At 40.7% G+C, this 224,283-nt stretch overlaps 2 protein-coding genes across 5 annotated transcripts; one reads left to right on the forward strand and one right to left on the reverse strand.

The window, feature by feature from the left end:
• Positions 1 to 21,004: 21,004 nt before the first annotated feature.
• Positions 21,005 to 45,427, forward strand: DHRS9 (dehydrogenase/reductase 9). Of its 4 annotated transcripts, XM_081334565.1 has the most exons (7): positions 21,005 to 21,027; positions 29,416 to 29,576; positions 37,781 to 38,009; positions 39,602 to 39,947; positions 41,770 to 42,028; positions 43,069 to 43,232; positions 44,950 to 45,427. In XM_081334565.1, exons 3-7 carry the CDS (start codon positions 38,001 to 38,003, stop codon positions 45,174 to 45,176), a joined length of 1,005 nt encoding a protein of 334 aa, XP_081190691.1. In that variant the 5' UTR covers positions 21,005 to 21,027; positions 29,416 to 29,576; positions 37,781 to 38,000; the 3' UTR covers positions 45,177 to 45,427. The 4 variants fall into 4 exon arrangements, with proteins under 4 accessions (XP_081190691.1, XP_081190693.1, XP_081190692.1 ...); XM_081334567.1 differs by lacking the exon at positions 29,416 to 29,576 and having other exon boundaries at positions 21,009 to 21,027; XM_081334566.1 differs by lacking the exons at positions 21,005 to 21,027; positions 29,416 to 29,576 and adding an exon at positions 28,194 to 28,265.
• Positions 45,428 to 67,146: 21,719 nt separating this feature from the next.
• On the reverse strand, positions 67,147 to 209,253 carry LRP2 (LDL receptor related protein 2; the record flags this gene model as incomplete). Its single annotated transcript, XM_081324714.1, has 79 exons — positions 67,147 to 67,308; positions 69,632 to 69,703; positions 70,739 to 70,846; positions 70,990 to 71,103; positions 72,243 to 72,372; positions 73,557 to 73,677; positions 73,822 to 73,889; positions 76,826 to 76,916; positions 78,781 to 78,900; positions 81,150 to 81,322; positions 82,581 to 82,805; positions 83,022 to 83,150; positions 83,746 to 83,911; positions 85,267 to 85,410; positions 86,521 to 86,652; positions 87,083 to 87,214; positions 89,611 to 89,739; positions 89,918 to 90,040; positions 90,913 to 91,050; positions 92,276 to 92,392; positions 92,544 to 92,660; positions 92,956 to 93,075; positions 95,264 to 95,392; positions 97,063 to 97,308; positions 98,257 to 98,453; positions 99,145 to 99,322; positions 100,362 to 100,585; positions 101,434 to 101,604; positions 102,012 to 102,164; positions 103,935 to 104,451; positions 104,894 to 105,189; positions 106,173 to 106,374; positions 106,826 to 106,957; positions 107,849 to 107,968; positions 110,855 to 110,980; positions 112,834 to 113,076; positions 114,163 to 114,366; positions 115,483 to 115,772; positions 116,394 to 116,552; positions 118,610 to 118,775; positions 119,616 to 120,536; positions 121,123 to 121,308; positions 122,703 to 122,942; positions 124,390 to 124,603; positions 125,456 to 125,633; positions 127,483 to 127,592; positions 127,738 to 127,881; positions 128,282 to 128,448; positions 131,742 to 131,870; positions 133,378 to 133,555; positions 134,461 to 134,689; positions 136,108 to 136,292; positions 136,697 to 136,908; positions 137,772 to 138,020; positions 141,981 to 142,358; positions 143,937 to 144,053; positions 144,735 to 144,854; positions 145,508 to 145,747; positions 147,080 to 147,361; positions 149,204 to 149,341; positions 150,140 to 150,270; positions 150,891 to 151,016; positions 153,661 to 153,853; positions 154,002 to 154,205; positions 154,847 to 154,987; positions 156,301 to 156,503; positions 157,887 to 158,093; positions 159,831 to 160,054; positions 161,842 to 162,011; positions 165,197 to 165,325; positions 168,216 to 168,335; positions 169,014 to 169,157; positions 171,790 to 171,906; positions 172,118 to 172,231; positions 172,338 to 172,448; positions 177,987 to 178,103; positions 181,530 to 181,652; positions 182,819 to 182,926; positions 209,160 to 209,253. 79 exons carry the CDS (start codon positions 209,251 to 209,253, stop codon positions 67,147 to 67,149), a joined length of 13,977 nt encoding a protein of 4,658 aa, XP_081180840.1.
• Positions 209,254 to 224,283: the final 15,030 nt, after the last annotated feature.

A 224,283-nucleotide genomic window follows, 5' to 3' on the forward strand; every position in this document is an offset into this window, starting at 1 on the left:
GCATTTAATAAAAACAAAAATTAAACTATTTAGAAATGATATTTAACTGTACCAAGGAAGAAATTAGCAATTTATAGCCTACTCTGCCTCTATACATTTTCATGTATGTTTAAAGGGGATTCTGTCTGAATAATTGTCTCCTTTCGATGGTTATACATGCACATGCATCCTGTATTTCCAATATTCTAAGAAGTAAATGACTAACATCTGATAAAATGTACTGGAAGAAGCCCATCACTAACTCACTTTAAGGAGTCCTTGCTAATATACCACAATCTTTATTCATTAGCCCATCTTAAAATAGTGAGAAATAAATTGCTGCTTTAAAACAACTCCCACAAACCCTTGCTGTTTGTCACCATGACCAGGTTCATCGGATCTATAATTCAAAACATCTGGAAGAGAACAAGTTACCTATCCCTGCCTTAATGGAACTGAACCATTGTGGCAGTCCGATAGTTTGCCAACATATTGCTATAATATCCTACCTTTCCCTGCTTTGTATTTACTTTGTATTTTAGGACTGGCCTGTTTTATGCACAGTGGTAAGATTTACCCGGAAGGGACGCAGTGGCTCAGTGGGTTAGGACACTGAGCTTGTCGATCAGAAGGTCAGCAGTTTGGCGGGTCGAATCCCGAGTGCCACGTAACACAGTGAGCGCCTGTTACTCGTCCCAGCTTCTGCCAACCTAGCAGTTCGAAAGCACATAAAAATGCAAGTAGAAAAATAGGGACCACTACGGTGGGAAGGTAACAGCGTTCCGTGCGCCTTTGGCATCTAGTCATGCCGGCCACATGACCACAGAGACGTCCTTGGACAAGCGCTGGCTCTTCGGCTTTGAAACAGAGATGAGCACTGGCCTCTAGAGTCGGAAAAGACTAGCATGCATGTGCAGGGGAACCTTTATCTTTACCTTTAAGATTTACCCACAATACAAATGCCAGATGTTGCATTAAATCAACCCAACACTACACCAGGGCTTTGTTAAACAGGTGAACTGGACATTTTTTTGTCCATGGTGCTCCTATCAGCTCCATTCGGTAGGTCACCCTGTCCTGATGCTGACTTTTTGTTTGTTTGTCTGGAAAACTGCTGTGGCAAGAGAAAGCACTTCTGTCTCTGAGAGCAGATACTAATTAGACTAAGACTCAACTCAAATGTTGCAATGAGGGACGGTTTGCTTAAAGACTGGTTTCCAAGAAGTCCTCATCCATTCTGTTTTTGCTGGTTTCTCCTTTTTCTTTGAATAGACTAGAGCTGGAAGGGACATTGGAGGTCTTCTAGTCCAGCCCCCTGCTCAAGCAGGAGAACCTATACCATTTCAAACAGATGGCTGTCCAGTCTCTTCTTAAAAACCTCCATTGATGGAGCACCCACGATTTCTGGGGGGGGGGGCAAGCTGTTCCACTTTTTCAGCCAGTATTCCAGAGTCCCTCGACATGCTTGGTTTATTCAACTGCTGGTTTATTCAGCTAGAAAGAAAAGTGGAGGCTTGCTCTTTTCCCCATAAAGTTGGCTTTCTAGAGGCTTAGCTTTTCAAAACAAGTGAAGGAATGGCTTGGAGACTGTCCAGCGCAGAGCCCTCAAAGCAGGCTGATCCAATTAATTCCTCAATTTCTGGAGTATGATTTGGAAAAAAAAACAGAGCACACTGGAATGATTTATGATTTCCAGTGGGAGCTGCCTTAAGGAAAACTTGAGATTGCAATGTTTGGTGGGAGACACATTGTGCAAGGAGGAGTAAGACTCCCAGCATTCCAAGATGGTGTTCTTGTATTCTGGCTGCAAAAGAGCTGATTTCATGACATGGGGAACTTTTTCAAGGTGGAAAACAAGAATAATTTGCGTCCCAAAGGCTTTCTGCTTATCCTCCCACTCTTAAAACCATGATACAGTTTCAATTCAATTTTTTTCCTCCCTAACAGTCATCACCCTTCAAGAGACATTATCTACAGTTTCCATCTGGCAAGGAGAATATATCTTAGTATCCCAGTCATAGGACCTTAAGCCACTTCTCCTTTCTTTTAAAAAAAGTTTTTATAATTTTAAATAGGCTCTATGAATACAATCTAAAGGACGCGGTGGCTCAGTGGGTTAGGACGCTGAGCTTGTCGATCAGAAAGTCAGCAGTTTGGCAGGTCAAATCCCGAGTGCTGCGTAACAGAGTGAGCGCCTGTTACTCATCCCAGCTTCTGCCAACCTAGCAGTTTGAAAGCACGTAAAAATGCAAGTAGAAAAAATAGGGACCACTATGGTGGGAAGGTAACAGCGTTCTGTGCGCCTTTGGCACCTAGTCATGCTGGCCACATGACCACAGAGACGTCCTCGGACAAGTGCTGGCTCTTCGGCTTTGAAACAGAGATGAGCATCGGCCCCTGGAGTCGGAAACAACTAGCACGCGTGTGCTACATTTACAATATTTTTTTATACAATGAAAAAACAGAGTAATGAAACCAGAGTATGGAATTAACATAGAATGTCAATTCCATACTCTGATTACCAAAAGCTATATTATTGCAAAGTTATGTTATTTTTTAACCCCCTCCTCTCCATTTTTGCCATTGTTATTTGAGTTTCTTTTTAATAAGAATAGAATAGAATAGAATAGAATAGAATAGAATAGAATAGAATAGAATAGAATAGAATAGAATAGAATAGAATAGAATAGAATAGAATAGAATAGAATAGAATAGAATAGAATAGAATAGAATAGAATAGAATAGAATAGAATAGAATAGGAAGGGACCTTGGAGGTCTTCTATTTATTTATTTATTTATTTATTTATTTATTTATTAAATTTTTATACCGCCCTTCTCCCGAAGGACTCAGGGCGGTGAACAGGGCATATCTTAAAACTACAAAAGTACAAAAGTTAAAAAAGAATTAAATTATTGCCCACAATAAAAACAATAAAATATATATATAAATATTAAAACCCTAAGTGATTCCCCATCAGGCCAGGCCAGCTTGTTCAAATAAATGGGTCTTTAACCCGCGCCGGAGGAGCGGAGATCCGGTGCCATCCGGAGCTCAACCGGCAGCTGGTTCCACAAAGCCGGAGCGCCCACAGAGAAGGCCCTCCCCCTGGGGGCCACCAGCCGACATTCTCTGACTGGAGGCACCCTGAGGAGGCCCTCTCTGTGGGAACGCACGGGGCGGAGGGGAGTCGACGCCGGCAGCAGGTGGTCCCCGAGGTATTCCGGACCCATGCCATGTAAGGACTTAAAAACCATCACTAAGACCTTGAACCTCACCCGGAAGACAACTGGTAACCAATGCAGCTCGCGGAGCAAAGGTGTAACATGGGAGTACCGGGAAACTCCCAAGACAACTCTCGCGGCTGCATTCTGTACCAGTTGGAGCCTCCGAGTGGTCTTCAAGGGAAGCCCCATGTAGAGAGCATTGCAATAGTCAAGACGAGAGGTCACGAGCGGATGAGTGACCGTACACAGGGCATCCCGGTCTAGATAGGGCTGCAACTGCCGCACCAGGCGAACCTGTGCGAAAGCCCCCCTGGTCACGGCTACTACATGATCTTCTAAGGTAAGCCGTGCATCCAGGAGGACTCCCAAGTTGCGAGCCCTATCTACGGGGGGTAAAGACTCACCCCCCATAGCAAGTGATGGAACGTTTTGAATGTCCCGGGATGCCGGAATGTACAGCCACTCAGTCTTGTCAGGGTTGAGTTGAAGTCTGTTCCTCCCCATCCAGACCCGAACCGCCTCCAGGCAACGGGACATCCCAGCGAGGGCATCACTGGGGTGGTTTGGGGTCGAAATGAAAAGTTGGGTATCATCAGCATATTGATGATACCCAACTCCAAAACCACGAATGATCTCACCCAGCGGTTTCATGTAGATGTTGAACAGGAGAGGCGAGAGAACCGAACCCTGAGGAACTCCACAAACGAGAGACCTAGGGGCCGATCTCTGCCCCCCTGCCAACACCGACTGCGAACGTCCCAGGAGATAGGAGGAGAACCACCGAAGAACTGTGCCTCCCACTCCCAATCCCCTGAGACGCCGCAGCAGGATACCATGGTCGATGGTATCGAAAGCCGCCGAGAGGTCTAATAGGACCAGGACAGAGGAATATCCCCTATCCCGGGCCCTACAGAGATCATTCACCAGAGAGACCAATGCCGTCTCCGTGCTGTACCCGGGCCTGAAACCCGATTGGTACGGGTCCAGATAATCCGCTTCATCCAGGACCAGAGGGAGCTGATGCGCCACCACACTCTCAACAACCTTCGCAAGAAAGCGAAGGTTGGAGACTGGACGAAAGTTGTTCAAGACAGCTGGGTCCAAGGCAGGCTTCTTGAGGAGAGGTCTCACCACCGCCTCCTTCAAGACGGTGGGGAAATTACCCTCACTCAAAGAAGCAGATATCACCGCCTGGAACCAGCCTCGTGTCCTCTCCCTGGCTGCATAAACCAGCCAGGAAGGGCACGGATCCAATAAACATGTGGTGGAGCTCAACCTCCCCATAATCCTGTCCACTTCATCAGGGGTCACAGAATCAAACTCCTCCCAGATAACATTGACAAGACCGCCCGTGTCCTGATCGTCAGACTCTGCCCAGCTGGAGTCCAAACCGGTCCGAATCCGAGCGATTTTATCCGACAGATGTGGACCAAACTCCTCGGCACGACCCTGCAAGGGATCCTCCCTCACCTCCTGATTAAGGAGGGAGCGAGTCACCCTAAACAGGGCGGCCGGGCGATTATCTGTGGACGCGATGAGGGCAGAGAAGTAATTGCACCTCGCTGCCCTCATCGCTGCGAGATAAGACCTAACATAGGTTCTTAACCGCAACCGGTCGGATTCGGATCGGCTGGACCTCCAGCAGCTCTCTAGGCCCCGTTTCCGACGCTTCATCTCCCGGAGCTCCGCGGAGAACCATGGAGCTCGATGGGATCTGCACCGGGTCAGGGGCCGCAGGGGTACAACTCGGTCCAGTGCCTCAGTGGCTGCCCTTTCCCAGGCTTCCACTAAGGCATCCGCCGAGCTGTGAGCGACGGAGGCAGGTGGGGATCCCAGCGCTGCCTGGAACCCGAGAGGGTCCATTAAGCGTCTGGGGCAGTACCATCTAGTTGGTTCCGCATCCCCACGGTGGGGGGTGGCAAAACGGAAGACCAGCCGCAGGAGGTGATGATCGGTCCATGACAGGGGCATAATAAATGGAGAGCCCCCACCAAGATCATCCAACCACCGTCCAGATAAAAAAAACAAGTCAAGGGTGTGGCCTCCCTCATGAGTTGGTTCAGAAATTACCTGCGTCAGGTCCATGGCCGTCATGGAAGCCATGAACTCCCGGGCTAACTCAGATGACCCTCCCAGGGATGGCAGATTGAAGTCACCCAAAACTAGAAGTTTGGGGAACTCAATCACCAAACCGGAGAGGACATCGAGTAGCACGGGCAGGGCTGCCGCTGTGTGACTAGGTGAAACGTACACCAGCAGCAAGCCCAACTGCGCCCCCGAACCAAACCTCAAAAAGAGAGACTCACACCCGACTATCTGAGGAACGGTGGTCTCCCGCGGACATAAGGTCTCCCTAATAACAACCGCCACTCCCCTGCCCCTACCTTGAGCCCGAGGCCGGTGTAACGCTCGGAAACCTGGTGGGCAAAGGTCAACCAAAGGGACCCCACCCTCTGGACCCAACCAGGTCTCGGTGATACAAGCCAGGTCCGCATGCTCACCCTCCACCAGATCCCGCACAAGGGGAGCCTTATTAACCACGGACCTGGCATTCAGGTACACCAGCCGGAGCTCAGGAGGCTGCACATCCTCGCTCCCGGCACCTCGGGGAAGAACCAGAGGGTCGGAGCGCCTCACCGCTTGCAAACAGCGGAGACGGCCCTCCCGGTAACGATACGGCCCTCTGTCCATACGCCTGCTGCCATACCCCAGTGTCGTGGGAATCGGTAATCCCACGACCCGCTCCCGAGCCCCAGATGTAACCACAACCCGCTCCCCCCGAACGCCGTCAGACCCAGGCCTGGCCTGCAACACGGTTGAATGGCCACCCCCCACATCCAGACAACCACTACCCCCCACCCCCCTCCCCAACCCCCTAAAAAATGTGACTAAAAAATTAACCAGGGGCCTCTTATTAAATTTATATCGAGAGCCCCTGGTCTTACCTGGCCATCTCTCAGGGTCCCAATAATTGGGCCCTTCATCGAGACTGGGGATAGAAAAGAAGGCGGGACGCACCCAGGAGAGGGGGGCACCCCTGAGGGCGAGCAAGTCCGTATCAGAATATCGGTGCATATAGTCCGAGCAAGTCCAGAGAGGGCAGTCCAATGGTTAAAAAATCCAACAGGAGGTTCGAAGGTAAGGAGTAGAACATTTGGGCCATCCACCAACCTACTGCCACTCGGTTGGATGCTCCCAGGGGCAGACCACAACCCGTCCTCTCACAACGGGCCGCGAGTCTGCTCCCGGGGATGGTCCGAAATGCACACCCTGGGTGGGGCAGCACCCATAGAGCTCCCACCTCTATGGGGCTGCCGATGTAAAACAAGCCACTCTCCCACTGTGGCTTGTGCCCAGGTCCGTCCCAGTCCAAAGGGGAAAAAAGGAGGCAGATGGGGAATTAATAAATAAGTTAATAAATAAGTTGGCAGTCCGCTATGTCGCCGCCGTTGCCACAGCCATCGTCGCTGCCGGTAAAACAGGCCAGCGGGCCTCGAAGACGCCGCCATCGCCATCACCGTCGCCGCCATCACCTCAAGCAGCCGGAACCCAACGAGTCGCTGTCGCCATGGTCGTCCTCTCCACCGCCCAGAGCAGCCCGAGGACACCGTCGCCATAACCACCTCCGTCGCCGGCAGCGGCTCGAAACCAACACAAGGGGCAGCCTTGTCAATAAAGTAACAAGCGGCCGTCTTCTCCGCCGCCAAACGGCCCGAAGACGCCACAGCCGCCAAAGAAACAGCACAGGCAGGTCCAATAACAAAGTGTCTCCGCCGCCGCTGCCGCCGTTGCCGCCGCCGCTGCCGCTGCCGCCAGAATGGTCTGCAGGCATCTCGCACAGGCTCTCCTCCCCTCTCCCGGAAGCGCCGATCAGCTGGGGCTCCGAGGACGCAGAAAACTCCAAGGACGCCGAGAACACTGCCGAAAACGGCCGAAAACCGTCCAAGACAGCAGCGCCGACCCGATGGCCCATGGCGGCCCAAAACAGCTGGAAACACCCCCGCTGCCGACCGCAGCCTCTTAGGAGAGGCCCGGAGACACCAGGGCAGCAGGAACCGGCAGGCCGAAGAAGGACTTCAAAAGTCCTTTCTAGTCCAACTCTCTGCTCAAGCAGGAGGACCTATACCATTTCAGACAAGTGACTGTCTAGTCTTTTCTTAAAAACCTCCAGTGATGGAGTGCTCATGATTTCTAAAGGCTAGCTGTTCCACTGGTTAATTGTCTTCACTGTTAGGAAATTTCTCCTTAATTCCAGGTTGCTTCTCCCTTTCATCAGTTTCCAACCATTGTTTCTTGTCCTGCCGACTGGTGCTTTGGAGAATAGTTTGATGCCCTCCTCTTTGTAACAGCCCCTCAAATACTGGAATGCTGCTATCATGTCACCCGTTTCTTCTTTAGACTAGCCAAACCCAAGTCCTGCAGCCATTTTAGTCTCTAGGCCCTTGATCATTTTAGTTGCTCTTCTCTGAACTTTTTTTCAAAGTCTCAACATCTTTTTGTAGTATGGTGACCATGGTGTAGTATGGACTGAGGTTCTCTTAATTTTGTTTTATTGTGTTTTTAATTGGACTATTTATGGGATAATTTGATTTAATACCTTTTAATGTTTGTATTTTGTGTTTTTATCGTTGTTAGCCGCCCTGAGTCCTTTGGGAGATAGGGCGGCATACAAATCCCATAAGTAAGTAAGTAAGTAAGTAAGTAAGTAAGTAAGTAAGTAAGTAAGTAAATAAATAAATAAATAAATAAATAAATAAATAAATAAATAAATAAATAAATAAAATTGGTTGCAGTATTCCAGGAGTGGTCTCACTAGGGTTTTATAAAGCGGTATTAATACTTGGCGTGATCTTGATTCTATGCCTCTGTTTATGCAACCCAGGACTGTATTAGCTTTTTTGTCTGCTGATGCACACTGCTGGCTCATAATCAAGGGATCATCCACTAGGACTCCAGTCCTTTCAGAAATATATCAATTCCCCTTAAATGTTTAACACAAATGAGTCCAATTGCTGATAACACAACCTGAATCAGTTGGACAACAGAAGATAATGCAGTGCCCTCAATTTTTTCCGATGTGTTTCATGCTTTTTCTTCTCATTTTTTAAACAGGTTTAAATGAGTCTTGCAAGAAACAACTCAAGAACTCAAACTGGCTTCTAAGAACTGGGAAAGGAATAATATATGGAGGCATTAGAATTGAAGATGCCTCCCTACGGGCCATCCTTGAGTCCACACTTGTCTACCTGGAACCCATACTATTTCCATGATTTGCTGGAGCTTATCCATGTAGAAACTGTGCAGTAAACTAAAGCAATATCACAATGATTGGGCTGTACTTGCTCAGTCACAACGTACCTGCTGGCTGAAAGGAAGATCTTGCTTAAATCCAAGTTTTATTTCTAAAGCCCTATCTTGACCATCTCTGGCCAAAGGAAACCTAAGACAGAGAACAGTATTCAGACAGCAATGACTGGCATCTAGCAAATTGGGACATACATATGCTGCCTCCATTGCTCAGCCTCTTACCGGCTGCTGACCTGGCAAGGGAACCAAAAGAGGTGTGCGATGCTGCCTAATACACTATAGAAGGCACACAAACTGACCTATGGTAACAACGTACACTAGCAACAATGTCAACTTTAGAAACAAACTAGAAGCTGTTTAAAATAATGAACAGAAAGAGGGAGGGTTACAATAATGTCCACAGGAGAGACAAGGAAGTCAAATTGATGAAAATGGCATTATGGTATATTGATACACGCCCTGCCTGTTTTCTAGATGCATCATGAAGTTTCATGCACACCCAGAAGTTGGTGGGGTTTGCAACAGAAAGGGATAGCCCTGTTTCAGTCACTCTGTCACAAATAGCAGGATTCTGTGGACGCTCCTGGAGGGATCTAGTGCACGAATGAGAGAAGGCTGAATAATACAGTTGGGAAAGAACCCTTTGTTTAAAGCAAAATAAATGAATGGAAAAATATGTCAGGAAGGGAAGGCCATGGATGGGAGCCAAAACAAGCAAGTCAGTCCATCAGCATTGTCAATACATTAAAAAACAATAGATCAATCAAAGTTAATTGAGTCAACATAGCGTGACAGAGTGGCACAGCCAGTCAGGACAAGGGATTAGTAACACTGAAACAACATGTTGACTAATGTGAATGTATGTACTTCTATCCATGCCTGACACATTCCCACGTCTTATCCAAGACACTATGATCAGGGCAACAAATGGTGCTCTGACCTGTCAGATCCTAAAGCCAATTACCTTATTCTCACTCACCATCATGGCATTTAATGCAAGTGGTCTTCTTTTCATCCTCATATTTTGGACACATTATGCAAAGACCTGCCTCTCTTTGCCAATCCATAGTGTTGCAAAAAGTAGATAGAACGAAAGATGATGACCAACAGCAAGGTAGATGGACTTGAGTCCAGCAACAATGGGTGTAATGTTGGAAGATCTGAAGGGCCAGGTTGATAAATTATTGTCCTGGACAAGTTCTGTCTACATAATCTCTAAAAGTTGACACCAACCTCATAGCATGTAATAAATCCAACAGAGATATAAACCTCAGTATGTATAATGTATGAACTCAGAACAAGATAAGCAGTGGGAATGTTTTCATTCTGTGTGTGTGTGTGTGTGTGTGTGTACATTATTGCACACACAACTATATACACACACATACTTACATACATTGAATTTAAATATGACAAAAGAAACATTTAAATTGTGAAATAAATGTGCTTGACCCTTTGGTCTGAACTGTTATTCCTTGGGCTCTTGAAATTTATAATAACATAATAATGGAAATGCAGTATCCAAGACACTACATTGATTTCTTTAAAATATTTCACTGTGAAGATTATGACTTATTTTCCCTTTCAGGAATGAACATAAAAGGATGGGTTAGATGTGGGAAATAATTCAACCTGTCTTATTTATTTATGTATTTATTCCATTTATACTGTATGGCCGCCCATCTCACAAAAGCATTTCTGAGCAGTTAATCCAAGATAACAATTCCAAATACAGAATAAACAACAATATAAAAATATATAGTGGCAACAGAGGATAAGAACCAATCAACAACAACAAATGGTAGCACATTAGAAGTTTAATTAACCTCTCAACCTCTCCATTTAATTCAGACCCCCACTCTTAAGCACATACATATATTTAAAATGTCAAAAATCAGATTCTCAATTTCCTACATCATATATAATTCTGTTTTAATATTTTCTAAAATGGAGAGGTCAATGGCTTTCCAACACAAAACTAAATATTGTAATTCCATTCTTACACCTTACTGTATGTTTCTTTATGTGGTCTTATTGTATATTTTAGAAGATGTTTTCATTGATATTTCTACTGCCTGACATTAAAGGTACAGTTTAGAAAATCCATCCATCTATCCCTACATACATCTCTTACCTAATATTATTAATCCAAACAAAAAAAAAATCATACTTTTTTTAAAAAAAAGTCAAACTTTCTACTATTAATGGAGCAAACACCTTCATTCCTTCAAATTACAGTAAGAGTATGAGAATCTGGTCACAATAATTTTAAAATGATTTCCTTTAGCTTGTTCAAGGTGTGCTATTTTTAATATTATTTTTCCCTAAATCTAAAATAGTAAAAAAAATACTCACCAAATGAGGTTTTGAAAAACGAAAAGAAATACGTATCAAATATTCCAATGCCTTCACATCAGCCAATGATGCATCTGTACATTTTCAATGCCCACCAACGTTTGCATAGTAACTTAGTGATCAGAAACTAAGCCCACAATTATTTACCTATAGGTCAATAGCCGCAAAGTCCACCAAGTTCATTGACATCCCAAGTAGAATTTTAACTCGACTGCTGCATCGCACAGCTGAAGAGCCAATTTGGGATGGAGGTGGGGGGCTATATAAGCAGGTGTATTGAAATGTTTATGCTCAAGCTGGGGAAGAAAAAAAAAGAATTTTCTACTGTTCTACTCCAGCAACTATTACATTACACGGCCTGCCAGGCTACTGCTTGACCACTGTAGAACAAAATAAAAATGAAGTTAGGAGGCTGACATTGCTCTCAGTTTCCTCTTGTCCTCTGACTTATAACAGCTCATTTAGTGACCGTTCAAAGTTACAGCTGCACTGGAAAAAGGGACTTGTGACCATTTTTCACGCTTGCGAAAGTTGCAGCGTTGCCATGGTCACATGGTCAAAATTTAAATCCTTGGCCAACTGACTCATATTTACGACAGCGGCAGCGTCCCCGGGGTCGTGGGGTCACCTTTTGCGACCTTCTGACAAGCAAAGTCAACGGGGAAGCCAGATTCACTTTGCAACCGTGTTACTAACTTAACAACTGCAGCGATCCACTTGGCAAGAAAGGTCGTAAAACGGGGCAAAACTCACTTAACAAATGTCTCGCTTAGCATAACATAAATTTTGGGCTCACTTGCGGTTGTCAGTTGAGGACTACCTGTATTCCACTAGGTCATATAGAAAACTAAGGTTAAAAAAGCACAGTCCCTTTGGAGAAATTAGCATATCCATTCTCATGTTTTACATTTGGCATTTGGACAATTAACCTGCCTTTTTTTTTTACTGCAAAGCTCCATCTTCTTTTAAAATCTTTTGGGGATTTACCTCTCCTGCCCCTCCTTCAAAAAAAAGGGTTTCAGAAGTCATATTCTCCCCTAGGGGAGAGAATTTACTCCCTCTGGAATTCAATGTCTCCTCTGGGCTGTGTAGGCTTCCTTTAGTGTGCCATCCATGACAGCAAGCGCAGAAAGAATTCAGTCACATCCCTTGATTACTCTGGTTATTTTTATACTCTTTCAGCTGTCCTGCCACTTCACCGCCGGCTTTCGGAATCACACAGGAATAATTGAATGCAGAGATTAATCTTTCTCCTTTAACAACAGCAGTACTTAGACTTACATACCACTTACAGCCCTCTCCAAGCAGTTTGCAGAGTCAGCTTTTTGCCCTCCAACAATCTGGGTCCTCATTTTACTGACCTTGGAAGGATGGAAGGCTGAATCTACCTTGAGCCAGTGAGAATCGAACTCCCAGCAGGTGGCAGAGTCCACCTGCAACACTGCATTCTAACCACTGCGCCACCATGGCTTCTTAATGTTATTGATTTGGTTAGATTTAACTTACAGCCCACTGTTTGCTCTAAGCTGCACACTGAAAATAGCTAGCCAATCCAGGAAAATAGGATGAGAGCAAGAAATTAACACAATAATAATTATTTAAAAGATAACAGAAGCAGCGCAGATATAAAGACCATCTTAAAGCAACTCAAAACATTTTACTGCAGATGGGTGTGTTCACACTTTTTTTTAACCCCAGGGAATCAAACAAATTCCTGGAGAAATCACCTTTTCCCATATATTGATAAGCAGCCCTCCAAAAGCAAGGGCATCTCTGAAAGGAACCGCTCAGGATATCCTATTGTCCAGTTAGGATTAAAGCCATATTATAGGGTTCAAAACAACATCTTAATTATGCCGAGATAACAACGGGCAATGAATGCTTATTCAGAGCTACCAGTGTCCGGGGTGTAAGAATTAGAACGACCCCTAGATGGCAGCATAGAAATCCAAAAAGAATTAACTTTTTGCTGCCGTCTTATGACCATCTGGATTTCTGCAGCTCACATTTAGTCCCGCTAGCATCTTTTGAAAAGGGTAGAAATGACACATGCCACTTTATAGATTAATTTGGGATTTCTTAGAACTTATTTAGATAGGGGCAAAAGTTGCTTATCATCTGAACAAGCATCTGACCCCTCGACCCTGGCTATGTTTACACAATGCTCAGTTCCACTACTCTGAGTTGCGGTTTTATCTTCCAGGTAACCCGCACACTACAATATCCTGAAATAAGTGAAATTTTGGGCTCACTTCCTCGGACTTTTTTTCCCCAAACTCTGAGATGCTTTGTGCCAATAGCCATCTGATGGAGCTGAAAACAGTTCTTCAGAGGAGGAGGAGGAGGAGGGGAAAGGAGGAGGAAGGAAAGGGAAGGGAAGGGAGAGGGGAGGGGGAGACCGCTAGCTTGGACAAACCTAATCCCTTAAATCACCACAACCAAACCAACAAATCCTCTTTAGAGTTGCTCCTTCCAAAGTGCCCTGCAGTGACAGCCCATCTCAGGTAGGAAGTTTACAAAATACAGCCCCAAAGAACAATGGTTTGATCACCAACATCCACTGCAACATCACCCGCTTCCCCTCCACATTCACACATTTATCTCTACTTGGTAATAAATAATAGTAATAATAATAATAATAATAATAATAATAATAATAATAATAATAATAATAATAACAACAACAACAACAACAACAACAACAACATTTTAAAATGTTGTCCTGAAAGCAAGGTGAGTTAGCCAATCATCGGTAAATTATCTGTTTCTACTACTAAGCCTTTGAAATCTTGCGCTCCCCTTTTGTGTTTAGTTTTCTAGCTTTTCTAGCAGATGCTGTCGTTCCTTCTTTCTAAGACCATCCATTGATCTATTTGCCTTTGACTATATATCTAACCCCATTCCTATACTGTGATGTGTAGGGAAGTTGTATATGTATTGTATGCATACGTGAACAGGATAAGAGCAAGGTTTTTCAACCTTTTCACCCATTGTACCACTTTTAGGATATGGCAACATCCAAGTACCACCAGTCGCCTAGCAAGGTGTCAAAAACTTGATGACCCCCCCCCCCAAAAAAAGGAAAAAAGTGATGAAGTACAGGTAGTCCTTGACTTACAACAGTTCGCTTAGTGACTGTTCAAAGTTACAATGGCACTGAAAAAAAGTTCCCCCCAAGCCACAGCCGATCCTGGCGCTGATCCTGGCGCTTCCACTGAGCCCTGACAGCCCTGCAGCTCCAACCATTTCTCGCTCAGGCTTGTGCGGTGCTGCCACTGGTTCAGCTCATTCCCCTCCCCAGCTACCACTTTTCTAGGATGGTCGCGTACCACCTGCTAGGTGCCAATGTACCACGGGTGGTACCCGTACCACTGGTTGAAAAGCCCTAGGATAGAGGATCCCACATAGCCAATGTTCTAGTGGCTTTTTCAGAGCTTGGAATGAATCCTTAGAAATCATAGGGTGGTGATTATTCTCTAAGTGTTACTACAGTTGCAAAGCTTACATATACTTTCTGTGCTTAGACACATTCTATGTTAGTTTGATCTAGTGGTTAAGGCTAGAAAGCTGGAGACCATTAGCTCTAGTCCCACCTTAGCCACAAAAGTTGTCTGGGTGACCTTGGGCAAGTCAACTTCTCTTTCCCAACCCACCTCACAGAGTTGTTATTGTGGAGAAAATGGAAAGAAGAAGGACTATTAGACATGTTCTGTGCTTTGAGTTATTTGTAAAAATAATACAGGTGGGATACAAATCAATAAGTTTGTACATAGAGGGCTTTATATAAGATTTGGGACATTGCCTTTGAAAGGTCAAAGGCCATTCCACCAAAGCCTGTTTTACAGCTTGTGTGGATAAAAGGTGTGTATAGATACTGAAGTCATCAGATGGGATTCCTGTACCCAACCCAACTTGGCTTCTATTCATTAACTCTATGAACAATCAATGCATGACGAATATTCTGCTAAAGTAAAAATAGGTTCATTGGATCCAGTCACCAGACTCTCAGTGGTTTACTCAGCTGACACAGATAGACACAAAAGACAACAATTACACCATATGTTAGGTCACGTGGTATGAGTAATGCCACACACAAGTCAACTGTGTAACTTTTTTTATTTATTGTTCATCAATTTCTTCTAATAGGATATTGTTCTGTTCCAGCCTACGACTGGCCCTGTTGGAATGTCAGGGACAACCCCTTTTTTATATTCAATAGGCTGGAATTAAGCCAATCAAATTTATTTGCAAAAACTAAATCAGGGGTCGGCAACCGGAAAAAGGAAAAGAGCCACTCAGAACCGGTTCTGTCACACAAACAAAAAAGTGGGAGCCGCAAAAAGTGCGTGCGCGTGCGTCCACTCACGCGCATGCACAAAAAACATTTTGCGCATGCGCAAAATGGGAGGCACCTGTGCGGCGACGGGTCTCACCTTTGGAGAGGTGCGCGCCGTCCCGTCCGGAGACCTGCCGCGTTCGTCAAACGGGGCCAGGTCAGCACGTGCAGGGGGGAGGGGGCGACGGGGGCTTTTCTCCTAAGAACAGCGGCTTTTAAAAGTGGGAGGGCCCATCAAGCAGCGCTCTGAGGGAACAGGGGAGCGGGACGAGATCGGGCTTTTGCCCTTCGGCTGAAGGTGAGGCGCTCGCCTCTAGTTGCAGACCTGGCAAATGGGGGATAGCCAGAAGTTGCGCGGAGGGGGGGGAAACGGGCCCCGCTACGAGTCGCTTCAAGGGAGTCGCGGCACTTTGGGGAAAGGCAACTTTTTTCCCCTGGCTCCGCAAACGAAAAGCGCCGTGCGCCTGAGTCTCAGAGCATGCCTGAAGGGGAAGTGAGAATCCAGGCGACGGGGAGGCCGAGTGTGTGTGTGTGTGTGTGTGTTCATTTTCCCCATTTCTCACAACCAGGTCACAAGGGGTTTTGCCCTCGTTGCAAGTGGACGTGCAGGACAAGTCCTCCGTCCCAGCCACGCTCAAAAAAAAAAGTTCCTCCTTAGCCGAGCGCCTCGGGAAACAGCATCGGCGGCAAAGATGGGCGAAGACGAGAGATGTTTCCCCTCATGTAAAACGCCTAGTCTAGTGTTATACTGTGTTCCTTTCGGGCGGCGAGGTGTGGGGGGTGGAAGGAGGGGAAGGGGAATCCATTTTATTTTATTTTAAAGGAAATGTAAGCTGGTCATCAACATCAGGTTTGGAGAGCTGCCTCCGAATGGAAAGTTGCCGCGGCCCGTTACTAAACTCTACATATTGCAGAGCACACATATGTCCAACCCCATAGGGCATCTTCCCCTCACAAATCTTCCCTTCCCTTCCAAGCGGGAGCCCCGCAGCAAACGACCAGCATCGCCATCCCCAAACAACGCAGTTCCTTGGAGCGATGCGGACATGTGGGAAAGGAAGCCCGGCGGCCGGACCGCGCTCCCGCCCCGCCTCCCCAAGGGCTCGCGTGCGTTACCTAATGGCTCACGTGCAGCCTCTCGTGAGGTTTCTGCCCCTCGCGAGCCCGCTGGCTGGCTGGCGCTGGCTCCATCTCTCTCTCTCTCTTCCTTCCTCCCTCCCTCCCTCCCTCTGTCCCTCCCTCCCTCGGTCTCCCCATCCCCCGCCCGGTCACCCTTCCCTCCCTCCCCCCCTCTGCCTCCTCCGAGGCTGCCACCAGTCAGCATTTCTCCTGCCATTTCTGCGGCTTTTCTGTCGCCCCCGCCGCCGCTCCCCCTTCCCCGCGGGGCCAACCGCATCTGGCGCCTTCTTCCTCTGGAAGGGAAATCATGGCCCCTCCAGTTCCCGCTTCTCTGGGCAGAGCGCCGCCTTGAAGGTTTGGAGAGCTGCGCGCGCACCTCCACCCATTCGGAGAGGTGCGCGCGCACCAGGCAACTGGGAGCCGCAGGAGATGGCTCAAAGAGCCGCATGCGGCTCCGGAGCCACGGGTTGCCGACCCGTGAACTAAATGAAACAGTTCAAAACAGAGTTAAACAAATACAGACCGAGACTATATCAGAAGCTCTTCAAACGGTTGCCTTCAGCAACCAGCACCTCCCACACATTCCCCTTTTAAACAGCAGTCTCAAGGCGTGGCTTCTCTTTGCCTTCTCGCGAGGTGCCTCATTGCTTTTCTTTGTTCACTTCTGCTAGTCTGCCTCCTGCTTTGAGCGTCCCTGAACAGAGCCAGCTGTGGATCGTCTTCTTCCAATCTTTCAGGCTCACACAGCTGGGTCTGAGGAGGAACAAGACGGGAGGGGCCTGGCTGAGAGCTCTGCGGTGCATCAGAACTTTCCTCTGCAACCAAAGGCTCTCCAAACCCCTCCTCCTCCTCCTCCTCCTCCTCCTCTTCAGAATTGTCCGACTCAGCTGCCGAAACCACAGGCTGACGCTGGTTCACAACAGATATTTATGTCTTCTCCAACACTGTGCTCTTCAGAAGGAATGGATCTTAACATCAGTAACTATTTGCCCACATTGTTAGAAGAACATCAGGTAAAAAAAAAGGAGAATTGTCTTCTTGCTCATGGATATTCTGTTTTCAATTATATGAATCAGCCTTTGGATCATAAGTAAATACCATATGTTCATACTGCAATTAGGATATTCTCCAGCAAGCTATATTCTTCAGATTCCCAGCTTTCTTTTTCTTTTGAAGGTAATAAGTAGGCCTCTAATTCCATCTCTTGCTCCTCACATTAGTATTATTCCCAGCCAATAAAAGTAGTTTTAGCTATTAGAACCCAAAAGAGAAACAAGACGCTTTGAATAAAACTGAAACGGACTTTAAAGTGGACTTAAAAATTATAACCTGCAAAGAACAGATGGAAGCACTGGATTTATGCGGCCGCGCAAGTTGTGATGGGGGTTTCCCGACACTCCCATGTAACACCTCTACTCCGCGAGCTGCATTGGCTTTCGGTTGCCCTCCGGGTGAGATTCAAGGTGCTGGTGATGACCTATAAAGCCCTAAATGGCTTGGGTCCGGGATATCTGAGGGAACACCTGCTGCCAGCATCAAGTTCCCTTCGTCCAGTGCGCTCCCACAGGGAGGGCCTTCTCAGGGTGCCGCTGGTTAAAGATTACCGGCGGGTAACACCCAGGGGGAGGGCCTTCTCTGTGGGTGCGCCTGCCCTCTGGAACCAGCTGCCCGCGGAGCTTAGGACTGCCCCCGACCTTCGTTCATTTCGCCGGGACCTGAAGACCTGGCTCTTCGAGCTTTCCGGCCCAGGCTGAGAGTTTTTTAATTGGGGTTTTTAATATTTTTCAGGGATTAAATTTAATCTTTTTAATTGTTTTTAAATTTTGCATCAATGTTTTAAGTACCCCGTAAACCGCCCTGAGTCCTTCGGGAAAGGGCGGTATATAAATTTAATAAAATAAATAAAAATAAATAAATTTACAATGGATGATTACTTAAAAATAAAAAAAAATATGCAAATAATGTAACAAAAGAGGCGATGTGGATGACATGTTTCATTTGGAATACAGGTCGTTCTTGACTTCAATGGAGCCCAAAATTTCTTATCATAATCATAATAGTAAAGTTGGAAGGGACCTTGGAGGTCTTCTAGTCCAACCCCCTGCTCAGGCAGGAAACCCTATACCATTTCAGACAAATGGCTGTCCAGTCTCTTCTTAAAAACTTCCAGTGTTGGAGCATTCACAGGTTCTGGAGGCAGCGAGACATTTGTTAAGTGAGTTTTGCCCTATTTTACGACCTTTCTTGCCACAATTATTAAGTGAATCATTTCAGTTATTAAGTTAGCTGTCAGAAGGTCAGGTGATGACATGACCCCGGGACGCTGCAACCGTCATAAATATGAGCCAGTTGCCAAGCGTCTGAATTTTGATCACATGACCATGGGGGATGCTGCAACAATCGTAAGGGGGAAAACCAGTCATAAATCACCTTTTTTCAAGGCTGTTGAAACTTTGAACAGTCACTAAATGAAAAGCTGTAAGACGAGGACTACCTCTATAAGAGTTCTACTGAACTTACCTTATTGAAATGAACAAATGGAATTTGATAAAGATGACAAGAGTTTTGGGAGAAGAGATGAGGATAATAGAAGGAAGCAGATATTAGAAACTTTTGCTTATGGACCCTAAGGCTCTCGGTGATGAAAAATAAAAATCCAAAATTGATTTACTTGATTATGGTTAAATAACAGATTGTTATCTCCGGTGAAATTTATTGGTTGTCTTGACTGGTTAATTCTTTTTGGAATTAGGACTTTTGATTTATAAACAAGAGGTTATTACTTCTGGTAATGCTTAACAGTTTTTATTTTTTTTATAATTTTTAATTGTTACTTGAGATTAGATTTTGATTATTAAGAGAGGAATTAAGGGGATTCTTTTAAAAAAATGGAAATGGGGGCTAATGTTAATTGTGTCTGTTAACTTTTACTGGACTTTTGCTGGTTAGTAAGGAGAGCTGAGAATGTAGAAATGGGTCTGTATAAAATGGGACGAGCTATGGAATGAAGATGCATTTGGTTGTACGTATTTTAAGAGACAATGATGAATTGTTAATGTTGAATTTACTTGCTGGGGATGGAAAAGTTTCTTCTTTCTTTTTTTGCGAGAGGACTTTTTTCTGCAGGTTTAAAATATTTTTTACTCATCTTAAAATGATTCTTTATATTAGGTTCCTGTCTTAGTTTTTCTTAGTATTCTTGAATATCAGTAAAACTTGAATTGTTGAATTATTATTATATAATTCAATACAATTATTGAAAAATAATAATAATAGTCTTATCCTTTCTGGAACACTGACTTCTTGGTTTGTTCTATGCAGTGGAGATGACAGATTGCCGGTTCATTTATGCCCAACTACACTGTTCAAAGGGATGCGGTGGCTCAGTGGGTTAGGACGCTGAGCTTGTCGATCAGATGGTCGGCAGTTTGGCAGGTTGAATCCCGAGTGCCGCGTAACAGAGTGAGCGCCTGTTACTCGTCCCAGCTTCTGTCAACCTAGCAGTTCGAAAGCACATAAAAATGCAAGTAGAAAAATAGGGACCACTATGGTGGGAAGGTAGCAGCGTTCCATGCGCCTTTGGCGTCTAGTCATGCCGGCCACATGACCACGGCAGTGGCGTAGCGTGGGGGGTGCAGGGGGGGCCGGCCGCACCGGGCGCAACATCTGGGGGGGGCGCGCTCGCACTGAGCTGCTCAGGGAGCCCCAAGGGCTGCACAGAGTTGGCTTGGCTCCGCTCTCGAGCTGCTCTTTCTTGCAAAGCGAAATGAGTCCGGCAGGTGAGATGGGCAGCCACATAAACTGAATAAAATAAATAGAAGCGGCCAACTCTCCACCCAGGCTCAGGCCAACCGCAAGCGCCCCGCAGGCGCCCTGGCAGGTTTGGCCGAGCGAAGACGGACCCACTGGCCGGCCGGCCTAGCTTCGTGCGCATGCGTGGCTTTATTTAGCGGGGCTCACGTGCGAGCTTGAATGCAGCGGCTCTTGCAGGTCAGAGCCCTGCCCAGCCGCCCTCGAGAGGGACCCGGAAGCATCCCGCATGCGCGCGACTCTTCTTGGAAAGTCTACGCCGCTGCGGGGCGCGTCTTTTCGGCGGTGCCGTGACGTCACCGCCCGCCCGCCCCTCTATTTCCGCTTCCGGTTGCCTTGCCCCGGGTGCTGACAACCCACGCTACGCCACTGGACCACGGAGACGTCCTCGGACAAGCGCTGGCTCTTCGGCTTTGAAACGGAGATGAGCACCGGCCCCTAGAGTTGGAAACGACTAGCATGCATGTGCGGGGGAAACTTTACCTTTACCTTTACACTGTTCAAGCTTTTTTTTTTTTTACCACTTAAGAACCCTCACGGATTAATCCTTTTCCTGACAGAAGACGACACTGTACAATTTATTTTCACGAGAAAGGCTGCAAAGGAAATTGTGAAGGACAGCTAGGGCAGCAGCGAAACGTACTGCTAATAAGAAAGGCAGTTGTAACACGGTGGCTGTACCAAGATTTGCAAAGATGACTTCCTTTTTTTCCTTTCTTTGAGGTTTGGGCGAGGCGCCCCACGCCCACCCGCTTCTCCACGTGACCCCCTCGCTGTCAAGGAAGCTTTTTCCTCCATTCCCCGTAAATATCCGAGTCTTCCTCTAGATTAGTAAGAGCCTGCTCTAAAAAGAGCCAGAGGTCTTGAGATGAGTGGAGAGGAGCGAACGGAGCAGGTAAGCCCATTCCCTCCCTTCTCCGTATCTTAATTAGGGTCAGAGAGCCTTAGCAAGCCGCGAGGACAGGTCCTTTCCGTAACCCAAGTAACTTGGTTTGAGAAACAACCGAGGAACAACGCGACCCAGTCTGCCTCTCCGCGTGCGTGAAGAGATTGTTGCCATCCCGCCCGTTCCGCGGCTCTATCCCAAAGGGATGTTCATCCGGAGGGTGTTTGCAAGTATCGGAATCGGACATTGAAGAAATGGTGGCTGGAAAGTGGCTAGTTTGGAAAGCACAACTTTCTCGGTGCCAAATTATCACCGTGCGTCTTACAAGCCTGAGCTCTGAAAAGACTCAGGCGTCTTCAAACTTGGCCCTTTTATGACTTGTGGACTTCAACTCCCAGAATTCCTAAGACAGCGTGCCTGGCTGAGGAATTCTGGGAGTTGAAGTCCACAAGTCATCAAAGGGCCAAGTTTGAAGACACCCCCTGACCTAATTTATGGCATCCTCGGTACTCTCTGACCTTGGTTATTTACTTGCAGAGGTTTTTTTTTTTTAGTGCACTAGGTAACCTGTTCTGAAGACGTTACCTAGTCTGCTAGAAAATATCTACAAGCGATAGCCGAGCTCAGAGAGCACCAAGGACTCCATACTTCAAACCTTATGTACCTATAATCTCTTCTATTAGAATGTTGTTGTATTGTAGAGGACCACAAAATAATTTCTAAAATTAACTTCGTTTGTTTGTGCTTCCACCTTCTCTCCCACTTTTTGCCATCTTCATTTATTACACACTAGTACCGATGCCTGAACAATAATATTCTTTTAATCATTTGGGTACTGTGTGCATCTTTTCTGTACTTGTCTTCTCACAATACCCATATCTATACTTCACTCTGCACTTTTCTGGTCTTCGTGATATACTAAAGCCCTAAATTAACAAGCTCTTTAACTTCGTTATTGAATTAATCCTTTTTCTGAGATGACACAGTACTTTAGAAACTGACCAAATTAATTGGGTGCACACAGCATGTTAAGCCACCAAGGAAACAAACCAAAATGAATTCTAAATAAATTCAGTACAGTATATTATATGGGTAGGTTAGTTAAATTAGGACTTATGTTAATCTGATCCCTCCTTCCACTTCAGCTGGAAGATATCTGGCTTGTAATTCTTTAAGGCAGGGGTCTTCAAACCTGGCCCTTTTATGACTTGTGTACTTCAACTCCCAGAATTCCTCAGCCAGCATGCCTGGCTGAGGAATTCTGGGAGTTGAAGTCCACAGGTCATAAAAGGGCCAAGTTTGAAGACCCCTGCTTTAAGGTCACATCCAGCCTTCCCTTCGTTCCTAGCTCATAGCCAAGGCCAACTAATTGGGTTTTTCCAGCTTGATGTGAAGGTCGTATCCTGCACCTTCTCCCTCCACCAGCCTTGCTATATGCCCTATATACTGGTAGTCCTTGCTTCATGACTCTAATTGGAATTGGAATTTCTAAATGAAGCAGTTTCATTTGATTGCTATGCTCACCTGCATTTCAGCTGCCCACACCCACCTATCTCCCCTCCCCCATCTCTGCTCATTTGGCTGTCCTGCACTGCACTTTGCACCTCCATGTCTTGCATCCACCATCCTGGCCGTCCTTGGGAAGGCCTTGCACACCCAATTGCAAAGGGCAGGCTGGGCACCTCTCATCAGCAGCAGGAGAAGGAGGAAGAGAACAAGAGGCAGCTGGGGACAGCAAGGGCAGTGGAGTCCATGGTGGAGTAGTGCAAGGTGTAGGGCAGAGTGGCAGAGGCAGCAAAGTGCAAGGTGAAATGTAGGGTGGCAGGAGAGGTGGAGCGCAGGTAGCAAAGATGGCAATAGCAATAAGCACTTAGATTTATACACCACTTCACAGTGCTTTTGCAGCCCTCTCTAAGGGGTTTACAGGGTCAGCTTATTGCCCCCAACAATCTGGCTCCTCATTTTACCAACCTCGGAAGGATGGAAGGCTGAGTTAACCTTGAGCCGGTGAGAATCGAACTGCTGGCAGTCGGCATAATTAGCCTGCAATACTGCATTCTAACCACTGCGCAACCACGGCTCATTGTGATGCAGGACAAAATGCTGGGCGGCGAGAGGCGGAGGAACACAGGGAAGCCAAAAGGGCAAAGGTGGGGTGATTAGATTATGGTGGAAACCAAAGCACACCCAGTGGTTGTAAATGAGGGCAGGCGGCCAAGTGGCCAAATTTTGATCATGGACTGGAGGAGCGCTGTAAATGCTGTAACTTTGAGGATCAGGTAAAAGTACCATTCATGGACCTCTGCTGCTGAACAAATGGCCATCATTTAAGCAAAGAGTACCCATATGCCACTCTGGTGTACTAATGATTCATCAGGAGCTGGGACCGGCTGTTGTGATTCAGGGCCAGCCTGTGGGTCCGGCAGCCGGCTCGGATGTCTCGGATGACTCAGACGAGGGGGAGGAGGAGGGTGTTGAAGACGAACGTGCTGATGATGGCTTGGAGGCTTCGCAGAGCCCCCAGCCAGGGCCCTCTTCTCAGCTGCGCGAGCCCGACAGTGCGGATGATGATGACCCACAGCTGGCCCTGTTCAAGGACGCCCGACGCAGGAGGCAGTCAAGCAGGAACAAGCAGAGAAAGGCTGTGGGACTCCTCGGAAGGAGGCACAGGGAGGCCACGCCCTGAACTCTAATAAAGGGAGTGTTTGGGGAAGGGCTGGTTGCTGAAAGCAACCGCTCCGTTTGAGGATCACAGTTCCAGTGTTTTGTTTCTTGTTCTGTTGTTTGTGTAATAAATCTTGGCAGACGCCTTCCAGCTTCAGACGCTCTCCAGCCTCTGCCGTTTGTACAGGGGTTGCCTTTCTGCAAGGCCGGTAGCAGGCTGGTTCAGAACACCGGCTCAGTTTCTACGAGTTGCTTTCAGCTACTGTAGAAAGCTCTCTTCTCTGGTCACTGCCAACTTTCCTCCATGGATGCCATCGCTGGACTGATTATTCCCTGAAAGAGGAGCTGCAGCAGCAGGAAAGTACAGTAGGGGATCTTAAGGGCCACTAGACCAGGACTCCTCTAAAGTGCTTGCATTGTCTGCCACTGTCTCTGCTTAGAGCCTTGGTTACAGTGGTTAGAATGCAGTGTTGCCGGCTAACTGTGCCGACAACCTGGAGTTCAATCTTGACGGGGCTCAAGGTTGACTCAGCCTCCCATCCTTCTGCGGTCGGTAAAATGAGGAACCAGATCGTTGGGGTCAATACGCTGACTCTGTAAACTGCTTAGAGAGGGCTGTAAAGCACTGTGAAGCGGTATATAAGTCTAAGGGCTATTGCTATTGCTAATCTTGGGGTTGGTGTTTCTATCTGGGAAGGAAAATTGGCTGTTGCTCAGAATTCTTAGAAAAGCCCAGGTTTGCTGCTTTCTCCACTGATCTTGGCGGGTTAATTGCAGTGAGATTGCTGGAGCAAGATTTACATTTAAACATTCTTATTTATTTGAATGTACGGTATATAGTGCCCAACTCCAACAGAGGCCTGAAACCACTGTTCTCCCTATTTGCGGTAGTGGCCTCACCCACAGTCCACGTGAGGGAGAATGATTCAGGGTTTTCACGCAGGCAGGGAAATCATCAACCGCTCCCCCTTAAGTTCTCCAGCAGTAAATTGCTAAGACGGCATCACTGTCCAGCCTTGTTATTGAGGCAGTGGAGCAGAGCAAATTATGCTGCCATGATCTTGTGCCACTTCATGAGCTGTGGAAAGCACATTAAACAAGCTGTCTGTCTGGATACGTGTGTGTGCCTATAGTCACCTAGGATTTTCTGGCACCTAATGCTGTGCAATTCCCTGCACTCATGTCATCTCCTATGGATACTAGTGACAATGCTTAGCAGATTTTTTTTTCCCTTTGATGCCTTCAAGTCAATGTTGACTCTTAGTGACTGCCTGGACAAGTCCCTGTGGTTTTCAGAAGCAGTTTGCCCTTGCCTGCTTTCTAGGGCTGATTGAGAAAGTGACTGGCCTAAGGTCACCCAGCTGGCTTTGTGCCTCAAAAGTAAAAAAGGTAAAGGAGTCCCTGTGGATTTTACTGTGCCAGTCGTTGTCAACTATAGGGAGCTGTGCTCATCTCTGTTTCAAGGCCATCGAGCCAGCGCTGGCCAAAGACATTTCCGTGGTCATGAGGCCAGCGTGACATTGTGGAGCAATGTTACCTCCCCACCAAAGTGGTACCTATTTATCTACTCGTATTTGCATGCTGTCAAACTGCTAGGTTGGCAGGAGCTAAGGCGAGGACGGGAGCTCATCCCATCCCATGGTGCTCAGGTCTCTAATCTGGGCAGCTAGCTTTCCAGCTGCCAAGTCCAGTGTCTTAACCACTGAGCCGCAGCACTGCCCCTTTGTGCCCAGAGCAACAGTATAACTCCTGGTCTTCCAGTATGCTAGCCTGGTATCTTAATTAATACCCCAAAATGGTTCTCCATAACAGATATGGGAAAACAAAAACCACATTAGTGCAGTTACACAACTTTGGTGTACAGTACAAATTGTGATGGTGCAAAATGGTAAATATCTGTGTTGGGATATGATCAAGTACACCCCAGATTTCTCTGTTTGAATCTAGATGTTACATGCAGGTAGGTAGATCCCATCACTGGTATCATAATGTTGCAAAGCTCATTTCATCATCTATCTTTCCCTTGCCTTCTTCACCTGCAGACGCATATATCTTATCATGTTGGAAACCAGGATTTTTTTAAAAAAACCCCAAACATTTGCTTCCTTAGATGTCCTGGACATGGTTTTCTTTGTGTGTGTGTGTGTGTGTGTGTGTGTGTGTGTGTATCTAAGATGTTATGTCCATTAAAGGCAGGGCTTTTTTTGTCATAGAACGCTCAGAACGGAGTTCCGGCACCTTTTTTGGATGGAACCTTGTAGGGTAGGCAAGGCGGGCTGTATGACATGCGTGAGTTCCGGCACCTTTTTCTTTTACAAAAAAAAGCACTGATTAAAGGCATTTCTTTTAACAAAGAAATGGTATTCCAATAGAAATAGATTACATGTTTAGCTCACGTGCAAGAATAAACAAATATTATGTGTCAAAGTCACCCACCCAATGGTCTAAGTATTAATCCCGCTTCCCTATTTGCACTATTGCTGCTGAGTGAGAAGCAGAAATGTAACAAGCTGAAATTAAGCAGCTAACTTCTGCCAGAATGTTAATTTTGATTTGCACAACAGTTCCTCCGAGCAAAAGAGGGGGAAAATGTGGACACGCTGTTTCCAGATTCAAGGGAGGGAGAGGAGAGAGAGAGAGAGATTCTGATTCTGATTATTGCATTGCATTTGGACCCAAGTAAACCACACAACTTCGTGTTATATTTAGAATGAGAGATATTGGCACCAGAACTTCATTGGTAGCAACATGCAAGGGTTTAGGGCACTTGAGGCATATTTTTAGCAATCAGTCATGTGTCTGTTAGCCAACAGCTGCTCTTGGACAGCAACTTCCAGAAGGTTCCGACTTTGGCTGTGTCCCCACGTGAGTTGGTTACCTCATTCGGTCTTAAAATGGTAGCCCACCGAATTAGGTTGCAGTCTTGATTCCAGGTTCTCCGCCCTGTTACGAAGAACTCCTGTCTAAGGTTGTGTAGTGTCAGGTACCCATTTCTTGTTACTTAATCTGTTCCCCAAGTTCCGGTTAGCCCATAGCTAATTTATGAACTGTGTTGCTCTGAGAAGGCAAAAAACACAGTGCTTCTGAAGCCAGTAAATCAGCGTAGGCAAATTTTCCTTCCCAACATGTGAGCGAGCAGTGCATGCGGATCTAAAGCCCTTAGTATAGGGACGGAAAATCCTTCCTTTACTGTCACTGAGTTTCATATGGTTCACCTATGAGCTGTAAAGTAGTTGATTGGCTCTTCCTCGTTATGTGGGAGATCTTTTCATAATTGCTGGTACTACTTACGTGAGGAGGAAGCATCTAATTGCTTTATCCATTTGTTTCATATATTGCAGAATTATCTCTTTCTGGACAAATAAAAAAGGTCTTAGCTTTTACCTGTGGGGGAGGCCTTGAAAACCCGACCAGCTTATGAAGGGGGTTAACTGTAAAGCTTTTATTGTCAGTGTAGGTCGGGGTAGGCAACCTTGGCTCTTTTATGACTCGTGGACTTCAACTCCCAGAATTCCTGAGCGAGCCATGCTTGAGGGAAAAGGGAAAGGTTTCCATGCTGAGCTATGCTGGCTCAGGAGTTCTGGGAGTTGAAGTCCACGAGTCATAAAAGAGCCAAGGTTGCCTACCCCTGGTCTAGGTCAAAGCTTGTCTCACAGCAGGATTAGCCAATATTCAACTGGTTTTATTTTTTAAAATATTCCTAGGCCCTGTTTTATATCTCTTTAAAGCTTTTCAAATCATGCACTAAGTTTCCTCGGCAAGGTACTTTCTCATTAAACCCCCACCCCCATCCCAAATAATATACTATATTTGTATAATACCTGTGCTAGGTTTAATACATCTAACCTACTTCTTAAACAACTAAAGCAAACAGCTAAAAGTGTTGCCACCTCCTTCCCTCTTAAAATGCTGCTGCTTTGGCCCTTAGAAGCTAACATCTTTTTTTAATTATTTTTTCCCAAAAATCCCCATTGCCAATTGTTTATGGCAGCCTTGTTTGTACAGTGGGAAAGGGAATTTGAAGGCGTTTAGCTGAACCTGAGATACAGCACACACACTAAAGAAAAATATTTGTAAATATTTGTAAATTCCTGCAACATATGGCAAAAGAATTTAGAAAGAATGTAGAAATGGCTTCTCTGAAAGGAAAGTGAAATTCTGAGAAAAGGTCACAATTACGACACCTTCCTTGTTTACTAAATACACTGAAATACTTTCAGATGTATTATTTTATTGGGATTTCATCTTCACAAGGAAACTCCTTAGTTTAAACAATAGTGTCATGAGCAAAAGGCATTCTGATGTGGAATAAAGGTGCAATTACTATTTAAGGTTGCCGGGGAAAAACCCAAGAACTTTCTTGAAACGCTTTAGTCACGTAGATTATTGCTTCTGACACATGCTGCTAATATTTATTTTGTGACTCATAATAATCCATGAGTTATATAATAATTCTCGTGATACCATAATTCATGTTTTAATGTTTCCAACCTGGAGGAGTGAGGACACTCTTCTAAACAAGTTGTGACTTCAAGAGCTTTTCCATTTACGGCACATACCCACAGTATTTTTTTTTTAACAAGGTAAGACCAATTTTATTTCTGATATAAAAATTTACTTATTGCTATAGGATAACCAGTGCCTGTGCAAGCTAATTATTGGCCAACTTGTGGGTTAAATGGCCATATATGATTTGTTTGGGACCTTTAATTCCTTTATCGCAAACTAACTAAAAAAATGCTCCTTTTGAAAAGTTTACATTTATTAAAATATAACTTATAATGCATTTCACAGAATACAAAAATTAAGGAACGAGTGATGGATGTGGTAGAGTGGTGTCCCCATTCTGTAATCACTAGAAATACTGTTGTATTTTTTTTAGTATTTCTTCAAAAATAGAAAATCAATGGGAATAAGAGCCCTATTGCCGTTATTTAACATGCCAAATAAAAGGAAGACAAGTAGCTTCAAAATAGAAGTATCCTGAAATGATTGGAGAGTGTTGCTTAGCTGTTTTTGTTGCATCAGTCTTTCCATTAAGACTGTATCTCCTCCTTTAAAATACTAGTTTGGTGTAGTGGTTAAGAGGCATCAGGCAAGTAAACTGAAAGAGAAGGAATTCTAATTTCAATCTCAAGCACAAAGCCTGTTGGGTGACCATGGTCAGTCTCTTTCTCTCCCTCCCCCCCCCCACTCTTTACATAGATAAAGATCTGATCAATGCATCTGTGTTTAGATGTTGCTATATGATGTTAGCAAATTTCAGAATTGGACTGAAATTAGGCCATTCTCAGGAGAAAGCGTCTCATGCTTGTTATCTAAGGAGGGTGCCTCAGTATAACAATTGATGAGACCGGCCCTGGACAGCAGTCTTCTAAATTCTTAGGTCTGGTTTTAAGTCAGCTGTTAAAGAAGGTGAAATAATAACTACAACCCGATTGTAAAGCATTGGAGCTGATCCCTTGCCTTCCCCTGCCAAAATGTTTTAATTTGCCCTGTAAACCGCCCTGAGTCCCTCGGGAAAAGGGCGGTATATAAATAGAAACAAATAAATAAATAAAATATATTCCTTGGAATTCAGATCGACCTGCCAATCTCTGCTCTGTTCAAGAGCTTGAAAGACTCAAGGTTTGTGCAGATGGTGTGAGCAACCACATCAGTGTTTAGATGGTGCTCTCTTAAAGACACTACTTTAGACTTCACACACTGTGCTTCCCTTATATTTTAAAACAGAAGACACCTTTCCACCATGAACTCTGCCTCCTCCACACCTTTTTGATTGTGCTAGAAGAGAAGGAGGTGTGGAGTATAGCAGCAGAAGCACCAGCAGCAGCAAGACAAGCAAAGGAAAGGAAGGGATAAAGCACTTATCCATCTTAGGTCTCCTGCTTCAGGTATTGGCTGTTCGGCTTTAGCTGGTGACGCTCCAGATTGTAGTGCTGACTGTGAACCTGGTGTTATGTATTGGGCTTGTGGTATCATCACCACGTGTGTTGCTGGACAGCTAACGGCTCCCCAGCTACCTAGACAGGCCGTCTCCGGTCCTGCAATTGGTCAGCCCCAGGCGGCAACCGCGGGTTCAATCCTATTGGCTGCTTCCGTAGGGCTAGGCTATATATTGTGGCCGGGTGCGGCTCAAGCTCAAGTACAGTTCCAGCGAGAATAAAGAATGAGTTTCTCTGTACTCAGCCTTGTGTTTTCATTCCTGCTCATCAGAGCCCACAACTTAACACCTGGCATAGCAGAATTGTGTAGTTTGCTAAGTCAAATGGAGACGCACTCCCCTGGTGTCAGTCAAGCTAAGGTAAAGGTTTCCCCTATCCAGTCATGTCTGACACTAGGGAGCAGTGCTCAACTCCGTTTCTTAGCTGAGGGAGCCAGAATTGTCCAAAGACATTTTCCACAGTCATGGCTATACGCTGAGGCACACAGAACATTGTTACCTTCCCACTGAAGTGGGGCCTATTTATCTACCTGTGTTTGCATCCTTTTGAACTGCTAGGTGGGCAGGAATTGGGGCAAGGAACAGGAGCTCACTCTATCATGTGGTGCTCGGGTCTCGAACCCAGACTGTCAGTTTCCCAGCTGACAAGCTCAGGGTCTTTAACCACTGAGCCATTGTGCCCCCTTTTATGTCACGATGCGAAAAAAAGAAGGAAAAAAACAACAGTGAGCAAGTGAGATGTTGAGAATGGAACAAGATCGTCTTGTTATGTTTTTAAAATGTTTTATCCTTCTTGATATTGTGTTTTAATACAGTACAGCTGAATAAATGTATCTTCAGGCTTATGAGGGAATTGGGTGGTAGGGGAGGGGAAGCTGCTTGTGTCTTGAGATACGAGCACCTGACTTAAGATCTTATTGCCTTTGTTATATATAACATAATTGTAATCATTCGTTATGTAAAATGCCACTATAATCTCAATTTTACCCCCATGCTATTGGCTTTGTTTTGTGTGTAATTTAAGCAGCCTCGTTCTCTATTTTTTGTACTCTCACAGTTCAGATCCTTTCAAAAGTAACCGCCCGCAATGTTGGATAAAATGTATGGCATTCCTCCCCACCTAAACAACAATATGTATTTATATTTTGTCTGGATAAGTGGATAAGTTAATATTTGGGGGACATCAAAAAATACATAGATCGTAGTGAGAAAAATAGAGACAAGGGGGGGAAAAGGAATTGAATGGTAATAGTAATTTGCATCCCATGTTTCCACCCAACAAAAATATTCATAGCATCTAACAGCACTATAAGATACAGAAATGTTTAAAGAACCGGACTGAAAACATAAACAATGTATGTGAAGATTCTCAGTCACCCAGGTCATAATTTTCTCCAAAGTGCTTTTTTCAAAAGGCAACTGGACTGTTTTTTTCCTTAAGGTAGATGTTTCACTTCTCATCCAAGAAGCTTCATTGGTTCTGGCAGGATGGTGGGGGTGATGGAAGAATTACTTCTGACAGGATTGGGGGATGGGACTGGAAGTATCACATTTCATTTAAGTCATCTGGTTACCAGAAATACAATCCTTGCAAGCCCCCCTCTCCAATCCTGTCAGAACTAATCCTGCCAGAACCGATGAAGCTTCTTGGATGAAAAGCGAAACATCTTCCTCAAGGCAAAAACAGTTCAATTGCCTTTTGGAAAAACAACTTTGAGATAATTAAATAACACACACACACACACACACACACACACATACAAACACACACAAACACACACAGACACAGACACAGCATCACTAAAACAATTAAGAAGGCTAAGTCAGAAAGCCAAGTCTGAAACCCTTTCCTAAAGGAGATATTAGTAACCAGGCACAATTCCAGAGAGAATGTGCTACATTATTTGGGAGTGACTCTGGATTAAGTATGTTAGAAGAAAATAGATTTTGGAGTTTGGAGGAAGAACGTTGCTATGTATGGGATTGCCTGTATATGTGTTTCTAGGAATAAAATTGGTTGATTTCCTTGAGCTTTCTGATCTCTGTGGTGCTTTGTAAGAATGTATGTGGTCTGTGACATCACTAAGCCATGATTTGTGTCATCACTAAACTCTGCTTAGAGTCTCAGGCTCCTGAAATCCAGGAGAACCTCTACAGCACAGCAAATCAAGAATCATGGGGGTTAATCTAATCACCGGAGGATATTAATTAGTACTTCTTTTAAACTAGAAGAGTAGAAGGACTTGCTGTCATTTTATCCCCATGTTCAGAAAAACTCAGCTCTTCCTTGGACACTTAGCCTGCCTGCCTTCCTTAAATCTGGACTGAGACAAACTTGAGTATGGCAGGAAGCTCTTGATGGTAGGATAAAAACTTAATGACTAGAGCCTGGATGTAGTTAATACAATCAGCCTGGACAATTTAATCAGTGGCGTAGCGTGGGTTGTCAGCACCCGGGGCAAGGCAAGTAATTTGCGCCCCCTAACCCATGGATTTTAGCACTCGAGTCTCTTCCACTAGATTAGTTAAAGAAACCCTTACCCCCTAAGCACATGTATTGTTTGTTATGAAAATACTGATGTAATTAAAGTAAAATGCATCTAATGCGCCCCCCCCAGATGTTGCGCCCGGTGCGGCCGGCCCCCCCTGCACCCCCCACGCTACGCCACTGAATTTAATCATTTCGGCCAACATTAGCTTTGGGAATTTTGGCCCCTTTAAATATCAGGCCAAAATTCGCTCACGGTGTAACTTAAGTCCTCTGTTTCTTTTCAGTGTTTTTCTGTGAGTCCCCTTAGCCAGATTGGCAAAATTAGGAGAACTGCCCCACTGTCTAAAGAACGTAAATGTATTTCTTTATATAGGTGCACTTTGCCAAAGGTTGTACATTTGGGATTGTTCTCCTAAGATGGGAAAGCATGCTTGTGCAACTACAGCTCACTCTTGGTTTTCCATTGCCCTGGAGGACCAAAAAGTCAATTAATAGGAATCCCTGCAGTTGCAAGTAGCAACAGATGAAATAGCCATGAAGGTAAACTGATTTCCATTTTTTCCCCCCATGAGAATTCATGTCCTGCTAGCTCCTGATTTCTCTCTGGAAACTAAACCAACAAGGTCTGAATGTGGAGTCCTTGATGCTCTCTGAGCTTGCTTGTTTTCTTGCAGACGTTTTTATTACCCAAACTAGGTAAGCTCAACATTGATGATGTTACCTACTTTGGGCAATGAAACGTCTGCAAGAAAACAAGCAAGCTCAGAGAGCATCAAGGACCCCTCGTGTCAATCCTGAGCTGCAAATATTCTCCTTTATTAAGTCTGAATGTAATTGGGTTTCCTGAATTTATTTCCACCTTCTCCAGACGTATTGATACTCTTGTATAAAGACTTGTAACTTGTGAACCTGGCTACATTAATGCAGTGATACTGTACAGAGAATACAGAGAACCCGTAATAATCTGAAGGAATTACAGATCTCAGCAGTTCAGCCCTTTCCAAAAATCTGAATAAGCATGTAAAGTTGTCCCTTAAAACACAAAGCGAGGGCGTTTGATTTTCACCTGATGTTAGTGTCACAACATCTAGGACTTGTGAGCATGCTTAGAGAGAGCAAGGCCATCAGTGTAGCAAGCCAGTGGTAGTATACCATTTCTACAAAATGAAACACCTGAAGAAAGAAAGAAACAGTTCTGTTCAATTGTTCTTAAAAGTATTTTAAAATGTATTTGCAAATCCCTTTGCTGCCCACAATGCTGTCAAACTGAAGGCATTTCTTTAAGACACATGGGTGTACTTTCATAAATTAATAGAGGAATGCAAAACCTGAGCATTGTTAAATACAAAATTATTCTTTTTGATGAATTTTGGGAGTAGAAGGAGTTTAGTGAACTTCCTGTTGATAGGTAAATGAAACTCCCTGAGGCACACACATGGGAACAGGAACTCAGTAGAACAAGCTCCTGTAGTTGTTTTCAGAAAAAAGTTGCTGTTGTTGTTTGTTGTTGTTGTTGTTAATTGCGAAGTCGTGTCCGACCCATTTCGACCCTATGGACAACGTTCCTCCTATCCTCTACCATCTTCTGGAGTCCATTTAGGCTCATGCCTACTGCTTCAGTGACTCCGTCCAGCCACCTCATTCTCTGTCGTCCCCTTCTTCTCTTGCCCTCAATCTTTCCCAGCATTAGGCTCTTCTCTAGTGAGTCCTTCCTTCTCATTAGGTGGCCAAAGTATTTGAGTTTCAACTTCAGGATCTGGCCTTCTAAAGAGCAGTCAGGGTTGATCTCCTCTAGGACTGACCGGTTTGATCGCCTTGCAGTCCAAGGGACTCGCAGGAGTCTTCTCCAGCACCATAGTTCAAAGGCCTCAATTCTTTGGCGCTCAGCCTTTCTTATGGTCCAACTTTCACAGCCATACATTGCAACTGGGAAGACCATAGCCTTGACTATATGCACTTTTGTTGGCAGGGTGATGTCTCTGCTTTTTAGTGTGCTGTCTAGATTTGCCATGACTTTCCTCCCCAGGAGCAAGTGTCTTTTAATTTCATGGCTGCAGTCCCCATCTGCAGTGATCTTGAAGCCCAGGAAAATAAAATCTGTCACTACCTCCATTTTTTCCTCATCTATTTGCCAGGAATTGAGAGGGCCGGATGCCATGATCTTGGTTTTCTTAATGTTAAGTTTTAAGCCAACTTTTGCACTCTCCTTCTTCACCCGCAACAAGAGGCTCTTTAGTTCTTCACTTTCTGCCATTAGAGTGGTATCATCTGCATATCTTAGGTTATTGATATTTCTCCCGGCAATCTTAATTCCAACTTTTGATTCATATAGCCCTGCCTTTCTCATGATGTGCTCTGCATATAATTTAAATAGGCAGGGCGACAGTATACAGCCTTGATGGACTCCTTTCCCAATTTTGAACCACTCAGTGGTTCCATGTCCAGTTCTCACTGTTGCTTCTTGTCCGGCATATAGGTTTCTCAAGAGACAAATAAGATGGTCTGGTATGCCCATCTCTTTAAGAACTTGCCACAGTTTGTTATGATCCACACAATCAAAGGCTTTAGCGTAGTCAATGAAGCAGAAGTAGATGTTTTTCTGGAACTCCCTAGCTTTCTCCATGATCCAGCGTATGTTGGCAATTTGATCTCTAGTTCCTCTGCCTCTTCGAAATCCTGCCTGTACTTCTGGTAGTTCTCAATCCACATACTGCTGGAGTCTAGCTTGTAGGATTTTAAGCATAACTTTACTAGCATGTGAAATGAGAGCAATGGTGTGATAGTTTGAACATTCTTTGGCACTGCCTTTCTTTGGAATTGGAATGTAAACTGATCTTTTCCAATCCTGTGGCCACTGTTGAGTTTTCCAAATTTGCTGGCAAATTGAGTGTAACACTTTTACTGCATCGTCTTTTAAGATTTTGAATACCTCAGCTGGAATACTGTCACCTCCGCTAGCTTTGTTGTTGCTCAGCTTTCCTAAGGCCCACTTCACTTCACATTCTAGGATGTCTGGCTCGAGGTCAGTGACCACCTCATCATGGTTATCAGTGACGTTAAGCTCGTTCTTCTATAGTTCTTCTGTGTAATTTTGCCACCTCTTCTTAATCTCTTCTGCCTGTGTTAGGTCCCTGCCATTTTGGTCCTTTATCATGCCCATTTTTGCATGAACCATTCCCTTCATCTCTCCAATTTTCTTGAAGAGATCTCTAGTCTTCCCTATTCTATTGTTTTCTTCTATTTCTTTGCACTGTTCATTTAAAAAGGCATTCTTATCTCTTCTAGCTATTCTCTGGAATTCTGCATTCAATTGGGTGTATCTTTCTTTTTCTCCCTTGCCTTTCGCTTCCCTCCTTTCCTCAGCTATTTGCAAAGCTTCCCCAGACAGCCATTTTGCTTTCTTGCATTTTTTTTTCTTTTGGATGGCTTTAGTTGTTACCTCTTGTACAATGTTGTGAACCTCCATCCATCGTTCTTCAGGCACTCTGTCTATCAGATCTAATTCCTTAAATCTATTTGTCACCTCTACTGTATATTCAACAGGGATATGATTTAATTCATATCTGAGTGGCCTAGTGCTTTTCCCTACTTTCTTCAGTTTAAGCCTAAATTTTGCAGCAAAAGCTCATGATCTGAGCCACAGTCAGCTCCTGGTCTTGTTTTTACTGACTGTATAGAACTTCTCCATCTTTGGCTGCAGAGCACATAGTCAATCTGATTTCTGTGTTGACTGTCTGGTGATGTCCATGTGTAGAGCTGTCTCTTGGGTTGTTGAAAAAGAGTGTTTGCGATGACCATCGTATTCTCTTGACAAAATTCTGTCAGCCTGTGCCCTGCTTCATTTTGTACTCCAAGGCCAAACTTGCCTGTTATTCCAGTTATCTTTTGGCTTCCTACTTTAGCATTCCAATCCCCCATGATGATAAGGACATCATTTTTTGGTGTTTGTTCTATCAGGTGCTGTAGGGCTTCATAGAACCGGTCAATTTCATCCTCTTCAGCACTAGTGGTTGGGGTATAGACTTGGACTACTGTGATATTGAATGGTTTGCCTTGGATTCGAACTGAGATCATTCTGTCATTTTGAGGATTGTATCCCAGTATTCCTTTTCGAACTCTTTTATTGACTATGAAGGCTACTCCATTTCTTCTGAGGGATTCTTGCCCGCAGTAGTATACCTGATGGTCATCTGAATTAAATTCACCCATTCCTGTCCATTTTAGTTTGCTGATTCCTAAGATGTCGATGTTCAGTCTTGTCATCTCTTGTTTGACCACGTCCAGCTTTCCTTGATTCATGGATTTTACATTCCAGGTTCCTATGGAGAAAAAATCTTTACAGCATCGGACTTTCCTTTCACCACCAGATACATCCACAGCTGAGCGTCCTTTCGGCTTTGGCCCAGTCGCTTCATTCTTTCTGGCACTACTAGTACTAGCCCTCTGCTCTTCCCCAGTAGCATATTGGACGCCTTCCGACCTGAGGGTCTCATCTTCCAGCATCATATCATTTTGCCTTTTGGTACTGTCCATAGGGTTTTCATGGCAAAGATACTGGAGTGGGTTGCCATTTCCTTCTCCAGTGGATCACGTTTTGTCAGAACTCTCTGCTATGACCTTTCCGTCTTGGGTGGCCCTGCACGGCATAGCTCATAGCTTCATTGAATTACGCAAGCCCCTTCGCCATGACAAGGCAGTAATCCATGAAGGGGTGTTGTTGTTTATTTCTTTTATTTTAGAAATGTTATGGCACCAGGGTGTAGGAGTGCTATGGTGCGTTTTATTGTAATTTCTCCCACTCCTATATTTCTTCTCTTCCTCTCTAGGGGAAAAGAAAGGCAAAGTCTGTTGTACTGTACTTACAAAACTGCCCCTTCAAATGTGATGATGTAATGAAGCCAAGAAACTTGCCTTAATTATTTAAGTTCTAGAGTGCTAGCCTTTGTCAGAGCGCCATGGGGACCTAGTGGCAAAAATGCTCACCTCCCACTCGGTAGGTTGAGAGTTCAATCCTAGGTAGCAGCAGATATTTCTCTCCTAAGGGCAAAGAAAAAAATATCTACTGCAAACTCCGTGTGGTGTCAGGAAGGGTATCTAGTCACCCCAACTCTACCCCTAATTAAGGGATTACAGGGCTGTAAAAAGGGAGGTTTTTTTAGTGCTGGCCTTCATCAGCCTTAAACCCTTTATTCTAGATACCTTCAGTAACTTTCACCCTCCTAAGTTAACATGGGGAAACAACATATTTGCTATGGTGAATCTGTAACCAAGTATGCTCAAAGGAAACCAATCAAGGATGCACTTTAACTATTGTTTTGTGTTCAAAATGTTTCTCGGTTTTATTTTTAAATCGTTGTTTTATTGCAGAAATTTAATTTAAAAAAAATGTTCCCAATATTACAAGGCTGTGTAGAAATGTGGTACGTAAACCCTTTCTATATAATTTGTGATGCATTCATGTGGGGAAAAAATAGCTAGAATACTAATTTGTTTATTCAAGGTAGAAGGTAATATATCTTAATGCCAATTTCCTGGTTTTTAGAATAAAAAAAAATGACATACAAAGTTTTTTAAATAAAATTTGTCTTCAGTGTGTGACTTACAGCTTATATGTGACCTTGCCAAACAAATAATAATGTGTACTGTTACTAATGCACCCTTAGGTTAACCGGTTCAACAACATCCGTGTGAAGAGAATTACTGAAGAATTGAAGACAAACACATCCACCAGTTTTGTTCTGCAACACTGTGACTGCAATGTCCCGCTTTTAAGATGGGTTCTTCAAAGAATAGGAAGTAACCTGACAAGGGAAGCCCAGGCATCCTCTTGGTTTAGACAAAGCATACTAAATAGACACCCCGCTACCTAAATCACAGCTCAACATGGCTGAGGTAAGTGTTAAAAGATGAATATTTCTCTTTTCATCTTTTTTGTTCTTCTCTCCCATCTGGCCCTGAGAATTCTCTGAGGGGGATGATTTTGGGGTGCCATGAAAGGGGAGACAATGGCCATGGTTTAGTCTGTTTACAAAGGGAAAAAGGAAAGTCTTAGGCTGTCTTCTCAGGTGATGTTGGGTTGGCTTTAAGCACTAGTGATGAAAGATGTCTCATAGGTGTTTATCTACCTTTTTACCTATAGAGTAAAAATTCCTGGGCAGGGTGGATTATTGAAATACGTCATTATTTAGTTTTCTAGTAAGTCTATATTTACGATTGTTATGAAATCAGGGTCAAATAAGAAGAACAAAGTCCAGATTAACAGTTGCCTAGGAACTATGTAGAACTCCGGCCTTGGATATTGATAGGTGAATCATTGAACCAAAGTTCCTTTGCGAAATCCCCAGGAAACACTGCATAAGAAATTCTAGCTTGACTTCCTGTTTGGGATATCTTTCTCACAGAGTGCTGTGTGTGAATTAGATAATGACTGACAATGACTTTCTGCCTTCAAATATACTAGAGGTGGATTAGTCCCAGGACATGGATTAGAAGTACAGAATAGATCCAACGTATGTTTGCATATTATGCTAAGGTCTGCTTTGCTTAAATATGATGTACTGAATAAGCCAGACTTAGTTGAGATTTTATGCCACTCTAAATGTCATAAATGTCATTGTCTGTGTTCATGCCACAAGCCAACGGTCCATGTTACGGCATAGTGCAGACATGTCAAACACAAGGCCCGGGGGCCAGATCCGGCCCGCAAAGTGGTTTCATGAGGCCCGCGAAGCCACCCTGGAAACAGTGAGGGAACGGCCCCCACTGCCTTGGCCCTGGCCCAGAGACCCTCCTTCTGCCAGAGACCCTCAGATCTGTCCCATTCCTGCCCAGGCCCCCATAGGCACCCTTGATGCAAATGATGTAGAGCTGGCCACGCCCACCCAGTAGGCCATACGCACTCTAGCCACGCCCACCCAGTAGGCCACGCCCACCCTGGCCATCCCCACCCGGCCCCCTGAGGGCAACCTCAATGCTGATGTGGCCCTCAATGAAATTGAGTTTGACACCCCTGGCATAGTGTGATATGTGCAGCACTGTTTGGAAGATGATTGGACAAAAATCTGTATGCCTGAATTGAACCACAAAGTAGAAATATTAATATAGGGCAGATGAGCAGAATGGATCAGCACAATCTGGTTCAAAATCACATTCCTCCCCTTATCATGAATAACGTTCAGATTATTATGCTGATCTGTGTAACGTAACTCATCACTATAGCATCCAGCGTACTTTTTCAGATTGACTGACTTTTTCCCCCCCACTTGCTGTTTTTTATTTGCCTGGTAAAGAAATCCTTGTGTGACCTGTGGTCTCATTTTAAATAATCATAATAAAGGCATTAGCTAATTGTGGGTTTTACACAAGAAGTTACTGCCTCTCAGACATGGTCCTCTCTTCATATTTATTCCTTTGTGGAAGTGCAGGGTCAAGGGAAAGACATGAAGTTAATGCCTGGGGCAATTCTATTTTCATATTTATTTCAGGAGGAAAGTGATGAGTACAATTTTAGTATGTGGTACCATTTGGTACTGTGGTTAATCGTCATCTTTTTATGGCGGAAATGGAGAGATGGAGAGAATTTAGATGAAGTGGATCCCGAAGGGAAATACATATTTATCACTGGTTGTGACTCTGGATTTGGGAAGCTGGCAGCTATGACCTTTGATAGGCGAGGATTTCAAGTGATTGCTGGTTGCCTAACTGAGAAGGGAGCAAAGGAGCTGAAGGAGGAGTCGACGGCTAACCTCCAGACAGTGCAGCTGGATGTGACAAACTCAGATAATATCAAGCAAGTAGCAGAACAAGTTAAAAAGGAAGTAGGACAACGTGGTAAGCAATTCAATCCTTTTCCGGGATGTTTCTCTCTGCCTACTAAATACAGAGTGGAGAAGTGAGCCTCAGCACTTTTATGGGATGCATACCAATGGGGTTATAAACACGAGAGAAATTTTGCTTCACCCCAATTATGTCAAAGTCCATGCTGGTTGGGAATGATAGGAACGGGAGCACAGGAAAGAATAAGCTGATGGAATTTATTCTGCTGCTTTTGTTGGACTTCCCCCCCCCCAAGGCATTCCAAAAGGCTGGAGTAGGGCTGTTGTTGGCCAGTTTTATGACAATATGTGGCAACAGCAACTATCCTGCCCTAAACCATAGGGAATTTTAAAACTGTCCTCTTCTATAAACAAGATGCCTCTGGGATATGTTTCTGTATTTTGCTAAGCTTCAGCCCTGGCAGTCCAACTGAAACTCTATTAAGCAAAATCCCATTTAATTGAAGTGGTGATTCTGTAAAATGGGCATAAGAATAATGACTTACATATTGCCAACAAATCCACTGTATTTTGTATCTATCGCCTTATATTAAGAGAAATAATTGTTCCTCCCTCTCTTCAAGCTTCATGCTTTAAAGATTACAGAAAAGGATTAACATATCAATCATGTATATTTATTATTGTTTAATTATATTAGAGTTTTAACCCTTTCTTAGTCACCCAGAGTTGCTGTTGCAGTGAGGACAGCCATATAAATTGATTAAATAATTCAGTGGTAATGTGGTGTGAACATAACGGAACTTACTTGTGAGTATTTTATTTAGTCTATCCTGCTTTTCCACTTATGGAATATTTGGAACAATAAAGATGTAAAATAAAATTTAAAAGAATGAAAAAATTAAAAACCCAGTAAAATATCTTAACTGTTCTTATCTGCTGAAGGCTAATAGGAGTATATGACCAGTAAATGTTGCATCTTCAAAAAAAAACCTGTCCTATATATATATCATAATATCTGGGAAAGTTAAAAATCACATAGGTGATCTCTCTTATGTTTAGATTTTAAGCTGTTAGGGGATGTTTAAAGGTTAACACCAATTTCTTAAATCGGCATTTCTCAACCTCAGCAATTTTAAGATGGATGGACCTCAAATTCCAGAATTCCCCAGCCAGCCAGCCTGGCTGGGGAATTCTGGGATTGAAGTCCACCCATCTTAAAGTTGCTGAGGTAAAGAAACACTGCCTTAAATTGTGTCCAGGAAGCAGTTTGGGAATTGTGCTGGCAAGAAAGAATCAATATTTTTACTGCCAAGCAACTTGCATCCTTGGGCAGCTCCTCCTAACATTTAGCTAGCTTCTCTCCCTCTACCATGTCTTAGTTCTGGCTGTCTGAAAAATTTTTCTCTCCTTGGCCTAACAGCCTTTCAGTCTTGGGCATCTTCCCCTAATCTCTCGTTCAGGATAAACAGTAGTGACAGAGATTTTGCTTTGCCTCTGGAATCAATCCTGACATCTCCAGGAAGGGCTACAAAAAATTGTGGCAAGCCACTGCCAGTTAATGCAAGTGATACCTGGCTGCACGGACCCAAAGCATCACTTATTATGGCAGCTTTCTGCAGTACTCTTCATAGTAGAACTTGATTTTCAGTCTTCTAGTTCATTTATATCCTTTTAATCCTTTTCAGGATTAAACAGATTATGTGTTGTGAAAACTATATTCCTGGATTATGATTGTTGCAACATTGTGTGTGTGTGTGTGTGTATATGTATTTGTGTGCACACCCACCTTCTTAATGCTTTTCATAATGCCTGGAACATTATTTAATATATTCAGATATAATAATTTTTGTGGGCTTTGTTCCTTTGTTTCTTTGCAGGTCTCTGGGGCCTTATCAATAATGCTGGTGTCATGGGACCATCAGCACCCACCGATTGGCTGAGGATTGAGCACTTTAGAGCACCCATTGAAATCAACCTGCTTGGCCTCATAAACGTTACATTAAACATGCTCCCATTGGTGAAGAAAGCCAAAGGAAGAATAGTAAACGTAACCAGCGTCGGTGGCATTCTGTCAATATGTTCAGGTGGTTATTGTCCATCCAAATATGGAGCAGAAGCATTTACCAACAATTTAAGGTGAGACAAGTTCATCGTGCCTAAGATTCAATCCAGTCTGAGTTGCTGTAATGTCAGCGTCCTATAGAGTCATTCGGCTTTATGAATGACTCATCTATAAATGGTTCAGCATAAGTGGGTCAAGGCTTTAACATACATTAAAATCTTCACTTACTTGTAAAGTAATGGCAAAAGGAAGAATGAGGACAGGAAAAGTCTGGCTTGGGGAGAGGACTGTTTTTCCGAAATCTATTGGAAAAGAAAATGGAAAGAAAATGGCTGTCCCAAGGAAGAAGAGAAAGTTTTAAATATTAAGAAATATCCAGCCTGCCTTAGTGCAGTCCAGTACAATGTCTATGGAGATTGTCGGTCATCCCGGTCATAGTAATCCAAAAGGTGCTTTCTCAGGAGGCAACTAGACTTTCTTGTTTTTCTTTGAAGATGTTTCACTTCAGCAGAGCTGAAGAAGCTTCTTGGCTGAGAAGTGAAACGTCTTCAAAGAAAAACAAGAAAGTCCAGTTGCCTTGTGAAAAAGCACCTCTGGGACTCCAGTACAATGTGCAGACACAGATTCAGCAGTAGCCGTTAAAGGAGGACACTATGTATTAGTCCAGGGGTCACCAACCCCCGGCCCGTGGATTGGTACCGGTCCGTGCAAACCAGTGACTCCCCATCTGCAGGATGCTAGCAGCATGCAAACCTATACTCTCTCCGGTGCATGGAAAAACCTCTCTCCATGAAACCGGTCCCTGGTGCCCAAAAGGTCGGGGACCTCTGTATTAGACTATGCTGATCTAGATTGTGCAAATCTAGAGTCTTGTAGCACATTTTTTGACAAGCAAATATTAGTCAAAAGCATAGGTTTTCACAAACTGCTGCTGCCATCATCCAATCTCCCATCATCAAACCGTGAAAGGTCATGACTTTTAGTAGCTATTTAATCACATTTGTTAGTTGGACCAGGAGCTACCAAATATCAGCAATGCTTCCTCTCTCTCTGAAAAGTCCTTCTAGTGTAATAAGTTACTGAGTTGCTGTTGACCTCTTTTCTTGTTTTTCAGACAGGACATGAACCCCTTTGGAGTGAAAGTGTCCTGTATTCAACCTGGCTTGTTCAAAACAGAGCTCTCTGACAGAGTCCGGGTCATAAAAGAAAAAGTGGCCATTTGGAATAGCCTTCCTCCCCCCATCCAACGGCAGTATGGTGAACATTACCTCAAGGAAGGTAAGCTATAAAATGATTCCAAGGGCCTAAAGAAACTTTGGAGTTGTCAGGGGAATTTGCCCCATCTTGGTTCAGCAGGGGCCTTTGATGCGGTGAGCATTTAAATGCCCTCTTTCCCATTTCATCCATGAGGAAATCCTGTTCTCTATGGCCTCCCCATCTCTCCACCCTTGTTAACTCTCATAACACTATCATAACACTTCCCAAGTTCCAGAGCCCCACAGTCCACCTTCACGGAAGGAGCAGTAGTCTTGTGATTCTGTGTCAGCCTGTGCTCCCAGCAGCTGAGTCCGAGGGATCTGAGGAGGAGGAGGAGGAGGAGGGGTTTGGAGAGCCTTCAGTGTCGGAGGGAGGCTCTGATGCATTGCAAGACTTTCAGTGGCAGGAAGACCCTGGCCCATCCAGTTGTTTTTGTTATGAGGCTCAGCTGTGTGAGAAGGAGGGTTCAGAATCAGAGGAATCACAGCTGAATCTGTTTAGAGACGCTAGAAGCAGAAGGCGGTTGAGCAGAGCAGACCAGAGGAAGTCTAAGAAGCAACTCAGCGAAAGGAGGAGAAGGCATTGAAAAGTCACGCCTTGGGGCTGTTAATAAAAGGGGAAGGTGTGGGCGGTGCTGGTTGCTGAAGGCAACTGTTTGTAGAAATCCAAAGAAAATCCTGGTCTGTTTTTGCTAATCTTCCTGTTTGACTCGTGTTTGAGGTTTGAATCATTTATTTTTGTTAAGGAAAATATTCTGCTGCTTTTTTGTTTGAAGGACTTTATTATTTGGAACTGTAAATAAATTTGAGTTGGTTTTTTCCAGCCTATTGATTTAAAAAGAAAAAAGGGGTTGTCCTTGAAGTAAACTGGGACGGTCGTAGGCTGGAACAGAACAAGTAGAAGGATCATCACTAGCATCTAGGTTGAGGCTATTCATGACAAATTATTTTTATTTTAAAAAATGGTTTACACTCTTGAGTAGCCAGCTGGTCATGTAGATAGTTATTGCCACAGGTGCCTATTCTTTATTTGCTTTCTCAGCTTTTTTAGTGACTTCAGAACTGTGGACTTCAACTGTATGAATTCCAGGCTCTAAAATTATCTAGGTGCTCACTGCCTTTCCTTAGCTGCCACTTCTTATAATAATTCACAACATCTTCTACTATCCCCTATAACAGGGCTAGGCAACCTTGGCTCTTTTATGACTCGTGGACTTCAACTCCCAGAATGGCTGGCTCAGGAATTCTGGGAGTTGAAGTCCACGAGTCATAAAAGAGCCAAGGTTGCCTACCCCTGCCCTATAATCATCACCTTGCTATACTCCTATTCTTATTACTGTAGTATCAGCACGGCTATAGATGGAAGTTGCCAGAAAATTCTATAAATCATTAGTAAGGACCCCATCTAAATTTGGCATCAATAATTTTGTTCAGCTGCAAGGTATGTGTGTGTGTACAGTGTGTATGAAGTGTAAAATACTCTTTCTCCCTCTTGTCCAATCATATTATCAATATTCTTTGTAGTTTACGAGAACAAAACCATGCATTAATCTGTCAGATCTTGTTAGCTCTATTAATACTGTATGTATCTGTATGTACTTAATGTAACAATGCAATACAATTTATCTTTACTGCTTCATATTTTAGAATCATAATCATAATGACACCAAACTACTTAATCAAGAGCCTTGAATCCCATTACTGAAAATATTCTCTTCTCCCTTTTGTTCTTTCCCTAGATGCAATAAAGAAAGAAAAATTGGTCAAGCTGTGCCAGAATTCAGACCTGTCACTGGTTGTGAGGTGCATGGAACATGCCGTAATGAGCAAACATCCGAAGACTTATTACAGCGCAGGCACAGATGCTAAATTCTTTTGGATTCCTCTCTCAAAGATGCCCATCTTTATCCAGGACTATGTGCTCATGAAGAACAAAGTTAGGCTATTTAATCCAAACTCAGAATAAGATCTCCTCCTTTGTTTGCTTGGAGTTTCCAGGGGAAGAACTGACTGTACTGTGGCCATTGTTTGTTACCCAGTTCAAACGACCAGTTCACATACATGCTTCGAAAGTTGTGTTTGCTTAAATAATGAAGATAAATACTCCAACGTTCAGGCAAATAAGCATCCAGTAGTGCGGGTGATCCCATTTCTTGCTGGCATTAAGACAATAACATGATCTGTATTGTCTGATGGTTGTTAAGGCTGAACTAGCAGTTGCTGACAAAAATACGCCTTAGGCAATCGATCAGTCAAAACCTGGAAAACTCTATTACGGCAGGACAGTGAAATAATTGTGTATTTTAAGAGCTCATTAGAAAGAAACAAAACACAAAGGCAGTTAAAAGTACTATGTGCTTTGCAAAAAGTGATATTGCAAGAGCTCAACAGAAGCAAAACAAAATCTTTGCTCACCCTGTATGTGTGTGTGTGTGTGTGTGTGTGTGTGAGAGAGAGAGAGAGAGAGAGAGAGAGAGAGAGAGAGAGAGAGAGAGAGAGAGAGAGAGAGAGAGAGAGAGAGAGAGAGAGAGAGAGAGAGAGCCACGCAGTAGCAGTTTAAGCTCTTTGCAGAGGATTGAATTCTTGGATTATTGGAATTTTCCCAGAGGTCAAGAGACTAACCCAAGGAATAATTGAAAGCTATATAGGTAGTCCTCGACTTATAATCACAACTGAACCCAAAATTTCTGTTGTTAAGTGAGATATTTGTTAAGAGAGTTTTGACCCATTTTATGACATTTCCTGCCACAGTTGTTAAGTGAATCGCTGCAGTTGTTGAGGTGGTAAGCTGCCTGTTAAGTGAATTTGGTTTCCCCACTGACTTTACTTGTCAGAAGGTTGCAAAAGGTGATCACATGACCCTGGGACACAGCAGCTGTCATAAACCACCATCTGATTTTTTGCTCACATGATCATGGGGATGCAGCACATTATAACTGTGAAAAATGGTCACAAGTCACTTTTTTCAGTGCTGTTGTAACACTGAATAGTCACTAAATGAACTGTTGTAAGCCGAAGACTACCTTTAACGCCCATGAACATGTAGTGAAGAAGCTTTTCCTTCAAATTTCTGAAGACTTGAGAAATCTTGCTGCCTATGCTTCCTTTCTGTCTCAGTTCAGCCTCAGTGGTTAGGACCATAGCTGCACTGGTTAAGGTGAAGCATGTTCTGAGGTGTCAGGAAGCCATTCGGTGGAACGCTGGCTTGATTCAGCCTCATGCCCTTTTATAAAACAGAGACTGGATATATGGACGCCAGCCACTCCAGATTACTGGCCTACTCGTGGAACGGGGTTGGGAATGGAAGTTCAGCGAAATCTGGAGAGCCCACAATGGATGAGCTCAGAGCCCTGACTGAACACATGCTGAAAAATCTCAGGCTTAACCTTGCATCTTTCCAGTTAAGGTAGACGTGTCAAACTCGCGACGTCGCGTGACGGATCGGAGCTTTTCCCCCATTGCCGGCAATGGGGTGGGCGCGGTTTTGTCGTGACACGTCCGGCCCGTGGACCGGCAGTTTGACTGAGTTAAGGGATCAGAGACGCAATGTCACTTGGCGTGGGCAACATTGCATTTTGCAAACAATTTGGCGTGCTGCAAAGCCCTTCCTATGATACGGTAACTGCGTGCGTCTAAATAGCAAAAACAGTTTGAATTTGAATCTTCTTTGCACTCTTTGGTTTTGAGCTGCAAAAGCAAATAAGATTCTGGTCAGGCTTCTTTGACTAGAAACAGTCAAGCTAGTTCTATAGCTCGGTGATGATAGGGACCGCATTTCTCTATTACCCTAAACTGCAATGTGATTTGTTTTTAATTTAGCATATGGCATGATCTTAACTAGTGGCATATTCAAAAGATTGTGGTTAAAATAAGCCATGATTTAGCATTTCATATTTCTTGAATCCCTTCAAGCCCTTTTCAGGGAGTTTCGCAAAGACATCACAAGAACAGTGGCATAAGCTCGCTGCTCACCTCTGCATCACATCTGTGAATCAAAATGTCAGAAAAAACAGCCACTGGAATCAGTATTCTCCCTAAATAAGAGCTGGGTGAGACCTACTTCTGCAGGATTTTGAAAGCAAGGGAGGCACTGCCATTCTTGCCATTTGGTTCTCCCAGGGAGTTTTTTTTAAAGTTTATTTTACACAAGGATACTCTTGACTCCTGCCTCAACATGGTCAACAAAAGGTGGTCAGCTGATAGTGCTCAACGGATAGATGGACCAACATCCTTAATCTAACACAGCTATCCTATTTCTTATGTAGAAAGCGAATAGGTGGTATGATAGAACCATTTGCAGCTTGAATTATCCATTTATCTTTCCTGTCCACATAATAAGAACATCCATCAAAAGGGGAAAAAATATAACATTCCACAAGGACTTAGGACCTTTTATTGAATTTAAATGGTTGATCAAAGATACATGGGTTTAGTAGTGGTGAAATTCCATATAGGTCATTTTGCACTTTGCACCTAGTCACCTGTTAGCAATCCAGAGAGTATTTAAGAGCTGGGTTTTAATTTGCACAAGGCAGCTGAAGGAGAGAGATGACGTTCTGGAGAAGGATAGGATGCTGAAGAAAAGAAATCCTTTCTTAAACTCCACCTGAGTTCCAGGAAGTCTCTTTTTTTTCCTGGGAAGAAGTCCACATTGTCATTGCGCATGTAATTGCACCGGCATTTCCTTACAATATTGTACATGATTTTCACACATGATTCATTTATTGTGCACATTCTGTCATACGCATCTCAATAGTGTTTGTTATCTGTTGTATTTATTGTTAACATTTGATCAAAGAGCAATAACCTTTATTCTTGGTGATTATACATTTACTTCTCATGTATGCAGCCTTTTTCACCCTGAATCTAGAATCATTTCAAACTTGATATCCAGAATGAGTTTCAAATGTGACAAGCTGAGAGTGAGACCTTTAAGAGGCTGACTTGCTTATATCATGATTGAGAGTCAGTTTGTTGCAGTGGTTAAGGCGTTAGGCTAGAACAGGGGTAGGCAACTTTGGCTCTTTTATGACTCATGGACTTCAACTCCCAGAATTCCTGAGCCAGCATGGCTCTGTATGGAAACCTCTCCATTTCTCCTCAGCATGGCTGGCTCAGGAATTCTGGGAGTTGAAGTCCACGAGTCTTAAAAGAGCCAAGGTTGCCTACCCCTGGGCTAGAAACTAGGAGGCTGTGAGTTCTAGTCCTACCTTGGATGCCAGGCCTCCTTTCAGCCCTAGGAAGGAGCAGTACCAACTACTTTTGAAAAACCTTGCCAAGGAACCTGCAGGGACCTGTCCAGGTGGTGTCCAAGGATCAGACATGATTGAACCAAAGAAAACCAAATCTTGCTATTAATATTTCTAAATCTGTATGGCAAAGGCACTAGATTTGTGCTATATTTATTTTCAGTTATTGATAAAGATTTTTCTACTTAAGAGATTGTTTACTTTGTTTCCTTACTATTTCTGATATTTTGGAAGTAAATATGGAAGTAAATATTTGCAAGTTGGACAGAGGAGTCAAAATGTTTCAAATAAATGTGCCCTTTTTGCCAAGGATACTGTAGTGTACGCAGGTTTTGCATACATGTGTGGGTCAGTGAATTAAGGAGACGTGGAGCTGGACAGCTCCGCACAGGAACAGCAAGCAGGAACAGCGTTCGGCGGGAAACCAGAACAAAGAGACAGCATTCGGCGGGAGAGCCGGATTTAAAGGGATTGGCTGACCAGCCGGCAGGACGCTTGGATTTTAACCCATTGGCCAGGCAGTTACCTAGCCAGCTATAAATGAGGGCTGAAATCCTTTGTTCCCCAGTTCGGCCATGTTCCTCAATAAAGCAACTTAGCTCCTGAACCTGTGTCATCTCTGATTCCGGAACCCAACATAATAACTGGCGACGAAGGTGGGATTTTGTTCTGAAGGGTGGTAGGAATCCCTAATGACTGGAAAATCACCACCTGCATCGGAACAGAACGGAAGGAATGCACGAGATGTCCCAGGACAGTCAGGCTCAAATGGCTCAGGCGGGTCCAGCTCCCATGGTCCAGGTCAGTCAAGCCCCCACGGCGCCGGTCAGTGTAGCCCCCACTTTTAATAGCGCTCATCCCAAAGAGTGGGAGGCATTCATGGGGCAGCTAGAATTTTACTTCATCGCCAATAATATTACTGAGGACAGAATCAAAGCAGCCACCCTGCTCAGCACATGTGGGAAGGACATTTATCAATTACCCATGGGCCTGTGCGCGCCCACAGCCATCAGGGCGGCGAAGTATGATGACCTTATGGACAAATTAAATCAGCATTTTAACCCGCACATGTCGGAAGTGGCATGGACGTTCGAATTCAAAAAAAGGAACCAGCGGCCAGGGGAGTCAGGGTCTGCATTCATGGCTGCAGTCAGGCAGGCGGCTCGCCTATGCAACTTAAACAATTTAAAGAGGAGATTGCGGGACCGAATTGTTTGCGGGCTCAGAGACTGAAAATTGAGACAAAAGCTGCTGGCCAGACCGGGTCTAACCCTCAAGACGGTACAAGAAGAGATATTGGCCTGGGAGGTAGCTGAGAAGCCAGAGACGTCCGACGCCAGCCGCAGCAGCCAGGGGAGCACCATCCATCAGACGCACGGGGCAGAAGGAACCAGCGAGGATGAACTAGCGGCCGAAGTAGACACGGTTCATCTACGACCCCCCCATCCATCCAGACGGCGCGGAAGCACAAAAGGACAACGACCAGCATCAACAACACCAGCCACCAACAACCAAGACAAGAGATGCTCTGGGTGCAAAAGCTGCATGTCCCGACAGAAATGTGCCGGTTGCGGGGGGAACCATCACCGTTCTACCTGCAAATTCTGGGGGGGCAAATGCCGAGCGTGGACGCTGAAACTCACCTGCCGGCAGGTACTGGGAGTCCAAAGCGCAGAGTGCCTATCAGCTATACCAAGAGCAGATGGGCGGTTTGTAACGGGGGGTTCTCAATCCCTCACCCCCAAAATTAAGCTAGAGGTGCACCTCCAAGGGGTTCCATGTAAAATGGAGCTGGACTCAGGCTCTGCAGTCTCAGTCATTTCACATGAGACTTATAAGCTCATTTGCAGTCGGGGCAGCCAGTGGGTTCCCTTGAGGCCATCTAGCATCACCCTTACTGATTTCCAGAATACCCAGATACAAGTCCGGGGGGAGGCCACTTTCTCTGTGAGGTACAGGGGGTTCCAGGGGCTCTTGCACGTTCTAGTGGTCAAGGGACAGAGAATCAGCTTGTTAGGGTTAAGCTGGTTCAAAGCACTGGGAATCCGCATCATTGGAATTCACCAGACACAGACTCAGACGCTCAGCATCGAGTCCATGTGCAAGGCATTTGCAGACGTATTCGATGGAACGCTAGGAAAATACACAGGTCCACCAATTGCATTCAAATTGAACCCCAATGTTCAACCAATCAGAATTAAGCCCAGGAGAGTACTGTTCGCCCTTAAACATAAAATTGAGCGGGAACTCGACAAGCTAGTTGCGCAGGGGGTTCTGCACCTGGTAGAGGGGGCAGAGTGGGAGACCCCAATTGTCACCCCGCTCAAGGCAAACGGTGATGTCAGGATCTGCGCTGATTATAAATGCACAATCAATAAATTGTTGAACCCCCACGCATATCCAGTACCCACAGTTAGCAGCATCCTAGCATTACTCCAGGGAGGGGCCATTTTTGCCAAGCTGGATCTCGCTCAGGCTTATTTACAGCTCCCGGTCAACCCAGAGACTGCTGTGGCGCAAACAATAGTCACCCACAAGGGGGCGTTCCGGTAGACCGGTTGCAGTTCAGAGTCAGTGTGGCTCCAGGCATCTTCCAGGAGGTGATGGAACAAACACTTAAGGGCATACCGGGCGTCTGCCCGTATTTTGATGACGTCCTCATAGCAGGGGACTCAGAGGAGGTTTTGGCAGAACGACTGCAGGCTGTTCTGGGTAGATTTTGTGCTGCTGGCCTTAAGCTTAAGAAAGAGAAGTGCTGCATTGGAGTGCCTGAGGCAGAATTCTTGGGGTTCAGGATTGACGCTGAGGGGGTTCACCCTGCAGCATCTAAGGTGAAAGTGATCAAAGAGGCACCCACACCAAAAAACAAAGCAGAGCTGCAAGCTTTCCTGGGGTTACTTAATTTCTATCACACTTTCCTACCCCACAAGGCTTCAATTGCTGAACCCTTGCATAGGCTATTAGATAGGAAATCAACATGGAACTGGACCAAGGCACACGACACCAGTTTCCAATCTCTTAAAAAACCTGTTGGCAAGCAACGCCACCATCACCCACTTCATAGAAAATAAACCAATTTGCATTGCTTGCGATGCTTCTCCTTATGGAGTGAGGGCTGTGTTGAGCCACCTAGAGGAGGATGGCAGACAAATTCCCATCACATATTACTCCAGGACCTTGTCAGCAGCCGAGCGGAACTATGCACAGATAGACAAGGAAGCCCTGGCAATAGTTGCTGGAGTAAAAAAAATTCCATGATTATTTGTATGGGAGGAATTTCACCATTTTTACAGACCATAAACCCTTGCTAGGTCTGTTTACCACAGATAAGCAAACCCCACAGATCTTGTCACCCAGAATGCTTAGTTGGTCCATCTTCCTTGCAGCTTACTCTTGTAAACTAGTACACAAGCCAGGCAAGGAAATGGGCCATGCAGACGGGTTAAGCAGACTTCCTCTTAACAACATGGAACCAGATCCAGCACCAGCAGCCCAAATATTAGCTATTCAGGATCTGCCAGAATGTCCTCTCAGTGCCCGAGACATCGCAGCAGAAACAACAAGGGATAGGATTTTGAGTAGGGTACAGACGTGGGTTAACACAGGGTGGCAAGACAAATCACCAGGGCCCGAATTCACGGCATTTTTCACAAGAAGACACAAGTTATCCTCACACAAGGGTTGCCCATTGTGGGGATGCAGGGTCATCATACCACAAACACTGAGAGACAGAGTCATCCACTCACTACACGAGGGGCATCCAGGGGTCGTACGGATGAAGACATTGGCAAGGAGCCTTGACAAGGATATTGAAGAACAAGTAGCTGGCTGTTACATGTGCCAAAAAATCTCGGCCACCACAGCCACATGCCCCTGTCCACAAGTGGGAGGAGACACACACACCTTGGTCCCAGTTACACATTGACTATGCAGGCCTCCTGCACAACCAATCATTCTTAATAGTAGTAAACAGCCACTCCAAATGGTTGGAGGTGGTGCCAGTCAGTATCTTGATCACATCAGGGACTGTCCAGGCGCTCATGGGACTCTTTGCCACTCACGGCCTTCCTGATGTATTGGTCTCTGATAACGGTCCACAATTTACCTCCTCGGAATTCCAGGTGTTTTTGAAGACCAATGGGATTAGACACGTCACCTCGGCTCCCTTCCACCCCTCCAGTAATGGCTTGGCTGAACGGGCAGTGCGCACCACAAAGGATGCATTGAAGCGCATCATCCATGGAAATTGGAAACAATGTTTGGCTAAATTTCTGTAGCACCAACACACCACTCCCTGCACCACAACCGGGAAGAGCCAAGCTGAACTTCGTTGGGGAAGATGTCTCATAACCACTCTTGACAGATTACACCCAGACAGAGTGGCGGCAGATGTGGAACACCCAAAGGTTCCCAGAGAATTTACAATGGGGGACCTCATCTGGGCTAGGAACTATAGCTCCGGGGATACATGGGTGCAAGGGGAAGTAGTTGAGCGGACGTGACCAGTATCTTACATCGTTAGGGTGGAGGGGGGTTTACAGTGGAGGAGACATGTTGACCAACTCAGGCATCGAGCACCTGAGAGGGGCCCAGCCAATAATGGGCGAGGCCTCACTCCAACCTGAAGTGACTCAGAGTGACCAAAGAGACACAGTAAACAGGGAAATAGTTCCCAACTCAGAGGGGTTGGAACTGCTCTGACCTCATCAACAGCTGGATCAGAGTGAGGGAATGACAACACCTGGGGCCAGTCAAAGGAGGCCACTTAACCCAGGGGCGACCACACCTGAAAACCCATCGTCTTTTTTCACCAGCACCGGGGGAGCATAACCACAAAATCATAAACTCAAAGGTCAACATCAAGCCTGTTGGGGGGGGATTCCCCTAGGTGGTCTGGCCGAGCCGACAGGCCTCCAGCCTACCTCTTAGATTATGTACGTACTTGAGGGGGGGTAGGGGGTTGTGGGTAAATTGTGTTGATAGTGTGGGGTCGGGAAAAGAAGCAAATGGGAACAAGGGTGTTTCCCGCCATGGGGGGAGGGGTGTAGTGTATGCAGGTTTTGCATACACGTGTGGGTCAGTGAATTAAGGAGACGTGGAGCTGAACAGCTCCGCGCAGGAACAGCAAGCAGGAACAGTGTTTGGCGGGAAGCCAGAACAAAGAGACAGCATTAGGTGGGAGAGCCGGATTTAAAGGGATTGGCTGACCAGCCGGCAGGACACTTGGATTTTAACCCATTGGCCAGGCAGTTACCTGGCCAGGTATAAATGAGGACTGAAATCCTTTGTTCCTCAGTTCGGCCATGTTCCTCAATAAAGCAACTTAGCTCCTGAACCTGTGTCATCTCTGATTCCGGAACCCAACATAATAGATACCATCTTACATATATTTACATTTACACTTCAGTTTTTTATTTCTGCCAATCATGCACAGAACCAAAACATGATTTAAGAGAACAACTGTCATTGTGTGACATGAGGCCTTTCTGTACTCACATTGTATGTACATCTAAAGACTCATGAAAGAAATGCTTCTGTTTTAATTGTGAGATTACCTTCTACACATTTCTAAAATTATTTGGGTGCAATAACTATCTTTCAAGCAATACTTTTTAAAACTATGTTCCAAATACAAGTCTTGAAACATATGGCAGCCCCTACCCAAATCTAACTGATCTTCAACTAGTTATCAAGGGTTCAATTTGGTTAGTACTTTTATGGAAAACCAATCCTGGAAATCCTAATGCTGAAAAATAGTCTGGAAAAATGAAAAAAAAAACTGGAAAAAAGGCAATGGCTAATATTTTTTTTTTGTTTTCAAGAAAATGATTTGTATGGCCCTATGAAGATATGAGTTAAATTTGGCTTGAGGAAGTCCGTGTACTAGTGTGGTTGAATTGTTTGTAAGAATTGGTGGAGGAACTCCATCTATTGCTATAAGTTAAAGATCAGATAAGAAAGTTGATATTATAAATTGAATAGATATATAGACCAAAAAAACCTGACATACCTATTTGAATTTAATATTCATAGGGATGAATGTCTTAAAAGGCTCAAATAGTAAATTTTAGCACTTTCTGAAGATCAGTTCTTGCTCTCAGTTTCTCTAATTTGTTTTGCTGCAAGCTAAGGAAGTGGTTGTGGTTAAAACATGCATCATCATGCATGGACAAAACCTCACTTTGGCTTATCTGAAGCTTCTGTTACCTGATTTTGTTATTTGACACTCCTATCTTACTCTGTTCCTGCCTGCTCTCTGTCCAACCCAGCGTTCGTGAAAGAATGCCTGCCCTAAGCCATTTGATCTACTTTACTCACTTTGGGTTTTAAAATAATTTTTACTGATGGTTTTTAAATAGCTTACGTTGTGTTTGATTAAAGTGAAATATTAGTTGGAATGGAATGAACTGATAAATCTACGGTCAATCGATACAAATCCTAAATGCGGGTTACACCTTTTCCACAATCCAAAGCATTGAAAGAAGATGAAATCAACGTATCTCTTCATCTGTTTTACCCACCCAGTTAATCCCATTATTCACACACTCCCTTTCCCTGCACTGGGGCCAAAAATACAACTTCTGGATGAAGGGAATGAAAGGTTTATGGATATTGGTGAGGTTACTATACTAATTGATGACTATTCCGTGAGTATTTCTATAATTGATATGAAACTGTGACAATAGATTTAGTCATAGAGGAAGTTATTAAGAGAGTGATTTTCTGTTTGAAGTTGTATCAGGTACATAGTTTACAGATGGAATGAGTTATTTGTTCCCTGAAATAAGCAGTAGAGTGAAAATGGGGATACTATGAATGTAAAAAAATATCTGGGAAAATTCACTAATTCATTGGAAAGGAGAATGATACTTTGGAAGCTATTTATAATACAGTATAGGAAAAATGGCATTATCTTCATTTATTAACCCAAACATTTGATACAATTAAAAACAATTGCCTGCAATCAGGTAAATTACAGATCATTTCCCACAGTTAAATGTGTTTAGTAATCACACATGTGTATCAGACAAATACTGTATATTCTCTTTATCAATCACAGATTGTTCTCTAGCCGGTCATATCCTTTCTTTTGTAATCACATTCTAGATAATGTGAACAGACAAATTTTATAAATCATATTAAAATATATTTCTGAAAAGGATGGACATGCTGAGATCTTACAGATTAATTGAGACATATTGTACAAAGAGACTAATTACGTTTTTAACTCTGATAGTTGTATGTAATTCTTCAGGAGATGCAGTTAAGAAGTAAAAAGCACATGATATTAATGAACAGGTTAATAAACAAATCTGTATCAATCTTCCCTAAAAATCCAAATATCACCCCTAAACATTTTTCTCTCTGTGCCAGGAATATATTCTTCTCTTTAGAAATAATACATTTCCTTTTTGTAGTTATGATGATGGAAGACGTTTTTGCTGTGAATTAGCAAGATAACATTGGACTGGTTTTGTAATTTTGTTTCAGCCAGTTGAAGAAGTATGAAGTAACCATAGCTTTATTTTATAACCTTCATGCTATTGGTTAATTTTCCAGGCCTTGGAGAACTTAAATCTTGACCCCTTTCAGTTTAGTGAAAATAACTTTTCTTTATCTTTACAGTCTATAAGTGAGGAAACATACAAATACGGTATTCCATTAAAGTAGTATATTTACTGGGTGGCCTACGGATAAGGAAAAAGAGAGAGAGGGACAGAATGAGCATCTGTAATATTTTTAACATGAAATGATGAATCATTTCACATTGCTTTCATGGTGGTTGCTTTCAACATTGTGGTTGTTTGCTGCTTTTGTGAGGGGGGGGGGAGGAAGAGAATTCAGAAATTGATCCTGCAGCTGGAAGTTAATGCCTTTTTCATGATAAGTAACTCAGATGTCTCTTTTTTGTATTCCATTACCTTGTGTAAGAAGCAAAGTAGTATCTTGTACAACAGCTGGTGTATGATTACATTAGTTGTAATGTAATAAAGTCTGTTGTAAAGTCTTCAGTTTTAAGAGCTCCAGCCAATGAACCTGATCTAGTGATTATTAACCCTGGGCTCCTACCAGATGTAGGAACCTCCTCATAGATCTATACACAGGTGAAGCTCTCTTTAATCATAGCTAACTAAAAGATGGGAAACTGTAATCTTTAAGAGAAAGAGGAAAATGGGAGATGTGCTACAGCTCACCTGTATGCTATGGAAAACCTGCTAATGTCAGACTGACCAGCAAGACAAAGTTAACCATAGGTTGGATAGATCAGAATGCATTTCTACACCCCTAGTAATCTACAAAGTTTTCTTACTCTTTTTCTGCCAAAAACTATACTGTTAAAAATACAAAAAGGATTGACCAGGAATGATATTATTTATCTGGAAGTAGGGCTACCAGATATCTGAACAGGCAGAAGACACAGAAAATTGGAAATGAAGACAAATGGAGGGAAAGAAAGACAATACTAAATGTTTAACTGGCTTGGCATCCGCAACAAAAGTTACAGTGAAAAACTACATACAGGTGAAAGACTGATTTTTCAGTGGCAGGAATTTGCTAGCGCCTCTTGGGAGGCAAAAGGAGCCTTCAAAGTGTAACTAAGATCCCTAAGGTGCTTTTTCACAAGGCAACTGGACTTTCTTGTTTTTCTTCGAAGAGCTGAAGAAGCTTCTTGGATGAGAAGTGAAACATCGTCAAAGAAAAACAAGAAAGTCCAGTTGCCTTGTGGAAAAGCACCTTTGGGATAACTGGGACCTGGATGACTAAGAATCTCCGTAGACATTTAACTGATTAAGATCTTGTCAGTTTCAGACTAACTGGCAGGAGGGTAGTGATCAACTAATTACTAGATAATTGGGACCAGAAGTTTATTTATTTATTTATTTATTTATTTTAATTCCATTTATATCCCGCCCTTCTCCGAAGACTCAGGGAGGCTTACAAACTTAGCAGTAGCCTTCATTCTATGTATATGCCTGCTTATTAGGGCTTTCACACACACACCCCCAAGCGGCATTATTACAAAGTCAGCTTAATTGCCCCCAACAATCTGGGTCCTCATTTTACCTACCTCGGAAGGATGGAAGGCTGAGTCAACCTTGAGCCTGGTGGGATGCGAACCTGCACTAATTGCAGGCAGCTGGTGCATATACCTAGAACATATACCTAGAACAAAGTTTATCAGTGAATGGTTTGTCAGGGAATCATCTTTTAAGCACACCATTAATGCAGCACATTTCTATACTACAATAAAATAATATAAATAATAAACTGTAAAATAATTGAGAAGTGCCATTGCTAAAGGATGTAGTCATAAAGCATGACCGTGCTGCTTAGTGCCAGAAGTTCTCGCAGTCCCAGGGTACCTTTGTTAAGTGAGGACTTCACATGATCATGACGTCTGACTTTCTGCCAGCATCCAAAGCTTGCCTTTACTTGTGGGAAGCCGGCATAGAAAGTTGAAAAATCACAATCATGTGACCTTAGGACTCTGCGACAGTCAGAAACCTGGCCCAGTTGCCAAGAACCCAGGTTGGGATCATGTGACCATGAGGGCATCGTGATCACCTGAACTTTGAGGACCAGTTGTAACTGGGAGCAGTCAGTGGTGCCGCAAGTATGAGTAATTGCTGAATGAGTGGTTGTTAAATGAGGACTGTAACGTCAAAGAGCTGAGCTTGTTAATTTGACTTAGCATTTTTTAGGGAACTGCAGCACCTCAGAGAAAGGCAGCTCAAGAAGAGATACTCAAAAGGCCAGGCAATATTTGATTGTTAAAGTTGTACCTGCCAGGTAGAGGAGATGAGAATAAAAAGGAGGATATATTTTCCTGTTGCTAGATGTGTGCCAACCCTATGTGGAAACCTTATAATACGTTCGAGCTAGTTCTGGCATTCCAAAGAGGCTTTAAATTCTCATGTTTCTTCTCTGTCACTCTGTTTTGTTAATTTTATATTTCAGTCTGCAGTAAAAGTAAATGCTGTATATCTGAAGTCCATCTAAGCTAACGTTTATCTGTTTCTTAAAAGTGGCAAGTAATACATTTTTACTTTTGAATTTGGAGCCAATTAATACATAAATAACAATGAATAACAAAATAATAACAAAAATAATGGCAATTAAATCAGATACCCTTTGCCAGAAAGTTTAGCAATATCATCACACCAGGAAAAAAGGTAATTTATTAAGCCATTAAATGGTTTAATATTTGCAAGTGAGCTCAAAAAAGCATTTAAGTCAGCCACTGAATGAATGATGTATAGGTTAAGGGAAGAGACGTGGGACACTTCCACACTATGTGACAAGTAAGTTATGTTCCCTGCTATTTTGTGCCTTTCATTTCACCTTAATTATAATAAAAAACCCTCAGCGCAACTTAAATAGGAAAGTATTCTATAGTTCTAATGTTACAGAACTGGTGACAAAGGTGGACTTTTCAAGAACTGCATTGCTCTGACCTTTGCAACATCAGCTTTCACTTCTGCTTTGGCAATTTCTGCTCTTACGTAAACAACATCTGTTGGGGTGGTTTGGGTCCTTTTGCACACTGAACTCTGAGGAAACCTATTTGCTATCTCTGGGACAGCAAGCTAAACTGTTCTTTCAGAGAATGAGGCTTTTGCAAAACCCACATACAGAGTAACAGTAGACAATTTCATTCATTTAAAAATGTGGTTAAATTTGTTAAGATGTTATACAGCATAAGAGGCATGTAGTGCTGTTGGAGGTGTGGCAGAAGAATTTTCTGCTCATTATGCTAACTGTGGCCCTCAAACTCTCCTCAAGCTAAATCTGAAATGGATACCAAAATGAACATGAATAAATAATGAAAACAGTACGATGAAATTTTGGGGAAGTTGGATTTATTGTAACAATGTACAAATAAAAGGTTCTTCACACACACACCCTTCCCTGGACTGTGTGTTCACTTTGCCAAGGAAAGACCGTCTCACAATCTGAGGACCCTGATTTACACCTTGGTGTCTTCCAGAGAATTCTGAAATTATCCTTCCTTCCATTTTGTAATAAGATGTCATCATTGTGTCAATTGGCATCTGTTGACAGTGAACTTGAGCAATAGTACAAGATGTTTCCACACAAAAAAAAACTTGTGTCATAGTATGACATTTTAGCTAGTTTCGTTATGAAGCTGGCATGATTTGAGAGGTGACAGTTCTGATCTTACGGTGCCAAAGAGCAATTCCTCATTGGAAAGTAGATTCATCTGCTTTTGAAAAAAATGATCCATTTTCTGGAAAGGCAAGACCGTTCAGTTGTAGGCTACACTATGTCTGTATTGCAATTACTTTGCATATATTTAATTGTCATATTTAATTTTAATTTGCAAAATGAGATGAAGGTAATGTTTATTACCTTTAACTTTTAATTTTTAACCTACTGTAATTAGGTTTTTTAATTAGAGTTAAGGGTTTTAGATTTTAATTAAGGATAATTTATTTTATTTTAATTTGTTATTAACTTTTGTATTGTTATATTGTTTTAATCGCCTTGTGAACCGCCCTGGGTCCTACGGGAGAAGGGCGGTATATAAGTCTAAATAATAAATAAAATAAATAAATAAATAATTTGACTAGTGTTGGGCTACAGTGTTTCGTGATTGAGGTTTAGACAACCAGCCTCCTGATGTTTTGCTAGCAACCGTGGCTGGTATCTTCAAAGGTAAGGCCTGAGCAGATCACAGGCCACTGAGCAGGGACTGTCTGGGCTCCTGTCTTTATAGCCAGGCGTTCTTACTGCTGACTGGTCTTTAGCTGAGCTGGTTTCCAATAGGTCACTGAAATGAGATTTAGTCAAAAGGAAGAGTGTGTCTAGGACTGAAAACTATCTATAGTACTGTTGATGGGTGTGCATGTCCTTTCTGAGATATTTTTCTGTCCTTAAACCAGTTTTGTTCAATTTATGACCCACTGAGCTACCAGTAACGGCAGCTTATCTGACATCACGAAAGTTGCACCAAAGAATCTTAATTAGAACCACCTTATCTGGTTTGTCACAATTCAAATGACTATGCATGTATGTGTGTGTCCTTGAGTTCTTTGCAACTTCCTAGACAGGTTTTCTCCGCAAACATTTGGAACTGATTTCTCATTGCCTTCTTCCTAGGAAGGAGAGAGAGTGATCGATCCAAAGTCTAACTGGCTTTGTATCTAGGGTGAACTAGAGCTCACGTTCTCCTGGTTTTAAGCCTGGTGCCTGACTCCTCACACCAAACAGACTGTAAAATAAGGGTCCCCAACCCCCGGTCTGTGGACCAGCACCAGTCTGCCGCATGCCAGAAACCAGTCCATGCAAACAAGTGAAGGCCCCATCCGCGGGATGCAGGCAGCACATGAAACCACACCTCCTCCGGTCTGTGGAAAAAACTCTCCCCATTGAACTAGTCCCTGATGCCCCAAAGGTTGGTGACTTCTGCTCTAAAAGACTCCTAGCTAGAGGGCAGCAAAGAAGTCAGGTTTTCTATATGACCATGCTGCCCTCTAGTGGTCTTTGCAATGGAATGGCCCTAACTTAAGGTCATAGCTTATCTGCAGTGTTGTCCTAAGTGGAGTTTCCCTTTTCTTTTTACCATTTAAATATTTTTTGGTAAGTAAAATAAATAGAAACTATGATGAAGTAAACCAAGAATATAACATTTTTAATATAATAAAACAAGAATATGTAAGCCAGTAATTAAATGAGTGACATTTGAAGAAACTAAAGATATAACTATAAAGTAATATAGAATTAGTTCAGTCCTTTGACAAATGGACCATCTATTTATTGCTCCACAGTTTTAATACAGTATATATTTCAGTACGATGATATTTATAAACAGTAAATACTTAGATTCTGTTAGTTAGATGCCTTTGAGTAATATCAATATTAGTTACAGTTTTGGATATTAATGTTACAAACATGATTATTTAACGTTTTGTTTAAATTACATATAACACTGGAAATTAACGAGAAATAGAGGAATAGCACATATCAAGGTATTTGTTTTATAATTAGGGTTCCTGTCTTAAGCTAAATTATCTTAAAGTCTCCATTGTGTTTATTACCTGGTGTGTGTGTGTTTGTATGTGTGTGTTTGTATGGATATATGCACGAATATATGTGTTTTTAATATACATGTTGATAAGGGAAGACTAAATGAACAAAACAAAAGATGCTTAGCAAAACTGAAATACTAAAAATAAAATAAAAAAGACTCCAAAAAAAGGAAGAAAACTTTGAAAGGCTAGGTGGGCTCTCAGAGGCCTAGCAAGCCTTCTTTGGTGGCTGCTGGATTTGCTGAATGCTGTGAGGTGCCCAGTTCTGAAATGCTTCCCAGCTTTTTTGCTACAGTTTACAAGCCTATTGTCAGCACTCACCTTGTGATCAACCAGAAAAAGGCAGACCAAACTTAATCCAAGAAGTAATATGTAGTCTTTATGGCTAGAAGCCCTGCAGAGAACTTTTCTGCCCTTAAAGGTAAAGGTTCCCCCGCACATGTGTGCTAGTCGTTTCCGACTCCAGGGGCTGGTGCTCATCTCCGTTTCAAAGCCGAAGAGCCAGCGCTTGTCCGAGGACGTCTCCGTGGTCATGACTAGACGCCAGAGGCGCACGGAACACTGTTACCTTCCCACCGTAGTGGTCCCTATTTTTCTACTTGCATTTTTACGTGCTTTCGAACTGCTAGGTTGGCAGAAGCTGGGACGAGTAACAGGCGCTCAATTCTGTTACGCGGCACTCGGGATTCGATCCGCCAAACTGCTGAACTTCTGATCGACAAGCTCAGCGTCCTAACCCACTGAGCCACCGCGTCCAATCAGTATAATGCAAGCTCCCTCAGCTGAGCCATTCTGGGAAGTGGCTGGATTCAGTGGTTGCACTGGAAATTAGTGGTGTTCTTACTATTTTAATGTGGGACAATTTAAGGGCAATGACTGATAAATTCCCTCCCCCTGGCTGCTTTTCATCCCCCACCCCATCCCATTTGCTAGCAGGAAAATCCACCCACCAGCCCTTGTTGTTTGTCCTGGATTTGTGACAGGCTGAGCTTGAGGCATTTGGGGTGAGAGCTGGGCAAAAATTTTAACTTCCTTTCAAAGTGCCCAAAGCAGGGGTCCACAACCACCAGGCCATGGCCAACCACTGGGCCGTGGCCTATTCGGAACTGGGCCATGTGAGGGACAGGCTGGCGCTCGTGTGTACATGCGTAGCTTGACTTGCCGAAATGGCGGGATGGCGCATGTGCTCATGTGCATGCAGCTCACCAGTGAGTTGTGCGCGCATGCATGTGCACACCAGCCCACTGCTCGCACAAGTCAAGCTGCCCGTGCACACCAGCCTGCTGCTCGTTTGGCCAAGTTCCCCTCTTCCCCCCTCAGCCGGGCCTCTAAGCTACAAAGGATGGGTACCACTGGCCCAAAGGACAGATGACTGGCACAGTAGATAGACTGCTGTCCTGTCCCTTGGGCTGCTCATAAACATGGGTCTAGTGTCTTTCTGGAAAAAAACCACTGTATCTGTTAGTTTTTATTTTTGTGTGAAAGTGCTACTATGAGTCCAGGGTTATCCTCAGGGAATGGTCAAAAAAGTCAAGATGGAGGCTCTTATGGTACAATTGAAGCTCCGGCTGGGTTTCGTGTCTGACTCACTCTCTTTCGAGGTTCAGAAAAACAATTGAAGGTAGCCAGTTTCCCTTGGCACCCAAGAACACCAAATACATCTGAAATTAGAAACAAATCCTCTTTGGAAGACTCAGGTGGAAGAAAGCCAAGTCTGCGTTCTGAAATTCTGAAGTGGCTCTCGTTTAATTTGCTTCAGATGGAATTTGATAGGAGTTGGATAGGAAATGTGGCTTTGCCTTCCTCAGATCATTACATGCTGGTTCTTCAAGGGAAAAGAGAAAAGCTAAAAGAGGAAATTGCTGGTTGAGAACTAGGTTTGGCCACAGCCTGCTTCGATCCCTTAGCCCAGGGGTAGGCAACCTCGGCTCTTTTATGACTCATGGACTTCAACTCCCAGAATTCCTGAGCCGGCTGGCTCAGGAATTCTGGGAGTTGAAGTCCATGAGTCATAAAAGAGCCGAGGTTGCCTACCCCTGCCTTAGCCAGACAGGATTTTGCAATGGCTGGCCTGCCTTTCCTGTCCATGAAAAGCCATGCTATTAGCTGAAGGGGCCCTCAACAGCTTTTTGAGAGATGGAACTGGCCTTTGAGAGGGTCTCTTGAGACAGAAGGCCTTTGGCTTGGCAAGACACTGTCTGAACCAGTGTTTTTCAGCCCTGGCAACTTGAAGACGTGTGGACTTCAATTCCCAGAATTCCCCAGCCAGCATCTTCAAGTTGCCAGGGTTCAAAAACACTGGTCTGGATAAATTGATTTGTAAGTGTGGCTTCCAAAGGCTGTATCTTGTTGCCCAGAGCATCTCTTTATAAACAAGCACTGCACAGAGAATTGTGTTTAGATGTAACTTCCAAGGGAAAATGGACTTTAATAATAATAAAAAAAGTTTCAGGATGCAGTAAAATGTGAATGCAATGCCTTTTAACTTATTAGGGCAAGGGTCCCCAACCCCTGGCCCCAGCCCATTACCAGGCCATGGCCTATTTTGAACTGGGCCCCATGAGGTGCGGGCTGGCACACATGCACACACAGCTCAACATGCGCTTGTTGAGTGGCGCGCTCATATGCATGTGTGCCAGCCTACCGCTCATGTTAACTTGAGCTGTGCATGCGTGCCGGCCTGTTGCTTGTGCAGCCCAGTTCCTCTCTCCCGCCCACTGGGTTGTCAAGCTGCAAAGGTTGAGGACCACTATGTTAGGGAATTTTGATCACAGAAACATCTGCGTGGCATCCCCACCTTGGCAGAAAATGCAATCCTCTTAGCAACGTATCTAATCTGGAGGTCTGGAGCTGACAGTTTGCCTCCCAGTGTATCAATCAATGGAAGAGGTGTATATTGGTAAATTTTCTGTCCTGGTTTTTCTTTCAGGTACTCAAGATGTGATACATAATGCTTCTTCCTCCCCTCCCCCCCCCGCCCCATTTTTCCCTACAACCCTGTAGAGTAGGTTGTGCTGAGAGGGACCGGCCCAAGGCCCGCCCAGTCAACCTGGAATGTGGGCATGTGAAGGTGACAGCCCCTTGCTATAACCGTCACCCCACATCAGGTCTCAATTTTAGTCTAAATTGCTAACAAAAAGGAGAAGTAAGTTCCATCAAGACTGTACAATAGAAGACGGTTTTATTTATTTGTTTATTGGCCATCCAACTCCAGTGAATTCTGGACAACGTAGAAAGCTAAACTTAAATTGGACTTAAGAATGGGCTGCTTCTCCACAATAAATATAAGGGACTTGATTAGGAAAAAGGAAGGCAATGCGTGAAGAGATTTCAAGCAGTTATTTTGGGAGTAGTTTGTGACTTGAAGTAAAATGTTACCCATTTGCAAATGAGAAAAGAAAGCATTATCCTCACCATCCCACTGCAGGGACTATTCTGCAATGTTCCCACCAAATGTAATTGCCAATAGAACATAGCAACATTAGAAAGTCTGTTAAGTGCAAAAGAAACGTATCGGCCATCATTTGGTTTTATGATATACTTATGGTAGCTCTGCCTTTAAACTATATGATGTTTGATATGATGAAGCTGCTCTGTGATTTCCTGAATGGGAATTATTTTTGTGGGCATACTCCTTTTTCCCCCCATTTTGATTGGCACTGAAATGGAAGGTTGTGTAACATCAGCATGGAACAGTCAGGCAATGGAAAACAAATTCAGCAGCTTGCCACATAATACCTTTTATCTTCTTTTGAATTTCCCTTTGGGGTATAAATTTCAGCCTTAGTGCCAATTCAAAATTGAAACAAAATGTGTTCCTAAAGAAATCACTACCAGCCAGGAAACATTTGGCTGCATATTGTAAACTGAAAGATAAATCAAATTCAAGCTGTATCATTTATTAGATTTATTTCCGAAGCTCCAAAATCTAACCTCATTTAATGAGAACATCCAAAATATGATGCGATACATGGATGTGGTGGCAAAAAAAAACAAAGAGCAGAAAGACACAGAAGCCTAGTGAATGACAACTAGTTTTGATTTCTTTTCCCTTCCTTTAATTTCTTTTTGCAATTCATTTTAATCATTTCCCAGCTACTAAAAATTTATTTATTTAGCAGATAAAAATGTACTGAAATAAGTAAATTTAATTTGTTATCAGTTTAAAAGATGTTCTTTTGCTAACTGCCAACTCCAATTTGAATGGTTTTTATCTTTGTTTTTTTTTAAAAAAAGACTGTCTTTACTGGTTTGTATGTAGTTTTACCACAGTACTGTTATGCTGTTTATGTTTTACATTCTTCCACAGGCCATTTTACAGCTTCTGAGTCACAGCATTACATGCTTTCCCATAATCTGATAATGTGTATGAGTTTGTCAGACAGTAAGCCAGAAATTAAGATTTCTGGCTTACTATCCATTGTTTCTTTATCCTTTGTAAAGTTGTTACTTTTCATTATAGCCAAGTGAAAAGAGAAAAGCAACTTGAACCAGCATTATTGCATGATTTCAGAGGAGAGAGAAAAAAGTAGGTTTCAGGTCCTTTAAATTCAAGGCACTGTTCATATGCCAGGGCCTAGTTCCTACCAGCTCCCAGGATGTCCTGATTCTAATCAAATTAAGAAAAAAGACAAGAAATGATAAAATACTTTAGATTTATTCAGCAGCAGCATATTCCATATTTCTTTTTCTAATCACAGTACCGATCCAGGCAACAAAAACATAAAAACAGGGACAGCATTTCACTTTGAAAATTAATATATATTCAAAGAGCAGAAGTCTCATACATTATAAATTCATTAGCCTGGACTTGGACATTAATAGTTAGACCAGGGATATAAAACAAAACAGCAGGTTAAATATTCCTGGAATGGTGCACAGATTTTCCATAAAGGAATCAAAGGACGCCTCCTAAAAGAGTTCTTTAATCAAGCATTTTGGATAGCCAGTTTAATAAAATATGAAAGACTTACACAGACTTCACTCTAGAATGGAATTTTTTCACTGATAATCAGGAAGCTCTCCAATCAAAAGAGAAACTTTTAATACAAAATAAAATTTGTGGCACTCTGTTTTGTTTTGCTCCTTGGAACAATTAGCTATCATCTTCTATACGATATAAAACGAGGGCCATTTTTTTCATGGACTCTTGCATATAAAACAGAGGAGAGATGCACAGTAACACTAGTGCATATTTAGCAGAGTCTGTCTATAAATATAGTTCCAAAAGTCCTGGCAATTCAATAGCCGGTCACTATGCTCTCCTCTATATTATTTAATATAATGATATTATATAGAGGATTTATCCCTGGTGATAAGATTTTAGAATATCGACATCAACAACCTGATAATCTTTTAGAAATTTACAAATGTACAGCATATTTATAATATTACTTTCAGAGTGTCAGTGCAAAGATATACATATAGTACACTGTGATAATTACTCATAAAAATAGGCATTGGCGTGTGTAAAAAAAAGAAAAAGAAGAGAACAACGAGGCATGGTTTTGACACATGTTTCCACCTAAGGCTAAACATATTTCTTCACAGAAATATGAACCATTTTTCATCCTTCTGTTTACAAAAAAAATGTATGTGCAAATGGTTGTGTCTAGAGATTCCCTAATTGAATTGGTTATACAATAGAATCCTCTTTGACTAGATTGACAGTGTCTTTAAATGAATCTTCAGTCGCTGAATAGGCTAACGGCGGGTCTCTTTTCAAAATAATCTTCTGGGGCAGCGATGGAGAGGAGGAAGGGGCGTTTTCAGCCTCTGCTTGCTGTTCTTTCTCCATCTGAAATATTAAATAAATAAATGGTAGAGTAGAGCTATCGGTGCTTATTACTCTTTGTAATGTGGTCAGTCATGTTTGTGCAGATACTGTATTTGGATTACAGGTAGTAAAGAGATACCGACTCACACCCTGGTCGGTATCTCTTTACTCTCCTACCATCAGGTAGGAGATATAGCCAGCCGTACCAACAGGCTGAAGAACAGCTTTTATTCATGAGCTGTTAGGCTCTAGAACGGGAAATAATTTTATAAATTTTATGTATGATTGACTTACGAGGCCGGTGTGTTGTGCAATTAGCTCACATGGTGTAATAAGATGGAGGGTTTGTTGTCACTGTGAGTTGTGGCGGGGGGGGCACGAAGGGAGGCTCAGCCAATCTCAATGTATACATGGTTGTACTTTGACAATAAAGGTTCATTTATTTTATTTACTTACTTACAACCACAACTGAGCCCAAAATATATGTTGTTAAGTGAGAAATTAGTTAACTGAGTTTTGCCCCATTTTACGACTTTTCTAGTCACATCTGTTAAATGAATCATTAAATTGGTAATATGGTTGTTAAGTGAATCTGGCTTCCCCGTTGCCTTTGCTTGTCAAAAGGTTGCAAAAGATGACCCTGTGACCCCAGGACACTGCAACCGTCATAAATATGAACCAGTTGTTAAGCATCCAAATGTAAATCACATGACCCTGGGGATGCTGCCACGGTCATAAGTATGAAAAATGATCGTAAGTCACTTTTTTCAGTGCCGTTGTAACTTTGAAAAGTCACTAAATGAACTGTTGTAAGTTGAGGACTACCTGTATTTTAATTGCAGAGATATTTAACCATTACTATTACTTTAACATCTACAGTAATAATGTAAATGCAATGTAAACATTTTAGAGCATGAATGAAGAATGAGTGGGAAATTTTTGCAGAAGACACAAGATTGCGATAAAAATGTTGTAAACAAAGGGACTTCATGAAAAAAAAAATGAGGTCAGTGGGAAAGCTGAATATCAGAACTGATAGGAAGAATCTAGGCTGCCAAGGAGGTAGTAGGAACACTGAAATCTCTGTTCTTTGTAAGAAAAAGAATTTGCTGAATGTTATAAAACACCAATTATATAAAAAGCAGCTGGACGAGGCCCGAGAGATCTAATTTGACCAATACCAGCAAAGACTTTTGAGTCCTGAGGTGTACCACCAAGTTTGGCCTTTGAAAAAAACTCATCATGCCTTGAGAGAAGACCTCTGTTCTATGAATGGTTGCCTGTAAATATCAAAAGAGAGTAGCTATCTTAAATAATAATCTCCCCCTTTTGCCTTTGAGTCAAACCTGACTCCTGATGACTACAGGGAAAAGTTTGTGAAGCTTTCTAGACCAGGGGTCCCCAACCCCCGATCCGTGGACCAGTACCAAGCCACGGCGTGCCAGCAACTGGTCCGCACAAACAAGCCCAATCCGCGGGATGCACGCAGCACACAAAACCACGCCCCCTCCAGTCTGCGGGAAAACCTCTCTCCACAGAACCAGTCCCTTGTGCCCAAAAGGTAGGGGACCTCTGTTCTAGGCAATATTTTGGGAGGTGGTTTTCTATTGCCTTCTTCCTTGGCTGAGAAACAGTGACTGGTCCAAAGTCACCCAGTTGCCTAATTCAGGACTAGAACTCAGGTCTCCCTACTCCTATTCAAGTGCCTTAACAACAAGAACAAACTAGCTCTCCTTTTATACGTAAGAGAGAACGAAATCCTGGTGTTACTCATGCTTGGAATGTTCTATATTCTGCTCAGTAATGCAGAACTGATTACTCTGGCCAATTTGGGGCCTGGGGATGGTATAGGCAACTAAATAGAACTGTGCCATGACGGTACATAGCAATTCTGGGCATAACAGCAGCTTTTATTTCCAGAATTAAAGGTAATATGTCCCCCTGCTCTAATAGAGGGCAAAGCAAAAAAAAAAAGAGAGAGAGAGAGAGAGAGAGAGAGAGAGGGAGAGAGAGAGAGAGAGAGAGAGAATGTGCTCCTGGAATAGAAGGAAAATGACACCAATTCCAGGAGTTGCCTTAGGGAATTTTTCTCTCATTTTCTTAAAAAAACAACAACCAAAAAACACAAAAAACAAAACCCAGAGAAATTTGCAACACAGGAAGGAGAAAGAATAGGGGGGGGGGGAGAAAAAAAAGCATCTCCTTTTGTTTTTCCCCTTTTGTAGGGATTAATACATTGCTCGTTGACATTGCTCATTATCAAGGATAGAATATCGTGAAGTATCCACCATTTAAAAATTAATATTGTTTTGCTAAGTAGGAATTTGAAGCTATGTGACCTTACCTCTGAATAGATGGGATTTTCAAAGTTAGTGCTTTGTTTCATTCTTCTTTTAAAGAAGCTCCATTTTGATTCCTGAAATATATTTTTTTTAAAAAATCATGTGAAACTAGTAATTGATTTGGTACTGATGAATCAATAATTTGCAACTGTTTCTTTAAAACTTCCTTTTTTCGGAATGGAGAGAAGGAATTTATTTGTTCTTATGCTTGCCTGTATTAGATTTTGGAGCAAGGAAATGAAACAGTTCAACTTTCAATGAATAAATACACAATAACCAGAGGAGAAAAGTTTCCTAGTAGGTGAGGCTCAGGCAAATATGTCCTGTAGATAAAGCAAGGCCATGTCCCATCCCTATCTTAGTAAGTACAATAGAATTAAGCCACAGCTTTCCAATTGAGATGCAATGTTAAACTGCTAGAAGAGGCACTTGGCTTCTTTTCAAAGCAAAAATTAAACCCAAAAACTATCAGTTTGAGGTTGTTTGTTTTCAGTAAGATCAGACTCAATATTGTGAAACCCAGAAAGCAAAAAAGAATAAAGGGAGAAATAATCAGATTTTAAAAAAAAGATGAATGTATTTAAGATTTAGCACCTTTCTTTCTAAGTTAAAAAAAAATCTACATCGTGCTGAAATGATATGCAGCCCTTGGAAAACGTGCATATTCTTGACACGTAAGCACAGTAAGATAAAAAATTTCCCACCCAAGGAAAATTTATTTATTTTATTTATTTTAATTCCATTTATATCCCGCCCTTCTCCAAAGACTCAGGGCGGCTTACAAGCTTAGCAGTAGCCTTCATTCTATGTATATGCCTGCTTATTAGGGCTTTCACACACACACCCAAGCGGCATTATTACAAAGTCAGCTTATTGCCCCCAACAATCTGGGTCCTCATTTTACCTACCTCGGAAGGATGGAAGGCTGAGTCAACCTTGAGCCTGTTGGGATGCGAACCTGCACTAATTGCAGGCAGCTGGTGTTACTTAAGGAAGCATTAGCCCACTGCTCCACCAAGGCAGCACAATCCTTTCCATTCCCACAACCCATTCCCCATTCTTCCCAGCTGATTCTGCCACACCTTGTATCAATCATCACTTTCTGTTACCTGGCTAGTTTCTGTACTTGCAGAAGGCTGAGCGGCATCAGCAGATACAGGTGTGGCGTATACCGGATTCTCAAAGTTTTCGTTTCCTTCACCACTGGAAGCAGCTACCTATTGTCAAAGATAGTTTTGACAGGACTGAAGAACAGGCAAACTACAGAATGCTTAAAAGGAAAGGGGATTGGGGGAAATGACATGTAAATGGATCCTAGGGGAGGGGTGAGGGAATTTTTTTTTTTAAATCCTCTCCTTACTTTTGTTGGAGATGCTACGATCACATCATCATCAGCTCTGGTGTCTTTTGTTGCGTACATAGGATTCTCAAATGTAATTGGCTGCTTCCCAGTTTCCAAAGCAAAGTTTTCATTCTGAAAACAATCGCTATATAGATTAGTCAAAGGTTGAAATTACAATTTGTAATTCTTTAATGCAACGCATAATAAAATACACAGATGCTGTGGGCGTATTAATCTTACACGGATTAACCTTTCAGCTTTTTTTTTTAAAAAAAAGGTGATTCTTTTGGCAAATGTAGCAGGCACTTTGCCACTATTAAATAAAATTAGGCAAGATTATCAAATCAGATCACTGCTCCTGAGTAACTGCAAGCTGACTACTCCATAAATCATTTGTTAGGGAAAAAATAAATGCATTTCCTCCTCAGCCACAGAACCATACCCTGCCAAAGGAAGCAAGGTCTGTTAAAAAGAAATAATTGTCAATAAAAGAGCCAAACCAATTTCATTTCATTTCAATAGGTACCTCACCAGACTTCAGAATAATTGGCAAATGAACCAGCAGTGTAAAACTGTTTAGATCACAGGGAAGGAAAAGGGTCACATTAGGTGTACAGAGATGGGCAGGGGAGTTCAATGTTGTTTTATATTATGACCTTTTTTCCCTGCTCAATGAGGAAACAAATAGACAGTAAGTAGCATAGGATGCACATGCAGCTTCTGGTGGAGTTGGGAAACTAGATGCCCTAAATTGGCAAAGAAGAACAAAGATACCTTTTAAAAATGAGCTCCTTTAATTAGAAGTCATAGTAACCAAAACAATGTTATAACAATACTAATGAGGAAGATCGAAGAGGAATTAGTGTTGCCACTACCAAGACCAAGCCCTTGATTTGGAGGATTGAGTAAGACTGATGTTTCTTCTTTAAACGGCAAGGAAGGAAAAGCAGAAAACCGCAAGGCATGAAACCATATGTGTGTGATAAAAAACTGAGTTGGCCTGGGGTTCCCCTTGCACTGGAAAAACAGTACCACAAGCTAAGGATCTTCAGGTTTCTTTGGCAGATGCCAACAATTACACACTTAGAATTTGGAAACACATTATAAGCACTCTCACAAAATGCTGCCATGGCAGATGGCCAATTGGAAAACCATTTATTAGAAAGCAAGCTTCTATGGGGACTGGAGATAAGAGGCTCTCACGTCCTAAGAGGCAAAATTTATGAGAGCTTCATTTAAAGAAGATTTTTTAAAAAAAAAAATAGTCTTACCATTTGCATTGCTCTGTCAATCGAAGATTCGGCTCCAAAACCAGATACATTAATGTCCATTGAAACATCAGCCCCAGGTCGGAAAGTTACTCCATTGCCATTTTCCGTGGATTTTACAAGACTACTTAAACTTCAAAGGTAAATTTATTTTTAAGAGAGAGAAAACATTTTAATACAAGTTTTAATATACTGTTCATACATCATTCTTTGAAACAGATACAGAAGCAGTTGTTCATAAAACGCAAACATTAAACAGAGTGAGCGCCTGTTACTCATCCCAGCTTCTGCCAACCTAGCAGTTCGAAAGCACGTAAAAAATGCAAGTAGAAAAATAGGGACCACTACGGTGGGAAGGTAGCAGCGTTCCGTGCACCTTTGGCATCTAGTCAGGCCGGCCACATGACCACGGAGACGTCCTCGGACAAGCGCTGGCTCTTCAGCTTTGAAACGGAGATGAGCACCGCCCCCTAGAGTCGGAAACGACTAGCACGCATGTGCGGGGGAACCTTTACCTTTACCTTAAAGCAAAATCTTACTAAATATTTCTACTATTGTGCTTATCAACTAAACGTTGAACTGCTGATAAAAAAAATAATGCACATCCCTGGTGTATGAAGTGTCCTTGGTACCCCAGAGGATATGAACCTCGGTGCTTTCCATCAGAGGGGAAGTCTTACTCAAGCAAGTTTGAATAAAAATGACAAGAAAAATAAGAACGTGCTAGATTAAAGAAATAAATAGGATAGCCCAAAATGCTCTTAAGGAAGAAGAGTTCAGGGGCAGTTAGTTTTTCTGATGAAGACTTCAGTTAAGAGCAATTCAAGCCATCCTCTCTTAAGCAACAGTATGTGTTGTGGGTTTACGGTTCACAAAAGGCAAGATCAGAACTCTCAGAAGAGCACACACTCCTTTGCTACAAGAGTGGGTAACGAGTGAGTCTCTGGATGTTGCTGGATTGCTACCTTCATCCCCCCACCACCCCCACCACTGGTCACAAAGTTCGCAAACACAACTGCAGGATTCAATGTTATCTACCCTTACTTTAAAAGAACAGCTAGTTTCAATGCATATGTACCTAGCCCTGAATACTGTGCAGCTTTGTTCTGAATTAGCATGTACTGGATTCCACTGCAAAGCATTTGAAAGGGAAAAAGTGTGTGTGTGTGTGTGTGTGTTCGACAAAGTATGAATGTTTTTCTTGCTGACCACAGAAATCATCATGAACCACACTTAATCCTGCAGGAATCCCAATGGCTTTGGGAAATCCTTTTTCCTGAGATCATGTAAGTCTGGTAAATTCCAAGCAATACCTACCTCGGAAGTTTGGGAAGGGCAGGTAGCAAGGATCCTGTCCTTCTGTAATTAAAAAAGGCGCCCACGCCCAGTGCGCCGATGATGATGATCAGAATGACCGTTAATAAGGCAGCCACTGCTGCTATTGGAAAAGGGGGAAAAAAACATAAGTGAATAATAGGGAAGCTGCAGCTGAAACTCAGTTGCTTAAGCAACTGGAAACTTATTTAAAAGGTTTCAGGCCACTGAGTGATGGCTTAGCAGGAAAACACATTTCAAAGCTTACTTGTCCCAGGAGGAATTCCTTTGGACAGGCCCACTTCGCAGTAATTTCCAGTGTAGCCCGAGGAGCACCTGCAAAATGAAAGCAAGATGCTTGACTGGAAGTGACAGTAGAAAAGTTCGTTGTATTTATTAACAATCTTACGAAGATATTTTTTTTTGAAAAAGAAAGATGGTGGGGTTTTTTATTTAAAAAAAGCAATATCTTGGTAATTATATGTTTCATTGGAAGCACAGACATATAAACATGCCTATCGAGCCACAAAACAGCTTGCTATTTCCTTCGAAATGAGTATGCTGGAATGCTGAGTCACAACTGATGGCATTTGGGTTGGTTTGTTTTTTTTAAATAATAATAAAGGGGATTTGATTTCAGTAGAGCCCCAGTGCCCCCTACAGGTTCTGCTGAAGGTAAAAATACTTTGATTGTCTACTCTAGGTTTTCTTTGAATCTGAGTAATCTGCTTTTTTGCAGATTACTTTTTTTAAAAAAAAATCATTGGATTTCCAATTCCCATATTTGGGAACCGCTCTTGATTTGTGATAGGACCTGCCAATTCATCACTCCAGATTCTTTCAAGAATGATGTATTTAAAAATGTAATAGATGAATGAAAGTTCCATTTATGTGGGCCTTTACTTCCAGAACAATGCTATTTCACTGCCCTTAACTAAGATAGACTCATCTTGAAAAGCTAAGCAAGACTGGATCTGGTTAATACTTGGATGGGAGATCAACAGGAAATTTTCCAAGGCTGAGGGCTAGGCTTGACTCCTAGAAAATGAAAATGGCAAAACTATCTTTTCAGAAAACAAGACAGATGTATTTGTGAAAAAACCTGGAAGAGACTTTGCTTTGATTTGTATCATTTTACCAAGGTAGGGATGGGTGCATATTAGAATGCATCCAAGCTAAATCTATTTAGAACAATCTCTTTCCTTTGGCATGCTATTTTATTATGCAAGTATTTGGATACAGTAAGTGTTCTATTTGCCTCCCCCCCTCCTAATTTGAAGTAGCGCAGACCTATAAAAGAATATAACAGCATGAGGCTTCCCTTATGAAGGAGTGGTTTTAAAACAGCAAGGCATAAATAAATGCAGTGGCCAGGCCCTTCAGGCAATGTATGATTAGATTCACCCTAGATACGAGACTGGGGCCCAGCCCAGCCTCTCAGAAGGGCATCCTAAGAAGGACCTTTACGTTTACGTTTGATGAGGTCCCCTTCAGAATGCCACTGATCACACATCAGTTGCAGATGTGGCTGGCCCATAAAACTGCTATTTAAGTGCCGTCGTCGTTTTCGTGACGTTTCTTTCAGACAGTCAGTGCACAGAAGAACTGCCTGCCTGTATCGCATTTATACCGCTCGCGACAATAAGAACATCAAAACAACAAAATACAAAGAATCGAGTGCATACAAAAGTTCAAAAATAAGTACAACATAATCGCAAGCCATCCATCCAAACAAAACAAAGCGTAGACCATCTGCCAGCTCGGAACCATTTCCTCTTACTGTCTGGCGACGACTGCTTTTGTTTTCCGGAAAGCTACAACGCTGCATTTTCCGTCTTCTGCCTGAACCTTCCTATACATAGTTTGGAGTGACAGAGGCAATCGGCCACATGAAGTTTGGAAAAGGCCCCTTGAAGTTAGAAGGTACAATTAGCTACGACTGGGCAAAGAATATCACACACACCAGGCCTAGTGTGTGTGTAATTTACTGGGGACGTGCGAATAGCCCCAGTCCTCTGAATTGCGTATCCCAGCAGTTTCTGCCACCAAAGAAACAAGCAGGTGAGCAGTTTCAGAAGACCGTCTCTGAGGCCTCCTGGGCAGAAGGAACCTTCTCTTTCCACTCTTTGCCCCAACCCCAATTTTATTAGCTGCTCCTCAGGTCGGTGAACCTGCCTTTTTTCCCCAGTGTGACAGTTTCAGACAGCCCACCCTACCCGTTCTCTTGTTTGACATGAAACATGAAGGCACAATGAAGGACATCCTTTCCTTCCTCAAGGAGCTCAGGTTATGGAAGACTACCCACAGAGGTCTGCTTTTGGATGAGCAAGAAACACAACACTGTAGGAGCTGCTTAGGGATCAGAGTTACTAGTCCTCGGCCAGGAATAATTTACAAAAAATTCTGCAATCGCCCCATCTCTATGAAATATTGTAATGTTATCTAGTTAGTGGGGGGGGAGGAGGAGGAGGAGGAGAAACAGATTGTTTTTTTAACTGGGTCTTTCATGTTAAAATGCTACTAAAACTAGTCCTTGACTTACAACGGTTCATTTAGTAACCGTTTGAAGTTACAACGGCACTGAAAAAAGTAACTTACAACCATTTTTCACATTCATGGCTCTTGCAGCATCCGCATGGTCACGTGATCAAAATTGGGATGCTTAGCCATTGTTTTTTTTATTTATGACAGTTACAGTGCCCCTGGGGTCACGTGATCACCTTTTGCGACCTTCTGATGGGCAAAGTCCATGGGGAAGCCACACTCACTTAACAACTGCAGTGATTCACTTAACGAACGTGGCCAGAAAATGGAGCAAAATTCACTTAACAACTCTCTTGCTTAGCAACAAAAATTTTGGGCTCAGTTGTGGTCGTAAATTGGGGACTACCTGTAATTCTTGTTGCTACTTGCATTTTGTCTCTGAACGTCTCTCTAGAAAAAGACATTTATGTAAGAAACAAGTGCCTCCTCCTGGGCTAAAGCCTACTGTGAATTTTTTTTGCAGCATTTTTATATAGGAGCATCTATCAAAGCTTGCTCATCCTACATCAGAATGAAGACCACATCACAGCATTGTGCCCTAAGCTCCAGGGCTTTGGGTCATACACACAGTGCCACAATGCATGTCCGAAAGAAGCCATGCTTGCGTCACGACATTGCAACGCGACGCTTTCGTCATCCTGCTGGCCCTTCCCCACCACATAGACAATGCCATCCCCGCATGTTGTTTGGCTTGTTAAGCCTTTCTTGCTCCATCCAGAAAGACATACTTGCATTTAGGAAGCTCGCTTTCATCAAAATAGCATGTTCCTCCATAGAGACATCTGCAAGCCGGGGGCATTGTTGGTGGAGATTCAATAGCTAAGAAAAATGAAAAGACATGCATTATACAGATCCTGTAAATCATGACGGTTTATCCATTGCCAATAATTCCTGAAGAATCAGGAATTTTCTTTTGCCGAGTACAAGCTTCTATTTTCTGTCTGTGTCGATCACATGCCGTTTTCTCTTATGCAAGGTTCAGAGGGATAAACAATACCTTATGTAGACATACTGTATCTCTACCTTACCACGTGCATATTAGTAAAATATAATAACAAAACATCCATATCTGAGGCCAGCCGACAGAGAAACTAACCAACAAAATAGCCTTGAATCTACTGTTTTCTTCAGCTAGTGAGAAGAGCATCCCCATGGGATGTCTCCTCGTGCTGCCCCTGTTGGTAGAAAGCCTTGTGTTTAAGAAAGAGATTTATGCCAATTTCTCTCCCCTTGGCTGTCCCCAGCTTCACTTCCCTGAGATGCCCCTCATCTTTTTAGAGCACATTTACGGTGTGCTGGGGAGACAAGCTATACTTCTTCCGTTCTGACAACAAAAGACCGCCATGTTTAATTGCATTTTTTTAAAAAAACTATTTATTTAAAAGAAGACTTACTTCAGGAACATCTTCTGCCAGCATACAAATAAAAATAGATCTGTAAGTCATCGAAACTAAATAAACTATTTCATCACAACTGTCTATAAATGTTTTTGGTGGGGGTTATTTTTTGAAGAATTAAATCTTCTGATACTTGTACAAAAATGCAACAGTTAGTGCTATGTGTCAGTCAGAAAACACCCTGGAAACGCTTAAGAGAATTTGACAAGTGATTAATATAAGAAATGAAATGTCCACCGGTTTTCATTAGAAATGTCCTCTTAGCTCTAAGTACACAATTGTACACAGTGGAAACATATACATTGCATTATATACTTTATATTTATGAGAAGGTATATACTCTGATGTTGGGCTTGTTGGCTGGAAAGCCGGCAGCCCAGGTTTGAGATCCAAACGCCACATGATGGGGTGAGCTCCCGTCCTCACCCCAGCTCCTGCCAACCTAGTAGTTCGAAAGCATGTAAATGCAAGTAGATAAATAGGTACCACTTAGGTGGGAAGATAACAGCATACCGTGATGTCATGCTGGCCACATGACCATGGAAATGACAGTACTGCCTCAATAGCCTTGAAACAGAGACGAGCACTGCCCCCTAATCGGCAATGACTAGCGGAGTAAAATCCACAGGGACTCCTTTACCTTTTATATACTCTGAGGATATTCACACCAAGGAATAGAGGCAGAAGTAACTGGGAGAAATACATGTTGCTATTTTAGTTATAAACACTGCAAAGTAGTAGTGAATAGTCCTTTGTTCTCTATGAGGCCACATTTAATGTCTCTTGAGAAGGCAAGATCTCAATGAGCAGCTTCTAAGGAACGGTGAGTGGATTGAAATACAACTATGGGAGGACACTTCTATTATTATTTTTTTGATAAGGGTAAGAGGAGACCATTTCTTTTAAAAAATGGTGTCCCACATATTTTAGGGCTTATATTTTTTTTCAATTAGAATAGTGGGAAATTGCACTGCTACCTTATAATGTATATCTGGGCAATGTAAGGCATCATCATGTTTCTGAATGTTCCCTGTGGGGGAAAAAATCCTTATAAATAGAAAATTATTACAATGCAAAATATTTGAACTCATACGTTTCTGTTTGATCTCCCGGCTTTTGACTGCAGAGAGTTCCTTATTTGGAGGTATAGTCTTAAGACGCAACTTCCTTGTTCTTGAAACTAAAATACTATTTACGCATTACCTTGGTTCTGTACATGCGCCAGATTTCACTCAATTACACTCTGTCTCTTGTGAACAAAGAGGATGTCATGTAACTCTCCTTACCTGCGTCACATTCTACTGAGCTGCCTTCCACAAAACGAGCCCCTTGTGGACAAGCACAGGTATATCCCCCAGGTCTCAACAAGCAGAGGTGACTGCAGACATCTTTGCATGGATTGGACACTGCAGAGACAATAGAAGAGGCATCAGAATGCCTTCCGTTAAGACTCAATGTGCCAATCAGACTGGGAACGTGGGAGCAGCAAGATAAACTCAGAAGAGATAGACTGCTCCTTGGTCTCCTGAACTTGGCTCAAAGCTCAGAAATGTTCTTTGGCATTGTATTCCCTTTCTGCTTTTCTTTTTCTCCTTGGCTCCTCTCTCCTTCCTTTCCAGCTGTAGAGATTATTATCGTTTATATTACTCCTGCATTGGTATTTTCACTATTTTAACCCAAGGTGCACATGACTGAGGAAAAAAAAGTTGCTAAATATCACTGTTAAAGATACTGCCCCATAACCTGTCAGGTTATGGGAAATTACAAAACCCAAACCTTCCCATTGGCACAAGGCTTAAAAAAAGGTGAGAAGTGGAGGAAGCAGACATTTGTGCCAAATATTCCCAAGTTAGACAAGCGAGCGTCACCATGCCTAGCACTAAACTGGTGGCGTGAGACCAGGCACCAGAAGTTCCAGTCCCATGAGCAACATTGTCTCTTGCCCCATTTTCTATTTTATTTAACTCAAGATTAATTACCAGTTATTTTAACTATATTTTAACATATATATTCCAATTCCTACCTCCTAAGCAAGCTTGCCTCACCCTACAAAGCATCAAAAGGCAAAGTTGGTGGTGGTGGTGAAGGCAAGAAATGATCTCATTCCTGTCTTCTGCCGCAAGGAAAATATGACAAGCCAGGGGCGTAAGGCAGTCATAAAATAAATGCGAGATGCTTCCTCTCTGGCTCCTTGGATAATTTGAGATACCCAATGCTTTTTTTTTCTTTTCCTTTTAGCCTTTTTCCTAATGACTGCAGTAAGAGACACTGACATGGATAAAGTAAGAGGCTGTGGATGCCAAATGCTCCTCAGGAAGTAACCTCAGGCACTAATTGGGTAATTGTAAGTACAAATTGATGATTTGAGAGACTGCCTGTCTCTGGTTATTCTACCTATCCAACAGAAAAGCTGTATTCTAAGTACCATTTATTATAGAGTGCAATTTGGCAGAGTTCCAGGAAGAGAGCCTTTTCTGTTGGGGTGCCTGCCCATCATCCCCTCCCCCAATATTACACTGGCCCCAGCTCTGTGGGTCTTTTGTAGGCCTTAAAATACATGGTTCCATCATTAGCTCTGGGGATCAGGAGGTGAAACTTAGCCCATACAATGTCTGTGTTGATTTTTTTTAATCGATGAATTTGATTTTGCTTTGGCTGATGTTTATTCGTGTTTGGTCGTTTCTTGTTTCATGTTATTATTATTATTTACCATTGTTAGTCATGAACATGAGATGAGCAGCAGGATAAATTGAAGTAAAAGTAAGTTAAAATAATAAATAAAATATAAATGAACGGTAGGACACAATAAAAAATTGATATTATGCCACAATCTGCCCTTCAATTTCTATAGGTTTTCATTCCCAGCAAAAAATGCTTCCATTCTTCTATCATATTTTTAACATGCTTGAGAATTCATTCAATTTTTTTGGGTGGTGTTTTGAGCTTATGGTATAGCTGACGGTAATGAAATGTCCCGAAGTTGCCGATTTTGTTTCTGTTATATAAATTTTCATGAAACCTTCCTACCTGCCTATTCTTCCTGGGGTTAAAAAAAAAAGAACAGAAAGTCAGGTTTGATGGCCTTACCTGGATATAGTGGAAGTGTGAGCAGCCTAAGAAGTTCGTGAATGAAAAAGTTATTCACGTACACTTCAGTCTGTTGTCCACCCTGTTATCAGTAACTACAAAAATATCTAATTCCACTCATAAATCTTTCCCCAAATTCTCTTCTTGAATAGAACTTTTGAGAGCAGAGTAGAAAAGTGGGTAAAGATTTTGTTCTTCCTTTCCTTCCCTCCCTCCCTCTCTCCCTCCCCCCTCTCTCTCTCCCTCCCCCTCTCTCCCTCCCCCTCCCCCTCTCTCCCTCCCCCTCTCCCTCTCCCTCTCTCCCTCCCTCCCCCTCCCCCTCTCCCTCTCTCCCTCCCTCTCCCTCTCTCCCTCTCCCTCTCTCCCTCCCTCTCCCTCTCTCCCTCTCCCTCTCTCCCTCCCCCTCTCCCTCTCTCCCTCCCCCTCCCCCTCTCTCCCTCCCCCTCTCCCTCTCCCTCTCTCCCTCCCTCCCCCTCTCCCTCTCCCTCTCTCTCTCCCTCTCCCTCTCTCCCTCTCTCTCTCCCCCTCTCCCTCTCCCTCTCTCTCTCTCTCAAAAAGTGGTCATTACCTGACTGGTTGCATCTGTGTTGGTGATAGACCCGGACTTGAGTGAGCCATGGGTTTATAGTCAACAGTTTGACTTTTTCTCCATTTCCAAACTTGTCTTTTTTCCAGACTTCTCCTCTTTCTTTAGACGTCCAATACAGATGGCCTTCAAAGACATCAAGGCTATACGGACTGCTGACTTCAAGGTTAAGTAAAAGAGATAAATTAACAGCAAAGGCCAGCAAACACTGTTATTCTAATTATTATTGCAGAAACAATGGCATTATACTCTTAGCATTTTTCTGTGCATCCGCATTAGTGGATATTAACGGATTCTGGAAATTAAAATACTTGACTCTTCCGTGGAACTTTGCAAAGAACTAAAAGCTCGTTTGAATAGATGTCAGAGTTTTCTTCATAAACAATCTCTGCTTAAGATGGAGGTAAAGGAGATAATAGGCTACTCATTCTGACTTGGCTATTTGAAATTAATGAACGCATCTATGAATCCTCAGAACAGTATCAAAGCTTCTCCCATTAGTCACCATAAAACTTTCCTTTGAACAGGCTCCAGATTTTTGGAAAATAGTTTGAAAAATCAGTTCACTCTGTGATAACTTTGATACATTAGAATGGATCTGAATTCCATTTTTGGTGATTTCATGGATGTGTCCACGTAGCTTTCAAAATATCTGTGTGTCGATTCTTTTTTAAAATTTCCCAGCATAGTTTAAAATCCTGATTTCTTGGTCATTTCCCAACCAATCCTGTTAACCTTATGAGGTAGTCTGGACAAGAAACACACCCAGAAGTACTAGCTTTAACTTTATTTAATGTTATCTTAACAGCATCTTAAAGGGACGCGGTGGCTCAGTGGGTTAGGACGCTGAGCTTGTCGATCAGAAGGTCGGCAGTTTGGCGGGTCGAATCCCGAGTGCCCCGTAACAGAGTGAGCGCCTGTTACTCGTCCCAGCTTCTGCCAACCTAGCAGTTTGAAAGCACGTAAAAATGCAAGTAGAAAAATAGGGACCACTACGGTGGGAAGGTAACAGTGTTCCGTGCGCCTTTGGCGTCTAGTCATGCCGGCCACATGACCACGGAGACGTCCTCAGACAAGCGCTGGCTCTTCGGCTTTGAAACGGAGATGAGCACCGGCCCCTAGAGTCGGAAAGACTAGCACGCCTGTGCGGGGGAACCTTTACCTTTTAACAGCATCTTGGAAATCTTAGTATATCTCTCCCTGCTTATCTTTACAATCCAAAAAAACTAGGAAGGATTCCCTTCTGAGATGCTCACCATTTCCCTATTGCTAGGCTGCCTCTTTTTTTTTAAACCAATGCCTACTCTGCAGCTCTTCTTCCCTTCTCTCAAGGTCATTCTCACAGACCATCACATTACCCAAGTCTGAATTGCTCAGCTTTTCTGCAGTCAGTTAAATTCAGCTGGATGCTACATACCTCCATGTAAAATAATCTTCCTATCTGTTCCATCAAACTTCATAGACTCAATTAGATTTTCCTTCTCATCGCTCCAATAGATCCTGTCACCGTTCAAATAATCAATAGAAAGGCCAGTTGGCCAGCCAAGGTTTTCAGAAACCAGTGTGTTCCTCTGCTGTCCATCCATCCAGGCGCTTTCGATTTTGGGTTGCCTTCCCCAATCGGTCCAATACATTAACCTGAAAAAGCCAAACAAGCAACTATTAATTATTTGTTACACATTTTCAAAAACATCTGGACCAGAAGAAAGAGAAAGAAATCTTGACACACACACACCCAAAATTGTTATGAATTGTTATGCATTATTTCATATTGCTTATTGTTAAAATTATTGTTGTTATTATTTTGCGCTCAAGTCAGAAGTATCAAGAAGCTTCCGAGTTGAAAATACTCACCCAAGCTTAGGGTTGACCGCTATGGCTGCTGGCTGATCCAGCAGAGAATAGATTAACCATTTCCGATACCTCCCATCAAGTTTTGCCACCTCTATTCTATTTGTCCCAGAATCAGTCCAATAAAGGTGCCTAATTAAGAAAAAAAATGCATAACTCTTGAGTCATGTTTAACATTAGATGCCTAAATGTTTGTTTGTTAATCTTCCTTTTATTTATCTTTGTTTCATCTTCCTTATATTTAACTCAATTGGCCTGAATCAGGCAGTTTTCAAATCAGGATCTATGCAACAAGATTCCCCTGCTGTAAAACCCCAAAACTGCACTGCTAAAATTTCACGAGATTATGCCAGCACAATTTCTTGTGAATTTTTTTTCTTGAAAATAAATGAAAAAGTGTCCTTAACTTCTAGTAAGTTTAATAGGCCCATTAAATAAGAACATTTCAAATGGCCACTGAGCATGAAAAATGGCCAGATAGTAAGATCTTGTTATATCATAACATCGCTAGCTTGTCCATGACAACCTTCAGAGGCAATAATAGTAACAACTTTAACAGTGAAAATAACAAATACAGACCCACAAAAGTTTACCCACCTCATCCATGAAACAAGAAATTATGTCAATTTGCATTCAAGAAGCATTTTGCACAGGAAAAAAATATTTCAGTGATTTTGAAGTGTGTGTGTATGTTTCTGAAGCACTTTTATCCAGCTTTTGCACTTACTTGCCAACCCAATCCACCGCTAAACCAACAGGACTGACCAAGTATCTAAGGTTCAGGTCAACTTCTTTCACGGGGTTATTTCCACCGCTTTCAAATGTGGGGATATATGCACGTTTGATGGAACCAAATTGTGATCCACGTCCAAGAATGCTGTAGTATACAACACCTAGGAGAGTTCAGACCTCTCTTTATATTTTCACTGGAAAGAACATTGTTTAGTAGGACAATACTGGGTGTCCAACATTTCAAATATGGGATTCATAGAAGCATGCAGTAACTCAGTTCACACATTGCGCAAATGTATACATTGGTTTAATTCTGATACAGCATGACTTGTTCAATGGATTACACTTTAATAATTCTGGCTTAACATTATTTTGAATCAGATCACAAATTCTGTTAGGCTAAGCAGAACTGACCCAACCGAATGCCTTTTTGTTAAACCTCCAACTTGCTGACTATTTGCAAAATATTCTGAAGCTTAAATTGTAGCAATGGATATGTATATCATTCACCCATTTGCGTTGTATTTAGGAAGCACTGGGCAGGGCAGGTGACAGTTTAAAACCATATGAACCAAAGAACAGCACTGTTGAACCTGAGAAATTTAGTCTCCACATGCAGAAACTCTTGGAACTGCTTCAAAGAGGTGTGCTGCCTTGGAACAGCAAGAAGAATTTCAACAGACATCGTATAAAAATTAACAAACTGGAAAACCTCTCTTTATAAATGGCTAACTAGGATGGCAGGATCCCAATTTTTAATACAGCATTCTTAATTAGCATTTGGTCCTCTGGAAGTTAGCTTACTAGATGACCGTAAGTCCACTTCTTGGTATTTTTATCCTAATGCTGCTTTAGCAAAATCTTAACCAAATAGCCATGACTGCATCCAATGCTAAAATCGTGGCTCCCTAAATGACATTTGCAAAGGAAAGGAAGACCTCTCTTTGGTCCCTACTAAATGGTTTCCTTGGGTATTATGTATTGGTAAACCAGAAATGGTAGGAAGCTGACAACAAGATTCTTCTCTACTCCCTGCAGCAAGTTTACTACGTAGAGATGATAGTTTAGAGCAGTGTTTCTCAATCTTGGCAACTTGAAGATGGGTGGACTTCCAACTCCCAGAATTCCCCAGCCAACATTGCTGGCTGGGAATCCTGGGAGTTGAAGTACACCCATCTTCAAGCTGGAAAGGTGGAGAAACACTGTTTAGAGCAGGTTTGTGGTGGGGAGGGGGGAGAGGGGTGGCAACCCCCCCCCAAATATTTAAATCTAATTTGCAAAGTGATTCGTAACGCTACATTTCACAAAGTTCTTACAAGCTACAATCCTGTCTACTTTATAGATAAGGAACGTTATATCATTACATGCCCATAACGTACATAATGAATCCATGGAAAAGAAAATTCTGAAGAAGTTACTTCTCTGCTAGTAAAATCCTCCCTCCCCTGCCCCCCTCCCCCACGGCTACACCCTCGAAAAGAACCTTCTGTTCTAATAGTCAAAAATGAAAACATACTTAGGTCAATTCCTTCAGGATCCCAATGGTAGTCTAGTGCCTGAATGTGTTCCTCATTTTCAATATAGTCTGAATATTGCTCAGATGACATGTTGTATCTCCGAATGCGGACATTATCAGGCAGAAGTAAGATGGGCGGGTTACCTAAAAAAACCAAAACATTTTATTGTTGGAACTCAGCAATTCAAACCCAAATGGGATTTTTAAAGCATCTGCCTGTAATTTACTTTCTACAAAGTAGTTTGGTTTATTAAATGTACCACATTAGCTATAAAATTCAGAGGCTGTTTTTGACCATCCTTATTCTGTTAAAATGTTTTGCCACATTGTAGCCTCCTTGTTATCCATAGATAAGCTTGTCAGTACATTTTAATAATTAGATTTGTTGAATCAATGGCGTGCCAGATGTTGACTTGACACCTTGAATGTGTCCCAGCTAGCCGGACTGATAGGGAAGGTGGATGGTGAAAGTTGTAATTTAACGACCTCTGGAAGGCTTTAATTGAAATGCAGTGAAGTGTTTCACAGTTGTCTCTTTGAACAGGACGTTCCTATGCCTCCTAATAAACAACTTTAAAATTGGCCTCCATTTCAATATCCCATTATCACTTAGTCAGGAGAAGAAGTGCTTGAGAAACAGGGATACAACATGCACCAGTATTAATAATGGAGATCTGAAGCTTGGCCCTGGACTAAAATAATTTCCATCTCGGGAATTCCTATTTTAAATAGAGATGGCTGGGAAAAGATTTGCGTTAATTTATACTGCATAATGAACTAAACACAGAGACTTGTAGTACTTTCAAGACAATATATTTTATGAGGGCATCAACTTTCACAAGCAGCCGTCATTGGGTTTCTTATTACCGAGCTTTGACTACAGAGAGAAACATACCTCTCCCTCTCTCTGTAGTTAAAGTCCTGTTAGAAGTTCTTTGATATTGTCCCATCCTGATTGTTGATGAAGACCTTTGTTCTAATACTGTATCTTCTCACCAGAACATCTCTCCCTTTCAATGAAGGGATATATCAATGCCCTCAGCTTTAGCACCTCAATGGAAATAACACTTTGGATGGAGACCACTACCCTTGGGTTGAGTAGGACTGGAGAAGATCTCTCCACACAATTAGGCTACACCTGTGGTTATCCTCTCTCTGGTCAGCTCTGTGATCTGTATCCCTCCTGTAAGATATGCTGGCTGTAGCCCCACCTACAAAATAAATAATTTCCAGGGAAATTCTGGCTGCTTTTACCATTGGCTGCACATTGCCTTCCCAGCTGATCTCCAACAGATCGAAATCCCTCAGCACAAAAGCATTCATAGCTTCCTTTAGAATTCTTACAAAGCTGTGGACAAGTACCGAAGAATTCACATTCGTTGACATCTGAAATCAATGATAAATAAGAGTTTTCATTTATTTTTTTTGTTTAGAATAGAAAATAATGCCTTTGTTGAGATGCTATTTTCTACTCTGACAATTGCAATGTTTTGCTCACTTTTATTTCATTTTAACTCTAAGCCAGACAAATGATATTAGGTTTGCCTTGACAGCAGAATCTCTCCCCCATCTGCCCTTCAATAATCATATCAATTTGTGTGGTTTTGTTTTTTAAGAATAACAACAACACAGCAACAATTTCCAACAGTGATTTAAAACATTCTGTGACATAGGATTTGGCACTACAAAAAGAAAAACAGAAGTGAATAAAATAAGTTTGGAGGAAAAGCACAATATATTGTTATTTTGAGGGTTCAAGGTAACTGGTTGCTGAGCATTTCCAAGGTGGAAAATGAAGTATAGATGAAAATTTTACCATCACAGGTATTCCTGTCCAGGTCACTGGGGTGGTATCCAGGCCTGCAGGTACATATAAAGCCTCCTTCATTCAGGTTGGTGCAATTGTGTTCACAGATATTTTCAGCACATGTTCTGCCTGTTCCAGGATCTTCAAGAAAAAGACATAGTTTTGATCAGACAGGATCATAGAATTACAATTCATAGCATTTCCCCGCAATTTCCCTTTGCCTTTACCCTCTTCTATTCTTAAAGAAAATAGTCAAAATCACAAAGCAAGTTTGATTGAAAATACCATTGTTACTAAAGTAATAGTTTTGTGGATGATTGTTACACTTGGGGAGGGGGGTAGAAAACAATTATGGCAATTTTAAAAACCAGTCATAATTATGCTTTACAAAGAAGTCATCTGTTAATTAACAGCAAATCCTTTTCAAAACAGCGATGATCTGATCCATTTTAGAGTTAATTCATATATATATATAGTACCAAGCTGCTTCATACCGATGGTGCTGAAAGGAAGAGGGAGATTCAAATTGCATTTTAATGAACTTTGGTTAAACTGTCATCACCAAAACAACACACCAAAAACATCTGTTGATGAGGAGCAGACTGTAAAGTCCTACCACTTTGGCTTCTCTTTTTACCAGCAATATATTTTTTTCTCTTCGCCTTTCTTCCATTTTTATTCATCATGATTATAGACCAACAACACCAGCACTCACAGCAGTTTGCAAAAATATCAAATCCATAAAAATGCCACAAAGATATCCCATTATTATAAGGCCACTCCTGATAGCTCGGCTTTACTATTATGCCTCAAACATCTAAGGCTCTAAAGAAAAAAGTTTGTGTTCACTCTATTAATGTCAATGGGAGAAAAATCTTTGAAATCTTTGTTATACAGGACACTCTTTTACTGTTTCTGTTGGAGAGATATCTTTTTTCTTAATTTATACATACAAAACCATGACTATACATTTTACTAATCCCTATTAACTGCACTCAAAAGTGTTGATCAAAAGAAACAGCATATTTAAAATCACTGGCAGAGTAAAGATTCTTTTCTTTCCTAGTTTGCTTTCAATAAATGTGCTGACAGGATACACAGGTTGATGCGGAGGGAGCATAGTTCACTATAATTTGAGGCAGTCTTTCATAACTCACTTGACTATGAGCCAGCAATGTGCAGAAGCAGCCAAAAAAGCTAATACAATCCTGGGTTGTATAAACAGAGGCATAGAATCAAGATCATGCAAAGTATTAGTAAAGGTAAAGGTAAAGGTTCCCCGACACATGCGTGCTAGTCGTTTCCAACTCTAGGGGCCGGTGCTCATCTCCGTTTCAAAGCCGAAGAGCCAGCGCTTGTCCGAGGACGTCTCCGTGGTCATGTGGCCGGCATGACTAGACGCCAAAGGCGCACGGAACGCTGTTACCTTCCCACCGGAGTGGTCCCTATTTTTCTACTTGCATTTTTACGTGCTTTCGAACTGCTAGGTTGGCAGAAGCTGGGACGAGTAACAGGCGCTCACTCTGTTACGCGGCACTCGGGATTTGACCCGCCAAACTGCCGACCTTCTGATCGACAAGCTCAGCGTCCTAACCCACTGAGCCACCGCGTCCCTTAAAGTATTAGTACCGTTTTATAAAACCCTAGTGAGACCACACCTGGAATACTGCAACCAATTTGGGTCACCATACTACAAAAAAGATGTTGAGACCTTGGAAAAAGTTCTGAGAAGAGCAACTAAGATGATCCAAGGCCTGGAGACTAAAACGTATGAAGAACAGCTGCAGGATTCAGGTTTGGCTAGTCTAAAGAAAAGAAGAAATAGGGGAGACATGATAGCAGCATTCCAGTATTTGAGAGGCTGCCACAAAGAAGAGGGGGTCAAATTATTCTCCAAGGGCAGGACAAGAAACAATGGTTGGAAACTGACCAAAGACAGAAGGAACCTGGAATTAAGGAGAAACTTCCTAACAGTGAGGATAATTAAGCAGTGCAACAGCTTGCCTCCAGAAATCGTGGGCGCTCCATCAATGGAAGTTTTTAAGAAGAGACTGGACAGTCACTTGTCTGAGATGGTATTAGGTTCTCCTGCTTGAGTTCCTTCCAGCTCTATTCTATTCTAAACTCAGTTCCTTCTCAATGGGCCAATTTTCAGCATCCATAGATTCCCAAATGGCTTGGCCAAAGAATTATGGGATATGTAACTTAAGATATTTGGGGAGCGCCAGGTTACTTAATGCTGCTTTCAGTTGTGTCACAAAGATAAAAATCTGCATTCAGGTTTCAACTGCTGGAATGGTGCTACCAAAATAAATGAAATGGGGGCAGTTAAGAAATGGAGAGAGACATCGTATTTCAGTGTGACAAATCAGAGGAGAGGCATTTTCCTCTTTGGGGGATTGTTTTACTTCAGTGGATTTCCCCCCAATTTTCAATCGCCCTGAATCGTAAAGTTTCCACCTCACCCCATCCGAGAAATCCTGCGAGAAAACAAAATAAAAAATACATAGTTTCCATGCAACCACAACAATACTCACTGCAGCCGAGCTCGTCAAAGTGGTTTCCACAGTCGTCATAATTATCACAGACATAATGCAATGGGATACAATTTCCATTACCACACTTGAATTCTTCAGGGGTGCAAGGTTTAGGAGTAGGTTCTTTGCCTGAATAAAAAGGACACACGGACTCTGCATTACTGTGCAATAACTGGTAAAATTATTATTCCGCAGACTATATGGGCAAGAGAAGAGGGTGAATATAGGTACGAACACCTGAAACGAAGACAACAGACAGCAAATTAATCTATTAACTCCTGTGGTTCAGATAAGTGGATAAACCTACAGTGCTCTTCTTTCTCATCACTTCCATCTCCGCAGTCATCCTCCTGGTTACACAACTTCTGCCTGTAGATGCAGCGATTGTTCTCACAACGAAAGCGGTGGGGCTCCTCACAGACAACGTCCACTGAAATCAGAGAGATCACAAGAGTTCAAATATTGTTTCTGGGTCACTGATTAAAGTACTTCCTGAACGTTAAGACAGCAGCGCTAAATTAATAGCAGAACTCATCTATGTTTAAGGAGATGGGACTAGCGCAAGCATGTAGCTTAATTTAATCATAATCAGGGACAGCTATGCATTCGGGGACTCACTAATCCTATATCATCAGAGATATTCCATCCTATTATCTGAAGTTAACTTATGGCCAAGATTCCATCTTTCTTTCATTGGCTTTCCTCCGTGGCAAACTGAGTTCCGTTCCGTTCTGTTTTTGCAGAGCTAACCTGTTGTCAAACAGAGTCCTATGCACCCTTATTTATTTATAAATTTATTTTATCTGGAAAAAAGTTGCATTTATATTATTCCTATATTAATCTCTGAGTTTATCACAAATAGATCTGAGAAAGCATTTTGAGATTCTTTTCAGGTTGACCTGAAAAATATCCAACTGCCTGATTAATTTTCTAACTCCCTCCCCCCCCTCAGGCTTCTCTATACGTTTAGTAATCTCTCTATTTCATTTGTTGTATTATACATTATGCATTATATCAATTCCGTTATCCATAAAAATGCATGTGCCCAAATCAAAAAGGCTGTGCAACTAGGTCGAAGCATCTGTGCGTTTTCAAAAAGCACCCTCTCGATGTTATAGAAAAAGCTGATCTTGACCCAAGAGATGATCAGGATGTGGGAAGTCAATTATGTGGTTGCCAATCTATCATCCAAATACAAAATCAATCTATCAATTTTCCAATTTTCCGGCATTTCAAAGATAGAGGGTCCAAAGAAAGATGGACTTAAAATGGGCTTAAAAAATAAATAAATCTTTAGCTTACAGCAGAACTGAAGTTCTTCATCTGTCCCGTCTCCACAGTCGTCATCACCATCACATTTCCAATAGGGCTGAATACAGACGTGATTCTTGCACTCAAACATTGAACGGGGACAGTAAGAACCATTTGGATAGCGAGTGGCTGATAAAAAAGACATTCAGATTTAATACCGTGGTCGTTGTACTACCATGCAAGCATTTCTTAATCTTTTTCTTCATACATAATCTCATTTTATATGTTTTAATAAATTGATGTTTTCCCATTACTAAGGTATTCCTATTTACTGATTCATTGGGTCCTGACTTGTACAGGGGTTTAGTAATAGCAACACAGTACAACTTTAATAAGGGGTATCTTTTTTTAAAAAAAAAACAACCACCATTGCTTTAATCCTCTACTGCAGGAGTTCCCAGCCCCCGGTCCGTGGACCGGTCCCAGTCCGCAGCCTGTTGGGAATCACAGTTGTTGGGAAGTGGTGAGCAGGCATGCAAAGCTCCATTTGCACAAGCAATGTGCACACACAAAACCACCTCTTCCCTGCCCTCCACTGCCGGTCCGTGGAGCCGCTAAGACTACCACTGCTGTACTGAGATTGTGCAGAACGTGTAATATGGAGTCAAAACAGAAAAAGAATTTTGTTTTTTTTTAAAAAAAGTAATCAGGCAGAATAAAGTGTGTACAGGCAGTCCATGACCTACAGCCAGTTATTTAGCGACTGTTCAAAGTTACAACAGCACTGGAAAAACTGACTTAAAACTGGCACGTGTGCTTACAACCGTCGCAGCATCGCCTTGGTCATGTGATCAAGCTTTGGGCAATTGGCACGTACTTATGACCGGTACAGTGTCCCAGGGTCACGTGATCGCTATTTGCGACTTTCCCAGCTGGCTTCCAAGAAACTCAACGGGGGGGGGGGAGGGAACCAGATTTGCTTAACAACCGTGTTATTAACTTAGCAACTGCGGGTAATTTGCTTAACAACCATGTTACAAAGGGTCATAAAACTGTGTGTGATTCACTTAACCACTACCTTGCTTAACAACAGAAATTCTGGTGTCAACTACGATCATAATTTGAGGACTACCTGTGTCTAATTTCTCTCATTGCCGACAACCTTAGAGTTGAGGAATACAAGAGCAGATCTTAGGGACCTGGGAGACTGTGCAGGAGGCTGCAGTGGGGCAAAGGGGAGGATGATGCTGGAATTCTCTTATTATCGTTTCTGCTCACCCCAGTAGCCTTCAGTATTTCTTGAAATTCGTAGAAAAGAAACGTAGCCATTTATTTCCCCCACCTCAACCCAGGGAAAAGACATGATATTGTAAGGAACTGGCGTCAAATTTCTGCCACAAATCTGAGAACTCACGACAAGATGCTTCGTCAGAGAAATCCAGGCAATCCGCCCTGCCATCGCACTGGAACCGTTCTCCAATACAGTGGCCACTGTTGCACTGGAAAAAACCTGGCTGGCAGGTCCTTAGTTCTAAACAAGAAGAGTAAATAACTGCTGAAATCTTTTTCTTTAAAAGTCATGAGGTGGGTGGTTTGGTTGGGGAGGGAGGGAGGGAGGGAAGGGGAGAAAGAGAGAGAGAAAGAGAGTCAAGGGAAGGGCAAATTCAAACTGCAATGCATACCACAGTCCACTTCATCTGAGTTGTCTTCACAGTCATTGTCATGGTCACACAACCACCGAGAGGGAATGCAGCGCAGGTTTGCACACTGATACTCACTTTCTGTGCATTCACGAGGACCTTGCAAACAAAGAGAGAATCATCCGAACGGGGTGTGAACTTTTGCAAACTCGCTCCGAAACAGAACACCTAAATCTGTCGATAACGATTTTTTGCTTACTTGCTAAATCTTTTCATTAAAAATATTTGAAATTGCGCAGTTCGAAAGGGACAGATCCCCCCTGCAACCCGCCCCTCCCGATCAAGACATCAACTTACCAGTTCTAGATAAAATTCTAGCAAGTAAATGTGCAAAGTATTTCAATACAAAGCAACCAATACTGCAGGTTTTTTGGCAAGAAAAGAAAGCACGTACTGCAGTTTTGTTCATCGGAATCATCTCCACAGTCGTCATTTCCGTCACACTTCCATCGCAGTGGAATACACCGGTGATTATCACAGCGGAAATCTCCCAAAGGATCACAAGTCAGGGATTCTGTAGAGCACACACACACACACACACACATGCCCAAGATAGAGAGAAATCAGTTGACAGCAACAATTAACATGCCCTTCTCCAACACAGTTTGGAAAGAAGAGATGTGCAAATAAGGTTGGTACATGGATGGCAATAGCAGAAAATTAAATTGTAAAAGACTTTGTTGTAAAGTGACTCCTCAAAGGGTATACTTTGAAAAAGAAAAGAAATACAGGTAGTCCTCATTTAGCAACTGCCTTGTACATTGACCAATGGCAGTTATGATGGTGATGAAAATGTAACTTTTCAACCGATCCTCACATTTACAACCTTCACAGGTCTATAAAGCCAAGGAAATTTAACTCCTGGCAGGCAAGCTTGCCTCTATTTTGTACTCATGCCTTACATTTTTCCTGAAAAGACTACTGCAATTTGTTAAATCTCATCCTGTTCATTTCAGCCCAGTGCTCACACTTGTCTACAGCAGGGGTCCCCAACCTGTGGGCTGCGGCCCAGTACTGGTCCGTGGCCTGTTGGTCACTGGGCTGCCGCAATGGCTGGCAAGTGTGTGCATGCACCTCCCCATTCATGCTAGTGCCGCCACACAGGTGCTAGCAGCCCTGTTTGCATGTGTGCAGGGTGCTAGCGCCCCATTTTCACAGGCACACAGGCACCAGCACCACCATGGATGTACGTAGCCCGCTTGCGCATGCGCACAGCACTAGCACCACCACTGTGCACGTGCCCATTTTGCACATGCACACACGTACATTTCCCTTCTCCTCCCTTTCCCTCCAGACACCAACCCAGAAAAGTTGGGGAGCTCTGGTCTACAATATATCTTTTAAATTCTTATTTCATTTAAATGTTAGCCAGTTTCTCTCAGCTTTGTACTTAAGTGTGTTAAGTCCCCCCCACCCCACCCCCAATCTCCTGAACCAAATCACTGATAAAAGTGTTGAACAGTACCACTTTATAGCTCCTTCTAGCTGAAGTGGAGATATTGAGTAGTCTTTTGGTCAACTATGAGTCCATCTATAGCAGGAGTAGCATCTACAGCTCTATTTTGCAATTTTATTAAGTAGAGTATTATGAGATTTGCTTCCCTCCAGTCTTTCAGAACCTCACTTTCAGGATTTCTCTAAGAATACCAAGAATCATTTCTGCTTCAGTACCTTAGAATGTAATCCCTGTCATCTTGGATACATGTATACATTTAACTTAGTCAAGTTCTCTCTTATCCTCTCCTTGTCTGTCCTAAGTTGAAATTTTCCCATTCCCCAGTGGCATAATGATCACCAGCTAGGGCTCTGTGCAGTGGTGGGATTCAAATACGTGAGCAACCGGTTCTCTGCATGGATGCCGCTTCCGGAAGTCCGTTCTGGGCCTGGGCAACAAAAAATTAGCTACCAGTTCTGCCGAAGTGGTGCAAACTGGCTGAATCCCACCCCTGGCTCTATGTACTTTCTGAGAGAAGGCAGACACAAAACATAAATTAAGACGTTCCACCCTCTCACTGTTACTCACTAGCAACTTTACCACTTTCTCCTAGCCATGGAGCACTTTGGTTTTCTTTTAGTTAAAGGTAATCGTATATAATTATTTATATCTTGCCTTTATTGCTGTTATAAATAAACTCAAGGTGGCAAACATACTAATACTCCTTCCTCCTCTTATTTTTCCTGACAACAACAACCTTGTGAGGTGAGTTGGGCTGAAAGAACACGTGTAGCTGAAAGTCGTGTGAGACTAGAACTCACAGCGTCCTGGTTTCTACTCTGTTGCCTTAACCGCTACTGGCTATTTTTCCCAATTACAAAATTATGCCCAGATGAAAAGATACCCATAAATCTATGTTCTAATTCACAGCAAATAAGCACAAATTATACTGCCCCTTGAGCGGATACAGCAGCAATTGAATGTAGACAGTAATAACTAGGTGATCGTTTCAGATAATTTGGACCTTCACAAGAGCAAATATCAAGAGAAATCACAATTTCAATTGCAGTAAATAAATTACCTCCATGGTCTTTAATTTCAAGTGTTGTTAATAGCCTCCCAGGTCTTAGCAAATGAAAAGCAACCATTACTGTGACATTCTGCTACCAACATTCTCATAGAGGCGTTGCTGGCAAATAGCATGAGAGCAAATATGGGGCTTTCAGGTTTTTTTACAAGACATCAATTTTGCAGCTCCTAAACCTACCACAGCCTTGTTCATCACTGTTGTCTCGGCAGTCATTGTAACCATTGCAGACAGACCAGAGAGGGACACAGCGATAATTGGTCCTACAGCTGAATTCTGTGTGATTATCGCATCGATAGGCAGGACCCACTAAAAGAAAAAAGGAAAAAAAATGACATGACTTTTTGATCAAATTCTTTATTAGAGAAGATAATAAGCATCACTCCAAGGTTATTTTCAAAAATGCAATAGTGAATAAACCATAATCATTAATATATATTCATTTTTCAATTCAATTAAGTGTGCTCAACAAGTGATACAGTGACTGTATTTGTTTTTTTTTTAAAAAAAATGTGTACTATGTAGATGCAGATAAATAAATAAAATAGGCTTCCTTAAATAGCAACTTCCTAAACCCAGTAGTTGGGAATTGAGGCTCAACATATCTGGATTGTACCAGTAGGGGAAAATTAACTTTAAATATTCTATTCTTCCTTGATAAGTCCCTTATCAGAAGTGAGCCCTTTACTTATGATGGAATTGAAAGGTAGAGGTAAAGGTTCTCCCGCACATGCGTGCTAGTCGTTTCCAACTCTAGGGGCCGGTGCTTATCTCCGTTTCAAAGCCGAAGAGCTATCGCTTGTCCGAGGACGTCTCCGTGGTCATGTAGCCGGCATGACTAGACACCAAAGTCGCACGGAACGCTGTTACCTTCCCACCATAGTGGTCCCTATTTTTCTACTTGCATTTTTACATGCTTTCGAACTGCTAGGTTGGCAGAAGCTGGGACAAGTAACAGGCGCTCACTCTGTTATGCAACACTCGGGATTCGACCCACCAAACTGCCGACCTTCTGATCGACAAGCTCAGCATCCTAACCCAATAGCTAACTCCAGTTCTTCCTAACTGTTTTATAACCTTATAATTGCACTGGCCTAATTCTCTCCCATTAGTATAAGATTTTGTCAATAAGTATTCATTGTATACCAAAATTGTTGGGCCCAGATAATTTGGTTCAACAGAACCAAAATCTGGGCCCAACAACTTTCATATGTACTGTATTCAATTCTTTAAACAATTTGAGGTTTAGAGATATCCTCAATCTCAGACTAGATCTTTTCCTGATGTGACACAGGGATTCAATAGACTTCTTTGTTGATTTCATATAAAATTGCTTGGATAGATGTTACATTACATTTCCACATCACTTACAGATGGCATATGATATCTGATTAGATTAGCATTTAAATCGGAAGTTCTATGCATCAGTTCAGGAATAAACTCAATGAGTCTGATAGGGCTTAACCCAGTGCTGTATATAGATACCTGATGGCGCTCTAAAGGGTTCACTATTTCAAACCAAGGAGGAAGGCAGGGACTTGCCTCTTTCCCAAATTGGTTTCCAAAAGAAAGGGGTCCTTCATTTAGGGAAAATGGGGCAGGAAAAGCAGTGGAACAGTTCCAAACTGTTAGTAGGTTTTCCCTCAAAGTCTTTCGCATCCAAGGACAAAGTGACTACAGGCGAATAAAGGCCTGTTCTTCCATCCCTTTCAACATGGAAGTAACTACTAGTTTAGTCAAGATTAATATTCACATCCAAAGCATCAGGTGTTTCTTCAACTGGAAGCAATGTGACTGTCCTTACTTCGTGTGCTGCAATATGCATCATAGGAAAGATGCACCTCAGAGAGTGATTCCCCTGCACACTCTCATTCTCCTGCTTTTCACCTTGTTTGGCAGTTACGGCTAAGAGTAAAGCCAAACGGTGCCTCTTAATTGGTACAGCAACGCTAAAGTAGCTCAAGTTGCGTTTTGCTTACTGCATTCGTGGAATGGTTCATCGGAGTTATCGCCACAATCATCATCCACATCACATTTCCAGGTCTGGGGGATGCATCGGCCATTGTTACATTTAAACTGGCCTGGAGGACAAGTTCTGCTGGCACAATGAGTGCTCTCCTCATCTGAATTATCACCACAGTCATCTTCTCGATCACACTGCCAGGTTTCCGGGATGCACCGTTTGTTAGCACATTGCCACTGGTGAGATTCACATTGGTGGTTGGCTAAAAGAAACCAGAATTTTACATTGCTAAAAACATAATAATAATCATAATACAATTTCACTCAGAGAATGCCCCATATAGATAGATAGATAGATAGATAGATAGATAGATAGATAGATAGAGATAGATAGATAGATAGATAGATAGATAGATAGATAGATAGACAGACAGATAGACAGACAGATATAGTTATAGATATATAGATATAGATATAGATATAGATATAGATATAGATATAGATATAGATATAGATATAGATATAGATATAGATATAGATATAGATATAGATATAGATATAGATATAGATATAGATATAGAGTCCCCAAGGAGTAAATCTGATGGCTATACAGATAGTCCTCGGCTTACAACAGTTCGTTTAGTGACCGTTCAAAGTTACAACTTTGGAGGGCTGGACTAGAAGAGCTCCAAGGTCCCTTCCAGCCCTGTTCTATTCTATTATATTCCATTCTGAAAAAAGTGACTTATGACAATTTTTCCCATTTATGACTGTTGCAACATCCCCCTAGTTGTGTGATTTACATTCGGATGCTTGACAACTGGTTCATATTTATGACAGTTGCAGAGTCATATGATCAGTTTTTGGGATCTTCTGGCAAGCAAAGTCAATGGGGAAGCCAGATTCACTTAACAACCGTGTTACTAATTTAACAACTGCAGTGATTCACTCAACAAACGTGGCAAGAAAAGTCGTAAAATTGAGCAAAACTCACTTAACAAATTGCTCACTTAGCAATATAAATTTGGGGCTCAATTGTGGCCATAAGCCTACCTGTACTAAAACTCAAAGCAGCTCTGGTCTCGGGAAAGTCTTCGTGGCTATTTTGTTGAGATTTGTCTATTTCCTACTCCTAGAAACAGAACAGTCTAGACCTGTTTATGCTCATGGGTGATATTTATGAATAAATCTGAGATCTTGAGACCACATACCACAAAGCACATGATCTTCATCGGATCCATCAGGACACTCTGGGACAGTATTGCACAAGGAGTAGGAACTAGTACAGTTGCCATCATTGCACTGGAATTGCCCGACGCGGCAGTACCTAACTGGACACATGGGAGGCTCATCGGACCCATCCCGACAATCTCTTTGGCCGTCGCATTTCCACCAGACAGGAATGCATCTACAGGAAACGGAAAATGGGTTTCATTGTAGGAGTTCACCAGTACGAAGTACAAGTGCATAGCTGGTAGCAGATACCGCAAATGAAAAAAAGAGTCTTTCCCCTTTGCAACCCAAAGCATGGCACAGGCGTATAACTTTAGTCCAATCTGCTCGTTTTAACAGCACCGCAGCCTCCCTGGTAGCAAAGCGACAAGAGGCAATGCTACGGAAGAAGTGGAGATGAAGAATCCTACGCTACTGGGCCCTCCAAAGGCCAGCAACTCTTGAAGTTGCTGGCTGGAAGTTCTGGGAATTGTAGTCCAACCTTCTAGAACAGGGGGGTCAAATTGCTGGCCCGCAGGCCGGTTTCATCATACCGAAGCCACGCCCACCCCGTTTGCCGGCAATGCAAAAAGAATCGAGATACATTGCAACACATCACGTGACGTGGCAAGTTTGACGCCCGTGTTCTAGAAGCACCATCAGTGAGGGAAGGCTGGGATAGTGAGTAGAAGGTCAGACTACAACGGAGGATTTCAGATTCAGATCCTTATTCTACATAAAGCTCACTGAGTGTGGACAACTTTTTTTTTCTTACTGATCAAATGAGAGTCATGAGGTAACATACAGCATCCTAAGTGAAAGCACCCTTGAAGTATAAGGACATAAAACACAACAAACAAAGCAATTATGTCACTGCATATGCCTACCTTTCAGTGTCAGCACACAGGAATTGAGTGCTGGAGCACATTGGGAGGCAGTGAGCTGTGCTGCCCAAATGGACTACCATAAAGTTATCAGGACATTCACAGGAGTAACCGGAGCCACCATTTTTTATTAGGCACAGATGAGAACAGCCCCCGTTGTTGGTCCCACAAGGATTGCTTACTAGTAAAAAAATGAAGTGAGAAATATCTAATTATTCCCCATCAAGAAAATACCACAAATGAAGTTATTGGTAATAAAATGGTAAAGAATGCTCCAATCTTTGCTCTGATCCAGCAACCCAATGTCTGCATTTTAAGCTACAGATCTGAATCAGGATAAGTTGGACCCAAAGACAATATTTGAACTGTTCCCTCTATGCGAAAATGTTTAAATGGAATACAAGTAGTCCTCGAGTTACAATAGTTCATTTAGTGACCATTCAGAGTTACAATGGCACTGAAAAAAAGTGACATGACCATTTTTCACACTTACGATCTTTGTAGCATCCCTATGATCATGTGATCAAAATTCAGATGTTTGGCAACTGGCTCATACTTATGACCACTGCTGTCTCCCAGGGTCATGTGATCAACTTACGCAACCTACTGACATCCAAAATCAATGGGGAAGCCAGATTCATTTAACAACTGCGTTACTCACGTACAGCTGCAGTGATTCACTGAAGAACTGTGATAAGAAATGTCATAAAATGGATGAAAACTCACTTAACAAATAACAGAAATTTTCTCACTTAAAAACAGAAATTTTGGGTTCCGTTGTGGTTGTAAGTTGAGGACCACCTGTATTCAGCCCACTTAACATCCTGGAAAAGTCCCCTGACTTGTTAAATAGAAATTAGGGACAGTTTACACGGAGTATGTAATCAGGGGCTGATAGTAGATTGTGTTGAGTATTTTCCTTCCATCTTTTGCACAACCCATGAGAAATGGCAGATCAGCTTGAGATTTGGCATATGGGACAGATATGGGCTGAAAATCTGAGCAAGTCAAAACTACTTCCCAATGTTCAGCAGAAGGAACTGATCATCCAAAACATTACCAAGCATAAATTTAAACTGATGATAATAGCACACGATAAACTGATTCAAGCAGTAGGCAAAACAGAAGGACTCTTTTGTAAACTGCCCATGTCTTTCCACTCCCTAAGTGGAAAGCTAAATCAAGAATCCAAATCTACCCTTCTAGAATAAATCCCTTACCTATTGGTTGCCTGTATGGGTGATAGACATGAATATCAAAGGGTCTGTGAGTGGTGTTCGCTAGAACCGATCTGCCTGTTCCATTATATTTATTTCCCTTTTCAATGGTTCTTGTGTTCCAGTCAGTCCAATAGATAGTATCCTCAAAAATTGTAATTGCAAATGGATGGGGTAACACCCCATCGTACACGGTATGACGATGCTGACCATCAAGATCTGAGTACCTATAAGAAGAAAACATAACACATAACAGTGAAAGGAAAAAAAGGCAACAAAATCCATAATCAACATTCTGCTTGTTTCTGAAAGAATGGAAACTAAATAGTAGTTATAATTATGACCACAATCATACAAAATACTACTTTGGGATTCTTTAAGATTTCTATATTATCTTAAGGATTACTTATGAAATACTTACTTCATAAGTAAGCATGCTGGTATACAACTGCCAATCATTCTGACTTAGCTCATCCTGACAGTGAAATAAATTTCAAGGCAAACAAAATATATCACTAGGCCAAACTAGCTCTAGTAAGTGAGATTAACTGGATTAATTCCACCAATCAGAGCAGTCCCTACCCTAGCACTAAGATACCTACCTATTTGTTGAATTACCATTAAGAACATTAATATTTTTTTTAAAAAAATGTGGTTAGAATAGAAGGCAATTCAGCAAGAAAAAAGCAGAGCAATATATGCATTATTGTGCCTTACAAAACTCCACATTATGACGATCTGGAATTCTTTTATCATTATTGACTGCTAATTGTTGTATTGAAATCACACAGCAAATAGTTTTCTACTTGGTAATTATAGAGCAGAGGTGTCAAACTGCCGGCCCGCGGGCCAGATGCGTCATGCCAAAACCGCGCCCACCCCATTGCCGGCAATGGGAAAAAAGTCACGATACATCGCGACACGTCACGTGACACGGTGAGTTTGACACCCCGCTATAGAGCATGTGCATCTTAGCTGAATTAAAGCTGCCACTAGAAGCTAAAGCTAATTGGATAACCCTCAAAATCTGATAGGAAGAGTTACCCCGTTGCTTTATTCTTCTCTATGTACGTACTCAATGTAGTTCAGATGGGCGTCTGCCCAGTAGAGCTTGTCGTTGGTGTAATCTATGGTAAGTCCATTAGGCCACTCTAACTTGGCAGAGATAATCACCGTCTTATTCTTGCCGTCCATTCCCACGCGCCCGATATATGGCCTCTCTGCCCAGTCTGTCCAGAAGACTTGCCTGTTTTAATAAACACAGTAGAAACTAATCCACAATTTGCCGGAGGAGATAATGGCAATACAAAAATAAGATACATTTCCCTGGACAAAAGGAGGAAAAGCTGAAAAAGGAAAACACCCTGCTAAATAAGCAAACAAACAGCAAAAGAGGAAATTTATCACAGCAACCTCCAGACCGCAAGGTGAGATTTTTAATCTTTAAAATATATTGCTGCTGAGAAAGGCCCCAGTGGAAGAATTTTAATCTAGTATTTGCTGAGGACTGATATAAATTCTTCCGTATGAAAGGATTGGATTAAAGTTGATAGAGGCTCAGACAGATAGACACACGCGCGTGTGCACACACACAAAGACGCACACAAATGTTTTACAAATAGAGGCATTAAAGAAAATGCTGAACCCTCTTACCCATATTTAGGATGAACAACAATCGCTCTAGGGTACTGAAAACAGAAGGTGTTGTTAGGATCCATGCACCGATCAATTAGTTTTTTCCGGAATCGGCCATCCAGCTCGGCTACAGAGAGGCAATCTTTATTGGCATCTACCCAGTAGAGTTTTCTGAAATATTTGACAAAAGGCATATTACACCCACTACGTCTTCACAAACATCTTTTTTTTTCTTCTCTTAATTACCAACATAGGTCTGAAAGGCAGAAAAATAAAGCAAAAGAAAGCTAGCTCAGCGCTAGAACACTGCAACTTGGGGTAGTTTTCCGTCAGCGTTCCCTGGCAGACCAGAAAGGAAACGTGACAAGATAAATGGATTCTACTCTATTGCAAAGCTATTATTAACTGAATCTTGCAAGTCATAAAGTACAATTGTCCCACAGTCACTTTTACAGGCTGAGAACGTAGGGAAGGTTTTTTCTGAGTCTCTTGCTCTGCCAAAGATGTAGGCTGTGGGCTATGCTGTGTCTCAGCTGACCGGTCCCTAGGCAGCATCTCTTCATCCCATCTCCCAAGGTCTTTCTCACCTACCACTACATTATCCCAGGTTCCTAAGTTTCCCTCTGCAGAGCAGCATTTGTCACTATGTAGAATTACAGTAAGAATTATGTTTTGCTGGCTTGGTTTACCCACTGTTGATTGAGTAAAATAGCCAGGGCCTTCAATAACCAATATTACAATTTAGGGATATCATGGGACCTTGCGGCTTTGGATTGTCCAGCTCTGTTAGAATATAATTACTGAAAAATATATTAGTATGCACTGAATTACACTGATTCATGAAGTAGACTTTGAGCTATCCTTTTTAAGGCTGTGCACACCTCAAAAATTATTCTGAAGAATTGCTTTAGATTTCACTCAAGCACAAAAATATCACTCCTTGATATTTTTGGAATTTTTTAGGGTTCTGCAGCAGCCTGGAAAAAAGATGCAGCTGCTTTAAGCCCACTCCTTAAAACTAATGAGACTCTTTAACGCAGTGGCATCTTTGAAGCAGAAACCTGAAAATACCAGAGTCATGTGGCCTTGCAACAGCTGAAACATTTCCTTCCTCCAAATCAGTTTTTGAAGTGTGAGAAGCTGTTACCACTACAGTGTTATGATCTGTAGTTTTTAGTATACCAATACAAAATAACATAGATGGAAGCAACATTTACTATTTAGAGTGTTTGTTTGACAATGTTGGAGGCCCTAACGCTGCCATGCTAGCACCTTAGCGCTGGAATAATTTTCTACCCATTTTCTATCGCCTAAAAGATCTATTAAGATGATAATTATCCATTCAAGTCCATGCTCTCCATGGAAAAACAGCCCTGAAGTATGGTAACAATACTTGGTATAAGGATAATCAAGAATATGAGGCAATACACAAAAAATACAATTTTCACTATTATTTGTGATAATTGCTTTTAAAAAGATAATTGCTTTTTCAGCCATGGTGGCTTAGTGGTTAGAATGCAGTACTGCAGGCAGATTCTGCCTAGTGCCAGCAGTTCAATTCTTACTGGCTCAAGGTTGACTCAGCCTTCCATCCTTCCAAGGTTGGTAAATTGAGGACCCAGATTGTTGGGGGCAAGATGCTCTCTGTAAACCACTTAGAGAGGGATGTATATAAAGCGGTACATAAGTCTAAGTGCTATTGTTATTGCCAAAGGAAATGGCTGGGCGATTTGCTATCAATACAGCTTTCCCAACCTAGTGCCGCCCAGATCTGGGGGGGCAGCAGTTCCCCACATTACAGCCAATCATCGTGGCCAAGGACTGGAACTTGCATTGTCGACATATCTGAAAATTGCCAGGCAGAAGAAAACGTGATCAATCTATCACCTTGAGGACACAAACTGAGCAGTACCACTTTTTGAAAAACAGCAAGAGGCATACCTTCCAACCCAGTCAACAGCAATGCCTTCACCATTGGGCACACCATCACTAATGATTGTTTCTTTGTTTGTCCCATTGAAAAACATTCTTTCTATGACCTTCCTGCCTACGTCAATCCAGTACAGCCTTTTTTCCACCCGGTCAAAATCCAGAGCCACCACATTTCTGAGTCCTTGCAAAATGAGAGAGTAAAGCCGGCCATCTGTAGTGAGATTTCTCAGATAGTATCGATTGCTAAAGATAAGATAAGGTGAGATGTTACTGTTCTGCCGGCAACTTCTCTCATCAGGTTCACGAATGTAACCTGGGGCACACTTGCAGATGTAGCTGCCAACGGTGTTCTCACAGATCTGGCTACATACAGATGGTGTCTCATTGCATTCGTCAATGTCATCACAAGACCTTTTGTTGGACATGAGTCTGTAGCCAGGATGACATGAACAGTAGAAACTAGTCTGGATGTCTACGCAGATGTGGTCACAGTTGCTAACTGAAGGATCGGTGCATTCATTAATGCCTAGAATAAGACAAATGAAACAAAACGTTACTCCATTGTTATTAGGTAGCATTGGTTTCTGATGGTTACATTTACTACTACTTACATAAACCTAGTTTTCCCCCACATGTTGTTCTTGTGTTGGACTACAACTCCCAGGCTACCTTTCTCAACCAGCATGCTAACCTGAGAAATTGGAACTATAATTAAACACTTTTGAAGTGCACCAAATAGGGAAGAATGAGATAATTCACTGAAGCTATAATTCCAAAAGGCAATTGGTAATAGCTAATCAGCCTTTCTTCAACTAGTGATGATCTGTAACTGTCTCAACACCTGACAATTTGCCATGCTGTCAGAGGACAATCTGAGTGGTAATCCAACATCATCTGGGGACCCAAGAATGTGTATAAAGATTGTGCAAGGTTGCCTTTGTGCTGATTTATCTAAGTTCCATACATACCACATCCCTTCTCATCACTATTATCATGGCAGTCATCTATCCGGTTACAGACTTTGACCATTTCAATGCAGTTCCCGTTGTCACAGGTAAAATAGTGGGGAGCGCAAGTTGCTTCTGGTGTAACACAAAGATGTTCTAGCTCATCGGACTCATCACCACAGTCATTGTCCCCATCACAGAGATAAGCTTTGTTGATGCAGCGGCCATTTTGACAGGTAAACTGGTTCTGTTGGCATGGCTGATAGATGCAAGCCCTCTCATCACTGCCATCTCCACAATCGTTTCGGCGGTCACACCTGAAAAAAGCCCGCAACAAAAGTCAATCACTTGTGAGATGAGCAACATATAAATTTAATACATACATACATACATACATACATACATACATACATACATACATATATACATACATAAAATAGCAACACCTCTGCTAACATTCACATCCATGTATGTGTTCTCCATCAAAGGTATTGCATGCAAAACATAAAGTTTGGGAGAACAGACGCATGATCTGCAGATCATGGACAAACTATCTGTGACATTACATAAAAATGTTAAACATGGAAAATTTCAGACCGCAGATATCCTGAAAAGAGATAGATTGATTGAACTGGACAGACATTTAGTGACAAAAAGTGTATCCTTAGTACCCTGAGTCTTTCTTTCTAGTCCTCAGAAATCCTTCACATATTTCTCTACCACCACCACCCCAATCCTCATCAAATTAAAGATTATAATTGCTCAGGTTTGTATCTGGCACATCTATCCTTCTTTTCTTGCTTGTGACAATATGAATACTATTCCTCCTGGTCTTGATCCAACTTTTTATCATTATAAGCAATATGACATCATAAACTTCTGTGCTGGCCCAACCAGAAGTCCAGTAGAAAAAAGAAGGGGGAAAATGAATTAAGAAGATAAAGTTGAGTTCATTTTTGACCATTTTTGACCAGATACAATCTTAGTAACAAGGAATTTAATCCTTGTTATAACCCTCTCTTAGTCCACCTACTGCATTAATGCAAAGTGGAGTTGAAAGGCAGGCCTAAGTCCGTCATTGCTACATATTCTATTATTACAAGAATAAACAAAAAGCAAAATATGATCCTCCAAACATAGCTGAGTCTCAAATTCCCACTGGCCTTACATGGCCAATGGTTGGAGAATAATATGTGCTGCATTTCAGTGTTTGTAAAGAATTATAAGTTATCCACTCTTAAGATATTAGCTCTAGCATATGCCTGTGGTTCTTGAAAGAATTTGCAGAGGACATACAAACCTGTAAGTGTTACGGATGCACAGTCCATTACTACATGTGAACTCATTGTTCAAGCATGGCCTTCTAGTGCAGTTCTGATGCTCATCGTAAGCATCATTACAGTCAGCATCCCCATCACAGACCCAAGCCCTAGGTATACATCTTCTTGAGGGGGGCATGTTGTTCACACATGTGAATTCAGTGGCTAAACAGCTGCGATTTGCTAGAACAAAGCATGAGATTTCAGCAATTTGTTCAAAACACATTACTCATGCCATTTAAATCAGCCTACCATCTCTTCAACCAATGTCTTCTTGACCACTTGCAGTCTTTCAAACAAAAGGTGAATTATCAGAAAGCAATTTAGGTCTTCAGGGTTTTGTTTTTTTTAACGACCCTGCAATCCCTTGCTTCGGGATGGGGTCGGGGCGACTGATCGGAGCTGAGCATTTACCGGTCAGATGCCCTTCCTGACACCTATGCAGAGTTTGCAGCAGACAAGTACTCACTGCGCCCAGAGAGAGAAATATCTGCTGCTACCTAGGATTAAACTCCAGCCTTTTAATTGGAAGGCGAGAACTCCAGCTCTAAGCCACCATGCTGCTCATCTAGGCCTTGAGTAACTAAATAAAATAACAGCTTAGCCTTGAAGCTTTGTGTTGCACGAAACTTACCACAATTGTGTCTTTGGTCCTCATCACTCATGTCACCACAGTCATTATCACCATCACAGACCCATGTAGCTGGTATGCATCTGCCGCCATCACATCTAAATTGCCTACTTGAACAGCTCCGTTCAGAAGAAACTTAAAGGAAATATAAGATTTAACAGACTATGCATGTTTCACATCCTGTTGATGTTTCCTACATTTCCACAGACATATGCCAATTTGTGTTTTAATTCTCAATTTTGCTAATGGCAAGAGACTGTGAAAGTCACTGAGTAACAACCCACAGGATATGGAACATGTTTACCTCTAGTTGGTAAAACTTTTATAATAGTAATAGCAATAGCACTTAGACTTACGTACATATTGCTTCATAGTGCTTTACAACTCTAAGTGGTTTACAGAGTTGGCCTATTGCCCCCAACAATCTGGGTCCTCATTTTATCGCCCTCGGAAGGATGGAAGGCTGAGTCGACCTTGAGCCAGTGAGAATCAAACTACTGGCAATGGGAAGAGTCAGCCTGCAATACTGCATTCTAACCACTGCACAATCACAGCTCCTACAGAGGTTAAATGTATATCATTGGCTTCTAGAAATGCATGTTGTAATTTTTATTGAGGTTTTAATGGATACAGTACACTTTTCTCATACAAAGCATGCACTGTGCCATTCAGATGAAGAAGCATCTTGCAGAATGACTCAAGTGTTGTTCAGAACAGAAAAGTGAGTCATTAAGATTAAGTTCTTCAGAATGCCTTCCCCTCACTTTTTTTTTTACAATTATGTCAATACTAGCAGTGTGACTTTATTATAATTTCATGGCGCATGCTATATTTTCGTGGGTTTATCAATTCTTGGGGGTCTGACAGAAATACACCTTGTTCTTTAACATATCAGGTAGCCTAGGGCACATTTTCCAATAAGGCTGGTCACTAGTGGATTATAAGTCTTAATTTCCCTCATTTAATTTTGATAGTCTGAGGAAACCTTTCCGAATCCCTTCCAAGTATGCCTAACCTCACACTTACCACAAGAGGCAGGCTCATCCGAGCCATCAGCACAATCCACTGTTAGATCACAGTACCAGTGAGCAGGAATGCAACGTCCAGATGTGCAGCGAAACTCAGTACTGGTACAAGTCAATGAGGCTGAAAAGGCAGAGAAAATTCTTGTTTGATCTGTGGGTTTCCTTTGCAAATGCACCGGACTCTGTAATGATTATACTCAATCCTCAGTCTGGGTATTGTGCTCTTTGGTTGTTGAATTGCTTCAACTAGGTTAGCTTAGTAATTCTTGCCGCCATTTTCCCAAATGCCTCAGGATAATAAGACATAAAATGAAACTGGTGAAGGATATCAGTTGCTGGTCTAAAACTATTGGGACAAAATCATGGTGGAAGAGAGAACTGGACCCAATTCATACCTCAGATTGTAAGACGCTACTTCACACTACTTCTCCATGAAAGACACCTCCAAAAAGCTACCCATTGGCCCATCAGCTTCTATTTCCACTTTGCCAGATGTGGGAAACCTCAAGCCAAACGTGGAGCTCATTGGCCTCCTCATCGGCCATCTATTAGCATTTTAAATGAAGACTAGTGGGAAAATAGAAAAGACTATACAAGAACAGACTGTATAAGGAGATTCTGAACTTCTATCCTCTCTCTCTCTCTCCTCTCCCTTCTCTTCTCAGCCCACCGCCAGCATCGGGACGACCCAGTTGTCAATCAAGCAGCAGTTGCCAATCAAACAGCATCATTGGGCAGGAGGGGGAGGGGAAAGCTCTGCTACCTGGGAGTTCTGCAGCCACAAGTCTCATGAAGAATAAGATCAACAAGCACAGCCTAAGCACAAGGGTAAAGATAAAGCATCAAACTAAATGCTAAAACAATCCTGCTGAGAAAAATGTCTTTCCCTTCCCTCAGACCTGACTTAAAAAAAATAAAAAAATCTTCCAGTCATTTCCCTCAGATGGAGCCAGGTTTTGGAAGAAGCGTCAAGAAGCCCAGCCAAGAACACACAAGCAGAAAAAGCAAAGAAAATGTCAACGCTTTGGCAGAACAAGAATAGGAAACAAACTAAACAAGGTGAAAGGTGTATTGACCTCTGCTGAAAAGGAGGAATTCTACATTACAGTAGGAATATATAAGGAAGGCTAAATATTTAAAATACAAAATATATATGACAATAATATATTATATTATTATATATTATTTTATATTAACATAACAACATAACATGATAACATACTGTATATATATATATGACAAAAGAAATGTGTCAGCAATAAACCAATTATATTAGAGATGCAGAATAGAAAAATAGGAAGATGCGCTAAAACTGCACTTTATAGTGTAGATAAAGGGCACAAAGCAAATAGTTAAAATATAGTTTTAGTAGTAAGCTATTAATTTCTAAAATAGTTCAAAGTATTTGTAATGTACTATTCCATCTGTTGCAAGCTTTCCTTGCTTTGCAAAGTGAAACTCTTTTCCCAGCTGTTGAAGGGAGATACAAAAAAACCTGATCCAGCTGTTTCAGGTTTCCAGCGACTTCATTGAGTCAAGCTGATTATTTGTGATTCTAAAAAGAATATGTCATAATATGTAATAAAGATTCAGTGACACACTATAATATTAATATGAAAGTACAGATGGGAATGGAAGCAAAATGCTTCCTATCCTGACCCCTAATCCTGACTCCAAAATCAATAGATCAAAAATTAACCCTGCCTTTAAGGCAGCATTACAACAATCCTAGATGATGGTGTGCAGGGATCTAGCTTAAGTTGGAAATTTGAGTCAGAAACCCTCTGCACCTATATAGCTTGTCCAAATAACCTAAGATAATTATTTTGGTGGGGAGGGGAGCTTGATGCCCAACTTCTTTAAGTGGAAATACGAATGCAGAAGAGGCGCATTTCCACTCAAGGGTACTGGGAATCAAGCAGTGGTGGGATTCAGCCGGTTCGCACCGGTTCGGTAGAACTGGTAGCTAATTTTTTGTTGACTTTGGCGAACCGGCCGAAGCTTTAGGCCTTTTTTTGCAAGGCCCAGAATGGACCCTGGAAGTGCATGGACGCCACTTCCGGAAGTCCGTTCTGAGCCTCAGAGGCCTGGGGGAGGCTTCCCAGGCCCAGAATGGCCCACCAGAAGTGGGTGGACGCCATTTCTGGAAGTCCGTTCTGGTCTTTGGAGGCCCAGGCCCAGAATGGACTTCTGGAAGCGGCGTCCACACAGAGAACCAGTTGTTCAGGTATTTGAATCCCACCACTGGAATCAAGGCCTCAAAAGTCTGCAGCCGGAAGAGCACCAAGTAAATGAAATTAACATGGTAAATTTTTCCAATGAAATAAGTAACCATGGTGTTGTCAGTGTTCTGACAGGACCCATGTTCAAATTCTCCCTTTGTCAGAAAGCTCATTTGCTTACTATTTAGTCAGTGTCCTGCTGTTTAGATCTAATTTATTTCAGAGGGTTATTGTGATAAAATGTATGGAGAGTTACTGAAATGGTTGCTTTAGGGTAAGAGGTACGTTTCATTAATAAAAAGGGGAGCAGTGCACTTATATTGTAGAAGTTCTGGACTGGAGACTAAAAATTCCAAATTTCAGTTTAGCTCGTCACACTTTAGATGATCACTCTTGGAAGTCCTTTTAATATGTATTTAGCATTGTCACTGAATCCCTCTATGACCTGAGCTTCTGAAGAATAAAATATAAATCTAAAAAATGTAAACATGCCAGGAGTCATAGGAATCCACCTAAGAGGTAATCCTTTGTTTATTTTTTTTTAAAACCTCTTTGTCTCATTTTGAGAATATGTCTATCAACTTAAATTCCGGATTATCAGCAATTTCCTTAAGTCTTGCTCGCATACACGTGTCCCCACACCCAGCATACGTTTCAGTTGTGTCTTTTCAATTGCATTCCTTTAAAAAAAAACCAGAACATACAAGAAGGCTTGGCCCTTTACCCAAACTGTGACAGGAATCATGAAGTGAAGGAGGGTAAATTGTTGGGTGTCATTAGCTTACCGCAGTGAGTGGGGCTCTCATCACTCATGTCGCCACAGTCATTATCCCCGTCACAAAGATACGTTCGAGGAACGCATATGTTGGTACTCTGACATTTTGTATAACCAGACTGACAAGTGCGTTCGGCTTTAAGACAAAAAGAAAAGATTCTTTTTCTTCCCCATAAAGCATAAGGCAGGGTGTTTTTAAACAATTACAAACGGCAGTGTACAGTAATACATTTCGTGGTACTAGAATTATCTGATGTATTGTTAAATCCAATTTAGTTCATCATAATACTGCCTTTTCATAGATGGGGTAGAATACTAATCCTAAGGGTGAGAATGAATATGAGTGGTAACTCAAGTGCCTCTTCAGATCCATTGGATCCAATGATGCCCTTCCATTAGTGTAACAGAGTATACTAATCCATCAGATTCCCCTATCTCCTGTACCTTCTCCCCTCTAATTATCAAGAGGTTGAAAGATCCTCTGGGACTAATGTAAGAGACAGCAGAGGATGGCGGCTAAGTGGAGAACAGAAATTCTGAGCGCATGAGTGGAGCCACTTGGATCATATCTGTGCGTGAATACAAAAGCTAATCTACTTTCATTTCGTACTCAGATAGAATAATCATTCAGCTATTCAGTTTCAGTTTCAATTTCTTTCTGACCTCATTTAATATTTCAACAAATTTGCTTAACGCTAGTGGCACATGGAAAAGCCGTATCTCCCTCTGCTCCTTGATGGCGTCATATCCATCCAGTAGAATTGGGAAGTATTAAACGGGATGGGACTTATGCAAGTCTTTCTTCCAGGGTCCAATGAAGACACTGCCAAAGGTCTTGTTTGTCAGCAGCCCTAATGAATAGGGATGCTATTCACTATTGTCTCCAACAACTATACGAGAATAATCACCCCAACCCCCACAGTTAGTGCTCAATCATCAAATTTGCATATCAGACAATCAAAAAGCATGCTAATCCAGGCTGTTTGAACATTCCCACTTGGTTCCTCTAACTCAGGGGTGTCAAACTCAATTTCATTGAGGGCCGCATCAGCATTGTGGTTGCCCTCAGGGGGCCGGGTGGGCATGGCTAAAGTGCATATGGCCTACTAGGTGGGCATGGCCAGCTCTACATCGTTCCCATCAAGGGTGCCTGTGGGGGCCTGGGCAGGAGTGGGACAGATCTGAGGGTCTCTGGCAGAAGGAGGGTCTCTGAGCCAGGGCCAAGGCAGTGGGGGCCGTTCCCTCACTGTTTCCAAGATGGCTTCGCGGGCCGCATGAAACCACTTAGCGGGCCGGATCTGGCCCCTGGGCCTTGTGTTTGACATGTCTGCTCTAACTGCAAGCACAAATGAACAAATCAAGACACCCTATCCTTTTTTTCTGTTACATACAAACTAGATTCCCTGATTTGTTCCTCACCTAAAAAGCCACTCCTAAACCAGGTATGTTTTTGGTTTCAGATTATGGCTTGTTAGAAAAGCAATAAGCAAGTCATAGAACAATAGCTTTCTTGGCTTCCTCAGTTCCTTTCACTGGCAGGAAGGGTCAAGTGAGGGACAGATAGAACAAGGAATAATCACCAACCTGCTCGTGATTCTTCAGCATCCCTGCTTATCAAAATGTATTAACTAGTCCATTTGGAGATATTAGTAATTTCCTAACAAGAAATACTAAGTTTCTTGTTAACGTCAGTGGAATCACTTGGGGTAATTAGCAAATAATACCCTAAAGATCTACCCTGCCATTCAGTTCCTATTGTTTGGAACAACTATCCTTATCTGTACAAATTGGTGAGAAAATTTCTCATAGGCAATACACAGTCAAAGAACATCTAGTTAGTTCTCAGGATTCCTGTAAACATAATAAATCCAAATAAATCACATGGCTTCTGCGAAGCAGCACGTCCTTCTTCCTTTTCAGAAAGTTTTACTTTTAGGTTGTGTGAAGAATCAGAGCCTGAGGGACAATATGTAGTTTTAATCAACTTACGGCAATTTCTCTCATCTGAAGTGCCATTATCGTAACAGTTGTTTACACCATTGCAGACCGATGCAAGAGAGATACACCTTCCATTATTGCAAGTAAATTCTGTCTGGGGGTCACAAGTTCGGAACAAGCATCCCACCTCATCACTGTTGTCTCCACAGTCATTGTAGTGATCACAGCGATAAGAGTAGCGTACACATCGCCCATTGCCGCAGGTGAAAGCTGTTGGCTGACAGGTATGAAAAGCTGAAGGAAAGGAATGTGACAAAAGAAATGTCATTGACAGAAGGGTCTCAAAGAGCCTTGACAAATTCACCCCAGAAATGCAATACTGAATTGACTTTATCTGCCAAGGCAAATACAGCTGCAAGACGGACAGCGTGCAAATCAGACAAATAGAAGATAAAATTTTATTTTAGCATTCAAAGGACAGCTCTGTGGCTTTACAAATCCCTACAAGTGAAGTTTCCTCATTCATGAAAATTAATGAAGTGAATCGGAAGCAAGTCGAAACGGAAGGAGGCTAAACTGTCGCTACAGCCTTGCCCTATCAGAGTCAGTGGAAAACCTTCACGTTCTGCTCTGGTTATTTTCTTTTTCTTTTTATGGAGAATGTTTACATAATTAAAAGATCAGCAAGAAAATAGAAAGAGAAGATAGAAAAAGGGGAAAGAAAGAAAAACTACTAAAAGCAGAAAGAAAAAGAAAAAAGAGTCTGCTTTGGTATTTTCAATGTGTGTTCATAGAAAGGAACAAAGTTCTTTGTTTTTATGCCCATCTTTTGGCATAATTCTGCACACAGATATTTCCTCCCATGTTAACAGTCCTGTAAAGCTTTGGTAAACTATTCACTCCATACGTGTGTATAAAATAAGATAGAAAATCATATTTGCAGCATAATTACAACTGGGGAAAAAAAGAAACTATCAGAAATACTCGGTTCATTGTTCTTGCTCAATATTTTGTTCTTCAAACAAAGCCATTCTGTTTTTTTAAGAAACTCCAAATTTCATACCAATAATTTCTTACACTGAATACTAATTCTCAGAAATCCAAATGTATTTTTCTTCCCTTGCATTTTAGAAAATCAATGCTTTTAACATTTCTACCCTCTCCCCTGCATTAATCCAAGGAAGAATTTGAGCCATTCATTTTTTTATGAAAGCAATCAAATCATCAACTAATTCTGCTTTGTGTAGTCAAGAGACCATTGGACTCTGGACCAAACAGATAATAGTCATCTCCTTCATTTGGTTTTTGTCCCCCAAATGGCTTTGCTGAAAACATTTGCAACTGGACAACAGCTTTTGTTTTAAATGTGGAGGTACTTACCACACACACTTTCCAATTCATCACTGCCATCACTACAGTCATTATTAATGTCACACTTCCAGTGTTCAGAGATGCAATGGCCATTAAGACAAGTGAATTGGCTACTTCCGCACCTGGTACCATTGTCCACAACACAATGCTTGTTGTTATTGGCTAAATACCAGCGTCCTTGGGCAGGACATTGACACTCTGCACCACCTGGGCCTATATGTCATTGCATTAACCACAAAAGAAAACTGGGTTAATAATATAGTTAGATAACATCTCTCCTCAATATTAATCATAAATCAGCCAAGAAATTTATCCAGAATTACCAAAATGTCCTACAACACATCAACTAATCCTTTAAACAATATTCTCCACAGGAATCTGAATGAGCTCTATTTATAAAGGGGGTGATTGCAGAAAAAAGTTTTCAGAACTGCAATTATTACAAGAGAGATTAATTTGTAAACGGAATAAGACAAAACATCTGTCTATGACGGAAGATGGCTATTGCATTCTCCCGTATTTTGCATCAGCCAATATTGATTTCAACACACATAACAAAATAGGAGGAGGATGACACAGTAGAAAAGAATACAGTTTTAAAGATATTTCAAATAGTAATGAAAAGTTTTTGGCTGTTTATTTAAACATGTAAAACACCAGTAATTCCATTTCTTTCCTATAAATCAACAGATATCTAAAAGCCAACTCCAATGACAAACGGAGCAAATCACCCTTGGCTTGCATATTATATGAATGTTTTGCCCAGTTCATGCAAAATTGGTGAATACGGAACGATCTGACAATGTAATCTAGAAATAATTATATGGCAGAGGCCCAGGTTTGTAGTCCCCTAGATGAATCCTTGACACCTCCAGTTAAACAAATCCTTGATGTCTCCAGTTAAACCAGGCATGTCAAACCTGCGACGTCATGTCATGTTGCGCGACGTATCGCGTCTTTCCCCCCATTGCTGGCAATGGGGTGGGCGCGGTTTCAGTATGATGCATCCGGCCCATGGGCCGGCAGTTTGACATGCCTGAGTTAGACAAATCAAGTGACATGTTGCTGCCATTCATTGGACTGAAAGGCCAAAACGGCCAATCAACTTAGTTTCATATTTCAGTGTCAGAAATTGACAAAAGAAAGGCTGGGCTATCTGGACTAATATGTACTGTATATGCTACGCAGCCAAGGTACTGTATCTTGATTTCATAGTGTGCAAGCATTTAAAATAAATAATTCAGCTGTTCAGATGTTTTGCTCATGCCCATCTTTCTAACACAACTGAATGTCAATCAATTCATTATTCCCTATTGCACAATATTTTACCTGGCACACAGATGTGACTGCAACCGCCATTAAATTGGTTGCAAGGGTTGGCGCACTGCTGCTGTTTGCTTTTGGCCCAAACATGAATATCCATTGGTCTGTTTGGCAGGTTTGATACCATCACAATTTGATCTGACCCATCGTATTTGTTGGCTCGATAAACACTTCGGGTATTCCAGTCTGTCCAGTAAATGTGTTGATCAAATAAGGTCATTGCAAATGGATACAAGGCAGTGCTAACGACAACCTCACGGTTTGCACCCAATAGGGAGCTGCGTTCAATCTTCTGTCTAAAACAAGTAGGAAATATCAGCATTTGAAGAACAAAAAAAAAACAAAAAACCCACAAGCTTCCGTTTCTTGAGTTCCACAGAGAAAATGCTGTAGATCAATTCCTTATTTTTTCATTGATTTCAAGACTCTCTTGTACCCTGAACATTCACATTATTTGATATTATTTCTGAAATCCAGGTGAACAATTTTCAACAACAGATCCTTATATGAAATCCAAGTCCCTTTTCTGCAGCCACTAGACTCTCCTAGCTGTTCCATTGTGGCTGAAAATAAATTCCATGGTATCTCATCACGTTATGGTGGGAACTATATGAAAAATTTAAATCCTGAGATCTGCTGAATTTTGTAAAAAAAAAAAAAAAAGAAAAAAATTAAAGGAAGTTTTTATCTCCCTCAATAAAATCTAAGTGGGAGAAGCTCAGCCCTTTCAATGTAAATGACAACTTTGCGCCATTGCCCCATCAGTTATGAATCATGGCAACCAAAAGGCATCCCTTCATTTTTCAATCATCAATATTTATTTAGAATGGATTTTTCCACATTATGGGAGGGCTAAATGTGTGCATTAGATGAAAATGCTTAACAGTACGCAAATGAAACTGTAAACAAATACATACAAACTTGCATCAGCCCAATAAAGTTGCTGCTCCTCATAATCCAGTGTAAGACCATTGGGCCATACCAAGTTGGTGCTCACAATAGCACTCCTGAAGTTACCTCCAAGCGTTGCTCGTTCTATCTTAGCATTGGAGCTCCAATCGGTCCAGTACATGTACCTAGTGATGACACAATTACCCAAAGCTTCTTAAGTCAAAGAAATCTACTTACATCTACAAGTAAACATAGGAAGAACAAAGAGGCTTCACTGGTTTCTCCAGTGCCTTCACTGGATGAACTTGGGAGATACCCGACCTGATCCTAAACCATATTACAAACAGGAAGTAAATCTAGAGTAGGGGTTCACAACAGGCTACCCACTAACACCAACAGTCACAGACATTGACACCTTTGCCCTAAATTAAATTACAGTCAAGCTACAAAGAAACGACTGTTTTACAACGCTGAAAAAAAGTCACACTGTGCATTATGCAAAGCCTCTTAGAAATTGATTGTCTGAAATTAACACAGGGTCATGTCTGAAATTCCCTGCATTTTAGTTCTCCTAACTCAGATATGTCAAACTCGCGACGGCACATGACGTTGCGCGACGTATTGGAGCTTTTTCCCCATTGCCAGCAATGGGGTGGGTGCGGTTTCGTCGTGACACATCCAGTCTGCGGGCTGACAGTCTGACACCCCTGCCTTAACTGAATGGCAAACTAGAAGGTGCAGTGACCAGGAAAACCCAGTATTGTTTATTTGGAAAATAATGATGAATTGACATTTTGGCCCCGAGTCAAATCATTTATGTTGCCCAGCTACCGTTCTGTCTATCACAATCTCATTTTCCTGCTACGTCCTGCTCTGTTTCCCTCCCCCCCTCTGATTCTTCTTAAGATGTAGTCATTTGGAAAAGAGGCCTTCATGGAGACCTTCACCATTGCCATTGTGTAGAGGATCTAGAGGATGGCCTTACAAGGAGAGGAGAAAGAGCCACTACCAAGCCATTGGTCAGATAAGCAGGAATTGTGTCTGTTCCATGAAACTAATTTAAGAAAATGTTTCAGACAGACCCTTCCTTAATTCATACAAAGATAAAATGAGGGAGGAGGAAAGTACACTCAGACTTGCAAGATTCCATTACTATAGTTGTTCCAACAAAAGTAGTCCTGATCTACAGTACATGGCATTGGTTTCTTAAGTTTGGTCTACATTGTAGGACTGACAAACTGTGAAAACAAATAAAAAGTAAAGGTAAAGTTTCCCCCGCACGTGCGTGCAAGTCGTTTCTGACTCTAGGGGCCGGTGCTCATCTCCGTTTCAAAGCCGAAGAGCCAGCGCTTGTCCGAGGACGTCTCTGTGGTCATGTGGCCGGCATGACTAGACGCCAAAGGCGCACGGAACACTGTTACCTTCCCACCGTAGTGGTGCCTATTTTGCTACTTGCATTTTTATGTGCTTTCGAACTGCTAGGTTGGCAGAAGCTGGGACGACTAACAGGCACTCACTCTGTTACGCGGCACTCGGGATTTGACCCGCCAAACTGCCGACCTTCAGATCGACAAGCTCAGCATCCTAACCAACTGAGCCACCGCGTGAAAACAATACAGCGGTACAAATTATGTCTATGACCATCCTCCCTGGTCAGAGGAAAATCTTCATTAAAAGCAAGCATTGGGCAATGGGGAGGGTAAGCTTCATACTACTGCCCAGCTCCTATGCACAATGCAAGCTGTTTTGCTATGGCACAGCCTTTTTCTCTGAAGGACAGACGGACCTAGTTAGTTTCATGGGAGAAGGAAGGATTGTCCTCCAGCCACTCAAGGCTCTAAGAATGTTCTGCCTAAGAATGCATTCTCAAAAAAGAATCTGTACATGCACACAAGGTATAATAGGGCAGGGGTCCCCAACCCCTAGTCTGTGGACCAGTACCGGACCGTGGCATGCCAGCAACTGGTCCGCACAAACAAGCAAAGCCCCATCTGCAGGATGCAGGCAGCACACAAAACCACACACCCTCCGATCCATGGAAAAACCTCTCTCCACAGAACCGGTCCCTGATGCCCAAAAGGTTGGGGACCTCTGTAATAGGGCATTTCTCATTATTAATTGGAACATTTATTATTCATTCATTATTAATTGCACTATTATGGTTGGGAAGTTGAAGTTAGAGAGAAAAGCTGTAATGGAAACAGATGTTTCCATGTTTCATAATGCAGAATGGGCAACTTACCCTTGGCAAGGATCCAAGACAATGGCCCTTGGCCGTGGGACACGAGCCACTACTGAACGATTAGATCCATCCACAGCCATTGAACTGATAGTCTGATTGCGATAGTCACTGTAATAAACTCTGTTGTTGGTCCAGTCAAAGGCAATGCCATCTGGAGCTCCTAAATCTTTAAGACATATCAAACAGGAAAATATAGAACAAGAGAGATCTGAGCATGAAAATCATCCTAGCAATTGAAAACTTTTCAAAATACCTCTTCTTTTCTAGTTCCAACTATTATCGGGGGGGGGGGATCTGCACTGAATCAAACGGGAAGGTTTTTAATCCCATAGCAAAACAAAGAGAAGAACCTGCATCCCTGGCTTAAGATGAAGCAGACGTCTTAAGAGTATTTTGAAAGGTATATCGCCCTTGCAAACTTCATTTTTTTCAAAAAAGCATCACAAGTAAACTGAAGAACAGTGGCTACATATTACCAGTGCCAATATTCAAATAAGCAATGCAGTTCAAAGCATTATGTCTAGCAGAAGGCTCATTTGCCTGAAACTGCAATGACCTAATTCCATGCCAAGTTACTATTTAGGTTTGTGATGTTTTTACATAATTCTTAACTCATTTGGGAGTAATGTCCTGGCTGAGGAAAGGTTTAAAGTTTCAACAAAAGGCAATATAAATTGTTGGTTTGTCAGAAAATGAATCAGTAGGGCCCAGATGTGTGAAATAAATTTCCGTTTCAATGGCATTTACTCAGATGAACATGCTTAGGTTCACCACTCACTGAATATTATTACACGTAGTGAATTTTCCTTCCTTGTAATCATACTTTCAATAACTTCTGCAAAATACCTTCCAAGAAGCAAGTTACAATCCAATATACACTTTGGGTATTCTTCTGAGTAAACATTTAGTTCTATGTTCTTAGAAAATGCATATGCTATGTGAAGAAACTCACACAAAAGATTGGCCTGTAAGGTATCTTAGCTAAGTTCTGAATTCTTATATTTACCTGATGCTACTACTGTGGGATTACTACTTCCAGAAAAGATACTGATATAGCTGATTCTTCCTGGGCCTGATGGAGAACTTTGAGTAAAATATATTAAACCGTTTGCACTGTCATAGTCCAGAGCTATTGCAGTCCTTGATACGTTCATTGTATGGAATGGAGGGCTATGATTTTCAGGATCGAGGTGCACGCTTCTAAGGGCATTCTCCAAAGCAAAGATCAAGTAGTTATCTGTTGGAATAAAACACCTCTTCCCATCACTTCCCAGCAATCCAAATGCACACCCACACTTGGGTGTCTGCAGATCAGGAAGTGCAAAGCACAAATGTTCACAGCCTCCGTTATTCTCTAGGCATGGACTGTAGTTGACATCAGCAGGTGCCCGTGACTGGTAATGGCTATTGTAAATAGTCACATCTCTCAACCAGTCAATGTTGTCTCTGATCACAATTGGTTGCTCGGTATTTCCTGGCTCTTTACTGGCTTGAAAGATTTTTTTCAAGTTCCTATCCACCCAAATTATAGAGTTTTCAAAAATAGTGAGGCCATATGGTGTTGGGTAACGGCTGCCATAGCGGATAATTTCAGGCTGACCACCATCGTGAGAAATTCTCGCAATCATGTCTAAGGAGTCATCCACCCAATAAATATAACCGGTGCTATGATCGACTGCTAAACCGCGTGGCATGACAATTCCTTCAGACACTAACACAGTCCTGTTGCTGCAGTCAAGAAATGCACGTTCTATTTTGGGATCTTGCCCATAGTCTGCCCAAAAGAGGTATCGGTTCTTGGGATCGACTACTATATGTCTTGGCATATCCACTGTGGTTTTAAGCAGCACTCGTCGATAAGAGGTATTTAAACGCAGAACTTCAATAAATGTTTCAGTCAAGAACGCATTGGTAAAATAGAGGTTTCCTGCATACAGAAAAATAAAATGAAAAAACACCAAATTCTGTTATATATAATATATGCTTCAGAACCTAGTACAGTTTTATACAAAATAACACATATCATCTATAAGATAGAAACTTTAAGAAAAATCCTGCAATTTAGCTTCTATGCAGACATAAGTATATTTTAAATTGACTTAATATCAAATATAATATCTAAACATGTTTAAGCACTAACAATAAATTAACATGGTTTGAAGTGGCCTTGCTAAGCTTGATTTACATGGCTAAATTTTACGTATTTCCTCAACCATGATTGAATAAATTTCCACTGCCTTACCCTAGCTAGAAAAATAAGGATATTCTAGAAGATCAACAGAACTGATAGAAGCTATTCCGCATCGTCATGTTTTTACATATAATTTGGATAACTCATTGAAAATTAAGGCCAGGGTACTATCAATAACCTCAGTTTAATATTTGGGAGAAAAATCCTATTGATTTCAGTGAAATTTCACTCATAGGAAATACAGATGGTCTTAATATCTCACAAAGTTCAGTTTAAGGCAAATTCCACCAACCATTTTTTTTAATGCTGGAATAGTACTGACCTGCTACCCAATCAATGGCAATGCCACGAATACCATTGAATCCTATCCCGTTTGTGACAACATCCATAAAATTGGAGCCATCTGGCTTGATTTTACGAATTCCATTTTGGGATGGTATTCTGCTGAAGTCACACCAAAAAATGAAACCTGAAGGCATGTGAACATCTACATGCAATGCATTTCTCCCTGCAAGATTAAGATTAAGGAAGCATGTTGTTTATTTCAGCATTCTAATAGACTATGTGGTAGTAGGACTTCCATGAAACATTCCCTTTGCTCAGCATCCCTTAGAATCCTCCAAAACATTCCTAAAATTTAACATGAAATCATCAGTCCCTTGATTTGGGATGAGAACTGAAAATGTGATAATGTCCTATAAACTGATGGGAAAAAAATCACACACACACCCCAACATTAAAAATGGGCCAGTTGGGTCCATCCCCATTCACTGTTACAGTTCTACATTTCTCAACTGCCCATCTCCACAAATATTAACCAGCAGTTGCAAAAATATTGCTGAGTCAAGACTTTACAATATTGGGTAAAAGTAATCCCCTCACTATTAGCCTTATATTGGTGTCTAAAATAACCCAACAGAATATTTTTATGATTAGGAACCATTTTTCAACTTGGACTGGAACGTGAAATTCCTTTATTCTGCAATCCAACACTTTACTTCTAAGCAGACACTTAAAGGATTGGACTATTTAAAAAAAAATTCACTAGTTGCAACTGGATGATCCATTTGGAAAAAAAAAAAGCAGTTCCGCTATTTCACTGTTTCTCTTTCTTAAAGTGTCCAAATGTTCAAAAAAAAGACATTTAAAGAAATGTTATATTAATTTTGGGATTTGACCATTCAAATTTTTTTATGATTATATAAACACTGCGTAATATTGAATTTTAGGTCAAAATGTTAATATATCTTATATGTGTAACTGTATTGAAGAAAGCTGGAAGTTGCCCTTTTTCATTTCTTTTCTTCTTTCTTTATTCCTCTGTACCTTCCCCTTGCCTGTTTTTCCCCCTTAATTCCTTGTTTGTTTTTTTTATATTTTATCTTTTGTAGAAATTTATTTTATTTATTTTATTTTATTTGTATACCGCTCTTCTCCCAAAGGACTCAGGGCGGTGAACAGGGCAATAAATATCAAAAATACCAAAATACAAAAATTAAGAACAGATTAAACCATAGTGCCCAAATACAATAAATAAATTACATTAAAAACAATAATTAAAACCCAAACCCATCAGACCAGCCCGGCTTGTTCAAACAAATAGGTTAAAAGCCATTTAACACCAACCTCAACGCCTCCTGAAAAGCCGATGTTTGCCCTTTGGTCAATTGATCCTACTCTTTTGTAGATTCCTATCTAACATTCTTAGTTGAAAATGGTTTTGGCCTAGATTTACATAGTTCTGCTTTGTTGTCTTGAGCTACCAGAATTCCAAACACAGTGAAAAATACACACACACAAACACATTGTACAAGCTCTGTGCCCTAAACGAGCCACCTGTAAGTGGGAGGTTATGTCAGTAAGTTAAGAGGTTGCAGTTCTCTCCTCAAAGGTTTTACCCACCTCTTCCTGCCAAGGAGACCATGGCTTCAGAGTGATCAGATGTCTCTAAGCTAAATCCTTTAATTGCAGACAGCATGGAAACCACGACAAAGGAGCTGTAGGGAGAGCAGGTCCTATTATCAGAATTGAGCTGAAAGCCAGTAGCGCAGGCACAAGAGAAGAGGCCCCCGGGCACAGGCAGACAGAAATGCTGACAAGTCCCAACGTGGTTGCTGCAGCCATTGGAGGAACCCCCAGAATCTAAAGCAGGGAGAGACGAAAGTGCAGTCTTAGCAGAAGACTCCTGTGGGGGGGGGATGAAAAAGGCATAAAGAAGCAAATCCTCACCTGGTAAAATAAACGAAACACTGACACAAACTACTGGTAGTTAGAAAAATCGAGATGAAGATGCACATTACCAGCTGACACGTTTGAATCACGTCACTCACAATGCAGATAGTCCTCACTTAACATCCACTTGTTCAGCAATCATACAGCTACCACAAGTGCTAAATGAGGAAGACTGACAACGGATCCTTGCAGCTGGTGCAGCTGCAGCGTCCCCACAGTCATGTCACCGTGACTTGGTCACCAGCTTGCAATTGACAGGACTGTCATTTGCAACCTTCGCTGCCAGCTTCCTACAAGCAAAATCAATGGGGAAGCCAGCAGGAAGTCACAAAGGTTGATCCTGTGACTGCAAGATGCTGTGACTATGTAGGATTCACCCAACAACAGCAACTGGGACTGCCGGAATTACCATCATAGGTCAGCACTGTGAATGATGTCACACACCTTACAACCTCATGACTTAAGTTCCCATTCCCAGTTAGCATCGGTAAGTGAGGACTACCTATAAAAAGATCCAGGAGCAAGCACATCCACCTGAAATGTTCCCTCCCCATTTTTCATAGTCCACTCTGCCAGGGTCAGTGGGTTGACAGAATGTGGTTTAATGTGACCATGTCTTCAGTTAAACTTTTATTGTAAATATGTTACAAGTAGTCCTTGACTTACAAAACTTCATTTATTGGCCGTTTGAAGTTATAACAGCACTGGAAAAAAATGACTTATGATCATTTTTCACACTTATGACCATTGCAGCATCCCCATTGTCATGAGATTTACATTTGGATGCTTGACAACTGGTTCGTATCTATGATGGCTGCAGTTTCCTGGGTCATGTGATCACTTTTTGTGACCTTCTGACAAGCAAAGTCAATGGAGAAGCCAGATTCACTTAACAACCGTGTTACTAACTTGACAACTGCACTGGTTCACTTAACAAACGTGGCAAGAAAAGTGGTAAAATGGGGCAAAACTCACTTAACAAATTTCTCACTTGGCAACATAAATTTGGGGCTCAGTTGTGGTCATAAATTGAGGACTACCTGTATGATGTACGCTGCCTTTTATAAGTGTGCTCCCCCCCCTTAAATTGTAAAGTACCATGAGCTAAGCTGATTTGTGAGGATAAAGGTGTGTTTTTTTTAAGAAATAAAAAAGCAAACATGAAATTGTAGCTACTCTAGCCTGAATGCAGAGACGTTACTTTCATCCTTTCTTGATTCCTAAAATTTGAAGTGAAATTGTTCCCTCTTGATTTTTTTTAATACTCTTTTTTTAAAAAGTAAAATGTACGATCAAAACAATCAGCCCAAAATACTGAGCATGTGAAAGAGCTTTCAAAGGCTTATTATATACTTACTGTCTCGGTAATACACTCGGAGACATTTCAATCCTGAAATGTTGTCTCTCAACACCACTTTGTTTGTTCCAGTTGACTTGTCAACCCGTTCAATAACTTCATAATCCCGGTCAGTGTAGTAGAGAAAAGAACCATAGACAGCCAGTCCCCATGGGTGAGAGAGGTGAACAACCAAAGTCATCCGATTCGTACCATCCACATTCCCTCGTTCAATCTAGAAGATTTATCAAAATTGAATACTACAAATGAAAGCAAAACTGGCGCTTTATGAGTGTAAATCGTAAAGTCATATCTTAAAGACGGACCTGAGGTTTGACAATTATTTATCTTTTCCCTTGCCTGTCTTGAGAAACTAAGCATTTCCCCCCCACCCCAAACCACCCACACGTCATCTCATTCCTTGAAGAATTAGTAAGCATAAATGGAAGCAACATTTCAGATCAAGTTAGCACTAAGGTGATGCAATTCCTTTGAAAGCTCAGTCGGAAAGTATAGCTCCTTCTGAAGTAGATGCATGAGCCTGGAAAAATATATGACTGCTTTAACCATTTGGGGAGGGGGGAAAGGGTCCTGGATATAGGACCCTGCATATTCTGAAATACCATTTTCAAAGGATTTGTATCATCCTATCAGCCATGCTGAAGGAACGTCAGTTTTCTTTACGTCCTTGTTTATGCGTATCTGAATTTCTTCTCGGTGAAGCTATTTTCCCTACCTTTTTAATGTTATGGAAAGTGAAAATAGATGCTATTTATTTGTACAAAGAAACAGGAAATCTGAAGTAGATTTTGGATTTATGTGTTTTAAAATTTAATGACCAGAAATATTTAGTACCTGAAGAAACTCAAAAAAATGTTTAGGCAACCTGCTGAGAGTAACTTGCCTAAAGCCTTTTCAAATTCTGGCTACCCCACTGAGTACATTCTTGAATGTGTGTAAGCAGATCCATTCTTTTCCCTAACATCCATCTTCTGATCATTCCTGTTTTAAGGCATGTAGCCCCTCTATATTTAAGCTGCAGATTGCTGGCGTGCAAAGATATGTAGGGACACTTCTGAATACATACCACTCCGGTGCTTGTGACTGGCCAATAAAGCTTTTGTTCCTTGATATCAATGGTAATAAATTCAACGTGGTCTAGATTACCCGTGAAGAGAGTTCTGATATCAGAGCCATCCATGTTTGCACTGGCAACCTTTGCTGGGATCCCACTATCTGTTCCTTGGTCTGTCCAATACAATTTTCTGCAACACATGTTATTTAAGCAATCAAAAAACAGGTAAGGTATGGTGTATATATGTGTGTGTGTGTGTATATATGTGTGTGTGTGTGTGTATAAAATCCTTTTATTAATCAAAATCCATAGGCATTGGAAAATTAATTCAAAGACTGCTATTACATACTTAGCAGTAAAATTTACTGAGGTCACTAGGGCTTATTTCTGGATCAGTGTAAGTATAAATGGATGTATGGACAAGCCTACTCTGAGGAAGCGTGCATACGTTTGCACTCTAAGACATAGGATTCCCCTAGTCAAGTTTATATAAACTACAATTGCTGCTTAATTTTATCACCCAGAAATAGACATACAGCTAAAACAGAATTGTAGCTGCTGTGGATATTAACAATAAGCCATTGTTTAGGTATATTTGTGGAGAACCTTTGGATCACATTCTGGTTATAGGCCATGAAATCCTCATTCAATCTTCCAAGATTTAATAGTCTTCTTTCTCCTCAAAGTCCTTGGAAAAGAACAAGGGCAAAGAGGTTTCACAAAGGCTCTGCTCACTCTCCTTCTTTTTTAGTTTGGGTGAACAAAAAAGCTCTTCTGACTACTCATCACTGTGAAAGGCAAAGAGTGAACAAAGCCAGCTCAGTTGAAACCACCACAAATACCAGGAGATGTTTGACCAAAAGAATATGGAAGAAGCAACTTCCACTCACCACTGTTACGAGAGAAGCAAAGGCAACATACATTTGGTAGAACCAATCCAGAAGTTCGGTTAGCATATGATGCAAAAAAACCAAAAAAAAAACAACAACAACCCAACATTCATCAAATCAAAATATATCAGTCATTTATTACTAGTCTAATAGAAAACTACAGAAAGAAAACATTGCTAAATTCTGAGAACTTGATGGTCCTAATATAAGGCAAGATATTATAAATTTTAAACTAAAGATAAACATTAGGCCTTTTAAATAAATGTAAATATAAACATAGAAATAATCCACGTTTTGGAGGCAACTCAGAAGCCACGGTAATCCAGAACACTGTAAAACAAATAAAGCCACGGGAACAGCTTAAGCTTCAAAACCCCTCCTCCCTTTTATTGTTCCACGGAAAGGGAAAAAAAAGTTCTGCCACTTTGAAACTGGAGTAAAGAGACAGCTTGATCCTGGCTCCTTTTGAGGGAATCAGGGCCAATGTGCTGTAGTGACAGAAACTCTACCAACAGCAGGGTTGTGACACTTGTGAAGCTGTCTGTAAGTCTATCAGCCATCCAGCAGAGGAAATAATCCAGCACAATTAGCAGACTTTCTCACCAATAAAGGAGCATCTCTACTTATTGTTTATCCCCTCCCGCTGGAAGATTTATTATTTAGTAAACAATTCTTCCCAGAACCACATAATCTAATTGTCAATGCTGCTAACATCGGATGTTCTTGCTTTGACAACATGCAGCCTTTTTTCCTTCTATGCTTTACTCTTGGAATGTGATGGGAGTTAATTAGACATAGCAATTCTGGAGTTTTTGAAATAAGAGACAATAAGAAATGGCGGGTTGGAAACAGGAGGGAAAGCTTGCCTTTCAAACTAATTGGAGAATGTGATTTATGACTGTAAATTAGGGGAGTGAATTGTGCTTGATACTATGTGTTTAGGGGAGGGGAATTCAGATTTCGGCTTCAACCATGTATGTGCCCAAGCCAGGCTATTCTGTTAAAGGTTCTTTAAGGTGAACAACGCCTTGGAGTTCTTTGAAGAGTTTCATTTGTCGGAACCATTTACAGAAGGACCGTGGGGCCAAGAAGCTAAAAAATAATATCTCAGTACATTTTAAACAGCTCCAGAAACTGCATCAAACTCACCCTTGAGCAGGATCAACAGTTAAACCAAGTGGTTTTCCAGAGCCTTTAGGAGTACCATCATTGGTAATCAAAGTTTTTCGGTAGACGGTTTCTCTGTGGAGCATCAATACCTTGAGAAATCATGAGATCTGGTTACACGGAGCAGAACTGAAGGCAGGGAAAATTATGCTAGATTATTTTTGTGCTGGTTGGTGCCTGGAGGAATGTTGTGGGGTTAAATGTAAATGCACGCCTCTCTGGAAGTTGAAGGCTTACCTCAATGGATTGCGTTGAAGGGTTAGTATAATACAGGTTTCCAGATATCCAATCTAAAGCCAGGCCCATTGGAGTACCAATAACAGCAGCAGGGGCAAAGATTGTCCTGTTTGTGCCATCTGACTTCACCCTATGAATTTCACCCTTGGGATAAAAAAGTGAGAATATAACACAATGATTTAGAAGAGGTTAGGGTGAAAAATCATTGCCCTTCTTTTCCTAGCATGATAGTATCACTGACTATCATGAGTTCTAAAGAAGAATGCTTTTGTTACTTGAACTATACTTGTTGCTTTTGTTACTTGAACTATAATAATCAAAGGTATCTAATGAAACTCACAAAGAAGACACAATGCAATCTTAAGTAGGTTTAGTCTACACAGACATAACATCCATTCACTTATTCTCAAGGTAAGAATTCATAGGTACAGTGTGATTTTACTGTTTAATTCTTAATCGAAATACAGAGATGGGACAGCAAACAAAAATATCAGGGCAGAGTTTTTCCAGTGAATTGCTGTTCTAAACAATCAGATATACTTACTGGATTTTCAACCCAGTAGATCATCTGTTCTGAATCATCAAAGTCAACATCGTATCCATTCTGAACTCCTGCTATTGGGACCATGGCATCATTGGATTTCTCTTCAGGGTTGAGAGATAAACCATAAATTATGCTATCTCTTACGGCTATAAGGAATGGCTTTTCCACTGTAAAGCAACACCAGAAAAAGCCGAGTGTTATTCTTACATATTTCCTGCAGATAACAAAACAAAATCCTGTGGTTTCCTGAAGTCCAGATGTATTAGATCAGGGGTGCCAAACTGCCAGCCCACAGGCCAGATGCATCACAGCAAAACCGCGCCCACCCCGTTGCCGGCAACGGGGGAAAAAGTCGCAACGTCGCAACACGTCAAGTGACGTTGCGAGTTTGACACCCCTGTATTAGATCAAAAGAACAGCACGTTTTCATGATGTTTCCCCAAACACATTTAAATACATTGAAAGGTAACTTGTACCAGTAACTAGATATGGCTCTCTAAATAGAGATCTTTTGAGTTTGTCTAACCGAGGCAGAATCTGAAGTCTCCACAGGCAAAAATTGTGGTCTGTCTTTGAATTATGATTCCTTCCTCTCTTTCTCCCCATAACGTATCGATCTCTTTAAAATTAGTCTTCCTGAACATCAACATTCCAGGAGGCATGCAAAAGAGTCACAAACATCTTCTAACACTCTGCACATGGTTCAGCAGTATATTCTTGACACGCAAGCATCACAACTGCATATTTACATAGTATGCTGAAAGCTCAAAAAAACGCACTTTTCTTTCTTTCCATGGGGCCCTTAATTTCAATTACAAATCCAGGTTAACACAGAGGAAATAGGAAAGGGAAATAATGTAAGCAAACCTTAAGAGTCATAAACAATCCCAGGAGGTGAGTTCCCCCCCCCTTCCTTCCACATCATTAAGGGCAACTGCAGTATTTCATAAAGCATCAGCATCACAGTATATTATTTAGAATTTCTTCTCTATTTTTTGCCAAGCAATCCTTGAATGTTTGCTTGCAAATAAATCCCACTGGGTTGAAACCAACAAAGTAAGTCTTTCTGTCAGAGGAAGGGAACTATTAAGATCCTTCTTTCCAGTTAAGATGCTCGAGATGGTTCAGCCCCACTGAAATCCAACAAATTTGTGAGAGCATTACACAGAAACTTAGATGTGTTTGAGCACACGCTATGATATATATATATATATATATATATATATATATATATATATATATATATATATATATATATATATATATATATATAATATATAAATCCTATCCAGTAAAGGAGCAGTGTTCTTGCTTTAAATTATAATCTATGTAAAGTTCAGACGGAGCTGTCCATGGTTAGATAACTACACTGACTGAAAAGGAACTACTGCGTCTTTAGTTTCCACATCTGTTCTGTACCAGCCTGCTACCGGCCCTGCAGAAAAGGCAGGGACAACCCCTTTACAAACGGCAAGAGGCTGGAATTACGCCTGCCAAATTTATTCACATAAAACAGAGCAAGACAAGACACCAACCATAAAACACGAGCTAAGAAGCAGGAACAATCCAAGCGGTTGCCTTCAGCAAACCAGCCCTCCCACACATTCCCCTTAAATACAGTTCAGGGCGTGGCCTCTCTGTGCCTCCTTCCGAGGTGCCCCATTGCTTTCCTCTGTTTACTCCTGACTGACTGCCTCCTGCGTCGGGCGTCCTTGAACAGGGCCAGCTGTGGGTCATCTTCATCCACGCTGTCAGGCTCACACAGCTGGGTCTGCATCGTGACCAGATGAGAGGGGCCTTGCTGGGGGCTCTCATCAAGCTGTCCAATCCCCTCTGACCCAACTGCCGAACCCACAGGCTGACCCTGAATCACAACAACATCATTCCAAAAAGCCCAAGATCTACAGCATAAAATATCTGTCACACACCTACTGGTTTTGCTTGGCAGCTTAATTAGTTGTAGACTTTCCTATTTACTGACTAAAATACATCTTTCCTTAGCTCCAGAATTACTGCAACAACAACAAGCTTTGAAAACTGCTCTAAATGTAGAGTACATGTATTCCAATCCCATCACTGTTTAGTAGCAACTATGTAGTAAAATGTAAACAACATTCTTCCAGGTAGAAGTACTGGTTGTGGCTGTTTAAAGCATTTTTTTTCGAGAGTGCATATTGTGTATTAGTATCCTATGTTCTCTTCTTCCCCTTTGTTTTTCTTTCTGGTTCTTTCTTTTTAAAGGTTTGTCTCATGTCATTCCTTCCATAAAGCAGCAAAATTCTCTTCCCCTCCATGTCTATGGAGATTCTCAGTTATCCAGGTCACTGTTATCCCAAAGGTAACTACCAACTATCAACAGTTCCAAGAAGGCTCCACGCCCACTTGCATTACTCAGGTGACCGTGAAGAGACAGATAAGCCTCCAGGTAGCTTTAACGATTTGCTAAAAGAATGCAAATGAACAGCTGTCTGCAGGAGTATAAATCTTTCCATTCCTCCACCATCCAGTCAGAGCTGAAGAAGCTTCTTGGATGAGAAGCGAAAACAAGAAAGTCCAGGGCACCTTTGGAATCTTCCCCTTCATCATCATACAGCAGGGCTTTTCAACCAGTGGTACGGGTACCATCTGTGGTACATTGGCACCTGGCAGGTGGTACGCGACCATCCTAGAAAAGTGGTAGCGGGGGAGGGAAATGAGCTGAACTGGTGGTAGCACCGCACAAACCTGAGCGAGAGACGGCTGGAGCTGCAGGGCTGTCGGGGCTCACTGGAAGTGCCAGGATCAGCTCCAGCTGGAGCTCGGCGCTGATCCTGGCGCTTCTGCTGAGCCCAAAAGAAGTGCCCGTCAGCTGGAATGTTGCAGCATCTCCAGGGTCTTATGATTTACATTCAGATGCTTGGCAACTGATTCATATTTATGACGGTCACAGTGTCCCAGGGTCATGTGAAGTGACCAAAACCTGCTGCAACCAACCAGCGGATAAGGGGTAGTCCTCGAATGTTGCCATGTCCTAAAAGTGGTACAATGGGTGAAAAGGCTGAAAAGCCCTGTCATACAGGATGGAACACGGTGACTTGAGTGGGTGGAACCCTGGGCAGGAGGTTAGCAAGCCAGTGTTTGAGACCCAAGAGTGGCTTAGAGAGGGTTGAACTCTCGTCCTTCACTCCAGCTCCTGCCGGGGACATTGAAAGAAGCCCCCAACTGGGCATGTCCAGGGCAACGGTAATGTCACCAGCTAGTCCTTTCAACCCGGAAGCGCCTCAGTGCTTCTGACTCCAGTGCAAAAATAAATAAATAAAATAGAAGATCTATGATGATGATGATGATACCAGCCATCAAACTGCAAGTGGTTTTCCCTCCCCTACATCCTGCAGTTTGAGAAACCCACTCCAGCGCAATTTTTTAAACAATTATTATTTCTCTTCCTTTACTCCCAAGCAAAGCTCTCTCGTGGTCCCACCTCTCATGCAGTTCACATTGTCAGGGGAGAGAGTCCATCCAGAAGGGCAGGCGCAGGAATAAAATCGGGGACCCGATGAAGAAAGCAAGCAGAGGTGACTACATAAGGATCGGTCACAGAAATTGATACCTGGGAGAAAAAAAATGAAAGCGCTTGTGAACCCCAAATCGTTAAGTAAAAAAATGGAGAGCTTGACAAGGTCACTGAGGTGACATTTAGTTTTTGTACACTGTATTGAGAGCTGGATGTTTTGTACCGTGTCTAGAGAATCAGGGATGGCTCTCTTGAGATAAGAGTGGATTCTTTAGGAAAATGCTGCTCAGATGAGCAAGATTTAAGATTTCTTTCCCCTTTGGATCTAAACTATTTCTCTTAACTATTGAGGATGTCCTCTTGCACATAATAGATTTAGCACAGCAGTTCAGGAAAGGTTTTCCTTAGATATTTTTTTTTTCTTCTTCTCCTTCCATTCGATCATATCCAATTCCCAGACACTGACTGGACAAATCCCTGCGGTTTTTTTGGAAAGGTTTTTCAGCAGTTATCTAGCCTTGCCTCCTTCCTAGGGCTTAGAGAAAATGACTGACCCAAGGTTACCCAACTGGCTTTGTGCCTAAAATGGGACTAGAGTTCCCAGCCTCCCAATTTCCAGCCTGAGCCTTAACCACTTCTCCAAAGTGCCTTTTTTCTTACATAGATAGATGCAGTGCTTTTTTTGTAAAAGAAAAAGGTGCCGGAACTCACACATCATACAACCCGCCTTGCCTACCCTACAAGGTTCCATCCAAAAAAGGTGACGGAACTCCATTCTGAGCGTTCTATGACAAAAAAAGCCCTGGATAGATGTAAAAAAAATAATAAAGATTTTGATGTATCAACAGGGCAATTGAAAACAGCTGCTTCCCTTTTTCCCTTGTCCTTTTATCTGTTTAACTGATAATTCAACACTTCTTGCTGTTCCTTTGCTGTTTCCTGTATGTGTTCTTTTAGGAGGTTTTGGAGGGAGAATTATATCATTTAACAGGAGTCACGCCATTTTTCTACACTGTCAATTATTGAAATTCATAGGGGGGAAAAAACAAAACACCTCATTCTAATGATGCTACACCAAAACATCAGGAAAAGCAAACCATTGGAAAGGGATTGCCTTCACAGTGGATTGTGCAAATTAACTCCTTGTCTTTGAAGCATTAAGCAGCATGGTCCTTTGGAAGACTCAAGGAGTTTCTCAGAAGGTGTTCTCCAGCTATGTGTGCAGGTGCAGATGGCTCACTTTCACTACACAATAAAGTGTTGTCGACTGTGCATACACACACGCACGCACAAAATCTACAGAGAAACGTTCCTTTCCAGTGTTTTGCACCAATCTATTGCACAAATCCACAACCACAGATACAACACTTTTCACATACTGTGTAGGGTTTCATTATTGTCCCAGAAGGCAATTTTCATCAATCAGCAGCTTCAACTTATTGGCAGACATTACAGACTGGAAGAAATCCAAGTCTTATGAATATTTAAAAGGAAAAAAAAAACATGTTGTGAAGCAGTACATAGCTTGTTATTGCAGTATGCTTTTTTTAAAAAAATGCTTTTTAAGACTGAGCTGTTTATTGTTTTTGCTGACCAATCTTACCAGGCGGCTGTTTCATGCGATGAACTGCTGCAATCCCTAGAGGCTGATGAATATTGTAGATCATTACTGTTTGATTTCTCCCATGCCATTTGTTTGCTCGGATGACTCGATGGGTGTATCGATCAGTCCAATATATGAAATCCTCAAATACAGTGAGTGCATGAGGATGCCGCAATATCTATTTTTTTTAAAAGGGCAAAAGTTTCCATTAGCATTCAATGTCCTTGATATTGTTATCCTGAAGTAACACATTATATGGGACGGGGCCAGGTTATTTGAGGGACTGTCTCACCCCACTGGGATTGGCCCGTCCCATTCTTGCTGGCAGAGGAGGCATTCTGCTGGCCCCGTCAGCTTGATTATTCTGGCCGGAGGGCCTTCTCTATTGTTGCTCCTACCCTCTTGCCACCAATGTGAGGTTGGCCCTGTCTTATCCTTTCACAAGGGCCTAAAGACATGGCTCTGCCAGTCAGCTTGGGGTCCCAGTGGGGGGAACAGCACAATGGAAGTGGTTGATCAACTAATAACAGATCCCACCTCCCCCCATTCCACCCCCACCCTCTCCATGTTTCCTTAGGTTTTAATGTTGGATTTATGTTTTAACTGTATACATACAGACATATCTTTATGCCTGTAAGCCACCCAGAACTACCCTATAGTAAGATGGGCGGAAAATAAATTTTATAAATAAATATGAAAATAAAGGTTTCTAGACATCTTCCTAGCCTTGCTGAAATAAAGCTCAAGGAAAGTTTATGGCACAACAGATGGCTTGCAACACATACAACAGCTTTGCATCATTATATTTGGACAACAAGCTGTGATCTTTTTTATACATGGTCCTAAATCATATAATATAATTTAGGTGCTGATTATATACTAGCACTCAAAAGTCTGCAGTAATAAACTAGATAACTTGCTGGATTTATCCTGGAAGGACAAAGATTCCAGTTCTTTTCAATCATGAAAATTTTCTGCTTCAGCCAACAGAATATACAAAATCAGATGTTAGGTAATAAACATTTGAACAATCTGATCATCCGTTTCCCTATTATTATTATTTTTTCAATTTTTTTTTCATACCAAGTCACTTGCCACCACCTGCCGCCTGTTGTTTCCATTATAATCACAGAAATCAATGTAGTCAAGATAGGCATCCACAAAATACAACAGTTTGTTGGGATAGTCAATTGAGAGTCCATTGGGCCAATAGATCTTACTGCTAACAATGGCAGTTCGTAACGTGCCGTCCATGCTTGCTCTTTCAATTCGGGGATTCTGACCCCAGTCTGTCCAAAACATCACATGACCACTGCAGAAAACAACAGGTTAACAGTATATTATTATTATTAGTATGTTATTATTATTGTTATTATCATTGTTATTATTATTATTATTATTATTATTATTATTATTATTATTATTATTATTATTATTTATTAAACTTATATACCGCCCTTCTCCCGTAGGACCCAGGGCGGTTCACAAGGCAATTAAAACAACATTACAATACAAAAATTAATAACAATTAAAATAGATTACATTTTCCTTAATTAAAATCTAAAACCCCTATAACTCTGATTAAAAACCCAATTACAATAAGTTAAAAAATTAAAAAATCCTCAGTCCTGGTCGGAAAGCTCAAAGAGCCAGGTCTTCAGGTCCCGGCGGAACGAACGAAAATCAGGGGCAGTCCTAAGCTCTACGGGTAACTGGTTCCAGAGGGCAGGCGCACCCACAGAGAAGGCCCTCCGCCTGGGTGTTGCCCGCCGGCAATCCTTTGCCGGCGGCACCCTGAGAAGGCCCTCCCTGTGGGAGCGCACAGGACGAAGGGAACTTGATGCCGGCAGCAGGTGTTCCCTCAGATATCCCGGACCCAAGCCATTTAGGGCTTTATAGGTCATCACCAGCACCTGGTGATGAGCTTCACATGCTTAGCACTATAAATCTGGATGCTCCTGGTTCACATCTCACCTCTGCCAGTTCACAGCATTAGGCAAGCCATTATTTCTCGGTGTTTTTTTTTTAAATTTTCTTTTTTTATTTATAGCCTGCCTTTATTATTTTTACAAACAACTCAAAGCAATATGCAAATCTAATACCCCTTGCTCTACCTATTTTTCCCACCACAACAACCCCCTGAAGTGAATTGGGATCACAGAGTCTGGCCCAAGATCACCCAACTGGCTTTCATGACTAAGGTGGGACTAGAACTCAGCGTCTAACTTGGTGCCTTAACCACTGGACCAAACTTTATCTGCAATATGGGAATAATAATGCTGCTGCAACATATTGGACTACAGAACTTGACAATCAGTGAAACATTCTCTGCTTGCATAAGACACTGCTTTACAATGGAGTAGATTTAAGGTGGCCATGTGGTATAAATGGGCCTTCTAGTTGTCAAATTAGATATAATTTTGCAATTTGCTATCATTAATTGAGCTATGCACTAGGTTTCTGCTACAACTCAGAAGTCAGCTGGTGGCATACGAATGCACCCAGATTTTTCATGAAATTATGATATGCAATCAAGTGATTTGGTAACAATAATGTAATATTAATTCTAAAGTTTTTTTGTTTCATAATTATTTGCTATAATGCCGACTTCAAAGTATCTTTCTTATTGCACGTCACTACAAAATACATGACAACAATTAGAAGATAATGTATGCTTAAAGCCAATGTTTAAAAAACTTTATATTACAGTCAATGTTGTTTTTAACTTACTCAGTTCTGGGATCTAAGACTAGCCCTCTTGGGTTTGTCACATTTTCACTGATCAGAACAGTCCTATGGCTTCCATCAAGTCTGGAGACTTCAATTGTTTCCAGGGAATAGTCTGTCCAGTAAAGATTGCGGCCTATCCAATCCACTGCGATGCTTTCTGTAACTGTGACACCACTGTCAAATACCTGTACAAAGCCATGGAAAACCATTTTATTGGCATCCTTGTAATCTTTTATTATTGAAAAGGACTAAAGTTAGTTTACGTTTTATAAAAGAAGAGAACATGTATTATTTATCCACGGCAAGATTAACTAAAGTGAAATTCTCTAATCTCTCTAAAAAATATCAGTTCATTGGGGAGAAAATATTAATTCTTACTCTAAAATAAACATTTATGAACAAAATCAACCTATTTTCAGGAAACAGGGATCCCTTACTAATCCTATCTCCTCTGCAGTGTGTGTTCCACTGGCTCTAATCCTCCTACATGTATTTATTTACAAAGGAGTATGCATCAGCACCTGGATGCACATAGAGCTCCATAAAATTTGGACATACAATCACTGTCTTGAATCAGCAAGAGACTTACTACTTTTCTGTCTGTTCCATTCTGGTAAGCACTCCAAATCTTGTCCTGACTGATATCAGACCAAAAGATTCTATCAGTCACTGAATCAAAATCAAGAGCTACAATGTTCCTTCCATCTCGAATCAAGGAAAAAATGCGCTGAGCCTGGGAAGTTATGTTATTAACGACAATTTGGTTACGGCTTGCCACCATCAAGAGAAGGTACCCAGATTCTGCAAAAACAGGCAATTAAAAACAAACCTTTAACTATCAACATATAGAGGGCATTCCATTTCAAAAAGGCATACACATTTAATACACAGTATTCTGTATATGTGTATGCATTAGAAAAGGCATAATTTCATGATGGTATAGGGAGGGCTAAATACACAGTCTCTGTGCCGATAATCTCAGGTTTAATCCTGGCGCTTCCAAGATGAGCTGTGAAATCTAAAGAGCTGCCAATCACTGGATTGAGCTAGATGGATTAATAGGGCAACTCAGTCTAGTCAGTCTCGTGTTCTACAATAGACTATGTAAATGTTTTGCTCATGACAGAAATGGAGGTTATATTGTGCAGACATTCCTTTAGTTAAGCCAAGGGTCTTCAAACTTGGCCCTTTTATGACTTGTGGACTTCAACTTCCAGAATGCCTCAGCCAGCGTGCCTAGCTGAGGAATTCTGGGAGTTGAAGTCCACGAGTCATAAAAGGGCCAAGTTTGAAGACCCCTGAGTTAAAGAATTGTTCTATGCCACCTGAGCTAAAGGCCTCAGGTCCCATTGTACGTAGGATTCCCTGAAGCAAGAATACTTACTTACATATGACACTGATTGTGTTAATTTTAGCAACTGGACATCTCAACATCTCAAACGTATCTTTAAATAATTATCCATGCACTCAACACGTAATAACTTCTGATGTAATCAAATTTGTAAAGGTAACTGCAATTATAATCTGCCATGAATATGCTAATGCTAATAGCCTACATTCAAATGAGTGAACAATATTTAAGCCTCTCACCTGATAAGAATAGCCAGGATAAGATTATGCATTTGCCTCTGTTCCTATCACTTTATAATCAGGCTATCCCTCACCTGTTACTTTGCATGTCTTCCCGTTGGATTCTAAGTTGTAACCTTCATCACAGTAACACCTAAATGATCCCCTTTCATTGTGGCAGTGTTGGCTACAAAATCCGGGAGAGTCACATTCATTAATGTCTTCGCAGGTTTTCGAATCGTTGGCAAGCTGGTAGCCAAAAGGGCAAGAACACTGAGCACCAAAAGGGCCTTGAATGCATCCATGTGTGCAGCCTGCGTTATTATCCAAGCAGGTCTCCTGGTCTGTAAATCAATTGGAGAGAGTGCTATCAACATAGGTCCACCTACCTGTAATTCATGAGATGAGTCTTTCAAACCACCATCCTACGGCCCCCACCGCATGTTACTGACACTGACACTGCGTCCCATGTGGTCACAAAACAGGGGTGAGCCTTTCGTAGACAGAACATTCTATAAAGGTAATTGTGCAGCCTTTCTCTAGAGCTGGAGCTAGATGGGGAGCTCCCACTTTTTTTTTTTAATCCCATTTATATCCCGCCCTTCTCCGAAGACTCAGGGCGGCTTACAATCTAAGAAGCACAAATCAATGTGCTTAGCAATAGCCTTCATTCTATGTATATATGCCTGCTTATTAGGGCTTTTGGGGGGGCCCCAAGCGGCATTATTACAAAGTCAGCTTATTGCCCCCAACAATCTGGGTCCTCATTTTACCTACCTCGGAAGGATGGAAGGCTGAGTCGACCTTGAGCCTGGTGGGACTCGAACCTGCACTAATTGCAGGCAGCTGGTGTTACTTAAGGAGGCATTAGCCCACTGCTCCACCAAGGCTCTTTTTTTAAAAAAAATCCCGCCTTGTACATAGGAACCCCTCTTCCCTCTATAGCCAAGGCAAAACAGTGTCTTGCCGTGACCCATATTTTTATCCAGCCGGCCCAAGGAGCTGCTCTGCCACTTCCCTCCGCAGTGACCGTCTTTTTTATGTTTTGTTTGCTTCCTTTTTCTTTTCCTCACTGCAATAAAGTAACGTGGCCAAGGAAAAACAGTCAAGGTGACTGAGAGCTGTTGTTTCCCCCAGCGAATAGTCAAGAGGATGCTCAGCTCTATTTAATGCCCTCTGGCCTTAATAACAGCAAAACAAAACAAGTTTTTAAACCGTTCTAAACAGGGAAGGCAAGTTACTCTTCCCTCACATTCTAATACAAAAAAGGAGATGAGCTAATCACAAAATTAGCGGTTACAGTAATTCTTAGGCCTAATTAAAAAAAGGTAAAGGTTCCCCTGCACATGCATGCTAGTCGTTTCCGACTCTAGGGGCCGGTGCTCATCTCTGTTTCAAAGCCGAAGAGCCAGCACTTGTCCGAGGACGTCTCCGTGGTCATGTGGCCGGCATGACTAGACACCAAAGGCGCACGGAACGCTGTTACCTTCCCACCAGAGCGGTCCCTATTTTTCTACTTGCATTTTTACGTGCTTTCGAACTGCTAGGTTGGCAGAAGCTGGGACGACCACATATGCCAAAAGAAAACAGCATTTAAGACTGGGGTTTTTTAAAAGCAAAGTCAAGAAGTCATTCTACAACAGAAGTGAACGCAAAGAAACCTTGGATAATTTTAGCTGCCTTTTGCCTCTCCTTAGCTTATGTGACCATGGCCAGAATACCAATGGCAGGCTGCAGCATTCTCTATGTTTCGTGAAAGTGGGGTCCCCAGACTTGTTTAGCAGTGGGCATCTTTTGAATGTTTAAGACACGTTATGGACTAGTCACAAAATGAGCACTGAGCATCAGGCAAACTGGTACCTTGTGTCCCCTATTCCCTTTAGCAATACTTTTTCTATTATTGCCTTTGCTTCCAATTTTTTGGGCAGGGGTCATGTTGGAGAAGGAGGAGAGATCGAAAGACAGCCTTCCCAAAAAAGCATGGGCTACCTATAACTGTAATATTCTTAGAATCCCTTTGGGATATAATGAAGCCTCACAAGTGAAGATGTTACTTAAAGTTGGACCTTCAAAGGTGCTTTCAAAAAGGTGACTGGACGTTATTTTTCTTGAAACCTTTCACTTCTCCCCCAAGAAACTTCTTCAGTGCTAATTAATTGGTGAGGAATGGAAAGGATCTATACTCTTTGCAGTCAGCCAGTCATTAACATCTTAAAGAAAAATCAAGGAAGTGTAGTTGCCTTTTTTGAAAGCACCTTTGGGGACAACCATAACCTGGATGGCTGAGAACCTCCGTAGACATCGACCTTCCATAGCACTCTGTTTTCTCATTTACTTAGAAGAATTTAAATTTAATCAAGAAATATAAAGTGGCATATAGAGCTTGGCAAAAGCCATGGGATATATCACTGTACATCTGGGCACCCATGGACTAAGGCCATTAAGACAAGATGGAGTTCAGTCTTTGGGCTTGAAAATGGGAGGACGCTTCTCCAATGCAGATTGTAGCCTAGTTTCATAGCCACGTTTTGCGGGTTGGGGATAGAAAGCTGGTTTGAGACTTCTAAGTGACAGATTTGATTGAAGCTGTCCTTATCAGACATGCAATGTTAACCGACTACGCTTTCTTTCCGGAAAAGGCAACATTTTTACAGTTGGGGACCATATTGTTTACAGACCTTCCAAACCATAGCCTTATTCATTAATGCTGGGGTACCTCCTAAATGAAAAGATCATATGCTCTCCCCTCCCACTTCCTCCAAGTATTGGGGTGCTTGGCATATGAGAACAAGCTACATTTGGAATGAAACAACTGGTTTCCTATACGTGCATAGAAATAGATTAAAATTTGTAGAGGCATCTCTGGATCATAGGCATGTCTGGCTCCCAGACTGATACGATGTCAACATGTGGTTCAATAAATGGCCGTAGGCAATATCCTTCTTTAAGAGCAGCAAGACACACAAATTTACTGGTTCACAGAATGGCACTCAAAGGAAATAAGGAAAATTCCATCCTAATGTACTTTGGCATATATTGATTGCAAATGGGAAATGATTCAATTGCTGGAATTCTTATAAAGCCATCCCATTCTTCTTCATAAATAACTGGGCTTTAAGAAAGGAGATGCCAAAGAACGTGACGTACAAGGAGGATGAGCTGACTTTTACCTGAAAAGGTGATTGGCTGAGTTAATAAGGAATATTATGGCTGAACAAGAAGTGGGTCCTTTCCCGCTGCAATAACCACCTAATAAATAATAATCAGAGAATGGGGAACACAAGGAAACCATGTTACTATGCTCATGCCTTGCTTGAGGGTTTCTCAAGGGCATCTAATAGGTCAAGGAAGAAACAAAAAGCTCGCTTTGGTGAGCTGCTCCTCTGATCTAGTAGAGTTCTTACACTCAAATATCAATTCTGAAAAAAACAATCTCAGTCACAGCAAATGCTCCTGTTTTTGTAAACAACCTTTCATTTAACACATGCAATCCGAAACTATCTAATATGATTTAGTATCATACCTGGCTGAGGCTCATCTGAGATTGTGCATTGATTGGTTAGAAAAAGGAAGGAAAGAAAGAAAGAAAGAAGTTAGAATTAAGTTTAAATCAACATTGTCAGTAATCAGTACCAATGCTACTTCTGCCCCTTGCAAATTTTGAGATTAAAATCAGATAAAAGTTAGAAATATTAAGGGAAATATGAAAGATTGGTTTAAATTTAGTTTAAATTAAAAGCAACCACTGATTAAGTCCCAATCTTAAATTATAAACATAGCATTTTTAAAGAAGTGAATAGTAAAGCCTGAAGTGAAACATATTAAAAGTTTAAAATGACCCAAATAAAAACCACATTCATAAAAACTCAAACATGGATGTTTTCATTTGCAGCAAGTCAGCAACTTAACAGATCGCCCAAAACAGCCACTAATAATGCTATTTCCAGCAATCAGAAAACTATATGGAATATTTTTTTATTTCAATGTGATGTAGTCATGAAGACTGTTGAGCTGAAACCAGGGAAATCTGGATTCTAGTCCTCACTAAACTATACAATTCAGCAGGTCCTTTGGGCCAGCCCCTTTCTCTCAGCTTCCCCTGCCTCACGCATTTAGTGTGAGAATAAAAATGAGGAACGGCCTCAACATTTTCAGCATCATAATCCCAGTCCTCTTCTGAGAAGTCAGAACTGCATAGGATGCTTTTGCCATAAGCCTATGAGATGAAGCAATGATATTTAAGTGACTTTGTCAGATACGTTTTTGAAGGCTTCCTTTGAACTGTACATTAAAAATATACTTACTGCATAGGGGTGATTCATCAGCTCCATTAGGGCAATCGGCAAGATTGTCACATACTTTACTGAGATTTACACATATACTGTGACCTGGGCATTGCCACTGCCAGCTGGGGCACCGGAAAGGCTGGGTTGGACAGTCCCTCTCATCACTCCTATCCCGGCAATCGTTGTCACCATCACAGACCCAAGCTTGAAAGATGCAGTTTCCATTATCACAGCGGAAAAGAGAAGGAGGACAGGTCCTAGGTGGACATCTGTGATGTTCATCAGAGCCATCCACACAATCTGGGTGACCATCACATTCCCAATTAGCTGGGATGCAGTTGCCATCTGATTGACACTGGAATTCAGTCTGGTGGCACATTCCAGGAGGTCTGGTAGCTGGAAGTCACATTAAGGATTCAGAGATTTTTTTTTCTTTCTCCCCCTTGTCGTACAGTATTAGCTAACCACTCTTCATCCTCCGCAAACAAGTCAAAGGTAACCAGACAGTCAAGAATAATTATAATTCTTGACCTTTTAAGAATCACTGAAGCGATATTGCTGACAAAGTAATCTGCCTATTGATCTCGTCAAGGCAAAAAGCAAACAACACACCATGTGGTTTACCTGGAAGTAGTAATAGCAAGGCTCATTTGCACCTGTTGTGAAGAAAATATTATGTGTATGTGGGGGAGGGGTGTTTAATTTCAACAAGTAGCATTTAGGAAATCTTTGTATAACTAGAACTCTCCGAAGAACTTAAGTCTGTTTTAAAATATATAACTTATCCAATAATTTACTGAATGGTAGAGTCATTCCATGGTATAGTAGAAGGGCTGCATCCAAATGGATAAGAAAGGTTCTTTCAACCCTTTTGAACAGAAGTGGAGACCCTTCAAAGAGGTTTCAGAGAAAAAGACAAATTACAGTTTATTGTTTTTATGTCTCTCTCTCTCTCTCTCTCTCTCTCTCTCTCTCTCTCTCTCTCTCTCTCTGTGTGTGTGTGTGTGTGTGTGTGTGTGTGTGTGTGTGTGTGTGTGTGTGTTGCTTGTAGGTCTCTCTCTCTCTGTCTCTCTGTCTCTGTGTGTGTGTTGCTTATAGGTCTGTGTACGTGTGTGTGTGTGTGTGTTGCTTATAGGTCTGTGTGTGTGTGTGTGTGTGTGTTGCTTGTAGGTCTCTCTCTCTCTGTGTGTTGCTTGTAGGTCTCTCTCTCTCACACACACACTCTCTCTCTTGCTGTGTGTGTATGTGTGTGTGTGTATCTGCATGTGTATGTGTCTGCATTCTGAAATCAATATCCAAAGGACTTTAATTACTGGGCAGATAAACAAGCAGTATCCTTTGAATGGCACTTGATCATTAATTATTTCTTATATGAATTACTGATTTATTTATTTATTTAAAAAAAGAAAATGCATGTGCAGAAGGGCATTCTTCAGAGACAAGATATTTCTACTTGAGGACGTTTATATGGGTGCAATGTGCAGCAAGAGATATCATACTTTTGAGGAAAAAGTGATCTAATATTTTTACTACAGTTTTAAGAAAGAAATGCCTACATATATTAAAATGCGCATGGGCAGAATAGGATCATTTACTATATTGAAATAATGATTATGCTTTGTAATAGTTAACTATTTTTATTTACTCAACTATATTTCTCTACTATTGGCATTATTTTCAATGGAGTTAATCTTTATTTTTAGGCCTAGAATCTAATGTGCATGACATTTAAATTGATGGGGGAAATTCACATGAGCCATTATATCTGAATTATACTTGTTTCTAAAACTATAAATATATTTCCCAGAAGATGCATAACTACTAATCCCTTGTCATGCTGTCACTAAGAAGATTACATGATGGTGCATAAATATCAGGTATTGCCAACATTTCATCTTAGCTGGAGCAGGTGTTTCCAACCCTTTTTCTTGTTCACTTCATTAATAATACGGAAATGGATTTGTTTATACTTACGACAAGCAGCCTCATCAGAATGATCGTTGCAGTCAAAAACACCATCACACCGGTAATAGTTCCTAATACATTGGTTTCCACTTGCACACTTAAACTCAGTAGAACTACAGTTGTAGACTACAGTAAAATAGAAAAGGGCCATAAGAATTTTAAGCAAGTTGTTATTAGTCATACTATGGAATGAGAACACAATAGGAAATAGTACAAAGAAATCTCTCTTTCTTTCTTTCTTTGTTATCTGAAGGAAGAAGTTGCATAGTTGGATCACTGCATCTGAAGTTCAAGAGCATCTAAAGAACACTCACACATTGAGAAATTCTGTGGGTAATTTCATTACAGTGTCAAAGCAATCTAACCATACAGCGTACAAACTTTATCTTCAGAGCACCTAATGATCCCAGAATCTTTTAACCAGACTGGAGGGAAATGAGCTATATACCCTTTTCCATTTTCAGATATATTGGAAAAATTAGGAAAACTCTTGACCACCGCTTTTCAATCTTTATGACATCAAAAAAGGACACAATGAATTTTCTGACTTTGGAGAGTAAAGCAATGCAGCAAGAATAAAAACCATGGTTGCCGGCGTATCTTTTAAGACTGCAGACTTTAATATATCTAAACACTGCGGGGTCAAGGGAGGACAGCATGGAGAAATCCCAGTGTCTAAACAAGTATTTCTTCTTATTTAGCATTTAGTTTTATCGGCTAACTTCTTATAAGTTTATTGTTCACACCGATTAATGTTGAATCAGCATAACTTGAAAAAAATAGAGTATAACCGATCTGATACTTAACTGCAATCATGTTCATCTGCTCCATCCACACAGTCCTGATCTCCATCACAAACATAAGATGCATCAATGCACCTGTGATCAGGACACTGAAACTGACCGAATTCACATGCATCTGTGAAGGCTATAAACACATTTTTTTAAAAAAAAGGTCCAATTTAACACAATGTCTTTCATGCATGCACTCATAGACACCTACAAATATATATACACAATTATCACTTTTTCCCAAATGCTCTAGAGCAGACATGTCAAACACAAGGCCCGGGGCCGGATGCGGCCCGGGGCCGGATGCGGCCCGCGAAATGGTTTCATGTGGCCCACGAAGCCATCCTGGAAACAGTGAGGGAACGGCCCCCACTGCCTTGGCCCTGGCCCAAAGACTCTCCTTCTGCCAGAGACCCTCAGATCTGTCCCACTCCTGCCCAGGCCTCCATAGGCCCCCTTGATGCAAACGATGTAGAGCTGGCCATGCCCACCCAGTAGGCCATATGCACTCTAGCCACGCCTACCCAGTAGGCCATGCCCACCCTGGCCATACCCACCCGGCCCTCTGAGGGCAACCGCAATGCTGATGCAGCCCTCAATGAAATTGAGTTTGACACCCCTGCTCTAGAGAAAAATTAGGAAAACTGTGCCCTCCACTTGTTTTAAGACCTACAGCTCCTTAAAGCACTGGCCATAGGCCGTACAGTATAGCTAAGAATTCTAAGACTTACAATGCAAACACATCCACAAGGCTACAGCTTATGGAGTCCACCTCTTTCTTATACTTACTGCAGTTCTTTTCATCTGAACCATCGCCACAATCGTTATCAGTGTCACAAAGCCAGATTTTGGGAATGCATTTGCTGTTATCACAAGTGAACAAGGTTGTGGGACATGACGTTGGGCCCTGTGTAGGGCACTGAAGTTCATCACTACTGTCCAGGCAGTCATTATGCTTATCACATCGCCACCGAATAGGAATGCACTGGCCATTTCTACAGGTGAAGGCTGATGTAGCACAAGAGTTATCTGAATAAAAAAAAGAAAATATGGAGAGCTCTGACTTCCACACAAAACTACTAATGATTATTTCCACCATTATTAAAGAAGAAAACAATCCATTAAATCTCCTTGGATTATATGAAGACCATTTCATAAACCTACCACAAATTTCTATGTAAAGATTATAGATATCATCTATGTGCCATGGTGTTGCCCAAATTTACCAGGATTATCTATGTGTGCGTCATTTTGTAAACTACAACTTTTGTGATGAAACACATCCCTGGCATGCAAAGGGATTCAACATATGCATTAAACTGTGTAAAACTGTTGTTGTTGTTGTTAACTGGTAATGTTATGAGATAAAAAAATCTGGAATCCATACAATTTTGCTGAACATATAATAGCCAGAGGTCTATTCTGGAAGAAACTTGAATTTCAGAAATATTTCAAACAATTATGCCCTTTTAAAGCTTGTGGACTAATACTTAGAATTTATAGCACAAACTTGAGGAAATGCAGGATAGAAATGTTTAATGTAAGTAACATCAAGCTAAAATTTCATTCAATAAAATACAATAGTTTTAAAATGTGAAATCACTGAGTAATGTCTATAAGACACTAATCTCTGGTCATAAACTCAAGTCCCAAAATTTATCGTCATGTCCAAGCTCCTCTCATTATTCTTATCAGAACCTTTGCTCTGAAACTTTCTTAAAGCTGCGTTTTTGTAATTCTAAGAGCAAACATCATCAAAAGCTGAACTAAAAGGACTGCAAAATCCTGCTCAAGCCCATTAAACTGAAAAGTTTAATCTTAAAAACAATTTACAAATATTTTTGCATGTCTCTAGTTCTCTATAGTTTTAAGTTTTATGTAACCAAAACATTTACTTTCAAAGGAAGATTAAAACCAAGAACAAGGAACTGCAAATCAGTTCTAATATAATGCAACTATACGAATCCACATTAGAATGTTTCGTACAATATATTCCTCCAGGCTTGGGCTGACCAGATGTGTTGGATTGCAGCTTCCATAATTTCTTATTGTACGACCAAATGCCCTGTCAGCAGGAAATAATGTGAGCTGAACCCCAGCCCATCCAGAAGACAATAGAGACAATACTCTTAGAGACAAAGTGTTTAAATGGCATATATCACTACCCATGAATTAGATCTGTCACAATTTTTCACCTTTGCACCCTTATAATTCTCAACACCACTACGGTAGAAGGTGGGTGTTTGATAAACGATTGTTTTCATTTGTTCATATACTCAACAATATCAATGCTTTCAGACGTGGATCCTTATCACATTTTTTTTGAACAATATCAATTTTGAATCTATAAGCGACACTTACTTAAGGATCCACAGTTTTGTTCATCAGTATTGTCGTGGCAGTCATCCACACCATCACACCGATAGAACCTGGGTACACATCGTCCATTGCCGCAAGGAAAGGAGTAAGACCCACACTGTAAAGTGGGGGGTTCGTTGGATGGGTCTTCCACGCAGGTGATCTGATTGGAACTCAGCTTCATGCCATAAGGGCAGCCACAAACCCTCTGAAAATTGGGGACTGGGAAACAGAAGTGGCTGCAGTCCCCATTAGGATTTGTTGCTCTATTGCAGTAGTTGGAGCCTGCAAAAATACCATGAAAAATAAATATCCAAATATGAAAGATCAGAGAAACAATTTATTGGTTATGGACTGTTGGTAAATTATGAAATATTTTTTTCAGCTACACACACACGCACACCACACACACACACATACACATACATATATACACACATACATGCATATATTTCTTACTGGAGAATAAAGTAAGCGGTTTGTGGGGGAAAATGAAAGTATAACCCAATCAAAAGTAAAGGCCTTTGAGATTCACTGATTTCTTTTTTTAAAAAAAATATTTTATTCAAATACAAATAATACAAACATAACACATATAAATCTAAATAAAAAGTATGCAAAAAAAGTACAAATACTACAGTGCACCCACACCCCTGGAGACCATTTTTATTACCTATATTTCTTCTCATGTAACAACTAACAATATACAATATGATTCAGTTGTGCCCTTATCCCCTCCAAAACAGCATATATTCTTGAGCAGGTTTATTCCCTTTGCCTTCCACCAAGAATGTTTTTATAAAATCATCCCATATTTCATTATAATTATTTACTTTAATCATCCCTTTTTAAATTTAATTTCTATTGTTAATTTATCATTTATTGCCATATTCCATATTCCATTATACCACTCGTTTCTTTGAATAACCCAATTCCGTCTCCAAGGTTCACTGATTTCAAAGAGAGCTTGATATACATTCTTAAGGAGGCTATGCTGCTCATGCTTATGTATTATTATGTACATTAATTGGAGAGAAAGCTTCACCATACATAGTCAGACTTTCTAATGGGCCATTAGAGTGTTTTATTCTCTGCCATTGAAATTACTGGTCTCGTGTTAAAAAACTAAAGCAGAAACTCATTATTAGCCTTTTTGTCGAATCAATAATTTATTTATGCCTAAAGATATAAATGTAATGGCTAAAATAAAATCAAGCTTTTTCTGCTTTTCTGCTTCTAGGTTCTAGACCTAGAAGCAAGAAGAAGTAACTCTATTGGCCCTCAAAATTCATATCATTTCTCCAACAATTAAAAAAAAAAGATCTGGCCTTAACGTTTCATTTCTCTATATTATTAGCCTTTGTTTTGGTTCTATTTTTGAGTAGTAGCATCTGTACTAAATTGGATAGTCATCATTGAATATGATTTTTTTCCTTTATTAATAACTCTGCTGGTGAGCTCACTGCTTACAAATTAATATTAACAACTGCCTATGGCAATAAATACAAAGTCTTACACGCAAGGTTAAAATGTAGCAAGGTTGACTGTCTCAGAATTAAGAACACAGAATTCCTGACCTGTCTAAAAACCTTAGCTAAAACTTATATACTCCAGAACATAATTTTGCAAACAGTTGAACTTTAATATGCAATTGTGTTATCAAAAAGGATACAGGTAGTCCTCAACTTACAAGAGTTTTTTTAGTGACCATTCAAAATTACAACGGCACTGAAAAAAGTGACTTATGACCCTTTTTCATAGTTATAGCCTTTGCAACATCCTCATGACCATGTGGATCAAAATTCAGATGCTTGGCAACTGGTTCATACTTGTGACCATTGCTATGTTCCCAGCTCACACGATCCCCTTTTGTGACCTTCTGATAAGCAAAGTCAATAAGGAAGCCAGATTCACTTAGCAATCGAGTTACTAACATATCAGCTGCAGTGATTCACTTAACAACTGTGGCGAGAAAAGCTGTAAAATGGGACAAAGCTGACTTTACAAATGTCTCACTTAACAAAATAAATTTTGGACTCAATTGTGGTCCTAAGTCAAGGACTACCTGTGCTTTCATCCATACAGATGTATACATGTACACTTATTTTGTCTGATAAATAAGCCTACCTATTTGAGAGTGAGCATTGTAAGCTTTCACATGCATTATATTATTGATTCCTCTCCTGATAACCACCATTTCTCCTCCGTCAGACTTTCGGACTCGAACTATTCCACCAAGCCTCCAATCTGTAAAGTATGCATAACCTGCAACCCACAACAAAACAAAACTTATAACTATTCTGCTAGAAGGACAGATTTGTTTAAGGAAGAAAAACCAGGAATAGCCAAATTCTGCATGGCCAGGGTGATTTTCCTTTAGACTTTTTTTTTCAGCCAACATGGGCTGCAGCGGAAAAATAGGAATATTTTATCACCCTAGAAGTGGGATTTTTTTTTTACCCAGTGTTATCCTCCTTTGGCACCTGAGAAGAGGAAAGACTCTACTTGGCTTCCCATTAGTTTCACAAGGAAATGAAAACTTGAAAGTATTCTTTACATTATGCTAGAGATGTAAAAGAAATTTGGTGATAGAAATTTTTCAGTGAAAGGACAGGATGCATCAAAACGGAACAGTGGCTCAAAACAGACAAATAAATTTATGAACTTTCCTAATATCTGCCCCAAACTGCACGCTTTTAAGGAAATTGCATTTTAAAGAATATACATTTAAGAATCTGCCTGTCTACCTACTTACCTACCTACGGATTGCTGCATTAAATGTGCTTGTATCAGTGAGCAATCATGTATATTAACATGCACAAAAATACATACATTACAGAGGGTTATATGTAAAATAATTCTCTCTATATATACAGTATCTTTTAACTAGAAAAAACATGGATGTAACAAATATTTGCATGCATATCTTCCAAATCAAATCAAACCATTCCTTCGATGGATATTAATACGTCTACATTTTAAAGTACGGCAATTTATAGTCTCAGGAAAACTGTTGTGCAGTGAAAAAAATGAGTAGTTTTCCTATTTTCATGTAGTACTCACCTCCAAAGATAGTAAGACCAAATGGATGCGTCATCTGACTGATACGTTCAAGTGACCTTCTATTTAACCCATCAAAAGTACTGTGCTCAATTTTATCAAAGAAGGCATCCACCCAATAAAGCCTTAAGGCACTGGAAGAAAAGATAATATTTACTGAAATGTCATCTACGTCTCACCAAATTGGTTTAGGAGTGATGCACCAAAATCATTCCCAGCCAGTCTTTGTTAATCTTAAAGAAGATTTTTTAAAAAGTCAGCAACAAGGTGGCATTAAATGTTCTTCATAAACCACTGTTTTCTATTCTCCAAAAGCTTGCTCTCTGGTAGCCAAGTTAGCTGATTTGGAGAAGTCTGGGTTTTCGTTTTGTTTGTTTAAAGGATTTATTTTTTTTCTGAGAAGCACACCCACACACAGGGAGCAGATTAGCGTGATTCCTGTAAGGCCAAGAAAATTGGAATAGACAATGATGCCCCAAGGTTACATTTTTTTGGATCGACCCCATGCTTTTTACAATCAGCGAAAGCTTGATTTAAAATGTCCCTCCTTTTTTTAATCTGGGCTAAACTAAAGTATAACCTGATTCTGCAGTATTGGATGTTTGAGATTCTTCCCTGCTCATTTTAAGATTTTCAATTATACACAAAAATAATTGGCCGCCTTCAAATAGAACTATAGTTGCATTTGCTATTGTAGTGTCCAAGTATTGGACATTTCCTCAAAAAAAGGCTTATTTGATTTTTTTTCCCGAACCTCCAATCAATAGCTAATCCATTAGGCCATCCTAGTGTCGTGTTTACAATTGGTAAGGCATGGGATCCATCGCTCCAGGCTCTCATGATCTTAGCAGGGCGGAACCAATCTGTCCAAAATATGAATCTGTAAGTGAAAAGGAAATGCATTAGAGTTGCACATAATACTGGAAATATTGGTATCCTTTCTGAAAAAAAATATTTTCATTGTATTTGCCCAATTCCCTAAGACAAAAGCTATCCTCTAGCACAGGGGTGTCAAACTGTCGGCCCATGGGCTGGTTGCATCATATGGAGGCTGTGCCCACCTTTTTGTTCTGGCAGTACAAAAAAAGTCATGATACATTGTGACACATCATGTGACCTGGCAAGTTTGACACCCATGCTCTAGCACAGGGGTCAGCAACCTGAAACAGTGAAAGAGCCACTCGGAACCGGTTCTCTCACAAAAGGAGTGGAGGCAAGGCAAGATATGCACCTACCCTGCATATTTGAATTGATTGGTTGAACTTTTTTAGTCCCACTTTTTCTTTTTTTTGGACTGCACATGGCAGAGGACTGGGAGCCGCAGGAGATGGCTGAAAGAGCCGCATGCGGCTCCGGAGCCACAGGTTGCTCTAGCACTATTTGCATTTTAGTTTTGCTTGCACAGCTTCTTTACATTCAGACTTTTTCAACAGGACACAGTTTAGACACTTAACGTATGCTTTAAATTAGCTTGTATGCTTTATATTTAAATTCCCATGCAAGAAATTATTTTGTTCTTGTGTCTATGGTTAAAAAATTATTAAAACGTAACTGAAACAATCACAATCTTACTGAACACGCCAACTGTATTCATAACGAATACATTTTAAAAAATCATGAAACATCGCTTCAGAGTTACTTCTAATATTTTTGCTATTGATTAAGCAAATTTCACTGTTTATTGCTGCGAGTTTGAGTGTCTCTGCCCCATCCACTAATTAGCAAGAATAAACAGTTGGTCTTCACTTTGAGAGATTTACATTCCTTTATGAGAAAGAAGAGCAGAAAAAAGGCAGAAAGGAAATCCCTTTCAATTAAAAAAAAAGTCTGTCTTTTAACCCAGAATGAGAGAAAATTTCCCCGAGCCATGTAACTAATATTAGGAGACAATAAGTCTCTCATGAGGTCTGCCTGCCCAGCCAATGAGAATAAAACCTACTGAGATTTTGCTTTCTGAAATCACTCTCAAAACTGTGCCTCAGAGCTTGGGTAAGTGAAATGCACACTCATATTCTTCTGTAGGAGCTATTTATGCTGATAACAAGGCAGCGATAACAGCAACTCTTCTGAGGCAATAAGCTATTTTGCAACCCAGGAATAAAACCACAGAACAAACATGTCTTGGTTTTTACAGATAAAGCCCCCTTTGTGCTGATTTTGTACCACTTAGTGTTTTGCTCTGGATTATGGAATCGGTGCCAGAAGAACAGGTGATGAGGGATACCGAGGAGCGTAAACAGGAGGAGGTTTTTAAAAAGGGAGAAGAGAGGCTCTTGAATTTGAATGTTAAGGAAGATCCAGAAAACACAGAAGACATTTTCAAGAAAACACACGGCAACAAGCAGAAGCCAGCTGACAGGTTCTAAAATCCCATCTATAATGTCAACATCATCCACACCTGGGATACTGCAACCAATTTTGGTCACCATGCTACAAAAAAGATGTTGAGACTTTGGAAAAAGTTCAGAGAAGAGCAGCTAAGATGATCCAAGGCCTGGAGACTAAAACATATGAAGAACGGACTAGTCTAAAGAAAAGAAAGAATAGGAGTGACATGATAGCAGTATTCCAGGATTTGAGGGGCTGCCACAAAGAAGAGGGGGTCACGTTATTCCCCAAAGCACCAGAGGGCAGGACACGAAACAATGGTTGGAAACTGATCAAAGAGAGAAGCAACCTGGAATTAAGGAGAAAATTCCTGACAGTGAGGAAAATTAACCAGTGGAACAGCTTGCCTCCAGAAATTGTGGACACTCCATCACTGGAGATTTTTAAGAGGTGGCTAGACAGTCACTTGTCTGAGATGGTATAGGTTCTCCTGCTCAAGCAGGGGGCTGGACTAGAAGACCTCCAAGGTCCCTTCCAGCTCTATTCTATTCTATTCTATTCTATTCTATTCTATTCTATTCTATTCTATTCTATTCTATTCTATTCTATTCTATTCTATTCTATTCTATTTCTAATTCTAATTCTAATCCTAATCCTAATCCTAATTCTAATTCTAATTCTACCTGACAGATCCTGCTGGAAAATGAGTCATGAGAACCCTCAAGGGTGCTAATGCACCATCTATGCACCACCTAATGGTTTTGACAAAACCAATGACTGTGGTTCTCACAGCCTGCCATATGTTGCTTCCAAAGTGTATAAATGAAAGTAACAGAAAGGAGTATTATTAAACAAACGGGAAATAGTTACATTAACTACATTTTAATTCCATATTAAATCCAATATAGTTTTGGTCCAGACCAGCTCTGCTTTTGCTCTTTCTTGGCCCCATGACAAGCTGCACTTTTCTGTACTACAGAATGCAGGGGAGAAAATAATTTGTTCAAATATTCACTTTTTTTGGGGGGGACAGCCTGCATTTTAAAAAAACTAAGTAAAAACATTACTCAGAGAGTGAGGTTTTGAATGGGAAGTTTCAGATAGATGTTATACCGCCTTCATTCAGAAGAGATAATATAACAGGAAGACTGTATTGTGTTGTATTTTTGAACAGTATGTTCAGTTTTGAGACTTACCCAATAACTGGATGAAGTACGATTGATCGAGGATTATTCAAATTTTGAAGAATAGCTCGTCTTGATTTATCAGCCAGCCTCATAACACTAATACTCCGATACCGAGAGTCTGTCCAATAGATATTCTTTGAGATCCAGTCAAAAGCCAAATCTTCAACTCCGTCCACTCTGTTCGCTGCAAGGATTTCCCTACCTGATATTTAGGAAAGAGCAATGCATCAAAATTGGAAAGAGCTGCTTCCCCGCTTTCATTTTTAAAGTCAAATTTAATATGACAAATTATAAGCACTGTATCTCAATGAGCAAAGCTTCGGACCTCATGCAAGAGAAGTAAATATTACCTGTGCCATCAATTTTTTGTTTATAGATTATATCTTTAGTAGTATCTGAATAAAATATAGTGTCCTCTTGGGCACAGAAGTCAATTCCAACAAAATATGAAGAACTTCCTGATACAGGAATTATTACATCTTCCTGAGTGGAAAGATTGAATGGGATTCCACGCACGGCTAACTGGGAGGAGAAGAGCAGGAACTGCTGCACAGCTGTGAGAGAAAAAGAGTCTTTATTTTAAGATCACAGCAAACCTAAAACACATTTTTTTTAAAAAAAAACCTTAAAAACTTAATTACATGGAAATTATAAAAATACAAAAAGCAACTATTATTGAGAAAAAACAAAGCTGAAAGAAAAAATCAGTTAAAAATGAAAGAAGAGGACAATTGTAACTAAATACATAAAGGTTCATTGTATAACCTTTACTCTAACTTCCACAATGGTGGTAAAGGTGGTAAATAAATGTGATAAAAAAATAAAAGATACATTCAGTTATGACACCTTAGTTACTACACATTGACTCATCTACTCACTGAAGTGCCTCTGAAATCAATCAACTAACTTTATTAGATTAAATCCCAGGAAAAATATGTCTAAAGGTCACTCGGAGTTTATTATCTCCTTCTTAGCCTTTCTGAGATATTAAGATATGAATGAAGCAAGTATTAGAGGTATACATCCTTCAAATTCAAAAGCAAAATGGTATTTGAGAAAGCATGTGAGTCTTCATGTGGCACTAGTTTGAAGATTCTAAAGGTTTAGACATGTTCACCACCATCTGTCAATAAAATGCAGTTGATATGATTATCCATGGAGATTCTATGCAACATGTGTCCATGGCAGTACTAACCGATGCAGCGTCGACCATCAGCATGCAAGTCAAAGCCCAACATGCATTTGCAGCGATAGCCTAGACCATCATTGTCAGTTCTGTGACTGAGAACGCAAATCTGTTCACATCCACCATTATTAACACCACAAGGATTTCTTACTGGAAAACAATATATTTAACACATTTAACACATGGCATCAGATTTATGTGAAGTTTTTCATTTTACTGACATTCCTCTTGTATACACCCACTTCTTAATTAGCAGCTACTTCAGTCAGTGGCCATTTGCAAATACAATGGTGACAAATGGTCATTTAAAAAAAAATCATTTTCTGACCAATGTGTACATTTACATACAACCAAATTTTGCGTGCCTGACAACACATGCTAGAGTGGCAGTAAGATTGGCATACCAATGGAAATTTATCTGAATAAAATGGCAGCAACCAGTGATCTTCACAAGATATCTGTCTCTCAGTTATGTATGCATTTAGCAACTATTCCCCTTAATGATCTGATCACTGGAACTGAACTTGGTTGCTAAATGAGGAATGGGGGTGAACAGAAAGAGAAAGTTTTAAGCTATCTTTGAAGGTCTGCTAAAATGTATTTCATATCTGCAATTCCCATTAAAACCAGACATATCAGTCCAAGCATAGCTATATATACTCACTCCACTGTAAATACAGCCTATTTGCTTAAATAGATTTTCTCAAACTGGGATTTTGACCAAACGGTCCTGGAATTGCTCCACAATCAGCTGTTGCTTATTCACTGCTCTGATTACTTAGGAATCCAATTCTAAGCAATTCTGTCTCTCTTTTTCAACTTGATAGCCCTGATCCTTGTGCTTAGCATCAGAGTAGTTTTTGTAAATATCAGTCAATCCCTGAAATATATGTTGACATTTATGGAAGAAATTTGCAATTTTTCCCAATGAACTCTTTTCTATTTGGGATGTAGTTTCATCAGAATAATTGTGCTTCACAGGAGCACACTGTTTGCTGAAGCCTAACTGCAAATTAGCCAATTTTGTAATTGAAATTTCATTGTTTTCAATGAGAATAAATCAATAGAAGTTAATGAATTTACACTGGGCAGGGATGGGCTACCTGCAGCCTAGAGATATCTCTGACCTTGGGCTAATTTCAAAAAACCCTAGGCAGGGATCCACATAGCTGACTCAGGAATTCTGGGAGTTGAAGTCCATGAGTCATAAAAGAGCCGAGGTTGCCTACCCCTGACTTAGACCAATAGTTAGAGCTATTGGCTGGTCATGAATCAAGGAGAGAGGAAGAGAAGGGAGAAAACACAAGAGAGAAGGAAAAAAAGCAGAAAAACATCTGACATTTTTTCTTCTGGCCTCACTAACGCATTGGCAGCACAGTTATCTTTGCTATGCTTTCTAACGGTTAAGTCATAATAAGAATAGTGTAAAATCTCTTTTGGCAATCCTGTGTCATCTGACTTACCAAGTGGCTGTCGGAAGGCATGATAAATTGTGACTCCATAGGGACGCAAGGAAGATTGAAAAATCACTTGTGGGTTAGAATCTGTAAATTTATTGGCTTTCATCACTGCCATTTTTGTCCAATCCGTAAAATACACAGAATGTTCAAAAAGACTTATTCCATAGGGATGTGGAATCAATGACCCTCCATGAGCAACAGTTTTCCTGTTAAAGGTATAATATTCTTTTTAGAAATCCTGAAGTAGTAGGTTACAGGCTACAAATATTTCATCATGCTTTACTCCTACGCAAATGTCATAGCAGTGATCTAGGACAGGGGTGTCAAACTCAATTTCATGGAGGGCCACATCAGCATTGCGGTTGCCCTCAGGGGGCCGGGTGGGTGTGGCCTGGGTGGGCGTGGCTAGAGTGCGTATGGCCTACTGGGTGGGCGTGGCCAGCTCTACATCGTTCACATCAAGGGTGCCTATGGGGGCCTGGGCAGGAGTGAGACAGATCTGAGGGTCTCTGGCAGGAGGAGGGTCTCTGGGCCAGGGCCGAGGCAGTGGGGGCCATTCCCTCACTGTTTCCAGGTTGGCTTTGCGGGCCACATGAAACCACTTCACGGGCCAGATCTGGCCCCCGGGCCTTGTGTTTGACATGTCTGATCTAGGAAATTATAAACAAAGGATACATCCAACCAAGAAGAAAAATCAATAATAAATAAAAAAAATTGAATCGTGGTTTCTTGAAAGATTTATTTATTTTAATCCCATTTATATCCCGCCCTTCTCTGAAGACTCAGGGCGGCTTACAATCTAAGAAGCACAAATCAATGTGCTTTAGCAATAAGATGCAAGAAACAAAGGTTCAGAGGGGGAAGGTGGTGGTTTAACACTCAGCTTTGTTTTTAAAAAGATGGAAAACTAAAAAAAAATCAGCAAGAGGAATCTTATTTTGGTTTTCTTGAAGAAAGATACTGCTGTGCTTACATGCAATATAAGTTATTTATATCTTAAGGAAAGGCAATTCTATTTGCATTCTTTTTCTTAAAGGCCAGCAATGGCCTTGGAAAGTGCAGATTAAAAAGGGAAACAAAGATAGCAATAAAAGGTTTAAAAGTTTTCTGCTACAAAAAAAAATTGTGTAGGGTATGGTGCCATGCAAGAAACAATACCCACAACAGGGAGTCTTTCTCTGTGCCTGCCTATTAGGGTAGGGAGAGTATTAAGGTCCAGGAATTCTTCTCCTTTCTTATCAACAGTATGCAAATCTCTGCACGCAATATGATAATGTCCTTTTCTGCTTTCTATCCGTTTAGGACCAACATAGAACAGTCATCCTTCTTCTCCTTTATTTGGCACTCAGAGATCAGTGCATGCAACAGGGTGTCTTTCCCACCTTCCCACTAATTATCTTATTTCTGACCAAATTCTGGAGGATAATAATTAATATCTCAATTTCAAGTCTTAACAGTGTTTAAAGTAGGCATATTTAAAGGCAATTCATGGCAAGAGTACTTTTCAGTCTGATGCAGCTCATTTAATTTAATTAAAAAAAACTGTAAAGAATGTAAATGTAAATGACCCACTTTGCGAATTCTCCTACCTCTCTAGCCCATCATAGGTCACAGTTTCAATATAATCATATCGGCTGTCTACCCAGTAGAGTCTCTTTGATACAATATCCAAAGTTATCCCAGCTGGCCATCCCAATTTTGTTTTAACCAAGTCCAGACGATTTGTTCCATCCATAAAGGCTCTTTCTACTTTAGGATCACCAGAAAGACTATCCCAATCTGAGAAAAACAAATATCTATAAAAGAAAGACAAAGAGAAAAACTATTTTAGTGTCCCTTCGAGCTTTAGAGAGATGAAACAAAGACCTGGCTTACAGAAAACAGTAAGCAGAAATATAGTTTGTCTGGATTGGGTTTAGTGTGAATCCAGACAGCTGTGGTTTATACAATTTGCTATGCTGAAACAAATCACTATTTAGCATCAAGTGGGAATCTAGCTGAAGAATTCTGTGCCACTTTAAAGACTGAAACACTTATTGTGGCATTACATTTTCATGCATAAAAATCCATTACAGTAGGTGCAGAAAGTACCATCCTATTGGCAGACACACTTGGTGAATTCTTACTAGCGGACATACAGTATCGTAGCCAGTATCTTGCAAAGTTTTATGCTGAGGTATCCACACGCTTCAGATCACTTTACATTTCACTGAGCTATATTCTACGTATATTATACTGTTGGTTATACAAAAAGTTCTCTGTGAGACAGGTAAATCAAAAAAAATCATAGTAAATAGAAAATTAGATAATATAACAGAAGCAAAAAGGCACTAAAAACAGTTCTTAAAATTCCAAGGTTTGGAAATAAATATCCCAAATTCAAATATCAGTACTGAAGAAGATAAATGAAAGATATAATGCTCCAAGCAAATAACAAGATAGCAGTGGTCTGTTACAAAGAGGAAACTCTGAAGAGATCTCAAAAAAGAAATTACAGAGATTTCAAACTATACTCCAGATCATATTTTATATGAAACTAATTATCTTTATGTCCACTTTAAGGAATAAGAAATATGACTGACAATAAATCCAATTTCCTATTTTAGTTTGCAGAAAACAGACAATTATTGAATCAGGTATCCCCCCCATCCCCCCCCACAACACACACAATTAAATAGATTTCCTTTCTGATTAATGGATACTAGTATATGCAAACCATTTTTAGCTAAGCAGCTGTCATTGTGACCTATAAATCATAATTTATAACTCATTGTTTGTAAAACACAGTTTAGCTTTGACTTTTGTGAAAAGACCTTTTGAATTTAAAAAAAAGAGAGATGTCTATGTGCAGCAACATCTTTACCAGATACTGCGCTTGTAACAGATACTGTGTTCAGCATTTCTCTGCCATTCTCATTAGTAACACACAGCTGAATTGCAGCTCTTCCTTTGCTCTTTTCTGCATAATGTCCAGATCGACAAAGGAAATATGGCATAAGGACTGGAAAAGAATTCCTAGGGAAGTAGTAAGTAGTAAAAAGGTAAAGTTTCTCCCACACATGCGTGCTAGCCGTTTCCGACTCTAGGGGCCGGTGCTCATCTCCGTTTCAAAGCCGAAGAGCCAGCGCTTGTCTGAGGATGTCTCCATGGTCATGTGGCCGGCATGACTAGACGCCAAAGGCGCACGGAACGCTGTTACCTTCCCACCGTACTGGTCCCTATTGTTCTACTTGCATTTTTACGTGCTTTCGAACTGCTAGGTTGGCAGAAGCTGGGACGAGTAACAGGCACTCACTTTGCTACGCGGCACTCGGGATTCGACCCACCAAACTGCCGACCATCTGATCGACAAGCTCAGCGTCCTAACCCACTGAGCCACCACGTCCCCTAGTAAGTAGTAAAGAGCACCAAACTTCTATTCCTCCATCAACTCCTAGTAATATTTTATTGAGCAATTGATGTATTTAAAAAAAATAGCAAGTCTACAATTCTTCAAAGGAGGAAAATATCTTTTGATCAATGTTACCACTTACCCAACAGTAGGATCGACAGCTATTCCTCTAGGGTTCCCCAAACTTTCTGCAATCAAAGTTACACGGTTGGTTCCATCCAAATTTACCAAATCAATTCTGTTGACACTGGTCTCCACTATATACAGCTTGTTGTTAATCCAGTCTACTGCTAGGTTTTCTGGTGTGTCAACTGAAATATTTAAAACTTCAAAGATATCTGAGCCGTCAAGGTTGACAGAAAAAACCTGAAAAGAAAGTAATGGTGCTTTAGGACTTAGGATACTATGTTTTCAGGGCCACTTTCATATTGGCACAAGTTCCAAACAAAATAAATCCTGCATGCATCTATTATAACAGGAATCGTGAAAATGTTGATCCTGTGGAGTATTCAGTCCCCAATTTCTTAACTGTTTATTTCAATCTCTTCAATGTGACTTCACCTCTTTTAACTTGTTACATCTGCATGGGCATTAATCATAATCTCCATTCTTAACCAATGTTTGCAAACAGCCTGATTTTGAAGGGAGCGGATTTTCCCCCTCTAACTAGTAATCTGAATTGCATAATTCATGCACACAGGTTTATCCAATGAGCTGCATTTACATCATATGCTGAACTGCAAACTAAAAGTAAAGAAAAATACACAAAGCAAAGCTAAATCCACTAAAGTTTGGTATGAAGGACAAACCTAGTTATAGTATATATATACTGGATAGATAGATAGATAGATAGATAGATAGATAGATAGATAGATAGATAGATAGATAGATAGATAGATAGATAGATAGATAGATAGATAGATAGATAGATAGATAGATAGATAGATAGATAGATAGGTAGGTAGGTAGGTAGGTAGGTAGGTAGGTAGGTAGGTAGGTAGATAGATATAGATATAGATATAGATATAGATATAGATATAGATATAGATATAGATATAGATATAGATATAGATATAGATATAGATATAGATATAGATATAGATATAGATATAGATATAGATATAGATGATATAGATATATAGATATAGATATAGATATATAGATATAGATATAGATATAGATATAGATGCCCTGGTTCTTGTATAATTAGCCGGGGTGCGAAAACTTGGTTTTTCAAAATTATAGTGTACATGAATAATTTGTTGCCATTATTTCAAACTTTTGTAAGGGATGCGAGAATATATCAGAAGTGTTCTAGGGGTGCGGGGTATAGAAAAGGTTGTGAACCACTGATCTAAATCCAAATCCATTACATGCCACAGTAAGCAGAAGTCTAAAGATTAGGTCATTGAGCCCTGATATAATTCAAGGAAGCAAGGAAAACTGCAGAAAAAAAAACCTTATGTTAGGAGAATATTCCTCTCACCTCCCCATACTGTGCTTTTTTAAGAATCTGAGGATAACATGCCTTTCAATGCACTTGAAAAAGAAAGAAAAGAACAGCCTTCCAATTCTTTACTGTATATATCCACATCGCTGATGCTTCAAAACTACCAAACACCATAGCTTATATTTTATACTATTTGTTACTATTACAGTAAAAAAGCAAGGTCATGGAAAAAAAGCAACGAGTAAAAACATTGGCCTGCAGCATGACAAATTTTCAATATTTGTGGCCCAAAGCACAATTATACTAATATACTTGAGAAATATCTTATGTCTATCTTCCCAAAAATCACAGCACTTCTACACTTTAAATGATCAGGTTTCAAGAAATTGCAACAGAGAATAATAAATCCGGTTTTGAAAGAATGTACTATTTCTCTTAATTAGGTTTTTGTACTCTCTTCCCAATAATATTACGAGCTGCTCAAGATGATGCCATAGCATAATGCATGCTTTGTTCGATATATTACATGTAAAAAACTTAGCTAAGAAATGTTGTAATTATCAACAGAACCATCTCAAAAGTTCATTTTTGTTAGAAAACAAAGAAAGGCTCTGCATCTGTTCACAGAAATGAAAAGTTATCAACACATACTATTCTCGGATGCTTTTGCTTCCAAGAAAGCTATTTGTACATTTCAAACTACCTTATCTTGCACCGTATCAGTCCAAAATATCCTACGCAGATGAAAATGAAAATCCACACCAACAGCCACTCCACGATTCCGGGATTGTACCAGAGTTCGAAAACTTCTTCCATGAATGTCTCCAATTAATAAATCACGGCCGTTGGAAAAAATGATGGAGGCAACTCCAGCTGAAAACATGGAAGACATTGCTGTAACATTTATTTTTCGAAAGGATATACGTTCGCAACTTAAATAGAAGATACCGGCCTCCTTCAAGACAGGAGGCCCATACATACTGCAATATAAATCTAAGCAACATTTTAAAGAGTCTTTTGGGGAAAAATTAAGAAGAAAAATGCAGTCCCATCCCTTTAGTGTCTACTTTTAAACCGGTTGTCCCCAGCCATCCAATATAGTTCCTAGCCACCAAAATATTGCCCACCCTATTTTGTAATAAACTTAGCATTAAATAGCAAAGAAGGTACGTTGGAACTGTGCGACCAAAGTGTCCCCCAAAGCAGCTCAATATTGAATACAATACAAGATCTTTAAAACCTTACGTGTAACAAAGAAGAGAACAGCATTTTTAAAACAAGGTATCAGCGTAAATGCAATTAGATATGTATGGAAGATTAGGTAACTGGTTAGTTCAATTTATTATAGCTGTATCGTTTTAAACATGCATGCATTGTTGTAGTACCAATTTTGTAAGTGTTGGTGCTTGAAATGGTGTATTTCTGAATATTTGTTGTTGTTGTTGTTAGTTGCGAAGTCGTGTCCGACCCATCGCGACCCTATGGACAACGTTCCTCCCGGCCTTCCTGTCCTCTAACATCTTCTGGAGTCCATTTAAGCTCACGCCTACTGCTTCAGGGACTCCATCCAGCCACCTCATTCTCTGTCGTCCCCTTCTTCTATTGCCCTCAATCTTTCCCAGCATCAGGCTCTTCTCCAGTGAGTCCTTCCTTCTCATTAGGTGGCCAAAGTATTTGAGTTTCAACATCAGGATCTGGCCTTTTAAAGAGCAGTCAGGGTTGATCTCCTCTAGGACTGACCGGTTTGATCGCCTTGCAGTCCAAGGGACTCGCAGGACTCTACTCCAGCACCATAGTTCAAAGGCTTCAATTCTTTGGCGCTCAGCCTTTCTTATGGTCCAACTTTCACTGCCATACATTGCAAATTTCTGAATATAACTGTTCCTAAACACCTTTTTTTCAAGTTTAACACCTTTCTAAAATACTCAGAAACAAGATCTCGTCAAAACAACAGTTTCACACTCATGACAATTGGTGAAGATGGAAAAGTTTGAGACAAAACATTTTGTGCACCCTTATCCAGGAGACTCAACTGTCCCAAGTGTCATTTGAGAAATAATTCCTTGGTCTACTCTAAGCTTTGCAAAACTGAAGCTTTTTCATACTTTGATATCTAGAAAATTTCTATGAATTAACAAGGAAGCAAAGGAAGAATATTTTTTTAAAAAAACTTTACTATGAGATCAAGCCATCTTTTTCTATTTCCCTTTCAACAATTATCTATCGGTGCATCTGATGAACCAAAATGACAACAGAAGAAGAAGCTACACCTCTGAAAATTATTTCCAATTTTGACAAGAAATACAAATGGAATTGGCAATTCTTTTTAAAAGGGAAGATAATGTTTTGCTTTCAATATAGCAAATGTCACCTTCTCATAAGAGACAATAACTATTGCAAATGTAGCTCACGTTCAGGTTAAACTAAATAGAAAATAGAAAAATTGTGTTTTCCAATTACAATTAATGGAAAAACATGGTGATTCTGGGGTTTTAATAAAGTTTAAGATTGGAGTCTAAACTTAAGATTTTGGTTCCAAATTAACCCAGTATTTTTTTTTTCCTTTCAAATCCACTTATCATAGCTCAGACCTCTAATAATGTGCTCTCTCATAATGGGGTGGAGATTGCAATGATTTCTTGCCAACAAATTGTTTCGGTGTCTTTGCTATTTGGCAAAATGAGAGAAGAGATAAGGGTGTCCTCTTGATCTGCCAAAAAAAAAAACCCAAACAATTTGTTGATAAGAAAACCGAAGAGTGTCTTTAGAGATCTAGAGTTACAATTTGAGTGACTGAGCGGGAGAAGACAGGAGGGAAGAGGAGAATGCTGCCAAATTTGGGGCCACATACACAAAGCAAGGGAATGATTGCCCAAAGCAGAAAAACAGCTTGCTGATCTTGCTAGGTTTTATTCATTCTAGGCAACGATGGTGGTTCAAGGTAGGCCTAAGGCCTACATCCATTTCTCAGCCTGCCACATCAGCTCTGTGCTTTTCACCCTAAAGCAGTAGCGGTGGTGATGGATGCTGGTCCAAGCATATCGAAAACTGTGATAGTTTTGTGACACTTTGATGTTGCTGCCCTTTGGTTTCCGTGGATTAACTTTTTTCTCTCTAAGAGAAAATCTATGGCACCTGGCTGAGGTTGGCAAGTTCCCAACTCCTTCAGACTATTGCCCTTCTGCTGTGTATGGGTGTAAGGAAAAGGCAGAACTGAATAACCTGGAGGATCCATCAGTTTGAGACTCCTGCCTTATTCCAAGATATATGGATATATCTTATATCCAAGATATAAATTGGATCCCAATCCCTGGCAGAAGAAAAACAGTCCATGCATATTCAAAATAACAAGGAGATATTGTTAATTACTCTTTTAGGAAAACATATTAATATGTAGATACAGACACATCTATGTGTAAATACTGTAATTATAGTACATACAACTTTACAAAACATAATACAGCCTTGTTTAAATTTCATATATATTATCTTTCTTTACTAGAACATCGTGACTATAGCGAACAGTTACGAGAATAATTACTGTTCCCAATATGTGAAAGGAAAGTTTCTCAAAAACAACAACAGAGTGACCAAATCCTGCCCCCTTTACCTTCTCAAAGCATATTAAATAGATGAGTCCTCAGGAAAGCTCACTCAGTTGCTTTAAGGAACAGAACACAACTGAATAAGCCTCCCCAAAGATGCAATTACTTTATCTCTTCAAAGGGAAGCGCTTCCTTCATGCTAAGCATCCCATCCATCCATCGATAAAACCAGAACAGGCTTTCAAATGTCACCGGCACTGCCACCGTCCCCTCTCCCAATGAAGAAAGTAAGAGAAATGCACTGCCTGGTCTTTCATCAGCAAGTCGTTAACAGTGAATAGATGGGAGAGATAGCGGCAAATGCTGTGTTTGAAGGGACTATGATATTTAAAGCATGCCAGCATTATTCTCAAGGACAGGCCTATAATTGGCTTTTCTTACCTGCGAGAAAGTAAGGTACTATTAGTTGTACAAGGGAGGAGGGGATATCAGCTTTTAGAAGTATTGACTCACATGAGGTATTGGCTCGGCAATGACGGTGGTGCTCCAGAACATACCCTTCGGCACACCGACACTGATGGTGACCAATACGATCTTCACACTCCTGATCACAAACGCCCCACATTTTGCAGTCATCAAAGTCTGTAACAGAATTAACATGCAGGAAGGGTGTGTTTTTCCTTCTATTTGCAGAATGCTCTCCACAACAAATAATAGTTTTCCTTTCTTCTAAAATGAAAATGTCAGATCTGCTGTTCCTTCAAAAGTACATTCTTACAGCCAAAGTGACAATAAGTTTGCAAACAGTGGTCTCCTCTTTTGTTTTGTAGAAATTAATAGCTGATATGGAAAACTGACTGTGATCCATGTTTAATCTTTGATGCTCATATTATTTTCCTGACTGAAAACCCTGATCAATTCTGAGATCTCATTAAATCACTGTCTCTCATGTTTTTAAGTCAACGACAACAAACGTGGGGTAGAAAGTTTTCCATATATTACTAATTTCAATATCTAAAAATCATCTAACATGTGAACATTAATTCTTAATGTGTTTATTTTCACAAATATATTCGCTTCCTTAGAAGAGTATTAATAAATTGGAGTAGAAGCATCAAATCTGTTCGCTATTTGATTCAGCTTATTTACGCTAAATCAGAAAATCAAGTAGGGAAATCTGTAAAAAGGGGAGCTTTATCAAAATCTTAAAGAAAATTAATCCAACAGACATTCACATTTAACTTATCTGAAGGAACCCATCTAATATTTTTTTAATTATACAAGTTTTTCTAATAATCCGTAGAATAATTTATCAACAGAACAGATCAGATTATCTGAATGAACTCAAGACAGCTTTATTCTCTCATTATGCTGTGAGATTTATAACCATAAATAGGCATCAGATTAGTAGCACTAATTTTGCTCACTTTTAGGATTAGAAGCTTAATCTTCTCTACTTTAAAAAAAAAGTAAAAACTGAAACTGGATTACTTTAAGGTATATGGCTTCCCAGATATCATCTGATAAGGCAGCAGGAAAAAAAAAGGGCCAATAATAAAGGTCTAATTCCCAGCAAGACTAAGCCTGGAGCCCTTCAGAAGCTATTAAATACTCTTCTACATACGTACAGAGTTATCAAGTAAATCAATATTTCAGGCATAAGACAAAATGACAGCCTTTGTCTTTACAACCTGGTGTTCTATGTAAAGAAAATGCCTTGCGGGCAAGAGAATTCATGCACCTGCAGATCAGAAGATAGAAAGATTTACTACCTCAATGAAAATTAGGTCAAGAAGTGACCTAATAAAGGGAAGGGATTATACGTCTTTACTGTGCTTCAGCTTTAAAAAGGGCCGGGTGCTACAGTATTTACTTGATACATTTGTGCATTATTCACAGCAGGCCCACACATCTATAATTTGGTCTAAACCCAAAAGGAAGCAAGCAAATCACTGAGACTGTCACACTTTGAGGAGCAAGCTTAAGGAGTCTTCATAAGAGAGCCTTGGTGGAGCAGTGGGCTAATGCCTCCTTAAGTAACACCAGCTGCCTGCAATTAGTGCAGGTTCGCATCCCACCAGGCTCAAGGTTGACTCGGCCTTCCATCCTTCCGAGGTAGGTAAAATGAGGACCCAGATTGTTGGGGGCAATAAGCTGACTTTGTAACAATGCCACTTGGGGTGTGTGTGTGAAAGCCCTAACAAGCAGGCATATACATAGAATGAAGGCTACTGCTAAGCTTGTAAGCCGCCCTGAGTCTTCGGAGAAGGGCGGGATATAAATGGAATTAAAATATAAATATAAAATATAAGTAAATGAATCTCTGGCTGAAAGGGCCAATACACATTTTCCCCTCAATTTCCCCTCAATTTGAATCACAAAGTTCCTTGAATCTCTGTTCCTACAGGCAACTTAATTCCAGTTCCCCCAAACCCTGAATGGATGGAAATTATTGTTTGTTTGTTCATCAACAATTCGTACAAATAAGGCAAACACAACCAGCTGATTTGTCCATAAAGTGCTGTCTGTCAAGCTGAATACAGTATACCGAATAGTCATACTGATCTACCTGATGCTGCAGGATTCATTATTGAAATTGAAAACAAAAATTCAGTACTTACATTTAAACCCATTGCAATGAGGGCCAGATGGACAAGCAGTCACTAAGCGTGACGGCTTGTGGCCAGGTGGCAATGTCCTCATCTCTGAGGCAGGCTTTATACCTTAGCACAGACATGTCAAACACAAGGCCCGGGGGCCGGATCCGGCCCGCGAAGTGGTTTCATGTGGCCCGCGAAGCCATCCTGGAAACAGTGAGGGAACGGCCCCCACTGCCTTGGCCCTGGCCCAGAGACCCTCCTTCTGCCAGAGACCCTCAGATCTGTCCCACTCCTGCTCCGGGCCCCCATAGGCACCCTCGATGCGAACGATGTAGAGCTGGCCATGCCCACCCAGTAGGACATATGCACTCTAGCCACGCCCACCCAGTAGGCCACGCCCACCCAGGCCACACCCACCCGGCCCCCTGAGGGCAACCGCAATGCTGATGCGGCCCTCAATGAAATTGAGTTTGACACCCCTGCCTTAGCACATTGCCCACCGCTGATTTTCTGGGACCACCCAATAATCATCCCATTTCCCTTTTCTTGTTAAAACCATCAACACATGACTTTCTGGAACAGCACCTTTGCTAGTTCCCTTTTCCTGGAACAAAAACAAAATCTTGAAGGTTTTTTATTGATCGGTTGCATTCAAATTCCGTCTTTTCCCAAAAAGCTGAAGACAGGCTTCAGTCTCTAGTACTCTCTTTTCAAACCTATGCCTCCACCAACTCTATGAGGTAGGTCAAGTCAAGACATTATGTTGGCCCTAATCACCTGCTGAGCTTCAATAATGAAGTAGAAATCTGAATTTAGTTCTTGTCAATTCTACAGCCAAACAATTCTGTCACACTGACTCTTCCCTTGAGAGTTCTCGACACCTTGAAAGGGAAATGACTGGTTATGCATGGATCTCTACCTTCATCACTTACCTATGCAAGTGCGACTGTCATTGTTGCTGATAACATATCCTGCAGGACAATAGCATGTTCCACCAGTGGGGGATGAGTGACAACGATATTGGCAACTTAAAGTTGCACACTGAGATATATCTATCAAAAACAAAAGCCAATTAAAGAACAGCATTAAATGATCAGTTGCTTCAGTTGAGAAATAAAATCACAATGATGCATTGTTGGAAAAGAGCTTAAATATATGAGTCAAATGAATCTAGAAAACGAGGGAGATCACTGCATATACAATGTCACGAAATATAGCTTTTCAGAAATTTGGGGATTGTAATTTCCAGAATTTCCCATCAATATTGCTCCTTTGAATTCTAAGGGTTGCAATTCCAACACATCCACGGATGACCGGGTTGTGGAAAGTTGGCATATCCAAATCCAAAATGTTATCTAGAAAATCAAGCCATTTTTATTATGGGAATTCCAATGCAACTTAACCAGCAATTGTCGTCACAGCTATTGTCAAAGACATCAATAGTAATGTGCACTATTTGGGAGTATGACAAATAACTTCACAGAAGTGCTCACCTTAAGGTCACGTTACACTATTTGGAGTTTGCCCAAACCTGAAACACTTTTACCCAACAAAAAATCAGAACAATATCTCAGCCATTGTTGAAACTATGGATGTTAGTCAAATATAACATTGCAATTGCTGCTGCAACAATCTCAACATGATTTAAAACACCTTTCCTATTTTTAATGCTAAGATGTCAGAGATACGTCAAAGTTGCCCCTATGAACATTTTGGTGTCCATTACTCACTGCAATGTCTGCCAGCTGTTACATTTGTCTCATCTTCCCCAGCAGAGCAATCTGGAGTTCCATCACAAACTTTGTCAATCGGAATGCACTGCCCTGATACAGGGCAGGCCCATTCACCTGGATAACAATCTCGGTGGCCACTCTCTAGAGTATAAAAGAAAAAAACCAGTACATTCTCTGCTTGCAGGATTTTAGCAATTTTCAAGGACTTTTTCTAGCTAGCACACAAGCAAGGTAGATACTACAAGACAGTCTTCTATTTTTCTTAAACTATATAAGAAAAAAGAGAAGCTTTTTTATTATTTCCGGTTGCCCCGAGCAGGCATCTCTGTATGATGTCGTATTTGGGCATTAATGAATTTGCGTATCACATCCTAAGTAAATTTCTTCAATCTACATAAGCATAAGAATACAGGCTGAAATAAAGTATTATTATTAATGCACAGTGAATTCAAACAGATTCAAATATGATATTTTCAACATTCAGCAATTTTTGTATTTCTAATGGAAAATTGGAATTAAGTATTATATCCTTCATTAAGACCAATGGCCCAATGAAGTAGAACAGAAGTTTCCAAACGTAGCAACTTTAAGAATTGTGGACTTCAACTCCCAGAATTCACCAGTTTGCATTGGCTGGCTGCAGAATTCTGGAAGTTGAAGTCCATAAGTCTTAAAGTTGTCAACTTTGGAGACTCCTGAAGAAGAAATATATCAAAATCATGGAAAACATTTTCTTGATTTCCATACAAAAATTTTTTTACTGTAACATATCAAGCATTATTAAGGCAGAGGATTTTGTCCCAAATGATGTAAGTCTAATATTAATGTGTATTAGTCTACTGTTACATATGATGGTTTGTGTTGCAAAAGCAAATCATACAGCTCAGGATTGCTGAAAGTCAGGCATAGCTGGAAATCTCAGCCCTCCAGACCCTGAGCTCTTATTCAGGAACTGACTTATAGACTCGCCTCACATACAGTGAGTACTGCAGACTCAAATGAAGCCATATATGACAGATTTGCTTTCTGCAATTCCAGTTATCAAGTATTCTTTAGTTCGCATGCCAGAGTTTAAAACCCAAGCTCCATGCTTCCACCTTTCCAAGTCAATTAATATTTTGTCACTCTTCAAGGTCATGGGAAGCAACTGTATGACATAATAGTCCTCTTGAACATGGGAACCTCTGGTTACTGTCTTGTTAACTTAATTCTTAATACCAAACAGCAGCCTAATACAAGTAGTCCTCACCTTACAACATTTTTTAGTGACTGTTCAAAGTTACAACAGCACTGAAAAAAGTGACTGATGACCATTTTTTGTACTTATGACCGCTGCAGTATCCCAGTGGTCAAGTGATCAAATCTGAGACATCTGGCAACTGATTCATATTTATGACGGTTGCAGTGTCCTGGGATCATGTGATCCCTTTTTGCAACCTTTTGACAAGCAAAGTGAATAGGGAAGCCAGATTCACTTAACAGCTGGGTTACAAACTCTAGAAATTGCACAGAGACTCTAGAAAGAGTACAAAGAAGAGCAACAAAGATGATTAGGGGACTGGAGGCTAAAACATATAAGGAACAGTAGCTGGAATTGGGAATGTCTAGTCTAGTCTAATGAAGAGAAGGACGAGGTGTGACATGATAGCAGTGTTCCAATATCTCAGGGGTTGCCACAAAGAAGAGGGAGTCAAGCTATTCTCCAAAGCACCTGAAGACAGGACAAAAAGCAACAGATGGAAACTAGTCAAGGAGAGAAGCAACCTAGAACTAAGGAGAAACTTCCTGACAGTTAGAACAACTAACCAGTGGAACAACCTGCCTGCAGAAGCTGTGAATGCTCCAACACTGGATGTTTTTAAGAAGAGACTGGACAGCCATTTGTCTGAAATGGTATAGGGTTTCCTGCCTGAGCAGGGGGTTGAATTAAATGACCTCCAAGGTCCCTTTCAACTTTATTATTATTATAAAGCTTTTATTCATAAAACATGAAACTCAGTCAACTGAACACTCAAAGTGACTGGCACTAATGGTTGACACGGGTTGCTGCCAGCGTCCTAGGTATCAACCAGGTATCTCCTTAAAATGCAAGATGTTCCGAGTAGCGCAGTTTTTTGTAGCTTTGCTGGAGTTATTGCAGGAAGCTGCAATTTCTTGATGTATTTTGCAAAGTTTTTGGACATAGTTCCCAGTGCCCCGATGACAATGGGTATCACTGTTACACGTTTCATTCATAATCACTCAGTTTTGATATTATTATTATTATTATTATTATTATATTATTATTATTATTATCATCATCATCATCATCTTAACAACTGCAGTGATTCACTTAACAACCGTGGCAAGAAAAGTCATAAAATGGGGCAAAACTCACTTAATGAATGTCTTACTTAGCAACAGAAACCTTAGGCTCAACACTGGAGGTTTTTAAGAAGAGACTGGACAGCCATTTGCCTGAAATGGTATAGGGTTTCCTGCCTGAGCAGGGGGTTGGACTAGATGACCTCCAAGGTCCCTTCCAACTTTATATTATATTATTATTATTAATTGCGTCAAAGACTATCTGTATTCTAATCTATCCTAATAAACCAATTTATATCCCAAAATGGATACAAAAAATCCCCAGATTACTGAAGTTTTTTTTAAGAAAACAATAGTGTATTTTAAAAGAAATGCAAGGCCACTGATCTCCTATGTGCATCAGTAAGAAGATTAAGAGAAAACATTTTTTTACATGGGACCACTAATGCTATGTTACATTCTCACTTACCGCATCCAGCTTCATCAGCATTATCTTCGCAGTCATCATCACCATCACAAACCCAACTCTGATGAATACAGCGACCACTTGGGCAGGTATAGAAATTCCCTTTGCAAGTTGCATATGCTGAGGAAGAGAACATCGAAGAACAATGACTCAGAGTAGCTTTAAACAACACCCTTGGCACTAAACATAAACACATGCAATGAAAATGTAACTGAGTCCATAAAACCACAAATTCAGACAAGTGCCAAGACTGAGCGAAACGCTCTTACAATTCCAAAGGACAAATACTAACTGGACCGCAACAAAGGAGCTATAGAGAAAACCAACATACTGCAAGAGTTTTCATCGCTCCTGTCTCCACAGTCATCATCGTGGTCACAAATAAAGGCTCGGGGTATACAATCCCCATTGCTACACTGAAATTGAGTACTGGAGCATCCACGGGCTGGAGGGAAGAAAAAAAAAGAATAAAGGATGAACAGGGCTTAGAAAAATCCAGGTAGCATTAAGTTTACTATAACCAGGTGCTTCGAGTCTCGCTGAATACTTACTGCAGTTAGTTTCATCAGAAGCATCCCTGCAATCCACTTTGCCATCACAGTGTTGACTTGAATTAAAACAGGCTCCGTTAGAACAGGTCAACTGATCGCAGGTTGGGTATTCTGCAAAGGGAAATAGGTCTGATTTTATTTTATTTTTATTTTATTTTAATTCCACTTATATCCCGCCCTTCTCCTAAGACTCAGGACGGCTTACAAGCTTAGCAGTAGCCTTCATTCTATGTATATGCCTGCTTATTAGGGCTTTCACACACACCCCAAGCGGCATTCTTACAAAGTCAGCTTAACTGCCCCCAACAATCTGGGTCCTCATTTTACCTACCTCGGAAGGATGGAAGGCTGAGTCAACCTTGAGCCTGGTGGGATGCGAACCTGCACTAATTGCAGGCAGCTGGTGTTACTTAAGGAGGCATTAGCCCACTGCTCCACCAAGGCTCTTGATTCCTTCTAAGACATTTTAGTGTCTTAGAAGGAATCAAACTATCGGAGTCTTTGTCTTCTATGGAATTCAGACTTGTCTCCTACAGTACCAAAGGCAACTTTTTGCAATTTCTTGGAGAAAGACTAGTCTTCCAGATTTTTTTGTGTGTTGGGTAGAAAAGGAAGATGAGTGTCTATAGCAGCACAGGAAATTTAATTTTCACTGAGTAAATGAAATCACTGTAATCATTTTGCCATTATTTTCCATTTTAAAATTGTTCCCCTCAGAAGAGAATAAATAATGCATATATTGCTCTGCTTCACAAAGCAAAGAAACTGCTTGGAAACAAATAATGCACATTTATCAGCAGCAACATATTATTAATACATTTATTGTACTAATGTTTATGTTGAATATCAAACAGGATAGGTAGGGATAGTTTTAAAAAAAAACCTCAAACACGTCATCAAAACCAAAGATTCTCGCAATCAAAAACAGTGTGATAGAAATGCTCGCTGAAAGAGTCAGATATTTTCATTGACAACAAAGGGTAGGAAGAAATAGGCCGTTTAAATCTCCTAAGGCATGTTTATTTACTGCAAAATTTATTATCTCACCCACATTCGTAAGTCTTTGGACAGTTTGCAATTTATAAAAAAATAACCAGCCTTAACTTCAATAAATTCTGAACATAAAAACCTCCAACAATTTTAAAATTCCAAGAAGATTCTAATTAAAAAATAGGTTAAACATTAAAATGCACCAAGAACAGTAAGCTCACCCAACAAAGTACAGTTTAGATGCCAAACGTCTGGTACAGAGGTAGGCAACCTCGGCTCTTTTATGACTCGTGGACTTCAACTCCCAGAATTCCTGAGTCAGCCATGCTGACTCAGGAATTCTGGGAGTTGAAGTCCACGAGTCATAAAAGAGCCAAGGTTGCCTACCTCTGGTCTAGTAGAACAAAAGCATTTTCACCATATTTCTCAAAAATAATGTTCAGATCTTTGGTGGCAAGCATTCCACAGCCGTGGTGGCGAACCTATGGCACGGGTGCCACAAGTGGCACGCAGAGCCCTCTCTGTGGGCACGCACGCCATCGGCCCAGTCCTAGGCCTTCAGCTGGGTTTTATAAAACCTTTTCGCTTTAGGCCTCCGCCGCTGTGTACAAAAAAAAGGTTCAATCAATCAATCAATTTTAACTTCTCGCGGGAAAAAAAGATCTCGCAAAGTTGGAATTGATTGATTGAACTTTTTAGTCTCACCCAGTCTGCCATTACCACCGCAGCCACGCCCACCCAACGGGCCACGCCCACCCGACACCCGACAATACATATGTGGGTTTTGGGTTGCAGTTTGGGCACTCGGTCTCTAAAAGGTTCACCATCACTGTTCTATAGGATAGTTGTTAGGAAGGCCTTATTTTGGGCTCCTATCACCCCCTACTTTTTAATTTGAAAACACAAGATGAACAGAATCTATTTGGAGAAGATGGCCCAGAAGATATCCAGGAGCCAAGTCATACAGGGATTAACATGTTAATCTCAACATTTTGGGAAACTACTGGCAAGCAAATGCAGTACTGTACCCATAAAACAAGTTGCACGACTGAAATGTCTTTCAAGTGCAGCAAGCAAGCAATCTGCTATACCAGATAAAGTTCTGGTAAAGTTCTTCAAAGCAGTCCCACATAGACCAGGTTGCGACAATTCAACCTTGAGGTGATGAGAGTAGGAATAGCTATCTCCAGGGCCAAGACTGCAAGTTGTGTCAAGGTATGGAGATCAGTCCTATCTTAGAAAGGGCTAATAATTTTGTAAAATTTATAATTTACATTATAAATTTTATTTTTTTTTCCTTTTAAAATTTTCTGGATCTTGTTTAACCACCAAACATAATTTCCATTTGCCAAATTATTTATGTTTTGAGGAGTCCTTGGTGGTCCTCATTTTAACCCTAAGCTACAAATATTCTCCTTTATTACTGTATGTTATATATGCCTTTCTTTTCAAAGCAGGTTTAACATCAGGATACCTTAACAATGTACTAAAAATTATACTCATCATAATAATGGTGGGGGGGCGTTATTGTTTTTTTACTGCTGCTATATTGGGTTTTAATTTTTGTAAACCACCCAAAGTTACTGAGAGTGAGTAGTCGGCCATACAAATTTTCATGAATAAATAAATAAAATTCCAGATTTTGGTTCATGGCTCCTTAAGTCTTTTTTCAAATGTGTACTGATTATTACAGCTGGAAATAGCTCTTTGGCTTTCACAAAGGTAATTATAACATAAACTGAACCAAACTAGTCACATTTCTGGTGACTTCTAAGAAGAACATATGATATGTTGCAAAATTCCATGTAAATCAGCTTTCTCAACTGAGCCATTTCACCAGTCAATGGCAAACAGGAGCCATGTTAAATTAATACATCAATAAATATATCAACTGCCAAATCTTTCCACCATCAAAAATATTCCCATATGAAAAGAAAATCCTCTGTATAAAAGTGATAAAGTCAAAACCACAGTAGCATTAGATAAATTTATTCTGATTATAGGTCCTTTGTTACACCAGCATACTTCTAATATGCAGCCTTAATCAGTGCAATAACCCTAGTTTTATGTCCCACAGTCAAAGGCATCCTTCTGTTGAAGATGGTTGTCAACACCAATACTCTAATTAATGGCTGTTGAAAGATATATAGCATTTTTTGTCCAAAACAGAATGTGTCATTCCATAATAATCCCAAGATTTATTGAGTCCTAGATTACTAAACAGAAACCAAGAATTAACCCTGGATTTACCAAGTAATGTGAAAAACATTTATCATCTTAAAGGTCACTTATATGACTTGATTGGAAGTAGGTTTCAATTTGAACAAAGATTTGCCACAGTGGCTTCATATACTTTGTGTCTTATATCTCTGTGGCTTTTTTTTTTTTTTGGTATTTTTGTGAAAATTCCTTCCTGATTTCCAAGCCGCACTGTCCATGCCAGGCAACATATGACCATTATCATTAAATTGACTCAATCTAACACTTATTTTTTTACTAGAAACATATTTCTAGGCTATTTCAGTTCTAAAGGCTACTGCTAAGCTTGTAAGCCGCCCTGAGTCTTCGGAGAAGGGCGGGATATAAATTGAATTAAAATAAATAATAATAATAATGTGATCTCATTCTAAAACAGGTCAGCCATGTTATTGACAGGCAGCTTTTGTAATGTATTTTGTTCCATATAACTCTACCTGGATGTCTTTCACAGTCATAATTTGGCAAGGCTTAAACATGTAGCTTTAATTCAGTCATATAGCCAAGAAACTCCTATTCTATCCTGGGTACTACTTGGAATAATGGTACTTTTTAACATTCACGTTAGGAACAATAACTCCCCAATTAGTTAGGGCAATGAGTCACTAGCTCTTGGGCTCAATATGAACAAATTATCTGCTGGATAGTTCATCTACTTGATGGCCAAGCTCAGGTTTTTTTTAACTCCTCTTAGCATCTTTTTAAGACCTTCACTAGGTTTTCTCTTCCCAACTTTAGAACTTCTACTCTTCTCTTACTCTCTTTGCCTGGAACCATGTCTTACCCAATTAATTTATGAATCAGTTGATTTATGGATTCAGATGGTTTCACTTCCTGAGTGCAGACCACATTATGGCTCACAAGCCAACTTTCATTTCTGACAAGCAATCCTTACTTATCTTTGCTGGAAACGAGCCATCAACATGCATGAATATTAGTCATATCACAGTTTGCAGGTATGGGAGGCAGAAACTGACTAGCTATAATGTTTGTGCTTCTCTGTTTAACATTTCTATCCTAACCTACTTAGACCTGTTAGCTGCTAATAATTAAAACTGGAAACCTTCAATTACTACGAGCTGGTTGACATGAAAGAGTATGTTTGTTCATAGGTCTTTTTCTTATTAACTTTGTGCTTACTGTACAATATTTCAACCTACACACTAAGGCTAGTATCATCAATTTATTGTCAAACTCTGTAAAATATACTGTAGAAGAATTTTAAAATGAAATACCACTGACCCCTAGTCAAATGGCTTATTTACTTGTTTTATGGTGAAAAAGCTCAATCTTTGTGGTCAGGATTTTCAGGGTCTCAGCTCAAGTACAAACACCTGCATTCTCTCACTGGCTAGATACTTTTCCTTGCCTGCATTCTCTAATTCTCCTGCCCTTCTCAATCTGTCTTATTTTCTTTGGAAAAAGCCCAAGGAATAAATAGTTTCAAGCTTGTTTATTCTATCCAAATTCTATTTTCCAATGCATTCAAAGAGCTTAATTTCCCCAGGTGTTATTAAGTCTAATTATTACCCCAAGTCTAATTATATTTGTCTGATTCTGAACTATCTGAACTATAGGTTTCTTTTGAGCTGTTTCTAGCTCAAGGATGTTTAGACAACCAAGGTGATTATCCCATTTTGAATTTGTGATTAAAAGTCTGAACGCTTTTAATCTGGACATCTTCAGTATTGGTGATGAAGACAAGAGGGCCTTATGTTCCCTTACTTTCCATCAGTTAATACATCTCTTTCTCCTTCATCCATCTATCCTGCAGCTCAAACACAGCTGCTGTACAAATGGCCTCAGCTTGCCATTTCCTAAACCTACTTGGTTTCTCCCTGTCAATTTCTGTACTGGATCAGAAATCAAAAGTTTTATTTTTTGACATCTCATTCCAACCCATAGTAACCAAAGAGAGTCTAAACAGAATATCACTGTGTTTAATTTTAATTTCTATAATTTCTGCCAGGCATATATGCGTACAATAAATCTGGGGGAGGGGATGCGTGACCATCATTGTCATCATTACCATCATCATCATCATCATCTTCAGCTCCCAAAGGCCAACCAGTATATTTTAATTTCCTAACCCTCACCCCCAAGACTGTTTATGTAATTTGGGATTCAGGTTTGTTTTAACATCAGGAAAAAGAGAGAGTTTCTCCCTAGCTTTAGCCCATTACAGAGCAACTGTATAGTTTATTAAATCTCAGAACAATGTCACCGTTATGAGCACATCCTCAGTAATCCATGAAAGAATCTGTGTGCTGAAATGTTGATAACAAGAAGAATATTGTGTTCATTTCTGTCCATCAACAAATTCTTAATCTTACAAATTGATTAACAAGCTAACGAGAGAAGGGCTGAAACCAAATCTACTGCGAAAGATTTAAAAGCACTCACGGCAGTTTCTTTCATCTGTTCCGTCTGTGCAGTCGCTGACATGGTCACACCTGTAGCCACTTGGGATGCACTGTCCATTGGAACAGGTAAACTGCTGACTGGAGCATGTTCGCCCAGCTGCAAGAAACATTGTGCTTACAAATTCTTTATTTACATACACATATGCATCTCCTACGGCTTCTCTGTTTCTGAAGATATGCCTATAAAATTTATAGTTTTCAAATGAACAGTAAGTGTTCTGCGCCTCTCTGCCACTTCAATCATTTCACCGTAAGTGGCTTACAGCACATTGCAGAATGCAGGACAATACATTAAAATTCATCAAAACTATGTAGCGATACTATCAATAGAATTACTGTAGTATCCGCATGAAACCATGACAATATTCACCCTAAAGAACTGTTTTCAAAGAGAATAGAAACGAAAAAGCCACAATGGATAAATGTAAATGTAAACCTTTACACATTCCTAAATCAAGCTTTCATGTCCTGATGTTATTTATGAATTATGTTGATCTATATTAATATAAGTCCTGTAAAGGTTACCTAAGAAAGGGAAGGGGTAGAAAAGAGCAGATACATCATGCGAAATAAGGCCAATTTCAGTACTTGTTCACTAAACCCACTATAGCTTTCTCTAACATTGATGAGTGCAGATAATCTTCACTTATCAGCGCTGGGATCAGCAACTCTGTTGCTAAGTGGCATAGTCATTCAGTGAAACCTCACATAACTACAAACTCATTTTGATCACGGTTGCTTAGCAATTCACATATGGTCCTTAAGCAAGACATCACATGACCATGACTTGTCATTTTACTGCTGGCTTCTTCATTAACTCTGATTGTCAGAAGCCAGATACCAAAACATGCAAATGGTAAGCTGTGACAATCATATATGCCCACCAATTGTGAAGCACTTGAAATCTTGACCATGTGACCACAGGGATAGTGAAACAGTAGTGAGTATGAAGTTTGGTCATAAAGTTACTTTTTCAGTACATCGTCATAACTTTGAACTATCATTAAATGGGGTAGTCATTAAGTGAGGATAACCCAAACTAGGTCCAATCCACTACTTAACTGACTTATTTAGCCTTTGAAAAGAGACTGAACCAATACTTAGGATCAGATGAATATATTCAACTTTGTATTAGTATATACTGTAGGTAGTATATACTGTAGGTAGTATTAGTATATACTGTTTACTGTTTCAGAATTTTAGAGTGCCCCCTATATTCTTACCATTTATTTTTCATGAACTAATTCCAGACAATATGTGACTCACTATGGCCATAACTTACCATCCATCAGAGGAAAAATCTCAGTGGAATGCTGCACTCACTGATGAGAAGAAGGAATTCTCCAATGAAGATGAAATCTTAAAGCAATTTAGCTATCTTTAATTGCCCTTTCTAGCCTGGTTTGTTTGTGCCTCTCAGCTATATGTTAAGTGTTTGTGTTTAGATTATAAATTCTTTGAAGCTTTTATTACATTTGTGCAAGACTCAAGGCAACCAAACGTTGGTCTACATGCAGGAAGCACTTTAGACTACCTGTGGAATCAAGATATTCTGCTTGATATATATCCATTAAAACACTGGTTTACTCTTCAACTTTGCTCGTATTATCTTTTTGAACTGCTGCATTATATCAGATAGGAAATTCTTGCCTTCTAGATGCTAATAAACCACAGTATGGCCAATAATGAGGTAAGTAGATCATCCTTCTAATTAAATACACACACAAGACATTGGATTTTTTAAAAAAAAATTTGTTAGTGACCAGAAGACAAATAAAGGTTTTCTGTATTTGTAAATCTTGGTGGATACACTAAGGTTTACAGATGCACAACAAACAGGCGAAGAGAGGCAACAGTATACACGTAGTAATTTTTAACTGAACAAAAAATGATATAAAAATCCAATAAATGAAATGAAATGAAATGAATGATATTTGAAGAACATATTCAAATATCCCCAGGTAAAAAATCATGTGATTTCCTAAACTTGATTCAAAACAGGTGAAAGGCTTTGCAATAAATCCACTTTACAATGGAATTTTGCTAATATGCCCAAAGGTCAGAAGTCAGTTGAAATTTGGATTTCAAATGTCACTGGATTTTGCCCTTTACTGCTTCCCCAATAGATAATATGTAACTGCTAGCATTTATGGCTTCTATTGAAAAGGTAAAGAGGACAAAAAAACAAGATGAAATTGTGCCTCTCTTCGGGATGGAACTATAATAAAACCTTTGCACTATCCTGGGTCAATAGTTCAAAAAACACTATCTATACAACAAGCGGGGAAACCTCTTCCCAGAAAGTGAACAAAATATAGCCCAGATTAGCAAGGCTGGAAAATACTTCAGAGCAAAGGGAAAAGGTGAACTTTATCATAACCAAAGTATTCTATTTATAGCCTACCCAAATTCTAAAACTAAGAAGGACTCCAGATCCAATCTGGAATGTTCCGTCTGAAACAAATCCGAAAGGTGAGGAAGTTTAACGTTTACAGAGTAGAGCATACAAATCTCATATGACCTAGACCTCTGGGAAGTCCCAATTCCAGTAATGAATGCATATTGAGTTTGGAAATATACTGAAAACCATTTTACATTAAAAAAAAATTAGGACGCTTGAAGACTTCGACATTTGAGAATTTCAGTCAAGAACTGTACTAGACCACGTCCATTGGGTCACAATATACTTATCATTTAGATTTTGCGCTTCTCCAGTAGAATTCACAGCAGAAAAATATCCAAGCACAAATGTGTATTTTAGGATAAAATACGTTTAGAAATATGTCGCTGGAATAAAACATGTGGTAAATAAATATGCTTAAATTTAAATCCCCTTAAGCGCATTCTTTCTTACAGATTTTAAAACTGCAGTTTTAGTTGAAAAAGAAGTGGGACAGAAAAATGTAAGTGTAAAAAAAAAAGTTGTTTTTTTTAAAAAAAGCTCAAAAATATATAAAAAGTGTTTGGAAACAGACTGATCTTCTATCCCAGGGGTAGGCAACCTCGGCTCTTTTATGACTCGTGGACTTCAACTCCCAGAATTCCTGAGTCAGCTGACTCAGGAATTCTGGGAATTGAAGTCCACGAGTCATAAAAGAGCCGAGGTTGCCTACCCCTGGTCTATCCTAATGCAAAACAAGCAAACCACAACTTTATTTGCCCGAAAAAATTCAGAATTCACAATATTCAACTGAACTACTGGAGAATGCTCTTTAGTACAGCATTCAAAGACACATTATTAAAGATGGCAATTCTGCGGTAAATCTAAAGATAAAGGAATTCAACTCAGAAAATAAAGGACGCACTTAAGGAGGACCCATTAGAAGAAACCTTATATCAACTCACTCCGTTGTTCCTTTAATTTCAGAACAACTATTCTAAATGAAAACAGCTTTCTTCCATTTTAGACGAGAAACTTTTCCAATTCTGTTCCGGAAATGCCAGGGATTGAATAAAACTAACTCCAAGCAAAACACGTGCCATTCCAGTAATCTACGGGGCTCATTACTAAGTCATAACTTACGACATTGCTGATGTTCATCAGAGCCATCGTCACAGTCTTCTTCGTCATCACAAACCCATGTCCGAGGAATGCATTCTCCGTCGCTGTGACACTGAAACTGACTTCCTTCACAGCTTGGATGTGCTAAAATGGACAAGCAAATCGTATTTGAATGTTCTGGTTGAGATGTTATATGAATAAAGTACTCGACTCGTAGTCATACAAAATGGTTTTTGAAGCATTAAAACTCTCATAAATTCTAATCGTAGCTCTAGAAATGTAATACTAGAACCTTGGTGGCGCAGTGGGCTAATGCCTCCTTAAGTAACACCAGCTGCCTGCAATTAGTGCAGGTTCGCGTCCCACCAGGCTCAAGGTTGACTCAGCCTTCCATCCTTCCGAGGTAGGTAAAATGAGGACCCAGATTGTTGGGGGAAATACGCTGACTTTGTAATAATGCCACTTGGGGTGTGTGTGTGTGTGAAAGCCCTAATAAGGAGGCATATACATAGAATGAAGGCTATTGCTAAGCACATTTGATTTGTGCTTAGATTGTAAGCCGCCCTGAGTCTTCGGAGAAGGGCGGGATATAAATAGGATTAAAATAAATAAATAAATAAATAAATAAATAAATAAATAAATAAATAAAAAATAAATAAATAAATAAATAAATAAATAAATAAAAAATAAATAAATAAATAAATAAATAAATAAATAAATAAATAAATAAATAAATAAATAAATAAATAAATACTAGGCACCTTGCCACACAATTAAGAAATCAGCAAGTTAGGGATGTCAGACAGTTGGGTTCAAAGGTCTTACTGAGCCATAACTGGTTTGTTTTTTTTGCCTTAGTGCCATGTTTAAACCTAGCTATTGTAACTAATTCAGCAAATGAGCAGGATGTGATCCCAGCCAGTTACATATGTCTCTACCAGATAAAGAACAGTCCTGCTGGACTGGACCTAAAGTCTAAACGTTCATGTGCAGTTTCCAACCAAATACTTTGTCTGTCCACCTCTCCAACACCACCACACAGACATAAACACAAACATTTCCATATCATAGTATCTCAGTTGTTGTTTAATCATTATGCTTCATGGCCCTTAAAAGATCCGTTTATCATGAAGGCATCTCAACCTTCCTAAAACCCAGCTATGTTTTGGTCACCTTTCCCTAACTTAGTGTCCAGAACTTCTCATTTCTATGACATTTCTTGCCCATACTGGCAGTGGATGAGGAAAATTATACTTAATGCTGACATTTGGGAAAGACCAAATGCATTCAATAAGCTTAATTCCACTTACGACAGCCGGCTTCATCCGTGTCATCTGAACAGTCTCTTGCTCCATCACATCTCCAGTCCTCCGGAATGCAGCGCCCATTTCCACAACGAAATTGCCCTCGCTCACATCCTGAAACTAAGCCATAAAATGCATGCTGTTATTTTATTTTATGATGAAATGGTTAACATTAGTACCAACATTCTACATTGTTTTCCGATTGGCAAATTACTATATCAGCAAATCAATGCAACTGAAGAAAACATAATAAACCTCTACACAAAATACTGTCTACCTATTCAGAGAAAAGAGAACATCACAATAAAGCAAACACTCCACTGTTTGAGCTATTCACAAAAGCAATTTATGAATTTATAGTATATGTATCTGTGTTCTGCCTTCTGATGCCCTTTTCAATATATAATAAACAGGTCTTTAATTACCCTAAGGATAAAACAGAAAGCTTTCCGTTTCTAGAGTCTTCTGTAAACATTTATAGAAATTGCATGGGACTCTGTATGAATATGTTTCGGTTGAATATGATTCTTTGTTAATAATAAGTTGGAAGGGACCTTGGAGGTCATCTAGTCCAACCCCCTGCTCAGGCAGGAAACCCTATACCATTTCAGGCAAATGGCTGTCCAGTCTCCTCTTAAAAACTTCCAGTGTTGGAGCATTCACCACTTCTAGAGGCAGGTTGTTCCACTGGTTAGTTGTTCTAACTGTCAGGAAGTTTCTCCTTAGTTCTAGGTTGCTTCTCTCCTTGACTAGTTTCCATCCATTGCTTCTTGTCCTGCTTTCAGGTGCTTTGGAGAATAGCTTGACTCCCTCTTCTTTGTGGTAGCCCCTGAGATATTGGAACACTGCTATCATGTCACCCCTCACCCTTCTCTTCGTTAAACTACACATACCCAATTCCAGCAACCGTTCCCTATGTGTTTTAGCCTCCAGTCCCCTAATCATCTTTGTTGCTCTTCTCTGTACCCTTTCTAGAGTCTCCACATCTTTTTTACATCGTGGTGACCAAAACTGGATGCAGTATTCCAGGTGTGGCCTTACCAAAGCATTGTAAAGTGGTATTAGTACTTCACTTGATCTTGATTCTATCCCTCTGTTAATGCAGCCTAGCACTGTTTTGGCTTTTTTGGCAGCTGCAGCACACTGCTGGCTCATATTGAAGTGATTGTCTACTAGGACTTCGAGATCCCTCTCACAGTTACTACTATTGAGCAAGGTACCACCTATACTATACCTGTGCATTTGATTTTTCCTGCCTAAATGTAGAACCTTACTTTTTTCACCATTGAATTTCATTCTGTTAGATAGCGCCCAGTGTTCAAGTCTGTCCAGATCCTTCTGTATTTTAAGCCTATCTTCTGGAGTATTGGCTATTCCTGCCAGCTTGGTGTCGTCTGCAAATTTGATGAGTTCCCCATCTATCCCCTCATCCAAATCGTTAATGAAGATGTTGAAGAGCACTGGGCCCAGAACAGAGCCCTGTGGCACCCCACTACACACTTCCTTCCATGTAGATGCAGTTCTATTGAGGCCCACATGCTGAGTATAGCCTGTCAGCCAGCTACGAATCCATCTGGTGGTGATGCTGTCTAACCCACATTTTTCTATCTTATCAAGTAGTAGTTTGTGATCTACTTTATCCAATGCCTTACTGAAGTCCAAGTAAATTATATCTACAGCATTCCTCTAGTCCACTAATTTTGTCACTTGGTCAAAGAATGTAATAAGATTTGTCTGGCATGATCTGTTTTTGACAAACCCATTGACTTTTAGTGATGACTTTGTTTGCATCAAGGTGTTCGCTGATTTGTTGTTTGATTATCTTTTCCAGAATCTTCCCAGGTATTGAGGTCAGGCTGATAGGTCTGTAATTTCCTGGATCTATTTTTTTCCCTTTTTTGAAGATGGAAACTACATCAGCTCTCTTCCAGTCCTCTGGTAGTGCCCCAGTGCTCCAGGATCTTTGAAAAATATAGTACAATGGTTCTGAGATCACGTCTGCCAGTTCCTTGAGAACCTTGGGGTGTAATCCATCTGGTCCTGGTGATTTGAACTCGTCTAGGCTGGACAGGTGTTCACTTACCATTTTCTTGCCTATCTTAACTTGCATTTCTATTCTGTTTTTATGGCACTGGTTTTGGTGGGTTGGACTGTTGAATATGATTTGGTTGTTTTGTCCTTAAAGCGATTTGTAAATTGTGTTAGTGAATTAACAATTTTAGCTTCACAGAAGTGACCAATTTTGAACCTTTGTTTGCTACTGGTATACTGATTGCAGCTATAATTTAATGTGATATGCAAACAATGGCATGTTATTTGTGGTTTTATGGTTTGTTCTGATCTGGATTTGTATATCTCACACACAGAGATCAAATAAGAGCAGCTTTAAAAAGTGAAGGGATGGTAAAAACAATGAATACTTCACTCCTTTACAGGACTCATCTTTGTTTGTTGTTAGTATGGTCAAAAGGTATTGGTTAAATCACTCTATTACTTCAGAATTCCCCTGTCCACGACATTAGATAATAATTAGTAAGAGGCATACAAATTCTGGTTCACTCAACCTATATATTCCTAACTGGCTTGCCTTATTGACAAATAAACAAATTAGGAAATGGGTTGATTAATGTATTGTCCAAACCCAGTGCCCCAAGTCCTTTTTCCTGATCTGAAAAAGCTTAGTAGGATTACACTGAGCTAGTATTTGGACAGTAACCATTAGGAGGATAGATTGGAATGGGAAGTAAAACAAAGCATAACCAAATCCTAGAAGACAATGGCAAGCTACTTCTGTATTGTTAAGAAAATCACATGGATGTGTCAATAAAGTCATCAAGAGTTGAGCCTGAATTAAGAATTAATTTAGAGCAAAAATCTAGTATTGTTAAATTAAAGCCACGATTTAAGACAAAAACAAAAAAAATCCAGCTCATTAATTTTTTTAAGACTCCAGCAATTCAGGACCTCAAATTACAAATGACATGTTAAGGCAATCTCTCATTTGCTTAGTCATTTGCTTTAGAGGGAGGAGTCATGTTGGGGGACTGCTCTTGCTATGCAAATCTCTCCATTATTTGTTTTACAGGAGAATTGTAAGAATCTGTCCTTTTGTTGATTATTAATTAATAACTTCATGTCATTCATGCAGGTAGAACTGAAGTAATCTGATAGCATGATTTAAAATGTTTGATTCATCTGACATGAAAATTATCATTATGATTCGTCGCACAGTCAGCCAGATATTCAGACTGGATTTGTCATTTTTGTCTACCTATCAAGTCCTTTCCAAGGACCTGGAATAGGCAGATGTTTGGTGGTATTATAGGTATCATTATCACTGTGACTATTATTATTGTTTTATCTTTTTTTAATGTTAACTGGTTTTAAAGTATGTAAACCATCCAAGATCATTTTCAGATGAGATGGACAGTACATAAATTTAATAAATAAATATAAATAAATAAATTAAAATTCCATCTTTAGCAATAGAAACACAGAAAATAATATAGGTGGAAAAAATTAATAAAACAACAAAGCAAATTAATAAAGAGACTTAATAGGTGTCTGTGATTGGTGCATTACCTTTTTTCCAACCCCAAGAACTGTAGGGGGCATGCATCTTCATGTAAATAACTCTTAGCCTATGCCAAGACCTTCAGATAAAATTTGGGTAATGGGATAAATATTAAACACATTCAACCAAGTTATTTTTCAGGTAGCCTCAGAAACTACAAAGATTGAAAGCACACATTCAAAAGAGGGTAAAGCGTCTGTGTTTATCAAATTAATACCTTACAATTCCAATGTTAGAAATTAATCACCTATTGCATTTTACCTATCTTAACTAAAACAAGCAACATGATAAAAGGCAAAAGACTGTTACTAACTCCTCAATTACACAAAAAGATGGGCAGAAACAACAGGTTAGCTGAGCCTGAGTAGAAAAGCAACAACTCATAAACACAATTCAGTCATATCCTCCCTTGGGATATTCTGTAGCCAAACTGCTTTATGCAAGAGATATTCAAACCTGATTGTCTGGTAGTGACACCCTGATTTATAATGTATCCTGCAAATGGTCCGATAGTTCAGTTGGGTAAATGGTGGTACAGAGTGGTACAGGAGCATGTTCAACCAAATACCTTAGAAACTAATGCATGAGGATGGTTGGTGGGGCATATCTGGGACTGGTGGGGCAGCCCTCTTATCAAGCACCTTTAAAAGCACAATAACCTCCCTTGAAACATGCCCGGAAGGAATGAACAAACACAAGCTGGAATTTGCAGTCCTTTGACTGAATTCTGTTTTATATTTGAAAACCAAATTCTTTGGTTATTTAAGGAGCAATAGCTCTATGAGTGTTATGTTCATTTATTATTCTTAATAGCAATTCTTTAAGCATGCATAGGAATAACTGATACGTGCGCTATACAGTTCTGTTTAAGTACATTCCTATGATTTGATATAGATATAGTGGAAAAAGTAGCATATGTACATCAGTCTTGACAGGCCAGTACTTACCTTCATTTTGACACTAAAAATGATCCTTCTTTCTATAAGTCATATGTATCAATGCCTACTATACTTCAGAAAACCTATTATAATTTATTGAATTGTGCATCGGTCACACTCTCAAATTATTTTATACAAAAGAAAAAAAATAGCCCAATACTTTCCATTCACAAAGGGAAAAAAATAAAGCTGGAAAAGGTCTCTTTGAATGCTAAACAAAGACCAACTAACACCTCCCTTGGAAAAGCTATCAGTGGAACATGGGAATTGTCCTGCCTTTTCAGTTATTTGGATATTCAAAACCTGTTCCAGAGAATTTAGAGAACTCCTGACCTTCAAGTGATTTAGGGGGAACCCAAGGTTTGGAAAGTCCTTCACTGCTTGTGCAACACCAGGTATTGCTCAACAGATTCAAGGATGTTCTTGTAAAAGGGATTAGAAGTGGGGAACTTGTGCATTTCCCCAATGTCCTTCATCACTGGAAGCAACCTCTGAAAGGTCACAATGAGCCCTAAGTCCATTTATATTTCTTTTTTTTTTTAATTGAAAAGTTTTAAAATACAGTTTTCCTTTAAAAAACCCCCCTTCCCCCTCCCTACTCCCCCCCTACCTCCCCCCAACCTCCCTCCCTCCCCCCCTCCCTCCACCCCCCCTCCACCCCCCCCCCCGACTTCCCAGAGCTAAATACAAGGTATATATATATAAAAAGGCAATCATAAACAACCATATACTAACAACTATAAACTCTAAAATCCATCACTCTCTAGCTTATATAGGATAAGACACACCTTAACAATATTAAATATATATAAAAAACTAGAATAAAAAAAGAAAAAAAAACCGAAAGAAGACTTATTCGAATGCTACATAAAACTTCTTAACCCTATACTTGTTCTGGATAAACTCAATCCATTTTCTCCATTCCATAATATAACGTTCTTGCGAATGATCTTTCAAATAAGCCGAAATCTTCGCCATCTCTGCCAGGTCCATTTATATTTCAACTATAAACAAGAGCACCCAGCTGTGTAATATACAGGCATTCCCTAGGATTGCTGTAATGATACAAAACTGAACATATGCAGATCTGTATATTGTACATATACTGTATAATACAGGGGTGTCAAACTCAATTTCATTGAGGGCCGCATCAGCATTGCGGTTGCCCTGAAGGGGCCGGGTGGTTGTGGCCTACTGGGTGGGCGTGGCCTACTGGGTGGGCGTGGTTAGAGTGCGTATGGCCTACTGGGTGGGTGTGGCCAGCTCTACATCGTTCGCATCAAGGGTGCCTCTGGGGGCCTGGGCAGGAGTGGGATGGATCTGAGGGTCTCTGGCAGGAGGAGGGTCTCTGGGCCAGGGCCAAGGCAGTGGGGGCCGTTCCCTCACTGATTCCAGGATGGCTTCGTGGGCCGCATGAAACCACTTCGCGGGCCGGATCCGGCCCCCGGGCCTTGTGTTTGACATGTCTGGTATAATACATTCAAAAATGAACTTTACAAAGGGATATTTTTCAGATCAAACTTTGCCAAAATGCAAGAGATCTGACTATCTACCTAAATCTCAGGGGAGGAACAGAAAACAAACGATTTCCCCCTAATTACAAGATATATAATACAGAGTTCATATCAAAAAGCAAGCAGTAGGCTAACGAATATCACAGAATCGCAAAGATGGTTTATACATATATAGCCAACCTTTCTAAGTCAGCCAGCTCACCTGAATTTCTGAGAGTATATTGTAACTTCCTGATCCTTAGAAGGAGTCTTAAGAATAAGCATAACAAGAGGAGAATATGCATAACATAATTAACAGAAGTCAAGGAATAGTGTTTCTTAAGCTGTGTAAAATTGCTAAAAGTCCATTGCAGTTTGTTAACTGATACGATTTTTTTCCCGTATTTTTAGAACACAGCTGCTTAAGTAGCCAAATAAAAATGCTGTATCTACAGTTTGAAGAAGAACCAAAGTTGGTAAAAGGTTGCAAAGATCCCCCAAAGCAGTCCCACAAAAGAAACATTGCATGCTATAAGATTTTTTACTGAGCTACATGGGTCATAAAGCATGCTAAAGGAGAAATGGACGTGTTTTATTAGATTGTAATAGAAATTATTAGCTGTATAATTGAGGCTCCATTCACAAAATCACATCATAGACCTATATTTCCTACCATCGCAGTATCTAGCAACCTTGAAGTTGTAGGGGAAAAAAAATTTCAGTTCTATTTTGTTCTCTAGGGGGAATGTAGTAGAATGGAGCCAAGTGTTCACTGTTTAAAAGGTATTCTCAACTTCACTCCAAGGTTTTATACTGCAATTATTTATCTCTCTCTTTTCAGAATACAATTTTCATTGGACTTTTTTTCTCATAGTTTATTCTCTCTCTTCAGCCTTTGGAATGGGACAGTCTATAAAACTAAGTAAATAGATCTATCCAATCCAAGACCTTGGCCTAATAATTGTTCTCATCTAAGCTGTGAAATGGAATGCCAACTTAGTCAAATCCACTTGGTATGTGAACCTCCTTCCCCACCCCTGTTGATTATCAGAGCCATTCGTAGGAGTCTGGGGGCGAGGGGGGGGATTTTTCACAATGTTTTTGCTTGCTTGGATCATTCCACTGGGGATTTTAATTAATGTGGCATGGGTCCTCGAGGGCCTGCTGCCTTTTCTTCCCTTTGATCTTCTTGACCTCATGCTGAAGGAAGTATTAAGTATTACCTTTTTGTTTCAGCTACATTTAAGTAGCAATCCAAGGCATTGTTCAGGCTTTTAAAACTCACATAATTCTAGGAGCCCTTCAAAGAACAGCAGGAGGAATTGCTGGCTTGCCAGAGCCAATGAACAACGTTAGCTCTCAAAAGAAAACTGGGCTCAATGGAAGACTGATTGATTACCACTCACGTTGTTTTACAAGAAATGTTTCCTTTTTAGTCAGCCCTTTTTTTAAAAAAAATGGCAAAGAAGTCCTACAATCAGCTGAAGAGAGCCAAGAAATGGCATACTAATGGTATATATACTATTTTTTGCTGAAAATTCTGATTTATTTTGACAGGTACGGATAAATCCCAGTGGTTCCTTCATGCAAACAATTGTGTGAGCAGGGTTCCTGAGGAAAATACTGGTAAGTTTTAAATAAGCAATACAGCACTATTAAAAGGGACATACTTTTACTTAGATGGGTTTAAAAATAACCAGTGTTGTACTGGAGAGGAGAATTCAGGGCTTTTTGTCAAAAAGATGGAAGGTTTCCTTTCCAGGGCTGTCATATTTGGTTGCAAAAAGCCAGATAACCACTAGATGGCAGCAAAGGGATCTCTTTCCAGTTTTTGTGCTTCACTATTTGAACAATATAAGTTCTGTTCAGATGTTTGCCTGAGTGTTGGAGCACTTGCAATCATATACTATAAAGACCTGTTCCCCATTTTCCTTCTATTCCATCACTGTCACATATCCAATCAGCTTACTTTATAAAATCCATGACTCTGCCTCATTATGTTTTTGAATGATGAGATAAGCTGTAATCAAGTTAAAGTGGGAATGAGAATAGCCTTTCCTCAGATGCCATGAAAAGGATGGAGAGGACTCAGGGCAGAATACTTGAATACAAACAGCACTTACAGCATTTGTGGCTCAGTCCTATACACATCATTCCAAGCCTTTGTGTATTCAAGCATCCATCTAGATCAGGGGTCTTCAAACTCGGCCCTTTTATGACTCATGGACTTCAACTCCCAGAATTCCTCAGCCAGTGTGCCTGACTGAGGAATTCTGGGAGTTGAAGTCCATGAGTCATAAAAGAGCCGAGTTTGAAGACCCATGATCTAGATGGAACTGTATTCTAGGCCTGGTTCTGTTGTTCTCCAAAGTACTGTACATTCTATAATGCAGGTGTCCCCAAGCTATGGGCTGTGGCCCACTACGAGTCTCCTCTCATACTAGTGCCCATGGCCCCATTTGCTCATGCACGCAGGCGCAAATGGGGCAGCTAGCACTGGGCCGGTGTGCACGGCCCATTTGGGCATGCATGAATGTGGCTGCTAGTCACTGCAGGGGGTGTGCAACTATTTGTGCATGCACATGGCGCCAGCGCATGCACAAATAGGGCTGCTAGTGCCATGCAGGTGCGTGCGGCCCCGTTTGTGTGTGTGCGCGCACCAATTTGGAAGCTGCTCTCCTTCCCTCCAGGGTGCGAGCCCGGAAAGGTTGAAGCCCGGAAAGGTTGAAGACCTCTGCTATAATGTGAAGAAATTGGCAAACAGTAGAAAGGTAATCTACAACATTCTAAAAACAATGTTAAATAAGAGAGCATTTTTCCAGATGTTTTCAAAAAACGATGGAACCTAAAAGGGTCCAAATGAAGCTCTTTTTATATTTTTATGGGTCTGCCTCACTCAAACCATATCTGTTTATTTTTTTATACCTATAGGAAGCCATAGCAATGGTCACTGCCTTCAAAATGGCAAGGAAAATTGGGCAATCAAAGCGTTGCTTCTTTTGTCTTGAGACAGAGTCACATTTGTGTTACGTAATAAAAAGGGGAGGGGCTTTGCTCTCCCTGCTTACTGCATTTTGAAGCCAATGGCCATTTCTATGGGTACCCTGGCTATTCCACCATAATCTACAGAGATTACAGGGTTTAAACTCTCTGAAGTTGAACTCCCTCCTCCAAAAATACACCCCATTATTTTTCCAAGAACTATAGCCATCTATTTGGTCCTCCAATCTGCTGGGGCCCAGCACCAAAGATCACTCACTCCAAGGATTTTTGTTCCAGTTATACTACATATACTGAATATGCATCTCCACAAGCTAAGGCAACAGAGCTCTTAAATTCCCTTAGCTTAAATATCCTAAATAACTTAAATTGTCCAATGACTGGTAAGTTTAAATAAGTCTTTTTCAGTTAAATATTACTACTTTTAGAGACCCCCTTGATGTCCGTTAACTCTTATCTGGTGCCAATTTGCCTTGACTGTTAGTAGTTCAAATTCTTCTGTATAGGACATCAGGGGTAGGCAACCTTGGCTGTTTTATGACTCGTGGACTTCAACTCCCAAAATTCCTGATCCAGCCATGCTGGCTCAGGAATTCTGGGAGTTGAAGTCCACGAGTCATAAAAGAGCCAAAGGTTGCCTACCCCTGGTATAGGTTGTATGAAATAAACTTGTAATACTTTTGAACTTTGTCCTGGCTCCTGATGTCTTGCATCTGACAGGAGCCTTCTTATCAATTCATAACTGATCACCATATAGCATCAAACCAAAAACTCTGGCTTTAAATAGTCTAATTGCTGCTGGGACATAATTGTTATCTATGTGACTTGGAAATTTAACAATTACAAGGGGTGCTTTGGGGGTCTTTTACTAGAAATTCTCTTATTTGAGTAGACCAGAAAATAGAAGACTGAAGAGACCTAGATACCCATATTTAAAAGATTTTATCTCTTCAGTGATTTGCCATTGATCATCCATCTAGTTCAGAGGTCTCCAACCTTTCCGGGCTCATGGCCTGGAGGGAAGGAGAGCAACTTCCAAATTGGGGTATGCACACATGTAAATGGGGCCGCTCGAACCGGTGTGGCACTAGTGGCACGCGCTAGCACTGCATGAATTCGCAAATGGCTGCGCACCCCGTAGCAGCTAAGGACCCTGTTTGTGCATGAGCAAACAGGCTGCGCACACCCACCTGGTGCTAGTGGCCCTGTTTGCACCCGCATGCGGGCGCTAGTGTGAGAGGGGAGTGCACGCATACGCTCACTGGCTAGCAATTTCCACGGCCCACCGGCCAAGAGGCCGTGGCCTGGTAGTGGGCCGCAGCCCATAGGTTGGGGACCCGTAGTTGGAGGCTTAAATTGTTTCTAGGGAGTCCCAGTACTTTTGTTTTGGTGTACAACCACTCCTTATTTAGTGACCATTATGTGCTTAACAATATGAAACTGATAAAGATCTGGTCAGTTTCAGGTAGCAGGACAAGCTGGCCAGAGAATGGCTACATCATTAGCATAAAAGAGATTAGAGAAAGGGAGGTGAGCAAGAAAGGGAGGATGGAATTCTGGCTTGGCAAACATCTCAACAATCTTGTTAATGTATAAATTAAATTATAGTGGGGTGAGGATACAGCTTTGCATTTTTGACTAGTAAAATGGATTCAATTAAATCACCAAGGATATTACCTTTTACTTGACTGGTTGCACTGTGGTGTAACACCGTTATTTCTTCCCCCTACATCTGACTAAAGCAATGGAGCTGCTGGTCTTGGTCTTCAGCAAGTATAGTTCGGGCTCATTAATCAGGAGTCCAAAGTCAAGAGCATCACGAACCACAGCTCTTTTTATGGATCTTCAGAACTGTTTAACCTTGCATCACTACTGAAGACATTTCTTGAGACATTTTGATAAGAGGGTCCAGCTGCAGGACAACAGTGCAAAAGCCCAGCAGGTGATAACAAATTCTTGCATTCTTTCAGTATTGTGGCAATTTGAAAGTTCCTTTTCAAGCAGTTTTAAAGCTACCCGTGTTTTTATTTTGAAGATTAATACCACTACGGTAGCCTAAACTGAAAATCAGAACTCTACCTGCTTCAAGGTAAACATGTTTTAAATTTTAAATATAAAAAAGTACGTCTGCAATATTATGATCTAAGTTATCACAGACCACAAATCTTCAAAATCCGTATTTGCAAAAGTCATTCTGAATCTTGATTATACTCTGTATTTGAGTTAGAAATTATCTAATCACACCTTCACTGAATGACAAGGATAGCAGGATTTTTTTTGAAGGCCCATACCTTTTTCATCAAACAAGTCAGCCACTAAGACCAAGCCTACTCTCCTACTGACTTTATCAATCACTTACTGGTGCCATATACATTTCCCCTAAGAAGATAAGTTAAGTGACAAGATCTTCCCTTATCTTTTTAGTAGTTCTTCAGATGTTTTTCCTCCCACTCTCCACCTTAATTGCAAAGCAGCATTCTGAAAAAGGATCTGCAGACCTTCATTGTCTTTTTCTGTGCAGCTGCAGAGGAGATTTGAGATAACCAACTATGCCAAGGTAGAAAGGTATCTCCTTAAAACAAAGATCCAACAGAACTACTTCTATAATAATAGAGTTTGGAGGTTGTTTCTAAAGGATGGCAAACAATCATTTAAAGTTACCTTGGTACCATATTTGAGGATCAGCAGTCAATAAATGAAATTTATTCATTGTATTCATTTACCGTGATGTGCTCCAAGAGTCCGCAAAGAAAATTTACAAATATAGATACCACGCTTTTCTCATTCTACACTGATTTATTCGTGTTGTATTTGATTGGGCTTTTGCTCAGTCAAGCAAGAGGGACAAAAAGAATAAAAACTTACACACTATTTTCTGAGAACTGATTCTCCTTTCTTTCCCGCCCTCAAATATTTACCATTCTAATTCAACAATGAATTTTCTACAATTGTCAAAACAGGTGGAAAAAACATGTTTGGCAAAATTTGTGTCATATTTCATAATCAAGTTTTTTCATTCTCTAAGGTAAAGGTAAAGGTTCCCCCGCACATGCGTGCTAGTCGTTTCCGACTCTAGGGGCCGGTGCTCATCTCCGTTTCAAAGCCGAAGAGCCAGTGCTTGTCCGAGGACGTCTCCATGGTCATGTGGCCGGCATGACTAGACGCCAAAGGCGCATGGAACGCTGTTACCTTCCCACCGTAGTGGTCCCTATTTTTCTACTTGCATTTTTACGTGCTTTCGAACTGCTAGGTTGGCAGAAGCTGGGACGAGTAACAGGCGCTTGCTCTGCTACGTGGCACTCGGGATTCGACCCGCCAAACTGCCGACCTTCTGATCGACAAGCTCAGCATCCTAACCCACTGAGCCACCGCGTCATTCTCTACTGTATACTCATTCAAAGTATTTCTAAGCCCCAACTCAAATTCTTGTATAGTACATGACAGGCAAACTGATGCATCGATTATTTTGCTGGCTATATTCTGTCATTAAAAAAAATGCTACATACCCAAACAATATAAAGATTGCAAGGTTGAAGTTCACAAAGACTGACAGAAATAGAATCCATGATATACTGTAATAAGAATGTTGCTGAAATCAGTCTGTCAATTACAGTTCATAAATTTCTGTATCATGATTAAATATCCAGAGCTGGGCACGGGGAAAAAATATAGATAGAACAAACCGTAATGAAATTCATTTTAATTATATTTTTATTACTATATCGTGTGTGATTTTTAGTTACACTAAATATTAGAACGTAGTCCTTCCACTTTGTGGGGCCTCAGGGCTGCAGCCAAGGAATTCAAGGCAGCTCTGAAACTCTCAAATGTGCAGTTCTACTCTGACCAATCTACAGCAATACATGGCACAGGCAACTAGAAGCAAAGATGAAGATGAACCAACAACTGATTGGGCAAGCCACAATTGTTTTCTTTAACTACTGTTCTCCTGGCTTATAAACCAGCCATAAATTAGGGTGACAACTAAGTTCACTTAGCTGTTTTACCTACCTTCTAATTCTATGAATCCACCTGGTTCACTGATGGTAATAAATCAATGATAAAGAAACTGCAAAGGACATTTACTAACTGTAGTCAAGTGTGGTAAAGCATGATTTATCACAGGAGACAGAAACCTAGACTCCCTCCATACTCCTGTACCCTCTTTGTCCTCTTCTCTTAAGACTAGGTAGGAGGAGGAATTCGGAAATTAGTCACGTATTTTTTTTATTACATGCAAATATTATTTTGCTAGTAAATGTATTATTATCAGTTACTAATCTTCGCTACAATTTATTTGGTTAAAAAATAAAAATCATTAGGCATGAACTGGACTGGTTTCTGCAAACTACAGATTATATGTTTTATACCAAATTAATTTGTTTCTTCTGGAAATAGCACAACCACAGTCCCTACCTCTTCTGTACCGTTTACCCCTAAAGGCAGATAGCATTCTCTGTCAATCAAGACTTATTTCAAGCCTGACACAACTGCTTGTCACAGTCAGCCCCATCAGATACACCAGACCAGGAAATCAACTCCACTGGAAGACCAGAACTACACCTCTATTGAGATTAGCTACAATAACAGAACTGTGCAAATCTGATTAATGCTACAGGTCTCCCACCCTTCTTATACTCCAGGGAATCAGGGAGGTCTCTGTCTGATTCTCTCCAGTGAATCAGGGAGGTACTTTCAAACCTTATTTTTGCTTCCCAAGTTTTGAAGAATGCTTCAGCCACCTTTGCCTAGATCAGGGGTAGGCAACCTTGGCTCTTTTATGACTCGTGGACTTCAACTCCCAGAATTCCTGAGCCAGCATAGCTCAGCATGGAAACCTTTCCCTTTTCCCTCAGCATGGCTGGCTCAGGAATTCTGGGAGTTGAAGTCCACAAGTCATAAAAGAGCCAAGCTTGCCTACCCCTGGCCTAGATAACAGCTCTTGCACACATGTAGTCCTCGATTTACAATAGTTCACTTAGTGACTGTTTGAAGTTACAGCGGCACTGAGAAAAGTGACTTAGGACCATTTATCACACTTACAACCACTGCAGTATTACCATGATCACGTGATCAAAATTCAGACGCTTGGCAATTAAGTCATATTTATGACGGTTGCGGCGTCCCTGGGGTCATGTGATCACCTTTTGCGATCTTTTGAGAAACAAAATCAATGGGGAAACCAGATTCTTAACCACTGTGTCGCTAATTTAACAACCACAGTGATTCACTTAACAACTGTGGCAAGAAAAGTCGTAAAATGGGACAAAATTCACTTAACTATCTCGCTTAGCAATGAAAATTTTGGGCTCAATTGTGGTCGTAAGTCAAGGACTACTTGTATATCTATCAAAGTCATCATCTTCCTCAGTCACCTACAGTCACCTCTTTCACCAACAGAAAGGGTAGGGATCCAGGCTACAGATAGCCAAAAAACTCCAAAGACGTTACCAGCTTAAACTCCTATTCGGCCAGTGTAGGAGTAGCTACAATGTCCAATGCTTGTACTTTAGCAATCCTATTACCAAACCTGTTACTCTCCAGTCGTTCAAAGTCACTTGATAGTGAGATGGGCGGCATATAAATTTAATGAATGAATGAATATCACACTCTCATATTACCATCCTTCTTTGCCTGCTTAGAGATCTTCTGTCCTCAGTTCAAAGTAAAGTATATTACAACAACAGGGTAAACTGGAAATGGCTTCCAAAGGTGCCTTTTCCCGAGGCAACTGGACTTTCTTGTTTTTCTCTGAAGACATTTCGCTTCTCATCCAAGAAGCTTCTTCAGCTCTGACTGGATGGAGGGGAAAGCACCTGTGTGACAACCATGACCTGGATGAATGAGAATCTCCATAGACATCTGGAAATGGCTTGTTTTACTAGCTGGCAATGAAAAGGATAATAATCTTCACTGCCTCCTTGGAATACTCTTTAAAACCCAAGGTATCAGCCACAGATACAAAGTACAATTGGCAGCGGGAGCATTTGCCCAAAGCTTATCTATTCACCATTTTATTGCAAAACGATTATTCTGAAATAGAATCTTGTCTTCCTCAAGCAAATCAATAATATTTCCTAAAATGCAATCGAGGTAAATTGTTAATGGTATGTGAAAATGAATCTCTCCATTTTGATTATCTTTTAAGACCCAAGCAGGATGGACTTTATTCTGGGTTCAACTGATTTTTATAGAAGGAACAGTGCATTTGAGTATGGTACATTTGTCAATACTTTTGTTTTCTGTAAAAATTGCCTTAAGAGAAACCGGAATAAGGGCTTTCAGTTCTAAAGCACACATGACTGGGTTCAATCCATATTCGTCTAAACTCTGATCAATCACCTCAGAACATAAGGAAAAAAGTAATGGAAAGAATATTACTGATGCTTTTGTACATACTGTAGTTAGGGTCAATCTATCGATCTCACTATGGAAAGAGATGCATAATAAAAAGGCACCTTGTTGCTAACCTGAAAGCGGAAAGCAAAGTCAAGCGCAATATCTGAATAGCTTACAGCAGACATGTCAAACACAAGGCCCGGGGGCCAGATCCGGCCCGTGAAGTAGTTCCATGTGGCCTGGAAACAGTGAGGGAACGGCCCCCTCTGCCTTGGCCCTGGCCCAGAGACCCTCCTGCTGCCAGAGACCCTCAGATCTGTCCCACTCCTGCCCAGGCCCCCATAGGCACCCTTGATGCGAATGATGTAGAGCTGGCCACACCCACCCAGTAGGCCATACGCACTCTGGCCACGCCCACCCAGTAGGCCACGCCCACCCAGGCCATACCCACCCGGCCCCCTGAGGGCAACTGCAATGCTGATGCGGCCCTCAATGAAATTGAGTTTGACACCCCTGGCTTACAGGAAATGTACCAATATCTAAGATATTAGAAGTCCTGCCAGTAATGTTCCGACAACTACACAGTTATTTTTCACTACTGAATGCAATAGTTTAAAAGGCAATATAGTGTTCCACCAGGTTGTAAAAAAGATGTCTGAAGAATTGGCTCACACAGATTAACGTATAGTGCTAATGAAAATATGCACCCACATTCAAAAGTAGTCTGCTAAGTCACTAAATTAGTTTAATGTCATATTAGAATGACAAATACATTTAACTGTAAACAACTGAATGAATCATCACATTGAAGTAATCATTTCAACTCGCATTTTTTTACAAAGAGATAACAGTCTTCCATCATTGTTTCCACTGGTTTGCTTAATCAGCAAACTAATTAAGAATGTACATTATTGTATCTCTTATAATTAAGACAGTACAGATAGTAAGCATCGTTTTCAGGTTGGTCCCTCCACAGAAAAAGCTGTTGTTGATAAATATTGCCTATGAATTTATTGAAGGGATGGAAATGTTCATCTTCTGACTTTAGACATGCCCTACAACTAGATGGTGCTGGAGCACATGTAGGGCAACACTCTTCCACTGAAACAGTTAAAAGGGAATTTATTTAAACACACACACACACACACAAATGTAAATCCAGAAAGAAGCAGCAAGTACAATTACTCTTCTTTCCTTATTTCCATTCTGCATTGTTTGAGACATCAGGTCTTCAGATTTGCCTGCCCTCCAAGCATTAGTGTTTTCTTACAATAGATATGGTTGCTCTCTTAGTGTGATATCTATTTATCCCTTGGACTTTCAACATATATTTATGAAAGTTATTTTCATTTAAGTAAAATGACTTTACAGCTGAACTTGTCTGTACTTGTAGAAGAGATATACCTTAATTAAAAATGGCTTTCTGAACACTTTTGATAGCATTGTAAAAGACTTGCCTTAATTCTTATCATTTTTAAGAAAACAGAATAGCACTAATCTTTCAGTCTCTAATCCATTTTAAGGACAGTGAAACCAAAAGAGTGATTCTGAATTACCTCGGAAATATGTGAGCACAGTTAGTATTATCATGTTTCCATTTAGATGATGTACTATTCATGTTGCATATAATGGTACATTTCTTATTAATATAATCAGTGCTTTTTTTGTCATAGAACGCACCGGAACAGAGTTCTGGCACCTTTTTTCGACGAGCGTAGCAGGTCGGTAGCAAAATCATTAAAACGGTGCATGCGGGCTGCTTGTGTGTCAAGTCCAATGCATGCGTACTTCGTCTGTGATGGTTGTGATGGTGATGCTCGGCTTGTGGCACTGCTTGGCTTGTGACTGGTCATGTGGTCACATCCCGATTGCTTACTGCGGGCGGCGACCATTATGTTTTGTTACACAACTGGTGTCTGTGGGTGTGTGTACAGTGATTGACTACGTGTGAAAGGTAAGTAATTTCTTTATTTTAAAAAATTGTTGGTGAATTGAAAATCTTTTTGTAATTTTTAGTGTAAAATTTACTATGAACATTTGTCTTAAATACGATAAATTAATGTTAAGAACTGAATATATATTTTTTTAATAAAAAAATCAACAAGATGTGAGTTCTGGCACCATTTTTCTTACAAAAAAAGCACTGAATATAATACTGATTATATTAAATATAATAATTTAATATGATACTTGGATTCATTTTTCAGTGAAATAGTAGAAAACACTAGTACAGGGCTTTTCAACCAGTGGCACGGGTACCACCTGTGGTACATTGGTACCTGGCAGGTGGTATGCAACCATCCTAGAAAAGTGGTAGTGGAGGAGGGGAATGAGCTGAACTAGTGGCAGCATCGCACAAGCCTGAGCGAGAGATGGCTGGAGCTGCAGGGCTGTCAGGGCTCAGCAAAAGCACCAGGATCAGTGCTTCTTTAGGGCTGTCAGGGCTCAGTGGAAGCACCAGGATCAGCACCAGGCTCCAGCTAGAGCTCGGTGCTGATCCCAGCGCTTCCGCTGAGCCCAGAAGCGCCAATCAGCTGGAATGTTGCAGTATCTCCAGGGTCTTCTGATTTACATTGAGATGCTTGGCAACTGATTCATATTTATGACGGTCACAGTGTCCCAGGGTCATGTGAAGTGACCAAAACCTGCTGCAACCACCCAGCAGATGGGGGGGGGATAAAAACCAAACACCACCCCACCCCATCAAGTTTTTGACACCTTGTTAGGCGACTGGTGATACTCAGATGTTGCCATATCCTAAAAGTGGTACAATGGGTGAAAAGGTTGAAAAGCCCTGCACTAGTAGGTAAGTAAAGTGGAAAGCAAGTACGCAGGCAACCTGCTTGCTTTGGTATGTACAGTATCAATTTTTGACATCACTGGAACAGAAAAAGGAATGCTTAGGTTATAAAAAGTATTTGGATGAAAAATATTCTTTTAAAATGTTTAAAAACAGAAAAGATTTTAACATTATTTTCTCCCAATACATAGGCTTAATTATTTATCCTTGGGGAAAATATAGTAAAAGTAAAGAAATGAAAAAGTGCTGCTAAGATTTCAAAATAGAAAAATAGTATTTAAAACTTCTATTTTGCTATTTAAAAGTAGAAAACCACCATTTGTATTTAAATATGTTCCAAAGCGCACATGGTTTAACATAGTCTATGTTAGTTTATTTTATAACTAATTCATGTTATATTGCTTATCTGGAAATAAGTACCAATGAATACTATTGAACTTAATTCTGGGGCTAAGTTGTACATTTTAATACATTATACTGACAAAGATGATATTGCCAAGTTATAGAATCTGATCCAGGGACCCGCAGCAATCCCTCCTTGGATATTCACATAGATGGGCAATATTCAGTCAGAGAAATAAGCTGAAGCTGATTGCAGCTTTCAGAGCCCATCATAGTAGTCTAATCACATGGTGATGTTCTCAGCCACTCATTAAAAATTTCTCAGTTGATGAAGGTTTTAAACTAATATTTAACTTAATCTCTCTCTCCTTGCAGTTATTATGGGTGCCCTAATTTATTCAAGACCTATGTGTTATTTCCAATATAGTACTGAATTTGCATTGTCAATTAATTCAATGGGATATCACACATATTTAAGAAATTCACATGTGCATGGTAGTCCATGAAAAAGTCTGATTAAAGAGGCTGACCTGTACAATATGTCAAAGACCTTCTGAAGCATTACATGTCTTTTACCACCGAATTACCAGGTTGAGTATGATTTAACTTAACTAAAAAAGTCTAATGAGATATAAACTGGTCTTCATTAAAGGGACAACCTATACATTATTTACTTTGAATTTTCTATTATTATTCAGAAAAACACTCACTTGAGAGTTAACTGTAAAAGCTTGGGCCACCATCAGCTTTTAATCATATTGAAAACTGAAATTGATAAATTCATTACTCTAATGGCAGAAAAAATGTTGCTGAGTATTTTTCTCCGTTCATCCACCCTCATACGACTGTGAAATAGGTAGCAGACTTGCTTCACAAATTTTGAGAAGTTCTATCTCAACTCTCTCAATTCTGGTGAGAGAGAAGTTTCCTGAGGATGGGTTCCAGCATGAGTCCAAAAAGCTCAGAAGACTAAACCTTTGATCCTAGTGACCAACCCAGATTGGATCCTGCAACATTATCCTCGGACATGTATATTTGCCTTTCATTTCTTCACAAAACTCAAAGTTGGACCACTGCAATATCTGCTTTAGATTTTGTGCCCTCAGTCTATGTTCTAAGAATGAGGTTTGTATGTAAACTTGATTTTAAAAACTCAAAATTCTAAAATTTTCTTTTGGTTAATCTTACATGAAGCTGTCAGCTGAGGTAACCAAATCAGTAAGGGTCAAATTCTGAAAACTCTTCCTCAGTCTACTGCAGGTTTAGACCTATGTTACACAAAAGAAAAAGATACTGCAGTAACAAGTCTTTCAGAACAATACAATATTAGCCTAAGAAGCCAGAAGTGGGCAGGGGGCAAGGAGGAAAAATAAAACTTTAACCAGCATTCTCATTTACCCTCTCCATTTAAATAACTGTTTTCTAATTTCATGCAGAAACCAAGAAAGATAAATTTGGATTAAAGTGAAATTTTGTGTCTCAGATTTCTAGGTAGCTCAATATAAAACAACATGGCCCTTTTTCATTAATGCACTTGAAGCTCTAACTAGATCACATATCTACCCTAGCTTAACACTGCAATCCTTTCAGAAAGATGCACAATTGAGTTCAATGAGGTATCAAAGTAAGTAAGTCAAGGGATGCAAAGACTCCACAAATATCCCATATCTGCTTGTCTTTAGTTTAATAATTCACTGCCACTGTAACCATCGGTAAAGAGGAATTTAAGTCTAATCTAGTGTCATCTAGTTTCTGCTTTCAACAATTAACTGAAATACTGTCTTCTTGTCCTATTCTCCACTTTAGGTGATTATTTAGCAAATTCCTAATATACTTCACTGCCTGGGACATAAAAAGGGGTAAATTATTAAAGGAAGATTAAGGAAGGTACAAAAATCAAGTGCTGTTTTATCTTTTTTTAAAAAAGTATTGTTAACTAAAACTTAATTCATTGTTCACTTATAAAGAAACGTCTAACTTGCTTCTTCAATCTTGAAAAAATAAAATGAAGATAATGAAAACCCTTTCCTTTACTTAGTTCCAGAAGGATCTGTGCCTGTTATTAAGATCTATTAATATTCTAAAAATACAAATTAAAACATTAAAGATTTACTAACAAAAGTATTTGTAACATGTTAATATAAATAACTGAACACATTGCTATATGATGTGATATATAACTGGAATAAAGTAACTGCAAAATTTCAGTCACAGTAAAAACAAAATGGTTAAAAATACCTTTAGTGGTAAAAATAAAGGATAAGTTTAACAGTTTTCCCTTTAAATGAAAGATTAAAACCCTATTAAAACTCTATAATATAATCACTGTTTCTGAAATATAATTTTCCCAAGAAAAAAGGATACAACCTACAAACCCTATGTAAAATAGTGTCCTTTTATTTTATTTTATTTTGTTTCACTCAATCATGTGTGATTCTAAAAGAATGCCTGGACAGTTTTCTTGGCAAGGTTTTCAGAAATGATTTGCCATTGCTTTTTTCCCAGGACTGAGAGAAAGTGACTGGCCCAAGGTCAGTCAGATAGTTTTGTGCCCAAGACAGGACTACAAGTCATGGTCTCCCACTTTCTAGCCTGAAGCCTCAAAGGTTACACCAAACTGGGTCTTGTCTTTTTACTACTATATGTTATAAATGTGTTTCCCATAACGTAGAAAAGCCAAATGCAAGAAAATATATTGACTTCCTTGAATATAGAGGGAAATCATTTCTTGCTCTGCAAATAAGCATTGGAATATAGAACCTGACTGTAATTGTAGTTTCTATTTATAACTCTAATTGATTTCCTGACGTCTATTGTACTACGTATATTACAGAGAACACAATTTCAATAATGGGGACTATAAGTCAAGAATATTAGACTGTGATAACATCTGAGCACCTCTGGGTCTAACATTCTGCTTAGTTTTAATTCACAAATTATTCTGAGTAAGGATGAGCACACACAGGGTGCACAAAATGTTCAGTATTTTTTGCTTCCTCAACTTCTATCTTCCATGACTTTGTTTTTAATCTGAAATATATAACAGCATTAATCATCAGGATTCTCAAGAAGGAATTTCATTAGACCTTCAAAATGTTCTACTGTATCTTCTTCAACTATGCACACCATACTGATCTTTTGAACAATGCTCCATATTAGGGTAAGTGATATTATGCAGAGTGCGGAAAAGGAATAAGAAACAGTAAAGTGAAGAAATTAAAAGTAAGAGATTAAAAACAGTCAAAAGAAAAGAAAAGATAATCAGTTTATATCCACACCATTCACTATACTTCTTTCTATCTTTCTATACATCAGCGGTCCCCAGGGCTTTGAGTCATATGGAACTGGGCCATGGATGTGGCGGGCAAGTGCAATTCAGCAGGTGAGCATATGCCCAGCGCTTGCACAAATCGAGGTGCACACATGATGTTCACATCCCTTCTCCCCACTGGTCCGCAAAGCCAGAAAGGTTGGGGAACTCTGCTATACAAACAAACACATTTGCTTCCACCAGGTTCATCAACCAATCCATACTCTCCCTGTTCTTTATATTTCTTGCTTCTTTTGAAAATCTCATCAACTCCACCCAACTACAAATTTCATAGTCTTCTCTTTCCTCTGAATCTATTGTATATTTGTTTTGAAATTCAATCCTCATTCATTCCGCTTATACAATCCAAACATCTTATTTATTACAATTTTTCTCAATCTAATTTATTATACGGTCTGTTAGGGAGTATAAAGTGCAGGAAAGCTCTTTCCAGGAAGAATGGAATAAAATTTTAATAGTACCATTCCTTTTACCATTATAAACAGGCTCCACTTCCTCCCCCCCACACACACACACCGTTGTTCTGTGCTCTCTATCCATTCTTTTCTCCTTTTTTGGGTAATCATATAGTTGTATTTCCCATTGTCTTCTTTTTCATTGTTTATTTTATTGTTCTATTATCTTACTTTTGTTCTGTTTACTCTTTCATTTCTTCCTTTTTATTGTTCTAAGCCACCTAGAATAGCCCCACAGTGAGGTAAGTGGCAAATAAATTTAACAGATAAATTGATAATGGCACTATTCCACAAAAATATCTATTAATTTGGAAAAATGAAGCTACTTAAGGTTAAGGCACTGGCTACTACCATAGTCTGCAACTTAGTCAAATTCCTGTTGGAACATGGCAATAGTCTAGTCAAATCCAAGGTACAAAGATAACTATCAAAAGCAATTTAATGTAAGATTTAATTATAATGGAAAAGTATCTGCTGGCTGAAAAAACAGCTGGCATTGGAAAAAGAGGTGGCATAATAGATCACCGCAGATGGGGACTGCAGCCATGAAATTAAAAGACACTTGCTCCTGGGGAGGAAAGCCATGGCAAATCTAGACAGCACACTAAAAAGCAGAGACATCACCCTGTCAACAAAAGTTCGTATAGTCAAGGCTATGGTCTTCCCAGTTGCAATGTATGGCTGTGAAAGTTGGACCATAAGAAAGGCTGAGCGCCAAAGAATTGAGGCCTTTGAACTATGGTGCTGGAGAAGACTCCTGCGAGTCCCTTGGACTGCAAGGCGATCAAACCGGTCAGTCCTAGAGGAGATCAACCGTGACTGCTCTTTGGAAGGCCAGATCCTGATGTTGAAACTCAAATACTTTGGCCACCTAATGAGAAGGAAGGACTCACTGGAGAAGAGCCTGATGCTGGGAAAGATTGAGGGCAAGAGAAGAAGGGGACGACAGAGAATGAAGTGGCTGGATGGAGTCACTGAAGCAGTAGGCGTGAGCATCCAAACTTTTCAGAAAAAAGCCCATAGAGAAGTGATGATGAACCAATACAGAAAACCATCTAATCTAATTCAATTTAAAATTGAAAGCACCGTTCTTTCATCTCTTGCTTCTCCAGTGTGACTCATTTGCAAGATTATCTTCTTCCGTAAATGATATGCAATGAATTGGTGGGGAAACAACTTTTAAAAAACAACGTTTAGTCCTTAAATTACAACAATTCATTTAGTGACCGTTTGAAGATACAACGGCACTAAAAAAAAGTGACCTATGACCGTTTTTCACACTTACGACCATTGCAGCACTCCCATGGTCATAGCATATGATCAAAATTGCCAAAATGCTTGGCAGCTGACTCATATTTATGACGGTTGCAGTGTCCTGGGATCACATGATCCCCTTTTATATACTTTCCAACAAGCAAAGTCAATGGGAAAGCCAGATTCACTTAACAACCGTGATACTAATTTAACTGTAGTGATTCACTTAACAAATGTGGCAAGAAAGGTCACAAAATGGGGCAAAACTCACTTAACAAATGTCTCACTTAGCAACAGTTTGGGTTCAATTTTGGTCATAAATCGAGGACTACCTGTAAAAAGGAAGCACATTATCACTATTACATGCATGACACACTACAGAACAGTGACATCTGACACAAGTATGTACAGCAGGGATGTCAAACTTTTTTACCATTGCCAGTAATGGGGTGGGTGCGGTTTCATTATGAAACTCGGGCCGGCAGTACAGTATACTGCATCATTTGTATGATGGTACCTTGGCATATAGGCTCTCATTTCCCCCCCCCCCCATTCTGAAGACATCCATGAAAACCCTAAATCTTTCAAGTGCCACAACTTTTTGCATGTGCTGCAAATTATTAACATGACCACCTTTAGGAACCTGTTTCAAGGATCCCCAAGAATTCCCAAGCTGGCAATCTCCGCCTAAATAACAATTGTGAAAAGAATCTGAACCCTGATTTCATACACTAGTGAAAATAATATCCACATCCATTCATTACACTATGGTGATTATGAACCACAAATTGAATAAGCTACGATTAATTGGATTCTCACAGCACATGAAGGCAAAACAAAAGAGTCATATTGACAGCAGGGGCACGTGCACACAATCAGGAACTGCAAAAAATAATAATAATAATAAATTGTTTTCTAACTGTTCAGCCACAGATTTTGAAGGGTCTCTTAATATGTTTCAGCTTTCAGTACCTGCTTAACTCAGTTCCGTGGTCAGCAAAAGGGGGCTGCCAGCAGAACTCGCAATATAATTACTAGAATCCTCCTAAGGAGATTATGCCAAGACTGGAGCAAAAGAAAGCAGATTAACCTTTTGAATGCATCCACACACCAGCACTACCCCCATCCCAGGCCTATATGTGTGCCCCAGGAAATTTGCTCTTTCTCCTAATCTGATCCAACAATAGGGCTTTCATTCGCTGTGGGTAATTATTGTTGTGTTTGGGTGTGACAAGAAGAGGGGGGGGAGGGAGGCATTACAAGGTGGAAATAAGGCCGCGCAGCTTCTCCATCCTCCACAACTAGGATCGTGGGCCCAGATTGTTGGGGGCAATACGGCTTGACTCTGTAAACCGCTTAGAGAGGGCTGCAAAGCACCGCGAAGCGGTATACAAGTGTAAGGGCGGGCGACGAGGAGAAACCAAGCGGAACCAGTCACGTGGTGCCCGCGTTGCCTAGCAACAGCAAAGCTAAGAGGAAAAAAAAAGTTTCCGCCTTCCCCTTCCAATCTGCCTCAGTCTGGTCGAGGGCCGGGCGGGAGGTGAAACTCGGGGAGTCGTCGGAAAGTTCTTCTGAAAACCCTCAGGGCCGCCCGTTAGCCTTATGCCCATAGGCAAGCATCTCTTTTCAAGCCAAACGTGCCTGTCCACAGCGAGGGGCTAATCCGGAGGAAGCCTCGTTGGGGGACTTTGTGGCAAATGAAAACTAACTCTCTCTCTCTCTCTCTCTCTCTCTCTCTCTCTCTCTCTCTCTCTCTCTCTCTCTCTCTCTCTCTCTCCCTCCCTCCCTCCCTCCCTCCCTCTCCCTCCCTCCCTCTCTCTCTCTCCCTCCCTCCCTCTCTCTCTCTCTCTCTCTCTCTCTCTCTCTCCCTCCCTCTCCCTCCCTCTCTCCCTCCCTCTCTCTCTCTCTCCCTCCCTCTCTCTCTCTCTCTCCTTCCCCGCCCGTCAGGCGCACCAGACGCTATTCCTCCCTAAGCCAAGGGGAAACGGCGGGGTGGGGCGAGAACAGCAAAGGCAATGAATGGCTACTAAAGATGCGCCTCCAGCTCGGTTCCGCCGGGCCGCTTTGCGAGCGCCTCGGAAGTTGCGGCGGGCTGTCAAAAGAACCGGGAGAAACTCCGCGGCCCGCTCCGAAAACGGGTCAAGGGGCGGTCAAGAGCCGGGTGGGAAAAGCGGCCGGGAAAAGCCAGGCGCATTTCCCTTAGCACCGCCGTTTTCCCTTGAAGTCTCCCTCTCTCCCTCTGAACTGGCCTGAACGAGGGGACCGCTTGTTAAATCCTACAGCGGATAATAGCCTAGAGCAGGGGTCTTCAAACTTGGCCCTTTTATTATGATTTGTGGACTTCGATTCCCAGAATTCCTCAGCCAGGCATGCCTGGCTGAGGAATTCTGGGAGTTGAAGTCCACAAGTCATCAAAGGGCCAAGTTTGAAGACCCCTGGCCTAGAGCTAAAAAGCCCCTTTCCCCTCTGAGCCTTTCCACGTCCAGTCTGGGAATAAAGTCTTTTCTCGGGAAGGTGACCCTGTACATTTCAACTTCGTTGGATTCGCCGGGAGTTAACCGAGCGGACCTGCGGAAGTCTGGGGTGGTAGCCGTTTCTTCGCTCCGTTTGGATCTCCCCCGTTCCTCCCTCAGCCTTTTTCCAAGGGAGAGCCCTCGTGCAATTCCCGATGCCCGGGCAGCACGGGCCCTGTGGACCAGGGAGTCATGGGAGCTGTAGTCCAGAGCGTCTGGAAGACGTTCGGGCTTGCTCTGAATCGGGACGAAGCCCAGTTCCTCTCTTCTGGGTTCCCGGAGCAGAAGCTGAGTTTGGGCAGGCTTACCTTGGCAGCTGGCTTCTAATAGGCAGGCAGCGAGTAAGATGAGCAGTTTGCAAGCAGCTGCTCGCCCTCCGTCCATGCGCTGCCGCGCTGCCATCTGAGATGCTCCGATCTCCCAGCACTTTTGCTGGGCTGACTTAGCTGAGGAAAGCGCGCTTCTCTCTCTCTCTCTCTCTCTCTCTCTCTCTCTCTCTCTCTCTCTCTCTCTCTCTCTCACTCACTCACTCACTCTCTCTTTTTTTTCCCCCTCCTTTCCCGGTCCCGCTAGTTGCAGAAGTAAGGAGTGCTCGTCAGCTGAAACATCGCGTCTTCCCTACTCTCCCACCCTCCAGACATTGCATAAAGCTCTTTATACCCGGCGGCCCCGGAACTAGCATGAAACATTGTTCCAAACCCTGGTAGATGGGGCAAGAGTTGCCACTCCTTCTACACTTTGCAAAGGGCGGTGAAGGCGGGGGGGGGGGAGAGGATACTTGCAAACAAAACTTTAAACCACTTCATGCCGCACGGCTGCCTTGGAGAGGAGCTGAACAAGCTTAAGTCTGAATGCAGGGAGGTTTGATTTAAAATAAAACAATGACTGTAAAAAGTTAGAATCAAATGGGGATGTTTTGAACTGGTATATGTGTTGTTTCAAGGCAAGGGCTTCCCACTCTTAGGAAAATTAAAAAAAGAGGCCTTTTTCAGCTTTAACCTGTAGTTACCATGTAGAGATTGTTTTTTTTTTAAAAAAAAACAACCATGGACTGTTGTGGAAAATATTTTATCTAAAATTATGCGCTTGAAATATTTGAACACTTAAATCCAATAGCATATGGGAATCTAGCATGTGAATACAAATGCATGCTTTCCCGTTTAGCTTGCTCTTGCAGTTAAAAAAATGTATTCCCACAAGCTGGCTTACACAATTCTAGATCTATTATTCATGTCTGCCCCCCCAGCAACATCATATTTATAGCTCTTCTCCCCTGCCCTTCCAAACTTGATAAAATCTTGGTCCTTTCCTGGGCAAACTGGAAATTATTAGTACGAAACACCTCAGGGGAGAGTAACTAAACAAAGAATTAAATAGCATACAGTAATTAAAGGTTTATAATGCTCTGTGCAGAATAGTTATAGTCTCTTGTGCTTAGGTCTGTGATGGGCAAAAGGGGAATTGGATTTAGTGGTCATTTCAGGTGATTTGCAGAATAATTCTCAATTATACAACAATAGTAGTAATTTAATGGACATACATTTAAATCCTGATGAACATTTGAAATTAAGAAAGATGGAAATGTAGAGGATGTAAGGAAGGAGCACAAACTCCATTTAGTTTTAATATTCGGTATTCCAAACTCCTGATTTCATTTTTCTTCAGCTCCAGGTATTTCTCTTATTCCAGGCACCCCCACTCCAGACTCGTATTTCAAAATCATGCTTCCATTGACAGATTGGATTCAAAATATAATCTCTCGTCAGTATTGTTCCTTCTTTTTCTCTAGAGGAAAAACAGAAATGAATCAGTGGCGTAAAAGATTGTCCAGACAACTACAGCAGCACAGCCAATTTTTTATGAGTAAAAATGGAGAAGTTTAAAATGTTGGGTATTACCTCAGGAGAAAATAGAAATATAACACATGTGGGGGAGGAATAGTATTTTAAATGTCCCCATTGTTGATTCCCATGGAACTGCCCATTTGAAATACAATATAACAGAATCATTGGTATTTCCAAATATTCTAGCACTGAATCCAAGTACTATAGAAATAATAATAATAAAAAAACCCAATTGCAATTACTAACCTTACTCAAGTTCTATGAACGCTCTATGCTGAAGAGTTTTCAACATAGCTTTTCTCCCAATGTCAAATTATAAAGTTCAGAACATCGAAGAAAACTGAATGAAAGGAAGTTCAGACTTGACAGGAAGAGCTACTTCATTGCAGAGAACAAAATTAAGGTTTGTCATTTTTGGTAATAATTATGGGGAGTCTGTGCTCCTTCCAGGCACAGAAGCAGACGATGCATCCTGGTTTCTCAGTATTTGATCACTGTATACCATACTTGATGGTCGGGGAGCAGAACTTATGTATACCATTGAGCTATATATCCCATCTATCTGCTTTTTTCTCCTATCTCATATAGTTTTGTAGAAAAGTGCTATGGAGGGCGGTTGGTGTCATATGTTAAGAAGCAAGGGGCAGAGCAATAGGAAGATGCTGTTGACAGACAGAGGTGCAAGAAAGTATAGCTACAACTTCAGGGCAGTCCTGAATAGCTAAATTATTTGGCTGCTTGCACCCCATTGCCTTTGGATCACAACTAGCGTTGTGGGAAGCTCTCCGTTCTTAGATGCAGAACTTTTACTTAGCGTAATTGGTGTCATTATTTTGAGATGCCATAAGACATGAAACTGTTATCTTACTTGCTCTGTGATGATGAATTCACACATAAAATAGCTGCTCCACTATCTACACCATCCACACAATAAATATATGCATTCAAAACTGCAGCTTTTGTTTAAGTATTATTCCTATAGTGTTCTTCCCCCCTCCCTATAATTATATATTTTAATATAAAAAACCTACAGGACATCATTGCCTTTTTAACCCAGTCTACCATACTAGTTTTTTGTGGAAGTGAGGGAAACATCTGTAAACGCAGTCCTGAGCTCTTCAGAGAAAAGCCAGGCAATAAATGCAAAAGGCAAAAACCACATTTGAGAAGTCGAATCCAAATGCATAATATTTTATTGTGCAGCTTAGATATTCAGCTTTCCTAGTGATCCATCACGTAAGGCAGTTTGCAAGCTGCTGGAGCTTTCAAAAAAAAATGCCTAGAACTACCAGCTCTTTGAGTTACATTTCTGCTTCCATTGCCAAAAAAAATGCATGATTTTACATCTAGGTTGCAGATGCTCCTCTCAACAGGTATAAATTTGGGGTATATGGATATTATTGAAACCATCACTGTCCCTTCTGCGCTGCAAGAGTCTATAGACCAAGGGAGGCAAAATTATATCTACAGTATTTGAAAGTAAGGCAGGACTGTTGATTGTGTACTAGGAGACCAGCTTTTTCAGCCCCTCCACTTTTATTTTCCCCCCCTCCTCCCTTACTAGATCACTCAAGGACTCTAATCTCCAAAATGTTTCCATTAAGGCAAGGAGGAGGAAAAAGAAGAAGGACAAAAACACAAGTGTCTGCAGGTTTGGTAGAGTTGTGATTTATGCAGGTTCAGGGTTGCTTGGGGTATGGTACGACACAGCACCGGGGTCAAGCCACAAGAAACTCTGGGGGCAGATCAGAATATTCAATGAGCTTCCTGGCACCTTTGAATCACAAAGAAGGGATAAGATCTCTCCATCACAAGATCCAGAGACATGGAGATTGGAGGAGGGGGAGGAAGGGAAGAGGAGGGAGGGAGGGAGAGACTTTTCCAGGCTCTCGGCCTGCCTCCAGCCTGTCTGCCTGCCTCCATGCGCTGTGGGTGAACAGGGCTTGAAACATTCCTTTCTGCACGGAAGGGCTTTTCCTATTGTTGTTTGCTTTGTGGTTCAGTGGAATTCTTGTCGGGGGTTTCACAGCAAGTCCCAGGCAGCAAGCTGGCCAAATGAAACCAGCTGCTCGTGGAGAAGAAGGGATTGAGGGGGGCGGGGTGGGTGGAGGAGGTCTCCCTTCTTTAATCCCAAGCAAAAGGAAGGGGGTAGGAATTTAGGGAAGGCTGCTGATCTCCATCGCCCCAATAGAAAACAGAGGCGCTGTTGCTTATTGGCTGCTTACACAGAAGCTGCAAGCGCGCTAGCATGGCCAGCTGAGGCCTAGACACAATACTGCAACACCCCATTTCACTCAAGCAACTGGGTCCCAAAGGAAGCTGCAAGGTTTCTACTCGGGCAACCCAAAAGTCTGAAGATGCAATAGAAAAAAAATCATCCGCATCTCGTTAACAGCTTAGCTTGATCTCTACAAAATTGTGCCAGTTTTTCTTAGAAGGAAGCTAGAGCTACTGTGGAATGCCACTTCCCAAATTTTGAAATGGGGAGTATCACCTATTTTGAACTCAGTTTTCCTATGATACCTGAAGAATATCTTTTACAAATCTAAAAAAAAAATGGGGGTGACTTCAACAAAGATACATTGAAAGTGACATATGAAAATCAAATAATGGTGCAATATTGACCCTTTTTACTTTTGCATTATCTTTTAAATAGATAAATATATTTTATTTATTTATGATTGCACAGATAACCTCTTAAAGGAATTGTGAGGATCCTGTCTCCTTTCTCAGCTATGAGCATTTCTAAAAAGTGGTCAGTTTCATGCTCATTCAGTATACCACTTTAAGAAAACATGATTGGTTTCAGGTATCTGTACAATGCTTAAACCACAATTTGCCTAACTGTGGTTAATTGCATGAGCCACAGTATCTGGGTTCACATATACTGCATCAATAAAAAAAAGCACAGTAGGGTATAACACACTGTGTTGCTTCAAACTTTCTGATAAAACATATATTCCAAATTATATTTAAAAGCCAAGTATTGGCTATATGATTACTTAGGATTGTAATCTTTATTTTAGCCTAGAAAAGTTGGATATTATAAAACAACTTTGGTTCTTTTCCCAGCGTTTCAGCTTGAATACCTGTTCATATTCAACAGCATTGTGAACATTAAGATGTTCAGGGTATTGATGAGAAGTTTGTGTTTGCTAAGACTCTGACCTCAGTCAATATTATCATTCAGGCTAGGAAAGGAAACGATACTCTTGGTAATTTAAGAAGATATGCCACAATTGCATTTGTTTGCTTGGATTAGAGAATGTTTGTCTATTCACTTAAAAAACCAGAAAAGTTGTTAGTGGCTTCCTGCTCAAAATAGTCCATTGCACAAGTTGCTGGTAAATCAAATACATGACCCAGCCACTCAGGTTAAAAATGTGAATTTGGACCAGAGTTCAGTTTTTTGTTGTCTCAAAGTGTGGCAAACCCTTTAGGTTAATGTATGTCAAAATTGAGAAAGGATCAGTAATTAAAGAGGGGCAAAGCATGTCAGAAAGTTAAAACTAAAATGGTAAAATAATTATTAGTAGCCTCTAGCAGTTTTGTTGACAACTGGTCTCAGAAAATGAAAGACAATACCATTTAATTTTTTTATTACAAAGACTTAAAATAGCTATTTTGAAAGAGTAAAAATTGGGCTGTGTTAATACTTCAGCAGCTTGGTCATGTAACAGGAATTGTAAAATGTAACATTCCGGTTAAATATAGTATAGTGTATATGCATTTAGCTAAATATGATACATGAACCTAGTGTTTCTGGTTTAAAAATATTATCATTATGTGTGAACCAGCCTGCTGCACCTTGTTTTACAAATAAATCATTGTTCACTGAAGTACAATGCAATTTCAGTCAATAATTAGTTAATGAGTTAGCCTCCTACTTTATCTCTTTGGTGAGGTAATCAGAATTTGCCTCAAAAAATTATTGTTGGTTTCATCTAAACGTTGCAAACTATAATTCCAGTAACCCTTCTCCTCTCCTGATTTCCTAAGTCTACAATTGCTATAATTCCCAACTATTAACTATGCATTAGTTCTTAATTTAGAATCTCATAATTTATTGTCAAATAAAATAAATAGTATATTTGTTCGCTGAATGTTGATCTACTTAACAAGATACAAAGACATTTAATACAGTATAGGTTTGTTACATGGTTAGAATGACTATACAGCAAAACCAGTGTCAAAATCTTGTTCTCAATAAGGATAATACATATTTCTCCTGTTACAAATTTAATAGATCCTTTAATAGACAGACAAGCACCCATTGAGATGATGCCACAAATCAGGGTCCTGAAATTATGACTGATCCATAAATATATATGCAATATTAGTTTGTCCAAAACGTATTGCCCTGCAGCACATGTTTATAGAACTGTATTGATAAGAGCATATCAGATTCAGTCCCCCGACCTCTGTTTTACAGAATAATGGTATCACAATAGTCATGATCAATTTAAAAACGATGAAAATGATTAGCCTTGCAGTACAAAGAAAAGTGGTCCTGCAAAGGTAAAATTATTGAGCACTTAATAGGTCACGTTATAAAGTCAGTAGGCTATTCAATGTACAGTGTAGATGGAATGATGGAGCATTGGGAAGCAACTCAATTCATGGACCTAATCAAAGGATATTGGCCCTAGAGAGGCACTTCCCATCTTTATCTTTTAGGAGAGCATGTACAGACAAAGTTGAAAACTAATCTCCCCTTTGGGGAGCAAAACATCATGTATTCCTGGATTTCATTTTAGATGAGATATACTGACATGGGCTGAATTTTCATCCTAAATTTAAATCTCATCCCACATTTGGTTCAAGCTAGGAAATCCTAACTTTGCACTGTCAGTCATATCTACCCCTTCAGTGTAAATCAGGCATGTCCAACCTTTTGGCTTGCCTGAGCTGCATTGAATAAAGAGGAATTGTCCCGGGCCACTATAAAATATATAGTATATTCTGTGTGTGTGTGTGTGTGTGTGTGTGTGTGTGTAAGCTATTTCATGTGCTCCCCCCCTCAAAAAAAAGGGAATAAGGAGTTTTTCCTGTCACAGGAAAAGGAAGGATCCTGTCCAGAACTGGCTTAGAACCAGGTAAATAGCATTTCAGTCTCCAGGAATATAAGACTGGAGATCCAAAAATATTTAGCAGTCTTGGAACTAGTGTCAGCTAGTTGTGACTACCATGTTTGGATTAATCATATAAGCTTTGTAAACCTTCTGTACCTTATGTGTGTACATGTGTGAGTATTCCTGGTTAGGAAAACCAGTACCTGAAATAGAAGAAAATGACAATTGACATCTGCAGTGTTTTATTTATTTACATGTGTGCACATCCACTCACCTGCATGTACACACACATAAGCACTTGCATTTCTTTTAAATCAGGATTCTTGTTCTGACAGTGAGTCCACACCGGCTACCCAGGTAAACAGTTTGCCACTTTCATTTTCCTGAATAAACCAGCACAAAAAGGGATTTTCACTGGAATGAAGTGGATGGTGACAGCACTACCAAGTAAGCTTTCCCTCGGAAGCTGTGGGAAAGTTGTGACTGGTGGATTGAGAGACTCCATTCATGGGATCTGTGGGGACAATACCCCATAACCAAGACATGCCTGTGCTTTGGTCATTACAAACATTTACAGTCTGAAGTATTTACCAAAAAAGACAATCCTTTCAATTAGATAAAAGTAATTGTGTTCAGGTTGGAGAAGACCATCCCATAGAGTGTAAGGAGACTAACAACAGCTTCCCTAAATTTGAATGTGCCCCTGGGCAGAGATTGTGAGTAACAAAATCATGTTTTACGGAGTGAAATCTAATTCAAAGAGGAGAAAAAAGAATTATAGCTAGGGAAAGATATGGGAAAGTGACACCAGAAAGCAAAAACAAAACCAGCCAAAGTCCTTCTAAGGATTTAGAGAGCAAAGGTGATAGAACAAAGAGAAACAGTGGCATACAGACATCAAGGCAGAGGAGATGGCTGTCTTGGGCACACAGGCACAGAAGCTCCCCAGCCAGACCTTTAGTCTTTAAAAACAAAATGCCGCTGAGTACAATCTGCTGCAAAGTTGTCACGCAGTCCTAGAGGAATTACACCCTTGTCTAAAGCAGCACAACATATGGGCAGAATGCACACGATCTAAGCCAGTGTTCTTCAAACTTGGCAACCTAAAATGTGTAGACTTCAACTCCCGGAATTCCTCAGCCAGCATGAGAACATCTTCAGGTTGCCAAGGTTGGAAAATGGTGACTAAGGGCAAACACTGTTGTGTGTGCAAGCACCAGAATACACCTATTCCCAGGGCTTTTTTTGTCATAGAACGCTCAGAACGGAGTTCCGGCACCTTTTTTGGATGGAACCTTATAGGGTAGGCAAGGCAGGTTGTATAACATGTGTGAGTTCTGGCACCTTTTTCTTTTACAAAAAAAGCACTGCCTATTCCCCTAAATCAAGCCACCTGCTGTTTAACCAAACACTAATGCTAGCTTGGGGAATCCAGCTATGCATGCCTTGCACTCCAGAGAACTCTGCCTACAGTACTGAAGCTTAAGATACAGACAGTTATCTGTTAGTACTGTATAACAGCAAAGCCTCTTCAGACCACAGATATAAACATATACATCCCACTCTTTGAACATTCCTTTGTGCTATAAGACAGCTGTATACTAAGCATTATAGCTTTTCCTCCCATTCTACCACAGCTGATGCCTAGTGAGACTGGTACGATTGTAAAGCTATCCACCTGTATCAGCAGTCATAACCCAGCTGGTATTCATCAAGCCTGATCTGGCTGTAAAGCTCATGGGAAAGGTGTTCAGTTTAGCAACCTGAAGTATTTATGTGACTGGAAGTGCTGGAAGTATTTACATGGGCTGAGTAACTGGCATCAATACATTTAAATCGTGGTGTAGGAAGTGATTCCTGAGTTTAAAGGCATCCTTGGGACAGTCAAGGGAGTCAAATAATTAAAGCAACATTATGCTGTTGCAATGCAAGCCTGCTAATGTTATATGTGCATCAGGGTGTCACATAGGCATACAAAAGGGGAGAGCTTGCACCACTGAATGAAGAGATTGAGCTAGTGCTCAATTCACTTTGCATTCCCAGTTTGTGTTTTTACCAAGGGAACCAACACTGTTAGTGAGTCATTGCTTCTGGCTGGGGCATCATAAATAGAGATGGATCTTGAAGCAAAACAGGATTAGGCCTGCCACTTTGAGTTGTTTGTAAAAATAATAAAGGTGGGATCCAAATAAAATATGTACCTTTTTGTGGCTGACAGCTACACTTGACCTCAAATGGGATCATAGCAAAAAAAGTGAGGGTGGTTAGGATAAAAGCTAAATCTGATTTGATAAAATTAAATAAATTTTTATATCTTAATCCCTAACCTGCCCGGAATAGTACCACCAACCTTGCCACGAGATTGTTACAGTAGATCAAAGAAATCTTCCAGTTGTGCATCTTTTTCTGAGGGATACTATTTAAGGTGGCCAGTTCTGGTTTCTGTACCAGCAGTTTGGTGTAAACACTTTTTTGACCTTTCTGAAGCCATCCTTGATTACCACAAGGTAGAGGAGATAACGGCACTTATTTATCTGAAGGCTTTCTTGTTTTATTGGGAATGCAACCAGTTTCATAGAACTTACTGGCTGGGTTTTTTTTAAGACACAGTCTGATAACACTGACCATTCTATTTATCAACCGATAGTGGGGTCATCTTTTCCTTAACGGATTACATTTTGTGGTATTTAAGAGAAGAGAACCTCTTTCTTTCATGCTTATCATATCAAGATGGGGAACCTGCTGATGAATAGAAAATTCTTACCATTAAAAATAAAATGTCAAGGAGGCAATAGATCCCTTCTCTACTAAACTACATTTACATAGCCACAATTTCATTAGCCTTTCTAAAGTTGGTTTTGTTTTTGTTTAAATGCCTTGGTGTTATATAGCATCTCTTAAAACTAGTAACTATTCTCAGTGGAAAGCTTGATTAGTTTTGTCAACCCTACAACTTCAAACCATGGAATACAAATCCAACTAGGAATAGCTCTGAGGCTATTAATACTGTGGAAATTAACATAATAGATTGAATCTAGGCTAAATTAGTCAAATTTAAGCCTCATTTGAAATAACAATGAAAAATAAATCATGATTCTAATGAAAAGTAAGTAAAAGGATCAGAATCCTATATGTGTCTATTCAGAAAGCAATCATATTTGGTGCAGTAAATATTATTTTCAGGTGATGAAATGTAACATTATAATTTGGATCCAATCCCATTAAATTTATAAATATTACTGTTAGATTAACTGACCTCATCAAAGGAGGCTTGGTTAGTACTTGTAGGATAGCAAACTATCAGGAAATAGGACAATCTTCAACTTGATTGAAAAATCAGAAAAAGATAAAGCAGTTCAATCAAAGCCATTATCTATCAATTGTCCCATCAAAATGAAATCTTTTTCCACTTGAATTTAAAAGGAAAATATCCTTTTCTCTTATGCAAAATTCTAATAATAATTTTTAAGAACTATACCTATATTATCAGTCTTCAATCTTGTATTAAAATGCTGCTGCAAAACCTGATTCCTTGTTTTCTTCCTGACAAAGTGCACCAAAACCTCCCTTGAAACATTTCTTAATCTCACAGATCTTGTATTTATTCTGCATATCTTATCAATTTATGTCTCTGCATCCTCATCCCAATCCCAAAAAATATTCTCTTCTCTAATATCTTCACCACAATCCTCTGTCATTTATTGCTCTAAATCTTAAAGTAAATTCCTTTTTTCCCTCAATTGATCCACTTATCTAGTTTTCTTTCCAACTCTTTGTCTATAATTTCTATCTTATTCTCCAAAATGTCCACTTTGTCATTATTTTACATCATCAGATACTTGTTTTAAAAAGCTTTCCATCTTAACTTCTTCTTTCATCTTTAAAAGTAAGTTAGCTGAATCACTTGATACTAAATTGACAGCTTTTGTAAAAAAAAAATTGTTGAAAGCCTTTATATCAGCCGTTGAACTGAGAATATGCAGCTTTGTACTCTATGCATAGTTGATCACATCTTTGTTCCTTCATGAAATTAAGTTAATGTTCTTCACTAGAAGTTAGAAGTTCTTCCAGTTCTTTCTTTTGTTCAGGACCAGCAGAAAAAAATCATGATTGAGTTAAGTTCAGTACAGTTGGTGGAAAAAGAGGTCATGAGATATGTTATTCTGATTCTGTTCTTATTGATCTTCCAATTGTAATTATCTACTGAATTTCAGATGTGTTTGCAGGTTGAGGAGATCATCTTATATAGACAGAGATATATTTTATTTGCTAGTTTTTAATGGAATATTATTACTTTAGCTATCTTGAAAGCATTACTGCAGTGATAAATGTTGGATAAGAAAACAATGACCATATCATACTGGGGAAGAATGTGTTTGCAGGCCTATGAAAGTCACAAGGATGCAAGCTCAACTCAGAGGCTTTAATTTGCCAACAATATATGCAGCAGGCCAAAACCGTTAGGTTTCAATTCAACATGCATTCTAGATAATGCTGTATCTTAGTTTTTTTCAAAGTTGGCAACTTTAAGATGTAAGGACTTGAGCTCCTAGAATTCTCCATTCAGCATGCTAGGGAATGTTAAGAAATCCTGCTCCATCTGATCTGCCAATCACAAACCCAGTACTTGTCTAATCAGTGTTTCTCTTTAAGACTTTCTTCTTCAAGGAATTTTATTTGGATACATTTGTATGGAATGTATGGAAATGTATGCATGCCTGAGCAGAAATAATTTCCATTCTTTTCTTACTCCTAGGTGGGTGGGTGCAGAGAAGTGCTGTGTAACTCTGCAACCTTTCTCAGAATTTAGAGAAAATGTTTTTAAACTGAGAGACAGTACTAGGAAAGCTACAGTTACGTTGAAGCCCAATCACCAAAAAATAATTGGAAATTAAACCTGCATGATCATCTGGTTTTTTTTAGAGATCACTGATGCTGCAGTTTATTTTATAGGCTATTAATTTTGCTGCCTTCAATTTCATTCTTTATTCTTTATGCTCTTATAACAGGCAACACTGCTCAAAGTGACGTCGAACAACAAATGGAGGACTACAGTTTCTATCTTTAGCTATATTAAGTATTATAAATGAATATTTTAATCCTTACTAGGATTCATTCATTGCAGGTGAATCCTTTTTCCCTGCCTCCTTCCATTACTGTACAGTTGCATTATAGCTGGTTATAATGTTATTATGTAAGTACAGCCTCAGCTCTATGATAAAATGCATTGTAACAAAAAATACAGCTTCTTTTCCTCAAATTAGAAAAAAGCTAAACATAGTTCTATTCACTCTTAACATCTGATCTTTCATAAAAGTACAGTTCCAGTACTAGTGATAATACTATTACCTCATTTTTATATCTGAATATATTTTAATGATATGTCTTCGATGATTCTGTAACTCCTGGAGATATACAGCAGGACAGGTTGTCCTTTTTAATAATACAAAAATAAATGGCAGAATCAAATAAAACAAGAGAAGGAGCAGCTAATGCCTCTTTGGTGTACTTAATATGCAGTTTTATTTCCTATACTGTTTGATAGCAAGTAATTTTTTCTCCTCTTAACCTTTTGGTCTCTTCCTGATTTTGCTCCTTCTTATCTTCCTTCTCTGCTTTTGCTCAGTTTTCTTCCTGATGGGTAGCTCTGTCTCCTTTTAAATGATTGACTGGGCTCTGATAATGCTCATTATAAAGACTTCTTTTCCTTTTTTATGTTTCTCCCACATTTTCTTTCATTTTATTTTGGATCTCCCTATTTCAAAGTTAACTATTGTTTTCATTAACTTTTTTAGTTTCTCCTGACTTACCAAGTTTCCTTTGTTCTTTCAAAAAATCCTCCATTTTTCTCTTTTTAGGCTATGTCTTTATAGAAAGCTTTAAACGCTTCTACTTGTTAGTATTGTTACATTTTTTTATAGGAAATAGGGCCCATTAAGTGCCTTATAAGCAATAAACATTGGTGCTGGTAGTGAAGTTGTGGCAGAGAGTCTCAGAAGGATTATTTCCGATCCATATATGAGTAGATTAAGAAATGAAAGGAGTAAATTCTCAGATTAACATTTACATTATTTACCTGACAAACATTATATCCTGATTCAAGCATAAGGTAAAGAACATGATTACTGTCTATTTTAGGAGCCTATAATATATAGGGGTGTGTGTGTGTGTGTATACACATACACATACACACACACACACACACACACATATATATATATATATATATATATGTGTGTGTGTGTGTGTGTGTGTGTGTGTGTGATATACAGTGCTTTTTTGTAAAAGAAAAAGGTGCCGGAACTCACACAGGCATATACATACATACATACATACATACATATATATATATATATATATATATATATATATATATATATATATATATATATATATATATACGCCTGTTTCATTTTCTACTCTATGAAATGGCACAGTTTATGAGCCTCTGGTGATACTTAATTCAAACAGAAACTGTTCTTGTAAACAAAAGGCATTTGTTGTTACCTAATGATATACTGAGATAACAGAGAAGAATAGCTCAGTGGGAAGAGGTTGAAAGTTTAATTAAAGGATTACAAGACCAACAAAATAATAGGCTCACAGGCTCATCATTATGCTAGAGAGATTAGAAAACTCATAGAGGCAATTTAAAACCAAATCAGGTAAATTTAATTGTACCTGGCTGATAGGAATTTTTATCCCCTCAGATGCCTTTGTCAGAAAATGAAATTATTTCAGCAAACATAGTTTTAGACTGGAAAATTGCTACATTTAGGATAGATAGCAGAGTTGCAAGTAAAAATCCTTTCTTCAGTGGAGCACAGAATCATGTGACTCCAGCTTACATGGAAGTGTGATTTTACTCACCTCCCAATAAGGATCAAAACTGATCTCATGCCTCTGCTTAATTTAAAAGACCTATTTTGCCTTAATTCTTTTAAGAAGAAGGGTCATCTCTCGCTGCAGCTGCTAAAGGTTTTCCTGCCCCTGCCTTCAACCAGAATCTGATAAAGACCCCAGGCTAGATAAGCAGCTTTCATGTCCTTGAATTGCTCCTGCACTGTATCACCTCAGATTGCAACCTTGAAGTCTGGATATATTAAGAAAATGCCAGCACATCCCCCCAAAATGAGGAAATTCCTAACTCTGTGTGGATTACCACCTTGTCACAGAAAGCTTTTAAAAATATAAGATAGGTACCGTATATAGGCGTTGCACTGCTGGATGGGAACCGATCATACACGGCTGCCTAACTTGCCCTAGAAGGACCTCAACATTAAACAAATTCAACGTTTTTAATTAAAATGGTCAAAAACTAGAGACTGCCAAATGTTATGAGACGCTGGTATTCTCGCCTGAAATCTTGCAAGAGAATGCCACGTCTCATGTTTTTTGGCATTCCTTGACAGGTTGGGGAATTATTTAAAACTAAAGTTTAGCACCCATCCCAGGATCAGTTCTTAATGCATTCATGCAGCCCACTGATCTAATCAGTTGGGACGTACTGAGTTAGAACCCTGTTCCCTAACACACGTACATAGGGTTAGAAGTCTTCTCCCTAACAGAGAAGAATCTTGCCGACTGAACTGATACAGTCCCTTAACAAATGAGGAGCAAAAAAAGAGCTGTTCTGTCCTAAGGCTGAGAAACTGAATGGCATAGTTACAGACAAGTAAAGGGATCCACATCCCCAGCCTTTTCAAGAGCTGCCTTTTTAAAGTCTACTTTTCATATGGAATGGCGTGTAATAGTAACACGTACAGATGCAGGCAATTTTTGTTTGAGCCATATATATATATATATATATATATATATATATATATATATATATATATATATATATATATATATATATATATATATATATATATATATATATATATATATATATATATATATATATATATATATATATATATATATATATATATATATATATATATATATATATATATATATATATATATATATATATATATATATATATATTTGTTTTCGTAGATTCTCGCGGGTGTCTGTATGTGTAGATCTAGAGTCTCGGGTTTCTTCCCGCGTTCCTTTCATCTTCAGAAAGTTGTGGCGACGTTTCGACGAAATCCCATCCGTCATCATCAGGCCGGAGTGTTTCTCCTGCTGCTACCAGGAGCAATGCGTGGTCTGGCTGTTCCTTTCTTTCCAACTGCCGGTGAAGTTGCAAGATGGCTCGTCCGTCTTGCCCTACATAAAAGGAACAACTGACAGAATCAGTAAAGTACTACGCAAACATAACATCAAAACCGCATTTAACACTGACAGAAAGATATCAACCATCCTGAGAAATCCCAAAGACAAAATAGAACTGGAAAACCAGGGCATATACCAAATCCCATGCGCTTCCTGTCCAGCAACATACATCGGACAGACTAACAGAAGAATAGAGGTACGTGTAGAAGAACATAAGAACTCGGTACAGAAGAAAGATCACACATCCTCACTAGTACAACACATAAACACTACGGGACACAACATCAATT

Source organism: Vipera berus (assembly GCF_964194415.1).
Source record: "Vipera berus genome assembly, chromosome: 1".
NCBI classification, from domain to species: Eukaryota; Metazoa; Chordata; class Lepidosauria; order Squamata; family Viperidae; genus Vipera; species Vipera berus.

Bases quoted from the DNA above. Each gene is read 5' to 3' on its own strand.
- DHRS9 (XM_081334564.1), top strand. From the start codon at position 39,557: ATGAAGTTAATGCCTGGGGCAATTCTATTTTCATATTTATTTCAGGAG. The intron at 39,948-41,769 runs GTAAGCAATTCA...GTTTCTTTGCAG, and splicing joins AAAGGAAGTAGGACAACGTG to GTCTCTGGGGCCTTATCAAT. The intron at 43,233-44,949 runs GTAAGCTATAAA...TTCTTTCCCTAG, and splicing joins TGAACATTACCTCAAGGAAG to ATGCAATAAAGAAAGAAAAA.